We start from the raw sequence: 283,726 nt of genomic DNA, 5'->3' as shown, positions 1-283,726 counted from the left end.
AATGAGGAAGGTACTTACCTGAATTTGGACCTGGAGAGTGACGGACATGGAAGACGGAGTGGCGATAACGTGGTGGGCCGCGGGAAGGGTCACGGTATGGCCCGTGCACCACTCCTGCCCTCCTCGTGCAGGGAGGAGTTTCATTCCCCTTACCTAACCGGCCAGTGCCTGCCATGTACCCGCTGGTTTACCAGATTGACCGAGGCCTACTGCCGAAGCCACCTACGGGCCCTGCCTGGTTGCCCCCCACCCTCAATTACCTCTGACCCCAAATCTGGACCCAAAATTTATCCCCTATGCCAATTCGGCCCTAATTAAACTATCCCCACCCCAGGATCCTATCCTAACCCTAACCAGCCACAATCCTGGCCCTAATCCTAGCCCCATCCATGGTGAAGCCCTAACCTCAACCCCAGTGAAAGGAACCCCAAGTTAACGGCCAAAGACACAAAGAAATAAACAAAAATGAAGGCCAGGTGTATAATTAGGAAAGGAGGGTATGTAAGCCAAAGGAAAGGAAGCAGGAATTAGGAGCAAAAGGAAACAGAAGGCAAAGCAAGGGTAGGAAAGGAGAAAGGAAAGGAAAAGGATAGGGTTAAGCCAAAGAAAGTAGAGTAAAAAAACTAAAAAGAAAACCCAAAAAGGAAAAACACAAAGTACCGTAGGGAGGAGTCAAAAAAAGCCTATAAAAGGAGGGGCAGAGAGGAGTCTCCTTTATTTGGATTTGGCCACCGATGCATGAGCATAGCCTGAAGAAGGCACAATATCGCCGAAAGCTAGCGCAAGCCATGCATCATTAAAAATGTTTTGTTTGTTATTTTAGTTTGTTATTTTAGTTTGTTATTTTTGGGGGTGATTTATTTAAATTTTATTCATTTTCATGTTTACTTATGGCCTGAAAAACAAATTTAAAACCTAAAAATTGGAAATTCATGAAAAACAACACGGAGACGAAAATTATTGGACAAATATAAATTTTATTAAAAGCACAATTAAAAACCAGTTGATTGAACACTAAAAGCAAGGTAAAAACAATTTAAAAACCTGTAAAAAAAAGCATATTAATACAATTGGATTAAAAACAACAATAAAAATACGGTACTTACCTGGAAGCCTGAATGAGGAAGGTACTTACCTGAATTTGGACCTGGAGAGTGACGGACATGGAAGACGGAGTGGCGATAACGTGGTGGGCCGCGGGAAGGGTCACGGTATGGCCCGTGCACCACTCCTGCCCTCCTCGTGCAGGGAGGAGTTTCATTCCCCTTACCTAACCGGCCAGTGCCTGCCATGTACCCGCTGGTTTACCAGATTGACCGAGGCCTACTGCCGAAGCCACCTACGGGCCCTGCCTGGTTGCCCCCCACCCTCAATTACCTCTGACCCCAAATCTGGACCCAAAATTTATCCCCTATGCCAATTCGGCCCTAATTAAACTATCCCCACCCCAGGATCCTATCCTAACCCTAACCAGCCACAATCCTGGCCCTAATCCTAGCCCCATCCATGGTGAAGCCCTAACCTCAACCCCAGTGAAAGGAACCCCAAGTTAACGGCCAAAGACACAAAGAAATAAACAAAAATGAAGGCCAGGTGTATAATTAGGAAAGGAGGGTATGTAAGCCAAAGGAAAGGAAGCAGGAATTAGGAGCAAAAGGAAACAGAAGGCAAAGCAAGGGTAGGAAAGGAGAAAGGAAAGGAAAAGGATAGGGTTAAGCCAAAGAAAGTAGAGTAAAAAAACTAAAAAGAAAACCCAAAAAGGAAAAACACAAAGTACCGTAGGGAGGAGTCAAAAAAAGCCTATAAAAGGAGGGGCAGAGAGGAGTCTCCTTTATTTGGATTTGGCCACCGATGCATGAGCATAGCCTGAAGAAGGCACAATATCGCCGAAAGCTAGCGCAAGCCATGCATCATTAAAAATGTTTTGTTTGTTATTTTAGTTTGTTATTTTAGTTTGTTATTTTTGGGGGTGATTTATTTAAATTTTATTCATTTTCATGTTTACTTATGGCCTGAAAAACAAATTTAAAACCTAAAAATTGGAAATTCATGAAAAACAACACGGAGACGAAAATTATTGGACAAATATAAATTTTATTAAAAGCACAATTAAAAACCAGTTGATTGAACACTAAAAGCAAGGTAAAAACAATTTAAAAACCTGTAAAAAAAAGCATATTAATACAATTGGATTAAAAACAACAATAAAAATACGGTACTTACCTGGAAGCCTGAATGAGGAAGGTACTTACCTGAATTTGGACCTGGAGAGTGACGGACATGGAAGACGGAGTGGCGATAACGTGGTGGGCCGCGGGAAGGGTCACGGTATGGCCCGTGCACCACTCCTGCCCTCCTCGTGCAGGGAGGAGTTTCATTCCCCTTACCTAACCGGCCAGTGCCTGCCATGTACCCGCTGGTTTACCAGATTGACCGAGGCCTACTGCCGAAGCCACCTACGGGCCCTGCCTGGTTGCCCCCCACCCTCAATTACCTCTGACCCCAAATCTGGACCCAAAATTTATCCCCTATGCCAATTCGGCCCTAATTAAACTATCCCCACCCCAGGATCCTATCCTAACCCTAACCAGCCACAATCCTGGCCCTAATCCTAGCCCCATCCATGGTGAAGCCCTAACCTCAACCCCAGTGAAAGGAACCCCAAGTTAACGGCCAAAGACACAAAGAAATAAACAAAAATGAAGGCCAGGTGTATAATTAGGAAAGGAGGGTATGTAAGCCAAAGGAAAGGAAGCAGGAATTAGGAGCAAAAGGAAACAGAAGGCAAAGCAAGGGTAGGAAAGGAGAAAGGAAAGGAAAAGGATAGGGTTAAGCCAAAGAAAGTAGAGTAAAAAAACTAAAAAGAAAACCCAAAAAGGAAAAACACAAAGTACCGTAGGGAGGAGTCAAAAAAAGCCTATAAAAGGAGGGGCAGAGAGGAGTCTCCTTTATTTGGATTTGGCCACCGATGCATGAGCATAGCCTGAAGAAGGCACAATATCGCCGAAAGCTAGCGCAAGCCATGCATCATTAAAAATGTTTTGTTTGTTATTTTAGTTTGTTATTTTAGTTTGTTATTTTTGGGGGTGATTTATTTAAATTTTATTCATTTTCATGTTTACTTATGGCCTGAAAAACAAATTTAAAACCTAAAAATTGGAAATTCATGAAAAACAACACGGAGACGAAAATTATTGGACAAATATAAATTTTATTAAAAGCACAATTAAAAACCAGTTGATTGAACACTAAAAGCAAGGTAAAAACAATTTAAAAACCTGTAAAAAAAAGCATATTAATACAATTGGATTAAAAACAACAATAAAAATACGGTACTTACCTGGAAGCCTGAATGAGGAAGGTACTTACCTGAATTTGGACCTGGAGAGTGACGGACATGGAAGACGGAGTGGCGATAACGTGGTGGGCCGCGGGAAGGGTCACGGTATGGCCCGTGCACCACTCCTGCCCTCCTCGTGCAGGGAGGAGTTTCATTCCCCTTACCTAACCGGCCAGTGCCTGCCATGTACCCGCTGGTTTACCAGATTGACCGAGGCCTACTGCCGAAGCCACCTACGGGCCCTGCCTGGTTGCCCCCCACCCTCAATTACCTCTGACCCCAAATCTGGACCCAAAATTTATCCCCTATGCCAATTCGGCCCTAATTAAACTATCCCCACCCCAGGATCCTATCCTAACCCTAACCAGCCACAATCCTGGCCCTAATCCTAGCCCCATCCATGGTGAAGCCCTAACCTCAACCCCAGTGAAAGGAACCCCAAGTTAACGGCCAAAGACACAAAGAAATAAACAAAAATGAAGGCCAGGTGTATAATTAGGAAAGGAGGGTATGTAAGCCAAAGGAAAGGAAGCAGGAATTAGGAGCAAAAGGAAACAGAAGGCAAAGCAAGGGTAGGAAAGGAGAAAGGAAAGGAAAAGGATAGGGTTAAGCCAAAGAAAGTAGAGTAAAAAAACTAAAAAGAAAACCCAAAAAGGAAAAACACAAAGTACCGTAGGGAGGAGTCAAAAAAAGCCTATAAAAGGAGGGGCAGAGAGGAGTCTCCTTTATTTGGATTTGGCCACCGATGCATGAGCATAGCCTGAAGAAGGCACAATATCGCCGAAAGCTAGCGCAAGCCATGCATCATTAAAAATGTTTTGTTTGTTATTTTAGTTTGTTATTTTAGTTTGTTATTTTTGGGGGTGATTTATTTAAATTTTATTCATTTTCATGTTTACTTATGGCCTGAAAAACAAATTTAAAACCTAAAAATTGGAAATTCATGAAAAACAACACGGAGACGAAAATTATTGGACAAATATAAATTTTATTAAAAGCACAATTAAAAACCAGTTGATTGAACACTAAAAGCAAGGTAAAAACAATTTAAAAACCTGTAAAAAAAAGCATATTAATACAATTGGATTAAAAACAACAATAAAAATACGGTACTTACCTGGAAGCCTGAATGAGGAAGGTACTTACCTGAATTTGGACCTGGAGAGTGACGGACATGGAAGACGGAGTGGCGATAACGTGGTGGGCCGCGGGAAGGGTCACGGTATGGCCCGTGCACCACTCCTGCCCTCCTCGTGCAGGGAGGAGTTTCATTCCCCTTACCTAACCGGCCAGTGCCTGCCATGTACCCGCTGGTTTACCAGATTGACCGAGGCCTACTGCCGAAGCCACCTACGGGCCCTGCCTGGTTGCCCCCCACCCTCAATTACCTCTGACCCCAAATCTGGACCCAAAATTTATCCCCTATGCCAATTCGGCCCTAATTAAACTATCCCCACCCCAGGATCCTATCCTAACCCTAACCAGCCACAATCCTGGCCCTAATCCTAGCCCCATCCATGGTGAAGCCCTAACCTCAACCCCAGTGAAAGGAACCCCAAGTTAACGGCCAAAGACACAAAGAAATAAACAAAAATGAAGGCCAGGTGTATAATTAGGAAAGGAGGGTATGTAAGCCAAAGGAAAGGAAGCAGGAATTAGGAGCAAAAGGAAACAGAAGGCAAAGCAAGGGTAGGAAAGGAGAAAGGAAAGGAAAAGGATAGGGTTAAGCCAAAGAAAGTAGAGTAAAAAAACTAAAAAGAAAACCCAAAAAGGAAAAACACAAAGTACCGTAGGGAGGAGTCAAAAAAAGCCTATAAAAGGAGGGGCAGAGAGGAGTCTCCTTTATTTGGATTTGGCCACCGATGCATGAGCATAGCCTGAAGAAGGCACAATATCGCCGAAAGCTAGCGCAAGCCATGCATCATTAAAAATGTTTTGTTTGTTATTTTAGTTTGTTATTTTAGTTTGTTATTTTTGGGGGTGATTTATTTAAATTTTATTCATTTTCATGTTTACTTATGGCCTGAAAAACAAATTTAAAACCTAAAAATTGGAAATTCATGAAAAACAACACGGAGACGAAAATTATTGGACAAATATAAATTTTATTAAAAGCACAATTAAAAACCAGTTGATTGAACACTAAAAGCAAGGTAAAAACAATTTAAAAACCTGTAAAAAAAAGCATATTAATACAATTGGATTAAAAACAACAATAAAAATACGGTACTTACCTGGAAGCCTGAATGAGGAAGGTACTTACCTGAATTTGGACCTGGAGAGTGACGGACATGGAAGACGGAGTGGCGATAACGTGGTGGGCCGCGGGAAGGGTCACGGTATGGCCCGTGCACCACTCCTGCCCTCCTCGTGCAGGGAGGAGTTTCATTCCCCTTACCTAACCGGCCAGTGCCTGCCATGTACCCGCTGGTTTACCAGATTGACCGAGGCCTACTGCCGAAGCCACCTACGGGCCCTGCCTGGTTGCCCCCCACCCTCAATTACCTCTGACCCCAAATCTGGACCCAAAATTTATCCCCTATGCCAATTCGGCCCTAATTAAACTATCCCCACCCCAGGATCCTATCCTAACCCTAACCAGCCACAATCCTGGCCCTAATCCTAGCCCCATCCATGGTGAAGCCCTAACCTCAACCCCAGTGAAAGGAACCCCAAGTTAACGGCCAAAGACACAAAGAAATAAACAAAAATGAAGGCCAGGTGTATAATTAGGAAAGGAGGGTATGTAAGCCAAAGGAAAGGAAGCAGGAATTAGGAGCAAAAGGAAACAGAAGGCAAAGCAAGGGTAGGAAAGGAGAAAGGAAAGGAAAAGGATAGGGTTAAGCCAAAGAAAGTAGAGTAAAAAAACTAAAAAGAAAACCCAAAAAGGAAAAACACAAAGTACCGTAGGGAGGAGTCAAAAAAAGCCTATAAAAGGAGGGGCAGAGAGGAGTCTCCTTTATTTGGATTTGGCCACCGATGCATGAGCATAGCCTGAAGAAGGCACAATATCGCCGAAAGCTAGCGCAAGCCATGCATCATTAAAAATGTTTTGTTTGTTATTTTAGTTTGTTATTTTAGTTTGTTATTTTTGGGGGTGATTTATTTAAATTTTATTCATTTTCATGTTTACTTATGGCCTGAAAAACAAATTTAAAACCTAAAAATTGGAAATTCATGAAAAACAACACGGAGACGAAAATTATTGGACAAATATAAATTTTATTAAAAGCACAATTAAAAACCAGTTGATTGAACACTAAAAGCAAGGTAAAAACAATTTAAAAACCTGTAAAAAAAAGCATATTAATACAATTGGATTAAAAACAACAATAAAAATACGGTACTTACCTGGAAGCCTGAATGAGGAAGGTACTTACCTGAATTTGGACCTGGAGAGTGACGGACATGGAAGACGGAGTGGCGATAACGTGGTGGGCCGCGGGAAGGGTCACGGTATGGCCCGTGCACCACTCCTGCCCTCCTCGTGCAGGGAGGAGTTTCATTCCCCTTACCTAACCGGCCAGTGCCTGCCATGTACCCGCTGGTTTACCAGATTGACCGAGGCCTACTGCCGAAGCCACCTACGGGCCCTGCCTGGTTGCCCCCCACCCTCAATTACCTCTGACCCCAAATCTGGACCCAAAATTTATCCCCTATGCCAATTCGGCCCTAATTAAACTATCCCCACCCCAGGATCCTATCCTAACCCTAACCAGCCACAATCCTGGCCCTAATCCTAGCCCCATCCATGGTGAAGCCCTAACCTCAACCCCAGTGAAAGGAACCCCAAGTTAACGGCCAAAGACACAAAGAAATAAACAAAAATGAAGGCCAGGTGTATAATTAGGAAAGGAGGGTATGTAAGCCAAAGGAAAGGAAGCAGGAATTAGGAGCAAAAGGAAACAGAAGGCAAAGCAAGGGTAGGAAAGGAGAAAGGAAAGGAAAAGGATAGGGTTAAGCCAAAGAAAGTAGAGTAAAAAAACTAAAAAGAAAACCCAAAAAGGAAAAACACAAAGTACCGTAGGGAGGAGTCAAAAAAAGCCTATAAAAGGAGGGGCAGAGAGGAGTCTCCTTTATTTGGATTTGGCCACCGATGCATGAGCATAGCCTGAAGAAGGCACAATATCGCCGAAAGCTAGCGCAAGCCATGCATCATTAAAAATGTTTTGTTTGTTATTTTAGTTTGTTATTTTAGTTTGTTATTTTTGGGGGTGATTTATTTAAATTTTATTCATTTTCATGTTTACTTATGGCCTGAAAAACAAATTTAAAACCTAAAAATTGGAAATTCATGAAAAACAACACGGAGACGAAAATTATTGGACAAATATAAATTTTATTAAAAGCACAATTAAAAACCAGTTGATTGAACACTAAAAGCAAGGTAAAAACAATTTAAAAACCTGTAAAAAAAAGCATATTAATACAATTGGATTAAAAACAACAATAAAAATACGGTACTTACCTGGAAGCCTGAATGAGGAAGGTACTTACCTGAATTTGGACCTGGAGAGTGACGGACATGGAAGACGGAGTGGCGATAACGTGGTGGGCCGCGGGAAGGGTCACGGTATGGCCCGTGCACCACTCCTGCCCTCCTCGTGCAGGGAGGAGTTTCATTCCCCTTACCTAACCGGCCAGTGCCTGCCATGTACCCGCTGGTTTACCAGATTGACCGAGGCCTACTGCCGAAGCCACCTACGGGCCCTGCCTGGTTGCCCCCCACCCTCAATTACCTCTGACCCCAAATCTGGACCCAAAATTTATCCCCTATGCCAATTCGGCCCTAATTAAACTATCCCCACCCCAGGATCCTATCCTAACCCTAACCAGCCACAATCCTGGCCCTAATCCTAGCCCCATCCATGGTGAAGCCCTAACCTCAACCCCAGTGAAAGGAACCCCAAGTTAACGGCCAAAGACACAAAGAAATAAACAAAAATGAAGGCCAGGTGTATAATTAGGAAAGGAGGGTATGTAAGCCAAAGGAAAGGAAGCAGGAATTAGGAGCAAAAGGAAACAGAAGGCAAAGCAAGGGTAGGAAAGGAGAAAGGAAAGGAAAAGGATAGGGTTAAGCCAAAGAAAGTAGAGTAAAAAAACTAAAAAGAAAACCCAAAAAGGAAAAACACAAAGTACCGTAGGGAGGAGTCAAAAAAAGCCTATAAAAGGAGGGGCAGAGAGGAGTCTCCTTTATTTGGATTTGGCCACCGATGCATGAGCATAGCCTGAAGAAGGCACAATATCGCCGAAAGCTAGCGCAAGCCATGCATCATTAAAAATGTTTTGTTTGTTATTTTAGTTTGTTATTTTAGTTTGTTATTTTTGGGGGTGATTTATTTAAATTTTATTCATTTTCATGTTTACTTATGGCCTGAAAAACAAATTTAAAACCTAAAAATTGGAAATTCATGAAAAACAACACGGAGACGAAAATTATTGGACAAATATAAATTTTATTAAAAGCACAATTAAAAACCAGTTGATTGAACACTAAAAGCAAGGTAAAAACAATTTAAAAACCTGTAAAAAAAAGCATATTAATACAATTGGATTAAAAACAACAATAAAAATACGGTACTTACCTGGAAGCCTGAATGAGGAAGGTACTTACCTGAATTTGGACCTGGAGAGTGACGGACATGGAAGACGGAGTGGCGATAACGTGGTGGGCCGCGGGAAGGGTCACGGTATGGCCCGTGCACCACTCCTGCCCTCCTCGTGCAGGGAGGAGTTTCATTCCCCTTACCTAACCGGCCAGTGCCTGCCATGTACCCGCTGGTTTACCAGATTGACCGAGGCCTACTGCCGAAGCCACCTACGGGCCCTGCCTGGTTGCCCCCCACCCTCAATTACCTCTGACCCCAAATCTGGACCCAAAATTTATCCCCTATGCCAATTCGGCCCTAATTAAACTATCCCCACCCCAGGATCCTATCCTAACCCTAACCAGCCACAATCCTGGCCCTAATCCTAGCCCCATCCATGGTGAAGCCCTAACCTCAACCCCAGTGAAAGGAACCCCAAGTTAACGGCCAAAGACACAAAGAAATAAACAAAAATGAAGGCCAGGTGTATAATTAGGAAAGGAGGGTATGTAAGCCAAAGGAAAGGAAGCAGGAATTAGGAGCAAAAGGAAACAGAAGGCAAAGCAAGGGTAGGAAAGGAGAAAGGAAAGGAAAAGGATAGGGTTAAGCCAAAGAAAGTAGAGTAAAAAAACTAAAAAGAAAACCCAAAAAGGAAAAACACAAAGTACCGTAGGGAGGAGTCAAAAAAAGCCTATAAAAGGAGGGGCAGAGAGGAGTCTCCTTTATTTGGATTTGGCCACCGATGCATGAGCATAGCCTGAAGAAGGCACAATATCGCCGAAAGCTAGCGCAAGCCATGCATCATTAAAAATGTTTTGTTTGTTATTTTAGTTTGTTATTTTAGTTTGTTATTTTTGGGGGTGATTTATTTAAATTTTATTCATTTTCATGTTTACTTATGGCCTGAAAAACAAATTTAAAACCTAAAAATTGGAAATTCATGAAAAACAACACGGAGACGAAAATTATTGGACAAATATAAATTTTATTAAAAGCACAATTAAAAACCAGTTGATTGAACACTAAAAGCAAGGTAAAAACAATTTAAAAACCTGTAAAAAAAAGCATATTAATACAATTGGATTAAAAACAACAATAAAAATACGGTACTTACCTGGAAGCCTGAATGAGGAAGGTACTTACCTGAATTTGGACCTGGAGAGTGACGGACATGGAAGACGGAGTGGCGATAACGTGGTGGGCCGCGGGAAGGGTCACGGTATGGCCCGTGCACCACTCCTGCCCTCCTCGTGCAGGGAGGAGTTTCATTCCCCTTACCTAACCGGCCAGTGCCTGCCATGTACCCGCTGGTTTACCAGATTGACCGAGGCCTACTGCCGAAGCCACCTACGGGCCCTGCCTGGTTGCCCCCCACCCTCAATTACCTCTGACCCCAAATCTGGACCCAAAATTTATCCCCTATGCCAATTCGGCCCTAATTAAACTATCCCCACCCCAGGATCCTATCCTAACCCTAACCAGCCACAATCCTGGCCCTAATCCTAGCCCCATCCATGGTGAAGCCCTAACCTCAACCCCAGTGAAAGGAACCCCAAGTTAACGGCCAAAGACACAAAGAAATAAACAAAAATGAAGGCCAGGTGTATAATTAGGAAAGGAGGGTATGTAAGCCAAAGGAAAGGAAGCAGGAATTAGGAGCAAAAGGAAACAGAAGGCAAAGCAAGGGTAGGAAAGGAGAAAGGAAAGGAAAAGGATAGGGTTAAGCCAAAGAAAGTAGAGTAAAAAAACTAAAAAGAAAACCCAAAAAGGAAAAACACAAAGTACCGTAGGGAGGAGTCAAAAAAAGCCTATAAAAGGAGGGGCAGAGAGGAGTCTCCTTTATTTGGATTTGGCCACCGATGCATGAGCATAGCCTGAAGAAGGCACAATATCGCCGAAAGCTAGCGCAAGCCATGCATCATTAAAAATGTTTTGTTTGTTATTTTAGTTTGTTATTTTAGTTTGTTATTTTTGGGGGTGATTTATTTAAATTTTATTCATTTTCATGTTTACTTATGGCCTGAAAAACAAATTTAAAACCTAAAAATTGGAAATTCATGAAAAACAACACGGAGACGAAAATTATTGGACAAATATAAATTTTATTAAAAGCACAATTAAAAACCAGTTGATTGAACACTAAAAGCAAGGTAAAAACAATTTAAAAACCTGTAAAAAAAAGCATATTAATACAATTGGATTAAAAACAACAATAAAAATACGGTACTTACCTGGAAGCCTGAATGAGGAAGGTACTTACCTGAATTTGGACCTGGAGAGTGACGGACATGGAAGACGGAGTGGCGATAACGTGGTGGGCCGCGGGAAGGGTCACGGTATGGCCCGTGCACCACTCCTGCCCTCCTCGTGCAGGGAGGAGTTTCATTCCCCTTACCTAACCGGCCAGTGCCTGCCATGTACCCGCTGGTTTACCAGATTGACCGAGGCCTACTGCCGAAGCCACCTACGGGCCCTGCCTGGTTGCCCCCCACCCTCAATTACCTCTGACCCCAAATCTGGACCCAAAATTTATCCCCTATGCCAATTCGGCCCTAATTAAACTATCCCCACCCCAGGATCCTATCCTAACCCTAACCAGCCACAATCCTGGCCCTAATCCTAGCCCCATCCATGGTGAAGCCCTAACCTCAACCCCAGTGAAAGGAACCCCAAGTTAACGGCCAAAGACACAAAGAAATAAACAAAAATGAAGGCCAGGTGTATAATTAGGAAAGGAGGGTATGTAAGCCAAAGGAAAGGAAGCAGGAATTAGGAGCAAAAGGAAACAGAAGGCAAAGCAAGGGTAGGAAAGGAGAAAGGAAAGGAAAAGGATAGGGTTAAGCCAAAGAAAGTAGAGTAAAAAAACTAAAAAGAAAACCCAAAAAGGAAAAACACAAAGTACCGTAGGGAGGAGTCAAAAAAAGCCTATAAAAGGAGGGGCAGAGAGGAGTCTCCTTTATTTGGATTTGGCCACCGATGCATGAGCATAGCCTGAAGAAGGCACAATATCGCCGAAAGCTAGCGCAAGCCATGCATCATTAAAAATGTTTTGTTTGTTATTTTAGTTTGTTATTTTAGTTTGTTATTTTTGGGGGTGATTTATTTAAATTTTATTCATTTTCATGTTTACTTATGGCCTGAAAAACAAATTTAAAACCTAAAAATTGGAAATTCATGAAAAACAACACGGAGACGAAAATTATTGGACAAATATAAATTTTATTAAAAGCACAATTAAAAACCAGTTGATTGAACACTAAAAGCAAGGTAAAAACAATTTAAAAACCTGTAAAAAAAAGCATATTAATACAATTGGATTAAAAACAACAATAAAAATACGGTACTTACCTGGAAGCCTGAATGAGGAAGGTACTTACCTGAATTTGGACCTGGAGAGTGACGGACATGGAAGACGGAGTGGCGATAACGTGGTGGGCCGCGGGAAGGGTCACGGTATGGCCCGTGCACCACTCCTGCCCTCCTCGTGCAGGGAGGAGTTTCATTCCCCTTCCCTAACCCCTAACCCTAACCCTAACCCCTAACCCCCCTAACCCTAACCCCTAACCCCTAACCCTACCCTAACCCAGATTGACCAAGGCCTACTGCCAAAGCCACTTACGGGCCCTGTTTGGTTGCCCCCCACCCTCAATTACCTCTGACCCCAAATCTGGACCCAAAATTTAACCCCTATGCCAATTCGGCCCTAGTTAAACTATCCCCACCCCAGGATCCTATCCTAACCCTAACCAGCCACAATCCTGACCCTAATTCCTAGCCCCATCCATGGTGCACCCCTACCTTAACCTCAATAAACGGAACCCCAAGTAAAATTAAGGCCACAACACAAAGAAATAAACAAAAATGACGGCCATGTATGGAATTAGGAAAGGAGGGTATGTAAACCAAAGGAAAGGAAGCAGGAATTAAGAGTAAAAGGAAACAGAAGGCAAAGCAAGGGTAGGAAAGGAGAAAGGAAAGGAAATGGATAGTGTTAAGCAAAAGAAAGCAGTGGAAAAAAGGAAAAACGGCAAGTCACGTATATCCGGCACTTTGGATGCTCTGCAGTGGGGAGGAGCCAAAAACTATAAAAGGAGGGGGCAGAGAGGAGTCTCCTTCATTTGAAATTGGCCACCGATGCATGAGCACAGCCTGAAGAAGGCACAACACCGCCGAAAGCTAGCGCAGGCCATGCATCACTATAAAAAATGTTTTGTTTATTGTTTTAGTTTGTTATTTTAGTTTGTTGTTTTTGGGGGAGGTTTATTTAAATTTTATTCATTTTCATGTTTATTAATGGCCTAAAAAACTAATTTAAAAACCTAAGATTGGGAATTCATAAAAACAACACGGAGACAAAAATAATTGGGCAAATGGAAAATTTATTACAAACACAGTAAAAACAGTTAAAAACAATTGAAAACCTGAAAGAAAAATGAAAATTAGAACAATTTGATTAAAAAACAATTAAAATGTGGTACTTACCTGGAAGCCTAAATAAGGAAGGTACTTACCTGATTCGGAACCGGAGAGTAACGGACACGGAAGACGGAGTGGCAGACGTAGTGGGTCTTGGGAAGGGTCATTAAAGTATGGCCCGTGCACTGCTCCCGCCCTCCTCGTGCAGGGGGGAGCTTCATTTTCCCCAACCCTAACCAGCCAGTGCCTGCTGTGAACCCGCTGGTTTACCAGATTGACCAAGGCCTACTGCCAAAGCCACTTACGGGCCCTGTTTGGTTGCCCCCCACCCTCAATTACCTCTGACCCCAAATCTGGACCCAAAATTTAACCCCTATGCCAATTCGGCCCTAGTTAAACTATCCCCACCCCAGGATCCTATCCTAACCCTAACCAGCCACAATCCTGACCCTAATTCCTAGCCCCATCCATGGTGCACCCCTACCTTAACCTCAATAAACGGAACCCCAAGTAAAATTAAGGCCACAACACAAAGAAATAAACAAAAATGACGGCCATGTATGGAATTAGGAAAGGAGGGTATGTAAACCAAAGGAAAGGAAGCAGGAATTAAGAGTAAAAGGAAACAGAAGGCAAAGCAAGGGTAGGAAAGGAGAAAGGAAAGGAAATGGATAGTGTTAAGCAAAAGAAAGCAGTGGAAAAAAGGAAAAACGGCAAGTCACGTATATCCGGCACTTTGGATGCTCTGCAGTGGGGAGGAGCCAAAAACTATAAAAGGAGGGGGCAGAGAGGAGTCTCCTTCATTTGAAATTGGCCACCGATGCATGAGCACAGCCTGAAGAAGGCACAACACCGCCGAAAGCTAGCGCAGGCCATGCATCACTATAAAAAATGTTTTGTTTATTGTTTTAGTTTGTTATTTTAGTTTGTTGTTTTTGGGGGAGGTTTATTTAAATTTTATTCATTTTCATGTTTATTAATGGCCTAAAAAACTAATTTAAAAACCTAAGATTGGGAATTCATAAAAACAACACGGAGACAAAAATAATTGGGCAAATGGAAAATTTATTACAAACACAGTAAAAACAGTTAAAAACAATTGAAAACCTGAAAGAAAAATGAAAATTAGAACAATTTGATTAAAAAACAATTAAAATGTGGTACTTACCTGGAAGCCTAAATAAGGAAGGTACTTACCTGATTCGGAACCGGAGAGTAACGGACACGGAAGACGGAGTGGCAGACGTAGTGGGTCTTGGGAAGGGTCATTAAAGTATGGCCCGTGCACTGCTCCCGCCCTCCTCGTGCAGGGGGGAGCTTCATTTTCCCCAATCCTAGCCCCATCCATGGTGAAGCCCTAACCTCAACCCCAGTGAAAGGAACCCCAAGTTAACGGCCAAAGACACAAAGAAATAAACAAAAATGAAGGCCAGGTGTATAATTAGGAAAGGAGGGTATGTAAGCCAAAGGAAAGGAAGCAGGAATTAGGAGCAAAAGGAAACAGAAGGCAAAGCAAGGGTAGGAAAGGAGAAAGGAAAGGAAAAGGATAGGGTTAAGCCAAAGAAAGTAGAGTAAAAAAACTAAGAAGAAAACCCAAAAAGGAAAAACACAAAGCACCGTAGGGAGGAGTCAAAAAAAGCCTATAAAAGGAGGGGCAGAGAGGAGTCTCCTTTATTTGAATTTGGCCACCGATGCATGAGCATAGCCTGAGGAAGGCACAATATCGCCGAAAGCTAGCGCAAGCCATGCATCACTAAAAATGTTTTGTTTGTTGTTTTAGTTTGTTATTTTAGTTTGTTATTTTTGGGGGAGGTTTATTTAAATTTTATTCATTTTCATGTTTCTTAACGGCCTAAAAACTAATTTAAAACCTAAGATTGGGAATTTATAAAAACAACACGGAGACAAAATTCATTGGGAAAATACAAAATTTATTACAAATACCGTAAAAACAATTAAAAACAATTGACAACCTAAAAGAAAAAGGAAAAATTAGAACAATTTGGTTAATAAAACAATTAAAATGTGGTACTTACCTGAGAAGCCTAATTAAGGAAGGTACTTACCTGAATTTGGACCTGGAGAGTGACGGACACGGAAGGCGGAGTGGCGATAACGTGGTGGGCCACGGGAAGGGTCACGGTATGGCCCGTGCACCACTCCTGCCCTCCTCGTGCAGGGAGGAGTTTCATTCCCCTTACCTACTCAGCCCCCATTGATGGACAGTGCACTCAGGCCCCTTAGGGGGACCTGCTATCAATAATCCCTAACCCGGCATAGCCGGGCCTATTCTTTCCCCACACCCTAACCAGCCTGTGCCTCCTGGGATTGGTGGTGCCCCTGCCCATTGCCTCTCTCCCTCATTGTGGGGAGCCCCCCACCCACTACCCTGTCCTTACCCTAACCCCATTGCCCCCCTCCCCCCTCCCCTTCTAGCCCTAACTCTAAGGGAGCCCTAAAAACCTAAACTAAGAGAAAAAAAGACAAGAAAAGTCAGAAAAAAGACAAAGTACAAAAGGAAAGGATTTACAGGAAGGGGGTGCCATATAAAGAAAAATACAGAACAGGACGGGATGTCTAAAAAGAAGGGGGTGCCATTTAAAGAAATATGAGAAGGAATAAAGAAAAGAACACAAGAGAAATAAAGTGAAATAATAAAGAACAACAGAGAGAATAAAGAACAACAGAAATATAAAGAGAAAGATAAAGAAACACAGAAAGAATAAAGAACAAGAATAAAGAAAAACAGAAATACAAAGAGAAAGATAAAGAAAAACAGAAAGAACAAAGAACAACAGAAAAAGGGAGAGCTAAAGCAGAAAAAACTGAGAACAAGAAAAAATTAAGAAACGAAAAAAGTTAAGAAAAACAGAAATGAAAAGCAAGAGTATAAAAGGCCCAGAGTGGCGAAATTGAACACAAGAAGCGGGTGGGCCAAGCCTGAAGAAGGCTAAATTAAGCCGAAACGTCGCGAATGGCCCAACCCCAGTGCACTACACCCGCTTAGGGTAATTTTTTGATCAGGGGGCACCAATACCAGTCCCATGGATGGACCGTGCACCTAGGTTCCGGCATAGCCGGGCCTATTCTTTCCCCACACCCTACCCTAACCCCCTAACCCTAAAGGGAGAGCTAAAGCAGCCAAAGCTGAGAACAAGAAAAAACTAAGAAACAGAAAAAGTTAACAAGAACAGAAAGAAAGGAAAAAAAAGGAAGAGTATAAAAGGCCCAGAGTGGCAAATCTGAACTCAAAAGCGGGTGGGCCAGCCTGAAGAAGGCTCAGAGAAGCCGAAACGTCGCGAAGGCCCACCGCAGTGCACTACACCCGCTTAAGGGTAATTTTTTGATCAGGGGGCACCAATACCAGTCCCAGTGATGGACCGTGCACTTAGGTTCCGGCATAGCCGGGCCTAGTCTTCCCCACACCCTAACCAGCCTGTGCCTCCTGGGATTGGTGGTGCCCCTGCCCATTTCCTCTCTCCCTCATTGTGGGGAGCCCCCCACCCACTACCTTATCCTTACCCTAACCCCTTTGCCCCCCTCCCCCCTCCCCCTCTAGCCCTAACTCTAAGGGAACTTTAAAAGCCTAACTAAAAGGAGAAAAAGACAAGAAAGTTCAGAAAGAAAGAACAGAGTACACAAGGAAAGGATTTACAGGAAGGGGGTGCCATAAAAGAGAAATATAGACCACGGACGGGATGTCTAAAGAGAAGGGGGTGCCATTTAAAGAAATATGAGAAAGAATAAAGAAAAGAACACAAGAGAAATAAGGAGAAATAATAAAGAAACACAGAAAGAGTAAAGAACAACAGAATACAAAGAGAAAGATAAAGAAACACAGAAAGAATAAAGAACAAGAATAAAGAATAACAGAAATACAAAGGGAAGGATAAAGAAAAACAGAAAGATAAAGAACAACAGAAAAAGATAGAAAAAGGGAGAGCTAAAGCAGCCAAAGCTGAGAACAAGAAAAAACTAAGAAACAGAAAAAGTTAACAAGAACAGAAAGAAAGGAAAAAAAAGGAAGAGTATAAAAGGCCCAGAGTGGCAAATCTGAACTCAAAAGCGGGTGGGCCAGCCTGAAGAAGGCTCAGAGAAGCCGAAACGTCGCGAAGGCCCACCGCAGTGCACTACACCCGCTTAAGGGTAATTTTTTGATCAGGGGGCACCAATACCAGTCCCAGTGATGGACCGTGCACTTAGGTTCCGGCATAGCCGGGCCTAGTCTTCCCCACACCCTAACCAGCCTGTGCCTCCTGGGATTGGTGGTGCCCCTGCCCATTTCCTCTCTCCCTCATTGTGGGGAGCCCCCCACCCACTACCTTATCCTTACCCTAACCCCTTTGCCCCCCTCCCCCCTCCCCCTCTAGCCCTAACTCTAAGGGAACTTTAAAAGCCTAACTAAAAGGAGAAAAAGACAAGAAAGTTCAGAAAGAAAGAACAGAGTACACAAGGAAAGGATTTACAGGAAGGGGGTGCCATAAAAGAGAAATATAGACCACGGACGGGATGTCTAAAGAGAAGGGGGTGCCATTTAAAGAAATATGAGAAAGAATAAAGAAAAGAACACAAGAGAAATAAGGAGAAATAATAAAGAAACACAGAAAGAGTAAAGAACAACAGAATACAAAGAGAAAGATAAAGAAACACAGAAAGAATAAAGAACAAGAATAAAGAATAACAGAAATACAAAGGGAAGGATAAAGAAAAACAGAAAGATAAAGAACAACAGAAAAAGATAGAAAAAGGGAGAGCTAAAGCAGCCAAAGCTGAGAACAAGAAAAAACTAAGAAACAGAAAAAGTTAACAAGAACAGAAAGAAAGGAAAAAAAAGGAAGAGTATAAAAGGCCCAGAGTGGCAAATCTGAACTCAAAAGCGGGTGGGCCAGCCTGAAGAAGGCTCAGAGAAGCCGAAACGTCGCGAAGGCCCACCGCAGTGCACTACACCCGCTTAAGGGTAATTTTTTGATCAGGGGGCACCAATACCAGTCCCAGTGATGGACCGTGCACTTAGGTTCCGGCATAGCCGGGCCTAGTCTTCCCCACACCCTGACCAACACGGATGATCGGGTGGCGAAAAAGGGCGTGACCGAGACAGGAGGAGTAACTGAGGTCAGAAGGCACCTCAGAATGGACAAAAACACAGAAGAAGATGCAGGTTTCACCTGCGGTGAACATCGACACTGGAGAAAGGACTGCCCCAACTGGGGTCAGAACCAGGACGGACTGAATTTTGAGCAGCAGCAGCAGCAATGGTCGCAAACAAACTGAAAAGGAGGGGGGCAGGACCCCAGGGCACGCTTCAGGCCGTGGTTTACCCAGAACACCAGAACAGGAAAGTGATGAACACAAACACCCACACAAACACACACATCTACATGCACTGACTCAGAATGAAGAGAAACACACACACACACACACACACACACACACACACGTCTCCAAACACACAGATTCAGAATGAAGTGAAATACACACATGAACACGTGCACTCGTTGAGTGAGTGAGAAATGACACACACACACACACACACACACACACACACGGGAATGTTGATTCACTGAGAAGTGATGCACACACATACACATGCACACGCTTGTGCAATAAAGAGTGATCCACACGCACACACACATACACGCTGATGCAATGAAGAATGCTTTGCTTATGCTGATATGCAAAATGCTGCACACAAACATCCCAATGCATAATTATTATGAGGAGCCATTGATTACTTAGAATGTGTTATATGTCACCTAGAAGGCATTTATGTAGATTTTAGGAATAAGCTCTAAAATGGTTTGGTTATGAAAACAATGTCTGTGCGTGATGTCTGTTTATGGCTCAAGGCCTTGACTGAATTCTTTGCTGTGCTTCACACAGCCCTGATGAGGAACAGTGGTACAGAGTGAAAATGATGAATTAATAGTGTAAGTTTTAGGTCGGAGTACGGCATTTTCTGTGATTGAGTTTTAATTCAAGGAGGAACAAAAGGTGTTACGGCACCTGAGGTTCTCATTCCCACACAATATTGTCCCGGCAGGAAGCAAAATGTTCCTGTGAATTTCTGGTTGATTGTTTGGTTTTGTTTAGCGCTAGCTTGATTTTATCAGTGAGCTTTGGCTTGTGTTCTTTCTCGTAAGCGAGAGAGGGATAGTTTTATGCTTGGACATGTCTGCAACGGGCCCTAATTTGTGTTATTTTAGTAGTATTTTGTTGGTTATGTCTGTTTTCGTTTTTGTTACAGTGCACTGGAGAAAAAAAAACATCTGAGAGGTGGTGATATGGTGATATGTTGATATTTTGTGAGTTCATGATTTAACAATCAGCTCTTTAAACAAGGCCTGAAAGATTGAAATTTAAAGCGCTATAAAATATTATTACTGTAAACAGTTGCAAAGTGTGCTTCTCCATGATTGTAATTGGCTTGGGAGAAATTCACTTATAGGGAACACTGAGAAGTTCTGAGTCTAAAAGGATTGCACCGAGTCAATCCGGCCCAAAAAACAACAAGGAGCTGTTTTCCTTTAAAATGATGACGTCATCTTGCTGGTGATGGAGGCTCGAATAGGTTGCGCGTGAGACTCCATTATCAGCAACATCTGGTATGAATGTGTATGGAGGTATGCATGTGAATGGACTGTGATGGACTGACGACTAAAAGTTTTGACTGACTTGATACTGAGACAATGACTGCACCCACTTTAGGATTAGTAAATGCCAATAAACAATTCATAAACAATTCACCCAGCGGACAAGAGAAGGGTGGATGCTTCGCTTTGTTTTGTTTTGTTTTTTCAGGAGCAGGAGGATAAGAGAGACTGGAGGAGGAGACTCTAGCTTCACATAAGTATGAACTGCAGACTTAACACTGTGGTTGCTGATTTTGAGTTACTGATGTTTGCATTAAGAAAACTGTGCTATATTAGCTGTGTTTTGAGTAAGGTATCATGTTATATTATTGGGAATGCCAAATGCTACAGTGGAGATAACTATTGATATCACTCATGACTGGAATATGTTATTATTAACCATAGCAGGCCACTGTAAAAAGTCAATTAAATTTTATAGAGGAAAATCGCCAAAATTGAACAATACCTATGAATGACTGGCCACATTCAGAATAGAGATATGCAATAATAAACATTGGTCCACGTGATTTAGGTTCTCACTTGAAATAGTAAGTTATTAAATGTAGAATATAATCGACAGGGACATTTGATAGGATGTGGTACTGCAAAAGAACAAGAGCAAAGTAAATAAAGAAAATATTGTGTTTAGTTTGGATAAATTCAAATTAAAATGTACCATTACACTCAGAGGATCAATATGGAATAAAACATATGCAAAATTTGTATGAAGTACATGACTGATAACTGTTCTGTCCTGAGCATTTGTTTCTAGAGCACCCACTTGACCACACCAACAGTTTCTCGCCACCGAGGAGGGGTACTTGCAAAAAGAATAAAATAAAAATCTGAGTTTAACAAAACATTTTAAATGTAAATATCAAGCTTACCTTTCTTTTTCCATGAAATGTGCTTGTGGGCACGCCAGCCATTTTGAAAAGGTGGGCAAAACAATTGGCAAGGCCACACCCCCACACATGTGATATAATTTTAAAGGTACTGTTGCCCTCTCTAAGAAACATCAGGACTTAGAGGAGTGGCAAGTAGAGTATGCGAGCTACAAGCAAAAACTAAAATGTGTACTACAGTGTGCAAAAATGAAATACTGGGTCATCAGGGGGTCATGAGGGACATTTATAAAACTAAAAGTCCCACTAACCTTAAAGTGCACTTGAAAAGCCCACACAAGAAGGTTAACCTAGCTTACCTAGAAGACCTCATCAGGGGGAGCACACTCCCCCTCCTTGAAGAGCTCACCCACTCAACCCGCATCCCCAGAAAACAGCTAACCCCAGATAAGGCAGCGTGATGTATCCCGAGACAACAGGACTGGGACATCTAAATAAAGGTGTGAAACAATCGCCTTCAAAAGATTATCAATTCACTTGAACCAAAATTAGGACCACTCGGTGCGGCAAGAGTAAATAGTTATTAGTCTCAACACCCAAGGATAACCAGAAGAGCATGACTGATATGATGGAACTGGGATTCTGTTACACTTAATTTTTGCAAAACACAAATAAAACTAAATTGAAACTAAGGATTTTCAGAAAATAAAAACTAGACTAAACTAGCAAAGAATTGGTAAAAACTAATTACAACTGGTAAAAATTGAAAATCTGGAGTCGAAACTAAATAAAAATAACAACTAATGGAAATGGCGAAAAGTTTAAAACCCTGGTGCAGAGATTGGCAAATCTGACCAGGAAACGTTATAAAATGGATTGTCAGGATAGTCAGCGTTAAAGCCACTTTTGACAGTCCATACTAGGATGGCATTGGACATCTTCGGGGCAGAAAAGGGTTGGTGTGACCAAGGTGTAGTTTGGCTTGTTGTATGTACATTTCAAAATGTTACAGCTCTGGATGGACCAGTTACCAGGGCATGGAAGGATGACAGACTTTATTACATGAGGAGAAGGGACATTTTCGGGATCGAAGATCCTCAGGGATGACAAGGCTGGAGCAACGGTACTCGAGAGAAGAATTTCTGATACTTTCTGAGATATGATGTCACTAACCTTCTCTTTTAATTGTCTAGCTCCAATGAATTGACACATGGGAGTGTGTCAAAAAGGGGGAGTTGAGTCCGAACATCAAACAATGGTTTTATAAACATCTTATGACCCCAACCCTTCACTCCCAAATCTGATTGGTCTCCTCCCTTGGGCCAGCTTCCACATGAGGTGTCCACCTTGGTGAAAGCTGATTATGAATATTTTGATAATCATTTCCATATTGACCGCATCAAACCTAACTTAAAGGGAGAAGAAACCAAAGCTCTAAAAGAACTAAGAGAAAACAAACAAATAATTATAAAACCGGCAGACAAAGGAAGTGCTGTGGTCATCCTGGACAGAGATCAATATTTACAGGAGGGCTACAGACAACTAAATGATACAACATACTACTCAAAATTGAAGAAACCCATCTATTTGGACACACTGCCTATTGTGGAGAAAATAATTAATAATCTTTATCAAAAGAAATTCATTAATATGAAACAAAAAAACTATTTATTAGGCTCCTCTGAGCCAAGAGGAAGGCTGTTTTATTTGCTACCCAAAATCCACAAAGACCCGGCAAAGTGGTCTGTACCATTCCAGGTGCCCCCCGGGCGTCCCATCGTATCTGACTGTGAAAGTGAAACATACCACACAGCAGAATACCTGGACTTTTTCCTAAATCCCTTGTCCACAAAGCATGACAGTTATATTAAAGATACATATGACTTTGTGGAGAAGGTGAAACAGGCAGAGGTACCCCCAGACTCATTTCTCTTCTCGATTGACATTGACAGCCTTTATACCAATATTGACATTAAGGAGGGAATGAACTCCATTAGGAATATTTTCCATAAATATCCAGAAAAGAAAAGGCCAGAAAAAGAATTATTACAATTATTGGAAATCAATCTCACGAGAAATGACTTTGAGTTCAACGGGGACTTCTTTTTACAAATAAAAGGGACAGCCATGGGCAAGAAATTTGCCCCAGCATACGCCAACATATTCATGGCTGAATGGGAAACTGCAGCCCTGGCAAAATGTAATAAAAAACCATTGTATTATTACAGGTTTCTTGACGACATTTGGGGAGTATGGCCTCATTCTGAACAAGATTTTGAAACGTTTCTAAGTACCCTGAATGATCACAATGACTCAATTAAACTTAAATCCACAATTAGTAACTCCACAATTGACTTCTTGGACACAACCACTTTTAAAGGCCCAAATTTTTCACAGACCCACAAATTGGACATCAAAGTATTTTTCAAACCTACGGACACACATGCATTGTTGTTTAAAACAAGCTTCCACCCGAAACATACCTTTGCTGGTCTAATTAAGTCCCAATTATTGCGGTTTCACAGAATTTGCACCCAGCGGGTTGATTTCAGAGCAGCGACCAAAATTCTATTTGCTGCTCTCGCCACTAGAGGGTACTGTCGCTCTTTCCTTAGGAAATGCTTTAAATCATTCCTACAGACTAAACCCATTGATTTAACCCCCATTCTACCAGTTATTTTGACATATGCCCCATCAACGTGTAAACTAATCAGAGTGATTAAGAACAACTTTCAAGATCTTGTCCAGAAAACCCAATTACTGGGTGATTATAAGGTGATAGCTGCCTTTAGGAGGAATAAAAACCTGAGGGATTTCCTCATTAAGGCAAAACTTTCACCTCTCTCTGAGCCCAAACTCAGAGACCAGGGGCAATTTTTTAAGCACCAAACATGGTTGCGCAGCTTCTCAAATGGAAATGTATTCCACTCACAATGTAACGGTACTCCACGCTCCAGGAACTGTATTTATGTGATTACTTGCAGCCAATGTGGCATCCAATATGTTGGTGAGACAGGCAACACACTTCTGACCAGATTCACCCAGCACAGGTACAATGTGTTAAGGAGAAAGAACACACACACACATTTGGTGAAACACTTCCTGTCACATGGCTGGAAATCGGTCAGAGCAACAGTGATACAGGCAAACCCCAGATGGACAGCTCAGCAGAGGAGGAAGGCTGAAAGAGGCTGGATTGCCAAATTAGACACTGTATACTGAAAAAAAAAGTTTTTAAAGGGACATAAAGTCCACACAATGTACATAATTGTCGTTTATTAGTGTCTTGTTGTTGCTATGCTTGTTGGCATGCTTGTCATATTCATCATCATCATTGCTGTTACCATCATTCCACCTGTCTCTGTATATATTTGCTGAAGCACCCTGACCATGAGGTTTATCCTAACCTTAACCGGTTCTAAACCTGCGCTGGATTTAACCTTATCCTTGATGCCCAGCCCTGAGTTCAATCCTGACCCTAACCACTTTGAACCCTATATTGGTTTGACCCTTGACCCCAAAAACTCCCTCCCCCTCCCCTCTCTCCCTCTCTCTTAAACCACCCCCCCTCCCCTCTCTCCCTCTCTCTTACCCCTTTCTCTCGCTCTCCCTCCCTCCCTCCTCCCCTCCCTCCCCATCTGGAAGCCTCATGCTCAGGATGCTAAAACAATCCCTTCTCAGGGCACCAAGTCGGGGACATGGTTCCTTGAGCCGGGAGCAAGGATGGCCTGCGCATTGGTGCCCGATTGCCTTCGGCAATCGAGCCCCCATCTTACCTTCTCCTTACCTAAGGGAACCCTATAAAACTTAGAAAAAAATTAAAAAGATGGAGAAGAAAGTCACATTAAAGACATAAAGAAAGTTAAGACAAACAAAGAGGGAACAAGTGACACAAACAAAGAAAAAGAAAGTCACGTAAAGAACACAAAGACAGATAAGAACACTTAAAGAGAATAAGAAAAATAGAAATGAAAACGTAAGAAAAGTAAAGCAGGTAAAACTGAGAATAAGAAAGAACTAAGAAGACAAACAGACATGAAAAAGAAAAGTAAAGCAGGTGAAACTGAGCACAGAAAAAATTAAGAAACAGAAAAAGTTAAGGAAGTCACGTAAAAGACAAGAAGGAAAGTTGAAAGACGAAACACAGAGAAAGATAGAAAAAGGGAGAGTCACGTAAAAACTGAGAAACAGAAAAGACAAAGAAAAGAATTAGAAAAAAGAAATGTCTGAAAAAAAAGGGGCGGAGACAGCCCAGTATAAAAGGCCCTGAGTGGCAACAGAAAGACAGAAACAGAAACACAGAGAGACGTTGGGCCAGCCTGAGGAAGGCTATACCCAGCCGAAACGTCGCGATGGCCCAACGGCAGTGCACTACACCCGCTAAGGGTAATTTTTTGAATAGGGGGCACCGTTCCCAATCCCATTGATGGACCGTGCACCCCAGGCTCCGGCAATAGCCGGGCCTGGTCTTACCTCAACACCTAATCCTACCCTATGAAAGGCAGCAACAAGTTTAATGTTCATAAACCTAAAGTATGTATCAGCAGCAGAATGGAGCTAAAAATAAATGTTTGTTTCAGTTCTATGAAGCTTTGAGTATTTTGCATTAGTAGCACTGCTGTGTGTGTTGCATCATATTGCTGTAATTGTTTATATGCTTTATATATTCTGAGGTAAGTTGATCTATAGTGTTACATCATATTCTATAAGGATGTTATGTGTTTGTAGACTTTCTGCCCAGTTTGACCCATTTAGCAGAAGTCAGCCTGTTTAAGGCTCTGATATCTATTCTGTATGACTTAAAGCAGTTATGACATGGTCTGATTTTCTCACCCAATAAAGGAATATTTCATATATCAGTCTACTCTTCATTCTATCAGACACAGTTTTCACAGCTCGTACATTTTGTTTTCATACATATATGTAAGCATTGAGCCAAATTTAGTAATGCCAGCATATTAAATGAACAATATTTCGCTCTTATGTATAACACATCTATATATACACTGTCAAAGATACTCGTCTTTGAGTGACGATTTAAGGTGATAGGACATATAAATAACTGCAACTTGAATCTTTAGTATCATGAACAACATCAGCTAATTGTTATTTACTAACTAATATTAAAATGACTTCAGTACAGAAATGAAGCCCAACAATCATGTTTTACAGTCCTGTGGTCTCAGCCTCAGATACTCAATAAATCACACAGAGTTCATGTAGAAACAAATGAACAAAATGTGTTCTCCTTCATTTCTGTCAAACAAAGCTGTATGAAACGTTTCCAGTGGTTTGTATCATGGTTGCTAGGCAACCTGGGCAGCGCGACAAAGGCTAGACCGTCCCATTTCACAAGCCTCGCACTTCCGGCCTTAGCGGTCTTTGAGTACGCCCCTTGAGGACCGTTAAGGCTGCGTACTTTAAGGCTGCAGACCCTGAATTGGGATACAGCCGCAGTTTGTTGCTGTGACTTCACTCTGAGGTAGTGATGGTAAATTTGATTCTTTTTACTGAATCGAGTTTTAATGAGTCACTCACCAAAGTGAATCGTGTTTTTTGAGTCATTTGATTCACTGAGTCAGTTGACCAGAGAGTGCAAAAAATGTACATTTTCACTCAAACTTCATTTGTTTCTCTTTTCATGTAAATCCTACTGCTAAGATGAATGATTCTAAAAGAAAACAACTATTTTATAGAGAAAAAAAAGAGCAAAAACATTTCTAAAATTAAGCAATTTCCTATCAAAATTGCTAAATAAACATTTATTTTGTTTATTTTTATTTTATTAGTATTTTCCTTAAATGCGTTAAATATATATTTTCTCATCTAAATGTCCACTGAAATGTGAGCCAGGGGGCGTTAATGCGCCTTAACATTGGTTGCCAACCAAGAAGAAGAAGAAGCTGTGAGCCAGGAGGGAGGGGGTTAGTGAGTCCTGAGTGATTCGCTTACGCTTACGATTCGGCACAGGAAGGGAGGGGGTGAGTAGCTCAAATGTGCTGTTAGCATGTTAGCAGAGCGATGCTACTGTGAACCGAGGAGCTATTTTCTTGATGTGAGCTTCTACTCAGGGTTTTTTCTTCCAGTTCAGAGCAGAAAATTTTTTGTTAAGATACTGGATGTTGTTTTTCTCCACAATTTTAATTATAAGCTAGATACATTGCTGCTAACAGCAACAGGGATGAGTCAGTGAGTCAGTTGGGCTTGTGAATCATGATTCATGAGTCAGTAAAGTGATTCTCGAGTATTGAACGATTCGTTCATAATTCGCGTATCACTACTCTGAGGGAATCATGGGAGGAAGTGTTTCAAAGTCCACCTGAGTGTGCGTTTCTAACACCCTCGGATCACAGAGAGTGTGTGTGTCTGTCATTGTGTGGACCAGCATGGAACAGCAGAAGAAGATTCTGTGTGTGGGGCTGGTGTGTCTCGACATCATCAACGTGGTGAACAAATACCCTGAAGAAGACACTGACAGCAGGTTAGCATCCAGGCTAACTCTCACAGCAGGTTAAGCTGCAGGCTAAAGCTGACAGCAGGTTAGCCTGCAGGCTAAAGCTGACAGCAGGTTAGCCTGCAGGCTAAAGCTGACAGCAGGTTAGTATGCACGCTAACTCTGACAGGTTAGCATCAAGGCTAATTCTGACAGCAGGTTAGCCTGCAGGCTAAAGCTGATAGCAGGTTAGCCTGCAGGCCAATTCTGACAGCAGGTTAGTATGCAGGCTAAAGCTGAGAGCAGGTTAATATGTTAATATGCAAGCTAACTCTCCAGGTTGGTACAGCTTATGTTGAACCAGCTGTTTAGAGAAGTGGATCTCTAAAAATTGATTTACTGTGACATTGTATACAGTCAGGATTAGGGGTTTACGGGTAAGAGGTTTTGGTGATGTTTAGGTGTCGTGGTTGGCAGTTTTTTTAGGTCAACGTGTGGGCAAAGGTCACACTTTCATTACGTAACAGATTTCAGTGCAACACTATCGACATTTGATACTCCATTTATTTTTTTATTTTAAAAATGAAAAGGCCAGAATATGATGTAAATGCATCTCCTTGGTGCTGCAACAAGCCCTAACCCCACAAACAGGGGTGTCACTAATCTGAAGAAGAGAATTCATCTTTTACCTCTCTCCTAACATGAGGACATTAGCATCACTGGTTCTCCTGTTCTCTTCACTCGTGTGAATGAGGCCAAGCGGCCTGATCTTCTATTATCTAAGTTTTCCTGGCTGAGGCCCTGGCACTAACCTGACTATGACCCAGCTGTCCCCCAACCCTTTGCTTTTAAGTGTGGTCGATAACTGTAGCAAGGATTGCAGGCTGACAGTTTCTCCAGCACATGAACGTTTTTATATGTGTAAAACAGCATACAGCATACTGAGTGGCAGGCTTTTCAGCCCCACTCTCTCCAGCTCAGTGCTCCTCACTTCTCCTGTATAGCACACACCTCACTTCTCTGAGATCCTACTCATAGGGACGACATGATTAGGCCTTGGGGAACAGCTGTGTGCGTGAGGCTCCCCTGACATTGTGAACCCACTGCTCTGCCACAATGACTTTGTTTGTGATGCACTGGTGCTTGTTTCTCATTGGCGATGAGAAACACACTCCTTTGACTTTAACGTTAGCAGCTTCTTTTTGTTTCTGTGTGTAATGTTTGACTCCATGAAGCCTTTCATCACTCCTGCCATCAGACTAAGACCATCAGGTACCGGAACAGCTTCTTCCCCACAGCTGTCAGACTCCTGAACTCTGCCTCCTGACATCTGACCCACGTTAAACTCATGGACTGACCATACACACACACACAACCACCTACATACACACACAATGGACAACTGTACCCTCAAACACACAATAATAACATGGACTGAACCACCACTCACAACCACTAGCACTTTATATAGCCTCTGTAGAAATTATCCACACCCTCACTTACCTTAACTGCACTACTGTGTAGCTCTGTGTAAATAATCATTCTGTACATTCGATAATTTTTAATCCTACAACTGTTTACAACTTGCATAGTTCACATTTCTGTATAGCTGTATATCTCAGATTTCTGTAAAGTTATTTATTTCATATTCTGTATAGTTTTTCATATTTATATCCTGTTCATAGCCTGTACATAGTTTGTACTCACTACAGCCTGTACATACTTATAGTTATAGAATATTCATAACATACTTCATACCATGTACATTATAACATACCATAATAGACCCATTTCTGTAATATACTTACATATCTATATTATTGCTAATATATATTGTAATATATCTATATCATGGCTAAAGCACTTCTGGATGGATGCAAACTGCATTTCGTTGCCCTGTACCTGTGCATGTGCAATGACAACAAAGTTGAATTCTATTCTTATTCTTATTCTATTCTATCAGTATTGAAAATTAATGATTGCCCCTCTGATGGATGATGTCATTACTTTGTACCTACAGATGTCTGTCGCAGCGTTGGCAGCGGGGAGGAAATGCTTCAAACTCATGCACAGTGCTGTCGCTGCTCGGAGCGCCCTGTGCCTTCATGGGCTCCTTGTCAGCTGGTCCTGTGGCCAAGTGAGTCCTTTTCAAATGCTCATCAATAAATCCATTTGTTCAGAAATACAAGAAATACACAGTCATCAATGTTTGAGGGCAGAATCCAGACTGTTAATACCACAGTTTTTTACTGAAACTGTGGTATTTTGGAGATTCTACACACACATACACAGAAATGAACATTATCAACCTACTGAAATAAAAGACTTTCTGCTACTTATCTGGGATATTTATCTGCTCAGTTGTTTAACTGACTGTATTCTGATTAAAAAGTATTGCTTTAATTTTTAGCAGTATAAAGAAAAATGATACTGGCAGCCACCAGTCTTTAATTTGGTGTTTGTGTGATGAAAATTAAAAAATTCGAAGTTGATTCCTTCTTATTGCATTGACAAAATTCATTCAACTTCACCTCATACTTTAACCTCGATATCAAGTCGGTGAGACTGGAAAGCGTTCACGATGTTTAATAACTGCACCAGTGGCATCAGTTTGAAAGTGACTTCCCTTCTTTTTACATTCATGAGGAAACTGGACCTCTTACCTTAACCTGAGATTCAAACTTGTTAGAGAATTTTAGCAAATGCACGCGAGATATGAATTTTAAAATCTTACGATGCCTGATTCTGAAATTATCACGTTAACAGACCTAGGCGTCCATGCTGCCAGCCTGGCAGGGTGACAGCAATACCACATCAGAGCAGGTTAAAGGTGTGGAGATGGTTCTTGATGTTTGAAGCTGTGGTGAAGTACAAAGGGGGAAACTCCTCTGGTGCTCACATTTACAAAGTGCTCTTCAAAGGGTAAAAAAAAGGCAGCTCTTTGTTCCCCAGCAGTTTCACCTGAGCACTAAAAACAGGAGATTTATCATCTTTATTTAACATCCAGTCAGAAAGTGCATTACTAACATACTTGTTACCACCTCTGACTTTAATTTTTCTGTCTGCCATGTGGAGGATCTGTGTTTCAGGAAGCCAAGTCAGTGTAAACAGTTACCTGTCTGTAGTTTTATTTTGGAAGATTTTCAGAAGTACTGCATCGATGTGTCTCTGCTGTCTGAGCACCCTCAGTGCTTCCTTCCAGCCTCCATGGTCATCAGCAACACCAGCACAGGAAGTCGCACTATCCTGCACATGAACAGGTGTGTTTGTGTCACTAACGGCATCTGTTTCAGGGTCATCATAGAGGAGCTCCGCCCCTCCCCTTCTGCCAGTCAGAGTTCGGGTTTCTGCCAGAGTTTTATTTTCGAGGGGACATGATCTTTCCTGTCTGTCTTTCTGTCAGTTTCATCATGGCTGACTTCTCGCAGCGGGACATCGATGTGTCAGCAGTGGTTTTGCAGGTCGAAGGTCAAACTCCATGTGCTTGTTGTGTGGTTTGTCCATCCACTGGAACTCGAACCGTCGTTCTCTCCGATACGTAAGGCATCAGGTCGTCGAAGAGCTGCGATTTTCACAGCTCACGTTAGATATTAATTAATAATGATTATTACAATGATCGAGGTTTTCTTCCAGCCTGTTTGATCAGTGTGTTATTTCTGACATTATGCCCGGCTAATCAGCACCGCAGTGAAATAATCAGTCTTCCCTTTGTCAAAAATACATTTTTAAATAAAATTCTGCAGAATCTTTCCCGTTTCTTTTGATTCTCTTTCTGGTCACCTGAACAAACCCATCAGTGGTTCAGGTGAAGCTTTACTGATTGGATTGCACCACGCCCTCTCAGACTCTAAGCTCCATCCATTGGCTGCTGAAGGTGGATGAAACAAATACACTGATGAGTTTAGAGAATCTGTCATCAGGAAGCATGAAAACCTAAATGTCAGCCTAAATCTGGTCTAATGACAACTGGGCACATGAGCCACTGCAGAGCAATGGCTCCACCAATCAGATGAGGTGAATAACAGATGACTTTTTATCAGGTCAGAGGCGAAGTTGGAAAAAGTGGACCAAACTCTTTAAAGGAGTTTCCTAGAGCAGTTTGTGTGAAGGTCGCGTAGAGGAAACTGATGATGTTGGTATTCTTTTCGTTTTGACCTCAACAACCACTGTAGCTCATTCATTTCCAGTTTCTGTTAAAAAACGTCCTGGTTGAGATATCCACATCGAATGTTAGGTGAGCAAAAGAAAAGCGTGAAGCAGTCAGTAAAACCTTCAGGCAGGTAAACTGTTTATAAAGCAGCTTCCTTTTTCTCGCTGAGCCTTGTCACAAACTTTTCTGTTAGCTCTGCAGTGGTTTCTAGGGATAATTCATCATAAATTATTTAATTTCTCCCAAAGTATAAACAAGTTTATTAATCAAAAGTCAATCTGTATGGGTTTTCTTCCACTATAAATAGAATAAGCAAAGATAAGCAAAACTGTGCAGGTGTTGTTGATCACACTTGAAGCCTAATATGGCGTCTTGTTGCAATAAACACGAAAGTATGCTTTTCTACAGTGGGCACCAGAGATGGGCAGTAGCGCGTTACTGTAATTCGATTACTTTTTTCAAGTAACGAGTAAAGTAAGGGATTACTATTGCAAAAAAGGTAATTAGATTACCGTTACTTTCCCGTAAGCACCCCACGTTACTGTGTTACTAAAACCGTGATTTTTTTGCGAGGGTGTCTCATGACAATGATGTAAGCGAGTGCAACGTTCGTGGCAACAGCTGTGTGCAGATCAAGAATGGATAATATATCGAGTCTGGGAGCGAGTATGACCGCGCAGCATTTAAAGCGTGGAAGTACTGACCTTACTTTGAGTTTAATTCTGTAAAAAGTGACAAAAACATTAGCTTCTGCTGTTCACTGCGTGGGAAGAAAACTTCTTTTTACAGCGAAAAAAAACCCTAAACATCCGAGCAAGCACTGAGTACGCTACCAGTGAATGGGAAGGAAATTCACAGACAAACTCGTGGATTCTTTCACTGACCGCTGAGACACACCTGCACCAGGGCAAACATCCGCCTACCCCACTTTTTACTTGCACCTATTTGAAAGACTGAGTGTAAACACAAAAAAAAAAAATTATTTTATGTGCTGGAATGTGCAGAAAATAGGTTTAAATGTTAAACAAATTTCTTCCAGTCAGAGAATGTTGCAGATAATTAAATCTTTGCTTGATGCATAAAGTTAAAAGATTAAAACTAATAAAACAAATTTTAAAAAGAGCCTTTTCCGTTTGATTACATTTTATATGATGGATTAGGCAGAAAGTAGAATTGGGCTGAAAGATCTATCGCCTTATTACCTATTCAGGTTGTAAATCGTGTTTTTAAAAAGTAACTAAGTAATTAATTACTTTTGAAAATAAGTAATCAGTAAAGTAACAGGATTACTTTTTGGGGGAAGTAATCAGTAATTAGTTACTGATTACTTTTTTCAAGTAACTCGACCAACACTGGTGGGCACTGAGGGACAAAGGCCTGAATATAAGAGATATTCATGGTTTAATGGTGAAATTTTTTTACATTGTTGTAGGAAAATACGAAATGAGTGGAGTGATTTATTGAAAACTGTGCAAACATAGCCACGATTCCACTGTGAGTTTTCCTATCCAGGTATCCATTTTATTGCACTGCCAGTGTGTTTGGGCAGATATTACTGCATGCTGGATCAAGATTCAAGATTCTTTATTTGTCACATGCATAATTATACAAGTACAACACACAGTGAAATGTGTCCTGAAAACGCTCCTGGGCTGTGCAAAAAGAAAACATTATACACAGTAAGTAAATATGTGCAAGGAAGACCTTACATGCAGTAAATGGGGCGACCATGGCTCAGGGGGTTTGGAAGCGTCTCTGTAACCGGAAGGTCGCCGGTTCGATCCCCGGGCTCTCTGTCCTGGTCGTTGTGTCCTTGGGCAAGACTCTTTACCCTACTTGCCTACTGGTGATGGCCAGAGGGGCCGATGGTGCGATATGGCAGCCTGGCTTCTGTCAGTCTGCCCCAGGGCAGCTGTGGCTACAACTGTAGCTGCCTCCACCAGTGTGTGAATGTGAGAGTGAATGAATAGTGGCATTGTAAAGCGCTTTGGGTGCCTTGAAAAGCGCTATATAAATCCAATCCATTATTATTATTATTGAGTGAATTATATAATTAAGTAAATTTAAATTAAATAAAACAATCTGGAAATTTAAGTTGAAAAATTGAGAATGTACATTGTGCGAGAGGGATGCTGAAGTGTCTTGTGCCGTAGTGTGGCAAGAAAGATCAGGCATGATATGAGGATATGGTAAGAAAAAGTCCTGTCTCAGTCACTTATGGATGCTGTGAGTGGGGGGGCATGTCCTGATTTAACACCAGGATGGCCTGGGGAAAGAAGCTCCTCTTGAGTCTCTCTGTTTTTGCCTGGATGGTGTGGAACCTTCTGCCTGATTGCAGAAGTTGGAACTGTTCCTGGGATGGGACGAGTCCTTCAGTATCTGAGCTGCTCTGGACCAGCATCTCCTCATGTAAATGTCCTGTAAGGAGGGGACAGCAGCCCTGCAGCAGTGTTTTGCCGTACGGCTCACTCTCTGAAGAGCTTTTTGGCCTTGACAAAGCGGTTCCCATACCAGGATGTGATGTTCTCTGTGAGGATGCTCTCCACAGCGCCTGTGTACAATACAGTACAATTTTATTTATATAGCACATTTTAAAAAAAACCACAGGTATGCCAAAGTGCTTCACAGAGTTAGAGCAATAATAAATACAAATACAAAATACAAATAAAATATACTAACAGGCGGGTGACATAACTAAGCAATAATACACCGGGCATAGTAGGCACAACCCGAAAGGCTGAAGGTTAAAACATTATAAATATTAATAAAGCGAAAAAGATAACTTACAGTACACCAAAAATGCGGGCTCTAGGAGGCGGGGAAAGCAAGGCTCTCCCCGCTCTGAACTCCTTCAGTTGTCGTAGGTGGTACAGGCGCTGCCTAGCCTTTTTGGACTGGACCTGAATGTGTGCAGACCATGTCAGGTCTGAGGAGATGTGGACACCAAGATACTTGAAGGACTGCACCCTCTCCACTGGAGCTCCTGATGATAATGGGCTTGTGGTCTCTGTGCTGACTCCTGAAGTCCAACACCAGCTCCTTGGTTGAGCTAGAGGTGGTTGTCCTGGCACCACGATGCCAGATTCTTCACTTCATCCATGTAGGCCGCCTCATCGTTGTTGGAGACGGCGCCCAACACCACTGTGTCGTCAGCAAACTTCGCAATGGTGTTGGAGCCATGGGTGGCCACACAGTCTGAAGTGGGAGTAGAGCAGTGGCGAGAGGACACGCCCCTGTGACGCTCCGGTGTTGATGGTGATGTTGTCAGAGACACACCTACCCACCCTCACCACCTGAGTTCTGCCAGTGAGGAAGTCCAACACCCATGCACTCATACGACTGTTGAGTCCCAGATCCCTCAGCTTTTTGAACAGTCTGCAGGGCACTATTGTGTTAAACACTGAACTGTAATCAACAAACAGCATTCTCACATAGTTACCCTGTTTCTTGTCCACGTGGCTGAGTGTGGTGTGCAGGACGTGGGCGATGGTGTCCTCTGTGGATCTGTTGGATCTGTAGGCGAACTGGAGCGGATCTGTGGTGTCTGCGATGGAGGAGGAGATGATGTTCTTCAGCAGCCTCTCGATCACCTTCATAACCACCGAAGTCAGTGCAACTGGCCGGTAGTCATTCAGGAATGAGGGCTTGTTGTTCTTGGGCACAGGGATGATGGTGGATCTCTTGAAGCATGTGGGGACCACAGACTTAGCCAGGAACTCATTGAAGATGGAAGTGAACACACCTACTAGCTGGTCAGCACAGCAGACGGCCGGTGATGCCGTCTGGCCCCGCTGCTTTCCTTGTGTTCACGCTCTTCAGCCCCACTCAGATGCTCCGCAATGCTGATCACTGGTCTCTCTCTTTCTCTCTCTGATGATGTCACCGTCCTCAGTTGTCAGGCAGTAGTTAGCATTAGCCACCTGGCAAACCTCGAAACGAGTGTAGAACTCATTCGGCTCGTTGGTGAATGCAGAATCAGCGTTGATCAGTGCAGTATCTATGGCTTTGTAGTCCGTGATGGTGCGTAGTCCATGCCACATGATTCTTGTGTTGCCCTGGTGAAAGCGAGACTCCACGTGCTCCCGCTACCAGCATTTGGCATCCCTCACCACGTGCCGCACACCATATGAAGCAGCTTTGTAGGCGCTCATATCCCCAGTGGTAAGACCGGTGTTGTAGGTGGCAGTCCTGGTGTTTACTGTTGTGCAGTTCGATCTGCCCACCCATGGTCTCTGGTTCGGGAATGACACAACTCTTGCAGTGGGGGATGATCTCCTCCGCTAATATGCTAGCGAAGCTAACTGCTACTTCCGTTAACTCGTTGATGTTGACTGCACATGCTCTGAACATGTTCCAGTCTACGTCGTTGAGTGCGTCCTGTAGCATAGCTTCTGATTGGGCAGACCAGCGTTTCACCTTCTTCGTGGTTACTTCATCCCTCCATATATTTTGTTTATACTAAGGAATGAGGAAGATGGCGTTGTGGTCAGACTTTCCAAAGGCCGGGTGTGAAACAGCTTTTTAGTCCCGCCTGTATGGAGCCAGCACATTTCCTCCAGCGCTGCTTTGTTCTTCGACTCGGGTGAGCATCCTGTCCTTTGTTGTTTCACGCGCCGCTTAGTATCTCGGTCAGCCAGGACAGATCGGGTTTAAAAGTATCTAAGACTACATGTGCAAACTTGTTACAGATGTTGAGGAGCGATCTGCTGTCGTAAACTATAAAACCATAAGATTTTGGAATGTAAAACAAAGCAATAAATAATTAAGCAGCTAAAAAAGTGCATAGTCTGTGTGGAGCAGTCAGGAAGGCGTCCGGACGTGGCCACGCCATCTTCCATCTGTCTCTGATGGAACTTTTCTAAGTTTATAACTCATCAGTTTATCAAAGATCTGAAACACCACTGACTAACCTGCAGCTGAAACCATGACAGAGCCTCCTTCGTGCCTCAGATGGCTGCAGACTCTGACTGTCTGACCTCCTGACCTCCTCGTACATACTGACCATGATGTGGATCCATCGCTCCATCAGACCTGTTCCTCTGATTTTCAGTCCAGCTCTTATGTAATTTTCATGCCTTGGCCATTCCTCCTGTGTTTCTTCATTGAGAATAATTTCCTGACAGTTGCCCTTCCACTGAGGCCATTTCTAATGAGACTTTAATGACAGTAGATGATCAGCTGAAGTTCCAGATTATCTGTCAGGTCTTTGCTTTTTTCCCCTTACTTAAGGACGTGACTTTCAGATACTGTTCATCTTCTCTGAACAGTTCTTTTTTTGTCCTCCAAGTTTCCTCAGCTTTTTAACACTAGGGATTATTTTCACTCTGGCCTGCAACAGTAAGGGCAACAGGCCTTTTTTTTTTCTTTTTTTTTAAAGAGGCTGAGTTCTCAGTGTATTTTTATTTTGACAACATTTTGAAACTGACCTGCAACAAAACTAATGAATTCATTATTGTGACATGATAGGGTGGGGCAAGGTCTCACAATGGGTTCACCCAAGACCTTGGCTGATGGTGACCCATGCTCATTTTTCATCTTGGCTCATGTGATTGCGTAGATGATCAACAGTGGGTCCATCACCCTCTTAGGGACACTACCAATAGGTCTTAAAAATCACCAATTGCTCTTAGAACTGAAGAGGCATCTCGGATGAGAGGTGAGACGTGTTGAGAAACGTAAAGAAGTCCACACGGTTTTCTTTCCAAGCTCTTTAAATTATTGTAAATGTACAAGAGTGAAAGTTTATCACACCATCCACCTCTGCCTGTAATCCAGCATTCCCCTCAGCAGATATAAACACGTTTACAGCAAATACAAAAATTGTTTCGGTCTATTTTGTCTTCCAGGGGCCAGAGCAGGCAACATTGAGGGAAATTTAAAACTGCTGGCTAAATGTAAACATGAATTCAGTAAAATTGTAATTCACTTCAGCAGTAATGACACCCGTTTACGTAATTCCGAGGTCACCAAAATCAATGTTGAATCGGTGCGTAACTTTGCCAAAACAATGTCAGACTCTGTAGTTTTCTCTGGTCCCCTCCCCAATCAGATCAGGAGTGACATGTTTAGCCGCATGTTCTCCTTAAATTGCTGGTTGTCTGAGTGGTGTCCCAGAAACGATGTGGGCTTCATAGATAATTGGCAAACCTTCTGGAGGAAACCTGGTCTTGTTAGGAGAGACGGCATCCATCCCACTTTGGATGGAGCAGCTCTCATTTCTGGAAATCTGCCCAAATTTATTAAACCCCCCAAAATATGACTATCCAGAGTTGGGACCAGGAAGCAGAGTTGTAGTCTTACACGCCTCTCTGCTAGACCTCAGTGCAGCCATTAGAGCTGACCGAAGGCGCTTGGTTAGCAAAAGAAGGTTAACCCTCCCGGTCATACTCCTTGCCAATGTTCAGTCTTTGGAAAATAAAATAGACAAACTCCATGCTCGAATTTCCACGCAAACGTCAGGAGTGCTCCATACTGTGTTTTTGCAAAATACTGGCTGGGGGAGAGAACACCCGATAACACCAGATGGCTACGGGGTCTTCAGAGCGGGCGAAGTGCTCCGGGCAGTGGCAAGATACGCGGCGGAGGAATGGCCGCCCTCATCAAACAATCGTGGTGTACTGACTGTAAGATCATTTCAAAATCCTGCTCTGAAAATGTGGAATTTCTGACTTTGATAAAGGCCTTGCTATTTGCCCAGAGAACTGCAGTGCATCATTGTGTGCAGTGTACATGCCTAAACTACATCAGTTTGTAACCTTCCCCACCACAGGAAATAAAATACTGGATCACTGTTACAGCAAGATCAGAAATGCCTTCTCAGCTGAACCAAAACCTAATTTCAGAAAGTTTAATCACCTGGCAATCTGGCTAAAACCCATATATAACAAAAAGCTCAAGACAAAACCAGTCACAGTCAGGCCTATTAATACCTGGACTGACAGTGCAAAAGCCAGTCTGCTGGGCAGAGCTGCTTAGAGACTACAGACTGGAGCATCTTCAAAGGAACAGCTAACAATATCCACGAATACACAGAGACTGTAAGCGACTACATAAACTGGTGTACGTGTATTTGTACCCCTCCCAGGACTGTGCGCAGGTTCCAAGGCCAAAAACCCTGGCTTAATGGAGACATTAAACTGGAAATAAGGGAGAGGAGGGAGGCCTTCAAGGCAGGAGATCAGATGGAGTATAAGAGAGCCCACTACGAACTGCAGAAGTCCATCAGAGTAGCAAAGTGAGCCCACTCAAAAAGAAAAAGAAACAAAGAAAAAAAACATCTTGTCTTTATCTTATAAAAAGTGTAACTTGACCTGGAGAGCTCTGCACAAGAATTCCAATGTGCATGGACTGTTGGTCCTGTGCACAAATGGCAAATAAAAATCTTGAATCTTGAATCCTACAGTATTTAAAAGTAGAATGGGAGGCAGAGCCTTCAGTTTTCAGGCCCCTCTTCTGTGGAACCAGCTTCCAGTTTGGATTCAGGAGACAGACACTATCTCTACTTTCAAGATTAGGCTTCAAACTTTCCTTTTTGCTAAAGCATATAGTTAGGGCTGGACCAGGTGACCCTGAATCCTCCCTTAGTTATGCTGCAATAGACATAGGCTGCTGTTATTAATCTCCGTCTGTCCTCCACAGCATGTCTTTATCCTGTCTTCCTTCTCTCACCCCAACCGGTCACAGCAGATGGCCCCGCCCCTCCCTGAGCCTTGTTCTGCCAGAGGTTTCTTCCTGTTAAAAGGGAGTTTTTCCTTCCCACTGTCGCCAAAGTGCTTGCTCATAGGGGGTCATATGATTGCTGGATTTTTCTCTGTATGTATTATTGTAGGGTGTACCTTACAATATAAAGCGCCTTCAGGCGACTGTTGTCGTGATTTGACGCTATGTGAATAAAACTGAATTGAAAGTCTCTATAGGAGGATGTTTCTATAATTCACCTGTTTCAACTGTATTAAGACTAAAAGTTTGCATTATAAAGGTGGGGCCTCTCTGACTGACTGGTGGATGGCAACACAGTCAGCTTTACAGGGAGTGCAGAATTATTAGGCAAGTTGTATTTTTGAGGAATAATTGTATTATTGAACAACAACCATGTTCTCAATGAACCCAAAAAACTCATTAATATCAAAGCTGAATGTTTTTGGAAGTAGTTTTTAGTTTGTAGTGTTTAGTATGTTGCTTTGTTGTTGTTGTTTTTTGTCTTTTTTGCTTGTTTTCTATTCTTGTCTCAACAGGTGATCCAGGAGATTTTTATTTTTTTTCTCCCCCCCTTTCTCACTGTCCCTCTCCCCTTCTGTTTTTCCTTTCCTTCCTCTTTCTTTCTCCCTCTCCTATCCCTCACTCATGTCTGTCCCGTCTGTAACATCTGAAAATAAAATATAATAAATAATAAAAACAAAGATTGACCAAATGGACCAATACGGCAATGCCACGATGATCCATTTGGCAAAGTAAATCCATTGGGTATCCTTGTTGGTCTTCAGACAACAATTCTGATGGCTAAAGAACCAAATGGGACAGGCAGAAAAAAAAAAAAAAAAAAAAAGGAAGTAGTTTTTAGTTTGTTTTTAGTTTTAGCTATTTTAGGGGGATATCTGTCTGTGCAGGTGACTATTACTGTGCATAATTATTAGGCAACTTAACAAAAAACAAATATATACCCATTTCAATTATTTATTTTTACCAGTGAAACCAATATAACATCTCCACATTCACAAATATACATTTCTGATATTCAAAAACAAAACAAAAACAAATCAGCGACCAATATAGCCACCTTTCTTTGCAAGGACACTCAAAAGCCTGCCATCCATGGATTCTGTCAGTGTTTTGATCTGTTCACCATCAACATTGCGTGCAGCAGCAACCACAGCCTCCCAGACACTGTTCAGAGAGGTGTACTGTTTTCCCTCCTTGTAAATCTCACATTTGATGATGGACCACAGGTTCTCAATGGGGTTCAGATCAGGTGAACAAGGAGGCCATGTCATCAGTTTGTCTTCTTTTATACCCTTTCTTGCAGCCACGCTGTGGAGTACTTGGACGCGTGTGATGGAGCATTGTCCTGCATGAAAATCATGTTTTTCTTGAAGGATGCAGACTTCTTCCTGTACCGCTGCTTGAAGAAGGTGTCTTCCAGAAACTGGCAGTAGGACTGGGAGTTGAGCTTGACTCCATCCTCAACCCGAAAAGGCCCCACAAGCTCATCTTTGATGATACCAGCCCAAACCAGTACTCCACCTCCACCTTGCTGGCGTCTGAGTGGGACTGGAGCTCTCTGCCCTTTACCAATCCAGCCACGGGCCCATCCATCTGGCCCATCAAGACTCACTCTCATTTCATCAGTCCATAAAACCTTAGAAAAACCAGTCTTGAGATATTTCTTGGCCCAGTCTTGACGTTTCAGCTTGTGTGTCTTGTTCAGTGGTGGTCGTCTTTCAGCCTTTCTTACCTTGGCCATGTCTCTGAGTATTGCACACCTTGTGCTTTTGGGCACTCCAGTGATGTTGCAGCTCTGAAATATGGCCAAACTGGTGGCAAGTGGCATCTTGGCAGCTGCACGCTTGACTTTTCTCAGTTCATGGGCAGTTATTTGGTGCCTTGGTTTTTCCACACACTTCTTGCGACCCTGTTGACTATTTTGAATGAAACGCTTGATTGTTCGATGATCAGCTTTGCAATTTTGAGACTGCTGCATCCCTCTGCAAGATATCTCACTATTTTTGACTTTTCTGAGCCTGTCAAGTCCTTCTTTTGACCCATTTTGCCAAAGGAAAGGACGTTGCCTAATAATTATGCACACCTGATATAGGGTGTTGATGTCATTAGACCACACCCCTTCTCATTACAGAGATGCACATCACCTAATATGCTTAATTGGTAGTAGGCTTTCGAGCCTATACAGCTTGGAGTAAGACAACATGCATGAAGAGGATGATGTGGACAAAATACTCATTTGCCTAATAATTCTGCACTCCCTGTATAGTAGCTTGCTGTCTGATAGGCTGCACCTGCTCTGTGGTTGTTCCATGAATTTTATACAGCAGAGCAGTTTACCAGTCCTGCTGGTTTGGTGTCATAATGATGTGATAGGAAGGTTAACATGAATCTGCTAAATGCAGGGAGAATCCAGAAAAAATGGTTTGACCTGAGTTTTGAAGAGATGGAAGTGGTTGTTTTAAAGGACCATAAGCTCTGAACTCAATTCCTGTCTGTCAGGAACCTTCCAGATGTCACAGCAGAGGATTTTTCAAAAGTTCACCTTCATCAGTTCAAGTGGATCCACTGGGAGGTGAGTAAAGTCCAGTAAACGAGCCAACCCAACCTAGTATTAAACTGACATTGGTAATCAGAATTTTAAATTAAGATCATAAACACAACCTGTTAATGATGAGTAACCAATCAGAAAACACCTGTCACCATCTTAACACCTTTCCAGCCTGCACTCCTCAGAGGTTTGTGCTCATTTAGAAACAATATTTTCACCAGAAGACTTAAAAAACAACAACATTAATTTGAAATTGATCAATGATGATTAATTCATTAAACAAAAGCGCACTCTAACCCACTGGAAACTGTTTTGTCTCATAAATCTTGTTTGTTTGCTGTCACACTTTAACTCCTGTAGGGCCGAAACGCAGAGGAGCAGGTGAAGATGATCCAGCAGGTAGAGCGATATAACAGCATGTTGCCACAGCAACAGAAGATCACCATTTCCGTGGAGATAGAGAAGACCAGAGAGCCGCTGTACCAGCTGTTTCCTCATGGCGATGTGGTGAGAGCTTCTGTGCCAGAACCAGGAGAACATAAACTGCCCACTCTATCAGACAAAATGTTATTGCATGTTTTCTGTCACGTGTTGCAAATTCATCGCGGTTTCATGTCTTTAGGTGTTTGTCAGTAAGGACGTTGCTCGTGATTTTGGGTTTGAGTCAGCTGAAGCTGCCCTGAAAGGACTTTACAGTCAAGTCAAACAGGGGTGAGCGGTCACAGGTCAGCAGTGTAACATTAGTAACAACCATAGAAATAAAAATATGACGCCATCCTTCCTCAGGGCCATCCTGATCTGTGCCTGGGCAGAAAAAGGAGCTGATGCTTTGGGTCCTGATGGTGTGATCATTCATTCTGATGCATTTCCTCCTGAAAGTCTCGTTGATACGCTTGGAGCTGGGGACACCTTCAACGCTGCTGTCATCTACACACTGTCCAAGGGTGAGACTTTTAAACATCTATGTAGCAGGAAGCCAGCAAAACCTCAGTATTCTGTAGCAAATAGCTTTATTAATAAAGTGCTGATCCTGATACACGCCAGAACAAAACCTGTTTTAACATATATCCGTTGTTGTAAGTGTACATGGATTGGCTCTTATATAATCCTTTTCTACGCTACTTGAGCACTCAAAACTTTATACAACATGCCTCATCCACCCATGGACAGACAGTTTTCTATCCACAAGCTATGCGACTTGGGGTCCTATTTTGGCATGCAGACTGGAGCAGCCAGGAACCCAATCACGACCGTTCTGATTAGTCGGTGACCTGCTCCCATGACCCCACGGAGGAAAAGATGAGATGGAAACATTTCAACACAGGACCATCACAATAAGACTGTTAATTAAATTAAAACTGTTAATTAAACTTCCCTTTAATTAACTTTGATTTATACAGCACCAAATCACAACAACAGTCTCAAGGTGTTTTATATTGTAAGGTAGACCCTACAATAATACATACAGAGAAAAACCCCCTATGACCCCCTATGAGCAAGCACTTTGGCAACAGTGGGAAGGAAAAACTCCCTTTTAACAGGAAGAAACCTCCGGCAGAACAAGGCTCAGTGAGGGGCGGGGCCATCTGCTGTGATTGGTTGGGGTGAGAGAAGGAAGACAGGATAAAGACATGCTGTGGAAGAGAGACAGAGATTAATAACAGATATGATTCAATGCAGAGAGGTCTGTTAACACATAGTAATGCCCTTTAATTCCCCTTTACTTTTAAATAAAATAAATCAGTAACACCTGAGGACTGATTAATTTAAAAGATCAATGTTTTCTGTCTATAGGTGGAAGTTTGCAAGATGCCCTAACCTTTGGCTGCAGGGTTGCTGGCAGGAAGTGTGGTTTCCATGGTTATGACAGCATCAGCAAAGTCTTCAATGACATGCAACCACAAAGTTTGTTTTAGGGAAACCCAGTCCACAAAAGCACATGACCACATGAAAAACAATGTGTAAACATAAACATGTGTGTTAACGTGAAAGTGTTTGAAGGCACAACTGAAATTTTATCTAATTTTCAGTTTAAGGAAAATCATCTGTGGTATAAGGGATCTGCATAATTACAATTAGTAACTGACATTTAACATCCATTAGTTCATTCATTCACAGATCAATAACTGGATTATTGTTCAATAAATGATTAACTGAAGTGAGAGAAGCAAACGTTTCTTTGGAGTGTTTTTACTTGGTGGAATTAAATCTCACTGATCAGTGATCGGGTTGATTGTTTTTGTCCTGATAGTTTGTTTTTCATTAAAACAATTACCACTCGATGCTCAGACACAGCTTCCTTTCATTCTCTCTACAAATAACCGTGTCAGGGTACTCACTCGCAAGGTCTGGTTTCCTGCGCAGAAAGGAACAAAAAGCCAAAGACGACAAACATGTTTTTATTGAAGACCCAATTCTACAACGATTTCCAGTTTAACAACCAGGCGTCAAACAACTGTTGTACTCCAGCTTCTCACAGGTGAGTTAAACATCCCAGGTGCAACTGGCAGTGGCAAGCAGGAAGGGCCACCTCTAAAACACAAGGCATAATTGGCACACATACACATGAGTGAGAGCGATGGAGAAAGGAAATTGAGTCATCAGAACCACAACAATAGCAGAAAACTTGCTGAGCACCAGTTCAGCTCACTGGGATGAGCAGGTGACCATATGCCTCTCAGTTTTAAGAAAGGCTAGTGACCCCTGTTATAGAGTCTGACAGCTGCAGGGATTATATACAAATATTCAACTGGGGGTTAGGGTTTAACCAGGTCTAAAAAATTTTTTAAAAAGAAGGCTTTATAAGATAGACCTTCTGAGTATCACTACAAAGATTACCAACAGTGGTCCTCATACCACAGTTTGATATCAGCAAACACTGAGAGCATACATTGATATGACACCACAGCCATGCTATCATTCAAACACTGATAACAGCATAAATCGAATTAAATCGGGACTTGATGAGACCTTTCGAGTATCACTAGAAATATTATAAACAGTCGTCTCCATACCACAGTTTGCTATCAGTAAACACTGATAGCATACCACATCCATGTTAGCAGTGTATAAACAGATGGTTTAGCATATATTAGCAAAGGTATCAATAAAGGACTACTGTATTAAACACTTTTACTAACCTCAAGCAGATGGACAGGCGCTCTGCAGGTGGGATTGAGCGCCTGTAGTTGTTGTCTAGGCGGGCGATGCTTGGACCGCTGTGGGACAGCAGCTCCTCAAACTGGGCCAGGGAAAGACAGTGGTATCGCTGAAAGTGGCCGTCATCCAGGCGCAGCTCCTGGAGCAAGTGGTGAAACTCACCAAACTGCTCACGCTTCTGGAGGACTTGATGGACCCAGGTACGGCGAGGACGTCCTTTACGCCGCTGCTCTGCTCTCCACAGTAAATAGAAAAGGGAGACTCTCTATTCAAACACTAGATCAACAGCTGCCATCTTGCAAACATACCATCTGGCACTACTTCCTCCAACATTTCCACAAGTAATTCGCGTTGGACAAACGTTGAGGTGCGAATGTGCACGCGTCAAGCTGGCACGTTTTGGTCGTGTCTGTCGCGTTCGGTGTGAACACACCGTAATGACAGAATGGCAGCTGTTTTTTATGAGCGGAAGTTTTAATTCAGTTCAACTCAATTTTATTTATACTGCTCCAAATCAAAACAAGTCACCTAGAGGCACTTTATATTGTAAGGTAGACCCTACAATAATCAAAAATAAACTGCTGACAGGTGTCAGGTTTAGCTTTCAGTTTATTTTGAACAGGTCCATAATCTTTAATGTTCAGGTAAGTACAGGTGAGACAGGTTTGCCAGCAACAGCACAGATGAAAGATAAAATCTCCTGAGTGGTTTCCAGTATTATCATGTAGTTTTAACCTGTTTACACTTCCTAATGAGACAAAAAGCGAAAGATTCATCAGGTCAAAGACATCTAAGTACATCAGACAGCGAAGCATTTTCTCCCCAATCGGCTTGACAGTGATGAATCGTGTTTCATGTGTAAACTGAGCCAATGAGGAGGCTTCCAGCTACCTGACATTCAGGTGTAAATAGAAACAACATGAATCAACATGAAGTGAGAGGTTTTAGAGAGAACATGAAATATAAATTGATGTTCTCGGGCAGAACGTCAGTTCTTTAGAATAAACTAACAAAAGGTTAAAGATATAAACCTTGACAGTTACCACGTGATCACTTTTCTGCCCACTGGAACAACACCCTCAGAGGAGGGGCAACTTTCGAGTTGTTCTGACACAGTGTTGTCATGGATACAAGTGTTTCCCTTCATGTTTAATTCAGTCCTTCGTATTTATATTGTATGACCTTCACAGCGTCAGCGTGCATGTGACCTATGGTGAACAACACTGTCTGAACTATAATTACCTGTAATCTTGAAGATAATCTACGAATAATACATTAAACTGTGCGAAGGAGTAATAGTGTCTGTAACTGTAACCTTGTTAGTTTGGACTCATTGCAAGGTGTAAGGCTCACTGTGCTGCTGTCAGTTCTTTTCTGATCTGTTCATCATATAGTCATCCTTTTAATGATGTGTTGTATATATTCACATTAATTGTAGATCTATGTAAACCCTGCGTATGAACATTTAGGCAGTGCTGGTGGTGGCGGTGGAGTTGGCAGTCTGTTGCTCCATCTCTGAGCTTCCTACCACCATTTCTCTCAGCCCTTTGCTGAAGTGAAGATTTGCTCCGATCACGATGAAACCCTGCAGAGATGGAACAGCTCCTGTCAGCCAGGGGGCAGCACTGAGTTTATTTCTGCATAAATCTGACTTTAAAAAAAAGAAAGCCTAAAACAAATAAAATGATAATACAAGACTTTATTATAAAAAAAATGTGTGACGCCCACAAGTGTATGGTCACAATTGTAATTTTTTTGTAAATTGTTTTTTTTGATGGTGGTATTTAGGGATGGGTATCGTTTAGGTTTTATCCGATACCGGTGCCAAATCGGTACTTTTGAAACGGTGCCGGTGCTCAAACGGTGCTCAAACCGGTGCTTAAAGAATGGAGAACACAAAATTGGTCCAAAAACCTCTCATGTTCAGCTGGTTTTTTGTAAAAAGATAACAATGTTAGCCTTTTCTGCAGCTATGGGGCATATATGGTATCACTCTTGGCTGGAAGCAGTGCTTAAACAATGGAAAAAACACAAACTTTGTCTAAAAACCTCTCATGTTTAACTGTTTTCCACTTTTTCTTTGGTCATTTTAGCCTTTTTGGCCAGGGTGAAGGGAGCATCTGCCATCAAACAAGAAGACAGACGCATGTAGCTATGATGATGTTTGCTAGTTCACTTTACATGCATGCATACAACAAGTGCACTCATGGGTCAAAATGTTCACCAGTACTGAATATCCATTGACATGGGAACAGTAAAATAATTCTATTTAACCTCAGACACACACAGCTAGATGCTCTTCGGGGTCAGTCGGCTCACTGAAATGATTTATCTGCCACCTCGGTTGTGGTCCCAACTCGAGAACAAGAGCTCAAACTGCCCGACTGACATCCTGAAATATGACCGAAAACTCCTGGATCAATCCAGGACATTCTGTTGCCTATTCCGAGGAATCGGATGACCCAGATTCTCTGTTTCTTCCTTTTGTTTCTTAGCAACATCAGGATCATCATCACTTCACGTGTACTCTGTGTTTGTCAGTGCATTTTTGAGGACAAATTTTCCATAAAAGCACTTTCGATGTGCATCTATTTACACAACAGGTTTGCATTCAAAATATTTGAAAATTTATTCAATTTTTTTTGTAATCCACTCAATGTGTTACAACTAATCAAAATCAATTTTATGTTTTATTTTCATAAATATGAAAAAAGTCTAAAACTCCTCAAATAGTCGAGGGGTAAAATCACACTCACGTTATGATATTCAACCACCTCCTCAATGAAATCCACCCCATCAGCCAGCGGGATCCGAACGCCTCTCTTTGTCCAGTCTAAGAGAGCACACACAAACAGAGCGACACTGTCACGGTGTGTTCAGGGTCTGTGAGTTTTTTGATTGATGAATTAGGTTCTTACTGTTGATCAGTGGAACTACAGACATCTGCAGCATCGTCTTTAGAGGAGCCTGCAGAGGAATCAACTGCAGACACACAGAGAGGTTTTAGGGTGTATACGCTTCATGTTTTGGTCAGAACGTGTAAAAATCAGGGAGAAAGTGTTTGTTCTGTAGTTTTGTGTCTTGTGGAGATCAGAGAAATATTTTTACTGCTATTGTTCATGGTCATCATCATTATCATTGCATTAATAACATAATCTACAGCATTGATATTGCATTCAGATGTTTAAATATATTGGCACCCAATCAGCCTTTATTACAGGAGCAGTTATAACCCCTTTAAACTGTTGAGTTAAATCTATAATCTTAAATGCTTTTGAATGCTTTTCATAATCTTAAATGTTTATATGCAGATTATATTGCATTATAAAAGAAAGGCCTAACTCTGAGTACACTCTGTGCCAAAGTAGACAGGAAGCGCAGGCTTTTGCAGAGCGTGCTTGTGAAAGTGAAACTAAAGCAGAGTCTAAGTGTAAGTTACTTTGAAGAGCAGTTTGGATGGGGCTATTTGAATAACCAGGTTATTCATTGTTATCTTTTATTCTTTTATATTCTTTTATTAAGTTTTAAGTAGTATCATTTGATTAAAACATTTATTCGATATATTACACATATAGTTTCAGTTGTGTACGTGCTGGCCTTCTGTCTGGTGGAAAGGTTACAAGGTTTAGCTGGTGAGGTGAAACTGAGTGCATTTCAGGTTGACACAAACACACACACACCCACACACACACAGTAGATGGACTCATTTATAGGTGAAAGTTCTCCACCATTTGACCTTAGAACTGAAGAAGCTTCTCGGATGAGAAGTGAAACGTCTTCAAGCAACTTAAAGAAGTCCAGACGCTTTTCTTTGCAAGCTCCTTTGACTACGATGACCTGGATGACTGAGAACCTTCACAGACATAGGTGAAAGTTTAATTATATTTTGCTTGTGACCAGGGTTTTAATAGTTTTGCAATTTTCATTAGTTTTTATTTTAATTCAGTTTTGATTTCAGATTTTCAATTTTATCTCAGTTTTAATTAGTTTTTACCAATTGTTTGCTAGTTTAGTTTAGTTTTTATTTTTTTGAAAATCCTTAGTTTCAGTTTAGTTTTGATTAGTTTCAGTTATAGTTTTAGTTGTGTTTGCAATAATTAAGTGTAACAAAATCCCAGTTTCATCATGTCAGTCATGCTCTTCTGCTCATCCTTGGGTATGTTGCTATTCCAGCTACCTGCACCCTGGACAGGTCGCCTGTCTGTCGCAGAGCTAACACGCAGAGACAGACAACTCACATTCCCACCTATGGGTTCTTTAAATAAATAAAGGCAGATGAACAACCACTGATACCAGGCAACTAAATGTATATCTTGGCCCCAATGAGACTATTAACTCTTGCAGCACCGGGTGTTCATAATTTTGGTTCAAGTGAATTGATAAACTTTTTGAAGGCAATTGACTCACACAGTTATGTAGATATCCTCGTCCTGTTGTCTCGGGATGCATCACGCTGCCTTGCCTGGGTTAGCTTCTGTTTCTGGGATGAGGGTTGAGTGTGCTCCCTTCTCAAGGTAAGCTAGGTTAGCCTTCTTGTGTGAGCTTTTCAAGTGCACTTTAAGGTTTGTGGGATTTTTTTCCCTTTAGAAATGTCCCTCATAATTTGTCTCTTTCCACTACAAGACACTTGCTTTATCCAAAACACAGTCATATTCAAAGTAATCCCAAATTGGACTCTGGCGCTTTCTCCCGACTTTTCCTGACATGATTCTGGCGTGGACGGAGCAGCAACACAGACGACTCGACTAATGTGCTGCCACCTGCTGGCATAATGAGACACAGCAAGAAAAAAATCTGGAAACTAAACTTCATTTTCACCCTCAACTATTGTAGGACACGCACACATCAATGAAACTAAACACATTTTTGCTATAAATTCAGTTAATTTTAGTTAGTTTTGTGAACACTCATTACAGTTTTAGTTAGTTTTCCTTTTTTTGTTTTTATTTTTATTTCCGTTAACGAAAATGTTTTTCACTTCTAGTTTTCGTTATTTCGTTAGTTTTCGTTAACGATAATAACCTTGCTTGTGACTGCAAAATTGTGCCTGCATGAGTGACAGTTTCTTGCAGAATGTGTGCCTGATGTTCCAGACCAAAAGCGAGCGTCCGGCAGCGACAGGTAGACACCTGGCATGGAGAAGAGGCGATGTTGTTTTTTCAAACTGTGTTAAAAGTCATTGTGGTTTTGAAACTTATGCATGTGATGACGCATGAGGGGGCGTTATAAATTTCCCTGATGATATAAAACAACTGATTGTGTATTGTTCGAGAGAGATCGATGCTGCGTACAGTGTTCATCTCTCCACGCGTGTGTTCATTAAAATCATCGTTTGACTTAACCCGGCCGGACCAGTGTTGTTATTTTGGATTTCCTCCTATATCCCTCCTCAATATTTGAACCCTTAACAGTCTCCTTGCTGTCTCATTGAACCAATTACTGTAAGATGAAAACAAACTTACCGCCAGAGACTCGAGAGCTGACTGGTTGGAGAAGATCTTAAACCTGAAAGGTGAAAAAAAAGTCGATAAATAATCAATAATCAAGTTGTGCTATAAAATGGTGGATCATTACGAAGCCAGTTTTAACCAACATGGCGATGGTGTTGGTGATGAGTTCGTTCTGTTGGAGAACCGGTGTGAGAGCATAATGTGGTGGGTTAGAGTTTTTAATTCCTGTAGAAGGTGAGCGATGACAGGTGTAGTCCGTGGTGTCAGGGGTGTGTGTGGATGAGAGGAAGAGAGGACCCAAACGCAGGAATAGCAGGTAGGTGAAGATTGGTGATTTATTGTAGACAATGGAGAAATGAACAGACCATGAGATGGCTGACTGCCTGGACGACTGAAAGACTGGCTGAATGGCTGACTGAGCATAGGGCACACACAGGAACGACAACATCAATGACAAGACAATGACCAGATTGAAACTGAGGGCTTAAATACACCGGCTGAATAGTGACTGATTGGAGACTGGTGAGTGAACAGCTGAACACAGAGTCCAGAATGAATCAGTCCTGGTGGGTGGCCATGTGGCCAGGGGTGGCATTGGAGTCGATCTTGTGGGCGGCCACGTGGCCAGCAGTGACGCTGGAGTCGATCTGGCGGAAGGCGGCGGTGGCCACTCAGCAAGTCCAGAGGCTGGCTGCGAGGAAGACAGCGGTGGCCACTCCGCAGGTGTGGAGGCTGGCCGCGAAGAAGACGGCGGCCTGGTGGCCGGTAATGGCGAGGAAGGTCAGTCAGCGGCCTGGAAGGTGGCCACCGATGCCAAACCTCTGGCTGAGGAGAGAGAGAGAGCTCACAGCTGGCTCTGGGTGCTGTGACTGCAGATTGGGGAACAGAGCTAAAAACGGACTGGGAGACTGACTTGGAAGCTGAACAGCAGGAGACTGGACTGCAGACTGGAGGACAGGAGACTGAGCTACAGGTGACTGAACTGAGGATGGGGACAGTGCTGCAGCCTGAGACAATAAACCGGGAACATGAGATGGAAACAGATCTGCTAATTTACTAAGGGAGTGAGCTAGGGCCTGAAAACCTGGATGAGGATGTGGATGAGGTGGTGAACAGGCAGGTCAACATGCTAGCTCTTCCAATCCATCCTCCAGAGCGCGAGGGCAATGCCTGGAGAGCCTCAGCTGAATCTCAAGGGACGTCAGGTTAGATCCTGGTCTCCGAGGGCTGCCCAGAGCCAGGCGAAACCCCTCGAAGATGTGCTGTCTTTCAATTCAATTCAATTTTATTTATATAGCACCAAATCACAACAAAAGTCGCCTCAAGGTGCTTCATAGGTACAGAGAAAAACCCAACAATCATATGACCCCCTATGAGCAAGCACTTCGGCGACAGTGGGAAGGAAAAACTCCCTTTTAACAGGAAGAAACCTCCAGCAGAACCAGGCTCAGGGAGGGGCGGGGCCATCTGCTGCGACCGATTGGGGTGAGAGAAGGAAAACAGGATAAAGACATGCTGTGGAAGAGAGACAGAGATTAATAACAGATATGATTCAGTGCAGAGAGGTCTGTTAATACATAGTGAGTGAGAAAGGTGACTGGAAAGGAAAAATCCCCCAGCAGCCTACGTCTATTGCAGCATAACTAAGGGAGGATTCAGGGTCACCTGGTCCAGCCCTAACTATATGCTTTAGCAAAAAGGAAGGTTTGAAGCCTAATCTTGAAAGTAGAGATAGTGTCTGTCTCCTGAATCCAAACTGGAAGCTGGTTCCACAGAAGAGGGGCCTGAAAACTGAAGGCTCTGCCTCCCATTCTACTTTTAAATACTCTAGGAACAACAAGTAGGCCTGCAGAGCGAGAGCGAAGTGCTCTAATAGGGTGATATGGTACTACAAGGTCATTAAGATAAGATGGGGCCTGATTATTTAAGACCTTGTATGTGAGGAGCAGGATTTTGAATTCTGGATTTAACAGGAAGCCAAAACAGGAGAAATCTGCTCTCTCTTTCTAGTCCCTGTCTGGACTTTTGCGGCAGCATTTTGGATTAGCTGAAGGCTTTTCAGGGAGTTTTTAGGACTTCCTGATAATAATGAATTACAGTCGTCCAGCCTGGAAGTAATAAATGCATGAACTAGTTTTTCAGCGTCACTCTGAGACAGGATATTTCTAACTTTAGAGATGTTGCACAAATGGAAGAAAGCAGTCTTACATATTTGTTTAATATGTGCGTTGAAGGACATGTCCTGGTCAAACATGACTCCAAGGTTCCTCACAGTGTTACTGGAGGGCGAGGTAATGCCATCCAGAGTAAGAGTCTGCTTAGATACCATATTTCTAAGGTTTTCAGGGCCGAGTACAATAACCTCAGTTTGATCTGAATTAAGAAGCAGAAAGTTAGCGGCCATCCAGGTCTTTATGTCTTTAAGACATTCCTGCAGTTTAACTCATTGGTGTGTGTTATCTGGCTTCATGGACAGATAGAGCTGGGTGTCATCTGCATAGCAGTGAAAATGTATGCTATGTCTTCTAATGATGCTGCCTAAGGGAAGCATGTATAATGTAAACAGAATTGGTCCTAGCACTGAACCCTGTGGAACTCCATAATTAACCTCAGTGTGTGAAGAGGACTCTCCATTTACATGAACAAACTGGAGTCTATTAGATAGATATGATACAAACCACTGCAGCGCAGTCCCTGTAATACCTACAGCATGTTCTAATCGCTCTAATAGGATATTATGGTCAACAGTATTGAATGCTGCACTGAGGTCTAGCAGGACAAGCACAGAGATGAGTCCACTGTCAGAGGCCATAAGAAGATCATTTGTAACCTTCACTAAAGCTGTTTCTGTGCTGTGATGAGCTCTGAAACCTGACTGAAACTCTTCAAATAAGCCTCTGCAGATGATCTGTTAGCTGTTTGACAACTACTCTTTCAAGGATTTTTGATATAAAGGAAGGTTGGAGATTGGCCTATAATTAGCTAAGACTGCTGGGTCTAGAGATGCTTTTTGAGTAAAGGTTTAACTACAGCCAGCTTGAAGGCCTGTGGTACATAGCCGATTATTAGAGATAGGTTGATCATATTTAAGATCGAAGCATTAATTAATGGCAGGACTTCTTTGAGCAGTTTTGTAGGAATGGGGTCTAAAAGACACGTTGATGGTTTGGAGGAAGTAATTATTGAAGTTAACTCAGAAAGATCAATTAGAGAAAAGGAGTCTAATTTAACATCAATGGTACTAAGAGTAGCTGTAGATAATATTACATCTGTGGGATGATTATTGGTCATTTTTTCTCTAATGATTAAAATTTTATTTGTGAAGAAGTTCATGAAGTCATTACTGGTTAACGTTAAAGGGATGGTTGGCTCAACAGAGCTCTGACTGTTTGTCAGCCTGGCTACAGAGCTGAAGAGAAACCTGGGGTTGTTCTTATTTTCTTCAATCAGTGATGAATAGTAAGATGTTCTGGCTTTGCGGAGGGCTTTCTTATAAAGCAGCAAACTATTTCTCCAGGCTAAATGATGATCCTCTAAATTTGTGACACGCCATTTCCTCTCCAGCTTACGAGTCATCTGCTTTAGGCTACGTGTTTGAGAATTATACCACGGAGTCAGGTACTTCTGATTAGAGACCTTAGTTTTCACAGGAACTACAGTATCCAGAGTCGTACGTAGTGAGGAGGTAAAATAATTAACAATTATTAATAACAGTTTCCTCTGGAACTTCTCCACCCAAAGGGAAAGCACTGCCTCCTGCTACTTGAAAAGGTCAGAGTCCGCTGGGTCACAAACATGTCTTCGTGGCACAGGTCTTGTCATTCTGTCAGGGGTGTGTGTAGGACTCGCAGGTAGGTGGAGACTGGTGAGTGAACAGCTGAAGATAATTGAACTAACACACAGGGAAAGGCTGGCACAAAGAACAGGGAGTGAAAACAGAGAATAAACCGGACATGAGACAAACTGAAAACTCTGAGTCAACGACCCAGGAACCCTGTCACGTGGGCAGTGGACGTCATCAATGAAATGCTTGTAGAAGCCACTCCCACACCATATCACATCAGACAGAACTCATCGCCATGGTAACCCAGAAATGGAAAGAGTACGCCGTCTCAAACTCAGGAGAGTCTACTCCAAGCACAACATCCCAGTGTACTTCAGACCCAGCCACACACTCAGACACAAACTTCACAACGTGGTGTAGCTGTGCAGTGTACCAAAGAGTGCTCAGACCTCTACACTGGAGACACCAAATAACCACCTCATAAATACATGGCACAAGATACAAGAGCCACCTCGGGACAAGACTCGGCTGTTCATCTGCAACTAAAGTTCAAAGGTCACTCTTTAGAGGATGACAAAGCTCATATGGATCTGAACTGCTCACATCACATGGACGTCATCATAAAAGCAGCGAGCACTTCCTTCTGCGCCGGCTGAAGAGGTTTGGAGGTTTGTACTCTGGACCCCACAATACTTACCAGCTTCTATCAATGCACCATTAAGAGTATTCTGTCTGGCTGCATCACAACCTGGTACGGCAGGAATGCTCTGTAAACAAAGATCTATGGAGGAGGTCAGATGATCCCACCATAAAATAATAATAACATTTTATTTACATTTTTTATATAGCACCTTTCTAGACAGAATCACAAAGTGCTGAGATAGCAATGGTGTCACATGAGAATACTTGGAGGATTTTGTCAACAGCGTAGCTGCAGCGTTTTGGAAAACCTGCAGACGATCCAGAGAACCTTTGCTTAGACACATAAAGAGTTACTATAGTCCAAGCGTGAGGAAATAAATGCATGTGTAGCTATCTCCAGTTCAGGGCGAGATAAAATAGGGCAAGGGCGTAGATTTGGCATGGACGGAAGGGACGTGTCCCCACCAATATCCAGCGATTATTGAATTGTCCCCACCAATAATTTGATCTCTTCGAGTAAAGAACAACAAGAAAAAAAACGATCTGTCAGCGTCTCATTCACCCAGCGGAGCAGAAAGAGTTAAATTACGTTCTCTGCTGGAGTCCTACGTCATGTGACAAATATGGCCAATGTGATTGGCTGAGCCTTTCAGGGAACTGTTTAGTTTTAGCAGCGGCAAGCCTGCGCTGCGAGGAGGAGAGGAGGACGGCAGCAAAAAGGAAGAACCTGGATATAAGAAAGTGTTTTTCAAAGAAACCTGTAAGTCACTTAAACTCAAGTTCACTCATATAATGTGTCCGTCACAATAACGTTATAGGCTATGTTAGGACATACATGCCAACACTCCCGATTTTTCCGGGGAATCCCGAATTTCAGTGCCCCTCCCGAAAATCTCCCGGGGCGACCATTCTCCCCAATTTCTCCTGATTTTCCACCCGGACAACAAAACTGAAAACCATATCCCAGACTGGCCCAGCCAATTCCAGTTTCCAACAATGGCTACTAGTACTGCAGCTACTTAGTTTTAATATTACTCTTGTTTCTCTTTCTGGGTCGCAAAATAAACTTTTAACACATTTTCAGGCGAGAATGTAGCTGTGTGTCAAATAACTTAAACATGTTATTGTTTGGCCTTTTTCAGTGCTTTAGTTGTGTTTTATTTGTTGGTGAGTAAATCGTTTTGACTGAGATTAAAGTTATTAGATTAAATAAAACTTTATCCCTCGGGAGGATTCCTCCGGGTTTTCACACAGCTGTGTGAAAAAGCCAGCCGGCAGAAGAGTCTGGATAAACCCTCCTCAGGCAGGCCGGTCTCAAAGAGCCGGGCCCAGCGTATCCAAACAGGGACGTGGAAAACAAGTCCCCCTCCATGGAGCTTCTCTGAGCTCAGGAGACAAGGCACGCTCGGCGTCGCTTACCAGCCGAACCCCACCGCCAGTAAAGCCTGAGCTTTACCTGAATACCTCCTCTTCTCCTTCTCCGTGGCGAAAACGCCCGACGAAGATCCAGCTGATGGAGGAGGGTGGAAAATGCCGAAAGGAGGACGAAGAGACATCGTGAGGCATCATAGAGGATCGGATGGATAGTGTAACCACGGTAACTTCTGACCCCACTTCCGCCAGTCCCTTTATTGTGGCGGGAATGAATCCTGTATAAGTTCCGGGTCAATCAGCTGCATGTCCCTGCTCCTCTGGCTGCTGTTGTCCCTGTGGTTGGTGTACTTGTCAGATATCGACAAATTTTGCACTACAGGCCAGTTGACAGCGTGCAATAACCCGGCCGATTCATTCATCTTTACACTACCTCACACTCGACTCAACGGTCAGGTTTTTTTTGTTCTCCCACGATCTGCCCTGATCAGCGCGAGATGGCGAGCCACCCGACCACCGCTACGTTGCGGTAGGAATTGTGAACCTATGGACTGAATCACAAATTGTTGACAATGACCTATCACAGGTCCATGGAACTAAACTAAATCACATACTGGACTACACCTCATCCCACCTCCTTTTGGAACCTACTAAGCTGTTTTGTATTGTCAACATTATTTTTGTTTGTGATATATATGCATATGTTTTTATTTCTTTTGTACATCCGTCTATACACTTCTCATAACAAACATAATATATATATATTTGAGCTCTACTTTCGTTTCCTGTGTTTTATTCACACCCTCAGGCTCCATAGTCGAATCTTAATCTGATAGCTCATTGTCTATGAGGCTGCAGTCAGGCGCCCTGGTCCTTTAACCGCGTTACAAGTGGCGAACCAGCCAGGAGCCTTTGTGTGTGAATATTTTGGGGTCTTACGTACAGTTTCCTTTACTTATTTACATCGCTTTTGCTGAACATAAAATCAAAAATGGATTCAGTTGCACTTTCTGGCATAAATATATCACAGTCTGTGATGATCTCCGGTGTGTCTAACACAAAATCTGATAATGAAATTCTTGACTACTTGCGTACTTATGGGAATCTTAGCCGTCATTTTTACGTAAATGATCCCGCAAGTACTTTCTTCAAAAACCTGATCGCTGAGTTTGTAGATACCACTGCTTTTACAACTCTAGAGCCGTTTCTGCCATACACCCACTGTTCTAAAAGTGTTGCCGACCTTGTTTTCCGCGTCACAGCTTTGGCCTGTGAGTACGCCGCCACGGAGGACAGCAGCAGTCCCCCTCCCAATTACCTCAAAGAGCTCAAGCATATTGCTGATCGCAGCGGGCACCGGTTTGAAGATGTCTTGAAGACAGTAATGAGGCAGATTGGTCAACATTTGCATGAAGCAGGAGCAGGTGATGATGGAAAAGTTGAATACGATGAGGAAAATGGAGTAGATGAGGACATTGGTGTAGAGGAAGAAGAAAGGGAACTGGAGCGGCAGCAATTGTCTTCACCTCCTGCCAGACAGGTTTCCACTGACCAGCAGGGGGCACGACCTCGTCAAAGCCAGACTGGACCAACTCCAAGAGTATCACTCACAGCCCCTGATCTCAACCCACCACAAATACAAAGGGTTGTTGTTGAGCATGTGGTCCGAAACCCAGACATAAGCACAACAACTTCACTACGTCTCCGTGCTTTTTCAGGAAGGATTCCTAAGCCAAGTAGTGAAGCAGATTTTGAATCATGGCGTTCCCAAATTGATCTATTGCTTGCCGACCCCAGTGTGTCAGCTCTATACGTCGCCAGGCGTATTATAGAGAGCCTGTTGTCACCTGCTGCTGATTTGGTTAAAGGTCTAAGTCCCAACACATTGCCTTCAGTCATACTAAGTGTACTTGACTCCGCTTTTGGAACAGTTCAAGATGGTGAAGAATTGCATGCTCAATACTTAAATATTCTTCAAAATCCAGGTGAACGACCATCCGCTTACCTCCAAAGATTGCAGCTAACCCTCAGCACTGTTGTAAAGCAAGGAGGACTTGCAGCTGCTGACATGAATAAGCATCTGCTGAAGCAGTTTTGTCGTGGGTGTTGGGATAACACTATACTAACCAAACTACAGTTAGAACAGCAAAAGGACAACCCACCACCTTTCTCTGACTTGTTGTTGTCGTTACGGACAGAAGAAGACAGACAAATTGCTAAGGAGTCACTTATGAAGAAATACATCGGTTCATCAAAACAAAAAGCTAACATCCAATCCCAAAGTACTTGTTCTTGTGGGCACTCTACAGCCAATGAAGAGCTAAAAGAAATGAAAAAACAACTCCAAACCCTCCAACAGCAAATGTCCCAACTTTTGTCCCAAAAACGTCCAACCGAGTCAAAGTTTAAGCCACGACAAACCAAATCCAGTCATTCTTCACCTCAGTCAAATACCAGACCCAAGCCATGGTACTGTTTTAACTGTGGAGAAGATGGCCATGTTTCTTCCACCTGCAACAACAGAGCAAACTCCAGTCTTGTTGAACAGAAAAAGAGCCAATTAAGAAAAAAACAGCAAGAGTGGGACGCTAGAAATACTTCATCTTTAAACTAGAAGGAGTTTCTGTGGTGGGACACACAGGAGCTGCGTGCACGAACAGTCCCAGAAACCACAACAAATTTCCATTGTTGCCAAAAGGGCTTGTGGGGACCAAAAGCACAGGCCAAATTCAAATCAAAGGCAACCATTTCAACTGTCTTCTTGATTCTGGCTCTCAGGTTACTACGATTCCTTTTTCCTTCTATAATACTTACCTTTCAGACCATCCAATCAAACCACTGGATGATCTGTTGGAAGTAGAAGGAGCAAATGGACAAGCCGTACCTTACCTGGGATACATTGAGATTAACATGACGTTCCCAGCTAATTTTCTTGGTTCATCCATTAATGTTGATACACTTGCGCTTGTCGTGCCTGACGTCCAGCAATCACCCCCAATGATACTTGTTGGTACCAACACTCTTGACGTTGCGTACAGCAAACACTGTGATACCCTCTCTGAGCAGTCATTCCTGCCATCTGGTTCCGGTTACATTGCAGTTTATAAAATCCTCCAGTGTCGCCACATCCAGAATTCAAATGACCAGTATGCTCCTGTAATCTTAAAGTCAGACCAACCGCATACGATTACTCCCGGCCAAACCACTGTCCTTGAGGGATGCCTGGTCACAAGGCTATTCCAAGGTGAGAAAGCAGTTATTCTGGAACAACCCACCTCCAGTTCTCTGCCTGGTGGACTCCTAGTAAAAACCTGCCTTGTGGACTTACCTAAACGTCGGCCATGTTCTCTGCCGGTTGTAGTGAGTAATTAGTCCGACCATGAAATCCACATTCCAGCTCGAGCTATTATTGCAGAAATCAGCGCCTTCCAAGAGGTCATTTCCAAAGAGCAACCCACCCAGTATTCAGACCAGTCTATAGAGTCGTTACCTCCATCTCAACCACCATACAACTTTGGAGATTCCCCCTTAACTCCAGACTGGAAAGAACGCATTGTTCAAAAACTCAACACTATTCCTGAAGTATTTGCCAAACACGATCTGGATTTCGGCAGGACCAACAAAGTTAAACACCAAATCAAATTGTCCGATCCAACTCCTTTCAAGCAAAGACCACGACCAATTCACCCTCAAGATCTTGATGCTGTCAGGAAGCACCTGCAGGAACTTCTTGACTCTGGCGTTATCAGAGAATCTGACTCACCATTTGCCTCTCCAATTGTGGTTGCACGCAAAAAGAACGGCAGTATACGTCTTTGTATTGACTACCGCAAACTCAATCTGCAAACAATCAAAGATGCTTATGCTCTGCCTAAACTGGAAGACACCTTCTCCGCACTTGCAGGATCAAAGTGGTTCACGGTGCTAGACCTCAAGTCGGGTTACAACCAAATCGAAATGGAGGAGAAGGATAAGGCAAAGACTGCCTTTGTCTGCCCAGTAGGATTTTGGGAATTTAATCGGATGCCACAAGGGATTACCAACGCACCAAGCACTTTCCAACGGCTGATGGAAAAATGCATGGGAGAATTAAATCTAAAAGAAGTCTTGGTTTTCATTGACGATCTCATTGTCTTTGCACCAACTCTTGAGGAACATGAAGCTCGCCTGATGAAAGTTCTCACCAGACTCAAAGATTTTGGCTTGAAGCTTTCACTTGAGAAATGCATGTTCTTCCAGACATCGGTGAAGTATCTGGGCCATGTAGTGTCCCAGGCTGGTGTTGAAACTGATCTGGACAAGATTTCCACACTCACTTCTTGGCCAGTGCCAAAAAACTTGAAGGAATTAAGATCTTTCCTTGGTTTTGCTGGGTACTACAGACGTTTTGTCCAGGGATATTCGGCCATTGTCAAGCCGTTACATGAACTCACTGCTGGTTATCCACCTTCTCAGAGGAAACTGAGACGAACTGTAAAGCCAGAGAATTACCTCAACCCCAAAGAGCCATTTGGAGGACGATGGACGCAAATGTGTCAACAAGCTTTTGAGTCCATTATTGACAAACTCACTTCTGCCCCAGTTCTGGCATTTGCTGATCCCCAGAAACCATACACACTCCACACTGATGCCAGTGCCACAGGTCTTGGTGCGGTGCTGTATCAAGAGCAGGATGGAAAAAACAGAGCTGTAGCATATGCCAGCAGAGGTCTTTCCCGGAGTGAGTCAAAGTATCCCGCCCACAAATTGGAGTTTCTTGCTTTGAAGTGGGCGGTGACTGAAAAATTCCACGACTACCTTTATGGTGCTCAGTTTACAGTTGTGACAGACAGCAACCCATTAACATACCTCTTATCATCAGCAAAACTTGACGCTACCGGTTACAGATGGCTTTCAGCTTTGTCCACTTTCACCTTCAAATTAATCTACAGAGCAGGAAAGCAGAACTCGGATGCTGATGGTTTGTCTCGCCAACCTCATGGTGAACTGTCTGATGATCCTCTGTCACAGAAAGAACGTGAGCGAATCTGGAGATTTGCATGGCAACATCTCAATGAACCAGATTATGTCTCTATTGACCAGCATACCATCAAAGCAGTTTGTGACCGTCATCTGATGTACAGTTCAAGCACGGATCCTGATCTTGCTCTGGTGTTATCCATGTCTGTCAATGTCGACAGTCTGCCTGACAGTTTCACGGACGACATCCAGTTCACCTCCATGGTACTCCCCCAAATCTCAACAGCTGACCTTGCAGCCAAACAACGCCTTGACCCTGTCATCCGGCATGTCATAGCTCAGGTTGAACGAGGCGAGTCACCACCGCCATTCCTGAGGGAAGAACTTCCCGATCTACCTCTATTACTGCGAGAAGTAAATAAACTGGAGCTCCATAACACCCTTCTCGTCAGGAAGAGACAAGTGGGAAGTGACTTTGCATACCAGCTAGTGCTACCTGAGGAATATCGACCAGTTGTACTTAACCACCTACATGATCAAATGGGTCACATGGGAATTGACAGAACGCTGGACTTGGTCCGTTCCCGGTTTTATTGGCCTAAGATGACAAGTGATGTGGTCAATAAAATAAGACAGTGCGAAAGATGCGTGAGACGCAAATCCCCATCTGAACGAGCCGCACCTCTGGTCAATATCAAAACCTCTCATCCCATGAAACTGGTGTGCATGGATTTTCTCTCTGTGGAACCAGATCGTGGAGTCAAAGACATACTTGTCATAACTGACCATTTCACAAAATATGCCATTGCTGTGCCAACACCAAACCAGAAAGCCAGGACTGTTGCCAAATGTTTATGGGACAACTTTCTTGTGCATTATGGTATCCCAGAACGTTTGCACAGTGACCAAGGCCCTGACTTTGAATCCAGAATCATCCGAGAGCTTTGTGAAATGGCTGGGATCCACAAAATAAGAACCACTCCATACCATCCAAGAGGCAATCCTGTTGAACAGTTTAACCGAACATTACTGGATATGCTAGGAACACTCACAGCTCAACAGAAATCCCATTGGAAAGATTTTGTAAAACCCCTGGTGCATGCATACAATTGCACAAGAAATGATGTTACAGGTTTTTCACCATATGAGCTTATGTTTGGCCGCCAACCTCGCTTACCGGTGGACTTGGCCTTTGGACTACCCCTTGCCAAAGAAGGATCAACATCCCACACACAATATGTGGACAAACTAAAGTCCCACCTAGAAGAAAGTTACAAGCTGGCCATCGAAAACTCAGAAAAGGTGATGACACATAACAAAAACAGATTTGATAAAAATGTCACTGCATCACAGCTGAATGTTGGAGACAGAGTTCTTGTGAGGAACGTGCGGCTAAGAGGCAAACACAAGCTTGCAGATAAATGGGAGTCATCTGTGTACATTGTAGTGAAGAAAGCCGGCACTCTTCCTGTGTATACAGTTCGACCCGAAGGCCAAGACAAGCCCCTGAGAACTTTACATCGAGACCTCCTACTGCCCTGTGGGTATTTACCACCTGAAAAGGAAATGCTTACTAAGCAGAAGAGGAAAATGCCTGTCTTACCCGTGTCTCCTGTACGTGCTGATGATGCTGATAACAATGACGAAGAGGAACTAATCTCATACCTACCTGTTCCCTTCTCTGCTGAACCTGTCACCTTCACAACAACCATCGACTTACCCAATACTCCGCAACCTGTGCCGCTTATCAACCAGCCCGATGTCCCTGTAGTATTGGCTACAGAGGAAGAGAATGCTATCCTCTCAGAGGAACCTGTACCTGCTGAAGAGGAACAAGTTATTGCTAGCGGAACCGTGGAAGCTGGCTTTGAGCCAGTTGATCTTGTCGAAACTTCTCACGATGAAGAAAGTCTGTCTTCTGATTCGGAAGCATCCAGAAGTAACTTGTCACAACACTCACCTACTGAATCAGAGCCTCTCAGTCCTGAGGCAGAACCACCCTTGAGGCATTCAACCCGCACCAGGAATCCTCCTGATCGGCTGCAATACATCAAGCCTGGTAAGCCTCTGTTAAAGAGCGTTCAGACCTTCCTGCATGGGTTAAGTTCTGTCTTCTCCTTCGCTCTTCAAGACGATGAAGAAGAGGAGACGATGCCTTCACACCTCAGCCAACCAGTCATTCGCTGCCAGCCTAGTCCATGTACGAGGACGTCCATGAGATTAGGGGGGGAGAGTGTAACCACGGTAACTTCTGACCCCACTTCCGCCAGTCCCTTTATTGTGGCGGGAATGAATCCTGTATAAGTTCCGGGTCAATCAGCTGCATGTCCCTGCTCCTCTGGCTGCTGTTGTCCCTGTGGTTGGTGTACTTGTCAGATATCGACAAATTTTGCACTACAGGCCAGTTGACAGCGTGCAATAACCCGGCCGATTCATTCATCTTTACACTACCTCACACTCGACTCAACGGTCAGGTTTTTTTTGTTCTCCCGCGATCTGCCCTGATCAGCGCGAGATGGCGAGCCACCCGACCACCGCTACGTTGCGGTAGGAATTGTGAACCTATGGACTGAATCACAAATTGTTGACAATGACCTATCACAGGTCCATGGAACTAAACTAAATCACATACTGGACTACACCTCATCCCACCTCCTTTTGGAACCTACTAAGCTGTTTTGTATTGTCAACATTATTTTTGTTTGTGATATATATGCATATGTTTTTATTTCTTTTGTACATCCGTCTATACACTTCTCATAACAAACATAATATATATATATTTGAGCTCTACTTTCGTTTCCTGTGTTTTATTCACACCCTCAGGCTCCATAGTCGAATCTTATTCTGATAGCTCATTGTCTATGAGGCTGCAGTCAGGCGCCCTGGTCCTTTAACCGCGTTACAATAGCAAAGCCAGACGATCATACACCAAGGCAGCCAATACATCGTTAAAACTAAATGAGAACAGCAGAGCAGAAAAAAATTATACAAAAGTGGAGCGCGACAAACTGCACCCGGCAGCGGCAGAACCAAACACAGGCGCCATCATACCAGAAGTTCTTCAACAGCTTCCAGAACATACTGGAAGTTCTATGCACAGCATAGCACCAGGTCTGAGCTGCCGGTCATCCAGGACCTCTACAGGCCCAGATGATCCTCTCTGCTCCCAGCCCACCCAGCCTAACACTCTTCACAGGACCAGATTCAGGGACAGTTTCTACCCACAGGCCATCAGGCTGCTGGACTGCAAAACAGGTCAGAGAGGTATAACAATCGAAAATGCACAACATGAGGAAAGATGAGGAGAACAAAGAACTCCCTCCAGACTGAGCTCCAACAGGGAGATCCAACAGAAAAAAAACCCTTAGCACATGAATCATCACATCTCACAACATAGCAGACAGACGCTTCGGAGGCGTTTGGAGGGGATGGGGGGGTGAGTGTAGGTCTGTGTCAGTGTACATGCGTATGTGTGTGTATGTGTGTGTGTTCCTCATTCAGCCGAGAGAAAGTGTCCCTTCTCCCGGTTAAGCAAAGTCAACAATCTTCAGTCGACGCGGGTGACCTTGAACGAGGAGGGAGAAAGTCACAACACAGTCAAAGGAGTTTGCAAAGAAAAGCGTCTGGACTTCTTTAAGTTGCTTGAAGACGTTTCACCTCTCATCCGAGAAGCTTCTTCAGTTCTAAGGTCAAATGGTGGAGAGTCCCAGATATAAACCTAGTGGGAGTTTCCCCCCACAGAGGGACAAAAGGACCCCCTGATGATCCTCTAATCGCCTGAGCCAAGGTGGGAAACTGGGCGTGGGTCCCAATCAGCCAGTTTCGGGTGTGTTCATTGTGAAACCTGGCCCCACCTTATCATGCGAATTCCTGAGGTCAGATGGCCCAGGATGTGAGTGGGCGTTAAGGCGTCTGGGAAGGGATCTCAAAACTGGATTAGGGTTAGGGTTACCCGTCTTCAAGCAACTTAAAGAAGTCCAGACGCTTTTCTTTGCAAGCTCCTTTGACTACGATGACCTGGATGACTGAGAACCTTCACAGACACGTGACAACACAGTCTTGTTATCTGAAGGAGAATTGTTATTCCCCTTAGCTTTTGCCTTGAGCATCCAGCTGGCGCCGGGGGGGGGGGGCCGCATGAGATGAAGATGGCAGTTGTTTTGGTTAGTGCGAACAAACTGCATCCAATTTAAGAGTTGGTCTAATGTCCGTCACTGGTCACCAGGTCTCAATTCCCGTTGTTCTTCTTCAAGATGTTATGTTATGTTGTCTCGATCCTGGGTCTTATGACCCGGTGTTTTGAGTTTTAGTTTATTTTGATGTTTATAGTATGTGATTAAACTCATTAGCTTTTCTAGTTCATTTGTTTTTAGATTCCCTTTGTGTCTTCCAACCCCTGTGAAGTCTCCCTTGCCCTTCATGTGTTTCATGTCTGTCTTACGTTGTCAAGTTCATGTAGTCATGTCTGCGTCTCATTATGTTTCCTGTTTTATTTTGAAGGGGTCCTGTGTTCCTATGTTCAATGTTTTTAGTTTTACTTTCCCCTCGTGACGTCGTTATGTTCATGTGTGTCAGCTGTTTCCCCATGTGTTTCCATTTCCCTCATTATCCTCCTGTGTGTATTTAGTCTGTGTGTCTTCAGTCATTCCTTGTCAGGTTGTCTGCTCATCCACGTCACAACTTCAGGTATCCATGTCAGTTCACCATGTTTAAGGTTTCTTCATGTTTAGTTTTGGTTCACCCAGTTTAGGTTATTGTTTAGTTTCACCTATACCCTTTGTTTGTACCTTGTTTCCTAGCCTCAATAAACGGCTTGTTTTTTGTTAAATCCACGTCACGTTCAGTTTTTGGTCTGCGTTTGAGTCCTCTCTTGCAAACACATACAGTCTGCCTCAGCCAGACTGTGACACTATGAGCTTCTCCAAGATCTTATCCATATTGCGTTTAATAAACACCGTCTAACAGAAGAAATAAAAGAAAGTAAAAACATAAACTAGCTTAAAATAATTTTAAATAATTATAAGAATGAAGAAAACAGGGTTAACCCAGGACGGTGATGTTGCTGGTAATGGTGTTGTTGTTCTTTTTGTTTGTTTGTTTTTTCCATAACTTGTGAATCTGCAAATTTACACATTCTGTCTTTTTCATATGAAAGAAACTATACTTGTTTTTGATGTATGTTTGTGTTTTGCTTTACTTTTGCTTCATATGATGTTTGTTTAATTTAAGACTAAAAGAAAATTAACTGAATGAGAGGTAAAACTTGAGGGGGTAGGGACAAAAAAGTATATGCTTCTGCCGACTCCCTTTCAAGCAACAAATGGAATAATATTTTGTAATGATTGTGAAGGCACATGTTTGAAATGTTTGAAATAAAAATGGGCACACATGCCACAGATAGCACGCGACGGGTTAACTGATGGCACGACTGGGCCAATGGTTTGTTTTGTTTTGGAGGGGTTTTGTTTTAGTAACGGTATAAACAGTGAAAGCTGGTGGATTGGCCAGTGTGTAAAAATAACTCAGTTGTTTGGTGGTGGCTGTGGCGGAGCTTCCACAGAGGCCAGCAGGTGGATGAGGGAAGGAGAGGCAGGAGGAGGAGAGACCCGAGGCGGCCGCCAGTCTGAGTGTCAGGTGAACTCCAGGTAAGAAGTTATGACCTGCAGGCTATCTGGGTCAGATATAAACCAAGTTTAGGTGGAGTTTATTTTCGTTATGCTGACTTTTTACCGTCAGTTGAATTACTGTAACTGTATTGTAACTAGCATGACGGAGTTTCTATACAGCTGGGTGGGTAATTGATGTTACTGATAATGAACTTTATTTTATTCATAAGGTCAGTTAGTAGAGTTGCCAACTGTCCCATAAAAAACGGAATCATCCCGTATTCAGTGAAAATATTACGTGTTTCTTATTGAGGTGAAAAGGAACACAAAGCTGCAGTTTTTCTGCGTCGTTACGCTGCACAGCTGCCTCTTCTCCTCTCATTCTCCCCCCTCCTTCTCCTGTTGCTCCTTCAATCATGAAACTGATCAATGATCAGCTGATCGTCTCTCTTGTTTGTTTATCGCCCACTTTGCACCAGAAAGAGGAAACCAGCAGATGTCGCGCTAAACAACAGCAGCACGTTTGATCAGCTGTTGTTAGAATTTATTTAATATTACTTTCTAGTATCAGCTGATGTTTGCTGGAGCCACAGCTGTAAACCTGCTGGTCATGATGTCGGTTTGGATATGTGGTGAGAGGGAAACATGAGGATGAAACCAGGAGATGTCCTTACTGGATCATCAGAGCTGAACAGGTTATGGAGAAACAGGTTTACCTTTTAGGTGACATGGATGAGTTGAAGTTATGAACTGTTTCTGAGAGACAAATAACACCAGGATCCTTTTCTAAGTAGCTGACAGCTGGTAACTGTGCAGGGGCGTGTCTAGCAAAGTGTTGCCAGGGGGCCAGGTAGGGCATTAACAGGGAGAGGGGGCACAAGGAAATACTTTTCTTTCTTATTTTCAGTTAAAATGTCTCGCTTTTATTTTTTTTATTTTTTTTTATTAAACAATATTTTTTATTGCTTTTTGCAACAGCATATAAAGGTTTGTTTTCACAGTAATATGCCGCAGTAATAAGAACACCACCCCCACACACACACCTCCCATCCCTGCTCTCTCCCAAACCTACATCAAATAAAAACACATGAAATATGCATACATTAGTACAGTATGAAATGTTTCGCTTTTAATAAATAATTATCTGAATCTAACAACCAAAGTTTTTATCTGATGTAAAATGTATAGAAATCATACATATACCAACAAGACTGTACATCACTGTCACCACAGCGTCTGTTTTCATTCAAAGGCTTTATGGCTTTAATACCTGGGGGGCCGGTCTCTAGTCAAAATGCCCGGGCTGATGTTTTGTCCCAGTCCAGCCCTGGGCACGACACGCAGTGAATTAATCTCAGAAGGTGCATTAAAAAAATAAATGGCCGCACCAGTGGTGCACATCGCAAATTAGCTCACATAGACACATTAGTTGTGCCGCTTCTTAATGACAGTATCTTAGCTAACAACCCCAACTACCAGATTCAACTTGTAATTAGCTAAAAATAACTTAGCCTACCAGTGAGAGGGACGTTGCTAGCTGGCAGTTTTTTCAAGCGATGTTTAAATTTCCACATTCTGACACTTCAAATGCTTCAGCAGCTGTCCGCTCAGCGCAGCATCAGCACCACGGAAAAACACGGATACATCCGTACTCGAGACAGAATTCACAATGTGTTTTCAGGACTTTCAGGCGTATGGACCAATATTTTCTTTTCTGATCAAACCAGAAAGCTTTAAAGAGCAGCTGGGTTTGTCTCACATTAACTGGCTGAGTTAATGCCAGTTAATGCGACATTGAAATGCAGTTGATTGAACAGAAAAGCTCGACTCTGTGGGGTCAAAGTTTGCAGAACTACGAACACAGCTGGAATCCACAGCTGTGCATGTTCATGGAGCTGCATGTTCACCTGCTGGACATCACTGCCTGACAAGTTTAACTGTCTTCAGAACATTGCAGAGGCCTTATTGACAGTATTTGGCTCTACATGTCTGTGTGAGCAGATTTTCTATCACATGAGTCCTCAGGCAGCCTCTGAATGCTGGACACTTGGAGACCTGTGTCTCTGAGTGGGAGACCAGAGATCACATTCACATGTGTGTCTCTGTATTAACAAACATGTCATCATATTGGCCCAGTTTATTTTTCTTATCATTGTTGTGAGGAGACCATAAATAGCATTTGTATTTTCTGTTGTACAGTTCATTTGCTGTTATGGATAAAAAGTCTTTTTTTTGTTTCATAATAGCTGATAACTATTCGCTGACAGCTGCCAACATCTGCACACAAATATAATCCTATAAAGTTGTTCTATACAGTGTGTAACTGTTCATGTAGAGCGTTATTAAATTTATTGCTAATGCAGTCATATGGCACACTGACTTCTGAGGAAATTTTAGATGCGCTCGTCATCAGAAAGGTTGCCGACCCCTGGGTTAGAGAATAATCGAGACTATATAAAAGACATGAGAAGCCCAGCAGGGAAGATAAGGGAGAGAGAGAAAGTGCGGCCGCCTCCCTCAAGAGCCAAGGAGTTACAAGGATATACTGTGTTTTGTATTAGTATTACCTTGTGTGCAATTTTGCTTTTTTTCTACATGAAATATTGAGGGGGCTCTGAGCCTAAGAATTTCTTTGCTGGTAGTGATGTGCCACTCTTACATATATAGGATAAAATAAAACTTGAAACTTGAGACTGATTGATTTTCACAGTAAGGAAGATCAAGATTCAAATATTGCTACAGGAAAAAAATCTTGCTACAGATTTCAATGTGCAAACACAATCGAGTGAGTGTGGGGTGACTGGGTTAGGCCAATCTGATATTTAATGAACATGTTGCAGAAACAAAGAAGTGAAACATGCAAACCTGCGTAGGTCAGTGTGAACAGACAGACGTTTTCCTCTCATGGAAACTTTGGCATTGAACTTGGTCTCCTGCAAGAAGGGAAAAAGACGCTTTTAGTTTCCACCTCAAAGTCTGTGAGTTTTTTCTTGTTGAAAGGCTCAAAGATCATAAATGACAAGAAGGCGCAAACACTGAAGCCATAGGGATGCTTCAACCACATTTCTGTCACGGTTCTGGGTCATGTTGACCCAGCTTTCTGTTTTTCTAGATTATGATTTATGATTTGATTTATCAGTGATACTGTTTTGATTATGATTATTATTTAGTAGGCTTTGGTCAGTGTCAAGTCTGTCTCTCTCTGTCTAGTCCGTGTCTTAGTAAAGTGTGTTTTGTTTCCTGTTTTACTTTGAAGGTTCTTGTTCCTGTCTGATGTCAGTGTTCCAGCTTTGCTCCCCCTGTCTCGTTAGGTCTTATTTCTCCCAGCTGTGTTCCCCTTCTGTCTCTAATTCCTTGATGACTCCCTCAGTGTATTTAAGCCCAGTGTGCCTTTGTGTCACTGTCGCGTCCTTAACGTCTGTTCACCCTCTCTCCCTCTGTGTGCTCTGTTTTCCAACCTGTCTAGTTATTCGGTACTCCCAGTTTAGTTAGTGTTTTTCTGTTCTGCTTCATCCCAGCAATAAAGCTGTGTATTTTGAGTTTCTTCCGCCTCCTCGAGTCCTGCCTGCCTAGACACAGACAATTTCAGAGTTTCTTTAGGGTCTTCGTCTTCATTTCTTTGCCTGGGACAGATATATTCTCTGTATGATGTTATATAAGTAAAGCTTAGTAACTTTTAAAAGGATTCAAAGGAGTCTTTACAGCATGAACCGAGTGTGTGGGGCATTGACTTAATGACCTAGGAGCTCAGGAAGAATGATGGGGTTTCAGCAGGTCAGAGATATACTGGGAAGCTTCACCGTGTAGGGCGCTACAAGTTAAAACTAGAATTTTAAGGCGAAACCTAAAATACATTTAAAATGGGGTGGTTGTAGCTCAGGTGGCAGAGCAGGTCAGCCACTAACCAGAAGGTCGGTGGTTCAATCTCAGGCTGCTCCAGGCTGCATGCCAAATATCCTTGTACCCAGGGCAGCTATGGCTGCAATGTAGCTGCCATCACCAGTGTATGAATGTGTGTGTGAATGGGTGGATGACTGAACGTGTAAAGCGCTTTGGAGTCCTTAGGGACTAAGTAAAGCGCTATACAAATGCAGGCCATTTATTTTACATTGGCAGCCAATGAAGAGAAGCCATGGAGTGACTTCATGGAGTGACATGTGAGCTTCAGCTGGTGACAGGTAAAAGTGTTGACGCAGCATTTTGCACAGTCTGAAGACAAGTCAAAGCTAATTTGTTAAAACAGAAGAAAGACGACGGTCACAATAATCAGTAAGAGCAGTTCAGCCTTTTGACACCAGCAGTCTGAGTTTAGAAATATTCATTAGATGATAAGGAAGTCATGAGAGGTTCCTGCGGTGTGTTTTTAAAGAACAGCTGTTATCCTCCCTCCGGTTAGCGTGGATTTGGAGTTTGTCTTTCTGCCTCAGATTAAAAGCCATCAAACACATATAATCAGCCTTTTAAAAGGACCAGTGCAGCCATCCAGTCTTCACCAGATTATCAGGTCACCAGCGTGGCAACCAGACCAGCCCAGCTAAGACAATTTCTATCAAAGGCAGAACTGTTATTTCAGATATCACTGACTCATACAAACAGTAAAAGATCTGTTAGATATGACATGACCCATTTTAAAACAACACCAGTAATCCTAAACAAGTCCTTAAGAACGTTATCATGACGCAGTGATCAGCAGTATCAAACCAGACCACAGTGTACAGTCTTTAGAGTCTGCTTTGGTTGTGTCCAGTGTGTGTGTGTGTGTGTGTGTGTGTACCATGGTCATGCTGCTCAGCTGAACCGGAGGCTGACCTGGAGGCAGCACCATCACATTGACGATGGCAGTCATGACAACCGTGGCTCCAGACGTCTTGATGGAGGTTTTGGGCGGAGAGTTGACGGCGAGCTGGAGAGACAGTGGAGCATCCACCAGTGCCGGGTTCTACCCAGAGTACACAAGGAGAACAGAAAATCAGGCTGGTGTTACACACTGAAAAGTTTAACTTTATTAACTTGTTAAGCCCCAGGGTTATTCCTAACATTCCTGCTGGAAAATGACGTGCCCAGAGCTAACTGACTATTTCTCAGCAATTACAAACTGTGTAAATCATCTTGATATCAAAATAAAGCTGACACTTGTGAGACTTCATCAAAAACACAATGATATCACAGCAGAGGCCACTGTTTCAAAGTAATTGAGGATAAAACCATATCTTCATCATATCATACTTGTCTGATCGCACTCAGTTCATTCAACTCAAATCCTTTACTTCTCAGCCCTTTCCTCTGACCACTGGCGTGCCCTAGGGATCTGTCCTGGGCCCCTTCTTTTCATTATCTACCGCTTGGACATATTTTCCGTAAATACAATATCCAGTTTCACTGTTATGCCGATGACACCCAGCTTTATCTGTCCACTAAACCTGATTCTGCTCTTCCCCCATCCTCCCTCACCCTCTGTTTAGCTGAACTAAATTCATGGTTCTCTTCTAATTTTCTCAAACTCAACAGTAATAAATCCGAGCTCCTCTTGGTCGGCTCTAAATCTACATTATCCAGAACCAACAGTTTCTCTGTTACTATCAATAACTCGCCGGTCTTCGTTTCTTCCTCTGTAAAAAGCTTGGGTCTCATCCTCCACAGCACTCTATCTTTCAATTCACACATTAATAATGTTACTCGGTCTGCATATTTTCAATTGCGCAACATTAATCGTCTCCGTCCTTTTCTCTCCCCACATGCCGCTGCCATTCTTGTCCATAGCCTTGTTACTTCCCGGATTGATTATTGTAATTCACTTCTTTTTGGTCTTACTCAAAAATCCATCCACAAGCTCCAACGCGTCCAGAACTCTGCTGCCCCTATCATCACCAGGACCCCTTCTGTCCACCACATCACTCCTGTCTTGCAGCAGCTTCATTGGCTCCCGGTCAAATATCGCATCAATTTCAAAATACTCTTGTATACATTTAGGGCTATTCATCATCTCTCTCCTCCATATCTCTCTGATCTGGTTAAGATCACCGCCCCATCTCGTTGTCTCAGATCTTCTTCCCTTTCTCTCTCCGTCCCTTCCCCCCGTCTTGCAACCATGGGGAGCAGGGCTTTCAGCTGCTCCACGACTCTGGAATTCCCGACCTCCTGATTTAAGAAACATCTCTTCCTCCTCTCTCTTTAAGTCCAAACTCAAAACCCACTTTTACAAAATAGCTTATCCCACATAACCTCTCCACTCTGCTATTTTATTTGTTTATGTCTTATGCTTTTATGATTCTGTAAACTTCTTGCTTTTATGTTGCTTTTACTCTACTATGTACAGTGACCTTGAGTGTTTTGAAAGGCGCTTTCAAATAAAATGTATTATTATCATTATTATTATTATTATTAAAACACAAAAATATAAAGCCAAATATTGTACCTATGTTTGTTGTTGCTGGTGTTTGGAATTAGGACGCTGCGGCCGTTCATATGTATATTCAGCAACTGTATGTGCAAATAAAATATGCTGCAAAGCACAAATATGGCTTCGGGTCTGCCGTGGAGTTTCACATAAGCATTTTGCAATTTTGCCGAATTTTGCAGTATTTGGGAAATGAAGCACACTGAGAGATACAGCTAGGCAGGAAGTTTTTAACTTGACTGAAGCAAGACAGCAAAAGTAAGAGGGAATTGATTTCAATGTTTTTCACATGTGTGTCAGGGTTCCTTGACCCAGTGTTTCAGTTGGACTTCGTCACTGTTCAGTTCCCATGTATGTTTCCTGTTTTGTTGTGTTAGCCTTTTTGTCCGTGTGCATTATGTTTTACTTCATCTGTGTCAGTAGTTAGATTTAGTTCAGCTGTAATCTCACCTGTTTCTAGTCATGGTGACCGTTGGGTGAACATGGGTTCTTTTTGACTCAGTTGGTTTCTCTCAAAACGTAAAAGAACCCACCCACCACTTTAATCACACTCTAGACCTTGTTTTAACATATGGCATAGAAACTGAACATTTAACAGTGTTTCCTGAAAACCCTCTCCTGTCTGATCATTTCCCGATAACATTTACATTTACAATAATTGATTACACAGCGGTGGAGAGTAGACTTTATCACAGTAGATGTCTTTCTGAAAGCGCTGTAACTAAGTTTAAGAATATAATCCACCCACTGTTATCATCTTCAATGCCCTGTACCAACAGAGAGCAGAGCAGCTATCTGAACGCTACCCCAACAGAGGTCGATTATCTTGTTAATAATTTCACCTCCTCACTACGTACGACTCTGGATACTGTAGCTCCTGTGAAAACTAAGGCCTCTAATCAGAAGTACCTGTCATGATTCGGCTGTGTGGCAGGCAGGAGAGGACCCAAACGCAAACTCACGGAGACAAAACATAAACTCAAAAACACAGCTTTAATGCTGGCAAAAAGTGGAACACGAAAACAGTACTAAACTAAACTGGGAAAGCTAAACATAAAGTAAACCACACAGCAAATCCAGCATGTCCAAATTAACACTGTCGGATTTGATTTCAACACTATTAAAGTGTCTATATGGGTCCACACCAGAGAGTGTTAATTTAACTCTTTTTGGAGAGTTGGTACGTTAACTCTGATTTAGTGTTAAACACCAAATCTGTCTGGAGTTGATAATTTAACACTTGGTGTTAAGAGTTTATATATTAACTCTCAAAGAGTATTTTAGTTTAACTACGTAAGAGTTATCTTCTAATCCATTCTAAAAAGCGGGAATTTTACTGTTCTGAACTTCTAGAAATTTCTTTTGGAAATAAACATTTACTAAAAAGATGCAATGGTTTTTGAAAAACATTTATTCTGAACTGTGCAGCACAATTTCAAAACATTTTCTGAAAGATGTAACAGTATACATGTTCTCACTTTCATTAGAATTTTGTTTATCAAAGGTCTGACATGGTAAATGCAAATAACAGCATTCTCATCACTTATTTCTTCAATACAATATGCATGTCCTTCATTCATCCCTTTGTGGAACTTCAACGCACTTCTGCTCTCCCCCATATTCCATCTTCACAAGCATATCCTGTGCGGAGATTGAATAAAAATTAGTTGACACTAATTAATGGCACAAATAATCCAGTAAACAATTGCAGCACAGTAAAAAAAAAAAAAAAAAAAAAAGGAATCCTCTTTGAGCCATTACTTGTGTAAAGTATTTTCCCAAAAGACAAGGACATAGGCAACAGGTAATACTGAACTAAATGTAAAACCTCAACCTTTTTCATTTTTACCTAAACCGTGTGCACAAAAGTCTGGAGGGATCTATGCTAACGTAGAACCCAGTCAGGACGTCAGCTACTGCTGTTTGCTCGTTTTTTGTTTGTTTTTTTTATGGGCGATCGGTTTCAGGCATCAAGTAGCACCATTATACCAACATTTCACATTCTAGACATTGTTTTAGGTGTATTTGACCAAAAGTTTGACTGAAAATTCAAGCTTTTTTTCAAGGCTGTGGTATTTGCCTGCAAACAATACCTTTCAGCTAGCTAAAACAGAATATTATGCTATCACCGAGCAACATGGCTAATGCCTTTCACACAGCTTTGTCTCAACTCCAAAGAGCCACAGAAGTAAAAGCTCATAATAATAATTGAAACAATCTTTGAAAAAATGACTTACCAAGCATGGCAAACAACTCAAATATGTAGAGCAAAATGTTCTGAAACGGCTTCACTTCAGCTTCGATTGGAGCCGTGCTGGGGGCGGAGTCTGTGAATTTACTCTATTGGTGTCATAGCCCCTGTTAGAGTTCAGAGTTAAGAGGTCAAGAGTTAATGTTTCCATTGTAACACCTCCAGATTTGAAATAGAAACACTCATTTTTAACACTCGATTTTAACTACTATCATTTTACACCTCAGAGTTACATTAAAAGAATGTGACTCTACTTAGAGCAAAATTAACTCTACTTTTGCAAGAAGACTATTAACACCAAAACATTTAACACTTTTGAATTTGCTGTGCAGGAACCACGGGGAGAATCACACACAGCATGAGGGAGAACGCGACGCCGAACAGAGGGAGACGCAGACAGAAATACACAGAGGGTTAACGAGGAAAGTGGGAACACACGGGGAACACAGCTGACACAGATAACCATAACGAGACAGGGCGGGGTGAACATAACACTGACGGGAGACAGGCAGAGTCAAACAGGAAGTACAGAGGTTCGGACAGGAGGAGAGAGAGCACGGGGAAAACACAGACATAACGGGCAGGGGAAACATGGAATAAAACATAAGGAGAGACGAGGGCTCACAGATACACAGAGGGGAACACAGGGGGTAAAAGCCACGAAGGGAAAACACTTAGGGAACAACACAACAGGGCAACTCAGGAAATATGGCCTAAATAGGGAACAAAATACAAACATACAAGAAAACTAAGAATACTGGGCTAACATGGCCCAGGACCATGACAGTACCTGACTTCGTGGTATAATTCTCAAACACGTAGCCTAAAGCAGATGACTCGTAATCTGGAGAGGAAATGGCGTGTCACAAATTTAGAGGATCATCATTTAGCCTGGAGAAATAGTTTGCTGCTTTATAAGAAAGCCCTCCGCAAAGCCAGAACATCTTACTATTCATCACTGATTGAAGAAAATAAGAACAACCCCAGGTTTCTCTTCAGCTCTGTAGCCAGGCTGACAAAAAGTCAGAGCTCTTTTGAGCCAACCATCCCTTTAACATTAACTAGTAATGACTTCATGAACTTCTTCACAAATAAAATTTTAATCATTAGAGAAAAAATGACCAATAATCATCCCACAGATGTAATATTATCTACAGCTACTCTTAGTACCATTGATGTTAAGTTAGACTCTTTTTCTCCAATTGATCTTTCTGAGTTAACTTCAATAATTACTTCCTCCAAACCATCAACGTGTCTTTTAGACCCCATTCCTACAAAACTGCTCAAAGAAGTCCTGCCATTAATTAATGCTTCGATCTTAAATATGATCAACCTATCTCTAATAATCAGCTATGTACCACAGGCCTTCAAGCTGGCTGTAGTTAAACCTTTACTCAAAAACCATCTCTAGACCCAGCAGTCTTACTTCCATAGGCCGATCTCCAACCTTCCTTTATATCAAACATCCTTGAAAGAGTAGTTGTCAAACAGCTAACAGATCATCTGCAGAGGTTTATTTGAAGAGTTTCAGTCAGGTTTCAGAGCTAATCACAGCACAGAAACAGCTTTAGTGAAGGTTACAAATGATCTTCTTATGGCCTCTGACAGTGGACTCATCTCTGTGCTTGTCCTGCTAGACCTCAGTGCAGCGTTCGATACTGTCGACCATAATATCCTATTAGAGCGATTAGAACATGCTGTAGGTATTACAGGTACTGCACTGCAGTGATTTGTATCATATCTATCTAATAGACTCCAGTTTGTGCATGTAAATGGAGAGTCCTCTTCACACACTGAGGTTAACAACTCCAACATCATTGTCAAGTTTGCGAACGACACTACAGTGGTGGGTCTTATCACCAACGGTGATGAGACGGCTTACAGGGAGGAGGTCAGCGCCCTGACCCACTGGTGTCAAGACAACCATCTCACCCTCAACGTCGCAAAGACAAAGGAGTTGATAGTGGACTTCTGGAGGTGCAGAGAAGTACACACCCCCATCACCATCAACGGCGCTGCTGTGGAGAGAGTGAGCAGCTTCCGCTTCCTTGGAGTACATCTGGCTGAGGATCTTACGTGGTCAGGACACATAAACAAAACAGTGAAGAAGGCGCAGCAGCGCCTCTTCTTTCTCAGGAGACTGAAAAGATTAGGCATAAGCGCCCGCATCCTCAGGACCTTCTATTGCTTCCTTCTACTGGATGCATCACCACCTGGTACGGCAACAGCACTGCTTACAACCGCAAAGCTCTCCAGGGAGTAGTGCGGTGCTCTGAACGGATAATTGGAGGTGAGCTTCCCTCCCTCCAAGACATCTACAGGAAGCGGTGCCTCAGTAAAGCGGGAAGGATCATCAAGGACTCCAGTCACCCCAGCCATAAACTGTTCAGACTACTTCCATCCTTCTGACAGTCTCCACGGCCTCTGTGGTGGGTATGCAAGTGAAGAGAGAGACTACATCAAAGGACACCATGGTTTCATCTGGATCCAGGGTAAGTTTCTGGACCTTGTCGGTGAAGTCAGTGGAGTTCTTGATGTGGTGTGGGGTGTTCCCCACGAGAGGTGCAAGGATGGTAGCAAGGTGTTTTGCAATGTTATAAGTGGCTGAGTTTATGCTACTGACTATGGGTCTGAGTGGGACAGCTTCCTTGTGGATTTTAGGAAGTCCGTAAATGCAGGGTATGGTATCCCCTGGGTAAAGACGGTGATATGTAAGGCGGTCAATAATTTTGTCCTTTTCAAAGTCTTGAATGCAAGCTATAACTTTCTTTTTGTAGCTGCTTGTGGGGTCTCGCTTTAAGGCTTCGTAGGTATTGTTGTCACTGAGGAGTGTAGTGATCTTTGTGTGGTAATCTGTAGTATTTAGGACCACGGTGCATCTTCCCTTATCAGCTGGTAAAACAGTGATGTTGTGATCTTTGCTCAGGGAAGAGTACCCAGCCACTGGTACAGATATGTGGACGACACCTGGGTCAAAATCAAGACACAAGAAGTGGAATCCTTCACTGCGCACATTAACGCTGTGGATAAAAACATCAAGTTCACCAGGGAAGACACAAAGGACGACTGTTTGCCTTTCCTGGACTGCGCCGTGCACATTGAAGAGAACGGCAAACTCAACATCGAAGTTTACCGGAAGCCCACACACACGGACCAGTACCTCCTCTTTGACTCCCATCACCCTCTGGAACACAAACTTGGAGTAATTAGGACCCTACACCACCGGGCAGAACATGTTCCCTCTAAGCCTGAAGGGAAAAAGAAGGAACACACACATGTAAAGGAAGCACTCAAAACGTGCGGCTATCCTAAATGGGCGTTCTTAAAGTCAGCAAAGAGGCACAGAAAAGAAGACCAGACACCAGCGAGGGAGGATAAGAAGGACAGACGCAACAACATTGTCATCCCCTATGTAGCCGGTGTATCAGAGAAACTCAGGAGAGTTTTTCCTTTCCGGTCACCTTTCTCACTCACTATTGTTAAGGTTCAAAATATTGGGGATGGAGACAAGAGAAAAAACCACAATAACAACACTGGTCCGGCCGGGTTGAGTCAAACGATGATTTAATGATCACACACGTGGGAGATGGACACTGATGCAGACAGCCTCAAAATCTCAAAATGGTGGAGCATTGCTCAAACTTTTATAACCTCTGGTGCCTCCACCTTATCATAAAAAGCCTAAACATTCACATGCTCTCTCTCACACAGCGCCTAAGCTACGACCTTGGCTCCCTGTTTATCTGCTCCTGCTGAAATGGGGCAGAAAACTCCAGCACACTCTGTTCTCTTCTACTCAGACAAATTAGACAATAACCTTCTGCGAACAGTATTTCTTATAACTCAGCAATATAATGCATCATAAAACAATATCATTCATTCACAACAAGTCAGCAATTTAATGTAATGCAAATCAGTTTAACTAATGCAATAGTTATCAGCTTCTTCTAATTCAGGAGAATAATGCAAACTAAAACTACATAATAATTCACAATCTTTAATTAGGGGTATAACATGGCATAAAATAATATCATAATTTTACACTATGTATTAACAGACCTCTCTGCACTGAATCATATCTGTTATTAACCTCTGTCTCTCTTCCACAGCATGTCTTTATCCTGTCTTCCTTCTCTCACCCCAACCAATCACAGCAGATGGCCCCGCCCCTCCCTGAGCCTGGTTCTGCCGGAGGTTTCTTCCTGTTAAAAGGGAGTTTTTCCTTCCCACTGTTGCCAAAGTGCTTGCTCGTAGGGGGTCATGTGATTGTTGGATTTTTCTCTGTATCTACCTTACCATATGAAGCACCTTGAGGCGACTATATAAATAAAATAAAATTGAATTGCAGAATCTGTTTACCAGTTCTTTAATTGTTTGTTGTTTTAGCTGTTTGGTGGTTGTTGAAATGCTTTTGTGAGTTTTTAGCTGGGATTCTGACATTTCTGCTTTACCCAATATCTGGTGGTGCATCCCATTAAACAAACCTCTTTTTTAATGAGCCTTTACTCTTGCACTTCATCTCTGTTCTGTTTCTATTGTGTTGCTCTTGTGTTTCAGTCATGTTTCTGCTGTGTCTGCTCACCAGCATCATGATGAATCCAAAGTAGGTGGTTCTCAATAACATTTCCAGATCTTTGGGCATCTGAGCAGGTACAAGAAACAAACAGCAAACAGGAAACTAGTGACTTCTGTGATGGTTTTAGATGTTCTGGTTTTTATGGTTCTGGGTTAGGGTTAAGTCTAAATGTTTTGTTTATGCTGGTTGACCTTTTCATTGACTATGTGCATCTCAAAGACTCCGGCCGTGTAGTAGGAGAACAAGCCACTGTCGAAGAAGAACTCGGACAGTGCCAAGTATACCATCCGGTCATACTCTTTGATGACGGGTTCCACAGCATAGTTCACCAACGAGACGTTCTGGTGAGAAAGGTCAAAGAACATCCCCTATGGAAACAACAGACACAATTCATTTATGGCCTCTATAAAAACTACATCAGGTAATCTCAGGTAATCTTCACCCTGAAGTGCATGTCGAGGCTCCGGGACGTCACCACGGGATCATCAATCAGCGAATAATCGATTCCAATAAACTGATCAACTTCTGTCCTCACTGGGATCGTCTCCAACAGTGAGTTCACAAGAACCAGAGCGGCATGATCCAGAGCCGGGCAGATCTGAGTGAAAGAGATAGAGGAGACCGGTGAGAGAGAGAGAGGGAGTTATGGGACAGGTGACACAGGTGACACAAAGGAGACAGGTGAGGGAGATGACACAGGTGAGCGCAAGAGGTGAGGGAGAGAGGGATGGGTGAGGGAGGTGAGACAGACGGATGGGGAGACAGGTGAGGGAGGAGAGACAGGAGAAAGACAGACATGTCAGAGAGCGACAGGTGACCAGGTACCTTTTGGTTGAGGAGGAAGCGCATGCCTGTTGTCAGAAATCTGGCCAGGAAGCCGTAAACTCTCCTTTAAAAAAGACACAGAGCTTCCTGGTTGGCTGATACTGTCACATAAGTCACATCATGCATTTAATGTTTATTGTTTATTGAATCACTGTAATTGATTACCCCAGCGTTCCACTGAACTTTGCACTCATTTTGCTGATATTGGCATCACAAGTGATGTTATTGATCTTCAGCCGTCCCTCCTCATCTCTGATCAGGTTCAGAGCTGTGTTGATGTTCACGCCCTCAGCCGACGCGTTGATGTTTCCTGTGTCGTAACTGAGAGGCAATAACATTATCATCAACAACAACATCATCTGCAATTAGTGTTCCTGTGAGCAGCAGCTCTAGTGGAGTGATTTGGTTCTCTATGGTGGAACTGCTTGGGTTGAACTATGTGTTCTGGAGGAGAACTCACAAGAACCAGTACAGGATCCGTCTGTTGAAAGTCAGTGAGATCGATGAGTTCTGAACGTCGAACAGCAAACCAACATCAGGGATGAACTGCAGATCAGCGTGAGTCAGATTCAGCTCTGTAATCTTCACACTAATACATAGCCGACAGAGAGGTGATGTTACTAAAACACATGTGGATGGGTCTAAATGATCACTTCAGATTTTGTGGGGTCACGTACTCAGTGATGGTGTACTGGAATCGTCCGTCTTCCCCCTTCATCTCCGGCATGCTGATGTTACTTAGCTCCTCTTCAACAAATTTTTGAGTTTCATACTTCACTGTAAACACAAAACAAACCTGATGATGACATTTCTAAAGTAGACATTTAAAGAGCTTTGGCAGAGAAAGTTCTTCAAACTTCCAAATAAATAACTAAATAGATAACTACCTCATCAGTAACTCTCTGGAGTTTAGAAGGACTTAGCAGCTGAGCTCAAAAATGTCCTGAAGGTTCCCAAACTCATTTAATCAGAAGAACTTTTCAACCTGACCAGTGATGTTTGGGAGTGGCAGAAAGAGCACTTTGACCAACATGTCCTCCATGTCATCCATCAGCTCCTTGTTTCTGTCAGTGATTGCTCTCCTTTCTAAAGTTCTGCACACTGTAAACTTGATACAGTCCCGATCAAAAGATGCCTTTAAAAGGCAAAATCTGTGCAAAAATGTGGATTCATTGTCATTTTCTGTCAGGTAGTCAGACTGTCATGATGTCATTCTGACTTTTGTGTCTCCCTCTCTGATGTCCATGACGTTCTGACGGCAAAGACAAAAAAGCTTTCCCTTTCTGAACGTGGTCGGGTTGTTGAACTGCATAAGCAGTCACAGCACGCCGTCACTGCTGAGGTGGGACGCCGTAAGACAGTCATTTGGAATTTCTTAAATGATCCTGAGGGTTATGGAACAAAAAAGTGAAAGACCCAAAAAAATGTCACCAGCACTGAGCCGGAGGATCTGATTGGCTGTCCATCAAGACACTTGACAATCCTCGACCCAAATTAAGGCCGTTTCTGGTGCCGACTGCAGCCCCATAACCATCAGATGGCATCTGAGACTGAAGCGCTTCAAAAACAAAAACTCTTCCTCAAAGGCCTCGTCTACTTGGACATAATATGCTAGTCAACTCAGAGTTGTCACTAGCTGAATAAAACATGGTGGACTCATCGGTGTACATTACAAGATGAGATTTACCCAGGACATACGGCAGATCATTCATGAAAACAGAGAAGTGGGTCGAGGCAGCTGCCCTGGGGTAGACCACGGCTCATGACGAAGCCCTCTGAAAAATACTGTTATAATAAACCTTTTACCTTCTTCCACACAAATAACTTTTCATCCAGCACAAAGCAGCTGCTGAAAATCCATAACATTTTAGTTTATCAATCAAAAGATCACAATTTATTAAATCAGATGCAGCACTGAAGTCCAAGAATACTACCCAGAAGCCTTTCCCATCATCTAGATCTTTATACCAGTTATCTGTCATGTGAATGAAGAGCTGGTGGAGTGACCAGGTTTGTAAGCATGTTGAAACTTAGTGAGTCAATAAATAATAAATAATACTGAATTTGTCCATAAACAACTCTCTCCATGACTTTCATTTAAACAGGGAGTAATGGGTCTGCTATTGACACCATTAAAACCAACATTCTTATTTTTTGGAATGGGAATTACACTCAACAAAAATATAAACGCAACACCTTTGTTACTGCTCCCATTCCCCATGGGATGGATGTAGAGACCTAAAATTCATTCCAGATACACAATATAACCATCCCTCCCAAACAGTGGTCACAAATCAGTCCAAATGTGTGGTAGTGGGCACATCTGCTATATTGAGATAATCCATCCCACCTCACAGGTGTGCCACATCAGGATGCTGATCTGACATCATGAGTAGTGCACAGGTGTACCTCAGACTGCCCACAACAAAAGGCCACCCTGGAATGTGCAGTTTTGTCTCACAGCAAAATGCCACAGATGCCACAAGCAATGAGGGAGCGTGCAATTGGCAGGATGGCGCCGGTGAGGTCGGCTGCCGTCACGACTGCTCCGACCACTTTTTCTTTGTCTTTGTTTTTTAAGTTAGTTTTCAGCGTTTCTAAATCGGCAAAATCATCACCATTGGGTACATTAGGTATGACAGTGACACTCTTGTTTCTATTGGTTTACAATGTACTCACAATTCGAAGTTTTTAACTCCGGATCCGAGCTGGCCGAGTGAGATCTCGAGGGAGAACAAAGGGAAGCGGCGGCGGCCTAGAGGGAAGCGAGCCGGCGTCAGGAACAGGCTGAGAGCTCGTGCACACCGCACACCTCTGCCTAGCATCCTGCTCGCCAACGTCCAGTCACTGGAGAACAAGCTTGACGACTTCAGGGCCAGGATAAAGTTCCAGAGAGACATTCGGGACTGCAATCTCCTCTGCTTCACCGAGACATGGCTGAACCCAGCGGTGCCGGACCACGCCATCCAGCCGGCCGAGTTCTTCTCGGTTCACCGCATGGACAGGACACGGGACTCGGGGAAGTCAAGGGGAGGCGGCGTGTGTTTAATGGTGAACAACAACTGGTGCAACAGTGCGAACGTTGTTCCTCTCACACGCTCCTGCACACCAAATCTGGAACTACTGTCCATCATGTGTCGTCCTTTTTATCTACCTCGGGAATTTACATCGGTCATTATAAGTGCCGTTTATATTCCACCACAAGCGGACACGGTCACCGCCTTATGCGAGCTGCATGAGGCACTCACACAGCACCAGACACAACACCGGGACGCTGCGCTTATTGTGACGGGGGACTTTAATAGCGCCAACCTCAAACGCGCAGCGCCGAACTTTTATCAACACATCACCTGCCCCACCAGGGGTGAAAGGACACTGGACCACTGCTACACTATGGTCAAGGACGGCTACAAGGCACAATCCCGCCCCCCGTTTGGCAAATCTGATCACGCCGCCATCTTCCTCATGCCAAAATACAAACAAAGGCTGAAACAGGAAGTTCCGGTTCAGAGGAAGGTCGCGCGCTGGACGGATCAATCGGTGGCCGCGTTACAGGACGCACTCGATGACGCAGACTGGGGCATGTTCAGAAACAGCTCCGATGATGATGTCAACGTGTTTACGGAAGCGGTTGTGGGATTCATCGGGAAACTAGCGGATGATACCGTGGAGACAAAGACTATCACAACGTTTCCCAACCAGAAGCCGTGGGTGGATAAAACCATCCGCGACGCTCTGAGATCCCGCACCGCTGCCTACAACACGGGACTCATGACGGGGGACATGGACCCGTACAAAGCCGCGTCATATAACGTGCGGAGGGCGGTGAAAGAGGCGAAGCAGCGCTACGGGAGGAAACTAGAGTCACAACTCCAACAGAGTGACTCTAGGAGCCTGTGGCGGGGACTAAGGACAATAACGGACTATAAAGCACCAACAACCGGTATGACGAACGCGGCCGTGACTCTGGCAGACGAGCTGAACACTTTCTATGCTCGCTTCGAGGCTGCAGCTAAGGTCTCCAACAATGCTAGTGTTAGCGGCGCTAACGGCTGCAGACAGGAAGATACTGCCAGCACCGGAAACGTGCTCGTCATCTCCGAGCATGAAGTAAGGAGAGCCTTCAAGAGAGTGAACACCAGGAAAGCAGCAGGACCAGACGGCATCCCAGGTCGTATCCTAAGAGACTGCGCATACCAGCTAGCTCCTGTGTTCACTGAGATATTCAACATCTCTTTATCTCAGTCGGTGATCCCCACATGCTTCAAAGAGTCCATCATTGTTCCTGTCCCGAAGAAACCCCACCCTGCTTCTCTCAATGACTATTGCCCTGTAGCCCTCACCTCAGTAGTGATGAAGTGCTTTGAACGCCTGGTCAGAGACTTCATCATTTCTTCACTACCAGACACACTGGACCCACTACAGTTCGCTTACCGTCCAAATCGTTCCACAGACGATGCCATCTCTCATCTCCTCCACACATCACTCACTCACTTGGACACTAGAAGGGGGAATTATGTTAAAATGCTCTTCATAGACTACAGCTCTGCATTTAACACCATAATTCCCTCCACACTCACCACCAAGCTGGAGCATCTGGGACTCAGCTCATCTATGTGTCAGTGGATCTCCAACTTCCTAACTGGCAGACCACAGGCAGTAAGGATGGGCGGACATGTCTCAGCCTCCACCACTCTCAGCACTGGAGCCCCCCAGGGGTGTGTTCTGAGCCCCCTGCTGTACTCTTTGTACACATATGACTGCGTGGCCACTACCAGCTCCACCACCATCATCAAGTTTGCTGACGACACCGTCGTGGTGGGCCTGATCTCTGATAACAACGAGACGGCCTACCTGAAGGAGATTAGGAATCTGGAGAACTGGTGCCAGAGGAACAACCTCCTTCTAAACGTCAGTAAGACAAAGGAGCTGATAGTGGACTTCAGCACTAAGCAGGAGAGGAACTACCAGACCCCCGTCATCAACGAGTGCCCAGTGGAGAGAGTGGACAGCTTCAAATACCTCGGAGTTCACATCACGCAGGACCTGTCATGGTCCTGTCACATCAACACCGTGGTGAAAAAGGCCCGACAGCGTCTCTACCACCTCAGACGCTTGAGAGACTTCCAACTGCCCTCCAAGGTGCTCAGGAACTTTTACTCGTGCACCATAGAGAGCATCCTGGCGGGAAACATCTTAACCTGGTTCGGGAACAGCACCATGCAGGACAGACGAGCTCTACAGAGGGTTGTGCGGTCAGCTGAGCGCACCATCCGCTCCGAGCTCCCTGACCTGCACTCAATCTACAGCAGGCGGTGCTGGACCAAGGCCAGGAAGATCGTGAAGGACCTCAGCCATCCCAACAACAGACTGTTCTCTCTGTTGAGGTCAGGAAAGCGATTCCGCTCCCTGAAGACCAACACAGAGAGACTGAGGAGGAGCTTCTTCCCGCAGGCGATACGGTCTCTCAATCACACCACCACACAGTACTGACCCACACATACAGTTCTTACACACACTGGACATTCTGGACTTTGGTTTTGCACAACACTGGTCACTATATTCTTCATTTCCGGTTAATACTTGTACAGCTGCTGTTATTGTGTATATATTTATTTATATTTAGATTTCTTCATACATTCTTATATAGTTCTATATTGTGTATTTTGTTGTACAGTTATTTTATTTTCAACTTTAATTTATATATTTATTTTTATCTTATTCTTCCCAGTTAAATTTACCCTTCATTCTAATTTGTGTTGTACAGTTATTTCATTTTTAACCTTAATTTATATTTTATTCCTTCCTAGTTAAATTTACCCTTTTTAATTTTTCATATTTATTTCCTATCTTATTCATAGCCTTTTCCTTTTTTGTTTTCTTTAGGTCACGAGCAGTTGTCCAAGCATTTCACTACATATCGTACTGTGTTTGACTGTGTACGTGACAAATAAAATTTGAATTTGAATTTGAATGTCAACCAGATCTGTCGCCCGTGCATTGAATGTTCATTTCTCAACCATAAGCCGTCTCCACAGGCCTTTCAGAGAATATGGCAGCACATCCAACCGGCCTCACAACCGCAGACCTCGTGTAACCACACCAGCCCAGGACCTCCACATCCAGCAGGTTCACCTCCAAGATCGTCTGAGACCAGCCACCCAGACAGCTGCTGGAACAATTGGTTTGCACAACCAAACAATTTCTGCACAAACTGTCAGAAACCGTCTCAGGGACGCTCAACTGCATGCCCGTCGTCCTCATCGGGGTCTTGACCTGACTCCAGCTCGTCGCCGTAACAGACTTGTGTGGGCAAATGCTCACATCCGATGGCGTCTGGCACGTTGGAGAGGTGTGCGCTTCACGGATGAATCATGGTTCACATTGTTCAGGGCAGATGGCAGCTGAGAATGTCCCAGTTCTTGCATGGCCAGCATACTCACCGGACATGTCACCCATTGAGCATGTTCGGGATGTGCTTGACCGGCGTATACGACAGCGTGTACCAGTTCCCACGAATATCCAACAACCTCGCACAGCCATTGAAGTGGAGTGGACCAACATTCCACAGGCCACAATTGACAATCTGATAGACTCCATGCGACGATGTGTTGCACTGCATGAGGCAAATGGTGGTCACACCAGATACTGACCGGTTCTGGGTCCCCAGACCCCCAATAGCGCAAAAAACTGCACATTCCAGGGTGGCCTTTTGTTGTGGGCAGTCTGAGGTACACCTGTGCACTACTCATGATGTCAGATCAGCATCCTGATGTGGCACACCTGTGAGGTGGGATGGATTATCTCAATATAGCAGATGTGCCCACTACCACACATTTGGACTGATTTGTGACCACTGTTTGGGAGGGATGGTTATATTGTGTATCTGGAATGAATTTTAGGTCTCTACATCCATCCCATGGGGAATGGGAGCAGTAACAAAGGTGTTGCGTTTATATTTTTGTTGAGTGTATTTTCAATTCTTTTCACTGGAGTGAAAATAAGCTGCATGAAAACATCTATTAAATATGTGACTTACAGGAAGAGACACAAACTTGGCCTTAAATGATTAGGTCTTAAAATGGGTCTTAAATAATCAGGCCCCATCTTATCTTAATGACCTTGTAGTACCATATCAGCCTATTAGAGCACTTCGCTCTCGCTCTGCAGGCCTACTTGTTGTTCCTAGAGTATTTAAAAGTAGAATGGGAGGCAGAGCCTTCAGTTTTCAGGCCCCTCTTCTGTGGAACCAGCTTCCAATTTGGATTCGGGAGACAGACACTATCTCTACTTTCGAGATTAGGCTTCAAACTTTCCTTTTTGCTAAAGCATATAGTTAGGGCTGGACCAGGTGACCCTGAATCCTCTCTTAGTTATGCTGCAATAGGTATAGGCTGCCGGGGATTCCCATGATGCACTGGGTGTTTCTTATTCACTCACTAGGGATGGGTACCGGTGTCCGGTGCCATGATGGCACCGGTTCTGACATAAACGGTAGTAACCAGACCGAAAAGCAGCGCACATTTTGGTGCTTTATTTCGGTGCTTTTTTTCGGTGCTTTTTTTCCCTGAGCTGTGATACACTTCTAGCCAATAATTTTACGTTTCCGAGGATAGTAGGAGGGTCCAGGTACGTGCGTTCTTTTAGAGCAGAGCTACAGATTAAAAATGTCCAAGGCGAAGCGGTCAAAAGTCTGGCTGTACTTCACAGCAAAAGATGCAAACTCAGCAGCAACAAGTGCTTTAAGCTGATACTGTGATACTGTCAAAGGAGGTAACACCTCAAATCCGATGAAACACCTGGCGACGCATAGCGTTTTTTTTAAAAGCCCAGAAATGCGCCGTATTTGATAGCTTGCTGCGAGACCTCACACCGAGCGCATCTACTGCGGGTGGGTTGCCTGTTATGCAACATCCCCCAAAAACACGAAGAGGAGAGTCCTGGCCCCTAGCCCTGCCAGTGTAGCAGAAATGATGACGGATGATGATGCAGCAGCAGCCGTTCTTCTCTGCGTGAGTAGCTTCATGTTGTTCGTGTGTAATTTACGTTGAGTAGGCTAACCACGTTATTACATTAATGCATGTAAGGTGAACTAGCAAACATCATCATAGCTACATGCGGCTGTCCTCTTGTTTGATGGCAGATACTCCCTTCACCCTGGACAAAAAGGCTAAAATGACCAAAGAAAAAGTGGAAAACAGTTAAACATGAGAGGTTTTTGGACAAAGTTTGTGTTCTCCATTCTTTAAGCACTGCTTCCAGCCAAGAGTGATACCATATATGCCCCATAGCTGCAGAAAAGGCTAACATTGTTATCTTTTTACAAAAAACAGCTGACCATGAGAGGTTTTTGGACCAATTTTGTGTTCTCCATTCTTTAAGCACTGGTTTGAGCACCGGTTCGAGCACCGTTTGAGCACCGGCACCGTTTCAAAAGTACCGATTTGGCACCGGTATCGGATAAAACATAAACGATACCCATCCCTATCACTCACTATGTGTTAATAGACCTCTCTGCATTGAATTATTAGTCATTATTTATCTCTGGCTCTGCTGGAGGTTTCCTCTTGTTAAAAGGGAGTTTTTCTTTCCCACTGTCGCCAAGTGCTTGCTCAAAGGCGGTCATATGATTGTTTTAGGATTATAATGACTCATATACTCACACATGTCCAGTCCTCTGTCAGTGATACGTATTTTACAGCCTGCAGGTTCAGCAGAGGCCATGACAGACAAAGACCAGAGGAAGAGGAAGTGCACGAAATAGGAAGTCATCCTGAACCTGAATATGCCAACCTGAAACAAAGAAGAGTTCACATAAAATAATCCCACCTTTGTATTTCCATCTGTAAGGACAATAATACAGGTTTTGTAAGATGTCCTGAACATGCCATTTTTAATGTTAAACCCTTGAAATAGAGCTGAAAGAAAATGTTTGGACCTACAGTGGAGGGAAACCTAAAATAAGAACTGTGCACTGAAAAGTGCTTCTAAGGTTCTGATTCTGGTTCTTGGTTGGACTGTTTGGTCATTGCGTTTAGATGTGCACAGATGTTGTTTTCATTGTTAAATGTGGTTTTCTGGCCTTTTTAAAGAGTCACAGTCATGCTTTATAACAACATTTGTAGGATCATCTATTTCTGGTCCATCGTTTCTCCACAGCAGAACGTCTACCATCGAGTCAGGGTTGAGTCATCGGGAAAAGGAGGCAGGAGGTCATTTATGAGGTTTTGGGGATTTTTTAATAGACTGTTCAGAGGAGGTGTTTGTACCCTGAGCTGTGACTTACAGGCATCCTCACTTTATTTTTTTCTCACTCAGTTTTTTTCTCAAGCCAACTGCTCAAAGATAGCACAAAGTGTTTTATGAACCTGAAACAAGAAGCTGCGTTGGGGGTCAAAGATGATGATGGCCACATAGATCTGTGGAGTGAACACATTTCTCCATACAAACACAGTTCAACTTGAACTGCAGTAACCTCTGTTCCTCTGTTGCAACAACAACCCTCCCCCTGCTCCGAGTGCCTCTCAGCAGCTCCTGACCTGATTTCTCTGCTTTTCTGACAGGAAGGGAAATTGTTGACTTTCTGATTAGAAATGTCCACTTTGTGGTTCCTTCTTTTACTTTATTTTAGATTTAAACTGTTTTTAGACTGCAGTCAAGCAGTCAAAGGTCTTCAGCATTGTTACACCCCGGCCTAGCATGAAAGAACACTTCTTGGTTTCTCTTTAAGGTGAAACGTTCGCTCTAATCACATTAAAATGTCCGCCTATAAAACCAAAGTCACAGCTCCACAGCTGTTAGAAATAAACACCTCTAAATCTAAAACACTGAACCATCCTGAGCTCTCTCTACTCACATTAATGAACTTTTTTGAGTTCTGGTCTGATGTTGGTCTGTCTCCAGATTCCTTGTACAAAGAGTTGCCATAAATTGCAAAATTCTGATGTTCTTATCATGGGTTGATTTCCTTCTTTAAAATGTGGACTAAATCCTCTCAAAGATGTAAACAGAGCAACTTGGACCTTAAAAGCGCTCCTGACATGAGAAATTGTAGGAGCACTTTAAGAGGACAAAGAGTTTCCTCAGCAGCGATCGGTGGAAACAAAGTGTTGTACTACAGGAAAACCTGGATGGCAAATAGAGCTCCCAAAATCCCATCAGTTTGTTTTGTCAGGCTTTGGAGGATCCAACCCTCTCTGAAATGTGACATGCAGAGCCAATAAAAACAAACTGAATGGACAAAGTGTTGATATTAAAGGTAGATGGACTCATCAGCTCACTGGCTAACACACAAGAAAACCTTCAACCTTAAAAGCAGCTGCTTGTCTCCTACAGTCCATACCGGCTGGTGGAAGCAGGTGGAGATGACTCACTGACTTCATGCACTCAAACATGTGATCGTGGGCTTACAGTCAATTCATATATATAAACATGAGTATATAAAATGTTTGATGGTACAAACAGCCCCAGCAGTTACAGCACTTTCAGAAAGACATCTACTGTATTCAAACGTATTCCCCACTGCTGTATGATCCACTATTGTAAATGTAAATGTTGTTAAGAAGATGGGTTTTTTTGTCCTCTTTCTTTCTCCCTTTCCTATCTCTCACTCATGTCTGTCCCATCTGTAACAACTGAAAATAAAATAAATAATAAAAACAAAGGTCGATCAAATGGACCAATACGGCAATGCCACGATGATCCATTTGGCAAAATAAATCCATTGGGTATCCTTGTTGGTCTTCAGACAACAATTCTGACGGCTAACCAAATGGGACAGGCAAAAAGAAAAAAAAAAAAAAAAAAAAAAAAAGATGGTTTGAGGTAGGTTATTTGGAACTATCTTCTACCTCACAAAGTGTCAGTGCCTAAAACCCAAATTCTCTTTAATGGCCACCAGGGGGCGATGCCTGTGGCTTCCAAGACCCTTCCAGTCCTAAAGAAAGTCCACAGATGCTCTGACATGTGTAAACACTTTGTTGATGAGTTCGTAGTGCATCTTGACAGATTTTAAAAGATTAGATGTCATGATGAGCCTTGAACAGAGAACAAGACCTGAAAGACCACACACACATTACTCATCAGGTTTGAAGCTTCCAGCAAACTTCCAAAAAGCAGAGCATCCTCACAAATATTGACACAAGCTCAGTCTGTAATCAGTGTGTTTAATAACAGCTCAGTGCCAAGAGCCAATCAGCATCCAGCTGCTGCTGCACCCACATCTAAACATCTGGCTCACCACTAACTGCTAAGGGCTAACCTTTAATTACACTCCTTCAGAGTCCTCATTCATTCAGCTACTGAAGCTCAAACACAGACTCCACACCCAAACGCTGACCTCCAACCTCTGACCTCCCAGTCTCAGAGGCAAACAAAGCAGCAAATTTTCCCCAACAAACAATGAAAGAGTTAAATCAGTGACCTCATAACATTTTAATTCAGCCTAATAAGTCCAGCAGTTTCAGTTTAACCCTGTCCTGTCCTGCAGTCTCTCAGTGACGCTGTGGCGACGGGCGAGCTTCCTCCTGCTCTACGAGTCAGAAGCTTTTTAAGGATCTCACATCTCAATAAAATCTCTCCACCAGACACACGGTCCGTTTTGAAACGTTTTCCTCAGTGAGCTGAAAGCCTGGATGAGGATTATACTGGAGCAGGAGGTTATGTGGTGGGGAGGGGGGGGGGGGGGTACAGTTTAAACCTCCTCATCCTCAGACCTGCATCTACTGAGCTGCAAATTCAAACTAACAATCACAATAAAAAAAAAACCTCAGATGGGGCTCACCTGTCCATGATGTCACGCTCTCTGTTTGTTTACCTGCCTGTCTGGTGTCAGCTGACCTCTGTCTGTCTGTCTCTTCTCTGAGTTGAACTCTTCCTTTTGTGTCTCCCTCTCTGATGTCAGCTGTTTTTCCTGCCTCTGAACTCTGCTCTGAATGTCTGAGTGATGAAACTCACAGATCAGCAGCTGGAGGATGAAGAGGAGGAGGAGGAGATCACGTCGAAGTTTCTGGTTTTCTGTCCCTGTTCACTCTGAGCACCGATCTCTCTGTGGAGACTTTTATCCCGAGGGAGTCACAGACTCCTCCCCCTACCCCTCATGCTTCCCCTTCCTCCCCCTCCCCCTCCTCTGTGTTTCTCTTCATGTTTTAGCTATACATTTTCTCATTTTCTTTTGGAGAGGTCTTGAGTGAGCTGAGGGTTTTTTATTGTGTAAGGGTTCAAACCAACAACAAAACAAAAATACTGTCATGCACTCATCATTGGTGGTTTTATCTAACAGAAACTGACTTTAAAAAAATCAGAATGTGCCTCACAGTAAAAACAATAATATTGGCATAAAATAATCAGGTGTTTAAAAACCAGGACATTTATTATTAATGTTCTTTTTACATAATATTTTAAATAAATTTAGTTCCTTATTCAGATTTCAAGGATTATTTTGAACATACAAAGCTACTTGAGTCCTCCTGGTCTCAAACTGGGAGCTTTCCTGTGTGAGGCATAGCCACACCATAAAATAACTAAATAAAAAAAGTAATAATAATTTTAATCCATATTAAAAACAGTACTGTTCTGGTAGTTTGAGCAAAAGAAAAAAATAAAATAACAAAATAATATTAATTTCTCATCACATCAATCTACAGATTATAAAACTGTAAATAATAAATGATCAAAGTATTACAATGCAGTAAATTAAATACTTTTGTTGTACCTTTAACTTAACATTCAATTCAAATTAATTTTACTTACATAGCACTAAATAAATGCTGCAGATGCTTCTATTTCATTTGTATTATAAAGAACCCCAGAGAAGCCCCAACAATCAGACAACTTTCTTTAAGAAAGTTTGGAGACGGGAGTGTGATGGATGGGAGTCCAGCCTGGAAGTAATAAATGTATGAACTAGTTTTTCAGCGTCACTCTGAGACAGAATATTTCTAACTTTAGAGATGTTGCACAAATGGAAGAAAGCAGTCTTACATATTTGTTTAATATGTGCGTTGAAGGACATGTCCTGGTCAAAAATGACTCCAAGGTTCCTCACAGCGTTACTGGAGGCCAAGGTAATGCCATCCAGAGTAAGAATCTGCTTAGATACCATATTTCTAAGATTTTCAGGGCCGAGTACAATAACCTCAGTTTGATCTGAATTAAGAAGCAGAAAGTTAGCGGCCATCCAGGTCTTTATGTCTTTAAGACATTCCTGCAGTTTAACTCATTGGTGTGTGTTATCTGGCTTCATGGACAGATAGAGCTGGGTGTCATCTGCATAGCAGTGTAAATGTATGCTATGTCTTCTAATGATGCTGCCTAAGGGAAGCATGTATAATGTAAACAGAATTGGTCCTAGCACTGAACCCTGTGGAACTCCATAATTAACCTCAGTGTGTGAAGAGGACTCTCCATTTACATGCACAAACTGGAGTCTATTAGATAGATATGATACAAACCACTGCAGCGCAGTACCTGTAATACCTACAGCATGTTCTAATCGCTCTAATAGGATATTATGGTCGACAGTATCGAACGCTGCACTGAGGTCTAGTATATGATCTATATCCTTAAACATTCAGAAGGACATCTACTGTAATGAAGTCAACTCCCCACTGCTGTGTAATCATTTATTGTAAATCCAAATGTTATCAGGAAATGATCGGCAAAGGGAGGGAACACTGTTAACCCTGTCATCCATGAATTATTACAACCTCAGTCAGGATTTTTATTCACCTTTAGGCATGAAAAAAATATTTTTGTACTTCATTTTTTTAAACATGTACTTTCAAATAGTTTTTTACATGTCCGCTTAGGTGGACAACATACGTTTTGATTTGTGAATTTGACAAATGAATAAATACAAATGTGTTGTGTTTATGTGCAAGTATACCTTCGACACTGACACAAATATAAGAAGGCAGCCTTTGAATTGCTGTCCACTGTAGTGACCAGCCAGCATTTTAAGGAGAATGTCACTCCTGGTCTGATTGGGGAGGGGACCAGAGAAAACAGCAGTCTGTCGTGGGTGTGTTGAAAAATGATTACAAATACGAACAGGTTGGCGGTGTACCAGAGGCCTCTATTTTGGACTCTGCTTCCGCCTCATCATCAGCCAGCTGGCCTTTTCCCCCAACTGCTCAGGACAATCTGCTTGGGCAGAGTTAAAGGCTGCTACGCGACCTTTGGCTGCACCGACTACAGCGACCTGGTTAGCTATAGGTTTTATAGGTGTGGAGAGACAGGTCTTCAATTCACTCATCCTAGCCTTAAATGTTTAAGATGAAATGAGATCATCTTTTATTTATTTTTCAGCTATTTATTAATAAGTGACTTTATGTATATATATATATGTATGCATGTATATATGGTGCTATTCTTAGTTGTGTATTGTCTGTCTTTTTACTGTTTGTGTCACGGTTCTGGGTCAGTTTCGACCCAGTATTTTCAGTTTTGATTGTTAGTTTAGTTTTGAATGATTGTTGTGGTTTTGGGTGCTATGATGATGATTAGTATTAGAGCTCCATGTTTCTGTTTATTTGTGTTTAAGATTTGTGTTCTCATGTTTTGTGTGGGTTTAGTTCAATGTGTCATTTTCTGTCTGTCTCTCAGTGTCGAGTCTGCGTCTTTGTGTAGTGTTCTTGTTTCCTGTTTTATTGTGAAGGTCTGCGTCTCATGTGAGTGTGTGTTCAGTTTTACCTCTGTCTCGTCTTGTTGATTACTCCCAGCTGTGTTCCCCACCTGTGTGTAATCTCCCTGTGTTTCTCTGTGTGTATTTAAGTCGCATCTTCTGTCATTGTAGTTGCTGGTCTGTCTGTGTATCCACCCTGCTTCATCTGTGTGTTTTCCTGTCAACCGCCATCTGTTTCTGCTCGCTCTCATTTGTGTTCAGGTTCTGTAGTCTGTTTGTTCCCAGTATAGTTTAATCTTTGTTCCGTTCGCCTTTTGTCCATTTTTATTTTGTGTTTAATAAACCACCCTCACACCTTTACAAGTGCCTGCGTTTGGATCCTCCTTTATTTTTCCACACGGCTCATCTCACTCGCCGTGACAGTTTGTTTATAATGGAGCACTGTAACGAAAAATAATTTCCCCTAGGGATCAATAAAGTATTGATTCTGATTTGTCCCACAGTGGGGACATTTTGAGTGTTACTGCAGCAAAGATTATAATATTAAGAATACTTGTTAGATTTGAATGGTTATGATTTTATGGGATTAATATAGAAATATAGGAGGCCAAGCTGAAAATGTTTTAATCTTCACTGAGCGCAAAGCAGGATGGTCACGATTAGAAATGCACACATTAAAGGGACAGTCCAGGGTCAAAGAGGCCAGAGGGAGAGGCTGAGATGGTTTGGACATGTACGGAGGATGTTCACTTATTCTTAGCAGGGTCATGGAAGAGGGGCTGGAGCCTATCCCAGCTACCATAGGGTGATGTACACTAATGACAGGTTGCCAGGAAACAAGCTTTTATTAAAGGGAATGTCTTTCTTCAGCTTTCAATAATAAACTTCTTAACCAGCTTAAACTTGATTTTAATCTCGTTGGTTGAATTTTAGACTTTTTAACTGACAGATCTCAGTGTGTGAGAGTAAACCTTTCCAAACAGCTGAATTCTTCTACTGGCTCACCACAGGGTTTTTGTCTCTCCCCTTTACTATATATTTTGTAGACTAACGACTGTCCCAGTAACAGGCGTTTCTTTAAATATGCAGATGACACAGTTATTGTAAACCTCCTTCATGGTGGAGAGGATTCCCGTGGGCCTGTTGTGGATGAGTTCTCTTCTTAGTGTGATCATTCCTTCTTAAAGATCAACACCTTGAAAACTAAGGACATGGTGACTTCAGGAAGACATCCTCCCATCCTGCACTAACAGTGGTAAATGGTGCAGCCATTGAACTGGTGGACAGTTGTAAATATTTGGGGGTTGTTCTTGATAAGGCTCTGTCCTTTCAGTCACATCTTGATGCTACAGTGAAAAAAGGTCCAACAACGACTGTACTTTGTGTCATGATCGGGAGTCTGCGACTCCGTGTTTATGTTATTATTATTCTGTGGTTTTGGTTATTTTGGGGTTCTTGTACTTTCCCTGTTCACGTTTCATGTTCCTATGTTCTGTGTTCCCCAGTCTGTGTGAAGTCTGTGTGTTGTGTCATTGCGTGTATGTGTTTCATGTTTTATTGTGAAGGTCTGCGTCTTATGTGAGTGTTTTCAGATTGCCTCCGTTGTCTCGTCACGTTAATCACTCCCAGCTGTGTTCCCCACCTGTGTGTAATCTCCCTGTGTTCTCTGAGTGTATTTTAGTCGTGTCCTCTTTCTTAGTAGTTGCTGGTTTGTCTGCGTTATTCCCCTCCGCTATTCTGTGTTTGTTCTTCCGGCTTCCTGGTGATTCTCCCTGCAAGGTACCCTCGTTCGTGTTCTGGCTTTGTGTTAAGCTTTAGTTTTCCCAGTTTAGAGTATTTTCTGTTGTGTTCCTCGCCCCCCCCCCCCCCCTTCCTGTTGTGCTGTATTTCACCTTTTGTTAATAAAGCTCACTCACTACTTAGCAGTCCTTATCTTGGGTCCTTATCTCCATTCCACACGTCAGCTACGCCAGGTGTGACACTTTGTAAGGAAACTGGGAGGTTTTAACGTTTCATCTGAAATGATGACCCTTTTTATAAACGTTTTATTGAATCTGTTTAAATGTTTTGTATCATTGGTATGGTACTGTGTCTTTGACCAATAAGACCAGACTTGCTAACCTGGTTAAAGTGGCTGGTCAGATTTCAGGGAGGTCTCAGGTCCAGCTTGTGGACTTTTATAACAGACAGGTGCTGAGGAAGGCAACCTCGGTCATGTTATGTTCAGACTGTCCTCCCTTTAATGATCTTCAGCTGCTTCCCTCAGGTCGTTGGTATAAAGTGCCTGCAGTGAAGACCAAGAGACATAGTGTCCTTTGTACCTGCTGCTATTATCATGGTTAACAACACTAAACCATGAGTGTTGTTGCCATTGCACTTTGTTGATGATAACATTTGGGCCGTCCTCTCTGGGGGGGGGGGTGTTTCCTGTGAGTTGTGGTTGTTTACTTTTATCTGTGTGTGGACAAACTGCAAATCAATTTCCCACTGGGGACAAAGTTACCATTGACCACTGACCAATCTGTTGGGTTGCCAACACATAGGCAGACAACCATTCACATTCACACCTATGGGCAATTTAGAGTCACCAGTTAACCTAACTCCACTAACTACACGTGTTTGGACTGCAGGCGGAAGCTGGAGTACTCGCAGAGAACCCATGCATCATCAAAACAGTCAGGCTTTCCTAATGTGACTGAGATTTTCAGCTTCAATGAGATGAAGTGTAATATTTAATGGAGGATAACCTGCGACATAAAAAGCAAAATCAGAGAAAATTTGGGATTAATGTGAGCACACTGAAGGATTCACAAAGGCCAAAGAATAAAATTATAAAGAGAACCATGGAGTTCAATAATATCTACATTCTTTATAGCCACTCTCCCTACTTTGCACATGTTCAAATCAGCTAAGCCTCTCTGACTCTGAGCTGTCTCTCTGATGGACTCATTTCTAATCCTGTCCAACCCCTCTCAGTTCCAGTGAACATCTGGATCATCTTCAGCTCTGCCACCACCGTCTCCAAACCATCCATCACAGAATCCAAGACAGTCAGGTGTTAATGATGATGTTAAACTGCTCAGCGGCAGATTTAAATAATCCAAGACATTCCATTCATTTGAGTGCAGGGGTACAATAATCCAGTGTGATGGTTGGAGGCTCATTTGGAAAATGGCTTTAACACCCTTATTTACGTATTGTTTGAATGGGACGCTCTGACGTGTGCTTTCTGAAGCACCGTCAGATGTATTACGCTGGCTGTAGTTTTACGCTCGAGCTGACGGGGGCAGCAGTGCGCCTCAGAAGTGCCGGAAAGCCTGGCTAAGGAAGAAGAAGTCAACCGGAAACAAACGATTGTGTTTCCTGTTTTCATCAACACACGTGTGTGACTGTGTGGACAACGTCTTCAGAACCCGTTCAGACCCGGACGTCGGACCACCATGTTGGAGCAGCTCGGTCTGATCGGGACGATCCGGGACGAGGATCCGATTCCCGACGAGGCGGAGACCGAATCCGAGCAAGAGGTGAGTCGGATCCGGGACCAGAGCCCATCCGCTGGTATCGGTGTGAGTAATTTTCGGTGAGGTTCAGCGGCTCGCTGTCATTTCCTGCGGACTGTCCCGAAGAACAAACATTATCTGACACTGTGAAATCAATGGAATTAGTTACCGATCACCGTAATATCGGCCCGTGGGACCTGGTGTTGGACCGGTACCACAGAGCATCGCACAGCTCCGGTGCTCCGCGTAAACTGATGAGAGCTGAGTGCAGTAATGGCCACTAATGCAGCATCACCTCTCCCGGTCAGTCATAAACACATAAGTAATGAAGCCAACTATGAATCCAAAACCAAACGGAGGTTAAAGGTCAGAGGTGAGCGGCGTCTCTGTGCTGCGGGCCGGACGGGGGCTTCTCCCTTTTCTTTGATGTTTGGTGGTTTCAGCTGCGGGCAGTGTTGGGGAGTAACGGATACATGCACCGCCGTTACGTATTTAAAATACAAAATATGAGTAACTGTATTCCGTTACAGTTACCGTTTAAACAGGTGGTATTCAGAATACAGTTACTTTGTTGAAATAAATGGATTACAGGCGGTCTTTTCCTGTTTCATGTTCGGCTGTGCTCTCTCTATTTTTGGTTTCCACGCCGGTGGAAACCCAAACAAAACACTAAGAGGCTCTGATGTCTGTGTCTCTGTCTCGCGGCCCATGTCACCTCTACTTGCAGCAGCATAATGACGTGAAGAAATATTTTTAAAAATAATTTAATATGAAGGCAACAGGCAGAGAGTTACAGGCATCGCCCTAAAGCATGCAGCCTGATGGGCAGTGCAGTCCATGCTGCAGGGAGGATGGACCCGTGATGTGTCTGTGAGCAAGGAGGGAGAAAAAGGGAAAGTACAGCTGTCACGGGAGCTGGAAGCATGTAAATATAATAATAACCACTGCAGCCAAACAGAGAGGCTGACCAGCCCAGCTGTAAGTAAGCTATTAAGACTCGACTGTACACTGTTCGTGTTTTGACCTCTGGGCAAGCGTCAGATCTGACTGCTCAGCAGGAGGTCTGGATCTTAAAGGCTGTGTCTGCAGTATCAGTTGCTGTGGGGATATAAAGAAGCGTGTTGTGAACTCCTCTCATAATGCTGAAATTACAGAATTAAACCTGAAGTTACCTAATGTTGCATCTGTATGCACTTTCTATGGAAATGCCACCGTCTGCGAGGTTTATTGCTAAAGGGTTACTGGGAGGGGTCACTCACCTGTCGGCTGTCTCACCTGTGCTGTGTCTGTGTTCCAGGAGGAGCCGATCGTGCTGAAGAAGAAGAAGAAGAGTCGCGGGTCGAGAGATTTTAACTGTGACTTTGAGTTTGGAGAGAGAGACGGGCCGAGCCACGACGATGACTGGGCGATGGCCGATGTCATGAAGCAGCTCAAGAAGAAGGTAGAGAACAACCTGCTGCGGAGCAGCACAGTTACTTCATCGCACACATGGAACAACGGGAAGAGCATGACGCTCTCCACCTGTGTGTTTGTTCTCACGTTCTGCGTTCTGTCTGCAGAGAACCTTGACAACTCTGGACCAGAAAATAGAGAAAATCCGCCGAAAGAGGAAAGCTGAGGTGAGTGTGAGGCTAACGAGCCTGAAGGTTGGAGCAGATTCTCTTTAGAAGAGAATCTAAATCTAAAGAGAATCTGCTCTATATGAATCTGCTCTATATGGACATCATATTCCACATGACAGCATGAAGTCACATGACAGAAATACCTACAGTGCTTTGCAGTAGTAAATCTTGCACAGGTTAAGCAGAAAAGGACAGGTGAGTTGACTGGCCCCTTGTATCAGTCTGTTTTCTGTGCGTCAGGTGTTGTTTTTGTTTTTTTTTTGACCTTCAGGAGAAATCATCTCAGAGTGACGCTGCTGAAGCTTCATCAGAGAACCACCAGGAGGAGGAGGATGTGAAACCTCCAGCTGGAGAGACAGATGCTAGTGATGAGGATGAAGATAAGGACGAAGATGAGGAGTTTGGCTCGAGCGACGAGGAAATTTTGACCAAATCAGGTAAGAAAATTATTTTTAAATCCAGCAGGAAGAATTCTTTCAGACGTTATTGTTTGAGCCTGAGACCGATGAGTGGCGCTCTGATACAGTTGTTAATACTGTCAGCGGAAGTTTGTTTGTTTGTTTTTTTTTTACTTCCCGTTTCCTGTCAGACACGCTCAGAGACAAGGAACGACGGGGGAAGAAGAGGAAGGTGGCAGAGGAGGTGAGGAAGACAGCCGAGTAAATTCACGTGTTCATGTTGAGGGTTACATGTTAACAGCCATCTTTGTGTCCAGGCAGCAGAGTCGTTCTATGAAGACGCGTCGCAGTACGATGACCAACTGACTTTCGATGACATGAATCTGTCCAGGCCGATTTTGAAGGTAAGACCAGCACGTCTGCTCAGACCTGGACTCCTGCTGCTGTGTGACTCGTTGTTGTCTGAGTAAACTCGTGTTCCTGCAGGCCATCACTGCTCTGGGCTTTAAGCAGCCCACTCCGATCCAGAAGGCCTGCGTCCCTGTCGGTCTGCTGGGCAAAGACCTCTGTGCCTGTGCTGCTACTGGGACAGGTAACACTGGGTCCCATTTATCATACTGGGTCCAGTTGATCTCAGTTTAATTGGACACGTGAATTCCTCCTTTCTGTGCAGGGAAGACGGCAGCCTTCATGTTGCCTGTGCTAGAGCGATTGGTTTACAAGCCCAGAACATCCCAGGTGACCCGCGTCTTGGTTCTGGTTCCCACCAGAGAGCTGGGGATCCAGGTTCACTCTGTTGCCCGTCAACTCGCCCAGTTCACGTCTATCACCACCTGCCTGGCTGTTGGTGCGTCTTTTTGTCGTGGTTCAATCAGTGTTCGATCTGACTCTGGACCCGGTCCGATTCAGACTTGGTCTGGGCCTCATCTGTGTTGATTTGTCTTCAGGTGGGTTGGACTTGAAGTCTCAGGAGGCAGCTTTGCGGGCTGGCCCGGACATCCTAATAGCAACACCTGGTCGGCTGATCGATCACCTTCACAACACGCCGAGCTTTGAGCTGACGCACATCGAGATCCTGATCCTGGACGAGGCCGACAGGTAAAGAGCGACGGGGGAATCCGTCACACCAGAAACCAGAATCTGCCGAGACACTTACGGTTGTGTGTGGTTCCCTCAGGATGCTCGATGAGTACTTCGAGGAGCAGATGAAAGAGATCATCAGGTTGTGTTCCTACAACAGACAGACCATGCTGTTCTCTGCGACCATGACAGAGGAGGTATGCATGCTTAACCATGTGTGCTGCTGTATCGTTTGACCACCGAGTGACTGTCCTGTGACACGTGTTTTCAGGTGAAAGACTTGGCAGCGGTGTCATTGAAGCAGCCAGTCAGGATCTTTGTTAACAGCAACACTGACGTGGCGCCGTTCCTGCGGCAGGAGTTTGTCCGAATCCGACCTCACAGAGAAGGAGACCGCGAGGCCGTGGTAGCTGGTAGGTACTCGTGATACTGCAGTAACATAGAGGTACTAGTGACAGTTCTACAGTTGTTCCTGTGTTTGTTTTTGTCAGCTCTGCTGACTCGGACGTTCCAGGATCACGTCATGTTGTTCACTCAGACGAGGAAACAGGCCCACAGACTGCATATCTTGTTGGGACTAATGGGATTGAAGGTTGGAGAACTGCATGGAGAACTGAGTCAGAACCAACGACTGGAGAACCTCAGGTGCACGCACAACTGGGATTAGAGAATAAGTTACCCTCCATATTAGAATGGCCCCAGCACTTGATATTTTTAAAGAACACACTTTTTCTCCAAAGTGTTTTAGGAGTAGTACCAGACTCAGCCTGTAGTCAGTTTTTGGTCGCTTCTTTATTTTGTTAATTTTATTTATCGTCTGTTTTATTCGTGTTTTACTACTAATTTTATTTATTTTTTACCTTGGGCGCGTTACCTCTTATTTATGTGTTTATATGTGTAAAAACCACAACCAATACAGCCTTCGTTCTCACAATATCACACAATTGACTTTCCCTAACCTTTGGTCAACCGTGTTGACTTTAAAGTGCTCTATAAAAAAAGAAGCTGAGGTACGCTCAGAACTACAAGTTGGAGAAACTCGGGTTTAGAATAAGGAACTTTGCTCTTGTTGTTGTTTTGCAGGCGTTTCAAAGATGAACAGATTGATATCTTGGTGGCGACAGATGTGGCAGCCAGAGGTTTGGACATCGATGGAGTCAAAACAGTGAGTGTTCTGCAGGAGAACCGTAAGGTTATGGCAGGGTTACTATGGTGACGTTCCTACAACCACTGAAAGATGAATAAAGACAGAATTCGATGTTTAATGAAATATGGTCATAAAAGAAGAAAAGTCACATGACTTTGTTCTTCAAACACGATTCAAAGTGGATTATAGTCTGTTACCATGGTAACCAGAGTAAACAGAAGCGTTAAAGCTGCTTTTTAAAACGTGTTTCGCTCGCCTGCCCCTCAGGTGATAAACTTCACCATGCCTGGCACGGTCAAGCATTACGTGCACCGCGTGGGGCGGACTGCGAGAGCAGGCCGATCGGGGCGTTCGGTGTCTCTCGTCGGAGAGTCCGAGAGGAAGATGCTGAAAGAGGTCGTGAAATCAGCCAGGAGCACCGTGAAGGCTCGCGTTCTGCCGCCAGGTAAACAATCCCAAACTGTGAGCAGGTGGCCCAGGTGAGGAGTGTCCTCCAGGTGAGAGAACCCGTCACTGAAATGTATATTTGTGTCATTCAGAAGTCATCCTGAAGTTTAGAGACCTGATCGCCAAACTGGAGAAAGACGTGGAAGCTGTGATGAAGCTGGAGAGAGAGGAACGAGAGCTGGCTGCGTCTGAGGCCAAGGTACACCTGGATACCTGCATAACTGTCACTAAAATACCTGTTTTTAATTTAAAAGCAAAAGAGCTGAACTGCAACAAACAGCATTTTTATTTAAACCATGTGTGTGTTTGTCTGTGTGTAGCTGAGTGTGGCTCAGAGGCGTCTCACTGACTCCGCCTCCTCTGATCAGTCACAGCGGGTTTGGTTTCAGACCCAACAGGAAAGGAAACAGAGCCGCAGTAAGTACTGATTCACACTCTGTAGTATGTCGTAATCCTTCGTTCAAGTTGACGGCTGACCAGGAAGTACTGTGTAGTAGTGCTGTCGCAGTACTCGGGTTTTAAACTCGATCCTGTTATCAAAGGAGAGTGAAGTGCTCTAATGGGCGATCGTGGCTCAAGAGTTGTGTGTTCGTCTTGTAACCGGAAGGTTGCCGGTTCAAGCCCCGGCTCGGACAGTCTCAGTCGTTGTGTCCTTGGGCAAGACACTTCACCTATCGCCTACTGGTGTTGGCCAGAGGGCCCGATGGCGCGATATGGCAGCCTCGCCTCTGTCAGTCTGCCCCAGGGCAGCTGTGGCTACAACTGTAGCTGCCTCCACCAGTGTGTGGATGAATAGTGGACTACAAGGTCATTAAGATAAGATGGGGCCTGATTATTTAAGACCTTGTATGTGAGGAGCAGGATTTTGAATTCTGGATTTAACAGGAAGCCAAAACAGGAGAAATCTGCTCTCTCTTTCTAGTCCCTGTCAGGACTCTTGCTGCAGTATTTTGGATCAGCTGAAGGCTTTTCAGGGAGTTTTTTGGACATCCTGATAATAATGAATTACAGTCGTCCAGCCTGGAAGTAATAAATGCATGAACTAGTTTTTCAGCGTCACTCTGAGACAGGATATTTCTAACTTTAGAGATGTTGCACAAATGGAAGAAAGCAGTCTTACATATTTGTTTAATATGTGCGTTGAAGGACATGTCCTGGTCAAACATGACTCCAAGGTTCCTCACAGTGTTACTGGAGGCCAAGGTAATGCCATCCAGAGTAAGAATCTGCTTAGATACCGTATTTCTAAGATTTTCAGGGCCGAGTACAATAACCTCAGTTTGATCTGAATTAAGAAGCAGAAAGTTAGCGGCCATCCAGGTCTTTATGTCTTTAAGACATTCCTGCAGTTTAACTCATTGGTGTGTGCTATCTGGCTTCATGGACAGATAGAGCTGGGTGTCATCTGCATAGCAGTGTAAATGTATGCTATGTCTTCTAATGATGCTGCCTAAGGGAAGCATGTATAATGTAAACAGAATTGGTCCTAGCACTGAACCCTGTGGAACTCCATAATTAACCTCAGTGTGTGAAGAGGACTCTCCATTTACATGCACAAACTGGAGTCTATTAGATAGATATGATACAAACCACTGCAGTGCAGTACCTGTAATACCTACAGCATGTTCTAATCGCTCTAATAGGATATTATGGTCGACAGTATCGAACGCTGCACTGAGGTCTAGCAGGACAAGCACAGAGATGAGTCCACTGTCAGAGGCCATAAGAAGATCATTTGTAACCTTCACTAAAGCTGTTTCTGTGCTGTGATGAGCTCTGAAACCTGACTGAAACTCTTCAAATAAACCTCTGCAGATGATCTGTTAGCTGTTTGACAACTACTCTTTCAAGGATGTTTGATATAAAGGAAGGTTGGAGATTGGCCTATAATTAGCTAAGACTGCTGGGTCTAGAGATGCTTTTTGAGTAAAGGTTTAACTACAGCCAGCTTGAAGGCCTGTGGTACATAGCCGATCATTAGAGATAGGTTGATCATATTTAAGAAGCTTTTATGACTGGACTCTCACACAAATGCAAAACAGAAGATGAAGCAGAGCATTCTCATCCCCAACGCGTAATACCGACGATTTGTCCTAAAGCATCTCATAGTAACGCTTCCGCGTCCTGATATGTTCCGGATTTTCCATTGAATCCAACAGAATCCCACTCACAGCAGTAACACACACTCCAGCCGTGTATTCCAGCCCTAACCTTAACCGTATGAAACCTTTACATGTATGGATTCATTCCAAATGGCTCTCATGGAGCCAAACACGTAACACACTGACGTCACATAGCATCGGTGTGTTACGAGCTGGGATGAGAACGTGTTGATCTCGCCTTTGGCTTCACCTGCATTACGACGGTGCCAAGGTAGGCCTCCCCAGCAGGATTAGTTTGCGTCGGGAGCACGCGCTGGGCGCTCCAAATCACGGACAAACAGTTGTTTATGTTCTTAAGACAACAGAAATTGTCAGCCAGCATTTTTTCCACGACTGCTGAGGACAGTCTGCTGGGCGAGAGCTAACAGTAGCTACAGTACTCCTCCAGAGCTATACTGAAACTAGCACCACTAACAACGGGCTGGGAGGTCAGTTTATGATCATTGATCAACACCTGCTGATCAATAATAATAATAATAATAATAATGGATTGGATTTATATAGCGCTTTACAATGCCACTATTCATTCACTCTCACATCCACACACTGGTGGAAGCAGCTACAGGTGTGGCCACAGCTGCCCTGGGGCAGACTGACAGAAGCCAGGCTGCCATATCGCGCCATCGGCCCCTCTGGCCAACACCAGTAGGCAAGTAGGGTAAAGTGTCTTGCCCAAGGACACAACGACCAGGACAGAGAGCCCAGGGATCGAACCGGCAACCTTCCGGTTACAGATGCGATTCCCAACCCCCTGAGCCACGATCGCCCCAGTATCAGTTCATATAGTTGATATATCAGAGTATTGATTAGTACAGTGGAGTACCATTTGTGTAACGGTAGTACTTTGTTCAGTGTCAAAGGCTCTGCAGGAGTTTGATCTTGCCGTTAGAGGGAAGAAGAAGAGAGAGAAGTTCCTGAAGGACGGCAGGAAAAAGGAGCTGACGGTAAAAAACGATCCAGCATTAATCAGTACTCATCTCCGATCAATCACCTGCTTACCTGTTACCTGTCTGTCAGTCTGAGGAGCGTGCTCAGTTCGAGATTTTGAAGGCCCAGATGTTTGCTGAGCGAGCAGCCAAAAGAGAGCGCCGACCAAAGAGGGCGAGGGCGATGCCAGAGGATGAAGCGCCAACTAAAGGTATGATGCTGTAAACACGCTAACAAACACACTAACCCTGATAATGTCCTCGCTCTCACCAATCCTCTGTGTGCAGCAGCCAATCAGAAAGCAGGAAAAGGAGGCAAGAAGTCGGTGTTTGACAAAGAGCTGACAAACACCAGCAGTAAGGCCCTGAAGCAGTACCGAGCAGGGTACGTACAGGTAGCCAGCTGTCTCACTGTCTGTCCATCTGTCCCGTCTGTCTCACTGTCTCTCTCCCTTACAGACCGTCCTTTGCAGACAGGAAGCGTCTGGGTGTGGACAGGAAGCGACCTGGCAGTTCCAGGTAAGTTTCACCTGTTCTCTCTGGTGTCACACTGACCTGAATGAGGTAAAGATGGCTGACACTCTGCTCTATCTGCCAGGTTCAGGAGGAAGTGACAGAGCACGCGGGAAACGCCTTGTTTTTTTTCTATTTGTTTATTACAGTAGTTTTAAATAAAGTTTCAATGTGTATTAAACCCATTGTCAACGGGGTTTTTTGTTGTTGTTGTTGTTTTTTATCTTTGGGTCATTCAGACGGGCACAAAACAAACCAAACTAAAGGTCACATGACAAAACGTGAAAAATGAAATGTAAACTGGAAGCTGAGGAAGAACGGGGCGAGGTGCGGCAGATCAGCTGACCTCAGCACACCAATGGAAGTCTGTTGTATGGCAGGTTTTCATTGGCTGAATACTGAGCAATGACAGCAGGTGGCTGTGGTTCAGAAGTTAAAGCGGGTCAGCTGCCACTTCAAAGACTGCCTGCTCTGGTCCACAGGTGTCCACAGGCCAGATATTGAACCACAGACCACTTCTAAAAAGGCAGGGGAACAGAAGCAGTTTGGACGCAGAGGACCAGAGGAGGGCGCTGACAGTTATCAGCTGAATTTTTTTAACCACCGTTGGTTTAAAATGGAACATTAAAACACTCGACTGCTAACTAGCTGCTCCTTACAGTCGGTTTCGTTCTGCGTCCGAGCTCATGTGCGCGGCGCTCCTGCAGTGATCTGTGCGTTTGAGCAGATATGATGTCCGGCCTCAGTTTGTGTGAAAGTCACGGAGAAGACTGGAGACGCTCCAGTCTCATGGAAGCGTTCAGTGTGGACACGCCTTCGTGCGGCCGTCTGCAGAAACAATACGAAGTGTGAGTTCAACAAGTCGGTGCCTGAGACTGCTTCAAACACATCTCCGTGCAGACACGGCCAGCGTTTACCGGACAAAGTTTTTGCAGTTTAACCTCACTGCTCACCACCACAACAGACTTTATAGGTGTAACTGAAGAAGTGCGGACTTGAAGCTTGAGACGTTTTAGATTGTACGCACAATCCTCCATTATTAGAGACTCTAACGCAGCTGGACAGGGGTCAGTTCCCTCATTATTTCATGGTAATACTTAACAGCAGTGGGAAACTACGCTATCATTTATTCCTCATCACAGAGGAACCATTTCGAAACTCTATGATACTATCCTGTCTTTTAGTAACCACTCTAATGTTAAGCTTAAGTGTCCATGGGAAGGGGAACTAGGAATTCGAATACATGAGGAGTCTTGGGAACAGGCTATCACGAGGGTACGATCTTCCACCTCCTGCGCTCGTCTTGGACCTATTCAATTTAAGGTCATACACAGGGCGCATTTCTCTAAGTCTAGACTTTTTGAATTGTAACTAGAAGTGGAAAACAAATGTGATAACTGCCACGGCTCTCCTTGTCACCTTAGCCACGTCTTTTCTGTGTCCTGAGCTGGAAGGTTTCTGGACAGGTATTTTGCTATTATGTCAGCTGTTCTTGGGGTAACTCTTCATTCCAGGATTGCTGTATTTGGGATTCCTGATCGCTCACTTACACTTGACTCTACACAAAAAGATATCATAGCCTTCACATCCCTGTTAGCGAGACGTCTAATATTGTTGCAGTGGAAGTCTGTTAAGTATCCAACTAGTTCCCGGTGGCTTAAAGATGTTATTTTTTTTTTTTTTTTTTTAAAAACTTGAAAAAATAAAATGTACGTTGAGAGGTTGCACAGCCAAATTTTTCCACAAGTGGCAACCCTTTATCTCTTATTTTACTGGTGTAGAGGTATTGCCTGGTTAATTGTATTTCGGTAAGTGCAAGTACTGTGTTGTTTTCTTTTTTCAATAAATAAATTACAAAAAAAATTGATTCAAAGTTTTTATTTGTAATTTATTGCTTTTCACTGTCATTTTAAAGATGAAGGCCAAAAATTATTTCAGTGTGAGTGCACATTGAAAAAGAAAGCAATCGGAGCCACAGCAGGAATATTAGAGACTTGAGAAATGATAAAAGACAACTGAAGAGCATGACGACAGAAATATATTCTCAGAAAAACAACACCTAACCAAGTCAGGAGGATCACTGTAGGTCTTCAAAATGGAAAGTTAACTCATTCACTGCCAGCCATTGGCAGTGAATGAGTTAAACCCATTGACTCATTCACTGCCATTGACGGCTATAGACGTCAATGGCAGTGAATGAGTTAACAACAGGGTGCGAGCCTCCGGTGACAGTCAGGAACAGCTCTACACTGTCTTGTATTTCAAATATGTTTGTCTTGTTAGTTTTGAGCTTCTTAAATCAGGGCACTGAGTATAAAAATGTCATTTCAAAATATCAAGTTAAGTTTGATTATGGAGAAACTTGTGGCAAGATGGCGTCGTAGTGTGAACACCCGTCTCGCTGTGCTCCGGTGAGGTCCCTCGATTATCCGTCTAAAATACGTGTTCACCTGGTGAAACGTTACAAATGTGCGTGGGAGTAACTCTATAATGAGTCTGGACGACTATTTTTCTAAAATGCCTAACGTCAGGTCTAAGAAAAAGACAGCTCCGGTTGTGCAAGCTAGCGACATTGTGGGTCCTATGGCGGCTGAGCCTGAAGAAGCTAACGCCAGCGACACAGAAATCTCCGCTGACGCTGAGGAAACTGGGAGTGATATCGACCCGAATATCCTTGCGGCTCTGAGTAAGATAACTGACAGCATTACAACTTTGTTGGATGTTAAAGTTGATACTGTGCTGGCCGCAATCCGTGAACAGACGTCTCGGATCCAGGCTCTGGCGACACGGGTGGGAGACGCCGAGATACGGATTTCAGGCGTGGAAGACACGGCAGGTGTATTGCAGGCGAAAGTGGCTCGACTCGAAAAACAAGTAACTGACATGGCAGACCACATGGACGATTTAGAGAACCGCAGCCGCAGATGTAACCTTCGCCTGGTCGGGCTTCCCGAGGGCACGGAGGCAAATGATGTTGTCGCCTTCATGGAGTCATGGCTCTCCTCCTATCTCGAGCTCACAACTAAAAATGGGAAGATCAAACTAGACCGCGCTCACCGCTCTCTAGCACCGAGGCCGGGCCCCAGCCAGCGCGCCAGACCCATCATTATGAAGCTTCACAACTTTGCTGATAAACAACGTGTGATGGCCGCAGCTCGGCGCCTGGCTACGCAGCCGAACCAACCAACAAGTCGGATCAAAGTCTCCTTCTTTAATGATTATTCAGCGGCGGTAGCCAAGAAACGCAAGGCTTTCGACGAGGTGAAAAGCTGCCTGAGGAAGAAGAATGTGGATTATGCGCTTCTCTACCCCGCCACACTGAGGCTGTTTGCCAACGGCAAGGAGAAGAGATTTAACACACCGGAGGCAGCTGCGTCCTACGCGGACTCGCTGCCCTGAATCCCCGTAACCACCGGAGTACTCCTTTTCTTCACACTATGCCTTATGAACCGGTGTGAGTACTTGCCGAATCTAGGCATATGTGACTCTCTTTTTTCGTCCTCGCTGCTTATAAGCGACCAGGTGAAATCTTCCACCCCATCGGGCACCGGACGGACTGTGTTTTCGTCTATGGGTAGGCGTGAGTTACGCGCGTGCAATGCCCTTCGGCTTCCCCGACGGGCAGGAGGAGATTGGTTTTTCCCTACATGTTTAGTAGGGCTGTTGCCAAATCACTGTTCTTTGAATGTTCCGTCACACAGCTCTTTTTTTGTTGTTGTTTTTTTTTGTTTTTTTCCCTGTTTTATTTTCAACCAGGGTGTGGTGAACCCTTTGGCTCAATATGCTTTGTATGATACATGAATGAGTCTAATAATGAGTAGGCTGCGAATATGCACCTGGAATGTACGAGGGGTTCACAGCCCTATTAAGAGGAGGAAGATATTTACTTGTCTAAGAAAGGACGGTGTAGATGTTGCTATGTTACAAGAGACACATCTTGATAATAATGAGCACTTGAAGTTGCAACAAGGATTATATGGACAAGTGTTTTTTTCATCCTTCACTACAAGAAGTAGGGGAGTGGCAGTGTTGATTAGGAAAAATGTACCTTTTGTAGTAACTGATTGCGTTAAAGTTCTGAAGGGCCGCTACGTGATAGTCAAAGGGATTTTGCAAGGCCAAAATATTTTATTACTGAATGTTTATTTTCCACCTGCCCACCCGACTACCTTTCTTACCAAAATGTTTCTGGAATTAGCCCCATTTCTTCCTAACTCTACCGTTATTATTGGTGGTGATTTCAACTTAATGTTAAATCCGCTTATGGACAGATTTCCACATAGCATTGCAACTCCCTCTCCCCAGGCCAAAGGGCTTCACGCTCTATGCGACGAGTTTGGACTTGTTGATGCTTGGAGATATACTCACCCCTCCAATAAGCAATACACATTTTTTTCGGCTCCGCATAGGTCCCAAACTAGAATTGATTACTTTTTTCTCCCGGAAACTGACTTGGGTTCGGTAGTATCGTGCGACATAACAAGTATAATCATCTCAGATCACGCTAGAGTAATCATGGATCTCGATCTTAAAGCTGCGCTTCATAGGTCCCGTCACTGGAGGCTTAATACCATTATTCTTAAGGACGAGGAATTTATCTCTCACTTCTCTGCCGAATTTAAAGCGTTTTTGGATATCAACACCTCCTCAGCTAGTACTGCCTCTGTTTTGTGGGAAACATGCAAAGCTTATGCGAGGGGCCTAATTATTTCGTATTCTGCGACAAAGAAGCGACAACGGATGGAGGAACAAAAATCTTTAGAGAGCGAATTGATGGATAAGGAGAAAACATATATTGCCTCCCCATCACCACCATTATGGCAAGAAATAACCGCACTCAGGTCAGCGCTGAATTGCCTTCTTACCAGAGATGCAGAGAAGAAACTTAAATACACCAGACAGCGGTTCTACGAGCATGGAGATAAGGCCGGTAAATGTCTGGCGTACTATGTTAAGAAGCGCGCAGAATCTAATACCATTGCAGCGATATCTGATGAAGGTGGCCACAAGATATATGAAAACAAACTGATAAATGACTGTGTTAAGAAGTTCTACAAAGCCTTGTACTCTTCTCAACAAGTCCCGGAGGGGGAGCAGCTGATGCATAATTTCTTTACCCAATTCGACTTACCAAATTTGTCAGAGGAACAGAAGACTGCCCTTAACAGCCCTATAACTAAGACCGAAGTGTTTAAGGCTATTAAATCACTGCGAAGTGGAAAGTCGCCAGGGCCTGATGGCTTCTGTTGTGAATTTTATAAACAGTTTCGGGATATTATTGTGGAACCGCTTCTTGATATGTTCAACCACTCCTTCGTTACGGGTGAATTCCCGCAGACACTGAAGGAAGCCAACATTTCCCTAATTCTAAAGAAAGGGAAGTGTCCTGATTTGTGCGGATCCTACAGACCTATAGCCCTCTTAAATGTGGATAGGAAACTGCTTTCTAAAATTCTGGCCTCCCGCTTAGAAAATTTTTTACCTGTGCTGATAAGGGAGGACCAGACAGGCTTTATAAAAGGCCGAAACTCAGCCACCAATGTTAGACGCTTACTGAACGCTATTGTAGCTTTCAAGCAAAAATCTATTGACGGCCTGGTGCTTTCTCTCGATGCGGAGAAAGCATTTGACAGAATTGAGTGGTCTTATTTGTTGTATACTCTGGGCAAATTCGGCTTAGGGGAGAATTTTATAAAATGGGTCAAAGTTATCTACAATAATCCACAGGCAGCAGTCCTGACTAATGGACTTAGGTCTGATTACTTCAACACTCATAGGGGAGTTATGCAGGGCTGCCCCTTATCGCCCCTTCTATTCGCTCTGGCCATAGAGCCTCTTGCTGAGGCCATAAGGGCGACGCCCACAATACGTAGTTTAGAGATTGGACAGCTGTGTCATAAAATAACCTTATACGCGGACGACATCTTGATTCTTTTGACTTACCCTGTAACATCCGTACCCAGTCTCATTGAGGTGATTGACAGGTTTAGCCGTTTCTCTGGCTATAGAATCAATTTGGCTAAGTCAGAGGCCATGCCTCTCGGTACTCTTTTCACAATGCCGGCTACTGTTCCTTCTTTTCCTTTTAAATGGTCTCCTAATGGATTTGTGTATTTGGGGATCTTTATTACCCCGTCTCTCGACCAATTGTACAAAGCCAACTTCACACCCTTATTTGGCAAACTCAAACAGGACCTAGAGCGGTGGGCGTCACTTCCTGTCTCCTGGCTAGGACGCATTGCCCTGATCAAAATGAATGTGCTGCCCAGGCTATTGTATCCTATCCAAATGATCCCCGTCTTGTTCTCTAAGAGAGTACTGAAGGACATAAATGGTTGGTTTACCTCTTTCATCTGGAACAAGCGCAGACCCAGGCTCAAGATGGCAGTGTTGCATCTGCCAAGCTCCAGGGGCGGCTTGGATCTACCTAATATTAGATTGTATCAGCTTTCTGCCCATTTAAGATTTGTGAGCGACTGGGTTAGGGGTAAAACCTCAATCTGGTTGGATATTGAGACAGCTCTGTCACAATGCAAACTGAGCGATCTATTATTTTGTAATGATTTTAACGGAATTAAGGCCCTTTGTACAAATCCTGTAACAATCAACACCCTAAAAGCGTGGCGAATTGTCCGCCGTCTTGAGGTTCAAGGTTCAAGGTTCTTTATTTGTCACATGCATAGTTATACAAGTATAACACACAGTGAAATGTAGCCTGACACGCTCCTCGACATGTGCAAAAATTGGGGAGGGGGGGGGGGGGGTGTAGAGGAAGAACATAAAAAACACCCAGCACGCCCCTGCGGGCGGTTTATCCTTCAAGCTCGGGTCCTCTACCAGAGGCCTGGGAGCTTGAGGGTCCTGCGCAGTATCTTAGCTGTTCCCAGGACTGCGCTCTTCTGGACAGAGATCTCCGATGTTGTTCCCGGGATCTGCTGGAGCCACTCGCCTAGCTTGGGAGTCACCGCACCTAGTGCTCCGATTACCACGGGGACCACCGTTACCTTCACCCTCCACATCCTCTCGAGCTCTTCTCTGAGCCCTTGGTATTTCTCCAGCTTCTCGTGTTCCTTCTTCCTGATATTGCTGTCATTCGGAACCGCTACATCGATCACTACGGCCGTCTTCTTCTGTTTGTCTACCACCACTATGTCCGGTTGGTTAGCCACCACCATTTTGTCCGTCTGTATCTGGAAGTCCCACAGGATCTTAGCTCGGTCATTCTCCACCACCCTTGGGGGCATCTCCCATTTTGACCTCGGGACTTCCAGGTTATACTCGGCACAGATGTTCCTGTACACTATGCCGGCCACTTGGTTATGGCGTTCCATGTATGCCTTGCCTGCTAGCATCTTGCACCCTGCTGTTATGTGCTGGATTGTCTCTGGGGCATCTTTACACAGCCTGCACCTGGGGTCTTGCCTGGTGTGATAGACCCCAGCCTCTATGGATCTTGTGCTCAGAGCTTGTTCTTGTGCTGCCATGATTAGTGCTTCTGTGCTGTCTTTCAGTCCAGCTTTGTCCAGCCACTGGTAGGATTTCTGGATATCAGCCACCTCCTCTATCTGCCGGTGGTACATACCGTGCAGGGGCCTGTCCTTCCATGATGGTTCCTCGTCTCCCTCCTCTTTCTTGGGTTTCTGCTGCCTGAGGTATTCACTGAGCACTCGGTCAGTTGGGGCCATCTTCCCAATGTATTGGGAAGATGGCAAGTAACCCTGGCGGAAGGGGCTACACTGCAAAAATGGCTAGTCTATATTTAGGAAAAAAATACTACATTTGATACAAAAAGCACTGAAAACAAGTGAAATTATCTGTCCATGCAGCAAGTTTATTTTACTTAATAAGAAATCTTGAAATAAGATTTTTTAATCCAGAAATAAAAGAACACATTTGAGAATTGAAGAGGGTTAAAATAAGCTTTAAAGAGCTCAATTTAAGATAAAATTACTTGATATCAAGTCCCAAATATTAGTTAAATATGCTAAATTACAGTCTTTTTTTATGTTTTGAATTCTTACTTGCAGCAAATGAATGCACTGCAACGAGAAAAATAGTTCTAATACTATGAAAAACTACTCAATATTAGTGAAATATGATTAATTTGTTTCTTGATTCAGGTTGGCTTATCTTAAAATAGAGCCGAATCAATATTAAATCCAGGCAAAAAAACCTTAAAACAGACCTTTTTCCTACTCCTTGGCTTCTACTGAAATCACAACCAGGACAAGAGTGATATGCCAACATTTATTTCTCTCATGAGAACAAAATCCTTTTTTTTAAACAAAATAGGGCTGCTGCACAATCCCTAAAAGTCTAAATCAACCCTTTAAAAGGCCTAAACACAGAAAAAAAATTACAGTTTTGGCCTTAAACTTTTGTGACAGTCACATAGTCTCACAATGTTATAAATAATGGCATTACTGACTTAAAACTTTACATGCCTCAGGTAAAGTGTCACTAAGAAAAAAAAACAACAACTTTCATTTGTAAAGCATCTTAAGTAAAGCCGTTTCTCAGGACATTGCTAGGCAAATTAGGAACAAAGTTGTACAAACGTACTACAAAACTAAACAAACTGCAAATGACCTGATAAAATCCTGCTTGGTATTCACCTATTTTTCAAAGAACGACTTCCACTCAGCTATTGCTTTCTTATATGCACTAGTGGCATCTTGATCATGGATGGCATCAGTGATTACCTCAGTTTGTATGACAGAGAGGACCGTTGCAACACATTTTGGGTATGTTAAGTGCAAGGTGTAGTAATATGCCATCAACACCAACATTCCTTCCCAGAAATCCTCCAAGGGGAGAGTGGTCACTGGTATGTTTCCTACAGCAACAATGCTGGTTGTTCCATCAAAAAGCAGCACTGGGGAGGAGAGAGGCCGCTTCTCCAGGTATAGCATTGCATCTTCACCTGGCTAGAAGAAGCACAAAAAAAGGACAAATTCTTCAAGATTTTAAATGAAAGGGTTGCTGTGCATCCAAACAGCTTAAGACACAAATAGCAATATCAAGAGTTTAGAATGCTCCAACTGATTTACTGTTGGAATAGAAGAAATAAATGTAAAATATCTGACTTACATAAATATGAAATTTTGGAAATGTATTAATTCTGAGCATGAATTTTCTCTAATTTGCAGCATTTTTATCATGTCTATTTGTGCTTTTTTTCTCATTTGTTTTTTAAAACAATTTCTTTTAACTTTGTTACATATTCTAGTTTTTGAAGGCCTTTTTAAATATATCATTTTACTGCTTCTACTTGTATCCTAACTGCAATGTGCTTTTGCTCTGTGCTGCCTCTCTGGAGTAGGTTTTGAATAACAATTAAGAAATCCTGAATAAGGAGTAATTTAATCCCTGCTGAATTGAACTTCGACCTACTCTTATTAAGCAGGAAAAGCAAAATAATAATATTAATAATAACAATACAAGTAAATGGAGTACAAGTTACAGTGGCTGGTATTGCAGCTGTTCTCACCTTGAGGATATGAAGGAGAGCCTCACTGGCACTTCCCAGCCGCTTTGGTGGTGTAGTTTTTGAAGGAAAAAGAGATGGAAGTGCATTGAAGAGAGTGACAGTAAAATCCACTGTGAACAGAGAAAAGTATCTCAACAAAGCAATCCGAACATATCTGATGTGTGGATTTAATGTATGAAAAGGCCACTTACCTCCATGTACATCCAAGGGGAGAGGAGGTTTCAGGACCTTCTTCCAAATGCCATAGAACTGCACTTTCGAACAAAACTCTGCCCATCGACCCTTCATTTGATCTATGTATTTGCAGTTGGAGCCACCAATGATGCGACGCAGTTCATCCATCGCCTATGACAAAGTTGTGCTCAGTTAGTCAAGAACTAACTAAACCTATCCAGAGAAAGCAAGGAATTTAACTGAAGGTAGTTGAACTTACATTTTGTATGTCTTTGAAGCACGGGTATGCTTCAAATATTTTTCTGGGCCTGTCTTCTTCCCTTGTAATATCTGCGTCAATAAAAGTTCGTCTGGCCTCAAACTCCAGGTCCAAAATTTGAGCAACGTCACTTTGGTTGGGTTTTGCATTGGGTTTCCTGTACATGTTGCTCAAGGTTTTGTAATGTCTTGCCTGCATCTTCAGGCTGTCATGGTCTGCTAGGGAAAGCAAAGAGCAATTGTAAGACATGGTGTAACTAGACTTCACAAAATTCAGATTTTTCTAATCAGTCATTTCTAGTTGCATGGTTGTTTTTAAGTATAATATTTCTGAGAATTAATGTTTAGGTTAAATATGTTTGAGTAATGAACTGACCCTATATGTCCTGATCATTTCCCTTTGTGTCCTTTTCTTATAATGATCATGGATTTATGTTAATTGTTAGTTTGAACAGAATCAAATATTAAAACGACAGTTTAAGATGCCCGTGAATAAAACTGTGGTGAAAATAAGGTAAAGGTTGTTTACTGTGTATATCGTTCACATCAGTGTGAACAGTGATTATGAGCTGATGGATAAAAATATTTTAGGTAATTTGATCTATGACAGAAACACTGTGATAAGGCATGATAGATGTGACCAGCATGAGGATTTACATGTGTAAATAATCAGCACTGAGTAACACCCATTACAACACAAAGTGGTAAAATACTTACTATGGCTAACTGGCAAACTGGAATGAGGGATCTATCATATGTTGATTTTACACACCAAATCGAGTTAATTCCAAACCACTATGATTTATGGAATAAACACTTAGAACGGGGTTCATTGCTGCAACCATATTTTGGAAAGAGCTGTAAGAGGAACCACAGTCAGACAGAGGTAGATAAGGGTGATGGTGGACTTACCAACAACATCATCTGGAGGTGCAGTTGAAGGACCTATATCAGCCCTGGGTGCAGAGCATGAGGCTGACTTGGATAATAGTGGTAAAGCCAGGGTAGTATTGTTTGACGTAGTTGGTACAGTGGAGGGTAGCGGCAATTGGGATTCTTTCTCTGAGGAAAAAACAGAAGATGAACAGAATGTAATAACAGGGAATAGCTAGAAAGTTAAGGAAAATACTCAACACTGTATAAATCTTGTGATGCACTCTGAACAGAAAACTGAGGGCAGGTGGTCTCTTTGAAGTTTTAGATGTCCAAAAGTCATTAGTACAGCAGACCAAAGTACACACCTGCATTTGAGTTATCCTCACTGAGGTCATCATTGCTCTCAAGAAGTATGGTATAGTCACTTGAACCACTTGCTTCACCACTTAGGTCACCTTCAGTCCCGTTGTCTGTGTCATCTGAGCTGAAAAGAGTCTTCCTGGGCCTGCCTCGTTGTGGCATGGAGCCCTGCCTCTTCCTTGGAGACTTCATATTTTGGAGTCGTTTGTACAGTTTGGTGTAGATGGTCAGCTGTGGTAAAATAATATATATTTGTACATTCTTTTTTTTATCTCGCTCAATTTTAGATATTGTAGTGAGTAAAGAATGACTTACGTATGGCATGTGTGTGTCAGCATCACGTAACATGGGGTAATAGTCGACAATCTTCTGCGACATTGCTCTCATTTCGAGTTTGGAGGGGTATGTTACTTCTTTCCCCATGGGACTAGCACGGAGGATTGCAACCATGCTGGTGACGGTGTTCCTTACAAGTCTGCAACATAGCTCCTTCGACATCCTACAGTCCTTTTCCTTTCCACTGTGGAGCAATGCAAAGTACTGACTGCGCACCATGTCCAACTCTGAATCTGTATACACCACATACTCTGGTGGGTCTGGCATTTTCATTTTTTTGTCAGCAGTGTAGGAAATGGGAGTGGAAGTTTGAGGCTGACATTGTGACACATCAAAGCCTAAGGGGTTACTCTCGCTTCGATGGAAAGTGTTGGCATCTTGGTCAGTACTCTTAAACTATAACAGTTGTGGGATATAAACAAAAATACACAATTAGGCAAATTAATGCTAGACAATATGGACAGTAATCATCTTCTTAGTGGTATAATGTGTATTTACCTTTTGGCTGATAAAATCCCAAATCTTCTTTCTACGGAAGAAATTTTCATGGCCCGGAAAAAGATCCTTTAGGTCATCCCGGGTAAAGCTTCTCAAAGTTTCCTCATCAATATTCGCAGCTGTAAAAGAGAAAAACAACTTCAAAAGTGATATTTATTTCTCTTTTCCTGGGCGTGGCTTATTACATATTGAGGTCATTTTTTTTGTCAATAAATGTATTTTAGCAATAAGTAATATTAACAGGATAAAATGTCAAACTTAAAACAGTTTATCAAATATTTGGGAATGCAATAAAACTATTTTTGGCTGTCTTCAAGAATGATGTTCCAAGTCTATTTTGGCAAAGACAGCTCAAGGCTATAATGTGGATAAAGTTCAGAGTAGAGTACAATCCTAGCTCCAAGTTTCAGAAATGATGCTAACAGATGCTAAGGCTGCTTAGCTAACGTACCAAAATAACTGAAAAATAAGACTTACCCTGCAACACAGACAGTATGGCATCATCAAACTTGTCCATGCCGTGACAGCAGTTCTCTAGTTTGTTCCAAAGCCTCCACTCACAGTACCTGGAAATATCCTACAGCTTAAATAAGATCATTTAGCTAAAGTTAACACATTAGCTAGATTGCTAACTAGCAGCCCTCACAAAACACGACTTTATCTTAATAACACCGTTGTACCATAGTATTTTTCAAATCAACTTAATGTTACCAACCTTAAATTACTGTTCACTTTGTTTAGATAAATAATTTTGATCTTCCTAACGGTCCTGATGGTTAACAAAGCAGGGGAAAAGAGTTTGTCCCGCGTGAAAGTAACGTCACGACAGGAACTGAGAATGCGCTTGCAGAAAATTATTTATATTTAATTTTTTTTAAGTAAAAAAAAAGAAAATAAAAATATAAATTCAGTCTTAAACACTTATTGCCTAAAAATAAATATAACTGATGTAATTTAAACCTGAAAAATTGGATAATTAAGGATGCATATATTTTTAAAATTGCCTACCTTTCCCATGGTCCCACACTCTCATCTGTGGCCTTCAGTGGAGAGCGGTAAAGTAAAGCTGCATTGCTACTGCGCGAAAACAGTTCACCATGGCGCTCTGGAGATGTATGATCTGTTTTATCTTTGTTTCTTTAACTCTGAAGGTGCTCCTTAGCCACATAAATGCAGCTCATGGTCGAAGGCAGGATTTTTGGGTTTACTGTGGAATAGATGGCTGTGAACAAGATTTCAGAGTTTTTAACTCATTCTTTCGCCACATTAAACGGACGCACCCTCTGTATTTGACGAATGGAAGCCCACCAAGAGGATGGAGGATCCCCCCAACATCCCACTCTTTAGGATCGGAAAATTTTGGTGTTTCAGTCTTTGCCAACTGTAGTACTGCAACAACAACCAGCACCGTGGAAATATCAACTGGTGGATCTTGGCCTGAAGTGCAGGAGCCTCAGGTTGTTGACAGCCCGATCACGGTAAGTGTTAAACTAAATAAAATGTAGTGTGGCTTCTGATGACAAATTTAGCTATGTCTAACTCCTCGTATTTGGTCCTATATTACTTTTAATCATTTTCTCCATTTTTAATCAAGAGAAATTTAACGAGATCTCGCGATATTATACCGCTAGATATTGTTCTTCAAACTGTTACAAGCGATTTCCACCATGGTTGGATTTTAAATCACAATTTCATCCTGCAGGATGAAATGAAAAACAAATAAACAGAATAGCAGTTCAGTGTAGATAGTACAGGCTATGCTGCAGCCGGAGAAGGCACACACTCTGCGGCTGGCATGTCTCCTGGTGAAGTTTGCATCAAAGACACTCTCAGCGCGTTTAAATCGTTCAATGTGACAGCAATTTGGGTATCTCGTAGGAATTACAGTTTCAGGTAAGACACAGAGTATTTGGAAGCACTGTAAAAAAATCTGTTGGCCAGAAATACTGCCAAAACATGGATAAGAATGATTTTTTTGAAAATTAAATAAATTAATAAATGCATACAATAAAATATATCCATATACTAATACTAACATAAATTCTAAGTGCAAATCTAAATTACGTGATTTAAAAATACATAAATAATTTAATAAATACAACAAACATGTAAAGAAACTAATATCTAAGTGCGAACAAAAATTCATTATTTAAAAAGATAAAATCTCATTCTCATGAATCCAATCCCTAGCCTCATCAAAACAATGGACAACCCCTTTTTTATTGTTTCTTTGTCTTTGATTATTTTTCCATTTCTTTTTTCTTTATTCCAAAGAATGAATATTATATTATCTTATATTATATTGAATATTCACAACTGTAACACTAGTCACTGTCATGCACTTTGTTTTTTAATGGACCAATCATTAGGTGTAACTGATTATACCTGTTATGTAAGAATTTCTATAATTGGCCAGGAGTTTGGACTAACTTTGTTTTTCTGCTCTAAAGGAAGAAGCTGTTGCTAAAACATCCTTTACCAGACACGATATTACCAGATCTGCTGCAGCTTTTGCTATCAGTGTTCAAGAACAGTGCCACTTATCACAGGTATGTTATAGTCTTAATGGATCAATACATTACATAAGGCAATCAATGTCTTACTTGTTCATAATGGAATTCAGAATTTTTTTTTTAATATAAATGCAGAATAAGTTACTTTTGTTTCAAATGTTTTCACAGAGAACGGTCAAACATATCATCTCAGGAGTGCAACAGTATCAGGCTGTTCTTTTGGATACGCTCAAGGAAAGAATGAAGACAGTGTTTGAAGATAATGCCGAGGGAACCACTCAGCTTCAAGATGAGGCTTTGGCTACATTTGATAAATTCATGGATCCTTTCTCCACCATTGCATATGGACAGTGTAGAGCCATAGGGGAAATGTTCTGTCCAGTCAACACTGAGGAAGTAGTAGTATCCCAGAAGATATGTTGGGTAAAGCAAGGTCTTTCAAGGGTCATGTCCTTAAGGAACAAAAGTTTTTACTATGTACCATTAATTGAAAGTCTAAAGCAGTTAATGACTAATGAGAGAATCTTTACCATGTTGAACACTGCACCACAAAGAAGCAGAGAGGGATTCTTCTATGATTTTAGAGACGGGTCCCTCTTTACATCTCACCCCTTGTTTTCTCAGAGGCCAAATGCATTGCAATTAATACTGTACACAGATGAAATTGAAATATGTAACCCCTTAGGGTCCCATGCTTCTGCAAACAAATTGGTCATGTTTTATTATACTTTAGGAAATATTGATCCAAAATTTAGGTCAAAGTTAGCTGCAATACGACTTCTTGCTATTGCTAAAGCAAGTGACATTTCTCAGTGGGGTATTGATGTTGTACTGAAAAGAATACTTCAAGATCTATCACTGCTTTACAATGGTGTAAGGATTGAAATGTCAAATGGTGAAATTGAATTGTTTGGTGCTGTTATAGCCATTTGCGGAGACACGCTAGCCCAGCATGAGATTGCTGGCTTTAAAGAACGGATTGGTTTTGCTTATAGCAAATGTAGACACTGTGAATGCAACTTTGATGATATGCAAAGTGTTTTTGAGGAGAAGAAGTTTGTTCAAAGAACTCTGGAGAAACATATCAGGCAGTGTTTTGAAATAGATAAAGCAAGCACAGATTTATTGAAAGCGTCCCTCAAAACTACTTATGGAATTAATAGAAGAAGCAGACTAGTTGATGTTCCTGCATTTGACCTGATCAAACAAACTCCACAGGACATAATGCATGTTATTTTTGAAGGTGTTGCATCAATGGAAGTTAAATTTGTATTAAAACACCTAATTCTCTCAGGACAATTGGAATTAGACAAGTTTAATTCAGACATTCAAAATTTTCCTTACTCACCTCTTGAAATACGGGATAAACCATGTCCTATTAGCTTTGGCACTTTAGCGGCTAACAACAACAAATTGAAACAGTCTTGTGGACAGATGCTAATTCTTTTAAAAATATTACTTTTTCTTTTGTATGGTGTGGAGAGTGAGTATGTTGTATTTATTAGAAAGTTAATTATGATAGTTCAAATAGTTCTTGCTCCCATTATTTCTTTACAAACTGTATTGCAACTGAGAAATATGATTGAAGAACACCTGTATCAGTTCAAGCAACTTTTTCCCGAAGCCAATATAATACCTAAGCAACATTATATGTTGCATCTTCCCAGTCAAATCTTATCCCTTGGACCTTTAATAAGGAGTATGTGCATGCGCTTTGAGGCAAAGCACTCCTATTTTAAACAGTGGGCTTCTAAGTTAAATTTTAAAAATGTTTGTAAATCCCTAGCAAACCACAATCAATTTCTTGAGTGTTGTCAAAATGAAATAGGCACTGAACATCCTATTTTTGCGAAAGAAAAGGAATCCGGGCCAGTATCAGCTGTTAAAAATAATGAATATGTTAGGAAAAAAATTAAAGAATTTTTTGGAATAGATGTCATGCAGTCTGTTGTCTCAGTGAAATGGTATGTTCTAAATGGCAATAAATACATTGCTGGGAAGTCCATGATTATTGCAGATGTGGATGGCACTTTCCCTGTGTTTGGACTGATAAAGGATATCTTTTTGATTGACTCATCTTTTATTGCTTTTGAGTACCAACGCTATGAAACTTTGAATTTAAATGAAGACTTATTGGCATATGAAGTAACTGTGCCCATTGTTGCTCAAGCTACAGAATTAGCCCATGAGCTCATTGATTATACTTCATACTTTTCTATTAGTTTTAGGGACAGTGTGTTTGTTCCAATCAAATACAGTCTTTCTGATATTATTTCCCATAGAAATCACCCTTAAGATTAGGGTTGCACCAAGTATTGGCTTAGTGTAGTTTGTGATGATATAAGTTGACAGTCATTAAATGTTCCCTAAACCAATGTCAATGTTGTACCACATAATGCTGGCATGCTGGGACAAACAGCTGTCTTTGAAATGTGATTTGTATCATAAATTGTGGTTAATTTTTTTCCCTTATATGTACAACTTTGAAGTCAGACATGATTTTGAATAAATAATATTTTCAACAGATGCCTTGTGTGAATTTCCTAAATCAAGCAAATTGAGTTTGTCACTCTATCTTGAAACAAGTGATATTTTGAGAGACATCTGGTGAGAGACCTAATGTAGGCTATTTTAAGAGTTATTCTTCCCATTTCTGGATTTCTGTACTAATATAGACACAATTATATGGTTATTCTCGATTTAAGTTTATTATCTAAAATCCAGACTTAGAAACAAGTAAATCTTTTTTAAAACAAGGCAAATAATCTGGCCTGTCTAAAAATAAGATTTTAAATCATGGCAAGCACCAGATAATTTGCAGTGTACATGAATAGGATGAGGGACCTATGGACATATATATATATATATATATATATATATATATACATATATATATATATATATATATATATATACATATATATATATACATATATATATATATATATATATATATAGTGAATGGGTTAAATGCAGAGAGCAATTTCCCCAAGGGGCTCAATAAAGTACAATAATGTACACACTTTCTATATATATATTAGGGGTGCAACGATATTCGTATCGATATTGAACCGTTCGATACAGTGCTTTCGGTTCGGTACGCATATGTATCGAACAATACAAAATTTGTAATTTATTTTATCAACTTTCCCTCTGACGATGCTGTCTGTGTTGAGCGCTCAGTGGATCTGCGTTCGACTGCTCCGCCTAGGGTCGACAGTGCAGCCTAGGCGGAGTAGTCGAACGCAGATTCTCTGAGCGCTCAACACAGACAGCATCGTCAGAAGGAAGAGCGCAGGGCAAGCTAGTGAGACAGAAGTTAAGCTCTCCTTACAACATGGACGTTCCCCACTTTCATTCAGATCTGGTGTTTGGAATTATTTTGGTTTCCATGTGACGTATGACCCTGAAGGTAAGCGAGTCATGGACTAAAGTAAAACAGTATGTTGGATGTGCCATGCAATGCTCAATTACATGGGTGGGAACTAGTTTTCGTGGTGTTCAGTTGGAGGTTGTTAACTGAACACCACTCAGTCAGTCTGTTGACCTCATCTCTGTAGTCCGACTCATCCCCCCTTGAGATGAGTCCAACCACTGTGGTGTCATCCGCGAACTTTATGATGGTGTTTGAGAGATGGGTAGGGGAGCAGTCGGATGTGTAGAGCGTAAACAGGAGGGGACTCAAAACACATCCTTGTGGAGACCCGGTGCTGAGTGTGATGGTGCTGGACCGGTGGGGGCCGAGTCTGACAGACTGTGGTCTATTTGTCAGGAAGTCCTTGATCCAGAGGCAGATGGGGGTGGAGAGTCCCAGGTGAGACAGTTTCTGGACCAGGATCTCCGGGATGATATGATTGAATGCTGAGCTGAAGTCCAGAAAGAGCATTCTCACATAGCTTCCTCGGTGCTCCAGGTGACTCAGCGCAGTGTGGAGCGCTATGGTGATAGCGACCTCGGTGGAACGATTTGTCCAGTAGGCAAATTGGTGGGGGTCCAGAGTGGGAGGCAGACCGGCCCTGATGTGCTGACAGACCAGTCTCTCAAAGCACTTCATCACTACAGGCGTAAGTGCAACAGGCCTGTAGTCATTTGGGCTGGCCACAGCTGTCTTCTTGGCGATGGGGATGATGGTGGAGGTTTTGAGGCAGGGCGGGACGGTGTTTGATGACAAGGAAAGGTTGAAGATTTTAGTGAAGACTCCGGTCAGTTCGTCAGCACATGCTCTGAGAACCTTTCCATGTATTCCATCAGGACCTGCCGCCTTCCTGGGATTCACTGACCTTAGAACACACCTCACTTGGTGCTCCCTGAGTGTTAGTGTGCCAGTGCTGGGGGCGGGTGGAAGTGGTGTGGCAGCTGAGGGCTTGGTCGTCTCAAAGCGGGCGAAGAAACGGTTTAGATCCTCAGCCAGTGAGGCATCAGTCCTAGATGTCGCCTGGTTATTGCTTCTGTAGTTGGTAATGTGATTGATCCCCTGCCACATTTTTCTGGGGTCGTTGTCAGCAAAGTGATCTTCAATCCTCCTCCTATAGGCAGCCTTAGCTTTCCTGATGCCTCTACTCAGGTCTGCCCTGGCCGCCCTATACGCAGCCCTGTCCCCTGACTTGAAGGCAGTGTTGCGGCTTTTTAGGAGGGATTGCACTTCGCTATTCATCCAGGGTTTTTGATTTGGAAACACCCTGACCCTTTTATTGACGGTGACATTGTCAACACAGTTCCTGATGTACGAGAGTACAGTGTCCGTGTACTCCTGGAGGTTGTGGCTGGAGAATAAATCCCATACAGTTGTTGAGAAGCAGTCCTGCAGTTGAGAAAGGGCTCCTTCAGGCCAGGTTTTTATTGTCTTTGTCTGGGGCTTTGTTTTTCTCAGCAGGGGGGTGTAGGTGGGGGTGAGGGACATGCAGAGGTGGTCAGATCCAGCCAGGTGGGGGAGGGGTGTCGCTCTGAAAGCATGCCTGATGTTTGAATAGACATGGTCCAAAGTGTGTTCTCCTCTCGTAGCAAAGTCCACAAACTGGACAAATTTAGGAAGCACAGTCTTTAGGCACGCTTTGTTAAAGTCGCCGGCGACAATAAAAACCCCATCGGGGTGGGCAAGCTGTTGTTTGTTTATGGTGTTGAGCAAGAGGCTGAGAGCCGTGCTAACGTTAGCATCCGGCGGTATATAAACAGCTATCACAATAACTACTGTAAACTCCCTCGGGATGTAAAAAGGTCTGCACGAGACTGCCAGAACCTCCAAATCAGGAGAACAGTGTGTGTGAATGATCCTGCTGTTACAACACCACTCGTTATGCACGTAAACACATAGCCCCCCTCCTCTGCTTTTACCTGAGTTGCTGTTTCTGTCATGCCGGTGTAGCGTGCGGCCTGCTAACTCGACTGCAGCGTCGGGAATCAGCGGGTGAAGCCACGTCTCCGTAATAAGAATAATGCTGCAGTTACGTGCAAAGCTTGTGTTGGCTATCTGTAGCTCCAATTCGTCAAGTTTGTGGGTGATGGATCTGGCGTTCGATAGGAAAAGGCTCGGAAGTGCTGGCCGGTGTGGATGTTTGCGTAGCCTAGCGTCTGAGCCCGACCGGCATCCCCTCTTCTGCTTTCTTTCCCTCCGTCGCCTTCTACGCTTGCTGGGCGGGCAGACCATCCACGGTGACCCTGGCGGTCTCGCTATCTCCACCAGGATGTTGTGTGTTCGCTGATAGTCGCCAGAAACAGACAAACTATATTTAAAACCTAGATCAATTAGGTTCTGGCGACTGTAAGAGATGGCGGCGTTGCAAACATTCAAAAATATCCACATTAAAAGTAAAAACGAGCACCAAACTGGAGAGCTAAGAGCCGCTGCACCCGTGCGCGCCGCCATCTTGTTTTTCACGTGTGAAGCCTGAAGCAGATGCCAGCATACCAGGTTAAGGAGACGCAGGCCATAGCCAGACTCAGGGTACATGTGGAGCGAGTCATTAGGAGGATCAAACAGAACAAACTTTTTGATAGCATCATTACCATGTCACATGTTTATAATATCAACCAACTGTTTGCAGTGGCATGTATGCTGTCAAATTACCAGAACACGGCATTAGTTAAAAAATGGGTTAAGTGAGACAAGATGGATTTTTCCCAAGACACCAGTGCCAGTAACTTATGGAAAATGACCTGCAGCTGAGGCCACTACAGTTGCATTTCTTCCTTCTCAGCTGACAATACTTGATTACAGAACTGGTACTTGAGTGCTGATAGTTGAGTTTCAGTTATTGATAATTCAAATTCATTGCAAATGTTTAATGTTAATAATACTGTTTAATTATACTACTATATTACTATTCAGATTCAACAAAACTGTTTATCAAAATTATAAAGTAAATCACTAAATCGTTTTAAAATCATAAGTGACATTGAGCTTTTGGAACATCAAAAATACCATTTGTCATTTTCTACAGTTCAGTTGTGTTATTGTCTAAATGTATATCAGTATGCTAGGCATGGAGTTTTAAATACTTACCATGTAAATAAGTTCTGCACAAATTCAACGTTTTAATGTGTGTTTTTAAAAATTAAATTGATGCCATTGCTTAAATAACAGTTTATTGATGTCACATAAAAGTAACATGTAACAACAAAAGAATTCATGAAAATAAAACATCAGTTATTTTGTTCCAGCCAGCCTGAAGGATCTGTTTTTCTTTTTGCTGTTTTCACTGTTCATTTTTTCAAACACAGGTATCTTGGCATATATATGTAAAAAAAGAAATAGTCTGCCTTTTCTCTGATTGCATTGTGCACATCTGTATCCATGTATATTCTTTGCACTAGGTAGTCCTCTTGTGCCCACACAACAAAGTCACACCACTGCATCCCACTGATGAGCAGTTGTCCTTGCACCTGCCAGTAATATGCGTGGCTCTTTTTTAGTTTAGGGGTACCACATTCCATCTGCACATATTTGCAGTCAATAAAGTTTTGTACATTGGGACATTTGAATTCGACGAAGCCAAACTGGGGGTATTCATTGGGGTCAAAAACAACACCATCAGGAGATGCAGCAAGCCAGGGGGCAATGGGGTGAATGACCAGACCACAGGGTGAGTAGTTAACATTCATTAGCCTACTATACTCTGCTGCTATTGCAGGCTCCATCTCAGTTCCTCTCCTCATGTCTGCTGTCTGCCTTGTTCCCTTCAATATACGCTCTGCTAGTGACTCGGCCGAGCTCTGGCCTCTGACGTGACACACCTCCCGAAACCTAGAGGCAGTCACTCTGGGCCTGCGGAGCTGATGCCACTCAGACGAAGAGCTTTGCTCACGTGTAGCTTCCTCTATTTTGTGAGCCATTTCCAGAGTTACAGACAAGCTTTTCAGATGCAGAAGCTCTTCTTCTGAGCACACAAACACACAATCTGATGGCAAGATGTCATACCCCTCCAGAGGCAAGTGCGGTGTTGGTGGTGCATCGCGGTGTAGTGTGATGTACCGGGTTGTCAAAACCGGCTGCTGATATGACAGAACACTGCCCTCCTGCACCAGCCCAAAGGCACTTTCCACAAGGGGCTTGTCAGGTCTCATGTTCATTGTGGTCACAAGTGGCCTGTCCTCAATATTAAATTTTGCATATGCCTCCGTTATTCTGAACAAGCAGGGATCTGGTAACGGACCCACCATGCCTCTGTAGAAGCCACTCCTAAAGAAAACATCAATGACAATAATGTAAGGAAGAAGGTTGTTATACTGAACAACAACTAAACTAAAAACTAAAAGGTGTAAAACAGTGGTGCATAAGTTAGAGACTGGGATGTATATGTACATGACTGAGTTAGCCGTCTTCAGAAAGTGTAATGTTGTATGTAAATTAATACCTATTCTGACACATGTATGTATGAAAAAAAATAGCAACATACATTTGTAACACGTGAAACCAAATTTTACAAATCTAATTACCGTACTCCAGTCTGGGCCATCCTATTTGGTACCGGCTTAGTGAAGACCATGGAGTTGATGGGTCCTGGCCTCACACCCTAACAGAAGACACATTTACTATGGATGGTGTTGCTGTTCATATGTAAACATGGACTAATTCAAAAACTTTAACCTCATTTAAATTACCACTGTCCGTGGCTTGTGCCATTGCTGTTCAGATTCCGTGCAGCTATGCACAGGGGGGACAACCGGCACTCTGAGTTGTGAGTAGTGTGCTGTTTGGAAGAGCAGTGCCACTGTGTGATTGCACATAACAGCGCCTGCCACACAGGAGCACTGGCTATGTGTCAGTATCACCGGCGATGAATCCAGAAGCTTAATCTAAGAAGAAAGAACGAAAATTAAAAATGTAACATCTTCATGGAAGAGCTGAACAGGAACATAGTTCAGTGTTATGGTTACGCACCCTCCTGAATGCTTAGTGTTTCCTTCTCTCCCTATTAAAACAACTTAACCATGCTTGATAACTGTAATAACTTAGATTGTGTATATTTGCAGTATTAACTGGTTGTCAAATGTTTCTGATCACCCAAACACACGTTGATTTAACTATCTGACTAGTCAAATTAGGAGTGATAAAGCAGGGAGACAAGGAAAACATTCAAGTTGATGGGCCTTTAGGAATGAACTTAACTAATGCTTAAATGAACTGAACCCCACTGAACGGGGATTAACAACTTTACACAGCTTCCTGCCTACACTTAGTCTGTGTGGTGCCTCACTCTTCCTCATTGACCTGTAGCACAGGGCTCTCACACCGACCTCCCCTGACAACCTGTCTTTATTGGACACTGAATAAAGATACAAGTACCATTAGCATTATTTCTGTATTACTCATTTCAGCATGTCTTAAACATATATTTTACACTTAGCAAGAGTAGCATTAGGTAGTTAACTACCTCCATAGTTAGCCAACTACCTAACGCTATTATAACAGTGTCTAACTACAAAAGTGACATTAGTTAAGAAAACCTCAACTATAGTTTAGGACGACATAAAACACCGTTTAAGAAAACATGTAATGTAGAGAACTGACATCAAATGAAGGACATAGCGGAGTAACGTAGTGTTTGCATTTGACGTTAGCTAGCGTTTCTTTGTCCGTTAATTTACGTTTTCTTACCTTCGTAGTTGTGTATATATGATGCAGCATATAACTTAAATCCTTTATCTAATTTGCTGGCGGGGGTAGTCGTCACTCTGCAAATCCGATGAACATCGGTGATGTTCAATTTTGGGAGCTCTTGTAGGCAGCGAGTGTAGAACGTCGCCATGGTTTAACCGCACCGGAAGCACTGGGGCAGGACTACATAGAACGCGGAAGTGTTAGTGCAAGTAGTCCATTATAGGTGATGTGAGAGGGCGGGTGTGTGTGTTTAGGGCACGGATGGCTTGGGGATAGAAGCTCCTCTTGAGTCTCTCTGTCCTTGCCCGGAAGATGCGGAACCTTCTACCAGATTGCAGAAGTTGGAACAGTTTGTTGCCTGGATGGGACGGGTCCTTCAGTATCTGCGCTGCTCTAGTCCGGCATCTCCTGGTGTAGGTGTCCTGAAGCGGGGGGAGAGTAATCCTGCAGCAGCGTTCTGCTGTACGGATCACTCTCTGGAGAGCTTTTTGGTCCTTCACACAGCTGTTCCCAAACCACGATGTCATGTTCTGTGTGAGGATGCTCTCCACAGCGCCTGTATAGAAAATCCTGAGGATCTTTGGAGAGACCCTGAACTTCCTCAGTTGTCATAGGTGATACAGGCGCTGCCTAGCCTTTTTGGTCTGGACCTGAATGTGGGCAGCCCATGTCAGGTCTGAGGAGATGTGGACACCAAGATACTTGAAGGACTGCACCCTCTCCACTGGAGCTCCATTGATGATAATGGGCTTGTAGTCTCTGTGCTGACCCCTTCTGAAGTCCACCACCAGCTCCTTGGTCTTGCTGACGTTCAGCTGGAGGTGGTTGTCCTGGCACCACGATGCCAGATCCTTCACTTCATCCATGTAGGCCGCCTCATCGTTGTTGGAGATGGCACCCAACACCACTGTGTCGTCAGCAAACTTCACAATGGTGTTGGAGCCATGGGTGGCCACACAGTCTGAAGTGTAGAGGGAGTAGAGCTGAGGGATGAGGGTTTGCTGTTCTTGGGCACACGGATGATGGTGGATCTTTTGAAGCATGTGGGGACCACAGACTTCGCCAGGGACTCGTTGAAGATGTAAGTGAACACACCTGCTAGCTGGTCAGCACAGCAGCGCAGCAGACGGCCGGTGATGCCGTCTGGCCCCGCCGCTTTCCTTGTGTTCACTCTCCTCAGTGCCGCTCGGACGTCATGCTCCGCGATGCTGGTCACCGGTCTCTCGCTGATGACGTCACTGTCCTCGGTAGTCAGGCGGTAGATAGCATTAGCCGCCTGGCTAACCTCGAAACGGGCGTAGAACCGATTCAGCTCGTTGGTGAATGCAGAGGCGGCGTTGATCGGCGCAGTGTCCCTGGCTTTGTAGTCCGTAATGGTGCGTAGTCCGTGCCACATACTCCGTGTGTCGCCCTGGTGGAAGCGGGACTCCACACGTTCCCGGTACCGGCGTTTGGCATCTCTCACCGCGCGCCGCACGCCATATGAGGCCGCTTTGTAGGCGCTCATATCGCCAGCGGCGAGACCCGCGTTGTAGGAGGCGGTCCTGGCGTTTACTGCAGTGCGGATCGATCTGTCCATCCACGGTTTCTTGTTTGGGAATGTGGTGACTCTCGCAGTGGGGATAATCTCCTCCGCTAGCATATTGACGAAGCATACTGCTACTTCCGTAAACTCGTTGATGTCGACTGCGCATGCTCTGAACATGTCCCAGTCTACGTCGTTGAGTGCGTCCTGTAGCGTAGCTTCTGATTGGGCAGTCCACCGTTTTACCTCCCTCGTGGTTACTTCTTCCCTCCGTATGCTTTGTTTATACTGGGGGATGAGGAAGATGGCGTTGTGGTCAGACTTCCCAAAAGCCGGGTGTGAGACAGCTTTGTAGCCCTGCTTGTATGGCGTGTAGCAGTGATCCAAAATCCGATCCCCTCTCGTTGGACACGAGACATGCTGGTAAAAGTTTGGCATGACTTGTCTGAGGTTCGCTTTGTTAAAGTCTCCTGCTACAATGAGGGCTGCGCCCGGGTCCTTGTTTTGAAGCGAGCTCAGCACATCATGTAATTCGGACAAAGCCATACCTGTGTCCGTTTGGGGTGGGATGTAGACCACCGTGGCGATGACTGAGGTGAACTCACGGGGCAGATAGAAAGGGCGGCACTTAATGCTCAGGAACTCCAGATGTGGCGAGCAGCCGCTGGAGAGAGTAGAAATGCTCCTGGCATCACACCACTTTCTGTTTACCATGAAACACACTCCCCCACCTTTGGTTTTGTTCGACTCTGCCGTCCTGTCCGCGCGGAGCACAAAGAATGAATCCGACGGAGTTACGGCCTGGTCCGGCACGGTGGGGGTCAGCCATGTCTCCGTGAAGCACAGAATGTTGCAGTCCCTCATGTCACGTTGGAAGGTGACCCTTGCTCTTAGGTCATCGAGCTTGTTCTCCATGGATTGTACATTGGCCAGTAGGATACTGGGCAGTGGTGCGCGATGCGCCTGCTGTCTCAGTCTGTTCCTAATACCAGCGCGTTTTCCCCGGCGCTTCTTTGTTCTGCGCCTCGGATGAGAGGCCCGTCCTTTGTTGTTCTCCGCGCCGCGTAGAATCTCTGGCGGCCAGGAAGGGTCAGGTTTAAAAGTGTCCAAGATTAAATGTGCAACCTTGGCACCGATGTTTACAAATGATCCGCTGTCGTATACTATAAGACTAGAGGATTTTGGGATGTAAACCAGAGCAAAAAATAAGTAAAAAACACGAAAAGTGGATAGTCGGAGCGGCGCGGTCAGGAAGGCGTCTGGACGTGGCCGCGCCATCTTGTCATCGAGAAGATCGAGAATAACATCAACCTTTACCCCTATAATGAATAACCCTGCTTTCCCTCCGGGGTCCTCGGACGTGCAATCCCTCGGACCCCGGAGGGATTGCACGTATCCCCTCACCGCAGACACCTCTTCAACCGCTCTCTTTCCCCTGTGTGTCTTAAGTGCAAAACTGATGTAGGGACTTTAACTCACTGTTTTTGGTCCTGTTACAAGCTTCAAGAATACTGGGCTGACATTACAGGTGAACTGGGGAAAATCTTCCACGTTGATATAGAGATGGACCCTTTATCCCTGATTCTAGGTCTTCCAAGTGACCGCCTAAAAGCGGCAGCCAACAAAAGATTGTATAACACTCTAACATTTGCAGCCAGGAAAAATATCCTCTTACAATGGATCAACGATAGGACTCCCACTGTCTGTGGCTGGCGCAAAATAATTTTCGAACTGATTCCTCTGGAATACCTCACACACATTATACACCACAGTGTGGGTCAGTTCTACGGGATGTGGCACCCCTTTTTGGACTATATTGGACCGGACCTTTCCGCTATCTTATTCAAAGGACTACTACGCACGTGATCATCACCCGGGCGCTGTAAGACTGACTCACCACCTCTTGTATGTTATATTTTGTATCTTGTATTATGCCTTATTTAAGAGCTGTTGTGTACGTTTTGTGTTAGTACTGTTTTGTTGTTCTGTGTCTAATGTCGAGACACTGTCGTGTTAAAGGAAAATCTGCAATAAAAACAATGATGAAAAATTGATTATGGAACTGAACCTAGATGATAGTTGATGTCCAGCATTTACCTTCCTAACTGAACATTAACGAAGGACAAATCCAAAATTTATCACATCAAAAAATATTTCCTGGTTTTCAAACAGGAAACAAAGATGATGGGCTTAGCAGCGTCCACTTAAACAGCAAACAACGTTTTTACATTCAGTCCTCCATTTGTGTTAAAGCAGGTGACTTTTATCAACCAATCAGAGCAGAACAATTAGCTGATGCACTAAACTTTTTTCAAACTCTTCATCTAGCTGGAGCTCAGGCAAATAGAGAAGGGTCTGGCTGCAGCCACTGTGGAGCGCCATATTGCAACCTCCACAGTAGCCAGAAACACGTGGATACAGTGGAAACCTTGCAAGTGGATCGTAAAGGTTGGGACAGAGTCTTTCATATGTACATTTGCCGTTAGTAATTTCATAATTCTAGGAATCATCTAGTTTGCTTACACTGATCATGTTGGCACTCTGTTTGCGTTACAACAACACTCATTGTTAAATTGTGTTTTTTTTATCGTGCTTCGCAGAGAAACACAGATGTGTCCATTTACTGGCCCTGGTTAAAGTAAGAGAGCTGGATTAAGGGCTTCTGTGGGCGACAAGCCAAAAAAATACACATTTTGCATTAGAATATGATTTTTTTGTTGGCTTCAGAGACGGAAAGTAACGAAGTACAAATACTTCATTACTTAAATAGAATTTTCTGGTATCTGTACTTTACCGCTGTACTTTTTTGTGCCTAATTTATACTTCTACTTCTTACATTTTAGCACAAGTACCTGCACTTTGTACTCCCGACATTTTCAAATCAGGGTCATTACATTATTCCCCCCCGCGCACTGTGGAAGCAAGATTACTTAGAATTTTTGTACTTAAAGTACAAAAGCCTGTACTTCTTACTTCCACTTGAGTAAAAAGTTGAGTGAATACTTCTACTTTTACTCGAGTATTTTTAAACAGAGGAATCTAAACTTTAGTAAGGAATGTGTGTACTTTTCTCTGTTTTAGATGCACATATCAATTTGGAGTTCTGCCTCCAAGCCAGAATTGCAGAAATGCACCACGTGTTGCCTGTTTCACTGCCCTCTGTGCCCCACTTTCAGCCCTGCTGTCAGGGCAAAGATTGAGGAGCAAATAAATGGACACATTAAAAATGCTTTGTTGGTGTTAAATATACCTCATAGTTAAAGTTATAAATATGCCCTTCTTTTCAGCACTTCTGCAGTCTCTTTGTTGACTTACAAGTTGCTTTTCACATTGTACAGTTCAGTGCATCAGCAAGAGAATAAAGTGTGTTTTTATTAAGAATATTTTTATTTCCTGTTCACCACATTTCTTGACAGCTCTTGTGATCCACACCATTTTGCTTTCATTACTGAGGATGGCTTGGATGTTTTTCTTAATATGTACAATCTGATTGTTGGATAAACTGATTGCATTCTATACAACTGCATTTAAATTACATGTGGGGGTTTTCCTCTCTCACAGACAAAATGATATGCTGATGCAGGACACATCTCCAGCATCTAAACCATTTTCTGAATCTTCAGTAGAACATTCATGTGCTCCTCCCTCTGTGCTAAATGAAACTGCGGCTTATAGAAAGTCCATGAAAATGAAACGCCCTCACTGTGGTCTTAGTGTTCTTAAAAAAAACTTCAAGGCTCACATGATGAGGAGGCATTCAAACACATCAATGTTTGCCTGGCCTGTCATCTGCACTGTGTTTGTGTAGAGGGACTTCCTCCTCTTTGTTTTCCAGTTTGCAGAGGACATGGAGCTCTTTTTAAAAGCATGTGCTGATGAGCAGGGACTACGGGTCAATGCGATGTTTGACATTTAATGGGCAGATGAAGGCCCCGGCTGTTTGTTTGTTTTTTTATGTGTTGTTTGGGGGTTTTTTTGTTGCATTGTTTGCCATATGTGACCATTTTTGCTGTGTTGTGCAAATGTAATGAAACTTGTAATGAAACCCATTATAACCACCTTTTTTAATTCCTTGCTGTTGACAGTACTAAATCATATAAATTAGGTAAAACTGCTTTCATTCTAAACTCAACACATGTAAATTGTATTTTTTTTTTAATTACGTCATTTACCCATTTTTGGCCAAACAATCAATTTTATGTAATTCTGATTTTCAAATAAGGGTGTTTGATGGCTTACCGCACTGCAATGGACCAAAAGAATGACGTAGGTTTGATCTTAAGGGTCCAATAGTTTGTGCATGACATTGCAGCACAAATATGTGTTTGCAAGATGTAGCTTGCCATCACCAGTATGTGAATGTGTGTGTGAATGGGTGGATGACTGGATATGTAAAGCGCTTTGGGGTCCTTAGGGACTAGTAAAGCGCTATATAAATACAGGCCATTTATCATTTACCATTTAGTAGGCAGCAGCAGGGGGATTTTCCTGGTTTGATCCAGGAGCTGAAGCTTACAGACATATTTCAGGATGTCAGGGGGGCAATTTGAGCTCTCGCTGGCAGAGCTGGGACCACAACTGAGGAGGCAGAGGACTCAGCTCCGGACTTTTGAGGGACTGTGCAGATCAACTCTGTGAGGTTATCTTTAACCTCAGTCTCAGCCTGGAGAGGGTCTCCATTCTGTGGAAGACCTCTTGTTTGGTGCCTGTCCCAAAGACAACGCAACCCAAGGAGCCAAACCACTTCAGACTCGTTGCCCTGACTTCAAACCTGATAAAGACCATGGAGAGGATCATACTACACCACTTTCGCCCACCAGTTGGGAGAGATCTAGACCCGCTGCAGTTTGCCTACCAGCCTAACATCGGGGTGGATGACGCGGTCACCTGCCTTCAATACAATCCAACCCTCAGTGCTAAGGGAGAAGATGCAGGGATTGGTGGGAATGGACCATCAGCTGTCCTCGTGGATTATTGACTACCTCACCAGAAGACCCCAGTATGTGAGTGTCTGAGGTGGTAGTCTGTAGCACGGGGGCCCCATAAGGAACAGTACTCGCCCCTTTAATCTTCACCCTGTACACTGCGGACTTCAGTTATAACACAGACACTTGCCATATCCAGAAGTTCTCAGACAACACTGACATTGTGGACTGTCTGCTGGAGTACATCGAGCAGGTTGGGGAGGAGAAGATGTTGTCGAAGCTAACATCCATCATGGACAACAGCTCCCATCCCCTGCGTGAGACTGGACGAGCACCGAGCAGCTCGTTCAGCAGTAGACTTTTACACCCACAGCGTAGGAAGGAGCGCTACCGCAGGTCATTCTTACCAGCAGCTGTCAGACTCTATAACACTCATTTTATATAAAATCTTAATATAAATGAGTAACAGTAGGTGGACATTAGGTAAGACTGCACTTTTTGCAGCGATCTCGTATAAAAAACTATTCGGCGCGTATATAAAACAGGTCCGCGGCTCCGAACCGTAGTAAAGGGACCTCTGGCTAATACGCCTCTTAATGCGTGTTTTGTTTGGGTTTCCACCGGCATGGAATTACCAAAAATAGAGAGGACATAGCCGAACATATGAAACAGGAAAATACCGCTGTGTAACCCATTTATTTCAGCAAAGCATTCTGAATACTACCGTTTTAAACGGTAACTGTAACAGAATACAGTTACTCATATTTTGTATTTTAAATACGTAACACCGGCACATGTACTCCGTTACTCTCCAACACTGCCTGTAAAGCACTCACTAACAAAACAGGAAACTGAATATCTGCTGAAACAGATCAGAGCCCCTGGAGCTGTACCCAAACTGGAAAACCTTAAAGGTTACTAGCAAGTCTCCTTAACTGAACATGCTTCCAACATTTAAGCCATCATCAGATGACTTTTTATACTCTCATAGCATTTGATATCAGTAATGCTCATGTTACCTTTCAGAGGCTGATAAAGTTCTGAGTGGCCTCTCCAACTGCAGTGCCTATTTGGATGACCTGGTGGTTTATCCGGAAACTCGGCAAGATCATTTGACATGGGCAGGTACAGCCCATGAAGTCCAACTTTGTTGCGCTTAAAGATTATTCCACAACTAAAACAATGCGTGAGCTGCATAGGTTTCTGGGAATGGTTGGTTATTACAGCAAATCTGCAGAAATTTCTCCTCCACGGTCCAACCATTAACCATTAACTAGTCTTAATTGCCCCTTGGGAATAATAATATAAAAAATAAAGTCTTTCTGATTCTAATCTACTGTCCAAAGGTTGATTTTGTTTGGTCAGATGAGTGTCAGGGTGCTTTTGAAAGTGCTAAATCCCTCCTTTGCCACACCCCATGCTCGCTGCACCTGAGTTGACCTGACCTTTCAAATTGGAAGTTGGGGCTGGAGCAGTGCTGTTGCTGGAAGATGTGCAGGGTTTGGACCACCCCGTTTGCTATTTCTCCTGCAAGTTTAACAAAAATCAGCTCAATTATTCCACTATTGAAAAGGAAACTATGGGTTTGTTGTTGGCTCTTCAGCACCTCCAAGTTTACCTGCAGTCCAGTATTTTGCCTATCGTTGTGCACACTGATCGTTTTCCTTTCACGTATATTCAACGTGACAGGCTCTGCTGACGCAGGAATACACTCTAGACATTCAACATAAAAAGGGAACTGAAAATATTCTGGCCGATGACCTTTTCAGGTTGTATGATTTTGGTTTTTGTTTTTCATAAGCTGAAAAACGCTAAAATTTAAGTTTTCAGCAATGCTTACCATATTTAGAGAGCCCGATTGGCAACAAGCATTAAAAGTAATCTTCCCCTGATGTCTACTCTGAAATCACAGCAGCAGTAAATTTGCAGCAGGTCTGTGAAGCATGGAGTTACTGGAAGATTATGTCTTATTTATTATCTTTCAAAATACATAAGCATGTGTGTTAGCACTGACCTATCAAATCGTCCATACAGTCTTCCACAAACACCTGGGGAAAAAACAATAACCTGCTAAAGATTACATGTAGTAGATGAGCAGGTGCAAGCTGATAGTGTCACAGTAAGAAGATGCTCCAGTGACCGTGCAGAGTCACATTTAGTTAAATAACCAGAATATTAAAAAACATATAAACAGAGTTCATTGATACTGCTGCAGCCTCTAGAGAGCAGAATAAGATACAGATCCCATACATAGCCAAAGTTACCTGAAAGCTCGTGGTTCACCTGAAAGTTAAAACCCAGCAGCTCCGGATCTACTTCCTAAACTTTGGACAGGAAGTAGATAAACAAACAGCAGTCTGGTCCATCTTTCCAACTTTTCTTTGTTTAAACGATTAACAAATGTATTGGCGAGCTGAGATTATGTGATTATTTTATACATAGAAACAAGCAACCAATCAGGTGAAAGCGTGTCCCAGCAGTGTGCCAGTTGGTGACAGTGTGGACAGATGTTTGCCGTGCAGAATCTGTCACGTAAATCGTACCATCATGGGTGCGGCCGCTGAGCTCTGTACACAATAATCCTTTGCTGTGAGCCTCCAGCTGGTGGTTTAAATCTTTATGTTTACTTTTTATTCACATTTTGATGAATACTTTAAATGTTCTGCTGGTTGTGACTCTGGATTTCTCGCAGCTTCATTTGGTTCCAGTCCAGGCCCGGTCCGAGTGCGGCGACGGGGCACAGAGCTCGGAGTCGGAGTCTGACTCCCCCTCAGCGATGTAGGACCGGACGGCGGTGCAGCAGGCAGCTCCTCCCCCACCATGGCGATCTCCCAGGTTGTTGGAGGAGTAGAATCCATTGTTGAGGAAGTCCAGGTTGTCTCTGGACTGGGAGATGGAGAAGCCACTGAAAGAACGCTCCAGCTCCTCATGGTCCACCGATGGAATGGAGATAGAGGTGTCACTGTCAGGCTTCCCCTCCTCGCCTCCTCCTCCCATCCCATTGGACCCCTCTCCTGCCCTCTCCTGTTTCTCCGCCCCCCCTCGGTCTCCGGTGCTGTGACGGTTCGATCGGTTCCCACTGTGTCTCTCCCCAGATGGAGGAGGGGGCAGTCGAACCAATGACCCATCCCCCACCGGACTTGGAGTATTACCCTGGCTACGATGAGGAGGGGGCGGAGCCTGCTGGTGGAGCTGGGAGCTGATGGGCTGCCAGGAGGTGGAGGGAGGACATGTGGGGGCATTGTAGTTCCTGTGTCCGGTGGAACTGCTGGAGCGAACCATCTTCGTCACAACCCGAGCCTTCTCCACATGTTCACCTGGCAACCCTCTGTGCAAAATGTAAACACATTAGTAAGTAACCGCCATTTTATCAACAGGAAGTTCTGAGATTATCAAAAGGAAGTTGTTTATGAACAGCTAGATCTGAGGTCAAGTGGAAGATAACAGATTCCTTTTTGCTAAAGCATATAGTTAGGGCTGGACCAGGTGACCCTGAATCCTCCCTTAGTTATGCTGCAATAGACGTAGGCTGCCGGGGATTCCCATGATGCACTGGGTGTTTCTTCTTCACTCACTATGTATTAACAGACCTCTTTGCACTGAATCATATCTGTTATTAACCTCTGTCTCTCTTCCACAGCATGTCTTTATCCTGTCTTCCTTCTCTCACTCCAACCAATCACAGCAGATGGCCCCGCCCCTCCCTGAGCCTGGTTCTGCTGGAGGTTTCTTCCTGTTAAAAGGGAGTTTTTCCTTCCCACTGTCGCCAAAGTGCTGCTCATAGGGGGTCATATGATTGTTGGGTTTTTCTCTGTATGTATTATTGTAGGGTCTACTGTACAATATAAAGCACCTTGAGGCGACTGTTGTTGTGATTTGGCGTTGTATAAATAAATTGAATTTAATTGAATTGGATGGTCGGGCCTTTAGGTCAGGTTCAAGTTCGATTAAAATTGGGAAATATTTATTATATTTTTCTCATCACTACTGTGACTTTGATGACGCTACCCTTTACTTGTATTTTCATTTACATTAATGACATGATGAATGAATAAAAAGACACTGACTGCATGATCTTGGCGATGGATTGGCTCTTCTCCAGCTGATCCACTGGACTGTGATAGGGTGGTGCTGGGTCTGGCTCCTTGGATCCAAAGTAGGCGTCGGTCTCAGCCTGAGGGATTCCCATTCGCTGGATATAGATATTAACCAAAAAGTCGAGCTTTCTCTCCATGGACAGGACCTAAGTGAGAAAACACCAGCAAAACAGACTCATGTCTGAAACCATAGCAGAAAAGCCACCAGGTGTACTCTTTATAGTCTGTTGGTTACCTGCTTCTCCACCTTCCCCAGGCGTCCCATCATGCTCGGGTCTTCAGGTAGCTCCTCACTGGCTGCTTTGGGACGATCCTTATCTGCAATTGGTGTTCCTCTGCCAACGATCTGATCCACCCTGCCAGTCAGGAGACAGAGTGAGTCAAGCCATTCAAAACCTCATAAAGTCTTACTTCACGCAGTTTTACCTAGACTGGAGGTTCTTGATACGGGCGAGCATGTCCAGGTGTCCGGCTGAATACTGTTCAATCACATCCATGACATCATAGGGACGAAGACTTTCCTTAAACTTCCTCTTGGATACCATGAAGCGCATGATGCTAAGAGAGGAAACAAGACAGCCAGCAGTCACACCACTTGTCTGAAATCAAAAAACCGAATCTGAATACTTAGAAGATATTCTGGGGCTTTTCTGTACAGGGTGCTGTGTGGTTTCTTTATCCAAGTCCTGGTGACTAGTTTGAGTTGCACGCTGTTTACCGGCATGCTTTGGCATGAGTGCCTGGATTGCTAATGAGGTCAATCAAGTCTTGACCACATCCATCTACAGTCTGTGGAATGGAGATAAGGAATGGTCCATATCTCTGCTTCAGTCCTGAAAACTGTGGCTCACAGTCCTGCTGGTAAGCTCTGGGCTCAGGGTCACCACAATGGAGAAACACGTTAAAAGTAACGGTTTGAGCTTGGCCCAAAGATGAAGACCCGATCAAATCTACAAAGAGCAGGCAAAGACTGTTTCGTTCTCTGACAGTCGAGTCAACCAGAACTTTGAATGGTTATCTTTAAAAACGTCAGCGATACCTGGGAAAGAACAGTAACATTAGGGTAGGCCACATTGTGTTCATCCTTTTATCACACTTTATAGACATTTATATATTCCATCCATCCATTCGCTTCCGTTTATCCTTTTCAGGAGCCTATCCCAGCTGTCTTAGGGCGAGAGGCGGGGATACCCTGGACAGGTCGCCAGTCTGTCGCAGGGCTAACACACAGAGACAGACAACCATTCACACTCACATTCACTCCTGCATTCACACCTATGGGCAATTTAGTTTCCGAATAACCTATCCCCACTGACTGCATGTCTTTGGACTGTGGGAGAACCCACACAAACACGGGAAGAACATGCAAACTCCACACAGAAAGACCCCAGCCTGATGGTGGAATTGAAGTCAGGACCTTCTTGCTGTGAGGCAACAGTGCTAACCACCGTGCTGCTCCATGATATTTCTATATCTTACTACAATGTTGGTTTTATTCTGTGCCTTGTAGAAGGTGGGTCATGGAAGTCCCAGAGGTAGGGCCCCTCCATTCCCACATGCTTCAGGATCAAAACAAACATGGAAGCTAGCCCACAGCTTGTTTGTTTACATGCTGTTTCTTAGTCGCTGCTCTGAAGTGAGCTGAGGGGGGTAGCATACAGCATACAGCAAACTAAGGACAGCCAACACTTCTGGAGATTCAGCGTACGTCCTGAGGGAAGCTGGTTCTCTTTGAGGAGGTTTTATTTCTACTGGAGCTGCTGCATGTCTCAGAATTTAGTTCTGATCCAGATTCCAGAACCAGACAGCTGGACTGCTGGAGAGCTGCTGAGGCAAGACCTGAAACTTCAGATAACTGATATGCCTGAATACACCAACAAAAAACACATGAGAAATGATAATAACAATAATAATTGTAATGTCTTAGCAGAGGTGCTTTTACAACACAACAGAACACAGTGAAACAACATAAAGCAATGAAGCTAACTGAGGTCAGACTGACTGCTCTTACCCAACAGCTGATGGGGACCTTTGACCCTGGGGTGAGTAGAAATTTAAAAAAAAATACAAAAAAAGAAATAAAAGTAATGTGAATAAAAACATGATTCAGTGCAGAATAAACAGCAAATAAAGGGTGAGCAAAGCGATGAATGGTGGCAGAAAAACGAATATTTGCAGGAAACTGTTCGTACCAGATGGCTCTAATGGTAACCTTTAACGCTGGGGTCAGGTCCTGAGGGACAAACTCACAGTGGCAGCTCTTGTTGTCATCAGCCATTTCTTCTCCAGGAAGGCTGGCCTCTAAAACGGCAACAAACACAATGGGTGTAATTGACCACACACACACGGGACTGCAGAACCTGTGGGACCCAACATGTCATTACAACCAGAGACCTCAAACTAGTTCACCTGATGTCTGGACAAAAAAAACAAACAAACAACTAAAACAAAACTAAAATGTTGTCACAAACATGACCTGCAGGTGGCAATACAGCCCCTCACGTCATAATGCCCAACAAGACGCCACTGCATGTAAACAAAGTAGGAAATGTGACTCACTTTTATCCTGCTGAAACGCTCATGGTAACCAAAGCTCTGCACACAGACTGAAACCCCATGTCCCTGTTTACCTCTGCCCTGATGGCCTCCCTCTGTGTATTCTGGTGTGTGTGAGTGTGTGCTGACCTGGGGAGCTCTTCTGTCTGAACTCTTCATCCTGCATCTCTATCAGCACTACAGGAGGAAGAGGAGAGAGGAAACACCTTCATCACGGAAGATCACACTCATCATCACAGTCACCCAGAAAACCAAACAATTACCAAATTTTATACCTGCAAGTGTTAGCCTAGATTAGCACACACCGAATGTGCTACCCTAGCTTAGCACATCGAATGCGTTAGCCTAGCTTAGCACACACAGAATGTGCTAGCCTAGTTTAGCACACACAGAATGTGCTAGCCTAGCTTAGCACACAGAATGTGTTAGCCTAGCTTAGCACACACAGAATGTGCTAGCCTAGCTTAGCACACACAGAATGTGCTAGCCTAGCTCAGTGTGACTGGAAGATGAGGAACGCTGTGATCTGAAATGGATGCAGAGCTTAAACTTGACAGTCAGGTTGTAAGATCTAGCTTTTTTTAATGTGAGGCACTTCATCTAAAATAGACCCTATTTTATCAAGGAAGCTTTTTGAGACACACTGTAACACACTTTATTGTGGGGTTAGTGATGCATCCATCAGGCATCTGCAGGTTGCGCCTAATCCTAACCCTGCAGTGCGACGTTTAACTGGCACATAAAAATCTGAGCACATTTTTAATTAACTCATTTCAGGATCCTTTATAAATCTCTTAATGGCCTGACTGCCCCCCTCCCCCAAACTACTACAGCCATATACACCTGCCCGCTCCCCTAGGTCTGCCAATCAGCAGCTCGTTAAGGTACCAAAGACTAACTATAAATTTAAAGGTGGCTGTGGTTGTGCTGTAGCTGCTCCAAAATTGTGGAATGATCTGCCCTCGCACGTTAGGCAGGCCTCTTCTCTTTCTGACTTTAAGACTCTTCTAAAAACACATTTTTTATTTCAAATTGCTTTATAAAGGTGGTATGGTAAATGGACCCAACAATGGACTATGGGAAGCGCTTCGGCTCCCTTAAGGCCAAAACAGAGAGCATGAGGAGGAGCTTCTTCCCTCAGGTATCTGGTCCCTCAACCAGGTGTAGGACTGGACTCTCTCTCATTCCTGTACATCAGCAACTGTTTATTCCCACACGGTTTATTTGCACAGTTTTATAACTTCTTAAATTTGTTTATCTGCACATTCTATTTGTTTTTATTTATAATTTTTTACCTTCAATTTTACTGTAAATTTTTACATTTTAAACGTGTATATTATGAAAATTTCTGGCTAGTTTAGTTTTATGTTTAGTTTTTTATGGTCGGGCATTGCACAGCAACAAGCATTTCACTGCATGTCGTACTGAGTATGATTGTGTATGTGATAAATAAAATTTGAATGTGTAAATATTAGAAGCAGAGGGAAGTTTATTTGAAGAGCAGAACCAAAGGGATCCCACGAGCTTTTCTATAACGCTGGAAACAGAGGGTTTGCGTGAACTTTACATGAACGCCTTGAACTTGAATGCTAGAAGTCTGATATCACGTCTCAGATTACAGTTCCTGAAACATCCTATCCGGTCGTTAAGTCTGACGTCACTAGCCGTGTCTGGGTCTAAACTCCGCTGCAGGTCCATAAATCAAACGATCACTGTGGCATTACTGAGAGTTGAAAAACTGTCTAAAGTCTTTCATCTTTAATAAAATGATCAGCGTTCTGCTCTACCAGGTGTAACAATTGAGTTTAACATCCAGGCATCCATGAAAACGGAATTTATGACATTTAACGGAGTTAGAAGTTAGCAGGGAGTTAGCTCGCTAGCTTCTATCTAAATACAATATAGCATGTCCTGACTGCGGGGTTTTGGAAACAAATTAAAACGTACAGCTCTGTTATCACTTCCAGCATAAATAAAGACAGAAAATTAAACAGCAGTGACGTTTGTAGGGTTACTGAAGTTTGGCTAGCTGGTATATAATGATGTGCTACGTGACCGCTAGCGACACAGCTATGTTAGCATAATATAAACAAGCTAACTTTTTTTCCACTGGATAAAAGTTACCGTGAGTGTTCTCGGTGGTCAGGAACAAATGTAATCGCATGGCAGGATGCTGTAAAAGGACCAAACTTCAGCCAGGAGAACAACTGAGATAATCCATCCACAATACGAGGTTAGTCATTCATATACTGCTGCATGGGCTGGGCTGTAGTTATATCCTAAGGTTTTAAAAACTGAGCTTAAATAAATGATTAGTGGTAATAAAAGCCGAGGGAGGTCAACAGGGATCACTGACTGTTTTAGGAGCTTTTTGAGATTAAATAGAAGAAAATACAAAACATTAATTATGTTAACAACACAAAAGCCATATTAAACGCAGACTACTTTAGGCCCAGAAGTAGGATTCGTCGCGTCATCACTGAACAACCGGATAGCTAACTGCTCATTAAAGGGACGTCCACACAGGAAGAGGCTGCACAGCCAACGGAGAACATAAATATCAAAAGCATTCAGGTAAACAATGACACGTGAAATGACTTCGAGGTGGGCGGGTCCTTTTGTTAACCGCCTAAACCCAAACTCTTTCATGGCAGCATTTTTAATTTCTCTTTGCTATTTGGGCTGATTGGGACCTGATGAATGTAAAAACAAAGAATTACCTGATTTTTTTTTTTACTGGATTTTTGTTTCTGAGAAACATGAGATCGACATAAGAGAACATTAGTTTCAAATTTCGATCGAGCAGTGGCAGTATAATGTCCTCGTAAGTGGATATCAGGCACTTGTAGAGCAACATTTAGTATTTTAGTCTAGACGACCCAAAATGTGATGTCCACATACAGTATGTGGACGCCAGGTCCTAGGAGGTTAAACTGATCTCAGCTTTGAGGACAGAGAGGAACCACTGACTGACACAGAAGAAGGGGGAAGTCCACCAGAGGATCATCCGACTGTCAGCTACAAATGCATCCACTGTGGGCAAGGTTTGAGAGTCTGCTCTAAATGCTGATATAAAAACCATTGAAACTGTAGCTAGAACCAGTTAAACCAGTCAGAATCATTCACACACCAAGACTCCACTGATGCTCAGATGATGAGCGTGGATCAGTCACACCTCCAGTTTCCTCTCACGACCTTCTCCTCTTCCCTCGTTCTTTGTTTTTCCCCTCTCTCATTTGTCCTGCATGTGTCACAGTGACCTCAGGTGATGTCTAATGAAAACAAAGAGCTGGGTTCCTCTTCCATTTTTGTAGAAGAAATTCTTTATTTGACACAAATGTTCGTCCCACAGCAGTGTGGAAACGGCTCCGGCCATGCTCACATCCACTGTGAAGCCTTGCACATTTGCACCTGTACCATTGTAGTGTTGTGAGCCCACACATGGCGCCATGGTACTTTTTTTATGTCCGATACCGATATCATAAATATGGATCTGCCGATACGATATGATTTGTTTTTTTAATGTCTCGCTGTTCATACTCACATTTTAAAAAACAAAACAAGCTGTTCTGTTACACTGTATGCAAAAAATACACCACACCCCAAACATTTCACAGTTCAGCAATAATGATCTTTGTATTTACATATTTAGGAGAACTTTAAATCTAAGTATTTAAAGTAAAATTCAAAAATAATTTAAATTGCAATTTTATGCAGATTTCAAAAAGGTCTTTGTTCTGAAAAAAGTGCAATATCAGCACAAAATAATCTTTATATTCAACAACTAAAAAAGTGGAGCCTTTTACACTTAAAGCTGAACATAAACAGACATCCAGAGTGGAAAACAGTGCAAATAAATGCAAACACTTCATGACACTCACCTTTGATCAGGATGGATGTCAGTGTGAGCTGTTTCTATCACTTTTAACCTGAGGCTAAATTTTGTGTCATTTACATACATATAAACACTTATTTTTAATAGTTTTTTTCTGAACCATGAAACTGTTTGGCCATGTGTCGTCCCTGCGTCGGGAGCACATGCTGGGCTCTCCAAATCACACACAAACAGTATCCCACATTCCTGATTTTTAGTTCACAGACACTTCTTATAACGACTAACTTCTCCTGAAACGTTGGAGGGTTTTATACAGTAAAGTCACAGGATAAAAATAATTATCAGTCATTTGTTAAAATAATAATTTTCTGTTGTAACCCTCAAACTGAATGGTAATGTAACCACAAATATTTTTCACAAAACTAAAACACACTACTTCCACATCTAATGTCTTTACTCAGACTAAACTGGATCCGCACTCCGTGTCAGCGAATGCTCGCAGCATGGGGGCGGCGGGTTTGTCCCCGATATCCGATCCAGTAATTTAGGTCAGGATCGGATCGATACCGATGCTGTATATCGGATCGGTCCGGTCCAGAAGAGTTTGTTCACCCTGAGTCATCATCACTGGAGCTCAGATTCCTAATTTCACCTTTGATTTTAATCTGATGATCGAACTCTGACCGGACAGATCAGAGGAAGTTTGCTGATGGAGGTGAGACAGCAGCAGACTCTGGATCAGTTTGAATCCAATAAAAACTGTCCTGCCATGCAGGTGAACCCTGATTCGCTGATTCCTTCGGGTGGATTCGGTTCCAGGCTGACAAACACGATGATGATGATGAAGTCTTTTAAACCAAACATTTAATCTCAAAATAACAGCAGTTTAGTGACTAATGCTTAAGTAAAGACAGACCACATCTTACAGAGTGTCCTGGCAAACAGGACAAGCTGCTGATTTTTCTGAACATGTGATTTTAGTGTTTAGTGTGATTGGCCGGTCTTACCTTCAGAGTTCTGACGGGATGCTGCTCCCCGGATCCTGAAGGCCTGCCTAGTTCTGCTGCGTTCTCCAAAGCTCCAGCTCTTTGGAACCTTGCTGGGACTCTCTTCCAAATTGGGCTCTATGCTGGGGGACCGCCGCAAGGCCTGGACTCCCCCAGGACCTCCAGGTACTCCAGGACCAATGCCAGGAGCAGGACCCATTCCAGGTGCAACTCCTGGGCGAACGGGAGGAACCAGTAAGAAGGAAGGAAGACAGAGTGCTACTTCAGGTCCTGATTACAAGTAATGTTCTTTGCTTAAATGGCTCCTCCTGGATATGACTGCCAGTCCTTGATGTGCACAAACCAGTAACCACCAGCTCACAGGGGTGCAGTGGTTACCTATGTTGCCTCACAGCCTGAGAGTCCTGGGGTTCCACCCATCCTATGAAATAGGCCGACCCCCCCCATCACCACCAACGATCAGTGGATGGCGTGTTGTCTGACTCTGTGTTTAAAGACTCATTTAGCACGTAGATGACATCAGTATCAGGATTACTCCCAGACCAAAAACATGAACGTTAAAAAATATCAACACCCACCGTGCTGAGGAGAACCTTTGCCTTTGGTTCCTGAACTCCGAGGAGACGAGAAGACCCTCTCCTTTAGACTCACCTTCTGACTGTGGGAGGGAGGAGAAAGACCAGGAGATTTTAGTCACCTCTGGAAAATGATCAGCTCTTAAATCCCTTTGGGTTATGGTCATATAATTAGATAACTAACCAAACAGATACACTTTAGTCCTCATAGGTGATAAAAACTAAGGAGCTTGGAAAGAAAAAGACTGGAAGACATTTCACGTCTCATTCAACAGTGTTATTCAGATGTGAGACCTCACCCCATCAGGTTTGGTCTTACAGTGGTTTCACCCGAAACCTCTGGTGATAACGACCGACACCTTTTTTCACTCCTTGGCTCATGAGATGAGGAACGTGATTAATAATGGGTCAACGAATCTCAACCAAGACACCTCTTTGATAAGAGGTGCATGGTCATCACAAACATGTAAGAATTCCAGGTGCTTTCTTTCCAAGCTCCTCCTCATAGTACCATGACAGACACTCAGGTGTTAAACCTGGAAATATTTCTTTGTTCCCTGATTGCAGAGACTCAGAGGAACCATTTAAAACAAATTTAGGGTGATTGCTGCTGATGACTTAGACAACAGAGGGTTCACCTCTTGAACTTCACCAAAGGAAATATTCAAATAGAAGGATGTAAGGCAACATGGATCTAAAAGGCTTTTTGTGACAGCTGAACGTTTCTAAAGCAATGGTTGAATAAGATGTTGGGAAATCTGATGTGAGTCCTTGGAGAAGAGACCACGGACCTGGGAGAAGGTTCAGGCTGAACATCCTTCCTGCAGGGAGATAAAGATTGCCATTAATCACTGACTTTAAAGACGATTATTCATCAGATTATTAAAGATTATTATTGTTCTTCAGTTAAACACCAATGAGCCAAACAGTGACATGGTCAGCATGACATCACCCTTTGGTTTTGGATGTTCTAAATTCAATTCAGTTTAGTTTTATTTATTTAGCTCCAAATCACAGCACCAGTCGCCTCAAAGCGCTTTGTATCGTAAGGTCAAGACTCTAGAATCATATGACCCCCTATGAGCAGCACTTTGGCGACAGTGGGAAGGAAAAACTCCCTTTTAACAGGAAGAAACCTCCAGCAGAACCAGGCTCAGGGAGGGGCGGGGCCATCTGCTGTGATTGGTTGGGGTGAGAGAAGGAAGACAGGATAAAGACATGCTGTGGAAGAGAGACAGAGGTTAATAATAACTATTAAATGCAAAGTGTCTGTTAGCATTTTAGCTCCTGAAATGTTCTCAGGTTAGTTCGAGGAGGGTTTTTGGCTCACTGGTGCAGTTATGGTGCAGTCGTTGTGTGGAAACTTTCAGACCTGAATGAGAGTCCGGATTTGTTCTTGAGGTTCCTTAGTAAGTCCAACTGATTGAGAGGAGGGATCAACCTGCAGACACAAATTTTACAATCACACAGTTTCAGAATCCCTGAGGAGTGATTGGCTGCAGGTGCACAGGTGCAGTCTTACCTATACATGGGGACAGACACTGTCCTCTCGTAATAATCCCAGGTAGATGTCAGATCGGTTCGGCTCAGATTTGTGGCGTAAACCCTCCAGGCCGCCTGTCGACACAGGAAGGAAGCAGCTGACTCCTAAAAGGTCTCACGTGAGGGTGCCAGTGTAGATTCTCACCGCACAAAGTCAGTGTGATGTCAGAGCATGGGCTCACCTGTACGAGTCCTGCTGCGGGATTTCGTCTCTTCTCAAAGTGTTTCTGTCTGTGCTGCTCCTGAACCTTCAGAGCAAAGCCAGAACCCAGAATCCCCTGAAGAGAAACACAGACAGGTGAGCTGGTACGAACAGGTGTCTCAGGTAAACCCAGGTAGATAAAAAACTGACTCACAGCCGGCAGAGCAAAGAATGAAACTCCAATCAGAGTGAAGGTTGCAGCCAGCAGACGTCCATTCCAGGTGATGGGGAACTTGTCTCCATAACCGATGGTTGTCAAGGTGATCTGAGACACAAACAAACAGACTACATCGTCCCATCACGGAGGAGGAAACACCAGTTGTTTCAGCTCAGGTGTACACACCTGTACCACACCTGTGCTGGATGTTCTGTCTGTACTGATTAGGTGAACGTGTTTTTTACTGCCATGCTTTTAGTTCATGTATTTTGTTTTGCACTATGCATATTTTATATGTCATTCGGTCATTTATTGCGGGAATTCTCATGTAGGAACTTTTGTACTGCATTGGTTCTGCTGGTGCACCTGAGTGAGATGCACGGCCATGTTGAAGCAGGAGAGGCCAATTTAAGTTGGAGGAAGTTCAAATGTTCTTAAAAGTATGTGTGACGTGCTCAAAGCATGGGTCAGCCAGCGAGGTATGTTGTAGTACAGCGGTCCCCGACCTTTTTTGCTCCACGGACGGTTTAATGTCAGACAATATTTTCACGGACCGGCCTTTAAGGTGTGGCGGATAAATACAACAAAATAAAATAATACAACCGAGACAAAAGCAGTGGGATTTTGTAACAATAAGCGTGAATTCACTGTGTAATTGTGTAACTTTATTAGCAGCGTCCTCCTGAAATGCACCAACAACACAGAGTAACATCCTCCTCTCTGCCCCTTAATGCTCTCCGGTTGCTATGGTAATGGATAAATATTTATTTCAAAATAAGACACACAACTATAACACGGGAAAGATCCAGGGAAACAGTTAACGATAAAAACCCTGAAAACCATAAATTTCACACCCGCTGCTGTAGATCATTTATGTCTCTGTTTCACCCGTCTTACTATTTCATTGAATTTTATGCTGTGTTTGAGTTCGACGGTGGCGTCATTTGTGATCAAGGTGATGCTGTAACAACATCAATCCCGAGATTTTACAGCTCAGTAAAGCCAACCTCATGCCATCAGCAAGTGATGCTGTTTATACCTGCTGCTTTGCAGCTCAGATAACTAATCACAGGCAAACAGCACCTCACCTGATCTCAGGTGAGGTGTGGGTGTGTATGTGCATTCATCTTACCAGTCCCCACCAGAGGGCGTCAGCATATGTCTCAAACTGTTCATTATCTTCTTTTTCTGCCAGGTAAACGAGGAAACTTGCCAGAATGAGACACAAGAAGCCGATATACCAGGCTGTGATCAGCTCCTGCAGTGGGCGAGAGACTAGAGGGTAAAGTCAGGACAGAGGAGAGCCCGGGAGGCATCCTGCTCATGTGCTGAAACGCCTCAACTGGCTTCTAGTAGCACAGCAGCTACTTTAAGCTCCTCCACAGCTCGAGGTTCAGAATCTATGACACACTGAAAGTTAAGGATATTCCCTTAAGACTAATTTCCTCGTCCGTTAAGAGAAAAAAACAACTACACCTGTGAACTAGTCTAAAAGTAAGAAAAAAGTTTCGACTACATGACCTGACCGTTTATGACATCGAGTTTTGGAGGTGCCGGTCAGAGAGTGCACCCTGAATTTCTAAAAGTTTGTGGACTTGATGAATTTGAAGGGTGAGCCCTGCGTTTATGAGCTCTCCACCATGGACATGAAGCTGGTGCATGGTGACCTCTGCAGCACCAACTTGAATAGAATAAAATAGAATAGATCTTTATTGTCCTGTTACGAGAACAATAAAAGACAGTTTGGAATCTCTGTGTTAGCAGCCTGTAGATTTTTACATTGAAATTCCTTCAGAGAAACCAAAAAAGAGACTTAACGATGTTCCTGCACAGATCTGTACAAGTTATATACGCCATATAAAGGAGCAGCGTGATGATCGGTGGTAGTGCACACAGGGAGAGACCAGAGGTAGGAATGTTGGTTCCATTATAATAAATACAGTGAAAATGTCCGTACACGTTAACAGCACAGTCGACGTTAAATCAGGGTGGAGGCAGGACATGATGGGCTGGAGGTAGCTGGGCTCTGCTGGTTGGCAGTGTAAAGGTTTCACTGGAAGAAGGTTTCTGGATTGTTTTCCACAAACCTTTTCTCCGTACATATTGCAGTTGATTGTGTTGGTCCTTCTCCAGTTGTTGCGTCTGAGGTGGACAACTTCATCCCCAGATGTAACTAACCCAGATGCTCCTTAGTTGACTGGCTAGTTGAGGGTTAATGTTTTTCAAAATCATTTTAACAGCATCACCTCAAATCAAATCAAATCAAATCACTTTTATTGTCACATCACATGTGCAGGTACATTGGTACAGCACATGTGAGTGAAATTCTTGTGTGCGAGCTTCACAAGCAACAGAGTTGTGCAAAATACAATAATGTAAACAAGCAAAATACAAGAATGGCTACATCTGAAACTAATAAATATATGTACAATATATTAGAGATGGCACGATACCACTTTTTTATGTCCGATACCGATACCGATATCATGAATTTGGATATCTGCCGATACCGATATGAATCCGATATAGTGTTTTTTAATCAATAAAACTGTTTTTTAATATCTTGCTGCATTTTGTATAAGTTCATAGTCAAGTTTAAATAAACAACAGCACTAAAGCTATTCTGTTATACCTGTGTGTAAAAAGTACACTGCGCCCAAAATATTTCATAGTTCAGCAACACTGATCAATCTAATAAACTTAAACCTGCTCCATCCTTCCTATTCTGGTATTTTAAAGAGTACTTAGCAGAAATATTAAGCAACCTAACTAATAGGGTTGCAAACTACCAGCAAAAAAAAATAAAAAATAGGGAACCACCCTCCACCCTCCACTTTGTGATGCTTAATCGATGTAATCAACTTTAATTTGATGCAGTGTGAAAAAAAAATGCACAGAAATAAATTATTTTTTCAAGAATAATTAAATAGATTCAACATCTTTCTTCAACAGAATTGCAGACTGCACAGATGGTACTTTCCCAAAGGAAAAAGTACTATAGCTTACTAGGGTATATTAGACTTAACAGTTACTATATACAGTAATTGACTTCTATACATTTTACATCAGATTAAAACTTTGGGTGTAAGATTCAGATAATTATTTATTAAAAGCTGGACATTTTAAATGAGAATAAGAAAGAAAAGTATGTCTTTGTGCCCCCTTTTCCCTGTTCATGCCCTATCGGCCCCCTTGGCTAAACTTTGCTAGATCCGCCCCTGCACAGTTACAGCCGTCAGCTAGAAAAAGATCCTCGAGTAGAAAGTAATATTAAATAAATTCTAACAACAGCTTATCAAGCTTAAACGTGCTGCTGTTGTTCAGCCGCTGGTTTCCTCTTTCTGGTGCAAAGTGGGCCAAAAACAAACAAGAGAGACGGACTCGCGACAGAAAAGCCGATCAGCTGATCATTAAGCAGTTTCATGAAGTAGCGGCAGGAGAGAGAGAGAGAGAGAGAGAGAGGCACTTGCTCCATATATCAGTTGTTAAGCTTAACGCTGGAATGCTTTACAAACATTCAGAGAGGAACTTACACACTTGCTTTACTTCTCTCTGGGATAACTTCCTCGGAGATGAAATGCTGGTTTGGTAGCGAGACTACAAATACACACAGCCGCTGTATCACGTGACCACACTGCTCCGACGTGCTACGGTTATGAGACGAGTTACGCCATGTCGCAAGTTTTGTGAGGTGCTTTCGTGATATTTAATGGATCGATTACATTTATTTCTCGCCGATATCCGATCCAGTAATTTAGGTCAGTATCGGACCGATACCGATACGTAATATCGGATCGGTCCATCTCTACAATATATAATAGTATATGCATTTCTGGATGTGTATACTAAATATTTTTCTACGTGTGTGTGTGTGTGTGTGTGTGTGTGTGTGTGTGTACACATATTTTACAAATTAAATAGAGTAAACAATAAATAACTTATAGTTGGCTTCCAGCGTTTGCAGAGTGATTGATACGTGTAGGCAAAGTCTCTGATGCTCTCAGCCTCTTTTTGGACTGTGCTCCGCACTCTCTCAACCAGCTCATCCTCATAGTCTCCTGACAGGAACGCATTATTTCCAGGTTTGGATTTTATGGGATCCCTTGAAGTTCCAGGTAGAACATTACAAAGAGTAGCCATAAGCCCCTCGTCAGTGAGTGGGTTGAGGCCCAAGAAGTCTTCCCCCCTCTCTACGTACTGAAGAGGATCAGACTCATCAGCTTTTCCAAATGTTGGAAAAGGCACTTTGATAGGCCTCTTCCCCCCATTCTACTCCTCGTTTCACCTCGGACGGTTAGCTGGTTACAACCTGGGTTGGCCAGCCACTCTTAGATGTTTCTCTCCAAATATGTCGTCTGAATAGGTTTGCAACCCTGCATGTCCAGGTGCCGGGACAGAGAGAAGGATCCTCTTTTATCGGTTGGATGACATCAGGTATGAGTTTTGTGGTTATTTGAGTGTACTGGTCCTTTAAACTTCACTCGTTTGACAAGTTGTTTTCTGTGAGATTTGTGTTCATTTGTTCCATTTGAAAAACTGTTTTTTTTGTGTGTTCAGTGCTCGTTTTTAGCTCCTCCTCCTAGTCGTGTTGGTTCTCCACAGTTATTTAGGCCGTTCCAGAATATCCTGATCAGCAATATTTGATGACGTGAACAGATTCACTTCCTGTGTTCTTTAATCGATTTTCCAGGAGGAGAGTTGGACAAGTTTAAAGGAGCACCGAGCTCACTCAGATCCATAGCCCGCAGTGAATTATGGGAGGAGAGTTTCATTTGCTGATACCGTCTGGATTTCCAAGGGTGACCCAGCACTGGGAGCAGTTTTGGGTTTCTGTTGGGTTGTTTCAAATAAAGTTTTTTCTGTCTTTATTTAATGGGTTTATAATTAATGAATGAGTCCCATCCGAGGTGTCATTTTTCTATTTGTCAGTTTATATAATGAAGGTGTGGGGGTAGCAATCAGGTACAGCAAACCTCACAAAGGATGTAAACATGTAACAGAGCTTACCACCCTCAGCATGAAACAAACCACGGTTTCTCTCATAAAACTCAAACGGATTCACACACTGAAAATACTCATCCTTTAACCTAAGTGTAGTTCACGGCTCATGTTTGGTCCACGTTTTATCGCTCACCAGTCCACTGCAGTGACAAACGAAAGGCGTCTCAAACCAGCTGTGCACAGCTGCACACAAAGTACAGCCTGGAGCAGCGCCTCACTGCCACCTCCATCCACAAAGAAATCCTCCTGCGTCAGAGCCAGACGATCCCCGGTGCTTTCCACTGGCGTGCTTCTTTTGAAGGCTGTCAGTGGGGCCTTCCACCCAGAAACACTGGGCTGGTCCGCTCCGTGTCGAGGACCACTCCAAAAGGAATTGGGGGTGTGGCAGTGAGTTTGCATGAGGCGATCCGAGTTCAGAGCAGCAGACAAGTGAGCACTGGCCATACGTTCATCCTTTGATGAACACGCATACGAAGTCAGATTCCTTTGCAGAACGTAGATAATTCAGCATCGTCAGCAGGTTCCATTCCACACAGGTTCTGGTCCGCACAATCACGCATTCGGATCCACACATGGCTGAACGTCTTCATGCGTTCTTAAGTCCTTTGTCAGTTCTCCCAGTCACAGCTCGCACTTTCGCTATACACCTAATGGCTCATAACAGCAGCCCCACTGTCCTGCGTCCCCACATGTCTACAAACCAAATCCAAAAGACTGGATGGTCAAACCCCCACGATCACTCCAAAGTCCAAGGTCCAACGATCACTCTGAGCCTGCTTCCTAACACTGGAGACCACAGGTGTCGAACTCCAGGCCTCAAGGGCCGGTGTCCTGCAGGTTTTAGATGTAACCTTGATACAACACAGCTGATTTGAAGGCTAAATGACCTCCTCAACATGTCCTGAAGTTCTCCAGAGGCCTGGTAATGAACTAATAATGTGATTCAGGTGTGTTGACCCAGGGTGAGATCTAAAACCTGCAGGACACCGGCCCTCGAGGCCTGGAGTTGGACACCCCTGCTGTAGACCAAACTTTCCTGAGATCTGGTCATCTTCCAGGATACTCTGACAGGTAAACAGTAGGGGCGCAGCGAAACACATAATTCACGGTTCGATATTTTTTTGATACAAAAAAAAATGTTCATGCTTTTTGAATTTATCATTTATTAAAATTATAAATATATATTTTAACTCAAACGTACAGTTTTTAAATTTAATGTTGCTGAAACAACAAAGGGATAAAATAATAAATCTATCTGATCGAGAAATCACTCACTGTTAACGAGCGTTAACGAGCTAACTGCGCTAACGCACTAGTTCCCACCCATGTAATTGAGCATTGCGTGGCACATCCGACATACTGTTTTACTTTAGTCCATGACTCGCTTACCTTCAGGGTCATACGTCACATGAAAACCAAAATAGTTCCAAACGCCAGATCTGAATGAGGGTGGGGGAGGTTCAGTTTGCCATGTTGCAATGAGCTTAGCTTCTGTCTGCTAGCTTGCGCTGCGCTCAGTGAATCGACAGTGCAGCCTAGGCGGAGTAGTCGAACGCAGATCCACTGAGCACTCAACACAGACAGCATCGTCAGAAGAAAAGTTGATAAAATAAATTACAAATTTTGTATTGTTCGAACCGAAAGCACTGTATCGAACGGTTCAATATCGGTACGAGTATCGTTACACCCCTAGTAAACAGGTAACCAACAAAAATAGACTGACTCTAAATTTTATTTATACTCTTTTCTATTTTGAGGTATATGTGAAACATTGATCTAATCAATAACTCCGATCAATACAGATGAAAGTAATAAACCAATACTGCAGCTCAGTGTTGTGGTTTCTCTAATACTGTAGACCTGGTGGGGTTAAGCACAAGCTTTGACCTTTGACATCCATCAGTCTGGGTGCCAGCTGAGCTCAGTGGGTGAGCGGGCGACCACACAACTGCAGAGCAGCAGCTCGGGTTCGAGCCCGACCCGTGGCCCTTTGCTGCGTGCCATCTCCTCCCTTTCTATTCAACCTTCACTTTCAACATCCAATAAAGTCATAAATACTTTAAATAGTGGACCAATCTTAGATCTGTAAATATTCAGATTCTTTGATTTCAGTCAGTTTTTAAACTTTCGTGTCCTGTTCCAGATTCTCAGTGTTTCATCACAGTGAGCATTAGCTGATCTGTAACCACCGACAAGTCAGCGCCACGTCAGCTGGCGTCACTCAGACATACGAGTTTTACCTTGCTGTGAGCGTAGACCACCGATCCCAGCAGCTTCCAGGTTCCTCCTCGGCGATCCATACGGATCATTCGGAGAATCTGAAGGAACCGCAGTGACCTGATGGCCGACGTAGCGAAGACGTTTCCCTGAGTCCCTGCAGCCAGGACTGATATGGATGCTATGAGCACCATGATGTCTGCAGACAGACAGGTAACAGGTAGGTCAGAGATGGCTTTTCTAATTGTACCATCATGAACTGGTCCTTTCCATTAGCACTGGTAGTTATTCTTCTAACATTGCCCCACTGGCACAAACCCACGGGGTTTTCTGTTTTCATTACAGACGCTGCAGCTTGGGTCTGTCTTTGAAATCATCATGTTACTTATCACTTTTAATAATAATGATGATAATACATTTTCTTTTATGTACCTTTCAAAACACTCAACGTCACCTTACGCAGAAGAAAAGACAATGCAGTGTCTCAAAAATGAGTTAATAAAACAAGATTGGACCATTGTATATAAACACAAGGATGTCAATAAAGCCTATGAGGCATTCTTAAGCATATTCATGGCTTTTTTAGAGGAAAACAGCCTACTTATTGAAGTCAACAGGAAAGATAAGTATGCAGGAAGACCATGGATGACAAAGGGACTGCAAAATGCCTGTAAAAAAAGAACACCTTATATAGAGAATTCATTAAAAAGAGAACTACAGAATCGGAAAAGAAATATAAAAAGTATAAAAATAAATTAAGAGAACTTGTAAAAAAGAATACTTCATCAAAAAGTTAGAAGATAATAAAGAAAGCATGAAAGGGATATGGAAGGTATTAAATAGTATAATAAAAAATGGACCAAGGACTAATGACTACCCTGGGTAGTTTATGGAAGGGACAAATACTATTAGTAAAATGAACGAAATAGTAAATGGATTCAATAAATTTTTTGTAAATATAGAGCCAAAACTGGCTGCAGAAATAAAGGTTGGTATGATAGGAAGGGAGGAAACATTGAAAGGAATGCAAGTTCAATGTTTCTAAGAGCAGTGGAAGAGAAGGAGATATATGATACTGTCAGTGGACTTAAGAACAAAACGAGTACTGACTGTCATGATATTGATATGGTAACGGTAAAGAGAGTAATTGATGGTATTGTAAAACCACTACAATATATTTTTAATTTGTCTTTCCAGGACGGGGTTTTTCTACAAAAAATGAAAGTTGCAAAAATTATTCCCATTTATAAATCAGGTGAAAAGCATTGTTTTACAAATTATAGGCCAGTGTCGGTACTCTCCCAGTTTTCTAAGATACTGGAAAAACTATTTCTAAAAAGATTTGATAGCTTTGTGGATAAACATGATTTGTTGGCAAATTGCCAGTATGGGTTTAGAAATAATAGATCAACAGTTTTGGCATTGATGGATTTAATGGAAGAAATAACAGAATGTATGGATAACAAGAAGTATGCACTAGGAGTCTTTCTAGATCTAAAAAAAGCATTTGATACTGTTGACCAGGAAATTCTAAAAATCAAACTGGAAAAATATGGGTTCAGGGGTGTGCTACTGGATTGGATAAACAGCTATGTGATGAATCGACAGCAATATGTACAAATAAATGAGATTAAATCTTTTTTTTTTTTTTTTTTTTTTCTAAATGACATCAGAAACAGCAGTATGCGACATTACGTGATGGCAGAGCTTCAGTTCATCCTTTGTCATTTTTTTTTTTTTTTTTTTTTTTTTTTTTAATAAATAGGACAGGGGGAATGAATGAGAGAAAGAGGGGGAGAGAAAGAAAGAAAACCAAAGGGGAGAAGAGACGGTGAGAAGGGGGGGGAAGAGAGAGAAAAAAAAAAAAAAGAACTCCTGGGTCACCTGTATGGAGAAAAAAAAAAAAACAAACAAAAAAAACAAACAGAGGAGACAGCAAACAACAAAGAGCAACATAATAATAGAGAAAACAAAGCACCATCACAATAAACTAGCTAGTCATAGATATCAATATTTACTAAATAATAAACGATATTGTGCAGCACGCAAGATAGACAGCGCACAGTGTGCTTTGAGGCAGCAGCCAAGAAAGCTTTAGTCCGCGTCTGTGAATACCCATGTGTGCATACCTGTGTGGATCAGCATGCTTGCATTCCAAAGGTTTCTCCATGTAATGATCTGCTAGGGAGTGTGGGGGGGCCACAGCCCCCGTCCTCCAGGGTGTGAAGCGGGTATGGAGGAGATCAAAACTCCAGACATCCAGAGGCCCCCAGAACACAAGAGACCATGGAAGACCAACAGAGGGGCAGCCGCGCCACTGTCCCAGTAAGAGCTGAGGAGAGTCCCAGATGAGGGCTCGCCCAGCAGCCGCGGAGCAGAAGTCAGGGGGAGTTGCAGTGACGCGCCCGTGAGCTCCGCCGGCCCCCAGCTGTGCCTGAGTGACCGAGCCCCAGGCCGAGAGGCCGGGGGCACCCCACCTCCAGAGGGGCCCGAGCGAGCCCCAGGCCCCAGGCCCCGACAAGCGGCCGCCAAGGAGTGAGCCGGTGTGTACCCGGACGCCCACCCCCAGACACAAAGAACCACCAACACACCGACACCTGAGGGAGTCCGCCACCGGCAGGGGAAGTGGTGGTGGGTGGAGATAGGCCTCCAAACCTTGGAGGGCCTGAGATGTCCCCAGAGAGGTGGCATCTGATACCCAACCTGACATATAGACACAGACATACAGGCACACACAGACACAAACATCCATTCCCACCCTCATACTCTCATATGCACTCACTCCACACTCAACCAACGTGGAGACAGACATAAAGAGACGCTGTACACACGATCACACTCCCCAAGCGTACTCTACAAACCGGGTCTAGGTACCCTTGCCCCTGGAGGGGGGAATTGCACCCAGACCCAGGTGGTGTTACCCTTTTCCCTTCGGTGGGGAGAGGCAGACCACCCCGACTCCGCAGCAGCAGGGAGGCCCCACACCCCAGACCGCAGTCGGACGGCCAACTCCTCCTACTAGCCCTCCCGCTCCAGCAGGCCGCAGAGAATGGGGGTGGGAGAAGACTCCAAACCTCCCTCCACCCGCTCATTGTAGTGTTGATGCATATGTGTTCTAAGGTGCAATTAAAACCCAGGAGGGCATGGAGCTACCTGCCAAGGAGCAGCAGGTAAGCGCATAGTCCCTCCTGCTAGCCCTCAATGACTAAGTGTATTTAAAATTGAGAGGTGGGCAACGACGTCAGGGGTGGGGTGTACACCCTGATGGTAATTTGGACTCCGTGATTGTGCCCACCCCCAAGATCCTATATGTATGTGTAATGAGAGTGTGAATAATGTGAATGTCTAGGTTGTGGGATAAAATTGAGGCAGAGGCAGCCAGAAGGGGACGGGGGGGGGGGGGGGGGGTAGCCTCCTCTGCACCCTGGTGACATACCCCCACTCCAAGGCCCTTCATGTGTGGGTGGTTGTGGAGGAGCGGGAAGAGGGTGGCAGCTGGAGATGGGGAGGGAAGGAAGGGAGGGGCAGGTAACCCCTCCCTGGGGCCAGCTCCCCCGCTGACCCCAGTAGGCACTCCCACCCTTCGCGACCCGCCAGGGAAGGGGGGCCCAGGCCCATCAGACCGGGGCCCAGTGCAGTAGCGCCCTCCGGCTCCACAGAGCCCTGGACAGGCCACCCAACCCCACCACAGAGAAAACTGCACCCACCCCACCATCCACACATCTTCCAGACTACATAAGACAATAGACGCCCAGGCTGAGATCTTCCTCCACCTCTCCTGTATCTCCCCCTCCTGCAGAGAGTTCCTGAAGAGAAGAAAGCTCCTGCAAGATGTGACCATCCCCCCCACCAGTTGAAGAGCCCCCCAGGCGGCTCGACGCACCGGCGGCACCCTGCTCCAGGGCCGGGCCCCCATGCACCCACCCGCCCACAACCCCGGCAACACACCAACCAGGACCCAAGCCCCCGAGGCCCGGCCCGGGCCCCAGCCCAGAGACGGAGCGCCCCCAGAACCTCACGCCCATCCCGGACCCACCCAGGGGCAGCCAGGTTGCCAGGTCAGTAACCCACGTCCGTCAGCACAGACCCTCCCCTAGCCCCGCTGCACGCAGCCGCGAGGAAACAGTCACCTGAGAGCCAACAGAGCCCCCAACCGGACGTGACCGCTACCCCGGGTTGAGCCCCCCAAGTAGATGCCTCCGGGGAACCCCCCGACGCCCTAAGCCTGTCCCTACCCCCTCACCAATCACAACAGTGAAGGCGGGACCAAACTATGACCCCCCACCCCCACTAGGTGATGAGATTAAATCTAAAATGATGGATATTGAATGTGGAGTAAAACATTGTATATGTTATATTGTGCTTTGCTATTACCATACATGAGTTATTGTGTAGAGGTTTGGGGAAATACATATAAAAGTAATATTCAGACTATAATCATAATGCAGAAAAGGGCCATTAGACTAATAAATCAGGAGGGGTATAGGGCTCACACAAACGCACTCTTTATTAGGACGCAAGCTATAAAATTCCAGGATCTGGTGAAGTTTAAAACTATATAAGGTAAGGAAAGGGATGCTCCCAATCGAAATAAGTAAATGGTTCTTAGAAAGAGAAGGGAGGTATAATTTTAGAGGGAAGTGGAATTTAAAATTACAAAGAGTAAGAACAACGTTGAAAAGGATGTCTATTTCAATAGCGGGAGTTAAATTCTGGAATGAGTTAAAAGAAGAAATAAAGGTCAGCAGTGATATAAACCAGTTTAAAATAAAACGCAAAAAAGAAATTTTAAATAAGTATAAGAATGAAGAAAATGCAATGAACCCAAGACAGCAGTCAAACTCATGTTTATTTTCTTCTGCAAATTAGCAAATCTAAATATAGTTTCAGTTGAACATGTGAAAATATTTTTTTGAGATGTTATGTTCTAAGTTGAAGGCATTGTATACGTTTTTGTTGTTCAAATTTAGATGATGAGGATGTAAACCTGTAAACCTCCTTTTCAAACAACTGTATGGAATGATTTTATGAAACGTTGGTGAATGTATATGTTTGAAATAAAAAAGAACTGAACTGAATAAAACAACAACAGACATAAATACCAATTTGATAGGGTTTGATTTGTTTGTGGAGGACGAGTCGAGATCTTTTATAGATTTTATGTTCCAGGCAACAACCTTTAGCTTTAAGCTGACTGAAATAAACCATGGTGCAACACAGAAGGAGCCAAGGCGTCTAAAATGTCATCAAGTCCATCATTAAATGAGCGTTTAATCAGGGAAGGACAGAGGATTTATACTTGGGAGGCAGTCAGTACGACTCAAAAGAGTGTTCAAATTAATGCCCCTGATGTTGCAAAATGAGATGACAAATGAAGTTAAATTAACATTAAAGATATTCACATGTGGTCAGAGGTGGGGAGATAAGCTGTTGTACAGCAGGGGTGGGGAACTCCAGGTGTCCTCCGGGTGTTAGATATCACTCTGTGTCACCCAGGATTAGTTCATTAGCAGGCCTCTGGAGAACTACAAGACATGTTGTTGACTGGATCCTACCCAGGCTACCATGTGGCAAGAGGCAGGGCTAACACAGACAGCCATTTACATTCACACCTACGGCCAATGTAGACTCCCCAGTTTACCTAACCCCACTAACTGTGTGTCTTTGGACTGGGAGGAAGTCGGAGTACCTGGAGAGAACCCACACAGACCAATGACATCCAGACAGCAACAGAACGCTGGCAGAGAGTCGGAGAGGGCGACTGTGGCCAGTGGACTACGTAGGAAAAGCAGGGTAGTCCAGATGAGCACAGACCCCCAAAACAACACGTTAATCCACAAAGCTGCTGAAGATGAACCACGGGAGGGCTTCGGACCAGTGAGAACACAGGTTATGGGTGGGAGTTAACAAACATTAACAACAGGTAATACAAGGCTCACCAACATGCCAGCAGCAGCTAGTCGCACCAGCGTTCACTCCCACGAAGAAGCTGTTATGAAGACAACACCCAGATTTCCTTCCCTCTTAAACCCGCCTCCTGCTCTCTAACCTGCTGTTGAGCTGATGTTAAAACCTGGCTCTCACAAAAAGTCCTCAAACTCAATGAAAGCAATGTTTTAGTGATTTATCCCACTCACTGACAGACCATGACATTTCCCACTGTCCCTCCATACCTACATGTTGTATAAAAAACATCCGTAACACGACTGCAGCAGCTGGACTCCTGGCACATGCATGTTTAGCTCAGTCTTAAACTTCCAGCTTAGTTCTGTTGATCAGCACCTTCTAATAATTCCAGACTGACTGCTTGACTCATACAAGCAACCGTGAATTCCCAGCCCCGAAACTCTGGAATCATCTTCCCAACTGCAAACATACTTCCTCTCATCAGCTGTTTCAGCTTCAGACTAACTTAAACTATAACTCTAACTTTAATTATTCAAATTTTTATTATTCATTTATTTTGTTGTACTTTTACTCCTGAGGGGGGGCTAACACACAGACAACCATTCACACTCACATTCACACCTATGGGCGAATGACCAGTTACCCCAACCCTATGATAACTCCTACATCATTTGTGTTGCATTGTGTACTCGCTGTGCAGCACTTGGTGAACATCTGTTGTGTTTAGATGTGCTGTATAAAAGTGTGCTGTGCAGTGCTGTCCCTGCCAACAGAGGCCTTAGCTGTGAGGCAGAGCTCTGGGGTTTGTTGTACGCTCTGACCTTGAGGTCCCCTCCTGTCTCTAATGTTTTTCACCTGTGGATAATCTCTTTCTCTGTACAACGATGGACAACGATGGAGTTTGTTTGGCAATACTGTTAAAACCCTTCTGAGACTGATGGGCAACATTTGCTTCTCTAAGATCACTTTGATGTCTTTCCTCCTGTGTTAACACGCCTGAATGCTGCAGAGCAGCTGATTTCATCAGCAGCTCATGAGTTCATCAGCAGTAAGGCTGGATGGTCCAGCTCCACCCTAAACACAGTTGGAGATGCTGAGCTGAAGGGAGTGAAGTGAAACCACAGCCTCCGCCTCCACAGGTCCTTCTCACCACCAACTGAACTGTCTCTAGTTGAGGGTGAAGAAGAGGAACAGAGTAGCAGAGGCTACACAGCAAACAAGCGGTGGGATCGACTTCGGCGTGACTTTTAAACTCTACAAACCTTCTGCAGAGGAAGTAAAGACCTTTAGAAGGTCCTCGGGGACATTTGTGGATGAAGCTCAGAGATAATGAAGCAGACGTGACACAGACTGAACGTGACCAACAAACACACTCAGCTCTGACCCACCGATGACGCAGAAGGGCTTCCTGGCGAATTTCAGTCGACCTCGCCACCCTCTGTACCGACAGCAACACCCGGCAGCCCAGATCCTCACCATGTACTCCACCCCGAACACCACGATGGTCACCACCTCCTGTTACACCACAACAACACGCTGTTAAAGATCAGAGCAGCACGTATGTGCTCAGAAGAATATATCCAGCTTTATGTGAAGAATGAAACACTGCAGCTGAACAGAACCATCAATAACTTTATTTTATATTTGTTTCATCTCCGCTTCAAGCACCATCACGTGTGCGATCAGCTCCACGCTGAGCCAAACCTTAGACACTAGCTAAGCAGGGGTGTCCAACTCCAGGCCTCGAGGGCCTGCATGTTCTAGATCTCACCCTGGGTCAACACACCTGAATCACATGATGAGTTCATTACCAGGCCTCTGGAGAACTTCAGGACATGTTGAGGAGGTCATTAAATCAGCTGACATGTCTAAACCTGCAACACCGGCCCCTGAGGCCTGGAGTTGGACACCACTGAGCTAAGCCTTCTGCTCTGCTTTCTGTGATTTGCATAAAAAATATGGTACAAAATTTGAAAACATATTGTTTTGGGGTTTTTTCACTTCTTATATCTTCACAAGTTTTTAAGCTGTATTTTTTTGAAAGATGGTGCGTCTCTCTCAGACGTTTTTTTAACAGTGAAATCTGCATCAGTGTTTGAACATGACGGTCTTAAAAAAGATGGAAGTGTGACCCTTTCCCTGCCTGGATCTCTAATCTGGGACCGACACATTCAAACTATCTGCAGTTCAAATATGACAAAAACTTTATATATGTGCTGCTGAGGACTCGGGGGGCAGGGTGTCAATGTTACTAGTTGTCTTTTGCATCATACTGCAAAAGACAACTAGTAACATTTGTGATTTTTATATAAATATTTCACAATACTAAAAACAAAGTGTGTAGAATGATTTTCATCAAGAACTTGTTGGTCATAAAGAAAATGACTTTTTCATTCAGGTTTCATGCTGTGTATCAGTAAATACGACTTTGTTGTACCACAAAAACAAAAATATATTATTAGATCGTCCAAATTCTGGAGTTTAACCGTGTTAAATATGTAGACTGACTCTACCAGCCTACTTTGTTGAGTCTAATATTTCAGTTTAAAGTATTACTGTAAACTAAAAACAGAACACATATTTAACACACAGCACAGTCTGATGCTACATGAAGTTTTATTATCATAATATCATTATATATATTATAATTAGCATCACTCTGACATTTCCTGTCTGTTCCAAAGATCCTGGTTCAGTTTCATTCCGAGTGGAAATTTCAGGCTTTTGTCTTTGGAAATATCCATGTTCAAACATTGCCTCGAGTTTCAGTGTTTGAGAAAAAGGCCTGAAAGTTGGTCGATCTAAAATATTCACATGGACATATGTGGACACAAATGTAAGCACACTGGCGACGGTCGAGCGTGATGTTTGCGTGGTTACCAGGATGTAGAGCGCGTCCTCGGAGCTCTTCTCGTACTCTCTGATGGTGGAGAACACAGACAGAACCAGGCAGGAGAACACCAGCAGGAACCTGAACACAGAACAGGAAAGATCTGCATTTCAGGGAAAATAAACATTAGTGAGGTGACCTCACTCTGAGAGACGGCTGTGGGGAAGAGAGGGCGGGAATATTAAGGACCGCCCAGCTGTCCCCACCTGCTAAATCCCACTTTTCTCCTGCTCGTTACATTGGTGCGCGCACGCAGGTGTGCGGACAGTTACGTACACATAGGCGTGGTAGATAAAGGCCCATCCTCGGGGTCTCTCCAAGACGTTGTACAGGAAGTTCTGCAGGCGTCTGTAGAGGGCGTTTCGTTTGGGAGGTTTCTTCCCCCCGGAGACGCTGCTGCGCTGCCGCCGAGGCCCCTCGTCTCCACCTAGACACAGAAACATGTCAGACAGGCACACGGACGCTTACATGTGCTGCTGAGGACTGGGGGGCAGTATGGGAGTGATGTGGGAGTAAACCCTCTGTCTGTGATGGGCAGCCAATCAGAGGAAAGCAGAATCAGAAATACTTAATTATTAATCCCAGCATGTGGTCACAGTAAGAACAGTAACGAACAAGGAAAAACAATCCAGTTATTATTTACTAATTAATAATATAATTACAGAAAAGCTCTTAAAGGGGGAGGAGCTAAAACAGCCTGTTTCAGACTGAGGATGATCTGAGGTGTCCAGAGCAAGATACAGAAGGATTATTCTGAGCTGTGAATCATGCAAAGCTGCTCCGGTGCATCAGCCAATCGCATTCAAGCCTCCTCTCAGTAAACACCTGCACCATGAAGCTGATTGGTCCTAACCTTCAAGAGAAAGGTTTGCAGGTTTTCGTGACAGAGTGACCACGTGACATGTCCTGTATACGTTTAAGTGAAATCAGCTGCTTTGGTTATTAAAGGTAACACACACAGCTGCTCACCCGCTATGAGCAGAGCACCGTCCCTACTGGAGTCCGTCCCTCCGGCCTCCAAACCCACGAAGCCGACCTTCAGCTTCTTCTGGTCGGCCTGCGCTCCGGGGAACACCCCGCCGTTGCGAGATTTCTGCACCATGACGGACCGACGATGTGCACCGATTCACCGAGCTACAGCCAGCCCGCGGACCGAGCATCGAGGCCGGGCAGGGCCGGCGGGAGCATCGGGGCCGAGGAGGAGGAGAAACGGAGAGGAGGAAGCGGAGGATGCAGCACAGACGAACCGCAGATTGGCTGATCAGCAGGTTTTTGACTTCCCGCACGAGGAAGGAAACAGAATGACGTCACCGCGTCAGAAACATTGATCACTTCGATCAGCTGCAAAAAAAAAGAAAAAGAAAAAAAAAGCGTGATCGCTTATCACCGTCTCCACGGTAACGTGATGTCAACGGCGGTCACCATAGCAGCACGAGGTGTGGGCGGATAGAGATTGTGGCGACAACATCATTAACCAAAGAACCAATCAGGTTGGTGATGACGACAGACCCTGCAGCGTCAGCAGAGCCTGGTGACAGTGGGAATGAAGAACCCTTCTCTGTCCTCAGTAAACTGAAGCCATTTTCCTGCTTCAGAATCAGAATACTTTATTGATCCCTGGGGGAAATAATTTTTTATTACAGTGCTCCATTATAAACAAACATTAACAAGACAGACAATACACTAACTAAGAATAGCACAATATATACATATACATAAAAGTCACTTATTAATAAATAGCTGAAAGCGATGTCCGCCCTCTACATTGATGAAGAGGAGGTAGAAAGGGTATTTATTTATTTATTTATTAACCTTTATTGACCCTGTGCACGAGAAAATGCTAACTTCCTGGTTTGAGACCGGATGTGGGGTTGTACATTTCCGGTAGCTTTACTTTGCGGTCAATCGCTACTGTGAAGATATCCTCCAAAACCATGTCCAAAACTCGAAAACAGAAAGATGGCGTTAAGTTACAAAGAGCAGAAGGTGGGAACACTCACCGCTGCTGTGTCATAAAAAATCCAATGATCAATTTTGACGTTTAAAGCGTTTAGATCGATCAGTTGTTTACATCACTCAACACAAGCTGAACTGCATCACTGCAGCAGAAGACACATCGTCCACATTCAGAAGCACATCTCTGTATAGTGACTGGTCTCATGATTCAAACAGGCAAATGTTCAGCATTCAAACTACAGGTGAAGAACAGTCAAACCAGATGTTTCCCGTTATGTCGAGATCAGCTCGTCAAGTACACACCTACACAGCATGTTAACAAACCGTGAAAAAAGCCACACAAAAATGAATGATTGCTGGTAACGGTTTCTATACATTAGTATGTAGGAAGGGTATGTTGTGACTTACCTTCAAAATTACAGCGGTCCCTCGCTATAACGCGGTTCACCTTTCACCTCGCTGTTTCGCAGATTTTTTAGCACAAGTTTACGCTTTTTATTTTTTTACGTCACATTGTGTCCTGCGTCCTGATCGCTGCAGACGATCTCCTCCGTCTCTCCTGTACAGTACAGAATCGCTGCATCGATGCTAGCAGTGTGACTGAAGTGCAGTGCTGTATGTCCACGATGTCCACCAAACGTTTTGCACCGTCAAAAAATAAAATTGGCTGCTTGATTTCACCTCTCGCTGGTTATTTTTAGAACATAACACCTGCGATAAACGAGGGACAGCTGAGAAATATAACATCTGAATCCATTTTCTCTTTTGCTCTGAGGCGCGGGGGAAAATATCGACAAGTCGATGAACATCATTTACAGATATGTTGGGTAAATGCCTGAGACATCTATAGAAATGTAAATCGCCGCTTGATTCATTCATTTGCTTAACTTGTTTTGGACCGTAAACCAGGCGCGAATAGGACACCGGAAACACAGCTCACCACAGGAGTTTCCGCACCGGAAGTAACATATGCTAACGTGCACATAGTCAATTTAACCAGGAAGATCCCATTGAGATTAAAAACCTCTTTTTCGAGGAAGACCTGGCCAAGATAGGCAGCAGCAAGTGTCTCACAGTTACAGAAATTACTCAATTAAAGACAGGCAGCAAAAACACACCTGCAAAAATTAATGAAAAAATAAATAAATAAAATAAAATTCAATAAAATTCTAATAAAAATTTAAAATTCTGTTTAAATGAAAATTACTCTAATTGAAACAGTTGCATGTTATGGACTTGCCCTCAAGGATTCTTAGTTTAGATTTAAAAGCACTTAATGAAATGAATTCAGTCATTTTCCTGTCGTTCTGCAGTTTGTTCCAAGCCGAGGGTGCTAAATGGACAAAAGGTCTTTTACCAAATTCAGTTCGGGCAAATGGAACAGAAAGCAACAAGTAACCATGCGGACGAAGAGAATACCGACCAGCACGTTTCATTGCAAGCAGAGAACATATATAAGAAGGCAGCAACCCTTTTATATTCTCATATATATATATATATATATATATATATATATATATATATATATATATATATATATATATATATATATAGTTCCTCTGACTTTCCAGAGCAGGCCGTCCTACCTGAGAGTATAACTCACAGTGATGAGTCTGAGATTCAGGGTTAGTGATAAACCTCAGAGAAGCGCGATACACAGTATCAACCGTTTGAAGACACTGAGCAGAAGCATTCATATATAGAATATCTCCATAATCCACCACAGGCAAAAATGTTGCAGCAACAAGCCGCTTCTTTGTATTAAAAGAGAAACACAACTCATTTTGAAAATGCAATCTCAGTTTTAACTTCAGATTCTCCACATGTGGTTTGAAGTTGAGCGAGTCATGATTTAAGATTCCCAGATATTTATACGTGTGAACCAACATTGTTTTATTACCCTCAAGAGTTTTTACTGATGGGATTGTTTGGGCCCATTTCCTTGATTTAGAAAACAACATGAGCTTTGTTTTGTCTGCGCTGAGAACACGTTTAAGCTGAAGTAATGAGTGCTGGACAGAAAACAAGGCTTTCTGCAAGGAGTCAATGGCTTGGACAAGAGTTGAACCACAGCTGTAAATAACTGTGTCATCAGCATGGAAGTGCAAGTTTGCATCTGGCACATTTAGCCCAAGATTGTTTATGTAAATGATAAATAGAAGGGGACCTAATACAGAGCCTTGTGGCACTCCGTTGTAACAAAGTTAGAACATAGACCGTCAGATTTAATGCAATGAAGAAAGCTTTGAGTTCCTCAGAGTCCACATCCCGGCCGACCTTACCTGGTCCGCAAACATTTCCCACCAGGAAGTAAAAGCGCAACAAAGGCTGTACTTCCTCAGGAAACTGCGTCAGGCCCAATTACCTCAGAGACTGCTAATTAACTTCTACCGCTCCACCATTGAGAGCCGTCTGACCTATCGCTGCACACTCTGGTTCAACTGCTGTACTGTGGAGGAGCAGAGGAAACTGCAGCAGGTGGTGAGGGCAGCAGAGCAGGCAATTGGCACCTCACTAACCCCCCTCAGAGACATTTATACTGGCAGACTTTAGCGGAGAGCCCCATCATCGTCCCCTCCCACCCCATCGCCAGATCGACCTGTCTCAGGTAAACCAGGGCCATCACAGGTGACCCCTACACCCCGCCCTGCCAACCCACCTCACCACTCTGAGCCATGGTCAGAGTGACCCTCATCACTCAGGACACTCACACAAAGACTGTATTCAGACAAAGTCCTTTTGGACTAGCTCTTTGCAAACTGTTCTCTGTTGTGTGCCTTTCTCTGATTTTTGTATTTATTCCTGCTGTCTACTATTTATATTTTATTGTGGCACAGCTGGTGTGGAGCACCCACACTTTCACTGTACATGCCCAATGACAATAAAGGGCTATTCTATTCTATTCTATTCTATTCTATTAAATAGACATGGGTATATAAACCTCTGTTTTACTTTGACTCCACACCTGAACAGAAAATGAGGTCAAAGTTCAGTGTCGGATTAAATGTGGGGGAACTATCAGTTTGATATAATCATTTATATTGAGAGCTCCAGCAGATTTTCAGTGGTAGGTCAGCAGTGTGGTTGAATGTGTCGTATGGCGTAACAAACCGATGACACGGTGCTGGATGAGTGGAGACGAGCGAGCCTGAGAGCACTGAAGCTTTGAGTAACACAAAGTTAGCGTACGTCTGTTTATTCTGTTCTGCAGGAAGTTTCACAAATACTTCACATCATACAGTATCAGTATCTGACGATATCACATGCAATCTATAAAGTCACTAAGAGCAATGCTTTAACCCTGACCTCTGTTCCTGCTCTCCTGTCATGTTCCTCTGAGTGAACTTTGGAAATACAGCGAGTCTGCTCGCTGAAGGTCCAGGCGCTGCATTTTCAAACAGTTTTTGTGTTTGCTGAAATGCTGCATTTGAAACTGCCTGACACAAAGTCATTACCGTCTCTATGCTCGTGTAGCAGGTTGAAAAAGCTACATGTTTATTTTTGTAAGAAAACCAATTACCCCCTTATTTTTTGTTTATTATTGTGACTTATTTTGACATTGTTATGTGTGCCAGACCATGGTTATATTTCATTATGCCAGTAGATGGTGCTCTCGCACTGCTGTGGAACTACCAGAGAAATTCTAGCTATAGGCTCTGTGCACGCGCAGCTCAGAAATAAATGAGCTCCGGCCTGAGCAAGACGCTAACTTCGGTGTCCTCGCTATTAATCCACAGTTTGCTCATATTTGGCTACGCAGTGCTCGTGTGCCGCTTGCTGCCGGTCCAGATTCCCCTAGGTCTGGTAACACTCGCTGCTCTGCTAGATGCTGAAGTGCTACAACCACAGCTTGTAGGCATCTGCAACATGAACGCTGTCCTGGATCGTTCTGTCTTTAAGCCCTGAGATATAAATGATGCACCAATAGGACTGTCTTTACCCATTATTGTTTCTCCATTGATGATGATGATGATGATGGTGGTGGTGAATCACCTACTTTTAAAAAACTAAATAAACAAGCGAGGGGATCAGGACAATCACAGAGGCCTGCGTGATAAACTGAGGGATTTCCACACAGATTTAATAACAACATGGACATGCAGGAAGACCGTGTGTCTGATGGCTTCATAAAAAAAGTCCCTAAATTACCGTCACACTCGTGGTGCTCACCATGGTGTCCTGTTAGATTTCATGCCTGTGGAGAAGAGCTCATATAAAATCATGCATGCCTGCAGGGCACTCGTTCCTCCTTCAGCTCCTTGATTCATCTGCAGTCTGAGACACACTAGCCTCCGCCACCACACCGCCAACAGCCGCAGCGACAGAATGATGTCAAATAACTTTAGTCCACATCTTCAAAGAGCCTGATTTGGTTTGTCACACTGCTAAAGACAAGATGTAAAGTCCATCAGGTGAGAGAGCAAAAGGAAATTCTTATAAACAGCAGGATCATGTCAACACAAGGAAAAGCTCAGCGCTAATCATCAGACACATTGAACACCAACCAACTCAAAACTCATCTGTTCAAATCTGCATATTCACTGTGAATCCACTGTTTTATCTTGTGCTTTGTTTTATTGTTCTTATCTTGCCATTGTCTTCTTATTGTAAAGTGTCCTTGGGTGACTTGAAAGGCGCTCATAAATAAAATTGATTATTATTATTACCCTGAATTATTTAAACCTGAACTTTACATTTAACCAAAATTATGACAAACATTTGTTTTATGTGTAAGATAAATACATGCATATCAAAATAAGCCAGCAACCTCAGGTTTACAGGCAGAATCACTGAGCCTGTGAGGACACTGCAGGAACCCTGATGGTTCAGCCTTTTAGAAACAGCTCACCTGTTCTGACTGTTGGACAGCCTCTGAGTTCAGTCTGCCCCTTGCTGGTCAAACAGGGCGCAGACTTTCTTATATATTCTACTCTACACATTTAAACAGCTCCACGTTTCCTCTGTGCCTTTGGATCCAGGTGTCACACAGTCGTGTTCTCAGAGAGTTCCTGCCGCTGATCAAATACAGTACTGCAGCATTATTACAAAAATCACTGAGAAATTGTTTGTTCTCACTAAAGACAGGCTCTACCTGCACTCGGCCACGCCCCCGTTTGTACATAAAAAGGAAACAGGTGGAGCTGGAGGTGACAGAGGAAACGAGACAAAAGATGTTTTATGATTTTGTGCATTCTCAGTTTTTCTTCTTCAAACTGGAAAAACGTCTGCATGTTTAACAGGCTGCTCGATGTGCAGCTCATGTCACGCTGCAGAGGACCCAAGATGGTGGTGGAAGGGGGTGGAGTCTGTCCAGTTAAACATAAGATGAACCTTTATTAGTCCCACACGTGGGAAATTTTTGGTCACAGCAGTCAGGGTGTCCTGCGTGCGCTGGGAGATGCTGGACGCCATTTAGAGACGACATGAGAGACGAAGCTCGTTAAAAATCAGTTTTTATTTCCCTTTAAATCAAACAAGCAGCAACTTTCTCATTTACAATAAAAAGAAAAGAGTGGTGGCAGTGCTCGTTTCCATGGCAACCAAGAAGATGACCAGGTGACAAGCTGGTCCAGAGGAGTGACATGATTGGCTGAGGTCTGGAACGTGGTTGCAAAGCAACACAGAGGAGAGACGTGATGATTTGTTGACAGTGTGAGAAAAATAAATCAGATTAGAAGCCTGACAGGTCAGGGGTCAGAGGTCAGTAGGGCAGCTTCTTGATGAATCTGGTGAACATGGTGAAGGCAGCAGCTGGTTTGTCTGTTGGAACCATGTGACCTGAACCCTGCGGGAAGACAGCGGCACAGGTCAGAACAGTCGCCAGAAATCAGGCTTGAGGTGTTCACACGGAAACGCCCCGAGGCGGAGGAAACGCCCCGAGGCGGAGGAAACGCCCCGAGGCGGAGGAAACGCCCCGAGGCGGAGGAAACGCCCCGAGGCGGAGGAAACGCCCCGAGGCGGAGGAAACGCCCCGAGGCGGAGGAAACGCTGGCCGTTTCTGCCATCTGGTGGCTTTTCTGTGAAGTGCAGTAAGTGTCAGACTACATTCACCATGTGCCATTTTCTTCATTTACAAAGACAATTTGATTTGACGACGTTTAAAAACAAACTGAAATATTAAAGCAGATTTACACCAAACGAGACATTTTTGTTTGTTTCTTCTTCATAAATAAAGATACTGTAGAAACCTTAAGTGGTCCGATGATGAAAGAAAACAGCTGACTTGAAACAGAACCCCGCCCCAAAACATGACATCACACAGTCAGTGAGGATGATGATGGTGGCGTTTACCTTCACGGTGAGGAAGACAATGTTATCAAACTCTTTGACGAAGCCGCCGACTTGCTGACCGTCCACATCTTCGTAGATCCACGGACGCCTCTGGACTTGCACCTGAGACACAGGTAAGCACACCTGAGAGTCAGCTTATAGATCAGGTTACTTTGCGGAGGAAAACTCAATAAGATCTGAACTCCACCTGCTGCTGCAGAGACTCCACAAACCACTCGTCGCCCATGAAGTTGCACGCCATGTCCACGTCGCCATTATACACGAGGATGCGATACTTCTGCACAGAGAACACAACCGTCAACACCTTCCAGTCCATATTAGACAGGTGAAACAGGTGAGTCCTGTTAAAGGCTGGAAACATTTACACTGGGGGAAAATTTAAATTAAAAATTAATTAATTAATTAATTAAAAAAAATGGGCGGAGCTTCACTGACTAGAGCGCCGAGCAGCTTCAGGTACTGTTTCCTGACATCCATGTAGAGCCGACCGTAGTTCCGGTTCACCTCAGAGCTGCGAGCGCAGAGCGGAGAGTCAGTGAGTCAGCACAGGTGAGGTGGACAGGTGAAACAGAGGTCAAGTGTGTGCCTGTGTTACCTGCAGATGACCCAGTCCAGAGCTTTGGGGCTGATGTGGAGGGCTTTTCTGACCAGCGGGTTGTTCAGGTACAGGTTGGAAGGGGTGGAGTTGGTGCAGGGGGGGTCCAGGCGGACAGACGGGAGCAGCGCCGCCAGACTTTTGACTTTCTAAAGTGAGAGAACCACCTGTTCAGGTGAGCGCTTTATAGATACTGTTTGGATCATCGGGTGACCTGAACTCACCTGCATCCACAGCCGGTTCCACTGATGGTGAATGAACGAGTTTCCCAGATCTCGGATCACCAGCTGGCCTCGCTCGACACTGACAACAAACAGGAACACACCTGTTTGAGCGCCATACGTGCTGCAGGTGAGCTCACGGACAAAAAAAAGATCACAGGCCGAACGTTAAAAGGCCACAGCTCACCTGAGTCTCTGCGGGACTCCACCTGGGCAGGAAGCGTACAGGTTGTATATGTTCAAACCTGAACTGTAGACGATGGTCTGAACCTCCCCCACCTGCAGAGGAAACGGGCAACACCTGAGACATAAAACCAGAGAGCCTACAGGTAGACGTCGGGTGCACCGCAGGTGAACCGGGTCGTACTCACGCTGTCCATGCAGTTCTGGTTCGGGTTGTCATAGAAGTTGCATTTCCCGTTGCTGCAGCAGTAGGTCTGAAGCTCCGCCCACAGGTGGCTGCCAAGCAGGCCGTGGTAGTAGGCGAAGTACACCAGAGAGTTGTCGTTCATCTCGTAGCTCGACATTCCATTCCCCACGGCGATGCCCTGCACCACAGGTGAGTCGGGTGAGGCAGGCATGAGGAGGCTGCTGATGTTTCCACAGCCTGAATATGACACGCCTGTTTTTACCACAGGTACACCTGTCTGCAGCTCAGGTGGGACACCCATTGATCACATGGTCTAAAAGCAGCATGTCACAGGTACACCTGTCTGCAGTGTTTTCTAATGATGTCACCACAGGAAGCACGTTCAAAGTGAACAGTGTCACCACAAACTCAGGTAAGAACAGATCTTTTTAATGCTTTGAGTGAGTTTTTCTGTGATCTGTAAAGAAGACTGCTACTAATAACAATAATAACACTGAATGGAAAGGTGGAGGCTTTATCCAGGTTTGGAGCAGCAGCCTGAGCAGAGAAGCCCAGACCTCCCACACCTTGGCCACCTCCTCCAACCCACCTGAGCAACATTGAGGCGTTCAAAGACCAGCCGAGAGAGTGATCTCTCCATCGTGTCCTGGGTCCGCATCACCTCGCCTGCCTCGTTTTCATGTGGAGGTAGCAGCTCTACTCCGAGTTGCTCTCCAGTGACATGTCTCTAACCCACACTGCACAGAAGCTCATTTCAAACCTCAGAGCTCGCGCGCACGCGCGCACACGCACGCGCGCACACGCACATACATACATTTTTTTTTTTTCCCCCCCCATTTCCCGCCCCCCCCCAGTGGAAGCAGTAACGCTGTGCAGTCTTTGGAAAGCCATTTTCACAGGTGCATCAGGTATGATACAAACCACTGCAGTGCAGTACCTGTAACACCTACAGCATGTTCTAATCGCTCTAATAGGATATTATGGTCGACAGTATCGAACGCTGCACTGAGGTCTAGCAGGACAAGCACAGAGATGAGTCCACTGTCAGAGGCCATAAGAAGATCATTTGTAACCTTCACTAAAGCTGTTTCTGTGCTGTGATGAGCTCTGAAACCTGACTGAAACTCTTCAAATAAGCCTCTGCAGATGATCTGTTAGCTGTTTGACAACTACTCTTTCAAGGATGTTTGATACAAAGGAAGGTTGGAGATTGGCCTATAATTAGCTAAGACTGCTGGGTCTAGAGATGCTTTTTGAGTAAAGGTTTAACTACAGCCAGCTTGAAGGCCTGTGGTACATAGCCGATCATTAGAGATAGGTTGATCATATTTAAGATCGAAGCATTAATTAATGGCAGGACTTCTTTGAGCAGTTTTGTAGGAATGGGGTCTAAAAGACACGTTGATGGTTTGGAGGAAGCAGTTACTGAAGTTATTAACTTCAGAACTGTTACCTGCTGTGTGTCAGGTGCGTCATTACCTGCAGGTTGAGGCTGGCGTCCTCCATCACTCTCTCAGCGAGCGTGGGGATGTAGATTCCTCCGTAGCTCTCTCCGGTCAGGAAGAGCTCATTCTTGCTGTACTCTGGAAACAGGCGGAAGAACTCCTTCAGGGCCAGGTAGTTGTTCATCGACACCTGCAAAGAAAAAGAAAAAGCTGAACACCTGACCTCCGGGCAGCCAACCGGCAGCTGAGTCACTGAGGGTCACTGACCTCTGTGTCATTGGTGGCGTATTTCTGATCGTCCGAATAAGAGAAGCCGACTCCTACTGGGGACTCCAGGTACAACATGTTGGTAATCTGCACACAGATAGTCGACCAATCAGCTTTGACCTCAGCCGTGCGACCTCAACAAAAGTCACATGACAGCATACCTTGTTCCAGGCATACGGGTTGTACTCCAGCGTCGCACCGTCGCTCTGGATCTGAAATGACAAAAGGTCAGAGGTCAGGTGTGGAGTCACAGTATACCTGTAGGGGTCAGGTGGGCAGAGTTCACCTACCAGGAAGGGTCCATGTTCGGTCAGCAGTCCGTCCAGCGAGCTGCAGCCGGGGCCACCATTCAGCCACAGCACCAGCGGGTCCGAGGACGGTTTGTTCTGCGACTCAACGAACCTGAGAACAGAAGAAGTGGTCAGCTGACGGTCAGGTGAGGCGTGTCTTCAGGCGTGTCTCAGGTACTGACCAGTAGTGCAGGTGTTTGCCGTCAGCCACACTCAGGTATCCAGAGTACTGCTTGAAGCTCGGCTGTTTCTGCAGACCTGGCAGGTACGTGATCTCGTCGGCCGCTGGGGCCGCTTCCACGCCGAGCCATGCGGACAGGAAGTAACATGACAACAGCAGCAGCTGCATCTGATAGCAGATAGGAAGTAAAAACATCCAATAAAAATGCTCCTCCTGAGATTTCACCTTTATAATACTGAGGTAACGTCCAGCAGCTGACGTCCACGTGTTCCTTTCACTTTTGTCACACGATCACATGACACACAGCACAAATGATGTCATCTCTCCTGCAGGACGTTACTGATTAGCTCTACTGTCAGTTTTACTGACTTTGAGCAGGTTATCATGGACAGATCACCAGAAACAAAACTGATCAAATGTGATTTCACAGAGCTGTCGGAGCCCTGCCAGAAAATAAAATAAATAACCCTAAAAAATCCAAACAAAACAAAAAGAAAGTAAAACTAAATAAAAAAAAAGCAGGAGGCTGTCCTCAGCATCAGCCTTTCAGAAAGGAAACAAACTAGAAATTAAACCTCAGTGATGATGTTAAAGTTTTAAAAGGGTTTTTCATCACTCAGTTTTATTACATCCAACCCTGATTTTAAGAAAGCGAACTTAAAACGCAAAGTTCAAAGTTCACCCGTTCTCTGAGGTAAACCTGTAAAACACAGCACAGCAGGATCTCACACGCACACGTTAAATTAGGCAGAAATTTAAATGAAGACTGGTGGGTTCCTCTGACGGCCACGAAACACGTGATTTCAGCAGGAAGTGAGGTTTGTGTTCGCGGACTGATCACGAGACTTTCTGATTGGGGATCGATCAGAAGTCACGTGATTACTTTCCCGCTGAATGAACGAAAAGTTACAATTTGGTTGAAAAGTTGATTCTGTTCATCTGGACGTTTTACTTTCGGACGTGACTGAGCATGCGCCAAGAAAATTTACATTTGCAGTTTTTTGAACGGAGTTTGGCAGAAACACGCAGTTCGTGTCAGAATAACTGTTCAGCGACCGGAAACGGGTTTCAGTTTCAACACGAAACGTTTTCGACTCACAATCAGCTCGATTATCGATCAGAAAGCGATCAGTTTCTCAGAGTACTCGTTAACTGTCATGAAACAGAAGGCAGTGTGTGTGCGCGCCCTGATACTCTCTCTCTCACACACACACACACACATTTTAAACCCGGAAACGGGGACTATCACGCGCAGCATCAACTTTAACGTCTTAAATCAGACAGAATCCAAACGGACCTCTGAATGGAGACCTTCCTCTTTCACTCACCTCTTCTCTACGCGTCCACCTGCTTCACCTGGGCTCCTGCTCTGCAAATAAATTGGACACACCACGGTGAAGGAAAACAGCAGGTCATATGACAGCGGCAGGTCACATGACCCCTCCCTCCCCTCGGTTTTTTTTTTCAAACTTTATTTGTAGGGTTTTTTAGGATAACCTTTTTTTAAATTAACGATTAAGAACAATACGAATACAGACTCTCGAAGAGGATAAAACAGTAGAAGAACATTCAAAACAACAGAAAGAGCACCAGAGGGGTGTTAAAAGTGCAGAATAACAACAAAAACCTTCCAAGAGTCCGTAAATCCCTGTTACAGTGTTCTAAGTCGGAAGGCGGCCTGGCCCTACCAAACTTTATGTATTATTATTGGGCTGCCAATATTGTGACAATATCCACCTAGATGCAGGCTTTTAGGGAGGGCAGAGGGCCGCCTTGGTCCACTATGGAGCTAGACGGTCATCTCACTATGTCCCCTGTTGCAATAATGTGTTCAAGTCTACCAGTCAGTCACAATGTTAATTTTAAAGATCCTGTGGTTAAGAACTCTCTCAATGTCTGGTTTCAGTGTCTGCTCCCCTGTTGCATCAAATCTTTTTTACCAGCTCTGAGCGATGCAGGGTTCAAGGTTTGGTACAGCAGAGGAATTATCTGCTTCTCTGATCTGTTTGTTAAAGGGTCATTTTTATCCTTTGAAACATTATCTAAAGATTTTGGAATCCCAAAGACTCACTTCTTTAGATACTTACAAGCCCGTAGCTTTGCAATTAAACACTTCACTTCATATCCAAGTCTACCTAATGACTGTCCATTTGAGGATTGTCTGCAATTTCGACTTATTGCTAGAGGCCACATCTCTCAAATATATAGCACACTGCAGCATATAAAGGCAGACTCTGTGTCCACAGCCAGGAACGCCTGGGAGCTGGACTTAAACCTCCAGATCCCAGACGACCTATTGGACCTTAGTGTTAGCAGGATCCATGAATCCTCAATCTGTATACGGCATTGTATAATACAGTTTAAAATTCTTCACCGGGCGTACCTAACCAAAGCTAAACTAGCCAAAATATACAATACCTCTGATGATAGATGTCCGAGGTGCAAGCAATCACCCGCCACTATGAGCCATATGTTCTGGACCTGCTCTGATTTGAACTGGTTAAGTCTGGTTCTGGGAATTCGTTTTTAAAGCTCTTTCATATGTGTGTGGGAAAACAATTTATCCCAATCCGATGACAGCAGTCTTTGGTGTACTCCCAAACCAACACGGGATAACTTCTTATCAAATAAATCCAGTGGCTTTCTCATCTCTCCTGGCACGCAGGCTAATTCTTCTTAATTGAAAGGATTCAGGTCCGCCAGTGTTTGTTCAGTGGGTGAGAGAGGTGATGAGGTGCTTGCAGATAGAGCATTTGAGATACAGTTTGAGAGGGTCTCAAAGTAAATACTACAAAAGCTGGTCATCCTTTGTTGAATATGTGGAGAAGTTGTCATTTACTGAAGTATGATGTATTACTGCTTTTATCTGTGTTTGGGGGTTTTTCTCTTTCTTTCTTTAAAGCCACCTACTATCTGTAGCAAGCCGGAAAGAACTGCGCACAATGCAGCCCCCTTTTATTTATGTATTTATTTTATTCTATTTTTGTTTGTTTTGTTTTTTGGTGGGGTTTTGGTGTTTGTTTGTTTTTTTTGCCTTGTTCACATGGTAGTATTTTTTGTTTGTGCCCATAGATTATACATTTTCCTGCATCCAACTTGTTTGCCACTGCGTGGCACAACCGGTTTCACAATGGCAGTGTTTGTAATCGCAATTCGAGTTATATTTTTCTGTACTTTTCTCACATTGGAAAATCATAAATAAAGTTGACCAAAAAAAAGTGCAGAATAAGAAAAAGGGAGCACAGGATAAACAAACAAACACTGGAGGCAAAGATGGAAACAGTAACAGATGACAAACACATCGTCTGATTTCAGTTTCTTTAGTCACATGATGTCTAAAGTCACTAATGAACCATGTTTACTATTTCTCCACTTGCTACAATGTATATGGTATTTACCTAATGTTAGTCACAGCAGAGATACGTGGATGTAAATGATCCGTATAGAAGGTAACATCAAATATATTAAACTGTGGGATGTCATTGACTTTCAGTGATAACCAGCTGTGCAGTTCTTTTTTTTTTAACTCCATTTTTATTTATTTTTAATGAGCAGTGATGGATCCCACACTTCCTCCACACAACTGTGCCCACATGTACAAGCAGACGCTCGCTCGCACAGGGCCAGTGTCCAGCTACAGCATGTTAAAGAAGGCAAGCATACATACATAGATACATAAGCACTCTTTGGCCTCATATGAGGCTAGGGTTGCCAACTCCCTGAAAAATAAATAAGGGACACCTCGTGGCCAGGGCCGGGCAACCCAGTTGCCTTCACCCTTCCCAGTGTGGTAGCTCTTTTTTTGTGTGTGAAATTATTTTTTAACCATTTGACTTGAACTTGATTTAAGCAGATGCATATTCTTTGTGATATGACCATATGGGAAACAAATGATCATTTAGCCATTTATTTTTAGCTCAAAATGACAACATTAACACAGTAAAACAGGTCTCTTTCTTAAACAGAAGCCTGTCATGCTTAACTTTTGAGAATATAAGTAAATCTTTCTTTAAAAGAACTCTGTCCTGCTTAACTTAAAATTATATAAATTAATAGAAAGCAATAGAACGAAAAATATTCTTGTAACAGTGCACGTATAGTGCATTTAGTACAATTGGCTTCAGCTGAGGTATTATTTCAGCTTTTCTAATGCTAATCAGCTGCTCCTGTTTGTAAACCCGCTTGTTCCCATGATTACGCATCATAACTCATCATCATTATTCATCTATGTATTACTTTTATGTATTAGTGATCTATTTGTTGTAATCATCTATCCTTGCAGTTGTTTATTACACAAAATAAATTATATTATTACACTTCTGGCCACATAGCGCTGATATTCACTGCACATGCCCATATTAACCTTAACCAGAGGGTTTAAACAACAAACCAGTGTTTACATACCATATCTGCTTCTGCCATGGCCTGGTGGACAAGAAATTGGTTAAGGGTTCCCCGAGCTTTCACGCCCCTCGTGTTCTTCATGTGCCACCACTAGAAGCATGCCTATGGAAAAAGTGCGCCAGCACACAGTGCAATGCGCTTTATAGTGCACTTTTCCAGCCAGGTGTTTTCCTTTTCCCATTCCTCCCTGTACTTTTGCAGCCTTTTTTTTCTTTCTCTGAGCGAACAAACATTGCTGCTCTAATGCTGGGCTTACACTGTGCGATTTTTGGCCCATTTTGAGCCGATTTTTGAGTCGTGCGACCGATTTGGTGATCGGCCCGATTTTGGCCTTCATCGTGCATCGTGTAGTATACGTGGGGTAACGAGAAGCGATTAACACCTCACGACCAGCTCCCGATCATCAGTGTTGGGGAGTAACGGAATACATGTACCGCCGTTACGTATTTAAAATACAAAATATGAGTAACTGTATTCCGTTACAGTTACCGTTTAAAAAGGTGGTATTCAGAATACAGTTACTTTGTTGAATGGATTACACTGCGGTACTTTCCTGTTTCATTTTGTCGTCGGTCAGGACTGTTTGGGTTTTGTTTGACAGCTACGTTCTGTTGTTCCAGGCGGCAGCGTTACGGTTGCCATGGTTACAGGGCAACGCTCTCTCTCTCTCTCTGCGACTGTGTGTTTCCTGGGTGAGAGAGCGCCTTTTCGTTGTTGTTGTTGTTGTTGTGCTAAGCTAACAGGCAGAATGCTACAAGCATAGCTCTAAAGAATGTAGCATCATGGGCAGTGTAGTCCGTGCTGCAGGGAGAATGGACTGCCATACACGTTATGTGTCTGTGAGCGAGGAGGGAGAAAAAGGGGAGTGGAAAGGTACGAGTTGTCATCGAGGAAAAACGGAAGCTGGAAGCATCTAAATATAATAATTACTTCAGCCAATAAGAGTGCCTGACGAGCCCAGTTGTAAGTAAGCTATCCGGTTGTTCAGTGATGACGCGACGAATCCTACTTGCGGGTCTAAAGTAGTCTGCGTTTAATGTGGCTTTTGTGTTGTTAACATGTTTAATGTTTTGTATTTTCTTCTATTTGATCTCAAAAAGCTCCTAAAACAGTCAGTGATCACTGTTGACCTCCCTCGGCTTTTATTACCACTAATCATTTATTTAAGCTCAGTTTTTAAAACCTTAGGATGTAACTACAGCCCAGCCCATGCAGCAGTATATGAATGACTAACCTCGTATTGTGGATGGATTATCTCAGTTGTTCTCGTGGCTGAAGTTTGGTCCTTTTACAGCATCCTGCCATGCGATTACATTTGTTCCTGACCACCGAGAACACTCACGGTAACTTTTATCGAGTGGAAAAAAAGTTAGCTTGTTTATATTGTAACGTTCACAAGAACCAGACGGTTGGGGTCTCAGTTTGTCCGTTTATTCGGCACATAAGCCAGCGGGTTGTTAACTCAGGGGGAAGCACTCTCGAACTACACCTCTCTTCAGCCTGGCACACACACAGAACAACCAGGTCCCCCCACCCCTTCCTGTACACCACCCTCACTACTTCCTGCAGCCCAACCAAACATGAATCTTAAAGGAACAACAACAGTGTGCAGAGAAAACCAACATGTCACTGTCCAGTAACACTTAACCATCGTTACACTGCCCCCCCAGCAATAAGTTCCTCGTCCCCGAGGGAACGACACAGTCTCTGAGGCGGGGCGGTAGCCTACGTTCCCTCCTTGACCTCCTGAGCCCCTGAGGAGGACGCGGAGCTTCGGGGCTTTGGGGTGAAGAGTCCGAGGGGGGGGAACGCAGCCCCGGTCGGGGGCCCCTCTGAGCAGGGTCATGGACGCTCTGTACACGTCCCTCTGGAAAGGAGGGGAGGGACTGTCCTCTGTAGGGGGCCATCCGGTCTCTGTGCAGCGCTACTATCCTCCCCCTAGGAGGCAACTGCACCCTGTAAACAACCTCCCCCACTCGCTCTAGGACGCTGCAAGGCCCCACCCAGCTGCTATCCAGTTTAGGACACCGTCCCTTCTTCCTCTTTGGGCTGTAGACCCACACCAGCTCCCCAGCACGGAAGTGCCTCCCTTTAGTGGTGATGTCGTAATTCCTCTTTTGGCGCAGGCCTGCCTTCGCCAGCTGCTCTCGGGCGTAGGAATGTGCAGAATCCAGCCGGTCCTGCAGCTTCCTTGCGTAGTCCCGGCCCGGTGGTGCCTCTGGCGCGTCCGGGGGTTTCCCAAAAGCCAACTCTGCAGGAGTTCTCAGCTCTCTCCCTAACATGAGCAGGGCAGGCGTACATTGGGTGGAGTCCTGCACTGCCGACCTGTAGGCCATGAGGGTAAGGGGAAGATGGTAATCCCAGTCCCGTTGGTGTTCTGAGGTAAGGATGGCTAGCTGCTGGGCCAGCGTCCTGTTAAACCTTTCCACCAGCCCATCGCTTTGGGGGTGAAGTGGGGTGGTGCGGGTTTTCTTAGTCCCAAGGCGTTCACACATGGCAGCAAATACCTTGGACACAAAGTTACGCCCCTGGTCACTGTGGAGGGTCTCTGCTGTTCCAAAGCGGCTGAACATCCCCTCCACTAATACATCAGCGACCGTCTCAGCCTCCTGATCTGGGATGGCGTATGCTTCCGGCCACTTGGTAAAATAGTCCATGGCCACAAGAACATAGCGGTTTCCTCTGTCTGTGCGAGGAAATGGGCCCATGACGTCCACAGCTACTCGCTCCATTGGGGCTCCTGCTGGTTGCTGCTGAAGCTGAGCCCGGGACTGGTCTTGTGGCCCTTTGTGTGAGGAACATGCATCACAGCTGCGGCAAAAGTCCTCCACATCCCTCCGCCCTCTGCTGTTGACCCCAGTAATAGCCCTGGCGGAGGCGGCGAAGAGTCTTGGAGACCCCAAAGTGGCCGGAGCCAGTGCTCCCATGGCAGGCTTCCAGCACAGCTGACCTCAGCGACCTTGGCACCACAACCTGCCACCTCTCCTCCCCCGTGGCAGGATCCTTCTAGGTACACTCCAACACCCCCTCCTTCAGCCTGAGAGCTGCAAACTTGGCCCACAGCCCCCTGGTACAGATGGAAAACCCAGTGACCTCATCCCAAAGGGGTTGCTCCCCCTTCTCCAGCCACTGCAGGACCGGCAGCAGGTCTGTGTCTTGTTCCTGCCGTGCCCTCCACTCCGCTGCATCCACCACCAGAAGAACCCTGCAGGCGAGCTGTGCTGCTCCGTCTATTGTCGTGAGTTCCCGCTCTATTTCCTCTCGCTTCTCACAGTAACGGCAGCCAGCTGCAGCACATGGGCGGCGAGAGAGGGCGTCTGCGTTAGAATGGTGCGTCCCTGCTCTGTGCTCCACGGTGAAATTGAAGGCTTGGAGCTCCTCCAGCCAGCGAGCCACCTGTCCCTCTGGCTCCCTGAAAGACATCAGCCACTGAAGGGCAGCATGATCAGTTCTGACAACAAATGCTGTGCCGCACAGGTAGTACTTAAAGTGTCTCACCCCTGCCACCACAGCCAGCAGCTCACGTCGTGTGACACAGTAGCGCCGCTCACTCCTGTTCAGGACCCGGCTGAAGTACGCCACCACCTTCTCCCCTTCCGGTCCAACCTGCGACAACACCGCTCCCAGCCCCACATTACTTGCGTCAGTGTCCAGGACAAAAGGCAGGGCGGGGTCAGGGGGGGCAAGGACTGGGGACTCTGTCAGCGATCTGCGGAGGGTGTCGAACGCCTGCTGACAGTCCTGGGTCCAGATGAAGTCACGGTCCTTCTGCAGCAGGTGGAAGAGTGGTGCGGCTATGGAGGAAAAGCCCTTCACAAACCTCCTGTAATAAGACGCCAGTCCTAGGAAGCTTTTGAGCTGTTTCTGGTCTGCTGGTGTGGGCCACTCGGTAATGGTGTGAATTTTTTCCTCCAAAGTGCTGATGCCCTCACGACCCAGCTTGTGGCCCAGAAACTCCACCTCCCTCCTCATGAAGTGGCACTTGTCGGGATGCAGCTTCAGGCCTGCAGCCGCCACCCTCTCTAACACTTGTCTCAGGGCATCCAGGGCAGCATCAAAGGAGCTCCCGTGCACTAGAAGATCATCCAGGTAAACCAGACACCGTTGCCGTGGGACGCCAGCCAGCACACTGTCCATGAGCCTCTCGAAGGTCGCAGGAGCGTTGCAAAGGCCAAAACTCAGGACTTTGAACTGCCATAGTCCCCTGTTAGTGCAGAATGCTGTCTTCGGTCTGGATTCCGGGGACAGTGGCACCTGCCAGTAGCCACTCCGCAGGTCCAGGGTGGAAAACCAGGAGGACCCGGCTACTAAGTCGAGGGACTCATCAATCCTGGGAAGGGGGTAAGAGTCTTTCTTCGTCACTTTGTTGAGTGGTCTGTAGTCCACACAGAAACGCATCCTAGGACTTTTTTTCTTAGGCACCATCACCACCGCGGAGGCCCACGGGCTATCAGATGGTTCTATGATGCCCGCCTTCATCATTTCACACAGCTCCCTGTCTGCAGCCTCCTGATGAGCCAGGGGCAGGCGGCGGGGGCGCACTTTAATAGGCTGGGCATCCCCGGTCTCAATGACGTGCTCTACCAAGTGTGTCAAGCCAACATCACTTTCTTTCAGGGCAAAAATGTCACTAAACTCTTTTAGTACCTGCCATAGACTCTCTTGCTGCTGTGGAGTCAGCCCCTCACAGTTCTTTGACCAGATACTCCTCACTGCTGAGAGCCTCTCCTCCTCCTCCTCCTCCGCTCGCTGTTCTGCTGGCGGGTCTGCAGGGGTCTCTGCGGTGGAGGTGGACGCCGCGGCAGATACTGTGCAGACCGGGGGAGGAATAAGCGGCACCTTCTTCCCATCAGGGAGTACGAGGAGGCCTTTGCCTAAGTCCAGTACACCACCAATGGCTCGTAAAAAATCCAGCCCAAGGATGCAGGCGTCCTGCACGTCAGCCACCCAGGCAGCATAAGACACACCGAGGTCCCCCACCTTGAACTGGAACACTCCCTTCCCTCTCATTGGGGCCAGATCACCGGTCACAGTCTTAAGTTGCACGTTAGTCGGTTGTACAGCAGCTCCGGTTGGGACAATATCAGGTCGGACCAGCGTTGCATTGGATCCCGTGTCCAGCAGGGCCGTACAGGACACCCCCGCAATCGTCACTGGAACATGGCAAAAGCCGCCAACCTGGGTCCAGCCCACAGTGATGGCCGCACCGGGTGGAGGTGGCGGTGGTGTGGGGATGTCGTTCTCCCAGGCCCATGTACTCCCGCCTACACGGGCCCGTGGGCGTTTCCCTGAACCGCTGCAAGCTTGGGGCACTGCCTGATGAGGTGTCCGACTTGTCCACATCCCCAGCAGCTCTGAGGTCGGCGGTGTGGGTCAGCCCGAGGGGAAGGCGACTGCAGCGAAGCTGTCTGCACCAAACTGCACAGGCCCGCTGGCGTCTCCATCTGTTCCACAGGTGCTGACACAGCCCTCACCACGTGTGCGTCGTCAGCGCCCCCAGAGGATCCTGCAAGCATCTCCCTCTCCAACGCTAGCTCCAGGGCTGCACTGAGTGTGGCCGGCCGAGCAAGCTGAGTTTGCATGCGGAGCTCTTTAGGGCTCAGGGCCTGCAGGAACTGGTCCCGAGCTAACTCCGCCTGCACTGATGGTGGCATGCTGTCATACGCCCTCCGGCAAAGGCACTCGACTTCATGGGCCAAAATGCGGAGAGGCTCACCTGGCAATCTGCGTCTGTTGTGGAACTCCGACCTCAGCAGCACTGGTTGGTTATACTGCCCGAAGCGCCTCTGAAGTGCTCCGACCAGAGCATTATAATCTCCCCTCTGCTCCTCGGTCAGCAGCAGCAGGCATGCAGCTGCATCCTCACACAGGCACAAAGCCAATTGGAGAGCTTTATGTTCCTCAGACCAGCCAGCTGCAACAGCTAACAGCTCGAACTGTGCGATAAACACTTCCCATGGCATCTTGCCGCTGAACTTAGGCGTTTTTATATTCGCTGCAGCTTGCTGGGCGCCGCCATGTTTGTTTACATCACGTGACGGCGCGCCAAGCGAGGTCGACTCCTTCCCGCCGGAATCGCGGCCGCTGTGCGAACAGTTCCCGAGCCTAGTCAAACCTGGAGAAAATCCAGCCTCGGCAGACAGCCGCAGCGCCGTTTCCCTCACTCCATGGGCGGGCGAGCGCGGACGAACCTCCCTCTCCTCCCTCTCCTCCGTCTCCTTCTTAATCCTGCCCGGCAACATCCTCGTCTCGTAACGGCAAGCGTCGCCGGCAACAGGGTCTCGGGCGTTCTGGGGTTCTTTTTTCTTTCTTCACTTCTGACACCAATGTAACGTTCACAAGAACCAGACGGTTGGGGTCTCAGTTTGTCCGTTTATTCGGCACATAAGCCAGCGGGTTGTTAACTCAGGGGGAAGCACTCTCGAACTACACCTCTCTTCAGCCTGGCACACACACAGAACAACCAGGTCCCCCCACCCCTTCCTGTACACCACCCTCACTACTTCCTGCAGCCCAACCAAACATGAATCTTAAAGGAACAACAACAGTGTGCAGAGAAAACCAACATGTCACTGTCCAGTAACACTTAACCATCGTTACAATATTATGCTAACATAGCTGTGTCGCTAGCGGTCATGTAGCACATCATTATATACCAGCTAGCCAAACTTCAGTAACCCTACAAACGTCACTGCTGTTTAGTTTTCTGTCTTCATTTATGCTGGAAGTGATAGCAGAGCTGTACGTTTTAATTTGTTTCCAAAACCCCGCAGTCAGGACATGCTATATTGTATTTAGATAGAAGCTAGCGAGCTAACTCCCTGCTAACTTCTAACTCCGTTAAATCTCATAAATTCCGTTTTCATGGATGCCTGGATGTTAAACTCAATTGTTACACCTGGTAGAGCAGAACGCTGATCATTTTATTAAAGATGAAAGACTTTAGACAGTTTTTCAACTCTCAGTAATCCCATAGTGATCGTTTGATATATGGACCTGCAGCGGAGTTTAGACCCAGACACGGCTAGTGACGTCAGACTGAACAACCGGATTAAGAACTCGACTGTACACCGTGTTCGTGTTTTCCTCCGAAAACAATAAGTTCCGTTGGAGCAGCCTTTCAACGTCTCTCTCTGTCTCTCGCCAGAAAAGTTGACCCACACAACAAAGTAAAGCTATTTTTCGGCTACGAGCCGACAGGGACCCCGCGGTATCAGTCAGAGGTCCCTTTACTACAGTTTGGAGTCGCGGACCTTCAGTAATAGTAATAAATCACACAGCAATAGTACATTCACGTTGTTGTAAAAAGCATGATAATATATTAAGTAATCCAAAGTATTCAGAATTACAGAATACATTTTGGGGCATGTATTCTGTATTCTGTAATGGAATACATTTTAAAAGTAACCTTCCCAACACTGCCGATCATCAATCGCTCGTAAGGGTGTCACCACAGGCGCTCACATTGCTCACGCGCAAACATGTAAACGTCGGTGAAAAAGATGGAGCAGCACGGCTGTGCAGCGTGTGATCTGGACACAAGCGATGGAGGCACAACTTGTAGAACTTTGGAAAGCTCATCCGAGCCTTTTCGATGTGGCATCACAAAATTATCACGACCACAACAACCGTGAAAATAGTTGGATTTACACTGTTGCTCAATCACAGCTGCCTGATTAATGTTTTTCATTAGCAATTTAGCAAAGTTGATGGTGGCGGTGTGTCTGTGTGAGTGAAAGACAGAGAGAGAGAGCGACAGATTTTCTGTTATAACCTTCATTTTATGGAGGCACAGTGTGCCGTCCGAGACTTGCACCGCAGTGTCGGCGTTTGTTTCCCTGTTGGCCATGCTTCTTGTTGTGGTCATCTGTTGTCTTCCGGTATTTTCTTCGTAAGCGACCTTTCCTCGACCAATGAGATAAGCGGTAATCTGACTTGTCATACTCGAATTGTCATAAGTGTGCTGTCAGCTCATTGGTCACAAAGCAGGAGAGGGGCTGGGAATTATGTTTTCAAACAAAGTGTTAATTCCATTAAAAGTTATAGACTACTTTTGATTCTCACTGTATTACGGGACAAAGTGCGTCCCTTATTAGCTCAATACGGGACGTGTACTTTTGTTTCTAAATACGGGACGATTCCGTTTTTTAAGGGACGGTTGGCAACCCTATATGAGGCAGTCCTCCGGTCTCCCCGTTCCCTGTGCCATCCATAAATAAATGTGTGTGTGTGCCGAGAAAGAGAGCTCCCAACACTAGGTGGTGCTCTTCACTGTATTAACAAAGGCAGCATGGGTCCCCCGTTTCTCAAAAACAGGTCTCTGTAGTCTGAGTATGTAATGTGTTCCATCAGATAGGCACCACACACTTTCTGGATCCAGATGTTACATGTGGGAGGTTCTGGTTTTAACCACCTGATAGTTCTGGTTTTTAGGGCTGCAGTGAGTACTTTATTTGGCTGCTGAGTTTTGGCTTTGCAGTCAGTAAGTTCTGGACTCCTTCCCAACACTAGGACGTCATGGAATATTTACTTTGAAAACTGCCTCCAGTTTAGGGCAGAGCCCAAATATATGGGTATGGTTGGCAGAGTGTGTCCCACAGTTGCTCCAGCATGAACATGTGTTGGGCCCATCTGAGCGGTTCTGCTGTTCTGTAGAATCTGGTGATAATTTTCCATCTAAACTCTCTCCAGCTGACCAAAAAACAGCTGATACAGGATCAGAAAAAGAGCACAGGTCCACCTCAAATGTAAACCTCCTCAGATACTGGGTATATATTATTAATTACCTTAAAATGGGTTTGTTTAACTTTTGGGGGAACAGGCCACTTAACAAATTCCGAAAACGCTTTTTCCATGAGTGACTGATGCCCGTGAAGGCCTGCAGACGTCTACCCAAGTCAAACTCATGGAAAGGAATTGATTTGAAGTTCACACTAATAAACTTATTGTTACATTTGCTATCATTTAAATTACAGTTTCCCATTTTTAAACTTGGCAGCGCTGGTTTGACGTCAGAATATAACAATGTGTTGCATATTAGCTGCTTCAGAGCTAATGGGATAGCGTGACAAGCCTTTCTGTAATGTTTTAGTGGGCAGTCTAAATTGTTTCTCTTCAGAAAAGATACAAAATCCAATAAAGCACCATTAGAGTCCAACAAGTCAGTTACAAACAAGATGCCGCTCAAACCAGTTTCTGATCAATAATAACTTTCTGTTAGTGGTTTAAGTCTATTGTTCCACATTCTCAACATGTGGGGAGAGAAGTTGTGCAAAAATCATTTTCCAGGCGTAAAGAATCTGTTTATGGAAACTAGGTAGTTTAACAGGAATTGTACTGATCTCAGTCACATCCTAATAAAAAATCAATCCCTCGTAATTCCTTGAATGAAGATCTGAGAATACGACACCACATGGAGTCAGCATGTGGGTGACAGATTAGTTGATGAGGTACATTGTAAATAAGCACTGTAGAGCAATGATCTAATGTGATCCCAGAAAAAGGAGTAAAATTCCACCATTAGCCCATCAGTTCCTGCTGATTTGGGTATTTGTTCGACTGCCTTGTCCAGCGCTTCTGTTGCAAGTTTACCCTTCATATGATCCTTCACACTTTCGTCCAATGTTCCAATAAAGCCTCTAAGACTCTCAGGAAACACAGTACCATTCGCCGCTGAATAGTTGGACTTATAAAGGTTGCTGCAGAATTGTAATGTTTCTTCATTTACTTTGTCTTGGTCCTCAGTCAAATCTCCTCAATATCCAGTGATTGACTCTTCTTTTCAGTGTTTCTCTAAATTAAAGACGTAGGAAAAGTTTTTCTCTCCCTCCTCCATCCATCCAGCTCTTGAACGAACATAGGCGCCGTTGGTTTTCTCTAACAACAGTTTGTCACATTGGGATTGAAAATTATTTAGTTGTAATTGTTCATCCAGTGATGAATCCTGTTTCCAGCACAGCTTGTTAATGCCCTCAATAATGGTTTGTTGCTCCTGTCTTTTCTGTTTATTGGCACATTTGCTCATTTGAACTGCCGTCTGTTTCACTTGGACTCTGAACCATTCCTATTTGCTCACTTGTGACAAATCCAGTTGGTCTATTTCCACCATTAGATTTTTCACTTCAATACAGAAGTTGTCATTATGCAGAAGGCTGTTATAAAATTTCCAAGTAAGAGATCGATGTCTCTCTTCAGTTAATGAGATGGACAAGGAAATCAAACAGTGGTCAGTAAGAGGCTGAAACTTCACACCTGGAGATGTCGTTCATCAAACTGTTAGATCTTATAAGATCTAACAGTAATCAGTCCTTGAACATTGACCATTGTTCAGTTGAACCAAGTATAATGAGATGCAGATTATTCAGCCTCCAACAGTCAGTCACACAGGCTGTGTCCCAATCCAGCGACCGCACGCTGTGGAGTACGCGCAGTTCGTGCACTACGTATGGCGCGTGCTAGGAAGTACGAGAAGTGCGGAAGTGAGAGGCTTGTGAAACAGGCCTTCGTCGCGCTGCTCAGGTTGACTAGCAACTATGATACTAACCGCGAGAAACGTTTCATACAGCTTTGTGTGACAGAAATGAAGGAGAAGTGGACTTCCGGTGGCTCGAAGCACCGCATGGCCGCATAGAGAGTGACCTCCGGCACCAACCGTGTGTTTCCCCGGACTCGAGAGCTGTATTAGGGCTACATTGCCATTTTTCGACTCAAGAATGAGTGGGGATAAATCTAAAAAGGGAGGATACGGGCTACGAAACATTCTTGACTGTGAAATGGAGAAGGACGCCGCGGCTAGTGAGGCAAGCCTCGCATCGGGACAAGATGGCGACCGAGGTGAAGGTCTGGGTTGGCTTCGGGATGCTGTGAGTAGCGTACTGGTGGCCGAAATGGCTACATTGCGAACTGAATTGAAGAGTGACTTCAAAGCATTCGGTACGGAATTTCGGGAGGATGTAAAGAAGCAAATGGCTGAACTCTCTAAGGAATTGAATCAAAGATTACACGAGATGGCGGATCAGGTGGAGGAGATGACTGGTCGGCTAAAGCACGTCGAGGACAACATGGCTGACTCGGAACGCTGGGACATTGGTGTTAGGGATACACTTGTGCAGCTGTTGGAAAATCAACAGGCGCTTCAGGAAAAGGTGTCCGATATGGAGGGCCGCGCTAGACGCAAGAACATCCGGATCTACGGTGTACCGGAAAACTCGGAGGGCTCGTCGGTGACTACCTTTGTTGAAAATCTGATCAAAGAACACCTAGGCGAAGATTTCGGCCCGGACCGTGCTCTCGGCATTGAGCGCGCACACCGCGCGTTGGGACCGAAACCACCCCCGAACGCCCCACCACGCTCAATAATAGTGCGCTTCCTCCGGTTCTCTGTTAAAGAAGAGATTCTCCGCACGGCGTGGAACAAAGGGGTACATATCCAAAACAAACGGGTGTATTTCGATCATGACTACTCTCTGGAAGTGCAGAAAAGGAGACGGGAATATATCCCAGTTAAGAAGGCTTTGAAGGACAACGGGATCCGTTTCCAGACACTACTAAGTAAGATGCGAGTGTTTTATGCGTCAGGCAATGTCCTATATAATACCGCGAGCCAAGCTGCCGAGGATTTAAGAAAGCGGGGAATAGCCGTGGGTAAGATCACCTTGGGGAACCAAACCAACAGGATGACAGAGGACACGTTAAAGCAGCTACTTCCTTGGGAAACGCAGACAGCACACTGCGGGGGCGGCTTCCAGCAGCACGTGTGGGAAAAACTCCAAGCATTCCGGAGGGAGCAAGAAAAAGTGTCAGCAGACGAGTGAACAGCTGATGGCGGGACAACGGTGAGATAGCTGGCGGTAGAGTTTTGATAATCTAACCGCAGGAACACTGACTTTCGTATCCTTCAGAATTCATATTTCTTTAGGTTGGTGCCTACGGACATGGTTAGAGAACCACCACGTTATGTCTAGTAGCGATAAGAGACTGTTTCGTTTATTTTTTGCCCTTTTTTGGCTTTTTTGTCGGTCACTCCCCTCTTGTCGGATGAGGGGCCCCACCCTGTGGCCAGTCCCCTCAATGTCAAAGGATACTGTTATATCCTTTGTATTGGAAGCTCTTGTTAATGTTTGGTGTGTTTGCTGTTCAGTGAGTTCTGGTTGTGATGTTCTGAGGTCTGGGTTGATTATGTTGTATTCCACATCTCCACTTGATGGCTTATAATTTCTATAAAATGCTGTCACTAAATGTAAATGGCCTGAATAGCCCTATTAAAAGAAGCAAATTAATTTGCCAAATTGAAAAAGGAGACAGTAGACTTGGCATATTGGCAAGAAACTCATCTAGACAATGCAGAACATGAGAAATTAAAAAAGATGGGTTTCAGACATACATTCTATTCATCGTATAGGGCCGGGAAAAAACGAGGAGTAGCTATCCTTATCTCAAATAAAATAAAATTTGAACATATATCTACTATAAGTGATAAGGAAGGTCGGTTTGTTTTAGTAAAAGGTAGAATAGAGAATAAGGCGGTCACACTATTAAATGTCTATGCACCCCCAGGAAGCAACGCAAGCTTCTTTAAGAAGATATTTGATTTGATCTCTAAGGAAACGGTGGGAACTCTTATTTGTGCAGGAGATTTTAATTTACTGTTAAATCCCAGATTAGACTCAAATAATAGGGACAGGAAAAGCACGTCTGGAGGGAAACGGGTTAAAGGAATGTTAACGGAATTAGGGCTTATTGACGTGTGGCGATCTATCCATGGGTCAGCGTCAGGATTCACTTTTTACTCTGCTCGACACTCAGTGTATTCGAGGATAGATTACTGTTTTATGTTTAATAGGGATTTACACAGGATAAAAGATTGCAGAATAGGTCCAAGAGATGTCTCTGACCACAGTGGACTTTATATAACGTTACATTTGGACGGGACACGGAAGACAACTTTGTGGAGACTAAATACCGGTATGTTAAATGACCCCGCTTTTGTGAAACAAATGACAGCCGATCTTAACTTGTACCTGCAGGACAATAATGGAGAGACAAATCACAGTATTGTATGGGATGCAGCCAAAGCTGTCCTCAGAGGAAAAATAATTGCGTGGTCGACCATGATTAAAAAGAAAAAGTCACAAGAATTGTTACAACTGCAGAATAGATTAATGGCCTTGGAACAGTCAGGTCTAAAGGATAAAAATACTACAGTAACCCACCAGATCAGACCGATTAAGCAGGAGATAGATAAGATATTGAGCGAAGAAGTAGAGAAAAACATAAGGTTCATGAAACAGAGGTATTATAAGGCGGGGCCTAAGGCGGCGAAGCAGTTGGCGTGGCGGATTAGAAAACAGCAAGCTGAAAATAATATTTATAAGATTAGAGACCCGGTTGGTAACAATGTTGTAACTGACCTGGATGAAATTCAAAAAGCGTTTGAAAACTATTACAAATCCTTATATAGTCAATCTACTCAGGGTGATGTAAATAAGATGACTGACTTTTTGAATTCCTTAGACCTGCCTACGATTGGTCGAGAGGCAAATAGTAAGTTAACGTCCTTAATATCTCGGGAAGAAATAATTAAAGCTATCTCCAGCCTTAAATCCAATAAATCACCAGGTACCGATGGGCTCCCTGCCGAATGGTACAAAACCATGAGGGAAAGCCTTCTTCCCCTGTTGGAAACTAGTTTTAACTACATTTTGAAAGGAGGTCTGGTACCTCCCTCTTGGAAGGAGGCCTTCATATCGGTTTTGCCAAAGGGGGGGACAGGATAGACTAAACTGCAAATCTTATAGGCCGATAAGTGTCCTGAACTCAGACTATAAACTATACACAACTATTTTGGTGCGAAGAATGGATGCTGTAATGCCTTCTTTGATTGATGAAGACCAAACGGGTTTCTTGAAAAATAGACAAACCCACGATAATATTAGACGAGCTTTACACATCATCGAACACATTAATAATAAGAAAACAAGCTCAGTTATTCTTAGTTTAGATGCTGAAAAAGCATATGATTCAGTGAATTGGGACTTCCTCTTCCTAGTGATGAAAAGATTTGGTTTCTGTAGCGAGTTTATAAGATGTTTCCAAGCTCTTTATTCTCTCCCTACTGCCAGAATAAAAATTAACGGTAGCCTCTCCGATACTATTTTTCTAGAACGAGGATGTAGACAGGGGTGTCCAGCAAGCCCCTAGCTCTTCAACTTGTTTATCGAACCTCTAGCCCAGGCTGTACGTCAGGAAGCATCGTTGAAAGGGATTGTAATAGGAGGGGACGAGTACAAGGTGTGTTTATACGCAGACGATGTCTTGGTGACAATCATGGATCCCAGCTCAGGTATACCAGTGTTAATGGGGATGTTGGAAACATATGGCCTGTATTCAGGGTATGTCCTTAATGTCAAAAAAACTCAAGTTCTGTCATTTAATTTTTCTCCGGACCAGACACTACTGGCAAAATTCAAGTTTAATTGGGAGGCAACTGCTATCAAATATTTGGGAGTGTTTCTGCCTAGAGATCTGACACAACTGTATGATATTAATTACAGTCGTATTAATAGAGAAATATATAGCGATCTCAACATTTGGGCCTTGCTCCCTCTCGACCTTGGCAACAGGATACAGATAATTAAAATGAGTATTCTCCCCAAACTACTCTATCTTTTTCTTGCTTTACCTATTCAAATTCCAGAGAAGCAATTCAGAGAATGGAATAAGCAGATTTCGAGATTCATTTGGCTTAACAAAAGACCACGGGTGAAGTTCTCTACTTTGCAGTTGCCGAAAGACAAAGGGGGCTTGGCTCTACCTTCATTGAGGAATTACTACTTATCTGCTCAGCTGAGGTCCTTGGTGTGTTGGTGTAATCCATCTTTTTGTGCGAGGTGGAAGACGATTGAGATGTCTCTCTCAGACACGCCAATCCAGTCTAGACTTGGTCACGCAGCTTCTGATTTGGACGATACCTTGACGCCCAGCCACTGGGTCACTTTTACATTAAAAATATGGAGGGGAGTGGTCAAGCAGGCGCAACTCCAGGAAGAGATAAAACTTCTGAGGTGGCCAGCGTATGACCCTGATTTTTTTACCTGCTTCCCACGATAGTAGATTTAAACAATGGGTGTGGCATGGAATCACTGCTGGGTGTTTGGTTATTGTAAAATCTAAAATTATGGCTTTTGATACCCTATGCAAGACTTACGATCTCGGGAAACAAGACTTTTTTCGATACTTGCAACTCCGTGACTATATTGGCAAAAGACTGAAGAGCTGTGTCCGTGGAGACTTCTCGATTGTTAATATTTTCATTGATGCTTATGACTCTGGGAGTAACAGAGCCTTGATAAGTAAACTGTATAAATGTCTGACTAAGCTCAAAGGGCACTCAACGATTTACATAAAGCAGAAATGGGAAAAAGAAATGGACATTGTGATTACAGAAGATGGGTGGGCACGGATCTGGGAGACACAGTTTACCACGACTAACTCCAACATGTGGCGGGACTTCTGCTGGAAGAACATTATACGCTATTTCATAACGCCTAAACAGAAGTCTAAATTCAGTGCTACACCTGCGTTTTGCTGGAGGAATTGTGGGGAAGTCATGGCTGATTACGGTCATGTATTCTGGTCCTGCCCACTCATACGACCCTTCTGGACGGAAGTTATAAAGATAATTACAGAGGTGTTGGGATTCCATGTGTCTCGTACATTTACCTCATTGTATCTGGGATGTTTTACAGACGATTTAGCTGCAGATGATGTTTACCTTCTGAAAGTTCTCTTGGCTTCTGCGAGGAAGGCCATAACAAAACGCTGGCTCTGTAGAGATCCTCCCACTGTAACACTTTTTACCTCTATAGTGGAAGACGTCAAATTGATGGAATGTATGACTTTCACTCTGCGACTGCAGGGAGATTTGGGAAGGAGACGGTGGAGAAAATGGCTGGACTTTACAGCTTGTGGCAGCACCCTTTGATGCATAGAATTAGCAATGCAGACTTGTTGACGTATGTATGTGTGGATGTGCAGATGTATGTACAGGTGTATGTTATCTTCCCATGACCTCATACTGTTTCTGTTTTTTCTTTTTTTCTTTTATCTTGTTGCATAAAAATGTTCCTAAACAAATAAAAAGTGTCAAAAAAAGAAATGAAGGAGAAAAGTGTTTTGTTGGTCATTCATTTTTATGTAATACTAGCTAATCTTAAACAGTCGTTTAAGATTAGCTAGTAAATAACAATTAGCTGATGTTGTTCATCCGACTAAAGTCATCTCACTGTGGTAATGTAAATATAATATGGCCAATATTATAATATTGTCAGATTATTAGTTATTACAGCAGAGCTTGAACTCTGGGTCAAAGATTCAAGTTGCAGTTATTTATATTTCCTATCACCTTAACTCTTCACTCAAAGACGAGTATCTGTGACAGTGTATCTACAGATGTGTTATATATGAGTCAAATATTGTTCGTTTAATATGTTGGCATCACTAAATTTGTCTCAATGTTTACATACATGTGTAAAAATCAAATGTACGAGCTGTGATAACTGTTTCTGATAAAATGAAGAGTAGACTGATATATGAAATATTCCTTTATTGGGTGAGAAAATCAGACCATGTCATAACTGCTGTAAGTCACACAGAATAGATATCAGAGCCTTAAACAGGCTGACGTCTGCTAAATGGGTCAAACTGGGCAGAAAGTCTACAAACACATAACATCCTTATAGAATATGATGTAACACCATAGATCAACTTAGCTCAGAATATATAAAGCATATAAACAATTACAGCAATATGATGCAACAAACACAGCAGCTACTGATCCAAAATACTCAAAGCTTCATAGAACTGGAACCAACATTTATTTTAGCTCCATCCTGCTGCTGATACAGACTTTAGGTTTCTGAACATTAAACTTGTTGCTGCCTTTCATAGTGTGTAACTTGAAGGCCCTGAGTACTCTGAGTACTTTCTCCCACACTGACACACTGGGATGATCACATTATTTGAACATTACCTAATAAGACTGATTCAGCACAGACAGTTATGTTAAACTTTCCTAGCAGTCCTTCACAAACAGGGAACAGTCTGTCTATTCTCTCCATCTGTCAGCTGCTGCTGGCTCTTCCTCCTCCTCTTCCTCACATACTGCTGAGTTTGTCCTGGTGGATCATCAGGGGTGCAAAGCCTCACAGATGATGTGCAGCAGTGGGTCCCTCAGTCTGTCCTCACTCTGGACACTTGCAGTTGTCACACATGGAAATCAAATGTGTGATAAGCTGCAGGATTCAAACACAAGTGTAACTTATAAACACATGTTCATACTTTAATTCCACAATCAGAGAGAAAGAAACAGAGAGAGAGTGCAGGACAGACAGACAGGTGACAGTCTCAGGTGTACACACTGCTACACAACAGTACAGAGAAGCAGGATTTAGTGTTTGTGTTATTACGAAACAAGAGGAGTTCCCAGATGGTGCAGTGGACACATGTGTGACTGCTGTGATTAAAGCATCTTTCTTTCAGCTTAACGAGTGAACCGTCAGCTCGTTCAAACACACGTTAAAGTCCGTTTGGTACTTACTTTTGAAAGTTCACTCTTCGGCCACTCCGCTTCTGCCGTATTTTTCGGCTAAATTATCCACACCCAGCTATGAATCGTGGGATATATGGGACCAGGAAGTATACACTGGACCACACTTCAAATTTGGGGAAATGGACGGCGCATTTGGAGTACAAATAGTCGTCGTCGCTGTGACGTAATAGGTCTCAAAATGCGTACTCGAAGTGTGCGGTCGCTGGATTGGGACACAGCCATGGACTGACTTTGGAGACCAAATTAATACTTTCATCTAAAGCAGGGGTGGGCAATTCCAGGCCCCGAGGGCCTGTGTCCTGCAGGTTTTAGATCTCACCCTGGGTCAACACACCTGAATCCCATGATTAGTTCATTACCAGGCCTCTGGAGAACTTCAGGACATGTTGAGGAGCTAATTTAGCCATTTAAATCAGCTGTGTTGGTTCAAGGACACATCTAAAACCTGCAGGGACACCGGCCCTCGGGGCCTGGAGTTGCCCACCGCTGATCTAAAGGAAGCACTGAAGCTCCTTTCCTTAGTGTTTGGAACAGCTGATTATCGCTGCCATGCAGATACTTTGGAGCACGTCTCTCAGTGAGAACCCTTCCTGAGCAAAAGGGATGATTGCAATGCACTCAGATGCCACAGGCTCCGCCTTCTGCTGACACCCTAGGCTCTGATTGGCTTCTTGAAGTGATAACCATACAAACTACACAAACTAAGTGGAATCACACTGAAAAACTTTATTTAAAAAAAACACAAACCAGAAGTTGAAAAAAAAAAAATCTATACAACAGGTGTGTGTGAAGGGGTGGAGCCTCTTCAGGGCCGTGGGGGAGGTCTCATCCCAGGAGGAGGTGGTCCTGAAAGAGCAGAGCACAAGTCACATTGGTCTGATAAATACCACGATGTGATCCGATTGGGTGTTTCCAGAGTGAAATCTTACCTCTCATGCCCGGCGGAGGAGGCCTCATGCCTGGGGGGGGCATACCCATTGGAGCGCCGCGACCCGGACCAGGTGGCATGCCCATTGGAGGACCCATCGGTGGTCGCATGCCAGGGGGCGGTCCCATCATACCTGCAGAGAGGGGGGAGAGATTAAAATGGACCAATCATCAGGGAACAGCTGACCCTGTAAGAGAGTAAACTGATTCTTGATAATGAAGAGGATGATCACTGATCACATGATCACTGAGCAGCGCTTTGTTTAAGAGGCTCCTCCCCTTGTGCTCACAGAGGGCCACAGAGCAGAAGCCTCACACCTGGGCAGGTGATCACTCAGTCTCCAGGTGAAGAAAAGGAGAGGAGCAACGACCGCACCAACAGACTCCTCAGCTTGACGCTGCATGCCCGCCATGTTTAAACTACGAAACCTAGAGTACGGACTAACGAACCCACATCTGACTCCTCCCACTGATTTCTCCTTCTGCTGTGATTTTGTTTATGCAGGTCATATTCTGATGGTCAGCGCTACAAACTACAGGTCCAGGGTCTCCTTCTCTACAGGTGACAAAGGAACCACTGCAGCACCATGAGGAGAATGCAGGTCACATGACTGAGGAATCTGAACGCACCTGGTGCCTCACCTGTAGCTTCTTGGGATTTTATTTGTTTTTAAAGAAACATCACATCAAACTTGGTCTTGTTGCCAAGTTGTCTTACAGTGACATCACTGACCTGGAGGTGGGGCTCCTCTGCCCATGGGGGGCGGGGCTCCTCGCCCAGGTGGGTACTGGGTCGGCGCCCCAGCGATGCTGGCGCCTGCTGCTGCGGCGGCAACCGTCCCTCGACCCTGCGGCGTCATCACCTGCCCAAACACAGGAAACTGTCATCACTGAGCGTGCTCAGACACACACACACTGAGACCAGCTGGCATCACCATATTTACCTGCTGCGATGGTCCGCCCACACCTCTGACCGGCCCCGCAAGGCCAGCTGGTGCCTGAGGCATCGGAGCACCAGCGGGAACGCCGCGACCTGCTGCCCGCCCCACGCCTGGCCCTCCTGCCACGCCTGCCAATGGGACACGAGCGATCCCCGTCTGTAGGAGAGGGGTCAGAGGTCAGAATTAATTCAACACAAACAAACACAGTTTCACGAAGCTCCTCCCGCAGGGGCCACTCACGTCCTTAGGGGGCGGGCCCTCCACTGTCATGGAGACCAGGTTCTCCCCCCTCAGCAGCACCAGACCCAGAACACGTTTCTCCTCACGCTCCGGCTGCTTCGAGTTCTTTGGCCTGAAAAACACCCAGAAATTAGTCACGGTGTGGTTACAAATTCATGGGCTGCATCCTCCTGAGGACCCGGCCTTCGCGGTCTACGTGGGCCGGGTCCTCAGAAGGTCGGTTACGCCGGAAGTGCGAGGCTGTGAAATGGAGCGGTCTAGCCTTCACATTAGCGTCACTGCTGACTCACAGGAGTTTAATAACCTCGCCGTCTGCTCCTTGCTTTCTGAAATATAACAGGACACTGGAGTAAACTCTCAACCGTCTCACACGTCTGTTTAATCAGTTTTCTGTTTGATGTTTATTCAGCTGTGTGAAAACCCCGGAGGAACCCACCGGGGGGATTATTAAAGTTTTATTTAAAATCTAATAACTTTGATCTCAGCCAAACTGATTTACTCAGGAACAAATAAAACAAGTTATCCAAGTGACTTATATATCATGTTTGACCTGAGTAGCGAAAGACGGCTGTGATCTGAAAACCATGTGCCGGGAGTTTGCCTGGCACATCGAGCTGGTGGGTAGCAGACGTCTCCGAAAACGTTGGAGCAGTTTTGCAAATATGTGATGTCTTGATAAACCGAGCAGATATTTGATTTTACACAGCTACTTTCTCGCCTGAAAATATCTTCAAAGTTTATTTTGTGACCCAGAAAGAGTAATAAGAGTAAAATTAAAACTTAGTAGCGGTCGCCATTGTTGGAAACTGCAATTGGCTGGGCCACGCTATGAATTCTGGGATATGGTGGGCCACAAAGGACACACCCGACCCATCCTTCAAAAAACGTCGCGTCGCTGTGACGTCCTCAGGAGGATGCAGCCCATGAATTTGGACACCCCTTGTGTCGTTCAGTTGCAAAGATGAAATCAGATCAGGGTGAATGAATGTGATTGGTTGAAAAGGTGTTCAGGTGTGTGCACTCTGTCTCTATCAAGATGTGGACAGGAAGCTTTAATGTTTCCATGGATACAGTTTAAAGCTACCCCGGTCTGATGTGCAACCATCACCTTAGAAACAAAGAACAGCACTGAGCACGCTCAGACAAATCATTCTCTGTAATTGAAATGTTTATTTTCCCGCTCAGACACTTATGTGACTGTATCAGATTACACTCACAGGGATCGCTGTCTGTGGAAGACACCTTATAAAACCCAGAGTTAACCCTGGCTAGTGACATGCAGCCTCTGGTTCGATTGGTTTTCTCTGTGTGACTTTTAACACCTGTAGCTCCACCCCTTAATCCAGTGTATAGGTGGAGCCAGATCACTTACTTGATCTTCCTGAACTCGTCGCAGTCACACAGGATGAGGTTCATGTGTTTGTCAAAGGCCTTGAAGGTGCCGATGAAGATCCGCCCATCCTGCAGGATGCACCTCATCCTGAAGTCGATGTGCTGCAGCATCTTTGAGCTCTTCCCCACCGTCTGACCAATCAGAAAGAGGGGCTGTGTTACATCATCATCATGACTGACCATTGGAGCCACCACATTACATTATCAATACCCTCATCAAAAACATCAATATTATCAGCATCTGACCAATCAAAGAGACACGCCAGTTCCATCATCAACATCTTCTTTTAGACTCCTCAGGAAAGTCTCCAGTTCTCAGAGCTAAGACAGGTAAGGGGTCAGAAACCAGGGGCTCCCCATCAGCATATCAGAGGTTACGTGTCTTCACCTCAAGGGCAACGTGCTTCAGTGATGAGACGCCCAATGGCATTCAGCCAGAAACAAAAACAAACTGGGCGGTCCCAAGTTGAACTTCACAGCTTTGAGGTGAGCAACCAAACCAGCCAATGAGAGCAAGGCACAAGGCATTACAAGGCAACTGCAGCTGAGGGGACCTCCACAAGACAGACCTAACAGAACAACTTCCTTTGATGACAGAAATATGTCTGTGAAGGTTCTCAGCCATTCAGGTCATCGTAGTCTAAGGAGTTTGGAAAGAAAAGCGAAAGAGGCGGTGTATCAGAGAAACTCAGGAGTTTTCTCCAAGCACGACATCCCGGTGTATTTCAGACCCAGAAACACACTCAGACACAAAGTGGTTCGTCCCAAAGAAAAAAGTCCAAAACACAAACTTAACAATGTGGTGTATGCTGTACAGTGCAGCGAGGAATGCCCAGACCTCTACATTGGAGAGACCAAACAGTAGGGCTGCACGATTAATCGTTAGAAAATTGTAATCTCGATTCATACTTATGTGCGATCTCATTTCCAAATGACAACCATTTAAAAAAAAAAAAAGAAAAGAAAAAAGACGACGACTGTACCGCATTTTGATCCGGGACGTACTCTGCATGAAAACAAGCGCTCACTCTTCCTGCTCAACAAATGACAAGGGCGGAGCCTTATACCACGTGATACAGAAGCTGTGCCGTGTGATGCTAAAATTAGCAGGGAAAAAACAACGGAGCAGTGTTGCCAACTTAGCGACTTTGTCGCTATATTTAGAGAGTTTTCAGACCCTTTAGCGAGTTTTTTTTTTTTAGAAAAAAAGTTGCTAAAAAAGACGTGAAAACGCTTATCGCTTTTACTTTCAACAAGCAGCGGGTGCTGTAACGCAGTCAGTTCTTCTTTTACTCTTATGCTGTTTTGTGGATCACAAGGTTTAAAACTACTCAAACACACACACACACACAAAGTAACTCCACCAGAGTGCCTATTTCGGGTCACTTTTGCCGGTCCAAGCCCGGGTAAAGGAGCAGGGTTGGAATTGTGACATTAAAAAAACCAATAATTGCTAAAAGAAATTTAATTTGTAGTTCTAAATAAACTCTAAATGCATTTAGGACGTTTTTTACTCACTTTATGTCTCTTCCACGATGTTATTTCTCTCTCCAACAACATAGGTTACAATTAGATTAGCATGACCAATTATGCAAATTAGGCGATGACGTCATTTAGCGACTTCTAGGACAACCAATAGCGATTTTCCTTACTGAGGAGTTGGCAACACTGCAACGGAGAGCACGTCAGGGATGACGAGAAAGTGACAGGAGAAAATCCGTTCCGGTCAACCACCCAAACATCAATAACGGGAACCTTATACAGCGCTTCCCTATAAGCGGTTGCCCCATGATCGGAAGGTCAGGGGTTCGAATCCCCTGAACGGCTACCCTGAGGTACCCTTGAGCAAGGTACCATCCCCACACGCTGCTCCCCGGGCGCTGCACTGGTGGCTGCCCACTGCTTCACTGAGTGAATGGGTTAAATGCAGAGAATTTCCCCACGGGGATCAATAAAAAGTGTACATTATTTTTATTATTAGTCCCTCTTTGGGGGGGAAACTCCCACGGGGTTTAAATCTGGGACTCTCCACCATTTGACTCTAGAACTGAAGAAGCTTCTCGGATGAGAGGTGAAACGTCTTCAAGCAACTTAAAGAAGTCCAGGCGCTTTTCTTTCTAAGCTTCTTAGACAATGACAGAAACAAAGCTCAAACTGTGACCGGGACAGGAAGGAAAGTGGTCACTGTCCCACCGGTTCAGAATAAAACCCTGCTGAACTAACAGAGACTACAGTAAACTGAAGCTCAACTTCTGTGGGAATGCTACGTTCTAACTGATGTTACTGTACACTCCTTTTATTCCTACACCGCAACCTTCCACGCCAAGTTTATGCCAACCCAATGTGTAGTTACATTTCTCAGGAGGTGCACATCAGGTTATGGCTTAAGTTACAATGCATAACTGAAGAATAATTCACCTGTAACCTGTGTCAGCACGGGTCGATAAGGTGTTAGAGCACACAGGTGCTTTCATAATAAAGGGTCAGCACATATCAATAAAACAGTAGAACTCTAGATAGTGTCTTCCATCTAACCTGCAGGCTGATTGATAATACTTTATTCATGGAGTCTCCAAAAGTTGATTCTGTTCATCTGGACGTAGCGTTTTGTGGGAGAAACGTTTCATCACTCATCCAAGTGACTTCTTCAGTCTCAGCTGACTGCAGGTTTCAATCTTATAAACAGTACGTTTGCATGACTGAAACCAGCCCACTGAGAGAACAATGGGCTGAGTGCTCAGTTCCTTAATCATAATTATGCAAATTCTCATAACCATTGATCAACAACCACTAACCAAAACCCACTGATCAATGGCCATGAGTACCATTTACAGAGACTTGGGGAATGGCTGCAATCACAGCATTGTAAGATGGCGAAAGATGTAACCTTAGGCCTCCTCCTCGATTCAGAGATGGTCTTTATTCATGGAGCTGGACTGGAGCAGCAGGGATCGAACCAGCAACCTTCCCATGCCCTGCTTTGTTCCTGTCAGTGCGCCCCAGGGTGGCTGTGCCTACAATGTAGCTTGCCATCACCAGTGTGTGAATGTGTGTGTGAATGGGTGGATGACTGGATATGTAAAGCGCTTTGGGGTCCTTAGGGACTAGTAAAGCGCTATATAAATACAGGCCATTTACCATTTTATTTAAGCTACAGCCACCCAATGCTGCAAGCCCCTTTCCCAATAAAAGTGCACCACTCTGACCTATGACCTGTCTGTAGCACAAGTTAAATATAGTTATTTCAATAAAGTTAGCTCGACCCTGTTAGCCGTTAGCCTCTCTGTTTGCCACCGAGTTCGCTCATCGTGTGCGCCACTCCAGCAGCTCGGGAAGATGAGGCCTACCGGCACGGAGACCAGAAGAGTGTCCCGGTAAAATCCGGACTCTGCCCCCGGAACCCCAGGTCTCGGTTACGCCCCGAGGTGGACTCGAACTCGGCATTGATGATAGAGCCGGGTCTGATCAATAACACCCCCCGCCTGTGCGACGTTCCCTCTCCCCGATGTAAACCGTTAAATGAGCGGTAACTGAAACGATACCGCGCTGTCCGCAGCGACAGGGACCCGAACCATCGCCGGAAACGGTACTCACCATGTTTGCGATTCCGATGGCTCTGATTAACACCGGATTAAAAAATTCTGACCCGCGGAGATCCCGCCAGGCCGCCTTTAACAGGAACTACAGGAAATGACGCACAGCCGACCGGAAACTGTGGCAACGCCGAAAAGATTCCCCCTGTGCGAGGAACAAAAAGTTCCTGCGCGAAGACTGAAATTGTTAATTACGTTAATTAACGTTAACAAGTTCAAATAAAGTTTCACGTTCACCGCTCACGGATCGTTTGCATGTACATGCTTTCTGACGTCATTAAAATAAAGAAATCTTCTGCAGTCAGCGAAGCAGCTTCACTTTGATACTGAATCACCAAACAGCTGGCTGCTGGTCTGAGATCAGCTAAATGATTTTACTGCTGCAAATTTTGGTACCCGTCTGATACCAGGTGAACCCAGGGCCAGCACTGATGTAAGGAGAGCAGTGCGTCCTGATTTATGAGATCTAAGGCACTCAGCTCGGCTGCTGTAGTTTTAAATAAGATAAGATAAGATAAGATAAGATAAGATAAGATAAGATAAGATAAGATAAGATAACCTTTATTAGTCCCACACGTGGGAAATTTGTTTTGTCACAGCAGGAAGTGGACAGTGCAAAAGTTATGAGGCAAAAATTAGAATACAATAAGAATAAATACAGTACACAACTGTACAGAATAGAATAAAATAAAATACTATATACAGTAGAATAAAATAAAATAAATATACAATAAGATAAAAATAGAATACAAATACAAATACTATATACAACTGAGTAAAAATACAAATGTGCTAAATGATGTAAATAAATCAGTGCCCATAGACATGTTTTATGTTCTTTTTTTCCATTCAAACCTTTATTTAAACCTTTTTTATTTTTATTTTATTGCTATGTCTGGTTTTATTACTATGTGCGTATTAGTATTGTACAGCACTTTGGTCTACCAGGTGTGTTTTTAAAGTGCTATATAAATAAATAAATAAATAAATAACTGATGATTTAAACCTCAGTGCAATACAAAATAGAATTAAACAGTACCATATTAATGGTGTTGTACTTACAAAAAAATTGCATACCATAGACAAACAAATAAAAGAACAATTTCAGAACCTACAATATAAATATGTTAGGGGGAAAGTAACTGATCAAGCCAAAGAATAAAGTGATTGAAAGATCTTGATTTTTTCACAAACACCAATAGTTTTTATAGCTTTTGGGTTAGTGGAGTTCTTAATTGAATTAAGATACTGTTCAAGTTCAAAGGAGATACATAAAAAGAGGGATGTCTTCCTAAACACGTGGACTTGTGAATATGAAATTTAGCCATTAAAATTAACAAGTTAATCATATATCTGTTATCAAAGTTGAATTGTCTTTGGTTTTTGTGTAGACCAAATAAAACATATTTCCAAAACAGTACAAATCCTTTAAATATATTTTCTGATATAAAAACACAAATTCTGCCAAAAATCTTGCACACGGTTACAAAACCAAAAAAGATGTATCGTATATTCCTTGGAAGTTTTACAAAAGCTACAGCTTGTATCAATGTCTAATTTGAATTTGCTTTGAAGACAATCTTTAGAAGGATAAATTCTGTGTATTAATTTATAAGAAATAGCTTTAATTTTGTTGGTAATTAAAAACTGATTAGGGAGTCTCCAAACTTTGTTCCACATAATACCATCTGACAGCCAGTTCCAGAAAAAAATGACATATGGTAGCGTGGTTATGCTACTCTGAAATAAAGATCTGATAGATTTATTGTTGTCTTTAGTTTGCTTAGAAAAGCAAATCTTGCCAACAAAAGTTTGTATGGGAGATCTCAACGGCCTGTGGAATGAAGTGATATTAGGTTGATTCTTAAACAGCATACAAACCCCTGATGGTATTAAGCCAAATACTTTTGTATAATCATGACGATTTATAGCTAAACTAAACAAAATTCTTCATAGGAGAAAAGCGTACCATTTGAATCAAATAATTGGTTGACTAAAATAATGTTATTCCTAAACCAACTAAGTTTTTAGAGTGTTGAGAGATTAATCTGTAATCCTCTGTTATAAATGGTAAATGGCCTGTATTTATATAGCGCTTTTCTAGTCCCTAAGGACCCCAAAGCGCTTTACATATCCAGTCATCCACACATTCACACACTGGTGATGGTAAGCTACATTGTAGCCACAGCCACCCTGGGGCGCACTGACAGAGGCAAGGCTGCCGGACACTGGCGCCACCAGGCCCTCTGACCACCACCAGTAGGCAACGGGTGAAGTGTCTTGCCCAAGGACACAACGACCGAGACTGTCCAAGCTGGGGCTCGAACCGGCAACCTTCCGATTACAAGGTGAACTCCCAACTCTTGAGCCACGATCGCCCCTTAACCCCATTTATCATTATTTTGCTAATATTGTTTATGCTTGAGTGTTTCTTTTCTAAACTGAAGAAATAATGGGAATTACGCTCACCTTCTTCAAGCCATTTAGAGCTTGATCTGATAAAGGCTCCTTTTGCTTTGTCTGAGTATAAACGATCTAATTTATCTTGTAATTTAGCAAGGTTCAATTTATCCTCTTCAGTTAAAGTGTCAGTTTGTTTATTAGATATGTTTTATGTTCAGTGCATACATGAACTTACAGGACAGAAACACAGTATGAGTCCTGTCCGGATAGCATGGATCTCATGCCTCACTGCTCTCCACCACATCAGCTGCCTTAAACATACTGGCCTGGTACTTACTGTAGCGGCTCTTATACTGCCTTTACAGATTAGACAGGCTTCTTCTCTCTGTCTTTAAGTCACTTCTGAAAACCCATCTCGTCACCCTGGCCTTTGACACCTTGTGAAATGTTTTGTTTAGTTTATTTATATGAGTTTTTATTAATTTTAATTTTATGTATTATGTGTGTTTTTTTCTGTTTTGTTTAATTCTATTGTTCTTAACTAATTTACTGTTCAGCATTTTGGTCCTGTGCTGGGTGCTTTATAAATAAAGTTGTATTGGATTGGTCTGTATTTACTTTTGATTGGGCAATCCTGAAGTTTCTGCTCTCTGATTGGTTTATTTTGGTGTTTAATATTTAAAATCACCGGGGTGTCATCCGTCCAATCCACGCTGAGCCTGTGAAGGCTGAAATGTGTGACAGGTAAATGAACCTGCGATCAGATTATCGATCAGTAGATCGATCCTGTTCGTCTCGTCCAGTTTCCCGTCATTCCGCTGCTGAACGGTTTCCATGGTAACCGTGACCGCGCCGCCGGACGCGCGCCGCCGCGATACGGAGGCGAGACGGTGAGTCACCGACAGAAAACAGCTCCGGTAACCGACGAAGCGACAACAGCAACCGACACACCGGGACGGGTTAGCACGTTAGCATGTTAGCATCCCGCTGCCGCGTGAGCCGGAGGCGCGAAACGGCTACGGACTGTCAATGAGGCTGATGACGGCAACTACCGCAGTGACATCACAGCAACAGACAGCAGCAACAGCATCGCCTACTGCAGGGCAGCGGCAACATCGCCCTACAGTCTGACTGCAGAGCAACTACACGAGAGCAACCGGAGACAGCAGCAACAAACTGACGGCAACTGTGCAGAATTAAACACGTCCTGATTTGTTTCTGCAGCAAACAGCAACTGATCCTACGCCAACATGTTGCTTAAACCTTCTGTCTTCAGCAGGGACTGCAGCAACTAAAACCTACAACATCTGCAGCAGCAGCAACTCCGGCAACCTGGAGTTTATCCAGTTGACATGTGAGCATCAACACGTTGCTTCAGCTTGGGAGACAGACAGCAACTTCATGAAGAGCAACCAGTGACAGAGCTACGATTTCACTCACAGCAACGCAGCCTACCACTACAGCAACTGCCAACAGCAGGTGAGCAACATGCGAGTGGGGGGGGGGCGTCTGATAATCAATAATCTGATCAGAAATCAGTGAGCACAGTTGTTCGGGCAGATGTTTGAAAACTATTACAGATCCTGATGACTGATTTTTAAAGCTGCAGCTGGTGCCTACCTGTAGTCATGGTAACAGGTAGCATGTACCTGTAGTAAGTGTGTTTGCAGAGCTCATCCTTAAACATCGATCCATCAGAAGATCAAAGAGAATCAATAAACCTCAGCTTAAACTATAGGTGAGTCACATGGTTAATCTCAGTCAGGCAGGACAGGAATCATCAGGTGGTGACATCATCTGGCCATCCAGGTGAGGGAAGGATAAAATAAATAAATAAATAAACAAAACTTACCTGTCTGTGAGGAGGCGGAGCTTGAGCAGAACACTTCACCTGCTGTGAATACTGCTTTGTTATTGGTACAAACAAACACACCTGAGCAGCGTTCAGCACAGATAGAAACAACAGAAGCTCCGGTCCAGCTTTTATTCTGTTCATACTTTATTTTTTCACTTTGATCGGTAAATAACTAATCAATAACTGATCAATGAGAGTGACAGTCCTCGTGCTCTTATTTTAAAAGTAAACGGTTGTTTCTCTCCAGGAGGACGTCTGCTTCTGACTGGACGGATGGACGTCCTTTCAGACTGTCTCGCTGATCAGATGACCTGGACTCAGGTGTGTTTCTACCTGCAGATGAGGAACACAGAACTGTAGCTCGGTCATAGTTACAGTACTCGACTTGTTTAGTAATCTCTTTCATTGTTTGTCTCAGTCAGGTAACAGCCTCAGTTAAGCCCCACCCAGCACCCACCTCCCCCTCACGTCAGGTGAAGACAACAGTCAGCGAGATGAGCCTGTTGAAGGAGGTGGAGCCAGGACAGGAAATGGAGGGAAAGGTGAGTCTACCCATCATGCATCCCTGCGGTGTCGCAGAGAGAGAGAAAAGATTTATTTAGTGAAAACATTTCTAATAAAGTTTGGAGAGATCGAACAGAGACCGCGATGTGTTCGGGGAGACTTACCTGTTGCTGTGCTGCATTCAGGTGCAGACCTGGGCTCAGTCTCTGGTGTACACGCTGGAGGAACTCGAGTGTAAAATCTGCTATAATCGCTACGACACGCGCAGCCGGAAGCCCAAACTGCTGGGCTGTCTGCACCGAGTCTGCGCCAAGTGTCTGAAGAAGATGGTCGACATGGGTGAGTTCACCTGGCAGGTAGACACACAGCACAGTCAGCTGCTGGATCACGCAGATGCCAGCATGACCGTTACCTGGTCACATCACCTGTTGTATCATGTGATTCCAGGAGAGTCTTCGCCGTCCATAATCAGCTGCCCATTCTGCCGCCACGAGACGTATGTCCCCGACGAAGAGGTGTGGCCTCATTTCCTCCTCTTCGACGGTCAGAGTCTGACAACCTGAACTCACACTGTCTCCTCCCCCTCTTCCTCAGGTGTGGCTGATGGAGGACGACCGGCACATCCTGGCGGTCCTGTCGTGTCAGGATCGTGCTCGGCGAGGAGGTGGAGCAGGAAGTGGCAGCGGTGGGGAGGTAGTGCTAAGTCCCAGCAGTCTGACAGGTAAAAACCTGAGAGTTAGAATGAGATAGTCAGCCAATCACAGCCAGCCGGTAGATTTATCCAATCAGGAATCTCCGCGATAAAGTGACCTGTTTGAGGTGATTGAGCGGTATTCTTCGCCGTCATTGGTCAGCGGTATCCTTTATTGGACACCTTAGATATTGATTACTGGTTGGTGTATCCATAGTTTTCACATGATGTCAGCGCTCGGGAGACACGCCCACCTGGAGGGTAAAAACAGTACTTTGCTCTCCAGCCTTCCTTAAAAAGGAAAATAACAGTGTCTGGAATTTCTCTTGGTAAAGCTCTGCGTCTGTTCCCAGGGGGCGGAGCTGCAGGCAGCGGCGAGGAAGCATCCCACCGCTCCTCGGACTGTCTCGTCATCACCATCATGGAGCTCCCAGAGGAGTCGCCATCCTCAGATTCACTGAGCATGCTCAATGTAGTGGGTCTGTACCATGCTCCCAGTCTGGACTCGCTGCCCTGCAACCTCCCAGGTCAGAAATGCCGTGCCTGGACATCCCGCAGCTTCCCACGCTGCCTGCTGGGGGCACTCTGCCTGGTAAGTACCAGTTTAACCAGTTTGAACATAACTATCTAAATCAGAACCAGTGTAACTGGTGTGTGCGGCTACTCCCCCTGTGTGTGCAGGTGTACTTTAGCTCGCTGCCATTGGGGATCTACCTGCTGATGATTGGTCAGCTATGGCTGGGCGTGGTCCTCGTCAGTCTCGTCCCGTCCACGCTGCTGCTGCTCGTCCTTTACGGCTTCTGTCAGTGTCTCTGCCACGAGCTAATGGAGGCGCTTGCTGCCCGCACGCACTCGCTACCGTGACAACAAAATGTAGCCATAGAAAAGCCTGTAGACTGAGCCATCACACTCTGACATCACTCTGACCCTGCCCTTTGTGAATACCAGCAAGTCCCCCTCACACATCCCCTTGGTGGAAATACGGCCAATCAGTGTTGAACTACGTGATGACATCATCACATATAGGAAGTGGAGACAGTCCTCTCCAGTCAGAAGACATCTGCTGACTAATCAGAGACATGTTACTGTCCTGGGCATGATCATAAAACTGTTTTACCTGCTGATTACAGAACACACCTGTACCTGTATCACCTGTTTATCCCACAGTCACATGACCTGACAGGCTGTTAGCCTAGCTTAACACTTACACTAATCACAGAGGGAAAGTGCTAGCCTAGCTTAGCATGTGTATTTAGCTTTGAAGCTGTGCTTATTCTAAGCTATGCTAACAGTCCCGATGTCCTGTCTGTAAAATGATTCATGAACCCTGTGATGATGATGAGTGTCACTTCCTGTCCGTGTAGTGGGCGGAGCCTTTGGAGAATCAACTGTTTAGTTTTGTGATGAAATAAATAAACATAAGTGACATGAAGTGTTTGAATCATTTCCTGCTGCGAGTTCCTCTCAGGTGAAAGGTTGTCACATGAGTGACACCTTTGGGACCTGTGGGTGGAGTCCCAGGAGCATTTGGGCATCAGCTTGTCGCTGCGTGTTAATTAAAAACACGCTATCCTCAGAGAGAAGAGCAAGAGTGTTTATAGAAACCTGGCAAGAGCTGCTCTCCACCACAGAGGAAGAAGCTGCAGCAGGTACAACTTCTTTCATACAGGTGTTCTATAAAGGCACATCCACAGGTGGGTCATACAGGTGATTTTACATTTACTTGTCTAAGCATCACCCAGATTTAGATATTAAGTTTTAGATGTTTGAACAGCACCTGTCCTACCTCTCTCCTCCCTCCAGGCGGTCGACATAATGAGTCGTTGGCGTCGTTCAGTGGACGAGCTGGCGGCACGGCGGCGACAGCATGAATGTGAGCGCGCTCAGGATGCACTCAGTCGGGTCACTTCATGTTTCCAGCAGCTGGTTGCGTTGGTCGGTAGCTCAGCCGACGGCAGCTTCCTGCGAGATGAGTTGGATGAGACGAGAGCTGTGGCTCACCGGATCTGCAGTGGTAACACCTGTCTGTGGTTCACCTGTCCTTCTCACCTGTGTGTTTCTCGCTGTCTCACGTGTTCACCTGACTCTCATTGCTCCATCTCCCTTATGTGTCTTCAGGGCTGTCCTGCCGGCTGCTGCGCTCGCTTTCAAACTCTGACTTTGCCCCCTCAGGTGTGCAGGACAGGCAGGTTTTGGAGCGTCTGTGGGTTCTCTTCCTGTCAGCATTGGAGCACTTCCTGTATGACCTGCGTAAGGCCTGTGACCTAATTGGGCAGTTCCCCCTGACTGAGCACAGCAACAGGCGCTCGCTGGTCAACACAGGTCAGCTGATTTTAGTTCTGATGTGAGATTGGCTAACTTTGTGTAAAAGATGTCTGTTGTGGCCGAGTCGTGAACCGGTAAATCACCTGCAAGTGTTTTTGCTTGAATGTCTAAATCGAGGAGTACTCGAGTAGGTTTAAGAACAAGTTTTTATTGCAATTCAAGTTGTTCAGTCCAATGAATAGCTTGAAAAGGTACAAAGGTAAGCGGTGAACTGCCAGAGGTTAAAGGTAAGGTTAGCTAAAACTGAAAAAATAATGCACATTTCAGAATTATACATAAAGGCCTTTTTCAAGGAAACACACAACGTGTTAAAATTTTAAAGCTGTTCTGCAGCAATGGAGGCTGGTCAAGCCTTGAAAGCTGGTGCTACTAATTCCTACAGGTGTTCCCACTTTCCTGGATTACTTCCCCCTCTGCATAAAAGCAGTGTTGGAACACAATGATGTACCCTCGTGACCATCAGCTGAACAGTAGTGTGTTGGTACAAAAACGGGGAGAAAAAGGTGATTAACAATGGAAGAGAGACGGAGCATCATAACACTTATAAATGTTTGTCTTTCCAAACTGTGACAGGAAGAGGTCTGCAGACCCAAAAACACAACTGAACCAGAAGTTTCTGAGAGTTAACAGCTTGATAGGCGGCTCACAGGACAACAGCTTCAAGCACAGAGTAATAGTGGTCGTAGTGAGCAAGTCTCAGTTTTCCCTCACCTCAGTCTCAAACTGTATATTTATTTCTTACTCTTCCTATATTTATTGTTTTTCTTTTGCACTGAATGGAACTGGAGCCTCGTTGTCTCGTCTCTCTATGTACTGTATATCGCAGAGATGACAATGAAGAGAAGACTTCGAGCTGCAGGTTTGACAGGACATCACTAAGATGTCAGAACAAGACAGAGGTTTGGCTGTGCCATGAAACACCGCCATTGTAATACTGCAGACTGGAAGAAGGTTTTATGGACTGATGAGTCATCACGCAGGATCTTTGTACGCTGCCGAGTAGGTAAAGGATGGGTCCACAGTGTGTGGCATCAACTGTCACACATGGAGGAGGACGTGTGATGGTCTGGGGCTGTTTGCTGATCCAGAGTCGGTGACTCGTACAGAGTGAGAGGCTCCCTGAACCAGAACAGCTGCCACAGCATTGTGCAGCACCATGCAGGACCCTCTGGCATGCACCTAGTTGGTCAGGGGTTCATCCTACAGCAAGATAATGACCCATAGCAAAAGTGCCAGAACTACCTCAGGAACAAAGAACAAGATGGTGAGCTTGGAAACATGGAGTGTGCAGCACAGTCTGCAGACTTAAACCCCATCGAGCTGGTTTGAACTGGACAGAAGAGCGAAAGCAAAGCAGCCTACAACGTCCACATTTATGGGAACTTCTGCTACAGATATGGGAGAATATTTGATTTCTATTGTATTCCATTGCCAAAGGAGGCTACTGACGAGTCAAAGTTTACAATACACTTTGGTCTATAAACTGATTCCATTATTTATTCATTTACTTTTTACTCTAATTGCTTATTTGTGCTGCGCTTTCACTTCAGAGTGCAATGAGACATCAAACATTTTTAATGAAAAACTGGAGAAACTTTTAGCTTGTAGTAGAGCTGGGCGATAGAACGATAACGATATGTAGCGCGATATAACTTTTTCTCGATAGAAAAATTCAACTATCGCGATAGACCTCGCCGCTCTTGTCCTCTTAAAAAAAAAAAAAAAAGAACAGCCAATCCAAATTACGTAGCGCAGAGCTGAACCAATCACAGCCGCAGCGTCACGTGGCGTAACTTGTTACGTACAGCACAAGTGCCAAGCCGCACATGTGTATTTGTTTGGGAAGCAGCCAGCCGCCGTACCGCCCGGGTAATGGAGGAAATGAGTGTGCCGACTAGAAAAATCAACCGAGCGTGACCGAAGAGAAAACAGATGATGGTTCCAATGCCGGAGAGATTGTCGAACGGAAGAGCCATAGAAGTTCCGTAGTGTGAAGGTATTTCGGCTATTTCAAGTCTGACAAAAAACAGAGTAGCTGCACTGTAAATTGTGCCGAAAGCAAGTCTGGAAATACAATAAACTGGTGCATGCGCTACGTCCACACGTACCCGGGTATTTTTGAAAACGCAGATTTTTCTATGTGTTTGCACCTTTCGTCCAAACGTAAACGGCGTTTTTGGTCACTGAAAGCGAAGATTTTTAAAAACTCAGTTTTTGCATTTAGTGTGGACTAGAAAAACGGAGAAAACGCAGCGTCAAAGGTGTGCGCATTTTTTGACGTCACACTGTGCGCCACGTTATTGTTTCGGTGAAATGAATTTCTACAATACTGTTAATTCTACTCTCTGCAGTGTTTAAATGCTTACATATACACACAGTTACTGTCCCTCCACACATACGACTCGGTTCTGCTTCTATGCCGCAGCTTTGTTTACTTTTTCCCACCGAGGCTTCTAGACTTCTGATTGGCCAACATTTCTGCACGGTTAGGAATCTAGCGCCACCTGCTGCTTTGGCATGTTCATAGCAGCGTTTTCTTTCATTTCTGCCTTTATGTGTGGACGGGATTATTTTTTAAAACGAAAACGGAAAATCTCCGTTTTCAAAAATACCCGTGTACGTGTGGACGTAGCCTCAGTCTCTGACTGGAAGCGCTAATTCTTCATTCGGCTTTTGTCAGACTAAAGTAACTGTTAAAACTGTTTGAAAAGCTCAGCTATACAACAAGGAGAGATTGAGAATTTCCTTTTAGTTCTCAGTTTATTTGATATTGACAAAAGTTAGTCAGTTTTGTCTGTTCTTCTGTAAAACAAACTAAGATTTATTTTTAGAATTAATAAAGTTTCCGGCATGATGGCGCCTGTGTTTGGCTTCGCCGCTGCCGGGTGTAGTTGGTCTCGCTCTATTGTCGTGTTTTTTCTTTCTACTCTGCTGTTTTTTAACTGTTTTAATGATGTACTGGCTGCCTTGGTCTACGATCGTCTGACGCTGTTATCCATCCGTTCGTCAATGACGGCCAAAGATGTTTTTTCTCCTTCCTTTTGTGGGACTTTCCATTCTCCACACTTTTCTCCGCACTCCTTTGGTACCTTCCACCCTCTGCCTGTGACTGGATCTTCGGCCAGTGCTTTCAGCGTTCCCCGTAGACTACGGAGAAGAAGAGGAAAGAGATCGGGCATCCAGGTGAAGCTTAGGCTCCTCTGGCGGCGGGGACGAATTGGAAAGCGATGTCGGGCGTTTTCCGTTGCCTACGCACATGACAGCTATATGGAGAGGAATCTGTCTCCCAAGGCCCTACTTGGATATAGGGGGCCCGGCTTTCCAAGGCCGTGTTATCTCAGAAGGGTTCATCCAGACTCTCCTGCCGACTGGCTTTTCATCCCCTCGGTGAGTGGAATATATGAACGTGAAGGCTCTGATCCCGAGAATTTACGCCCTTTAATTCGAGAAACTCTAACTTCTTCCAACAACAATGTTTTCACCCCGCTGTCTATGGCGCTCTTTAATGCCCGATCTTTGACGAATAAATCGTTTGTGCTTAACGATTTTATTGTTTCTAAAAATCTGGACTTCCTGTTCTTGACTGAGACCTGGCAACGGGGGTCGGATTATTCGTCTACTATTGAAATGTGCCCAAATGGCTTCTCTGTCATTAGCCAGCCTCGTGGATCTGGTCGTGGAGGAGGCCTCGCGGTGGCATATCGGAGCCGTTTTAACTGCCGTTCAGTGAAAGTTGGACACTTTCTGTCTTTTGAACTGCAGCTCATCAAAATCGGAAAGAAGGATCCTTTTTACTGTGCGTTGGTCTATCGCCCTCCTGGCCCAAACAACTCGTTTTTAGCCGAGTTTAGTGATTTTCTGTCCTCTACTATGAGGTTGTCTAAATTGCTTCTTGTGGGAGATTTTAATATACATATTGATGATGAGTCCGACCGCTTTGCTAGGAGTTTTACCAGTATCATGGACTCTTTTCATTTTATCCAACATGTATCTGGCCCCACACATAACAAAGGCCATACACTGGACCTTGTTTTTTCTTTGGGTCTGAATATTGATTATATCTGTTCTAAGGACATTTTTATTTCTGACCATTATTGTGTCTTTTTTAATATGTCTTTTTATGAGCCTATGTCTCCTGTTCATCGGACAGTTATTTCCCGCACTTTAGACTCCTCCACAGCACAGAAGTTCTCTGATGTTTTTAATTTAACATTATCCCCACAAAACGATGTTGATTTTTCTATAGATCTATTCAATTATCATTGTCTTTCGATCTTAGATGAAATCTGTCCGATTAAAATGAGACCTGTGCCTGTTTCCAAGTCTGTACCCTGGTTAAATGACAACATTCGTCTTATAAAACGTAATTGTCGTAAAGCCGAGCGGTTATGGAGGAAAACTCACTTAAATGTTCATCTCCTCTATTTAAAGGATCTTTTAGCCTCCTTTAACAATGCTATTAGAGTTGCGAGGGCTGCTTACTTTTCTCAGTTAGTTGCAAGGAGCAGAGGTAATCCTAAAGTTTTATTTGATACTATTACTAATATTATTACTCCTGCTCCACCTGCTGCTATTATTTCTTCTGTTGAAGATTGTGAAACTTTTCTTGCTTTCTTTTTAGAAAAAATTAGCAACATAAGGAAAAACCTGTCTTTTTCAGCGTCTGCGCTGTCTGTTCCCACGCCAGCTCGGCCTGTTGTTTTAGAAGGTTTTTCACCTGTTTCACTACCAGAGCTGGGAAAAATAGTTAGTGCAACAAAATTATCCTCTTGCTCTCTTGATTTTTTACCTGCATCATTATTTAAAAATGTCTTTTACTCTACTGGTCCCTGTATTCTTACTATAATTAATACCTCCTTGGCCTCGGGCATAGTCCCTGCCTATTTTAAAACTGCTGTTATACATCCCTTGTTAAAAAAGCCTATGCTGGACCCATCTCTCCCTAGCAATTATAGACCGATCTCAAAAATTCCGTTAATTGCTAAGATTCTAGAGAAGATCGTGGCTAAGCAGCTTACAGCAGTTTTAGATAAATATAGTATTTTCGACAAATTTCAATCTGGCTTTCGTAAAGTTCATTCCACTGAAACAGCCCTTCTTAGAGTTTCTAATGACATTTTGTTACAAAGCGATGCAGGTAAATGTTCTGTTCTCTTAATGTTGGATCTTACGTCGGCCTTTGATACTGTTGACCACTATATTTTACTTAACAGGCTGAAACACTGGGTTGGTGTCTCTGGGACTGCATTGAAATGGTTCTCCTCGTATCTCTCTGAACGATATTCTTCTGTGGCAGTTTCTAAGTATAGATCATCTTCTGCGTCCCTGTCTTTTGGTGTGCCACAAGGCTCTGTGCTAGGGCCATTACTGTTTTTAGTTTATTTACTCCCTCTTCAGCACATTTTGAGCCCTTTTGAGGATATTTGTTACCATTGTTATGCGGACGATATCCAACTCTATATATCTTTTAAACCGGAAGAGGCTTCTAAGCTGCGGCTTTTAAATGTGTGCTTGGAAACCATTAAAGGCTGGATGGCTGAAAACTTCCTCCAACTAAATGAAAGTAAAACCGAAGTCCTCTTATGTGCCCCAGATAGACATATACCCAGTATAATAAATGCTCTTGGTCCTCTTTCAACGTTTGTAAAACCATCTGTCAGGAACTTAGGGATTATCCTTGATCCTGCTCTTACGTTAGATAGTCATGTTAAATCTCTTGTTCGGTCTTGCTTTTATCATTTAAGAAATATTTCTAAATTGAGCTTTATAATATCCTATACCGAACTGGAGATTGTTATTCATGCTTTTATCTCTTCACGACTGGACTATTGCAATTCCCTGTTTACTTGTTTAAATAAAGGTTCTTTGGAGCGTCTGCAGATCGTTCAGAATGCTGCAGCAAGACTTTTGACGAAAGCTTCTAAATTTTCACATATAACACCGTTGCTCATGCAGTTACATTGGCTTCCTGTTGAATTTAGAGTCCAGTTTAAGATTTTGGTTTTAACTTTCAAGGCTCTTCAACAACAAGCACCACCATATATCATTGAACTTTTACAGCCCTATGCCCCTAGTAGGTCTCTGAGGTCGAGTAGTCAGGGCCTACTTGTCATTCAGTATACGAGACTGAAAACTAGGGGTGATAGAGCTTTTGCTACTGTGGCCGCCAGACTGTGGAATTCCCTTCCTCAGGACTTACGATCCGCTGATTCATTGATTACTTTTAAAAAACAGCTAAAAACACATCTTTTTAAAACTGCCTTTTGCTAACTTTGTTTGTATTTTGTCTTTTTAATCTGTTATATCTTGTAAAGCACTTTGTGATCTCTATCTAGAAATGTGCTATATAAATAAAATTTTACTTACTTACTTACTTACTTACTAATATTTTGTTTCTAAGTGGAATTGACAATTTAGTCTGTTTCGTTTGTTCTATTTTGAAACTTAAACGCTTTAGCGGCTGCCTTTTGTGTAGTTTGTAATATTTGCCTTTATTTATCTGAAAAAGTCTCGTGTTCCTTAAGTACATCTACCCTGTTGAACTTATTATGGGAAATAAATATTTAAATCAAAACAAGCTGCTGATTATTTCACATTTTACTTGTGAGCAACGGCACATTTAAATCTTACAAATATAGTTATTTGGCTGATATCGTGATAGATATCGTTATCGCCTGAAATGAAAAAAACATATCGTGATATGAAAAAATCTTATATCGCCCAGCTCTAGCTTGTAGTGTATGTGTAACCTGCGCTTTCTTGTCCAATGTAGGAACGTTACCATGGAGATCTCAGGGTTTTTTTATAGGCTAACGCGTGTCACAGAGGTTATTTTTCTGCTATAACCGAAAGCTTACCTAATGCTGGGCATACACTGCGATTTTTGTCCCATTTTGGCCAGAGTGTCGCCTTAATCGTGTGTCGTGCGTCGTGTAGTATACATAAGGTAACGAGAAGCGATTAACACACAATCATCAATCATATGGTTGCAAGAAAATCAAACCTGTTTGAAATCCTGTCGCCCCTCGTGAGGGCGTCACTGCAGCCTCTGCGCACGCGCGGAGCAACAGTGCAGCGTGTGATCTGGACACAAGCGATGGAGGCACAACTTGTAGAACTTTGGCTCATCTGAGCCTTTTCGATCTATCGCGACCACACCAACCATGAAAAGAGTTGGATGGAGATCGCTGCTCAATCACAGCTGCCTGATCAATGTTTTTCATTAGCAATTTAGCAAAGTTGATGGTGGTGTGTGAGTGAAAGACAGAGAGGGAGATTTTGTGTTATAAGCCGACGCACAGTGACTGGCAGTGTTGAACCATGACAAGCATTAGTTTTGATTGTCCAGGAACAACACGAGCACGGGGACATCAGATTGTGCTCTTATCGATCCGTTACTGACCCGTTATCGACCTCTTACTGATCTACTTTATGTTGCTCCTCCCCTTTTGTGAGTGTGGACGCTTAATCTCTTTGCTCTTAAATGCTTTGCTTCTTTTATTGATTTTTATGCTGATTTTTTCCCTTTTTTCCGTATGAGCTTACCTGCGATAGCTTCTGGACACTTATAGATCATTAGGACTAAAGTGTTCTTAACAGAAACAGCAACATTTTTATAGTGACCTTATCCTCAGCGCTCCGTGTGTCTGTGGCCTAGACACAGCTGAAGCCTGATTACAGCGTCTGGGCACCGAGCAGCCTCAATAGCCTGGAAAGGTGCTAACCGCTAGGCTAACTAGCAACAAGATGCCTTCCCTCTCCACAGATGACTACCACAGCCTCCTGCAGAAGATTGCAGTACTGGAGACAAAAATTCATCGCTTAGAAGTAAACGTGGAGGTAAATGGACTGTGTGGAAATGAAACAACCTTGCCTTTGATTCAAAACAATGGCGATGAGCAAGCTAGCACATAGCTAAGGAGCACAGATAACATGACCAAGAAAGTAGACTCTGTGCATTATTATAAATCCTCAAGTGATAATCCCCCCTTGGACTGTCTTGGTGCAAAACCAAGACATAAATCATGTCTCCTGGAAGGGGGAGGACGTATCACGGGCAGGGCACAGCGAGCTGAAATCTCTGAAACCGACTGGCCTTCACTTCCTACGAGACAGAGAAGCTCTTCTACCCCTGTATACGGGAGGAAACAGGACTGGACAACCGTGAATAGGAAGGTTAACAACAAACCTCCAAAACAACTGAATGTGAAACTGCAGAACAGATTTGCTCCACTATCAAAGGACCCTGGATCTATATCGGACAACCATCCATCTAAAAGCAGCGAAGTAAGGTCTGAAAATCTGTTGAAAAGTAAAAGACCACAGGGAAAGCTAGGCCTGAAACTCTGATTGTGGGTGACTCTGCCGTAAAGGATGTACAAAGGATGTGCGGTAAGAACACTAAAGTCCTCTGCTTTCCTAACGATATGGTCAACAACCTGAAGGAGAGAATTCTTCAAATTGCAGATGAATATCCAACTGTGACAAACATTGTTCTGCATACAGGGTCAAACGATGTGTCCAAACAACAGTCGGAGGTTCTGAAACGGGACTTTATTGGATTATTAAACACTGTAAACTCTCTGAATGCAGCTGTATTCATCAGTGGACCTGTACCGCCGGTCAGAGGAGGAGACGAGAGATTCAGCAGGTTGTTTGCACTGAATAAATGGCTTATATCAGCATGTGCTGACCACTCAGTGCATTTTATCGACAACTTTAATATTTTTTGGGAACGCAGGCATCTGTTCAAAGCAAATGGATTTAATTTTAACAAGTCAGGGGTGAAACTGTTCACCTCCAACTTGTTTTATTCCATACGTCATCCATCTGTGCTTGGTGCCAAGGCTGAGATAAACGAGGAGTTATCTCATAAAGAGGAACAAACAGTACTCCAAGAACAGACAAAGCCCAGCAGAAACCTTGAGGAGGAGCTCCATTTGCCCCCACCCGGGAAGAGCCTCAGAAAGGAGAGACATCTGAGGCAAGAAGAGGGGTCCCTATTTGCCTCCAACTCTCTCAACAACACCAACGACCAGGACCAGGGACCACGACCTTCCCCAGTCCCCCAAACCCCTGACAGGCCATCACCCTCCTCCCCCTCCCTTTCTCCCTCCTCCCCACACCTGAAATTCACTGAGGAGATGATGGAGCGGGTCAATGCTGGGCTCAGATCTACCCCCCGGCCCAATCCCTTTTTGTCCCCCATAAACCCCCCACCAGAGCGGCCAAAGGTTCGCCATCGAGCCCCACCCTCAACAGAGCAATCGAAGTCACATTGCTCAGCCTCACCCCCCTTAGTTCCTCCTTACCACCTTCATGCCCTGTCTCCGCAGTCTGATGCGTGATGTGTGAAGGGTCCGGGCTGTGAGGATTATGGCAGTGGTGACTTTTCCCAGGAGAAGCTGGGACCCTGTTTACTAGAAGGTTTTAAAATCTCTGTACTTTTAGGTGACAGGAGACATGTGGCCTGGTCAAAACACAGAGAGCTGCACTCTAAAAGATCTTTGAACATAGTAAACATACCTTGTGTGCCACAGACTGCTCCCAAACACGAGGGGACAAGTAATACCTCTAAAACACTTAAGCTGGCTTTATTAAATGTTAGATCTTTAGCTGGGAAAACATTTTTAATTAATATCAGGCGTGTTTCCAGAACCACTAAAAACTGCTGTAATAAAACCTATACTGAAAAAGGACAATCTTGACAAGACACAAATGAACAACTACAGGCCGATCTCAAATCTCCCGTTTTTAAGTAAGATCATTGAAAAAGCAGTTTCTCAACAGCTCAGTTACTTCTTAAAACAGAATAACTGCTACGATGCCTTCCAGTCAGGTTTTAGACAGAACCACAGCACTGAAACCGCTCTGACCAAAGTGTTTAATGACATATGTCTGAATACAGACAGTGGAAAAATGTCAGTCCTAGTTTTACTGGATCTCAGTGCAGCATTTGATACAGTTGACCACAACATATTACTCAAACGACTGGAGAACTGGGCAGGTCTTTCAGGAACTGTACTAAACTGGTTCAAAACATACTTAGAAAACAGGAAATACTTTGTATCAATAGGTAACTTCACATCTGAGCAGACAAGTATCACATGTGGAGTTCCCCAAGGTTCCATCTTGGGACCCTTTCTGTTTAACATCTACATGCTCCCACTGGCACAGATTATAAACAACAACAAAATAAACTATCACAGCTATGCAGATGACACACAAATATATATCACAATGTCACCAGGAGACCGAGGCCCTGTACAGGCTCTTGGTAAATGCATTGATGAAATTAATGACTGGTTGTGCCACAATTTTCTCCAGCTAAACAAAAACAAAACTGAGGTAATAGTCTTTGGCGCCAAAGAAAAACGATTACAGGTCACCAGAGAACTTCAATCTATACATCTAAAAACCACAAACCAGGCGAGAAATTTGGGTGTAGTGATGGATGCAGACCTAAACTTAGAAAAACACATTAAGACAATAACAAAGTCAGCTTACTATCACCTCAAGAATACATCAAGGATAAAAGATCTGATGTCTCAACAGGACCTGGAAAAACTAGTCCATGCATTCATTTTTAGTAGGCTTGATTACTGTAACAGCATCTTTACAGGTCTACCTAAAAAATCAGTCAGACAACTACAGCTCATTCAGAACTCTGCTGCTCGAGTCCTCACTAAGACCAAAAAAGTGGACCACATCAGTCCAGCTCTGAGGTCTTTACACTGGCTGCCTGTCCGTCAGAGGATAGACTTTAAAGTTCTGATGCTGGCCTATAAAGCTCTGAATGGTTTAGGACCAAAATACATCAGTGACCTCCTGACCCAGTATGAACCTTCCAGATCCCTCAGGTCATCTGGATCCGGTCTTTTATCAGTTCCCAGAGTCAGAACCAGACACGGAGAAGCTGCATTCAGCTTTTATGCTCCTTATATCTGGAACAAACTCCCAGAAAGCCTCAGATCAGCTGAAACACTCAGTTTATTTAAATCCAGGTTGAAGACTCACCTGTTCTCAGCTGCATTTGAATAAAGCACCAAAATCCACACTTTTAAGCTTAAATTTCAAAACTTACATTTAACTACTGATTTTATCTGATTTTATCTGTTTTGATTTTATATACTGTTTTGCTTGTTTGTTTGTTCGTTATTTAGTTAGTTAGTTAGTTTGCTTGTTTTAATCAATTTTAAATCATGCTTTTTATTTGTTTTTGTTTCTAATGTCTCTGTGAAGCACTTTGAACCACCTTGTTGTTGAATTGTGCTGTACAAATAAACTTGCCTTGCCTTCATAAATTCCAGGACCTCAGTCACCAAGAAGCTGAACTTACCTGAGGAAGTGTTTTTCTCATCCACCTGACCATCTGTTTCTCACCTGTCCTTCTGAATTTATAGGATGTGTTGATGGCGTGGTGGGCGTGGCAGCTCGGGTGGCCTCAGTCCAGTTGCCATGGCTCACCTCGGAGGTGGAACCAAGCCCAGATCTGACCAATCACATCACAGGACTGGAAACTATGATGAGCGAGATGCAACAGAGGGTGAGGGGAAGCATATGGAACACTTCCTGTTGGACTGTGAGGTTTAACTGTTGCAGAGTCACCTGTCTGCTCTTTAGGTTGCTTTATAAACGGCTGAATTCTGTGCCGCTGCTTTGTTTTTTGTTCTGAGTGTCTCACCGTTGCTCTGCAGGTTCCCGTGGCGTTCTGGTCGGTGGAGGCGACCCAGCCGGCGTGGGCTGAAGCCCGCGGTGAGCCAGATGACCTGGTGGAGAGCCTGGAGGACCTGATGGAGGTTGAGGTCATTGCCGGTTCCAAGAAGACGGCATGCTGTGGGCTGGGCTGCGTCGGGTAGATGTAGATTTAAGTGTTTCCATTAAGATGGGAGAATCGTGTTTTAGAGGAAACAGAAGAAAACCTGGGTTCATTTGTCATTGTGATGTTTAAACAATCAATATTAAATAAGTCTAAATAAAGCTGGCAGATCAATATCTGCAGTGATTAATTATTAACATGTCACAGAAGAAAAATGCCACTGGATGGTTGAACTATCCTTTAGGAGGTGATAGACAGGTACATACTGAGATAAAATACACAATGCATGGATTCACCTGCAGCATAACTAAGGGAGGATTCAGGGTCACCTGGTCCAGCCCTAACTATATGCTTTAGCAAAAAGGAAAGTTTGAAGCCTAATCTTGAAAGTAGAGATAGTGTCTGTCTCCTGAATCCAAACTGGAAGCTGGTTCCACAGAAGAGGGGCCTGAAAACTGAAGGCAGTCGTCCAGCCTGGAAGTAATAAATGCATGAACTAGTTTTTCAGCGTCACTCTGAGACAGGATATTTCTAACTTTAGAGATGTTGCACAAATGGAAGAAAGCAGTCTTACATATTTGTTTAATATGTGCGTTGAAGGACATGTCCTGGTCAAACATGACTCCAAGGTTCCTCACAGTGTTACTGGAGGCCACGGTAATGCCATCCAGAGGAAGAATCTGCTTAGAGACCATATTTCTAAGCTTTTCAGGGCCGAGTACAATAATCTCAGTTTGATCTGAATTAAGCAGAAAATGAGCGGCCGTCCAGGTCTTTGTCTTTAAGACATTCCCGCAGTTTAATTTCCATTGTCAATATTATTCAATGAAATTAAGGGCAGTGTCAAAAACACACTGAGACTGAGCTGTGATGTCATCAAGTACTGCCTTTCCAATCAAAGGATGAATTCACTTGCACTCAGGTGAACTATAAAGTGTACTTGAGTATTGATGTCATGATGCAGCAGCAAAGAAGGAAAAAAAAAAAAAAAAAGAAGAAAAGACCCCACCCAAGGCTCCTCCTTTTCCTCCTAGTCTTTCAAAGTAAAACCAGCTTAATTTTGAAAAGAGAAGCCCAGCCTGCATGCGGTGTGTCAGGGGAGGACAGCATATTTCAGCTGCTCAGATCAATAACACACTGTGTTGAATTAAGAACTTTATTGACAAACATAAAAATATTATACAAACACGGAAGACAGACGAACATGAGGCGGAGCTTCAATTTTGGAAGGTCGAGCGTAGATGAGTTCTGAAAGCTGAAAGAAAAAACAAAAACAAAAAAAAAACAACCATCAGTCCTGCTTCACGCAGCTGTTAACGTGTTTGCGCACAGCGGGGTGTTTACGTGGTCTCACCTTCCTGGTTGTCCCACAGTTCGGCCGCCACACCATTAAGAGGACTGTCGTTGTTCGGCTCTGAGGAGGAAGCAGAGTGACAGTGAGGTCAGAGGGCAGAGCTTGGACAGTGCTGGGGTGATGACGCATTTACCTCCCAGCAGGCTCTGGATGGACAGCAGGATGGAGCGAACGTCGTAGAGCGCTGACCATTTGTCCTTCAGGATGTCGAGGCAGATGAAGCCGTGCTCGTCTACGTTGGGGTGGAAACATGGTGTGACAAACTTTACGCGTGGGGCCTGGTACGGGTAACCGGCAGGAAACTCCAGAGAGAGGCGGTACCTGAGGCCCTCGTACACCTGAACAGGTAAGACAGAGCAGAATTTAACTTTCTGCTGAGAGCAGAGTAACCCAAATGATCCGTGTGTACATACCGTCCCCTGAGCGCCATCGATGGTTCCAACCCACTTAAACAGATTATCTGACTCTGGGAACGCAGAGATCCCCTTATCACCTGACATCTGCACCAGAGAGAGAGACTGTCACATGACTTCAGGACACATGGAGAGTGTCACATGACCTCAGGTGTTACAGGTTAGAACAGAACACTGATGAAGACTGGACTCACCATGAGCGTCATCAGCTCCTGCTGCAGCCTGCAGACACAAACAGGAAGCTCAGAATCTGCTGCACATGCTCAGTTCAGTGTTTCACTTTTGGCTCAGATTAAGGAGGAGCCTGCCTCCTTTGTTGTTCTGGTGTTTCCTCCTGAACTCAACTCAGCCCTTCATGAAACTGCAGCTCAGACAGGTGCTGTGCAGAGAGGATCAGGTAAACTTGCCCATCTGTATGACTCAGACTGAGGCAACTGTGATACTAAGTTTGCCTGTCACTCCACACCTGTAGGAGCTGCCCCCACCCATCACCTGCTGAACAGCGTCACTTTTAGCCCTTTCACACAAGTACCTACTCAGCACGACTCTAGTAGTTTTCCGTTTCTGGGGTTGTTGGTTTCCCCAGTTGCCGGGTTTTAAATATGGCGGCTTTGATTTTCGTGAAGGACACGCCTTCAGGCCCCATCGATCGACGCTACTGACTAGCCAATGGGTGGCACCCAGTCAGTTGATGTCACATTTTAGGATAGCACGTACTATTAAAAAACAAACAAACAAAACCCCTAAAAACCGAGCCGGTACTAGTGGGACAGGGCCACTGGTGTAATCGAATGGCGGCACAGCACACGGAAACCAAGCGCATCATTGTTTACCAACAGCTGTACTAATAAAGTTTAATCAACCGTGAACAGGAAGTGTACCTGCTAACACCTGTCCGACAGGTAGAGTCAGAAATTGGCACTGAGAGCTGACACAAACACCCAATATGAAAACACACAATAGGAAAAGTCTCTCTCTCACACAAACACACACCGTTTGGACACAGAGCCTCTGGCCGCGCTGCCGCCGCTGTCGCTGCCTTTCAGAGCGGCGGTGCTGGAAGCTGCAGCCGCTGCGGGGTCCATGTTCTGGGAGGCCATGAGCGTTACCGTCCTGTTCTGCTGAATCAGACAAAGTGAGGTTAGAAGGCCCGGGTTCCTCTGCGGCTCACCTCCCGTGTTTCTCCCTCTAAGCTAACAGCAGCTAAACGCTGGCACCGGATCCAGCTCCGAGGACTCGTCTCCAGCTGTATCCGCCTCTCAGGCCACCGTTCGGGTGTTTTACTCAGACCTTACCCCGTTAACAGACGAGGCTCACCTTCACTGTGACGACGTCGTGCTAAAGGTGCTAGCTGTTAGCTCCACCGGTCGGCTAAGCGTTGGCTCTGCGGCTAGCCTGTTTATTACCCAGAGGAGACTATAAACAAACAAAAACTCTTCCCGGTACGGACTCACCGGTTGTCGGTCGGGGTTTGTCGGCCAGAGTACAGCTACTGTCTGTTGGATTCAAACGGAACACGCTCCCGCCCCCGATTTAAACCGACTGTTTCTTACACAGTCGGCCAATCAGCGCCCGACCTTTAAAAACAAGCCAGCTTTGGCTGGCCAATGGCAGGCCTGCCAAGTAAAGGGAGGTGCGTTGTGATTAGGCAGCGTGAACGACGAAATGATCCAAACGTCTTTTAATGCTGACGTCATAACAGAGCCCAACAAGTCAGAAATCGGTTTTAGTAAACAAACAAAATTACATAAATATACATTTGTGTATTCACTTACCTGTCATAATAAATATGCCTGTAAATAAATGTTTTACCTTCTGTTTATGATTACAGCTCTGTTTCAGGATAACTTAAATTAAATATCAGACTGCTGTCTCTTCAAGCCTAGCTTAGTGAAAGGTGACCACCAGATGATGTCACGCGGAGGCTCTGACAGCACAGATCCACAGTGAGAATGATGTAATAGCTCAGTTAAACTTTGGTGGGAACCAGAGGCGGAGCCAGACATTTGAAACACCCGGGGCTTAGCCCAAAAGGGTGGTATGCATGTGGGATTTTTTTTTTTTTTTTTGGGGGGGGTGGGGGGGGTTAGAAATGACTGAAAGATTAATTGGCTCTGTTTTGAGTTTTGTTCAAAAAAGAATGACTTCATATAGGGTAAAATATATATCACATGTGCAGGACACCTTAAACTAGTTTTTTAATTAAGCAGCAAGAAAGAACAAAGTCGGGCTGTATCAAGACACGAGGACTAAACCCCGATTCAACCAGACCCAGAACTGATCCAGAATTAAAACAGGACTACAACAGTTCAAAATCAGGACTACTGAGGACTTAACCAAGACAGAACCAGAATCAGAACTAGATGATAGCAGCACTAAAAACCATCATAGACCTGCACTACACTTGTTTTTTAATAATACCAAAGTCCAATATTTAGATTGAGAAAAGTTTATATAATTATTCAGCCTTGTTGTGCAAACAAGCTGCATAACTTAATAAATATAGAATTTGAAAAATAACAAACCTAAAAAGAAACACGAGGTACAAGATACATGAGGACCTGTGATACGGTGATACTTTTGGCAAACAACCATTTGACTAACAGGTGTGTCTCACCTGCTCTTGTTCCCTCTTTGTGCTGACAATCATCAAATCTACAGTTGAAACCAGATATTTACTCTTCAGATAAAAACACTTTTTTAATTGTAACATCAAATCAGACTAAATGTTTATTTTTTAGATAAATATAAAAACATATTTGTTAACTTTAAGAGTAAAGAGAGAAACTGTCTGTATTTCTTAATTGTAAATGGCACCAAATTGTATTCAAACTGAGCCACACTTATGCAGCTCCACAGTTCTGTTCCTGCTGTTTTGTTGACATCTCCTGATGTTCCCATGTCACAGAAACAGACTCTGTGTTTTGCCTTATATGCATCCACAGCTGTGCCACCAGTTTACTCACATGGACTCTACGAACCTATCAGAAGCTTCTTCAGCTCAGAATGGAATCGTCTGCAGTTTCTTATTAATTCATGCATGTTGTCTTACTCCAAGCTGTATAGGCTCGAAAGCCTACTACCAATTAAGCATATTAGGTGATGTGCATCTCTGTAATGAGAAGGGGTGTGGTCTAATGACATCAACACCCTATATCAGGTGTGCATAATTATTAGGCAACGTCCTTTCCTTTGGCAAAATGGGTCAAAAGAAGGACTTGACAGGCTCAGAAAAGTCAAAAATAGTGAGAGATCTTGCAGAGGGATGCAGCAGTCTCAAAATTGCAAAGCTTCTGAAGCGTGATCATCGAACAATTGAGCGTTTCATTCAAAATAGTCAACAGGGTCGCAAGAAGCGTGTGGAAAAACCAAGGCGCAAAATAACTGCCCATGAACTGAGAAAAGTCAAGCGTGCAGCTGCCAAGATGCCACTTGCCACCAGTTTGGCCATATTTCAGAGCTGCAACATCACTGGAGTGCCCAAAAGCACAAGGTGTGCAATACTCAGAGACATGGCCAAGGTAAGAAAGGCTGAAAGACGACCACCACTGAACAAGACACACAAGCTGAAACATCAAGACTGGGCCAAGAAATATCTCAAGACTGGTTTTTCTAAGGTTTTATGGACTGATGAAATGAGAGTGAGTCTTGATGGGCCAGATGGATGGGCCCGTGGCTGGATTGGTAAAGGGCAGAGAGCTCCAGTCCCACTCAGACGCCAGCAAGGTGGAGGTGGAGTACTGGTTTGGGCTGGTATCATCAAAGATGAGCTTGTGGGGCCTTTTCGGGTTGAGGATGGAGTCAAGCTCAACTCCCAGTCCTACTGCCAGTTTCTGGAAGACACCTTCTTCAAGCAGTGGTACAGGAAGAAGTTGGTCGCTGATTTGTTTTTGAATGTCAGAAATGTATATTTGTGAATGTGGAGATGTTATATTTGTTTCACTGGTAAAAATCAATCATTGAAATGTGTATATATTTGTTTTTGTTAAGTTGCCTAATAATTCTGCACAGTAATAGTCACCTGCACACACAGATATCCCCCTAAAATAGCTAAAACTAAAAACAAACTAAAAACTACTTCCAAAAACATTCAGCTTTGATATTAATGAGTTTTTTGGGTTCATTGAGAACATGGTTGTTGTTCAATAATAACATTATTCCTCAAAAATACAACTTGCCTAATAATTCTGCACTCCCTGTACATGTACTCCTACATTTGATGAAAGTGATGATAAATAGACAGCTCTGTCTCTTTATTCTGACATTTAACTCATTCAAAAGATATTTCAATATTTATCTAAAACAAAAGTTTACTCTAAATTGATGTTGTACAGTAAAAATGTTTTATGTTTTCTCCCTAAAGTGTAAATATCTGGTTACAAATGTGAATATCCTGCTGTGTACTGAAATCCCTCTTATTTTGCATAGAAATATACTGAACAACATACAAAGCATAATATATAAAATAACATTTACCTGAGTTTTTCTTTGAAAGAAGCCTCTAATGTCCATTCTTATATTTCAGTACATAACTGAAACCGATTTAGTCGGGGAGGGTAAGAACTGAAAATATGAAATAAACACATGTAAGCTAAGAATCGCTAAAAAAAAAAAATAGCATTTGTTCGGCTTTTCATTTCGCCATTTGTTGATTCACTTGAAGAGCGAGTAACGTAATATGGGTCAAGTGATCAGTTTGATATCAATCTTTCGTGATGCACCGTCATATTTACATTATTTGTACAGTACGAATGATTTTCTTTGGTACCTGCTCAAACTTAAGCTCTCCTTAGTATGGCTGGCTGCGTTTCTCCAACAGCGCACTCACAGGCAGCAGCTGCCCCGCCCCCTCGCTCAGTCGCTTAGTGCCTGAGCTCGGATCATACCAATATCAGGGGGGGATTCATGCACAGTCGTAAATTCCCACAGTGTGCACTATGTGCTTCGAATATTGTGTGTACTTTTTGTTTTATACAGTTGTCAGCCAGGCATCTAACTATGAAAAAATTACACTCCAAAAGACCCCGGGCTTCTGACAAAACAACCTGGGCTTAAGCCCCGTAAGCCACCCTCACGCTCCGCCCCTGGTGGGAACCACTCGGAGAGTTTCCATCAGAAAATGAAATGCTGTTAGCTCGCAGGTGATACAGCTGTCTTCATTAAAGATGAGTTCAAAACAAAGATGATAAACTGCATTAATGCTTTCTCTGGAGTATCAGGTCTGACTTTAAACATGAAAATGTGTCCTGTTCCTGTCGGAGAGGCTTGTGTCCTTACAGAAGGTTTTCCTGTCAAAGAACAGGTGACTTATTTGGGAACTAACATCTGTCGAGATCAGTCTGAGAGGGTCATTTCTAATTTCCAGCATTTAAATCCAAAAATGAAAAACAGATTTGATCTGTGGCTCATGAGCGATCGATCACTGATCCTTTTATCTTAAACAGGGATATTCACACTCAGTGTATCCTGCAAAAGTAAAAATGTTCCTAAATCATTCGTAGAACAGTCGATGCTGCACTTTATTACTTTGTGTGGGAAAACAGAAATAAATCAATATTATATAAGGATCCAAAATAATATTAATGATGTGTCCCAGCTAGTGAAGGTAAAAAGGTCATTTTCTTCCATATCCTGTGTTTGTGAGGACCTGTGATGTTCCCGTATCTGTAAGAGAACACAGTACAGTGTTTCATGATGACACAAATGGACCAAATATACAGACAGCACTGAATAAAGATGTTCTCAGAGATGCCATTAATATACTGGATAAAACATATATGATTCATTGTCCTGTAACCCCTCACTGTCAGTTTTACTGGAACAGTAACTTTATGAATATTAATGAGCCATTGATATGGACTTACAATAAGAAGTATTTAATCACCAACAAGGTCGAATAACAAACCAATTTATTAAAACTATAGAAATGATCTGGATGAATCTTGTACTGTAAAACTGTCAAACAGTCAGTGAAACAATTCCACATCTTTTTGAATGATGTATTTCATTTTTTAACACATACACTACATTTAATGTTTTCTTTTTATTTTCATTGTCTGTGGAGGTTCTCAGTCATCCAGGTCATTGTAGTCTAAGGAGCTTGGAAAGAAAAGCGTCTGGACTTCTTTATGTTGCTTGAAGGCGTTTCACCTCTCATCCGAGAAGCTTCTTTAGATCTTGGGTCAAATGGTGGAGAGTCCCAGATCTCAGGCTTGTCATTGATCAGTTTACAGAGTAGCCGCTCAGAAAGCAGAGCAGATGTCCTAGCAGAGGTTCAGCAACACTTCACAGAATACACATGACGGGACTTACAGGCGTGTTTTTATGGATTCCAGCTCACTGTGGGGCCAGAGCAAATGAAATGGTAGATAGAGCTGCAAAGGAAGCCACAAAACACGGGATAGTCGACCTGGGTATTAGCTAGACAGAGATAAAGAGTATGGTAAGGCAAGAAATGAAGAAAAGATGGCAAAACAGTGGGAGGAGGAAAAGAGGGGACGTGATTGGATGAAATCCAAAGGAGGGAAGGTGAAATGAGGAGCTCAGAAAGGAGTAGGAGAGAGGAGGTGGCCATATCGAGAATAAGATTAGAACATACTGGTTTGAACACTACACTATTCATGATAGGGAAACATAATACAGGGAAATGTGACGACAGTGGAGAAGAGGAAACGATAGAACATGTTATATTCGGGTGTCAGAAATATCAGGTGGAGAGAAGACAACTGACCCAAAACGTCAGCGAATAGGGGTTTGGGTTTTTTTGAGCGACGCTCCAGTCCCCACTCCACACCAGTTGGAGGCGGTAATGCACCATTCAGTTGTTTGCCAACCGACAATAAAATTTAGAGGAAGCAGCAGCAGCAGCAGCAGCGAACAGGTAAGATGAACGCGCCTCCCGCTTTCGAGTCGTTCCTGCTGTTCGAAGGGGAGAAAAAGATCAGCATCAGCAAGGACACCAAAGTCCCGAACGCCTGCCTGTTCACCCTGAACAAGGAGGACCACACGCTGGGCAACATCATCCGAGCGTAAGGCCCTGAGACACGGCCGCAAAGGCATCACACCGCTACATCCAGGCTAACAACAGGCTAACTAACAACAGCCCGCTAAAGTCATCCGAGCGTAAGGGTCCCAGACCCGGCTTCACAGCTGGCTAAGTTGAGGCTAACAGCCAGACAAACGCTAAGCAGCGGCTCAGAGACAGATGCTAGCACGCAGCCTGCAGGTGGTTCCGTCTTACAGGTAGCTAGGAGGTTTTTTCAGAAAACCAGAACATAGTCTTGTAATATTTGATCTCTGCTTGCTTTTTGTTTTTTAATAAACCATGACATGCTGCTGATGGGAAACAGGTCTTAGTGTAAGCCACCATAGGCGGCTGTCCCAGTGCCTGATCATAAAGTCAGCAAAGTTAATGAACTGATCCTCAAATATTCTTCCTGTGAGCTGCACACACATCATTCACACTAATCTGCTCATCCTTACAGTCTGTCCACCAATCAAATGACTTTCTGTGTGTGTGTGTGTGTGTGTGTGTGTGTGTGTGTGGTCAGTCAGCTGCTGAAGGACCCTCAGGTTCTGTTTGCTGGTTATAAAGTTCCTCATCCTCTGGAGCACAAGATCGTCATCAGAGTGCAGACCACACCTGACTACAGCCCACAGGTAACACGCACACACCTGTGGGATATTCCAGGAAGTATGTTCATCAGACTCTGAGTTTCCTGTTCCAGAAGGGTGATTGGTTAGTTCATTCAGCTCTGAGCGTGTTCCCACTGGGTTATGTGCATACTATTACAGACGTCTCAGCTTCTACAGGATCAGGATGTATCAGGATAGTTTTGAAAGAATGACACATTTTAAATCAGGAATGCAGATCAGAGCAGAGCTGTGAGCGGATCCAGATGGGATCAGCTGGGACATGACCAAGCAGACCTGGATCTGGGATTTATCCGATCTGAATCCCTGATCAAAAATCTGTTTGGATCCGTCCTGCTGTGCAAATGGACTTGGTTTGCTGATCCGTCACGGAGCCCATGTTCTGGCTGATCTGGTTCTGGGTCGACCTGCCGAGGCTGACTCAGGTGATTTTCAGTGGAAAATCTGCCGAGGCTCATTTTGACTTTAAATGACCGAACCTCAATCTGATTACATTTCAATGTGAAATGTAATCAGATTACAATCAGACTGTCTGCAGTGACTTTAAACACATTTAGTTCAGCTTTAGTTTTAAAGCCATCTCAGCCTGAACTTCACTCGAATAAGATCCATTTATCCATCAGAGTGATTGATTATAATAAGTGTTACCATGGTAACTGCCTTTCTGGAACAGCAAACCCGAGTTTCCCTCATAAACTAAACTTGCTTCTTGGAACACACTTCTGATTACAGCTCTTAGTTACAGGAAGTGAAATTAAATGACAGGAAATGATGTCGTTCCTGACAGGAAGCGTTCACGAACGCTATCACTGACCTGATCAGCGAGCTGTCACTGCTGGAGGAACGCTTCAGAGTCGCCATCAAAGACAAACAGGAAGGCATAGAGTGACCCCGCCCCATCATGATGTCACTTCCAGTTACCTGTCCTCTGTTTGTCTTCTGTTTCTTTTAAATAAAGCCTGTGATGCCATATCCTGATGAGTGTGTGTGACATACCTGTAGCTCAGGCGGTGGCTGCTTGCAGCTGATTGAAGTTTAAAGTGCTGGTCAACATTTTCCTGTGTTTGCTTTAACAGATCATTAGACAGAACTGTTTGCAAACAATAACAGAAAGAAGAAATACTCTGATCATTGTCACCCTTCCAAAAACAGCTTTTCCTTCATCTACAGCACAAACCTGCTGTGCAGTGACCTGATTAGCTCAAAGCTCCAGTTCAGTTTTTTTCATATATAAGTATATTTACTTAGGAAAATGAAGACAGGTTAATTGTATTTCGGTAAGTGCAAGTACTGTGTTGTTTTCTTTTTTTCAATGAAAATATTTGCAAAAAAAAAGCTCCGGTTCATACTGAGTTTACCAGTTTATAATTTATATTTGCGTTCGAGTTATGAAAATGATTAATTAAATATGTTTTCATAGAAGAAGTCCAACTCTTCCCACTCGGGTTTTATTTATTTACTTTTTAGGTCAATTGTGTTTATACTTTATGTCAAAATGAAAAAAATAACTATAAAGTGAAACATGAGGTTGTGCTGAAAAGAATGATAGCAAGGCAAGGAAAAACAGTCAAGGTGAAATCAAAGCAGTCAAAGACGGGCAGTTATTCATGCGACGCGGAGGGTGAAGAATATAATCCACCCACTGTTATCATCTTCAATGCCCTGTACCAACACAGAGCAGCTACCTGAACGCTGCTCCAACAAAGGTCGATCATCTTGTTAATAACTTTACCTCCTCACTACGTACGACTCTGGATACTGTCGCTCCTGTGAAAACTAAGGTCTCAAATCAGAAGTACCTGACTCCGTGGTATAATTCTCAAACACGTAGCCTAAAGCAGATGACTCGTAAGCTGGAGAGGAAATGGCGTGTCACAAATTTAGAAGATTCAGTTTTGTTTATGTAGCACCAAATCACAACAGTCGCCTCAAGGCGATATTGTAGAGACCCTGCAGAGAAAAACCCTACAATCATATGACCCCCTACGAGCAGCAGTTTGGCGACAGTGGGAAGGAAAAACTCCCTTTTAACAGGAAGAAACCTCCAGCAGAACCAGGCTCAGGGAGGGGCGGGGCCATCTGCTGCGAGAGAAGGAAGACAGGATAGAGACATGCTGTGGAAGAGAGACAGAGATTAATAATTACTATTTAATGCAAAGTGTCTGTTAGCATTTTAGCTCCTGAAATGTTCTCAGGTGTTCTCAGGTTAGTTCGAGGAGGGTTTTTGGCTCACTGGTGCAGTTATTGTGCAGTCGTTGTGTGGAAACTTTCAGACCTGAATGAGAGTCCGGATTTGTTCTTGAGGTTCCTTAGTAAGTCCAACTGATTGAGAGGAGGGATCAACCTGCAGACACAAATTTCACGAATAACAAGTGTGATTCAGCAGAGTGTGATTCAGGTCTATTAACACATAGTGAGTGAAGAAGAAACACCCAGTGCACCATGGGAATCCCCCAGCAGTCTACACCTATTGCAGCATAATTAAGGGAGGATTCAGGGTCACCTGATCCAGACATAACTACTTTAGCAAAAAATAAACCGTTTCTCTGCGGATGATCAGTTTTCCACTTCCTGTTCCTTCTGGTCAGTTCAGATCTGCTACAGTACACTCGTATGTCTGTGTGACTAAACCGAGTCTTTACAGAACAGTGTGTCTGGGTCACTTCTTTCTCCAGTCTCTATATATTTTTTGTGTTTTTAATTGTTGCTAGCATTTTTCCCAGTTGTGCATCCCAGAGTTCTAGTTTAGTGTTAGTTTTTCCATTTTAAGATGTTCTTGATGATCTCAAAGTATTGATCATTTGTTTGTGGCTCCACCTTTTCCAAGAGATTTTAAAAAAAGTATGGCATAATTTCTAGTGAAATTATTCTAAATCTTCTTTACAAACCCACACAGGACGCACATTATTGCCTGATGAAAAAAATCACAGGGACAACATTTTACTCCAAAATCCAAAACAGGAACAATTTCAACAAAGTCTGGCTGTAATAAAACTGACCCTGTTGCTCCACAATTTGACAAAAGTTCTGTTTTTAAGCCGCATTGAAAATGTCATAGAGCCCATCACATTTCATTCACTATATTTTTCCACTGTGATATTGTGGGAGGCCCAGGAGGGAGCCAGCCTTTTTGGCTGCTTCTCTCAGAAATGTAAAAAGATATTTATTTGCTAGGCCCTGCAAATTATCAGAAGTTCATAATAATATGGTGGAAAATTGGAAAGATATGTTATTTACTTAAAATATAGTGATTAAAGATTTGTGGAACTCAAGCCAAAAGGGTTTAATCTTCAGGCAGTCCCCAAATCTTTGCCAATGCTCCACATAACCTCTGACAGCTGAGCGTACCTGTGTCCAGGTGGACCATTTGCTGTGGTGTTATGAAAAACTGCATCAGACATTTCCAGCTAAAGTCCTCCCATATATTGGAATTTGTACATTTCCACGAGGGCTTACATCCAACCAGTCTTCATATTGGAATGTTTCCCTCATTTCTTTAACATAGCGCGTAGAGTGAGGCTTCCTGGTCAACAACTCTTTGTGAAATGTACCCATAACTAAGTTGTTCCCATTAGCCTTCAGATAACGATCAGTATTCGATCATCTAGATCAGTTTTGGTGACAATGTTCTGCTGCAAGTAGTTCCTTAATTGCAGCTATCTAAACTAGTCTGAAGTTTTAAGCTGATAATGATGATAAAGTCCCCTTAAAGGATCGATCAGTCTTGACAAGATGACAACGTCTTTTACTCTTTTGTTTTGTGTGAGTGAAGAAAAGGTCTTCACACTGTGTTTAAATGTGCCATCTAGGAGGTCAGGCCTAAACCCAGGGTCAAATGTGCACCATTGAAGTATCTGAATTTTACCATCTAACTTTCCTCTTTTGCTTTGTCGCATATTTTCAACTGAGTTTTGACCCGGGGGTTTTGGATCATGTTTACATGCATAGCCAAATATGTACGAGCCAGAACTGCTTGGGTTGGTGGGTCTTTCAGTGTTGAGTGTCGTTCCATCTGGCAGGACAACACGTATAAACAAGAGGCTTGATTTGAGCCGCATAAAAATACGCTTTAAGGTTTGGTAAGTCAGGGAGCGCACCAATCACAGCGACAGCTTATGCAAAGTTCACTCCCACCGCAATGATGGCTGGAAGTGGGGTCGGAGGTCACCTTGGTTACGCTTACCTCTCTTTTCTTTATAAAGTTGTAATGGTTTATATCTATGAAGCGCCTTGAGGCGACTTTTGTTGTGATTTGGCGCTATATAAATAAAACTGAATTGAATTGAATTGAGCCCCAGGTCTTCTACTTTGCCAAATAAATCTGGAAATGATTTTATCAATTGCTGAAAATCCTTCTGGGTGGTTTCCACTGGGAGCGCCTGGAACAAATAGAGATACCACAGAAGCAAGTTCATGTTCACACAATGTGGCTCAAACTGAGGAAGGAAACTGAACTCCACCTTCTTTTATCTTCTTTAATCTTATTGAGTAAGGGAGCACATTTAGCTTCTGCCAATCGAGAGATGTCTTTTGGCAAATAAATACCCAAACATTTCACTGAATGCTGATCCATTAAGTTGTTTCAGAGGTTTGTAGTTCAATGTTAAGTTGTATCTTATGCACTTTGTAACCAGAGGAAAATGTTTTATTAGGCTCACATGTATATTTTTATGTACTAAGACATCATCCGCACTCAAAGCCACTTTGTGTTCTTCTCCATTTATATGAATACCTTTAATACTTTCTCTGTATATAGAGAAGCAGAGCAGCGATGGGGGGCAGCCTTGCTTCGAACCGCGCTGCAGTGTGATGGATAGACAGATGTCCAGTCATTTTAATCCTGGAAGATGGATATTATAGAGTACGAATCAGCTGAATACAATTATGAGGTGTCCCAATTTGTTCCAGAACTTTCTATAAGAAAGCCCAGCTGACTGTATCCACACTCACCAGTAAAGCCTCTAGTTTGGTTTGTTGAATATAATGTAAGATATGTGACGAGCATTTAATGTTGTCATGAGCTTGTCTCTGCAAAACAAAGTGTATATTGTGTATAAGATGTGGGAGCATTTGTTTCGCTTGGGAAGAAACAATTTGTGATCAACGTTCGACACAGAAATCGGCCCATATGATCCACAATAGCTCGCCTTTTCTGTCTTTAGCGATGATTGAAAGGACCATTTCATTCCACGAAGGTGGCATTTTTGATTTGCACTACAGGCCTTTAGTGGGCATGGTAATAATTCATTCCAGAATACTCTGCACCGTTCTGAAGGAAAGCCTCCAGGTGTCTTTCTAGCTTTCAGCCTGGAGATGGCGCCATTTAGTTCTCTCTCTGTGATCTCAGCTATCAAAATGTTATGTTGTTCAGCTGGAGCAGGGAAGTCAGGCGCTGCAGGGGGGCGCACCTGAGCGGCATCGACAATCCTGGCTCGCCGGCTGAACTGGGTCCTGTAGTGTTGTTAGTGTGTGTGGCTGCGAGCTGCAAAGCTGCAGCCGTTTGTGCGTAGATGCTGAAAAGCGTGGAAACGTGGTCGGGTCTGTCGTGCATCTATTACAAATGCCTTTTGTGATTCCTCTTCTTTATGCAGTATCTGGGTCCTTAATGTTGTATCTTGTATTATCCAGAGACAATAGTCAATGCTTCATACGTCTACTTAGGTAATACTTAGGTCCCTTCACCTCCGGTGTCCACTGTCTGGTTCGGGAGTCACCACCACAACAGGTACCAAGTACCTCGCAGCTCCTTGCAGCAGCTTCAGCAGGTTCATTAGGACTCAATGTCCTCAGTGTCCCTCAGAATGCTGTCAAAGGTCTGATGGAGGTGTGAGCTGAAGATCTCGCAGACCGAGGCCTCTGCCAGGTGTTCCCAGCACACCCTCACCATACGTTTAGCTGCGTCTATCCAGTTTCCTCCCCCACCACCTGCACTCGAAAAACTAAAACTGACATTTACTTAAAATTTTTGAGGCAACACTTTTACACTTAAAAATATTGAGTAGATTGGAAACCAGTCAAATCTGGTCAATATACTTGATCAATTGAATAGCTAAAGCTTAAACATATTAAGTTGAAATGAATAATTGTAGTTTTACACAAACATGAAAAAATTTAGTAAATAACACTGACATGCTTGGTCAGTGTAAATGAAATATAGACGGTCAGTTAATCCAAAATTTTGTTCCATTTACTTCATATTGTAAACTGAACGTAATCAAAATTGTATTTAATATTAAATATGGTAAATGGCCTATATTTCTATAGTGCTTTACTCGTCCCTAAGGACCCCAAAGCGCTTTACACACCCAGTCATTCACACACTGCTGGCAGCTACATTGTAGCCACAGCCACCCTGGGGCGCACTGACAGAGGCGAGGCTGCCGGACACTCAATTCAATTCAATTTTATTTATATAGCGCCAAATCACAACAAAAGTCGCCTCAAGGTGCTTCATAGGTACAGAGAAAAACCCAACAATCATATGACCCCCTATGAGCAAGCACTTTGGCAACAGTGGGAAGGAAAAACTCCCTTTTAACAGGAAGAAACCTCCAGCAGAACCAGGCTCAGGGAGGGGCGGGGCCATCTGCTGTGATTGGTTGGGGTGAGAGAAGGAAGACAGGATAAAGACATGCTGTGGAAGAGAGACAGAGGTTAATAACAGATATGATTCAATGCAGAGAGGTCTGTTAACACATAGTGAGTGAAGAAGAAACACCCAGTGCATCATGGGAATCCCCGGCAGCCTACGCCTATTGCAGCATAACTAAGGGAGGATTCAGGGTCACCTGGTCCAGCCCTAACTATATGCTTTAGCAAAAAGGAAAGTTTGAAGCCTAATCTTGAAAGTAGAGATAGTGTCTGTCTCCTGAATCCAAACTGGAAGCTGGTTCCACAGAAGAGGGGCCTGAAAACTGAAGGCTCTGCCTCCCATTCTACTTTTAAATACTCTAGGAACAACAAGTAGGCCTGCAGAGCAAGAGCGAAGTGCTCTAATAGGGTGATATGGTACTACAAGGTCATTGAGATAAGATGGGGCCTGATTATTTAAGACCTTGTATGTGAGGAGCAGGATTTTGAATCCTGGATTTAACAGGAAGCCAAAACAGGAGAAATCTGCTCTCTCTTTCTAGTCCCTGTCAGGACTCTTGCTGCAGCATTTTGGATTAGCTGAAGGCTTTTCAGGGAGTTTTTAGGACTTCCTGATAATAATGAATTACAGTCGTCCAGCCTGGAAGTAATAAATGCATGAACTAGTTTTTCAGCGTCACTCTGAGACAGGATATTTCTAACTTTAGAGATGTTGCACAAATGGAAGAAAGCAGTCTTACATATTTGTTTAATATGTACGTTGAAGGACATGTCCTGGTCAAAAATGACTCCAAGGTTCCTCACAGTGTTACTGGAGGCCAAGGTAATGCCATCCAGAGTAAGAATCTGCTTAGATACCATATTTCTAAGCTTTTCAGGGCCGAGTACAATAACCTCAGTTTGATCTGAATTAAGAAGCAGAAAGTTAGCGGCCATCCAGGTCTTTATGTCTTTAAGACATTCCTGCAGTTTAACTCATTGGTGTGTGTTATCTGGCTTCATGGACAGATAGAGCTGGGTGTCATCTGCATAGCAGTGTAAATGTATGCTATGTCTTCTAATGATGCTGCCTAAGGGAAGCATGTATAATGTAAACAGAATTGGTCCTAGCACTGAACCCTGTGGAACTCCATAATTAACCTCAGTGTGTGAAGAGGACTCTCCATTTACATGCACAAACTGGAGTCTATTAGATAGATATGATACAAACCACTGCAGTGCAGTACCTGTAATACCTACAGCATGTTCTAATCGCTCTAATAGGATATTATGGTCGACAGTATCGAACGCTGCACTGAGGTCTAGCAGGACAAGCACAGAAATGAGTCCACTGTCAGAGGCCATAAGAAGATCATTTGTAACCTTCACTAAAGCTGTTTCTGTGCTGTGATGAGCTCTGAAACCTGACTGAAACTCTTCAAATAAACCTCTGCAGATGATCTGTTAGCTGTTTGACAACTACTCTTTCAAGGATGTTTGATATAAAGGAAGGTTGGAGATTGGCCTATAATTAGCTAAGACTGCTGGGTCTAGAGATGCTTTTTGAGTAAAGGTTTAACTACAGCCAGCTTGAAGGCCTGTGGTACATAGCCAATCATTAGAGATAGGTTGATCATATTTAAGATCGAAGAATTAATTAATGGCAGGACTTCTTTGAGCAGTTTTGTAGGAATGGGGTCTAAAAGACACGTTGATGGTTTGGAGGAAGTAATTATTGAAGTTAACTCAGAAAGATCAATTGGAGAAAAAGAGTCTAACTTAACATCAATGGTACTAAGAGTAGCTGTAGATAATGTTACATCTGTGGGATGATTACTGGTAATTTTTTCTCTAATGCTAAAATTATTAACAAGATAATCGACCTCTGTTGGAGTAGTGTTCAGATAGCTGCTCTGCTCTGTGTTGGTACAGGGCATTGAAGATGATAACAGTGGGTGGATTATATTCTTAAACTCAGTTACAGCGCATTCAGAAAGACATCTACTGTGATAAAGTCTACTCGCCACCGGGCCCTCTGACCACCACCAGTAGGCAATCAGTAGACGACCGAGACTGTTGAAGCCGGGGCTCGAACCAGCAACCTTCCGATTGCAAAACGAACTGCCAACTCTTAAGCCACGATCGCCCCCTGACATTCAAATATGAATGTTATTGTATTTCACTGGTAGTCTAAGTCTAAAAAACCAAACAAACTAATATGTAATTGTGTGTTTCATAATACATGTATGAAAAATGACCACATGTTAACATTTTTCCAAATGAAAATTTAAGTTTTATAAACATGGCAATAAAGAAGCACTAAAAAGACAAGAGCCTCTCCCCTTTTAGCTCAAAGCCTCACATACTTGAAGGATGAATGTCAAACCAGGAGAGCAAACACAAACGCTCAGAGTATTTAAAAAACCAAATGAACAAAACAATGAAAAAGGCTCATGGTACTCAATTACTCTACGTTATCGTGTTTTACTTACACTTTTCAGTTGTAGTTGCTGACAATACATAATATTGATTTTAATAATTAATGATTTTAGTACAAGATGCTGATGAGTATAGATGCCTGTTTCTCAAATGTTTTGATTCAATTTTAAACAAAAATATTAAGCACATGCAAAGAAGGTATTCTGTGAACCACATACTGAATTTATTGTCTGAGATAAATGTAAATAAATACCTTAATTCAACACAAACACATACGTTAACATTTTTAGACATTATTTCAACTTATCAAACTCAAATAATTACTAAAAGGATATTCATAGATTGTACCAGGCTCATCTAACTTATATTTATAGTGATATTTACTAAGCCTCTGAATTAGTTTTTAGAGTTTGATCAAGTTCACCACCGGGTGGAGATCAGTTAACAGCTCAGCCCTTTCTTTACCTGAGTATCAGGAGCATATGGCCATAGAGCTGATATGATTGCAAAGTCGATTATTGATCATCATCATCCTCCTGTCTTGCATTCTTTAAATCTTTGCCTCTGTCCAGTGTTCAGAAAAAAATAGTCCGCTCTTGGGTGTATTTTATGTGTTATCAAGTAAACCAGCTCTATAGCTGCTTGGTGAGGTGTTGTTGCTCTCCCAGGAGTATATATGTATTTACCAGGGTCCCTTTAACCAGTACATAGCTTCCTGCCTTGTCTTTAATTTGTTTTTCTAAAGCAGATTTTTATTGACTTTGAAAATAATTTTGAGACTTCTCTTTTCCATTCTCGTTTAGAAGAACTTCTGTTTATGGTCAGACAGCCAAAGCTCTTTGTTGATCTTTAGCAGGCTGGTGTGTTTTTCTCAGCTATACTTCAAAGCTCACTGCCTCGTTGCCTGGACCCCTCGTAAGTTAGCTGTTTTACAACCAACTCTGTCAATGGAAAATTGTACTTAGTAGTCAGTAATCTTTCAGTGATATAAGTTTGCATTTGGTAGAATACTGCATGTAATCACTTGTGTGTAGAAGTATATAGTTGGTGGCATATTGAAAGAATGTCTCATCCTAGGAGGTCTGTGACATTCTAGGGTGTTCACCCCCACGTCCTGGGAGCATGAGAGAGGTCGTACTTTGTTTTATTGTTTTAACGTAGCTATGTCTGTTTTAGTTTAAGTGCCTTCTTTACATATAGATGAACTGCTGGACTTCCTCACCATGTTATCTAGGGTGAGGGGGAGACTACCCTCTTCCTGACCAAGGATGTTTCCTTTTGTGCTTTTATGTTATATGACCCTTTGATCAGCAGAACACACACACACACACACACATACACCCACTGAAGTATAAATAAAGACCGGGGCAGTCCTCAGTGCGAGTCTCAGTCTGGAGGCTGCCCTTGCTAGCAAGAAGTTCTGTGTGTTTCTCTTCTCTGAGTCTTTACTGAAGAAGTGTTTTAGAATATATTCCTTAACAAACTCTGTCAAGAGTTTTGAGTTCAAAAGAAGGTTGGAGACGGGCCTATCATTGGCTAAGACCGCTGGGTCAAGTGACAGTGTTTTAAGTACTTTTGGATGTACCAAATGTGTAAACATCAGTCAGAGCAGGAAGTCCAAACAGGACTCGACTGCAGCTCTCACACTTTCATTTTCACTTCTCGAAAATGACGTTGAATTTCTGGTCTTTCAGGTGTTGCTCCTGCTTTACCTGCAGCTGTTTGTCTGGTTTTGTTGGCTCTCCATTTACAGGAATCAGACGGTTTACACTCAGTGACTTTGTGCAGCAGGTGGGAGGAGTGACTAACAACGTGTGGGTAAAAAAACCAAAAACACCAGGTAATGATGGCCTCAGGTGATCAGTAGAAACTCAGCTGGGTTTCCTGGGAGCTTCCTGAGACCACTGGAGGAGGTCGTAGATGTTTCCTCTGGTTTAAACTGAAGATATTAGAAATGAATTCTTTAAACCTCTGAGTTTTTTGTCCTTCCAGCCTGTTTCATCTTTAGTTTGATAATGCACAGACTTCTCTATGTTTGTGGGAAACCATCAGAGTACTGATGGGGTACACAACTACACCCTCTCCAACACCACAGTCGTCTGGGAGGGGCCCTTTATACTTTCAGCTTCATGTGATGAAGGTTTCCTTCATTCCACCAAAACATTTCTAGGACCACGATCCTGTTCCAGGAAGCAGCTGAGGTCAGGGAAAGTTAACAGGTCTCTTTTAAATCAGACAATGACTCTCAATGGGGCTGCATGTATAAATAAAGGTTAAAAACAAAAACAAACCCCACTCTGAGGGGGTACCATAAATCAGACAGCTCATTCTTATGTATTCTCTTCCTACCGACTTTTCTTCTTCCAGAGGATACCTCCATCTGCTTCCTGCTCTCGCTCCACATCAGAGTATCGTCTGCAAACTTCCTTCTGCTCCTCACTGATCATCACAGCTGGCAAAACTACACACACTCTGTACTACAGTAGAAATGCAGATACTACTGTGAAAAACACCCCAGTAAAAGTTAAAGTACCAGCTCTAAAATGTGCTCAAAGTAAGAAAGTGAAATTAGCTCGTTTCTATTTCTGTGCACAGCTGAGTCTGTGCATCAGTAGATGGAATACAAATGTTAGTCTCTTTTTTAAGTTGTAATTATACTAAGCTTGAATCAGAAGGAAAATAAAAACGTCTCTATTTCCTGTTGCCTCCATTGTAGAGCGTGACTTTGCCTCTAAACAGAACAGTGTGCAGTCACATCACCATCAGCTGCAATGTCTCAGTGTGGGGAACGACTCACAGTCATGTCTACTGTGCAGGCTGTCATCAGCTGACCTGCTGCTCTCTGTGGATGTGCACACCTGGATTCATTCAGATGTTTCCTGAGCCGTCCTGGCTGAGTCCATCCTCCACACTGACAGCACGCTGTTTATGCTGTCTTTACTATAAAGTTGGTATGAAGGTGAAATTCAGTGAATGAGTCTCTGCTACACTAACTGTGAGCATGAACCCACAGCCGCTGTGCAGCAGTCACACACTGTTCTTTAAACCCATCACAGGGCAGCAAACCCACCCGTTCATCCTGCACAGCTGATGACAGGGCGCTCTCTGCACCGGGGCTGTGATCGACCGTGGCTGCTGGGTCCTCTCAGCCTGGCTGGGGGGCTCCTTGGCCTCCCTCCTGCTGTGTGCCCAGCCTGGAGGCTGCGGTCTGTGACCGGCTCCCGGTGCAGACGGCTCCCTGTTATAGTGTTTCCTCACTTGGCTCATGCGAACCCAGCCCAATTTTTACTCTTTAAGTGTGCGCGTGTGTGTGTGTGTGTGTGGGGGGGATATGTGTGTATTCACATCATTTATGTTAATGAGAGTGCGGGGAGTGAGTTGGAGGGTGGGGTGGGCTGCTTTTAACTATGTAAAGCACTTTGTGCTACATTTCTTGTATGAAAAGTGCTTTATAAATAAAGATTGATTGATTGATTAACCTGCAGCCTTCAGATAACACAGTGAGTCTGCCTCAGTGTGTTTAGCAGCAGCTTTATGAACAAACATCATGTGTCACGTACAGATTTAGAAACATGAGGACTTCCATGTGAGCTTTAAATGAGCATCCTACTTTTAAATCTAAGCTCTCTTCTTCCTCTCCAGTCCTTCTTTCTTATCTTCCTCCATGTCTGAGTGAACGTAGCTCTTTGTCTTTTCTCTGCAGTAACAAAGTATTTGTACTTTGTGCATGTTGCAGTTCTGGATGTACTGGAGCCTCTCCAGGGCTTCGGTGTAAATCCCAAACAGGACTCACTGCAGTAATCCAGGTGGCGGGAACAGTAACAAAGTATTTGTACTTAGTTACTTCTCACCTCTCCTAAACATCACCTCTCTCACTTTACCTGCCCCTGACCTCTGCCACAAGTTTCTGGACTTGTTCCTAGAAAAAAAACATCACCCCCACCCTCACAAATCTCCGTTGGGTCCTGGTTAAGTCACGCCTCCCTTCTTTCAGTGCCCCGCCCTCAGGACCTGTCTCAGATGTTGCGGCCTCAGCCAGGTGTGCGTTCTGTCCCTCACACCAGCCGCTACACCTCTGAGGACAGAACCCCACCCTCTGGAAGTCTCTCCCATACGAGCATCACACCGCCCATCACTGGAGTCCTTCAAAACTACCTCTTCAACCTGCACCTTTTTCCTGTTGTTGTTCTTTCTGACTCTATAAAGCGTCCTGGGGTAAGTTATTATTACTAAGTAAGTTATTATTACTATTATATTATTATTAATATATGGAAAGCAACTCTTTCATATCTTCATACCATTTGATCTTAACCAGTGAAACTGCCAAATATTTAACTGTTATTCTACGTGATGAAGAAAAGCTGTTGTGACAGAGAAACATCTGTCAGCACGACTCTTTAAACTGCAAGGAGCTCGTTGACTGTCCAGCTTTTTTTTCTTGACTGAACCTGTGAAATTCCTGTTGTAGAAGGTGAAAATGTTTCTGTGTGTCGTGTGAATGCCGTACAGCATGAGGCCACACAGGCTGAGCTCAGACCTGATGAACTTCCTGTTACTTGAAACTGTTTTTAAACCGCTTAAACAGACGGATCACCTCAAAGACTCACAAACATTTTTTAATTTTTAAAAACAGTACAAATAAAAACAACTGGTCACATGATCGCCGTCCTGCACTCTGATACGGCCATCTCTTATTTAATCTGTGGTTACTACAGATGTACGGGGGTGCCAGGGGCATGAGGGTCAGGGGTCAGCATCTCTCTGAGCTTCCATGGCTCTCTGCATCTTCTCCACCATCCACTGAGGAACCGAGAACGGCTTCAGCTCGTCCATCCTGACGTCCGGACAGTCCCTGAATGCACCACGCAGACACACGCAGACACACACACACACAGGTCAGATTTGTTACTGAATGATCGTGTCTGTTTGAAATCAGCGTGGCGCCTCTGATCAATATGTATCAGCTGATATCAGTCAGAGTGGTGTGAGTGCCAAATAACAACAACAGTCGCCATTAAGCTGTTTTATATCATAAGGTAGACCCTACAATAACACAGAGATAGCCCCAATAATCAGTTGACCCCCCAATGAGCGAGTGTTTTGGTGACAGAGGGAAGGAAAAACTCCCTTTTAACAGGAAGAAACCTCCGGCAGAACCAGGCTAAGGGAGGGGCGGGGCCATCTGCTGTGATTGGTTGGGGTGAGAGAAGGAAGACAGGATAAAGACACGCTGTGGCAGTAGGGCGGGGCCATATCATACCGTTCACAGTATAATGTTGGGCAACGATAAGAAAATGAAACATGGCGATAGAATATGGGTAAAACGCGCATGCGCAGTGCCTTTGTTTTCATACGCACATGGTGGAAAAATCATGGCGGCGACGGAGAATAAGAAGGGCGAAAGTGGATCGTTGAATGAAACGATGACCCTGAACTGGTTTGTAAAAACGCTGCAGCTTCACTGGTGTGGAACTGGTTTAGCTTTCGTCCGTCAGATACACAACAAAGCACTATTTTTGGTAGCGCATGCTAGCGGGCCGCCGTTATTACCGTGTTGTTTGGAAAATACGGCGCACTTAAAATCAATCCATTTTTCTGAAAGTCGACAGAGCCCCTTATAATCCCGTGTGCCTTATGTATGAACTCTGGTTGTGTTTACTGACCTGGAAACGATTTTATGTGCACGGCGCTCGAAAATCTGTCAAATGTTTCAGTACGACTTTGCTGAGCTACGAAGCCGCACCGCTTGATGGATTGTCGGAGCGTTACGGCTATCGTAGGCGGAGCCTCGCGGAGTGATACGTACTGTGCTTCAGCATAATGTTACCGTATTGTGTGTGTATAACCTCTTTTAAAGTGTTGTGGATGTTATACATGGTTATGCTGAGGATGTGCGATGGGCGATCGTGGCTCAAGAGTTGGGAGTTCGCCTTGTAATCGGAAGGTTGCCGGTTCGAGCCCCGGCTCTGACAGTCTGACACTTCACCCGTTGCCTACTGGTGGTGGTCAGAGGGCCCGGTGGCGCCAGTGTCCGGCAGCCTCGCCTCTGTCAGTGCGCCCCAGGGCGGCTGTGGCTACAATGTAGCTGCCATCATGAATGGGTGGATGACTGGATGTGTAAAGCGCTATATAAATACAGGCCATTTACCATTTACAGGCCATGTGTCGGCCAGTTTCCACTGAAATGTCTTTTGGTTAAACTGTCAGCGAGGAATTTGCATTTGCACTGTTAAATGTTTATATAACTTTAATGCAGATAAAAAACAGCTGCTTGTTGAAGTGGAAATACATTGATGTTGTTTTGCACTAATAAAGTTGAGGAGTTGTAAAGTATTTTGTCTCGCGTCAGTTATATCGTTATCGCAAATTTTCAAACGTATATCGTGATAAATATTTTTGGCCATATCGCCCTGCGCTATGTGGAAGATTAATAACAAGTATGATTCAGTGCAGAGAGGTCTGTTAACACATAGTGAGTGAAGAAGAAACACTATCGCAGCATAACTAAGGGAGGATTCAGGGTCACCTGATCCAGCCCTAACTGAACTTTCAAGTGAGCAACTAAAGCATCTACCAATTAAAGACTTACCAAGGCAACCAGACCCTGACACACCTGTCCCTGACCTGCAGAAATCAGGAGTCTCGTGTTGGTTTGTGCAACGTTTCCCTCGTTGCCGGGTTTTAAATACGGTGTTTTTGATTTGTGTGAAGGACATGCCCCCCTGACTCTTCAAGTGATGGCACCAACTAGCCAATCAGTGACATGCAGTCTGTTGATGTCACATTTTCTCATCGCACGTACTTAAAATAAGAAAAAAAAAAAGCCCCTGGTACCAACTACTACCACCTAATAGAAAACCCCAAAACGGGGCCGTGACAGAACAAGCCGGAAAGGGCTGAAAGTCGTCATCAGGTCTCCTTCACATCTTTACTTCACCATTGAGCAAAGTTCTTGAGAGCAGGAGGTGACGCACTTACCGGTACTCATCGCTGCGGGACAGATCCTGGATGTCCTCCTCTATCAGCAGGTAGGCCTGAGCAAGACACAGGAAGTGGGTTAGCATATAACCCTAACTATATGCTTTAGCAAAAAGGAAAGTTTGAAGCCTAATCTTGAAAGTAGAGATAGTGTCTGTCTCCTGAATCCAAACTGGAGGCTGGTTCCACAGAAGAGGGGCCTGAAAACTGAAGGCTCTGCCTCCCATTCTACTTTTAAATACTCTAGGAACAACAAGTAGGCCTGCAGAGCGAGAGTGAAGTGCTCTAATAGGGTGATATGGTACTACAAGGTCATTAAGATAAGATGGGGCCTGATTATTTAAGACCTTGTATGTGAGGAGCAGGATTTTGAATCCTGGATTTACCAGGAAGCCAAAACAGGAGAAATCTGCTCTCTCTTTCTAGTCCCTGTCAGGACTCTTGCTGCAGCATTTTGGATCAGCTGAAGGCTTTTCAGGGAGTTTTTAGGACTTCCTGATAATAATGAATTACAGTCGTCCAGCCTGGAAGTAATAAATGCATGAACTAGTTTTTCAGCGTCACTCTGAGACAGGATATTTCTAACTTTAGAGATTTGCGAGCCACAGTCGACGCGTTTCATAGTTTCTCACCATCTTTCCTCCTGTCGCCCTCATGTGGTGTCTCTCTGCCAGCCACTGTTTATCCTTGGCATCAGCTGCGTACTGACACACACACACACACACACACACACACACACACACAGGTGAGGCAGACTCAGCATGGCCTTCAGACCACAGACTGTATACCAAAGATGGATGCAGATGTCAGATTCCTGTTACGTCATGCAGCATTTTACCTTGAACAGGTCGGCGTGTTTGATGTAGATTCGTCCTCTGGTCCCACCCATTCCGAGCGCCCTGCAGTGACATCACAACATAAGATGTTTGTTATTTTAACGTCGTATCGCTGTTATGTGGAGGTTTACGTGTGATTTAAACGTTTAAGTGTTGTGTGAACGCCGTTTCCTGTTGGCGTTGCTGCTGCGGACTCACTTGTTGGCTCTTGACCCGAGCACGAACGTGCTGCTGTCGCTGAGTCTGGACGGATCCCACTGAAACACAGACAGCGTCACTGTGACATCATCACAGCGGCGACTTTACACCCCCGACATGAAGGCAACGCTGTAGAGCACAGCGCCCCCATCGGGTCACACTGGGTCACTGCCACCGTGTTATTGGGTCTGATGATGATGATGATGATGAAGACATTTATTTCAGTTGAGTTCACCTGTCAGTTCAAGTAACCACTCACCTTGGGCCCCTCCTTCTTGATGGGCTCAGACTTGGGCTTCACCCTGAGGACACAGATGGACATCGGTCAGGTGTGTTCATCTACCTGTGCACTGACGATGATGTCACCTATTAGATACTCACACAGAGAAGGTCAGAGGTCGATCAGATGAGGCCACGGGACCTGGACGCATCTTTCTCTAAGGACAGGAAGTGATCAGAGTCAGTGATCGCACTCGTGTGTGAGTGTGTGTGTGTTGGGGGGGTGGTTACCTTCTTGTGCAGCGGGCTTCCTCTCTGGCTGCAGTCGTCATCAGCAACTCGTTGCCTCTGCGGGAAACAAACAGGTGAGGCACGGACTACCTTCCCAGGTAAGCTGCCTGCTCCTACACCTACCTTCATCATTGCCTCTGGTACCGCCCTCTTCACCTCAGCCTCCGGAAACAGCTGCTTGGCCTGGAGATGAAATCATAGGGAAACAGATCAGGCTTTACACTCAACACAGCTAATCCGGCTTCACAGGTACACCTGTCAGGTGAGTTCAGGTGGTCTCATGAGCATCAGAATGCCTCACGTGTTCGAGGACGTTCCTGCACGCCTCCTTGATCAGGTGATCGGTCTGAATGTCGTCTCCAACGTTCTCCTTCACATTCTCTGCTGCCTTCTCGAAGAACTGCAACACAAACACACTTGCTCGAACCCCTGCACAGGTCAAACCAAATAACTCCACCCCCTCCCCTTTTAGTGCGACTGCTAACCTTCTGATATTTACTGAACACGGCCATGATGTCTTGGTTGAAGCTGGGCTGGAGCACGGCACGCAGCAGGTCCATGGACACCTGAGGGTCCGTGTAGCTGCACAGACAGGTGAGGACAGATGAGCAGGTCTGTCTCTACGTCCTGCTCAAGGTGAAACCCTGACACACCTGGACTCCTGTCGTCTGAGTGTTGTTGATAAAGTTTTTTAAAAACAAACTGAATGGCCGCGTTTACGTTTCCCGTCCTGTGAGCTCAGAGGTCTGCGCTACGAAGCCTGGCTTATCCAGGTGGTTACCCCTGGTTTTCATCACCATGGTAACTAACACTGTGAACCTCACCTGCTCCAGAGCAGGTTAAGATCCGGATCAGAGATCAACAAGTACGACATCACTTCCTACTGATCAACGAGCGCTCCAGAAAATAGTGTCAGCATCCTTTGGAAGATGCCTCGGACGGCTGTGGTGACAGTGGGAGGGGTCTAAGGATTTTAACAACAATGTCTTTGTGTTTCCCTGACGACCATCAGTAACCAATGATAAATCACCTCAGCTTCAGTTCTTGATTGTTTTCTGTTGGCAGTTAACAGTTTTGGTCTTCGAGCATTAATATGTGATCCTGAAACAGCACACCTGTACTGCACCAGCTGACCCCAGGTCAGATTTGTATTACGCCATACACAGCAGCAAAAACTACCGCTGTCAGGAGCGCGGGACGTTTCCACTCGTTCTGTTATTCACGAGAGGCCGTACTTTAATAAACCAACCGAATGAAGCACAAACCCTGCGTTGCATTGTTTCCTCCATCGGGCTGTGGGACAGGAAGCTTTAATGTGCAGCCGCCACCTTACAAACAGACAGCAGTGTGAGCGCGCTCAGTGACAAAACTATTAACTAGAAGCAAGATTTTTACTGTGTGCGACAAAAGACTGAACAACTGTCTCATTTGCATTTTACTGATATGGCGCTCATGGGGATCGTTTTCTGTGGCGGAACAGTGATGTGAGACATGAAATGCCAGTTTGCGATTGGTCACAATCACAAAAAACCCGCCTCTTTCATGTGAACGTGCAGGAGAAACCCTCTGTGAACTTAGGGCGGTGATAACCAGCTTCGTGTGACCTCCAATCCTGATCGCCAAACTCAGGGTACGTGGATCCAGCCAACAGAAACATATCCTGGATGCTGCACTCTCGTCATAGTACAGAGCCACAACCATCACAGAAAGTGCGAGCCAATCAGATCCAACGGTCCACTTACCTGACCATCATGTGAGAGCGCCGTCCTCGTCTTTGGATCTGTCTGTGTTTGATCATCAAGTTCCACGGCTTCTACACACACACACACACACAGATGAGTGTAACTGTATGACGTGTGAACAGGTAAGAGCACACCAGGACATTTTCAACCCAACGTTATTTAGAAAACAGAGTGTACAGGTGTTCAGGTGAAGCGCACCTGTGTTTCCCGACAAACATTAACACATAGTAAAAGATTGCTGCCTATAGAGTAATGGATTACTTTCAACTGAGCGGGTGTTTGGCTTATCCTGACAACAGACACGTGACTCAAACCACCTGAGAGCCAACTCTGACAAAAACACACCAAAAAGCGGGGGCCGGGGCTCCGTCTATTTCCTGGAGTTACCCGGACCACCGTGTTTAGGTTTATTCCGTGACTGTGACGTCACCAGCTTTCATGAAAAAAATATTCACGGTGTCGTGTAACAGATGTTTGTGCGGTGGCTCGCGGCCTCACCGGGCTCTGCTCCGGGTGGTCCGGCTGCTCCGGCCCGTCCTGCTGCAGCCAGTCCCGGCCTCCGTCACTGCGGTGCGCCCCCATCTGTTCCGATCCGGGTCCAACCGGGCCAAAGACCGCGCTAACGGCAATCAGCGGCCGTAAAGGTGTTTACGGTTACTGCCCCGAGCTGACCGACGATCAACTGATACTCAGCAAACAATAATCGATACGTGGCTACCACTTTGCCTGTTTATTGTCTGTTTCGCGGAAACTTCGCTGCTGCTTCTTCCACTTCCGGCAAAACCGAATACAACCGCACTTCCTGTCACCGCTTCACAATAAAAGCACTGACTTCCGGAGGATTTGTGATCGTAAGGAGGTCACCTGTGCAGACAGGTGTAGAGGTAGGTTTAAAAAATCGATTTCCCCATTCAAATCGATTTGAGTTTGACTAATGTCATATCGGATAAACATCGTCACACGTTTTCTCTGACTTTCCTCCAAGACAAAATCAAACTTCCTGCACAGCTCTGTCTCTCAGTGTGCTCTGCTTCCCTTCAGCAGCATCAGGTAATGTTCACATGTTGATTCATGGTTTTCTTCAGTTTTTGATCTATGGCAGAATATTTTTAAGGTTATTTGTATTTGGGAGTCACGTGGGACCGCCGAAGAAGATGGCCGCACACTAGAGGCGCTCCTAAAGCCTGTTGATTAATGTTCTGAATCTGGAAACATACACTCCAGCTGTAGTCGTAAATTGGACGCCCTTTGTGGACTTTGAAGCTTTTCAAGGATTACCGTCTTTGGAAAATGGCAGGTAACAACAAAGCAAACTTTTTTAAGGGAGCTACCACGAGGAAGAAGCAAGCTAGCATTAGCCTCGCTCCGGAACCACCCGAAAGTGCATCTGCATCTGAGGCCGCCTGTCCAGTAGTTGAGGACGGTATAGGGAGCGAGAGCAAAAAAGACATTTTTGAAGAAATTAAGAAGATGAACGCTACTCTTCAGGTCGTAGCAAAAGATGTCACCACTATTAAAGAGGCCACTAAAGAATTGAAAGATTCGGTGGAAGATATAAAAGTGAGGTTAGGGGAGGCGGAACAACGTATATCAGACATGGAAGATGCCAGCGTGCTTACCGAGGCAAAAGTGGACAAATTCCAGAAGAGGATGGACGCGTTGTGGTCGCGAGTGGAGGACCTTGAAAACCATAGCAGGAGGAATAATGTACGGATCATTGGACTCAAAGAAGGTGTGGAGACACCCGGGAACGTGGACAAATATGTGATGGAAATACTGCCAAAGCATTTGAGCTTTCTGGAAGTGAATTTGAAATTGAACGTGCCCACCGTTCCCCGGTACCAATGCCGGAACCTAACGAGCCTCCCAGGGTGATACATGTCCGCTTTCTACGTTCATCTGCTAGGGAGAAAGTGCTTCGGGTGGCCAGAGAGAGGCGTGGAGTCGATTGGCAAGGCTCCAAGCTTTCCTTTTTTGAAGATGTTACAAAGGAGCTGGCGGAGAAGAGGAAGGCATTCAATCCGGTGAAGAGGCGTCTTCGGGAGCTACAAGTGAAGCATAGGCTGATGTATCCTGCAACGCTCGTTTTCACGTGGAACGGACAAAAGAAAGCATTCAAAGACGGAAAAGAGGCCGAGAAATTTCTGCAGGAGTCGACTTAGAGGAATGCGGGACATGATGTAACAGATCGGAGTAGTGTATGTGGATTTTAAAATAAGGTAACAAACAAACAATGGGCACAATGGGGCTGCGGCGGTGGTGCTGCTGTCGGATGATTAGCGTGTCTCACGGACCACGAGCAGTTTGGGGTCTCAAGCTAAAGTTGGTTAGGCTTGGGTAGGAGGGGAGGGAGGGGGCGCTTAGCAACGTTGTTCAGAGTTGCTATGCAAAGAAGGGTGTTGGTTTTGTTCAGGTTTGTTTGTTTTTTTGTTAGTTTTTTAATGACGGCTAGTTTGATAAGACCAGATGGGTTTTGTAATATTGAGTGCCTATGCATATATTTGTGTTGTGTTGTAAAGCGCACAAGGTGTGCCTTACCCCATTTCTGTTAGAAAGCGATGAACAGGTATACTAAAATAATATCGTGGAACATAAACGGATGTGGGGACCCAATCAAGAGGAGGAAGGTTCTAACATACTTAAAATCTAAAAATGCAGATATAGTGTTTATTCAGGAATCCCACATTGCGGGGGAAGAAGAGGCGAAAAAATTTAAACGAGACTGGGTGGGCTCCGTTTTTCATAGTTCATATTCGAGTAAACGAAATGGTGTATTGATCCTTGTTAATAAGAAATTAAGCTTCGTGTTGCTGAAGAAGTATAATGATGACGAAGGACGCATTATATGCTTGGAAGCCTTAATTAATGGGGTTCGAACAGTTTTGTGCAATTTTTATGCACCTAATAAGGAAGAGCCAGTTTTTTTTCACAAAATTAATAAGATAATAGGGGATCATGTGGGGCAGGTGATATTGGCTGGGGATTTCAACCAGGTGATGGATGGGATAATTGATAAGAGTAATCCCAGGGGTACGTCTACACCCAGGGACAGAGAGGCTGTTCATTTACTGACAGAGGATCTTTGCTTAACGGACATTTGGAGGTTAGTTAATCCCAGTTCAAGGGAATACACGTTTTACTCCAACTGTCATAAAACATATTCGAGGATAGATTTCGCCTTAATATCAAAGTCTCTGGTCGAGTCAGTCGTAGACTGTGAGATTGGTGCCATTGCTATTAGTGATCATGCCACAGTAGAGTTGCAAATTGACTTGAACACAGATAGAACGAAGAGGGGCCGCTGGAGGCTTAACACGATGTTGTTGCAGAACAAGAGTTTTAGTGAGGAGTTAACAAAGGATCTCAAAAAATTTTTCGAAATCAATATGGGTTCCACAGACAAAGTAGCCACAGTTTGGGAAGCGTCTAAAGCATATATAAGAGGAAAGATGATTGCATACGCATCAAAAGTTAAGAAAAGTGATCTAGAACGGGTAGAAACCTTGGATAAAGAAATACGGGAGTTGGAGAAGGACTTAGCGAGTCAATATTCAAATTATAAATATCAGACTATATGTAAATTAAAATACCAGTTGAATGACATTTATAACAAAAAGGCGGAATATGCCTTATTTAGGCTCAAAACAAAATTTTATGAAGGTGGCGAAAAGAGTGGAAGACTGTTGGCAAGACAACTGAAGCAGCAAGATAATTTGAATAATATATCTATGATTAAGAAGGACGGCCAAGTGATAACCTCATCGAAGGAAATAAACTCAGTTTTCCAATTATTTTATCAAGATTTGTATACGTCTGCTGGTGCGCTTGATGAAGGGGAGGTGGAGACATTTTTTTCAGGTCTACAATTACCTACTCTCTCTGGGGAACAGAAAACGAGACTGGATGAGCCTATAACGGAAGAAGAGGTCAGGGCTGCGATCTTATTAATGAAGAATGGGAAATCGCCAGGCTTGGATGGCTTCCCGATTGAGTATTATAAGAAATATATCGATATTTTAGCCCCAGTCCTGCATAAAGTTTACCTTGAGGCATTGGAGATAGGTTCCTTGCCGAGTACGTTTAATGAAGCACTGATCTCCCTTATTCCTAAAAAGGATAGGGATCTGTCGGACCCAGCAAATTACCGGCCTGTAAGCCTTTTGGGCGTTAATTGCAAAATTTTGACAAAGGTTTTGGCCTCCCGCCTGGATCAAATATTACCAGATATCATTAATGGTGACCAGGTTGGCTTTATTAAAAATAGGTCCTCAGGTGATAACATTAGAAGACTTCTTCATCTCATGCACAGAAGCGAATCTAACCTAACCCCGGTTGCGGCCTTCTCGCTAGATGCTGAGAAGGCCTTTGATCGGGTGGAATGGGGCTTCCTTATGACGACCCTCGCAAGGTTCGGGTTTGGGCCTGGGTTTTGTAATTGGGTCAAAACTGTATATGCAAGTCCAAGGGCAGCGGTTTTGACAAATGGATTGGTGTCAGGGTTTTTTCATCTTACTCGCGGGACCCGACAGGGGTGCCCTTTGTCCCCGTTGCTTTTTACAATATTTCTGGAACCGCTGGCCTTGGCTATCCGAGCAAACAGGGGTGTCAGAGGTGTTCATGCAGGGGGTATGGAACACAAGTTGTTTCTATATGCTGATGACATCTTAGCAGTATTGACGGATCCCATGCAGTCTCTACCAGCGCTACTCACGTGTGTTGAGTCATTTTCAGGGTTGTCAGGTTATAAGATAAACTGGGACAAGTCAGAGGGCATGCCATTGTCAGCATCATGTCATTCTGCGTTACTCCATTCAATTTTAAGTACTCACCTTCAGGTATGAAGTATTTAGGAATATTATTAAAACCCGACTTGGAGGATATTAAGCTTTCAAATGTGGAACCTCTCCTCCTAAAGATAAAAACAAATCTGGATATATGGGGTAAAGTTAATGTGATTAAAATGATGGTGGTCCCACAGTTCAATTATGTTTCCATGATGTTACCTGTACGAATTCCTTTGCACATATTTGGTCAAATTGAGAAGTTAATCAAAGATTTTTTGTGGAATAACAAGAAGCCGAGAGTGAATATAAAGAAAATGTGGGCCTCTAAAGACATTGGGGGAATGGCCCTCCCAAATGTGAAGTTGTATAATTTAGCTTTTGAATTGTCAAGACTGGCCAAATACTGGACAGGATCGGGCTCTGAGCTGAGCTGGATGAAGATCGAACAGGAACTAGCGAGCCCCTTCACACCTTTGGATGTTCTCTCGCAGGGCGCGGCAACTAATGGACAAGACTCTCATGATAACCCAGTGCTCGGGTATTCCAAAGCTGTCTGGGTGGAGGTGCACAAGTTGTGTGGAGCATCTCATCTAAGACAACCTTATGCCTCGCTATGGAACAATATTGCTGTAAGGATTGGGCGGAAAACTGTGTTCTGGAAGGAATGGCTTGTCAAAGGCATACGCAGGATAAGTGATCTTTACTCAGGGGGAGTGTTTATGTCATTTGCTGAAATAACCCGAAAATACGGTTTGATAAGAGAAAATAATTTTTGGAAATATTTACAAATAAGGGATTGTGTTACCAAAGGAAAATTTGCTCAAAGCTCGAATATGGTGGTGGAGTTTTTAGAATTGTCCAGTACAGCACATAGGGCAGCGGTTTTCTACAAACTGTTTAACAATCCAAAAAAAGAGATATGTGAAAACTTGAGGGTTATATGGCAGAGGGATCTGGGTTGTGCAATTTCTAAAGAAGACTGGCGCAGAATTTTGTCATTCTCTGATAAATATATAAGAGAGGCCAGGGGTAAATTTACTCAGTATAAATTAATACACAGGTGGTACTTCACTCCATCCAAACTTTATAGAATGGGAATTAGTCCCAGTAATGTATGCTGTAAATGTAGTTCAGATCCAGGGACATTTATGCATGCTATTTGGGAATGTGGGAAAGTTTATCCCTTTTGGCAAAAAGTATTGGACAAAATAGGAAGGTGGATTGGTTTGATGATACCCCTGTCACCAAGACTGTGCTTATTAGGGGATCGGTCAGTATTACCTGGGGTTTCAAAATATGACTTTGTGGTTATAAAGGTGGGGGTGATCGCAGCGGCTCGAGTTATTCTCAGTGTATGGAAGGAACCGTCTCCTCCAGAATAGAAACTATGCTGAAAATGGTGTCGTATGAAAAACTCTTGGCTAGGATTAATGATGATAGGGAGGGTTTTGACAAATCGTGGGGACGTGTTTTTGGCTGAGATGGTTGGAACTTATTTGGTCAGGGCAATTATCTTTAGTCATGTTGTACGCTTGCTGCACTGTTTGTTTGTGTAGGCACTCAATAAGGGAATGACTTAAAGATTTGAGTTAACTGATTTGTTTTTTTTGTTTGTTTTTTATTATTATTATTATTATATTTTTTATATATATATATTTTTTCTGTTGTTGTTTGTTTTGTTTGTTTTTGTGTTGTGAAATGTTAAAAACAAATAAAGACTTCAATTATTAAAAAAAAAAGGTTATTTGTATTTGTAAGGTTATCTATAAGAAGTCAGGCCAGGTTTCTGCTTCCTGCTTTTTGTTTTATCCTCAATTACTTTGACACAAAGGCCTCTGCTGTGACGCTCACACCTCTGTTGAAGCACAGTGTCAGCTTTGTTTTATACACAGATATAAAAATATGTACTGATAAATGATCAGAATTAGAATACTTGTGACTGACTGAATCGAATCAGTTATAGAAATCAGTGGCGACATTCAGCCCTGAACAGGTGTGCCTGTTTAAAAAAAAATAGAAAAAGTTGCATTTCCTGCGAAAATGCAGTGTGAATGCCGTGTAGTGGACTCTGAAAAAAGCAGAAGCAGAACTATCTGCTGAAAAGCGGTGTAGAAGCTTATTTCTTTGCTTAAACCTGCTTTATTTAAAAGGGCAGAGTAAGTGCAAGAGGAGATGTGGGGCATCAGACACAGGTAGGATTCGAACCTGCGCCCCCTGGTCTTAAGGCGGCTACTCATCTCACTGAGCCAAACCGGAGCAGAAGAGGCTTGTATTGAAAAGAGGTGGAAAAAGCTGAACTCTCTGCTGAAAGTGAAGGAGCTGACATTTTTGCTGAAGAGCTGAGAGGTCCCATTGATCAAAATGGGCCAAAAAATGGCATAAAAAGCTTAATATTTCAAAAGGTATAAAAGCTATGAGCACCAAAAGATATATCTGGCATTAGCAGAATCAGCAGAACAGTTTAAATTTTGAATGGTGAAAACCGGATGAAAACTGAGGGAGTAGTTACGCAGCAAAGAAACGGAGCAACTAGAATAAGGTAGAATAATAAAGTTTAAAGAGAAACAGGAACACAATAGTGTGAATGCCGTAAGGCACACAATGAAAGGTACAAACCTGATCGCTGTCAGCACGTGACTCACTAACTTCATACTGAGCACAATGTAAAGAGATAAATACTGACAGGCACCAAACATATTATGTAAAACTACTATAAAACATAAATACTAAAATTATACGAAATGTTAAAAATTATACAAATTCTAAAATTAGATGTCGTCATATCACTGAACACCGCTTTAATGCAAGTGCACGAGCTGTAAAAGTGTGTAACGGCTGTGAACCGGTACAGAACAGGTGCTACACGTGATGTCAGGTCCGCGGGATTGATGCCGAGCAGCCTCAGCAGCGTTTTCAGTCAGAAGCTTCTCTAGAGAAGGTGGGTCATCAGCTTATCCTCACCTGTTCCTCGGGTCCTGGGCCTTGCGCTATGAATTTCAGGATTTCTGGTCATTCAGCGCATTCACTCAAAGGAGGCGGAGCTTAGGACAAATCATAAACGTGGACAGGTGTGCTGTCAGCAGGTATAGGAAGATAGGAGGCTAGGATAGGAAAGCATCTCAGCTGTGACTCAGACGATTACTGCAGTTTGTTTTGCTGTGCAGTCTGACGAAGAATAAATGCATCAGAATGTCATTTCTGTGTGCACCAACCGTGTTCTCAGAGAAAACCCGCTATTTTATTCTGTTCTGTTCATGGGGATGGACCCCGGCAGGCAGACTCCAGGGTGACGTCACAGGTGAGAGTGTAACACTGAAAACTGACTAACGTGAAGTTTGTTTAAACTGTCATCACACAGAAACTACAAATGATACTTGCAGATGGTCTTACTGTAGATGACAAACATTTACACTGGTGTGACTGTGTGAGGTCATGTGACTGTAGCAGAAAGAGGAACAGCACTGGTTTTACTGGTTTCAGATTTTACTGGAGTACAGACACTATTTACAATCTGCAGAGGGGCCAACAAACAAGATGGACCACTTCCTGTTTACAGCCAGGCTTTGGCGAGCCGCCGCCTCCAGTAAGGTGTCTACATCACAGACAGTCAAAGAGGAGTGAACCCAGCAGGTGAGTCAGATGAAGTGAGACGTCTGCAGCTGCAACATTAGCGACTTTGTGCTATGCTAAGCTATCAGCACTTCTAGCTCCGCCCTCTGACAAACACCTGGAGTTTGTGCACAAGTAACTGGGCACATGGACGCAGCTATGACCAGGACACACACCTATGGAGGCGGGCCCAGTGGATGAGCCTCTGATTGCATCACCGGAGCATCATGTGCACGTTTCACTGCTGCTGCCAGAGCAGCCAATCACAGCTCAGTATTCACTGTGACATCAAAGAACCAGTGCTCGGCTCACGTGCACACTCCTGGTTCGGAGTTAATCCACCACACGCGCGTTAATCCTTACATGTGAGCGAGTGTCACAACGACAATTACGTTCACGTGTAAAAATCCGCTGTTCCATCGCGTCCTGCGTCACGTTTCTCCTGGTGCATTTGTTCCCGTGGAGACAGATTATGATGGCATCTCTGTGAGCGCTTCGGCTCGCCAAGAAAACTGCAAAAAGTTTCATAGTGACCTTTGTGTGATGGCGAGGGCAGCATTTAAATGCACGCCATCACACAACGGTGACTAAGACAGTTCATGTCAGGGTTTGATGCCAATAACACATCCAGAGTGGCGTCCTGCGGTGCTTTACATTACTGTCACATGTCGAAGCCGTGACGAACGTTCTTAACGTGACCAAACAAGTGAAGCTGCAGCGGCACGAAACACCTGAACACATGACCTCGTGCTGAACGGGAAGAGGAACGTAAGAATGGCGGTGCACGCTCTGAGGGTCAGGAACATCTTCGAAATAGTTCACGCACACCGGATGATGATGAAGATGATGTGAGGAGGAGGAGTCTGTCTATCGCAGCTTTGTCGCTTTGGTTTCACACCGTCGCTTTAAATTAAAACATCAACAGGCTATACACTATATACACTGCTGCCAGCCCTGGAAACAGACGCCTCATTGGGCCACAGCCAGCCAATCCCAGAACAAACATTTGTTGTAGTGTCAGGTTACTGAGTGGGAGGAGCCAGAGAGCAGAAAAGAGGGAAAAAAATGTTTGAAACACTTAAAAATAAAATAAACAAAACACAAAGCAAACTCCCAAAAGTTTAAATAAAAAAAAAACTTTAATTTTTCTGACAAACGTTTGATGAACCCGAAAAAAAAGACGTTAATGACAAAAAACTGTCGTGTTCACACAAATGTCTGTCAGTTTGATTACATGAGACCCCGCCCCCTCAGCGTCAGTGACCCCGCACTCTAAGGCGTCTGTCTCCGAGCAACAGTCTGAATCTGACTCCACCTCCTCCCACCTAACTGTTAATCCTCCACCTCATGAGTAGTCCATTTCCCCACACTGACTGGCCGGGCCATTATAAGTAGGCGGGACCAGAAGCAGGACTGAAAAAAACAAAACAAAATCAAACCCCAGAAAAACAAAGATCTGTCCAATAGAAACAGTAGCTGCCTTATTGACCAATCAGAAAGCCCTATGGGTGCGGGGATCAGAGTCCTCCGTGGTCACAAGTGACATTACAGGTGGGGGGGGGTTATTGCTGGAGCTCGAAGTCGCTGCTCACTGATTGGCTGTGATGTTTGTTGCTGAACAACAGAAGCCACAGCTGAACAAGAATCAGCTGCAAGTTTTAAAAAAAAAATTTAAAAATAAAAAAAGCTCCAGAGCTTTGACCAATCACAACAGAGCGGGGTTAAAGCCAGCAGAGGGTGGGGCTAATTCAGGCTTCGCCCACCCCCTGGTGGCATGTGGCATTATGGATAAACATTTGCTACAGGTGCTGGTGAAAGACAATCTGAACGAGACAAGTCAGAAAACAAAACTTGAAACAACTGTCCAACAGGCGAAAGGGCGTGGCCTCCACAAGCCCCGCCTACACGGTGGACACTTTGTCTCGAGGACTGCTGCTGCTGCCACTATCACCGCTGCTGTTGTTGTCGTTGTTGTTGTTGTCGTCGTGGCCACCGGGTGACAATACGTTACTCTGTGTCCTATCAGATGTTTTGGGGGCGGAGTCTCTATCTCCAGGAGAGATGTGGGCAGGGCCAGGGGACGACAAGGAGGAAATGCGGGTGGAAGAGGCGCGGTACGCTGCTGTCAGCTCGGCCAGACGCTCTGGAGTAGGCGCCCACTTCGCAAAGCCGGCGTCGTTCTGTAGGAAGAGAACTGCAGTACCGTGTACAGCCCGGTAGTACATCTCATCCCTGATAATATATAAAGTAATCAGAGTATTAGGCTACTACAATCAATCAGTAATTCAGTGTACACAATATTAGTATTACAGTAATACTACAGCACTGTAGTGCGAGTACCTTTTGCAGATGTGCTGACTCCCTGATCGGTACTCATGCTCGTAGGCGGGAATGCTGAGTTGATGACGCAGGAATCTACTTCCTTCCATGCGAGTCAGAGCTGGAGTCACGGGGTCACGCCACTCAGGCACGAACACGATGAACGACAGAGGCTCCGAGGACTGGTCCAACAGGTCCTGAGAAAGACAGGAGACCGGATCAGAAACCCTGGATCACAGTCCGTTTCAGAGGCCAGATCAGAGACTAGTACTGACCTCAAAGTGCGTCACCATTGCATCCATCAGCTCCTCGCAGAACGGCGGGTTGGCTTCAAACGAGCCGCTGACCGGACAGAAGGACAGGAAGGGCCTGAAACACATGCCAGATTGTCACGCTGGGACAGGGAGAGTGGACAGACTGTGCAGCGGATTGTCCAGTTGTGTCACCTCACCCTCTGGACCCGAAGAAGCCGTCGGTATCAGGGAAGGCGGAGCAAAACTGTTTGAAGTAGCAGTTGAGTGGCGAGGCAAAGCACTCGAAAGAAACACCAAACTGACGGTTCAGCGTCTGAAACACCAACACCGGCAGCGCCCCCTGCAGGCCACTCCCCTCGTTAGCACCACTGCCGAACATCACCTGCACGCACACACACACCTGGTTAGCTTTGAGCAGCTAATGAAGCAGGTGAACCGAGCGAGCACGCCGTCAGCTGACCTGGTATCTCTTCAGGAGGCACCAGACTCTGGACAGGAACTTGTCGAAGCGAGGGTCGTCTATACAGCTGTACCTGTACAACAGCTCCTGCAGCGAGACAGGTGAGAGACAAACGGGACAGATTGGACACAGTAATCTGATTACAATGCGTTACTGACCAGCTTTTTGATGAGTACTTTGATTACTCTTTTGAGTCCTTGTATTACTATGTAAAAAGTAAACAGATTACACCGGAGGTACTGACTAGGTTGCTGTTATGTACTCGGATTACAATTTTTAAGGTAATCAGATTACCACGGGGTTACTGACCAGTTTGCTGAAGTGTCCTCTGTTAACTTTGACCATCTCTCCTCTAAAGCGTAAACACGCCATGTCATTCTCAAAGTGAAGCTCCACACGAGGCAGCGGCGGCGACGGGATCGCCAGACGCACCGGGTAACAGTAGACAAGGCGGGACTGCGGCGGGGACGCACACGCCTCTGAAACATGCAGAGACAGAACACTATGGGCTCAGACAGCCAGGTACACAGGTGAATAATACACAGGACTGAAGTGTACCAGTGGGCGGGTCCTGCAGCAGGCTCAGGTGTGTCTGGCGCAGGCGGCGGCTGTACTCCGCAGACAGCTGGTAGATCTTGGAGCAGATTCCCTCGACAGAATCTTTGGCGACGGCGGCGACGTGAGGACCGCACTGCTGCCTCAGGTGCTCCAGACGGTCCTGCAGATACACCAGTGACAGTCACAGGCGACTTGTACAGGTGATCTACAAGCAATCGTGTAACGAGTACAGATGAAGCGAAAGTCACAGGTTACCATATAGTCCTCCTTGCTGGCAGAGTGATCTCGGCGCAGCCAGTTCATCGTGTCCTCGGCGTTCCATTTCACCACCTTCCTGCTCTCCGGGCTCGCATTCCTGCATGGGTGACAGGTCAGAGGTCAGAGCGCGGGCCCACTTGATAATCTCAGCAGGATTGAGCTCAGCAGTTGGTCAGCTGGGTCCTACCTGGAGTCGATCATCTTCTTGGCAGCTTCAGCGTATTTAAAGAGCAGCTTCCGAGCCTCCTCTTTGTACTTAATGCGAGACAACCTGCCACACACAAACCAATCACTGATCAATATATTAATCTGCACATGATCTCTGATCAATAAATTCAGACTATTTCTAGTGTCAGACATTTATCACTCAATTAAAAGCAAATCTCATGTTCTCCTCACAGCAAACGAACGCCAAGAGCACGAGACGCGAACGCCACTCGATTTTAAAGTCACCTGATAGGGATGTCGTTCATGACCTCTCGGAACATCGATGGGGAGATAACAGGGTCACAGTCACTCGGCAGTAAGGGGTCGTGACCTTTGTCAATTACTTTCCTCTCTAGCAGCCAGCGGTTGAAGGACTCCCGGGGCGGATCGATACCTGAGGCAGAGAACCAACACCTGGTCAGAGCTCACATTCACACATGCCCGTCATACCCATTAATGAACACTCGGGCTTGGACGGCTCCAAAGTCTCTGATGACCTTTGACCTTCACCCTATCTGAAGATGTGTTCTCCCTCCACCTCTCACCTGTGGGGGAGGAGCTACCAGTACACAACCTGCACGTGTGGCATACCTTCCCTCTGGTGGCACAGCTCGTGGTAGTGCTGCCTCAGCTTGGTGACCAGCTGCGCTCGCTGGAGCTCGATCTCGGGGTGGGGGGGCAGGTGGTGGCTGGCGGGGGCCTGCTCTCGGATCACGGCGTTGGTCTGCACGTCCAGGTCCCAGTAAATCCTGAAAACACCGACCAATCAAAAAGGTCCTTCAACAAAACAAAACAAAACAACATGCAGTACTCACACAGCTGGTCTGTACGGCGCGGGGGCGGGGCTCGGTGTGGTGGGTGTGGCAGACTGGGCCTGTTTGTCCTCAGGGGCGGAGCTCCAGGGTTTGACCCCAGGAGTGCTGGGAGAGATGGGCGTGGTCGGCTCCACCTGGTAACAGACAGACCTGGTCAGGGTTCGCTCACCTGCACTCGGAGCATCATACGTCAGTCTATTCACACTCTGCTGTGATTGGTTGTCAGGTTACTAATCGTGTCATAGGAAATGTAACAGCAGGCATGAAGGTCAGTATGTCAGCCAATCACAGCAGAGCATCTTTCTGGCTCATCCAACCTAGGACTCCGTTTTACCTTAGCACGTTTGAAGCTGTTAGGTCCTCCCCCCTGCTCCTCAGAGCTCCTCCTCTTCCTCTGACCATTACCAAGGTTACTGTCCCCGCCCTCTGCAGGAGCCGCATTTAGACCTAAAGGATCAGACTGCAGACACAGATCGGTACCTGATCAATAACTGCATATCAATCAATAACTGTAAATGATAAGCACAGGCAATACTCACAATAACATCATGCTGGCCGAGCACTGGCACCTCCCACAGGCTCTGATTGGTGAATCTGTTGAAGTAATATGGCCGATTCTCCCGCCGAGACCAACACTTGGACCATCCAGCCTGAACCAACTCATCTGGGGGGGGAGAAAGAGAGAGAGGGTAATCAGGGTTGGAGTACGGTGAGTGGGACAGGTAAGAGGCAAACGAGCGTACCTGGGAGCTCAGGTGCTTTAGAGGCAGTGGACGGAGAAAGGGGTGGTCCCTGAGATGAGGCGGAGCCAGAGGGAGCCAGCATCATGGCCGCCTCCCCCTTCACCAATCCCTGGCTGTCATTGGACATCTTGGCAGTTAGAATGACATCACGTGCCTTCAAAACAAAACACAGGTGAGAATGAGTCAGACAGGTGTGCAGCTGCAATCAGAGGTAGGGGTGGGTTTTACAAATAATGGTATCGATTTGACATAATAATGTATAATAATAATAATAATAACAATGTATTTCGACAGAAATACCAGAAGCTCATTTCAACACTCGCCAAACAGCAACGATTAACGAGCAGGTAAAAATATATAAACAGAGCAAGGATGGTTCACCCCATGACACGTGCACGCTGTCGGGGCTGAAAGCCGACATGTCTTCGTCACTCTCAGACCAAAATTCACTGAACCAGCAGCAACAGAAGATCCAAACTACGTTTCACGTTTGATACACGTGGTCACGAGTTTTCTCTGACTTTGGCTTTTTTGAATCCACCAGGATAAAAAAAACACTTCCTGCACAGCTCTCTCTCAGTGTGCTCTGCTTCCCTTAAGCAGCATCAGGTAATGTTTACGTGTTGATTTGTGGTTTTCTTCAGTTTTTGATCTACTGTAGAATATTTTTAACATTAACTGCTATAAAAAGTTATTCCAGGAAAATCTGCTGCTGCTGGCTTTTTGTTTTATCCTCAGTTACTCTGACACAAAGGCCTCTGCTGTGATGCTCACACCTGTCTCAGTGTCAGCTTTGTTTTATACACAGATGTAAAAATATGCCCATGTACTGATAAATGATCAGAATTAGAATAACTGAGTGAGAATCGGTGAGCACACCCAGCCCTGCTCAGAGTGCCATACAGATCAGACAAACTCATCAGTAGTTTGATCAGCGTTACAGGTGCTCGTTCAGGTGTGTTGGCGCGTGCGTGCATCCAGGCGTCTATGTGCGTGTGTGTTGTGGCGGTCTCGGTGCTTGCTCCGATCCCGCGGGTTAATGTGGCGCGCTGACGTCAGACGGCGGCAAACAGCCGATCAGTGATTAAATTGATCACAATGATCGATGGGCTCAGACAGATTTTAGCGCGCTGTCGACACGTTTGATCGTGTTTTCTTACACGCAGAAACTAGCGCCATGGTTACACGCATGCGCGGTGCAGGTTTCCCAAACAAACAGGGAGGAGGGAGAGAGGGGGAGGAGGACAACAAAAGGCTGCGGCGGCTGCTCGGGAGCCCGGGACCGACACGGACACACGGTGACGGCCGGTCCGGCTCTGCGGTGGGGTCAGGCTGGGCAGCACGCTCAGTAAAGGTCGGGTTCGGAACCTTCGCGCGGTCACATCGGCAGTTAGCCGCCATTAGGCTCAGAGACCTGCGGCTGTTCAGGCGCCACTTCACTCACAAGATGGCGGACACGCCCCTGCCACAGCGTCGCGCGCCCTCACTAACATTTCTGTTCTGTGCTCCGAGCTGGGCCGCCCCGCGCGCCACTGTCCAGCCCCCACCGGGAGCTGACACCTTCCGCCGCGTGTCGGTGCGCCCGGAGCCGGCCCGCGGGACCGTCGGCGCTTACCTTGGCCGGTTAAGTCGCGGACAGTTGCGGGTTCTGCGCGTTGTTTCGGGTCCTCCGCTCCGCTCCCTCCCCGCCTGCTCAGACATCTTTACAGGGACCCGGACAGAGCAACTGCGCAGGCGCAGCGCCCGACCTCCTTCCTGTCCCGAGGTGTTCCACTGCGGGCGCCATGTTGAAGAGGTCAAAGAGGCTGAAAGCTGAGAGATGTGACCAAAAACATCAAAGAGTTTTAACACACACACATCAATGAACGTGAGGGTGTTGCCCTTAAAGGCACATTTCAGCTCTAATTTCTTTAATAATGCACAGAACTCAAAACTTAAAACATAGATTTGAGCATTTGATTGGTAATTTATTGATTGGTAATTTATTTCAACATGTGAACAATATACAAGTACATTTAGAAAAGAAATGAGAGAAAAAAAATATACTATACAAATTACATACAAAAAAACATTCTGATTAATTTACATGTTGAAAGGGAGTGGGAAGAAGTATACACTTATTTAATCCCACCCCTGTCCCATAAATTATCAGTGAATATTTAGTCAGCTTCCTTACTGATATAATTTGTAATAAAAATAGTGAACAGATTTCTGATATAGTATATACTATAATATCACATCATGAATTTTTTGTTTGTTTGTTTTTAAATAGAGACATTCACTTAATTTAAATATTTTCCTTTTCTTTATAGATCGAGAAGATCATATTTTTATAACTCTTTTTGAACAGTTTTATGTTTGGACATTGCTTTAATTCCATATTCAGTTTGTTCCATAGTTTCACTCCTTGAACAGAAACACAAAAGCCTTTTCTTGTAGTACGTACCTTCATTGTTTTGAAGTTACAAAAACCCCTTAAATTATAACGTCCTTCTTTCAAAAAAAACATACTCTGAATATTACCTGGCAGTTCTTTATTTTTTGCTTTGAATAGAATTTGTGCTGTTTGGAATTTCACTATATCGTCAATTTTCAATATTTCAGACTGCAAAAATAGTGAGTTTGTATGTTCACTATAACCTGCATTGTGGATGATTCGAATTGCTTTCTTTTGAAGAGTAAAAAGTGAATGTAATATGGTTTTATAGTTATTGCCCCAGACCTCTGCACAATAGCTTAAGTATGGTGAAACCAGTGAACAGTAGAGAATATGAAGTGATGTTCTGTCGAATACCTGTTTTGCCTTGTTTAGTACTGCAATGCTTCGTGATACTTTGGAATGAATATATCTTACGTGAGCTCTCCAGTTAAGTTTTTCATCTATTATTACCCCCAGAAATTTATTTTCACTGACTCTTTCAATATCAACACCATTTATTTGAATCTTTGTATTTAAACTACTATTTCCAAATAACATCAGTTTAGATTTATTCAAATTTAATGATAATTTGTTTTTATCAAGCCAGAACTTCACTTTACTTATTTCATTAGTCATATCCTCCAATAAATTCTGCAGATCATCACCAGAGCAAAAAATGTTTGTATCGTCAGCAAAGAGAACCATTTTTAATACTTTGGACACTTTACAGATGTCGTTAATGTACAAGTTGAAGAATTTTGGACCCAAAACTGACCCTTGGGGTACACCACAAGCAATGTCCATACATAAGGAGCAACCACCATTTATTTTCACAAACTGCTTTCTGTCACTTAAATAACTCCGGACCCAATCTAAAACTACCCCTCTGACACCATAACGTTCCAGGTTTCTTATTAATATATCATGATCTATAGTGTCAAATGCCTTTGTCAAGTCTATGAATAACCCAGCCACATATTGCTTTTTGTCTATGGAATTTGTGATGTATTCTATTGAATCTAATAGTGCCGATGATGTTGATCTGCTTGATCTGAATCCGTACTGACTCTCAGTGAGTAGTTTATGTTTATCTATAAATTTTTCCAGTCTGTTTTTAAACAGTTTTTCAAGAACTTTTGAGAATTGAGGTAGTAAAGAGACAGGCCTGTAGTTTGTGAAATGGTGTTTGTTTCCAGATTTGTATAGAGGTATAACTTTTGCTATTTTCATTCTGTCTGGAAATCGACCAGTTTGAAATGATAAATTACAGATGTATGTAAATGGTTTTATAATAGCCTCAATGACTCTTTTAACCACTATCATATCAATATCATTACAATCCAAAGATTTGTGATTTTTACATTTTTTGACAATTTCAAGAACTTCATTTTCATCAACGGCTGTGAGAAACATAGAATATGGATTTCTGTCAATCAGTGTATCCGGTTTTTCCTGTGCTTTCCCAGGATGAGTGATTGTTCTTGCTAAATTTGGTCCAGCAGTTACAAAGAATTCATTGAGACTATTTGCCACAACATCCATATTGTATTCTTCATGGTCATTACAAATGAAATACTTGGGATAGTTCTTTTGTCCAGTCCCACATTTTATAACACTGTTCAGGATTTCCCATAATCTTTTATTATTATTTCTATTTATATCTAATTGCTTCTTATAGTATTCCTTTTTACTAAATCTAAGTATATTAGTTAACCTATTTTTATATCTTTTGTATCTGATTTCAGCATCTTTAGTTCTCGTTCTTAAGAACTCTCTGTATAGAGCATTTTTCTTTATACATGCATTTTGCAGACCTTTTGTTATCCATGGACAGTCCATATATTTCTGTTTCCTACTATATTGCTTTATTGGACAGTTGGTATTGTACAGTAATGTAAATATTCTAAGGAATTTATTATAAGCACTATTAACGTCCTGTTCCTGATATACTTCACCCCAGTTTTCCTTCAATAAATCTTTTTTAAATGCATTCATTCTTTCTTCTGTTCTTACTCGTCTGTACTCTTTTTTACTGTCCATTTTATTGATCTTGTAATTCCTATCATAGATTGTAAAAATTGGAAGATGGTCACTTATGCTCAGCAAGTGTGATCCAGCTGGCCACTTCATTTGTCAAGCCTTTAAATCTCATGACTTATCTCTTATAATAACCAGTGGCGGGGCGGGGGGTGGCTTACTGGGCTTAAGCCCGGGTTGTTTTTTCAGAAGCCCGGGGTCTTTTGGAGTGTAATTTTTTCATAGTTACATGCCTGGCTGATAACTGTATAAAACAAAAACTACACACAATATTCGAAGCACATAGCGCACACTGTGGGAATTTACGACTGTGCGTAAATCCCCCCTAATATTGGTATGATCTGAGCTCAGACACTGAGTGAGGGGCGGGGCAGCTGCTGCCTGCGAGTGCGCTGTTAGAGAAGCGCAGCCAGGCAGAGAACTGAAGTTCGACCAGGTACCAAAGCTGTACAAATAATGTAAATATGACGGTGTATCACGAAAGACTGATATCAAACTGATACGTTTACGTTACTCGTTCTTCAAGTGAATCAGCAAATGGTGAAATGAAAAGCCGAACAACAACAATGCTGTTTCTGAGAGTCTCAGCTTACATGTGTGTTTATTTTATATTTTCAGTTGTTTCCCTCCACGGCTAAATAAATCTGTTTCAGTAATGCACTGATATACAAGAATGGACATAAGGAGCTTCTTTCAAAGGAAAAACTCTGGTAGATGTTATTTTATATATTATGCTTTGTATGTTGTTCAGTATATTTCTATGCAAAACAAGAGGAACTTCTATACACAGCAGTATATTCACAGTTGAAACCAGATATTTACACTTTATGGAAAACACAAGAACATTTTTTACTGTACAACATCATTTTAGAGTAAACTTGTTTTGTTTTGGATAAATAAATATTTAAAATCTTTTGAATTAGCTAAATGTCAGAATAAAGAGAGACAGAGCTTCTATTTTTATCACTTTCATCAAATGCAGGAGAGCAAAACACAGAGCCTGTTTCTGTGACATGGGAACATCAAGAGATGTCAACAAAACACCAGGAACAGAGCTGTGGAGCTCCATAAGTGTGGCTCAGTTTGAATACAATTTGGTGCCATTTGCAATTAAGAAACACAGACAGTTTCTCTCTTTACTCTTAAAGTTAACAAATGTGTTTTTATATTTATCTAAAAAATAAACATTTAGTCTGATTTGATGTTACAATTAAAAAAGTGTTTTTATCTGAAGGGTAAATATCTGGTTTCAACTGTATATCTGATGATTGTCAGAGCAGAGAGGGAGAGAGAGGAACAGAGAGGGAGAGAGAGGAACAGAGAGGGGGAGAGAGGAACAGAGAGGGGGAGAGAGGAACAGAGAGAGAGAGGAACAGAGAGGGGGAGAGAGGAACAGAGAGAGAGAGGAACAGAGAGAGAGAGGAACAGAGAGGGGGAGAGAGGAACAGAGAGAGAGAGGAACAGAGAGGGGGAGAGAGGAACAGAGAGGGGGAGAGGAACAGACAGAGGGAGGAACAGAGAGAGAGAGAGAGGAACAGAGAGAGAGAGGAACAGAGAGAGGGGGAGAGGAACAGAGAGGGAGAGAGAGGAACAGAGAGAGAGGGGAACAGAGAGAGAGAGGAACAGAGAGGGAGAGGAACAGAGAGGGGGAGAGAGGAACAGAGAGAGAGAGAGGAACAGAGAGAGAGGGGAACAGAGAGGGGGAGAGAGGAACAGAGAGAGAGAGGAACAGAGAGGGGGAGAGAGGAACAGAGAGAGAGAGAGGAACAGAAAGAGAGAGAGAGGAACAGAGAGGGGGAGAGAGGAACAGAGAGAGAGAGAGGAACAGAGAGAGAGGGGAACAGAGAGGGGGAGAGAGGAACAGAGAGAGAGAGGAACAGAGAGGGAGAGGAACAGAGAGGGGGAGAGAGGAACAGAGAGAGAGAGAGGAACAGAGAGAGAGAGGAACAGAAAGAGAGAGAGAGGAACAGAGAGAGAGAGGAACAGAGAGGGGGAGAGAGGAACAGAGAGAGAGAGGAACAGAGAGGGAGAGGAACAGAGAGGGGGAGGAACAGAGAGAGAGAGAGGAACAGAGAGAGAGAGGAACAGAAAGAGAGGGAGAGGAACAGAGAGGGGGAGAGAGGAACAGAGAGAGAGAGAGGAACAGAAAGAGAGGGAGAGGAACAGAGAGGGGGAGAGAGGAACAGAGAGAGAGAGAGGAACAGAGAGAGAGAGAGGAACAGAGAGAGACAGAGAGAGGAACAGAGAGGGGGAGAGAGGAACAGAGAGGGAGAGGAACAGAGAGGGGGAGGAACAGAGAGGGAGAGAGGAACAGAGAGAGAGAGAGGAACAGAGAGGTAGAGGAACAGAGAGAGAGAGAGGAACAGAGAGAGACAGAGAGAGGAACAGAGAGGGGGAGAGAGGAACAGAGAGGGAGAGGAACAGAGAGGGGGAGGAACAGAGAGGGAGAGAGGAACAGAGAGAGAGAGAGGAACAGAGAGGGAGAGGAACAGAGAGGGGGAGAGAGGAACAGAGAGAGAGAGAGGAACAGAGAGAGAGAGGAACAGAAAGAGAGAGAGAAGAACAGAGAGAGAGAGAGGAACAGAGAGAGAGAGAGGAACAGAGAGAGAGAGAGGAACAGAGAGAGAGAGAGGAACAGAGAGAGAGAGGAACAGAGAGAGAGAGGAACAGAAAGAGAGAGAGAAGAACAGAGAGAGAGAGAGGAACAGAGAGAGAGAGAGAGGAACAGAGAGAGAGAGAGGAACAGAGAGAGAGAGAGGAACAGAGAGAGGAACAGAGAGAGAGAGAGAGGAACAGAGAGAGAGAGAGGAACAGAGAGAGAGAGAGAGAGGAACAGAGAGAGAGAGAGGAACAGAGAGAGAGAGAGGAACAGAGAGAGAGAGGAACAGAGAGAGGAACAGAGAGGGGGAGAGAGGAACAGAGAGAGAGAGGAACAGAGAGGGAGAGGAACAGAGAGGGGGAGGAACAGAGAGAGAGAGAGGAACAGAGAGAGAGAGGAACAGAAAGAGAGGGAGAGGAACAGAGAGAGAGAGGAACAGAAAGAGAGGGAGAGGAACAGAGAGGGGGAGAGAGGAACAGAGAGAGAGAGAGGAACAGAGAGGGAGAGGAACACAGAGAGAGAGAGGAACAGAGAGAGAGAGAGGAACAGAGAGGTAGAGGAACAGAAAGAGAGAGAGAGGAACAGAGAGGGGGAGGAACAGAGAGGGAGAGAGGAACAGAGAGAGAGAGAGAGGAACAGAGAGAGAGAGAGAGGAACAGAGAGAGAGAGAGGAACAGAGAGGGAGAGGAACAGAGAGGGAGAGAGGAACAGAGAGAGAGAGAGGAACAGAGAGAGAGAGAGAGGAACAGAGCGAGAGAGAGAGAGAGAGGAACAGAGAGGGAGAGAGAGAGGGGGAGAGAGGAACAGAGAGAGAGAGAGAGAGAGAGAGGAACAGAGAGGGAGAGAGAGGAACAGAGAGAGAGAGAGAGAGGAACAGAGAGGGAGAGAGAGGAACAGAGACAGAGAGAGAGAGGAACAGAGAGAGAGAGAGGAACAGAGAGGGAGAGAGAGAGAGAGAGAGAGAGGGGAACAGAGAGAGAGAGAGGAACAGAGAGAGAGAGGAACAGAGAGAGAGAGAGGAACAGAGAGAGAGAGAGGAACAGAGAGAGAGAGAGAGAGGAACAGAGAGGGAGAGAGAGGAACAGAGACACAGAGAGAGAGGAACAGAGAGAGAGAGGAACAGAGAGAGAGAGAGGAACAGAGAGAGAGAGAGGAACAGAGAGAGAGAGAGGAACAGAGAGGGAGAGAGAGAGAGAGAGAGACGGGAGAGAGGAACAGAGAGAGAGAGAGGGAGGAACAGAGGGAGAGGGAGAGAGAGAGGAACAGAGAGAGAGAGAGGAACAGAGAGGGAGAGAGAGAGAGAGGGGGGGAGAGAGGAACAGAGAGAGAGAGAGGGAGGAACAGAGAGGGAGAGAGAGGAACAGAGAGAGAGAGAGAGAGGAACAGAGAGAGAGAGAGGAACAGAGAGAGAGAGAGGAACAGAGAGGGAGAGAGAGAGAGAGAGAGAGGGGAGAGAGGAACAGAGAGAGAGAGAGGGAGGAACAGAGGGAGAGGGAGAGAGAGAGGAACAGAGAGAGAGAGAGGAACAGAGAGGGAGAGAGAGAGAGAGAGGGGGAGAGAGGAACAGAGAGAGAGAGAGGGAGGAACAGAGGGAGAGGGAGAGAGAGAGGAACAGAGAGGGAGAGAGAGGAACAGAGAGAGAGAGAGGGAGGAACAGAGAGGGAGAGAGAGAGAGAGGAACAGAGAGAGAGAGAGGAACAGAGAGGGAGAGAGAGGAACAGAGAGAGAGAGAGGAACAGAGAGGGAGAGAGAGAGAGAGAGGGGTAGAGAGGAACAGAGAGAGAGAGGGAGGAACAGAGGGAGAGAGAGAGGAACAGAGAGGGAGAGAGAGGAACAGAGAGAGAGAGAGAGGAAGAGAGGGAGAGAGAGAGAGGAACAGAGAGGGAGAGAGGGAGGAACAGAGAGGGAGAGAGAGGAACAGAGAGGGAGAGAGAGAGGGGGAGAGAGGAACAGAGAGAGAGAGAGGGAGAGAGGGAGAGAGGGAGGAACAGAGAGGGAGAGAGAGGAACAGAGAGGGAGAGAGAGAGGGGGAGAGAGGAACAGAGAGAGAGAGAGGGAGAGAGAGAGAGGGAGAGAGAGAGAGGGAGAGAGAGGGGAACAGAGAGAGAGAGAGAGAGGTAGGAAGGGAGAGAGAGAGGGAGGAAGGGAGAGGGAGAGAGAGAGAGAGAGAGAGAGAGAGAGGAACAGAGAGAGAGGGGGGGGAGAGAGGAACAGAGAGAGAGAGAGAGGTAGGAAGGGAGAGAGAGAGGGAGGAAGGGAGAGGGAGAGAGAGAGAGAGAGAGAGAGAGAGAGAGAGAGGAACAGAGAGAGAGGAGCAGAGACCTTTGACCTTTAACACACCTTTATTACATCAATACTTCAACTCACAACTCAGCGACTCCCTCAGCGTGGCATTTTCAGCAGCGAGCGTTTCCACCTGCTGCTGGCTGAACTCCAGGGATTCTCGCAAGCATTTAAATTCCCGGTGAAGAATCTCCACCAAGGACAGCCTTGCGTCGAAACTGGACAATCGTTGGTCGATTGACTCCAGTATGTCGACAATATCTTTGCCGGCTGGCGATGTTGTGCCGGGGGAATCTGCCGGGCGTTGTCTTTTCGACGACGGCGTTTCAGATTTGGCCGGGGAAGCTGCGCTCTGGGCCTTCTCCATCACGAGATCCTGGAAGCACTGATCAATGTAATCTTTGAGAGCCTCTAAACTCTCCCCATTGTTCTCCAGGGTGTTGGAGATGATTTAGACAAATGTTGTTAGTTATAAGACAATTGATAAGTGTATTTGGTAATACTGAAGCTTAAATGAATTTGTTCAAATCTAAACTACTATTCGCTTTAATTTTACGCCAAAATCTCCGGCGTCTGACGTCAGTTACAACATGAGTGGCTTACCTTGTCCGTCACTTCCGTCACTTACCTTTCATTTCCTCATTTTTGCCTTTTGACGATAGGCACGAGCAGTGTGGCTGTGCCTGGGCGAAAAAGGGAAAATAAACAACTACATCAAAGCAGCTAGAGCATGCTGTGCTGGCTAAAGAAGCTGACGCTTGCATGCACTGCTTTGTTGCCAGCACGAACTAGGCAGACCGTGCTTGGTTTTTTGAAAGCATTAAATGGCCGTCCCTCCCCCTTCTCCTGCCTCCAAAAATGAGAGAGCAGGCTACTATGGGGAACATGGCTGCCGCTGCTGTGACACCAGTTAGGCAGGCCATGGGCTCCCTCCCCTCCCACAGCAGGCCTCCCATGGCTCCGCCTATGTGAGGCCTGGGCCGGTGGAGGTAGACATCAGGTGGCGGATGTTGAAGAAGCTTCCATCCTCTCCTCCGGTGTTGCCCACCTGTCCCTGCGCTGCCCCCAGTTGGTCTCCAGGCCCAGTGTTGGGCGAGATGTGTCCCTTCAGCTCTTGATTGGAGCATGCCGAGTGTGGGAATTAGCCCCTCCTGAGGTCCTGTCTACTAGAGCGGACCTCAAGGTTGATGCTCTCACGCAGCCACAGCGCCTCCTGTCTAAGGTGCCGCTGCTGCCTGATTGGTCTGGTTGTAAGCAGTTGAGTGTCCTGCCTCCCAGCATTTATGGTCCCCTGCCCGCACTTGGTTGCTGCCATGCATGGTGGGAGTAGTAGCCTTTGGCCCCTCCCCTGAAAGCCGCGCCCCTGGCCCATCCGGATGAGGGAGGGCGGCATGCCCTAACGGGGGCATGAGGATAACTGCTGCCCTGCTGGCGGCCATTTTGTCGCTCCCTCTATAGGGATGGAGCTTGACACGACAGCTGCAGGCGGGGTGGGGACATGGTGAGCCCTCCACCATCCTGTGTCTCTCAGGCTAAAATGGGGAGGGGATGATGGCTGCAGCGTTCCCTCACATGGCCCCGCCTCTGTGAGGCCTGGGCCAGTGAAGGCGGGGAGGACTCGGAGTCTAGGCTCAGCTGTCCTCCAACCGCCCTCCTCTCTCCTGACATCCTTTGAGTTGGGCCTAGTGGCCAGCACTGCTGCTTCCCCTGGCATATTGCCCGCACTTTGTCGGTTTTATACGCCAGTCGGACCTCGCTGCGTCTGACGGGCTAGACCGTCTGTGGACGGCTGGGTGGCTCCGTGGCTGTGTGGATGGACCCTTCAGGTCGCATCCCTGCCTTGGCCCTTCGTCTTTGCAGCTGTACTGCTGCTGCGGCCTGTGTTCCACTGGCGTATAGCCCGCGGTTCGCTGGCTCACACGCCAGTCCGACCTCGGTGTGTCTGATAGGTCAGCCAGGGAGTGAGTGTTCTCCAGCATGCAGCGCTGGCTCTCTGTCTAGTGCGTTGCCCCTGTGTCACGGGTCACATGGCTTGCAAGTGCCCGCGCAGTGAGCTGAAACTTCCCAACTGTCCGCCAGTGTCTCATCAGGCCTACTCTTGCTGGCCGCCTGACGGCGCAGAGTGGCTGCTATGCCCTGGTGACAATTCTTGGGTCACTCCTCACTTGGGCCCTCAGTGGCCTGAGCCACCAGCCCCTCCCCTGTCGTGGATGGTGCAGGTCGGCTGCTCAGCTCCTGGGACAGGCCCTGGGTCTCGTCCTACCTCGGCCATCCACTGAGTGGCCGAGCTGCTGCAAAAGGGTCTCTCTCCCTGGCACTGTCTCACTGCCTACTTGGCTTCCCCAGCCGGCGGCTCCGACTCCACATACAGTATACCCTGGACAGGGCCGTGCAGAGATGTTTAAAGGGGCGGGTGCTCAAGCCCCTTCCACCCCCCCCTCTGCACGTGCCTGACCCTGGACCCCAGAGGGTTAAGAGAACCAAGGTTACACCGTAACCGTACGTTCAGCAGGACCTCCGTGTTTAACGCCTGAGAAATGGGAACTCTCCGAGTGGTTTCCACCAAAGTTTAACCCAAATATTACCATTATTATAAAATGTTTTAATGCTTTTTTGAAGTACTGACCAAAATGTAGTCCAAAACATCGATTAAGAATTTGTGGTTTACAGAATCAAAGGCTTCAAATATATCAATAAAGAACATAAACCTGTTTTCAGTTCTGATCCGTCACATCCAGAATCAACCTGACTTTGGTACTTACATGTGTTCCTTGCATAAAGACTGACGGTCATCTCTAATGGTATCCAAACACGACTTCAGTCTTTCTGCTACAATATCAGATTGTAATTTCACGTTATTGTTAATCAGCGCCCTCTGAACTGTGAAATCTTTTTTTAAAGAACAAATATCTGTCAAACATGCTGTGAAACATGTCTGAACCTTTCTGTGGTGCCTGTTTTATTTACAGCCACATTAGAGACAGGCATGTTTACATTCAGCTCTCCTAAATAAAAGCTGAAAGCTGTGTTTTATTGTGTTATGTTGTTTTTGTGGAAAGTACAAGTTACAGTGATTTAATGATGTTTAAAATGATTGATGATGAATTATCTTATAAATCAGGACACACTGTTCTCTCCGACAGGCTTCCTGAAGGATTAAAAGCGTTTCTATAGGTAACACTGGTCCTGTATTTACTTGGTATCCGACCAATAACAAAATTTACAGTATTGACACACACGTGTGGATACTTCTTTAACACGCTATGGGTAGCCCGGCCATGCCCCACAGCTTGCATATAAAACCTCTGTGCAGAAGTGAAACCAGCGATTGATGTCCACTTGGTAGTGCATATGTGTGCTTAGTGAGCTCCAACCCTGCTTTGCTGCCAAAAGGCACAAAAGCTATCTGTACAGGTGCAATATGTAACGGAGTGGAGAGACTGTCTGTCACTCAGAGAACCAAGGTTACAGTGGAACCACACAGTTTGTTGGCCTTCACACCAAACTGCAGAACACGAATCTTCATATTTACAAGATCATCTTGTCTTTCCTACGGAGCACAGAGAGATTATCAACAACATTCAAACTCGATAAGACTGAGTTTAAATGAAACAAACACGTCTCTAAGCTCCACAGCTCTACATTTACAGATTCAAAGACTAATAGACATCTCACGTTATTATAAAAGCTTTATTCTGACCCATGAATGTAGAAAGTTATTAGTACTTATGTATGTCTGGAATGTTTGTGGATGAAGCATGTGTCTGTGATCTGCTCCTCGCAGCTTTTGGTGGCTGACCGTGACAGGCTGCCAGTGAGAGCAGAAGCCTGTCTGTGTCTGTACTCGGATACAAATGTAGATAAAGCTGCTCTCTTTCTGTCATTCTCCCCTCAGGATACGTGATGATATCTGCCAAAAAATATCCAAATAAAAACACAATTCAGAGATTTCTAAACTTTATTCAACACACTGATGATCAGGACTTTTTCCAACGAAACAACCAATCAGAGTAGGAGAGAGTGTGTCCCTCCAGGCAATCTAATTTAGCACCAGCTCTGATTAAAGGCAGAGGAGTATGTTGATGAGAACCAGGTGCAGGTTTCCCGTTGTGAAGGTCAGAGGTCAGAGCCCTCCTGCTGCAGCAGCAGGTCCACAGCAGCCTCCACGTCCTCCACCATGTAACTCGGCTCCATCAGGTCAGGCTCCGGTACCAGGTCTCTGTG

General features: G+C 44.1%; 16 protein-coding genes and 1 long non-coding RNA gene across 44 annotated transcripts in view; 6 read left to right on the top strand and 11 right to left on the bottom strand.

Annotated features, from left to right (window-relative positions):
• Positions 1–27,069: 27,069 nt before the first annotated feature.
• khk (ketohexokinase) lies at positions 27,070–43,950 on the top strand. 4 transcript variants are annotated; one of them, XM_085457905.1, is made up of 9 exons: positions 27,070–27,299; positions 29,272–29,388; positions 30,377–30,511; positions 30,655–30,789; positions 41,620–41,692; positions 42,029–42,175; positions 42,291–42,379; positions 42,455–42,612; positions 43,463–43,950. In XM_085457905.1, the coding sequence occupies exons 1-9, from the start codon at positions 27,205–27,207 to the stop codon at positions 43,582–43,584; spliced, it is 1,071 nt and encodes a 356-aa protein (XP_085314031.1). In that variant the 5' UTR covers positions 27,070–27,204; the 3' UTR covers positions 43,585–43,950. The 4 variants fall into 4 exon arrangements, with proteins under 4 accessions (XP_085314031.1, XP_085314032.1, XP_085314034.1 ...); XM_085457906.1 differs by lacking the exons at positions 30,377–30,511; positions 30,655–30,789 and adding an exon at positions 38,486–38,635 and having other exon boundaries at positions 27,071–27,299; XM_085457908.1 differs by lacking the exon at positions 30,377–30,511 and having other exon boundaries at positions 27,072–27,299.
• Positions 43,951–45,418: 1,468 nt separating this feature from the next.
• Positions 45,419–92,713, bottom strand: pltp (phospholipid transfer protein). Of its 5 annotated transcripts, none has more exons than XM_085457899.1 (15): positions 92,647–92,713; positions 89,355–89,484; positions 81,369–81,468; positions 81,152–81,280; positions 80,857–81,012; positions 80,692–80,755; positions 80,309–80,464; positions 80,058–80,234; positions 79,873–79,932; positions 71,417–71,581; positions 69,508–69,575; positions 50,290–50,332; positions 47,746–47,809; positions 47,584–47,660; positions 45,419–46,412 (listed from the first exon to the last, which is right to left on the bottom strand). In XM_085457899.1, the coding sequence occupies exons 2-15, from the start codon at positions 89,461–89,463 to the stop codon at positions 46,293–46,295; spliced, it is 1,488 nt and encodes a 495-aa protein (XP_085314025.1). In that variant the 5' UTR covers positions 89,464–89,484; positions 92,647–92,713; the 3' UTR covers positions 45,419–46,292. The 5 variants fall into 5 exon arrangements, with proteins under 5 accessions (XP_085314025.1, XP_085314028.1, XP_085314026.1 ...); XM_085457902.1 differs by having other exon boundaries at positions 80,058–80,207; XM_085457900.1 differs by lacking the exon at positions 92,647–92,713 and adding an exon at positions 92,474–92,618.
• On the bottom strand, positions 71,589–76,226 carry LOC146710449 (uncharacterized). Its single transcript, XR_014920619.1, has 3 exons — positions 76,081–76,226; positions 75,277–75,397; positions 71,589–74,680 (listed from the first exon to the last, which is right to left on the bottom strand). It is a non-coding gene; the product is annotated as an uncharacterized LOC146710449 (long non-coding RNA).
• A 5,915-nt stretch (positions 92,714–98,628) lies between the features above and the next one.
• ddx27 (DEAD (Asp-Glu-Ala-Asp) box polypeptide 27) lies at positions 98,629–107,290 on the top strand. 2 transcript variants are annotated; one of them, XM_085457898.1, is made up of 21 exons: positions 98,629–98,838; positions 100,112–100,255; positions 100,374–100,433; positions 100,708–100,873; positions 101,026–101,078; positions 101,152–101,238; positions 101,321–101,426; positions 101,508–101,681; positions 101,782–101,932; positions 102,012–102,111; positions 102,186–102,327; positions 102,406–102,559; positions 102,998–103,079; positions 103,329–103,506; positions 103,601–103,707; positions 103,829–103,925; positions 106,523–106,614; positions 106,688–106,808; positions 106,888–106,981; positions 107,056–107,115; positions 107,195–107,290. In XM_085457898.1, the coding sequence occupies exons 1-21, from the start codon at positions 98,755–98,757 to the stop codon at positions 107,208–107,210; spliced, it is 2,268 nt and encodes a 755-aa protein (XP_085314024.1). In that variant the 5' UTR covers positions 98,629–98,754; the 3' UTR covers positions 107,211–107,290. The 2 variants fall into 2 exon arrangements, with proteins under 2 accessions (XP_085314024.1, XP_085314023.1); XM_085457897.1 differs by having other exon boundaries at positions 106,885–106,981.
• An 8,052-nt stretch (positions 107,291–115,342) lies between these two features.
• On the bottom strand, positions 115,343–121,034 carry LOC146710446 (uncharacterized). 5 transcript variants are annotated; one of them, XM_085457895.1, is made up of 9 exons: positions 120,110–121,034; positions 119,579–119,667; positions 119,102–119,220; positions 118,583–118,999; positions 118,273–118,498; positions 117,944–118,093; positions 117,033–117,250; positions 116,600–116,944; positions 115,343–116,036 (listed from the first exon to the last, which is right to left on the bottom strand). In XM_085457895.1, exons 2-9 carry the CDS (start codon positions 119,616–119,618, stop codon positions 115,725–115,727), a joined length of 1,827 nt encoding a protein of 608 aa, XP_085314021.1. In that variant the 5' UTR covers positions 119,619–119,667; positions 120,110–121,034; the 3' UTR covers positions 115,343–115,724. The 5 variants fall into 5 exon arrangements, with proteins under 5 accessions (XP_085314021.1, XP_085314019.1, XP_085314020.1 ...); XM_085457893.1 differs by lacking the exon at positions 120,110–121,034 and adding an exon at positions 119,817–119,873; XM_085457894.1 differs by lacking the exon at positions 120,110–121,034 and adding an exon at positions 119,817–119,862 and having other exon boundaries at positions 119,579–119,684.
• Positions 120,199–126,425, top strand: LOC146710445 (uncharacterized). Its single transcript, XM_085458006.1, has 5 exons — positions 120,199–120,214; positions 120,473–120,579; positions 121,537–121,650; positions 121,783–123,012; positions 126,330–126,425. Exons 1-5 carry the CDS (start codon positions 120,199–120,201, stop codon positions 126,423–126,425), a joined length of 1,563 nt encoding a protein of 520 aa, XP_085314132.1.
• Positions 126,426–128,179: 1,754 nt separating this feature from the next.
• LOC146710444 (uncharacterized) lies at positions 128,180–130,930 on the bottom strand. 2 transcript variants are annotated; one of them, XM_085457889.1, is made up of 5 exons: positions 130,709–130,930; positions 130,285–130,376; positions 129,712–129,906; positions 129,547–129,623; positions 128,180–129,289 (listed from the first exon to the last, which is right to left on the bottom strand). In XM_085457889.1, exons 1-5 carry the CDS (start codon positions 130,857–130,859, stop codon positions 128,314–128,316), a joined length of 1,491 nt encoding a protein of 496 aa, XP_085314015.1. In that variant the 5' UTR covers positions 130,860–130,930; the 3' UTR covers positions 128,180–128,313. The 2 variants fall into 2 exon arrangements, with proteins under 2 accessions (XP_085314015.1, XP_085314017.1); XM_085457891.1 differs by lacking the exon at positions 130,285–130,376 and having other exon boundaries at positions 130,709–130,812.
• A 6,913-nt stretch (positions 130,931–137,843) lies between these two features.
• Positions 137,844–168,604, bottom strand: kcnq2b (potassium voltage-gated channel, KQT-like subfamily, member 2b). Of its 3 annotated transcripts, none has more exons than XM_085457887.1 (19): positions 168,117–168,604; positions 167,424–167,574; positions 167,138–167,228; positions 165,646–165,772; positions 158,374–158,549; positions 152,265–152,390; positions 151,130–151,240; positions 150,956–151,051; positions 150,754–150,848; positions 150,604–150,672; positions 150,023–150,052; positions 149,235–149,314; positions 148,657–148,914; positions 143,944–143,991; positions 143,451–143,559; positions 141,685–141,816; positions 141,494–141,614; positions 141,229–141,404; positions 137,844–140,489 (listed from the first exon to the last, which is right to left on the bottom strand). In XM_085457887.1, exons 1-19 carry the CDS (start codon positions 168,247–168,249, stop codon positions 139,856–139,858), a joined length of 2,763 nt encoding a protein of 920 aa, XP_085314013.1. In that variant the 5' UTR covers positions 168,250–168,604; the 3' UTR covers positions 137,844–139,855. The 3 variants fall into 3 exon arrangements, with proteins under 3 accessions (XP_085314013.1, XP_085314012.1, XP_085314014.1); XM_085457886.1 differs by having other exon boundaries at positions 148,657–148,869; XM_085457888.1 differs by lacking the exon at positions 143,944–143,991 and having other exon boundaries at positions 148,657–148,869.
• A 5,935-nt stretch (positions 168,605–174,539) lies between these two features.
• Positions 174,540–233,772, bottom strand: ctsa (cathepsin A). Of its 2 annotated transcripts, none has more exons than XM_085457884.1 (14): positions 233,708–233,772; positions 178,765–178,931; positions 178,583–178,694; positions 178,454–178,504; positions 178,293–178,379; positions 178,060–178,215; positions 176,582–176,758; positions 176,398–176,489; positions 176,214–176,292; positions 175,990–176,138; positions 175,830–175,905; positions 175,582–175,671; positions 175,395–175,496; positions 174,540–174,888 (listed from the first exon to the last, which is right to left on the bottom strand). In XM_085457884.1, exons 1-14 carry the CDS (start codon positions 233,741–233,743, stop codon positions 174,805–174,807), a joined length of 1,458 nt encoding a protein of 485 aa, XP_085314010.1. In that variant the 5' UTR covers positions 233,744–233,772; the 3' UTR covers positions 174,540–174,804. The 2 variants fall into 2 exon arrangements, with proteins under 2 accessions (XP_085314010.1, XP_085314011.1); XM_085457885.1 differs by lacking the exon at positions 233,708–233,772 and adding an exon at positions 180,092–180,200.
• Positions 201,482–207,685, bottom strand: snrpb (small nuclear ribonucleoprotein polypeptides B and B1; the record flags this gene model as incomplete). The annotated part of the gene is made up of 7 exons (XM_085457915.1): positions 201,482–201,621; positions 201,705–201,836; positions 202,436–202,565; positions 202,647–202,799; positions 202,884–202,995; positions 204,256–204,407; positions 207,623–207,685. Coding segments are annotated over 7 exons (783 nt in total), but the record flags the coding sequence as incomplete, so codon positions are not given.
• On the top strand, positions 210,912–214,762 carry LOC146710441 (E3 ubiquitin-protein ligase RNF182). 6 transcript variants are annotated; one of them, XM_085457880.1, is made up of 9 exons: positions 210,912–211,453; positions 211,551–211,750; positions 212,374–212,447; positions 212,549–212,668; positions 212,816–212,969; positions 213,078–213,145; positions 213,225–213,351; positions 213,675–213,913; positions 214,003–214,762. In XM_085457880.1, the coding sequence occupies exons 3-9, from the start codon at positions 212,400–212,402 to the stop codon at positions 214,183–214,185; spliced, it is 939 nt and encodes a 312-aa protein (XP_085314006.1). In that variant the 5' UTR covers positions 210,912–211,453; positions 211,551–211,750; positions 212,374–212,399; the 3' UTR covers positions 214,186–214,762. The 6 variants fall into 6 exon arrangements, with proteins under 6 accessions (XP_085314006.1, XP_085314007.1, XP_085314005.1 ...); XM_085457881.1 differs by having other exon boundaries at positions 211,548–211,750; XM_085457879.1 differs by having other exon boundaries at positions 210,912–211,459.
• Positions 215,129–227,721, top strand: LOC146710440 (regulator of G protein signaling 9-binding protein). Its single transcript, XM_085457883.1, has 4 exons — positions 215,129–215,335; positions 215,440–215,643; positions 227,049–227,191; positions 227,343–227,721. The coding sequence occupies exons 1-4, from the start codon at positions 215,137–215,139 to the stop codon at positions 227,502–227,504; spliced, it is 708 nt and encodes a 235-aa protein (XP_085314009.1). The 5' UTR covers positions 215,129–215,136; the 3' UTR covers positions 227,505–227,721.
• Positions 228,607–231,134, bottom strand: LOC146710439 (ubiquitin-conjugating enzyme E2 C-like). Of its 6 annotated transcripts, none has more exons than XM_085457875.1 (7): positions 231,044–231,134; positions 230,225–230,349; positions 229,426–229,453; positions 229,232–229,318; positions 228,952–229,156; positions 228,819–228,878; positions 228,607–228,719 (listed from the first exon to the last, which is right to left on the bottom strand). In XM_085457875.1, the coding sequence occupies exons 2-7, from the start codon at positions 230,329–230,331 to the stop codon at positions 228,682–228,684; spliced, it is 525 nt and encodes a 174-aa protein (XP_085314001.1). In that variant the 5' UTR covers positions 230,332–230,349; positions 231,044–231,134; the 3' UTR covers positions 228,607–228,681. The 6 variants fall into 6 exon arrangements, with proteins under 6 accessions (XP_085314001.1, XP_085313999.1, XP_085313998.1 ...); XM_085457873.1 differs by lacking the exon at positions 231,044–231,134 and adding an exon at positions 230,527–230,877; XM_085457872.1 differs by lacking the exon at positions 231,044–231,134 and adding an exon at positions 230,549–230,877 and having other exon boundaries at positions 230,225–230,352.
• Positions 233,773–235,844: 2,072 nt separating the features above from the next.
• polr2j (RNA polymerase II subunit J) lies at positions 235,845–237,856 on the top strand. Its single transcript, XM_085457869.1, has 3 exons — positions 235,845–236,259; positions 236,782–236,890; positions 237,672–237,856. Exons 1-3 carry the CDS (start codon positions 236,117–236,119, stop codon positions 237,771–237,773), a joined length of 354 nt encoding a protein of 117 aa, XP_085313995.1. The 5' UTR covers positions 235,845–236,116; the 3' UTR covers positions 237,774–237,856.
• A 12,637-nt stretch (positions 237,857–250,493) lies between these two features.
• LOC146710436 (deoxynucleotidyltransferase terminal-interacting protein 1-like) lies at positions 250,494–256,976 on the bottom strand. Its single transcript, XM_085457868.1, has 13 exons — positions 256,656–256,976; positions 256,158–256,228; positions 254,901–254,997; positions 254,717–254,815; positions 254,539–254,598; positions 254,416–254,472; positions 254,287–254,342; positions 254,165–254,207; positions 253,906–253,964; positions 253,710–253,770; positions 253,504–253,575; positions 252,872–252,927; positions 250,494–250,745 (listed from the first exon to the last, which is right to left on the bottom strand). Exons 1-13 carry the CDS (start codon positions 256,737–256,739, stop codon positions 250,637–250,639), a joined length of 924 nt encoding a protein of 307 aa, XP_085313994.1. The 5' UTR covers positions 256,740–256,976; the 3' UTR covers positions 250,494–250,636.
• An 8,690-nt stretch (positions 256,977–265,666) lies between these two features.
• pcif1 (phosphorylated CTD interacting factor 1) lies at positions 265,667–271,945 on the bottom strand. Of its 2 annotated transcripts, none has more exons than XM_085457866.1 (16): positions 271,780–271,945; positions 270,165–270,318; positions 269,961–270,085; positions 269,756–269,881; positions 269,422–269,555; positions 269,198–269,355; positions 268,853–269,000; positions 268,587–268,670; positions 268,397–268,496; positions 268,142–268,301; positions 267,893–268,062; positions 267,584–267,670; positions 267,321–267,505; positions 267,145–267,238; positions 266,891–267,066; positions 265,667–266,782 (listed from the first exon to the last, which is right to left on the bottom strand). In XM_085457866.1, the coding sequence occupies exons 2-16, from the start codon at positions 270,289–270,291 to the stop codon at positions 266,452–266,454; spliced, it is 2,205 nt and encodes a 734-aa protein (XP_085313992.1). In that variant the 5' UTR covers positions 270,292–270,318; positions 271,780–271,945; the 3' UTR covers positions 265,667–266,451. The 2 variants fall into 2 exon arrangements, with proteins under 2 accessions (XP_085313992.1, XP_085313993.1); XM_085457867.1 differs by lacking the exon at positions 271,780–271,945 and adding an exon at positions 271,325–271,555.
• Positions 271,946–283,446: 11,501 nt separating this feature from the next.
• The window catches only part of LOC146710434 (haloacid dehalogenase-like hydrolase domain-containing 5), a 20,936-nt gene continuing 20,656 nt past the window's right edge, over positions 283,447–283,726 (bottom strand). Inside the window, exon 10 of the mRNA XM_085457859.1 lies at positions 283,447–283,726. This exon is cut by the window's right edge and continues 81 nt beyond it. Within this exon, the coding sequence (XP_085313985.1) occupies positions 283,619–283,726 (108 nt within the window). The 3' untranslated portion in view covers positions 283,447–283,618.

Source organism: Copadichromis virginalis, linkage group LG5 (assembly GCF_057382275.1).
Source record: "Copadichromis virginalis isolate Kocher_CV1m ecotype Utaka linkage group LG5, C_Virginalis_male_GT1.1, whole genome shotgun sequence".
Taxonomy (NCBI): Eukaryota; Metazoa; Chordata; class Actinopteri; order Cichliformes; family Cichlidae; genus Copadichromis; species Copadichromis virginalis.
This window is presented reverse-complemented; position numbering and strand designations above follow the sequence as displayed.

Coding starts and splice junctions, on each gene's coding strand:
- ddx27 (XM_085457897.1), top strand. CDS start 98,755: ATGTTGGAGCAGCTCGGTCTGATCGGGACGATCCGGGACGAGGATCCG. Junction 101,079..101,151: donor AGAGGAAGGTGGCAGAGGAG/GTGAGGAAGACA, acceptor CTTTGTGTCCAG/GCAGCAGAGTCGTTCTATGA. Junction 106,982..107,055: donor CTGAAGCAGTACCGAGCAGG/GTACGTACAGGT, acceptor TCTCCCTTACAG/ACCGTCCTTTGCAGACAGGA.
- polr2j (XM_085457869.1), top strand. CDS start 236,117: ATGAACGCGCCTCCCGCTTTCGAGTCGTTCCTGCTGTTCGAAGGGGAG. Junction 236,260..236,781: donor CTGGGCAACATCATCCGAGC/GTAAGGCCCTGA, acceptor GTGTGTGGTCAG/TCAGCTGCTGAAGGACCCTC. Junction 236,891..237,671: donor CACCTGACTACAGCCCACAG/GTAACACGCACA, acceptor CGTTCCTGACAG/GAAGCGTTCACGAACGCTAT.
- LOC146710436 (XM_085457868.1), bottom strand. CDS start 256,739: ATGGGGGCGCACCGCAGTGACGGAGGCCGGGACTGGCTGCAGCAGGAC. Junction 254,208..254,286: donor CGACCTCTGACCTTCTCTGT/GTGAGTATCTAA, acceptor CTGTGTCCTCAG/GGTGAAGCCCAAGTCTGAGC. Junction 253,771..253,905: donor CTCGGGTCAAGAGCCAACAA/GTGAGTCCGCAG, acceptor ATGTCACTGCAG/GGCGCTCGGAATGGGTGGGA.
- LOC146710444 (XM_085457889.1), bottom strand. CDS start 130,859: ATGGCGACGTTCTACACTCGCTGCCTACAAGAGCTCCCAAAATTGAAC. Junction 130,377..130,708: donor ATATATACACAACTACGAAG/GTAAGAAAACGT, acceptor ATCTTTATTCAG/TGTCCAATAAAGACAGGTTG. Junction 129,624..129,711: donor GGCACAAGCCACGGACAGTG/GTAATTTAAATG, acceptor GTCTTCTGTTAG/GGTGTGAGGCCAGGACCCAT.
- ctsa (XM_085457884.1), bottom strand. CDS start 233,743: ATGGACATTAGAGGCTTCTTTCAAAGAAAAACTCAG. Junction 176,759..178,059: donor ACGCCAGCCTCAACCTGCAG/GTAATGACGCAC, acceptor CCTGTGGTGCAG/GGCATCGCCGTGGGGAATGG. Junction 175,906..175,989: donor CTGGACTGGGTCATCTGCAG/GTAACACAGGCA, acceptor CTGCGCTCGCAG/CTCTGAGGTGAACCGGAACT.
- LOC146710445 (XM_085458006.1), top strand. Junction 120,580..121,536: donor TTGTTGACAGCCCGATCACG/GTAAGTGTTAAA, acceptor GACTAACTTTGT/TTTTCTGCTCTAAAGGAAGA. Junction 123,013..126,329: donor TTAGCTTTGGCACTTTAGCG/GCTAACAACAAC, acceptor TTGTCAACACAG/TTCCTGATGTACGAGAGTAC.
- pltp (XM_085457899.1), bottom strand. CDS start 89,463: ATGACTTCCTATTTCGTGCACTTCCTCTTCCTCTGGTCTTTGTCTGTC. Junction 81,281..81,368: donor TTCCAGTACACCATCACTGA/GTACGTGACCCC, acceptor GCTATGTATTAG/TGTGAAGATTACAGAGCTGA. Junction 79,933..80,057: donor TGCACATAGTCAATGAAAAG/GTCAACCAGCAT, acceptor GTACCTGCTCAG/ATGCCCAAAGATCTGGAAAT.
- LOC146710440 (XM_085457883.1), top strand. CDS start 215,137: ATGAGTCGTTGGCGTCGTTCAGTGGACGAGCTGGCGGCACGGCGGCGA. Junction 215,644..227,048: donor GCGCTCGCTGGTCAACACAG/GTCAGCTGATTT, acceptor CTGAATTTATAG/GATGTGTTGATGGCGTGGTG. Junction 227,192..227,342: donor TGAGCGAGATGCAACAGAGG/GTGAGGGGAAGC, acceptor GTTGCTCTGCAG/GTTCCCGTGGCGTTCTGGTC.
- LOC146710441 (XM_085457880.1), top strand. CDS start 212,400: ATGGACGTCCTTTCAGACTGTCTCGCTGATCAGATGACCTGGACTCAG. Junction 212,970..213,077: donor GAAGAAGATGGTCGACATGG/GTGAGTTCACCT, acceptor ATGTGATTCCAG/GAGAGTCTTCGCCGTCCATA. Junction 213,914..214,002: donor TGCTGGGGGCACTCTGCCTG/GTAAGTACCAGT, acceptor CTGTGTGTGCAG/GTGTACTTTAGCTCGCTGCC.
- LOC146710446 (XM_085457895.1), bottom strand. CDS start 119,618: ATGGACAAGTTTGATGATGCCATACTGTCTGTGTTGCAGG. Junction 119,221..119,578: donor CATACTGTCTGTGTTGCAGG/GTAAGTCTTATT, acceptor TCTCTTTTACAG/CTGCGAATATTGATGAGGAA. Junction 119,000..119,101: donor GGGATTTTATCAGCCAAAAG/GTAAATACACAT, acceptor CAACTGTTATAG/TTTAAGAGTACTGACCAAGA.
- khk (XM_085457905.1), top strand. CDS start 27,205: ATGGAACAGCAGAAGAAGATTCTGTGTGTGGGGCTGGTGTGTCTCGAC. Junction 27,300..29,271: donor GAAGAAGACACTGACAGCAG/GTTAGCATCCAG, acceptor TTGTACCTACAG/ATGTCTGTCGCAGCGTTGGC. Junction 42,380..42,454: donor TACAGTCAAGTCAAACAGGG/GTGAGCGGTCAC, acceptor ATCCTTCCTCAG/GGCCATCCTGATCTGTGCCT.
- pcif1 (XM_085457866.1), bottom strand. CDS start 270,291: ATGTCCAATGACAGCCAGGGATTGGTGAAGGGGGAGGCGGCCATGATG. Junction 268,671..268,852: donor ATGAACGACATCCCTATCAG/GTGACTTTAAAA, acceptor TGTGTGTGGCAG/GTTGTCTCGCATTAAGTACA. Junction 267,239..267,320: donor GGCTTCTTCGGGTCCAGAGG/GTGAGGTGACAC, acceptor CATGTGTTTCAG/GCCCTTCCTGTCCTTCTGTC.
- LOC146710439 (XM_085457875.1), bottom strand. CDS start 230,331: ATGGCCTCCCAGAACATGGACCCCGCAGCGGCTGCAGCTTCCAGCACC. Junction 229,454..230,224: donor AGAGGCTCTGTGTCCAAACG/GTGTGTGTTTGT, acceptor TTGTGTCTGCAG/GCTGCAGCAGGAGCTGATGA. Junction 228,879..228,951: donor CATCCAGAGCCTGCTGGGAG/GTAAATGCGTCA, acceptor CTTCCTCCTCAG/AGCCGAACAACGACAGTCCT.
- kcnq2b (XM_085457887.1), bottom strand. CDS start 168,249: ATGGTGCAGAAATCTCGCAACGGCGGGGTGTTCCCCGGAGCGCAGGCC. Junction 165,773..167,137: donor AGGACGCGCTCTACATCCTG/GTAACCACGCAA, acceptor GTGGTGTAACAG/GAGGTGGTGACCATCGTGGT. Junction 148,915..149,234: donor CAAAGGTTCTCCTCAGCACG/GTGGGTGTTGAT, acceptor GACCTGAAGTAG/CACTCTGTCTTCCTTCCTTC.